General features: G+C 32.4%; 3 protein-coding genes across 3 annotated transcripts; 1 reads left to right on the top strand and 2 right to left on the bottom strand.

Moving 5' to 3' along the window:
- Window positions 1-15,334: 15,334 nt before the first annotated feature.
- Window positions 15,335-15,815, bottom strand: LOC124365219 (ATPase inhibitor mai-2, mitochondrial-like). Its single transcript, XM_046821182.1, has one exon. The coding sequence runs from the start codon at window positions 15,720-15,722 to the stop codon at window positions 15,465-15,467; it is 258 nt and encodes an 85-aa protein (XP_046677138.1). The 5' UTR covers window positions 15,723-15,815; the 3' UTR covers window positions 15,335-15,464.
- Window positions 15,816-17,876: 2,061 nt separating this feature from the next.
- Window positions 17,877-46,410, top strand: LOC124365427 (neuropilin-1-like). The gene is made up of 3 exons (XM_046821407.1): window positions 17,877-17,933; window positions 42,764-43,041; window positions 43,999-46,410. Exons 1-3 carry the CDS (start codon window positions 17,877-17,879, stop codon window positions 44,213-44,215), a joined length of 552 nt encoding a protein of 183 aa, XP_046677363.1. The 3' UTR covers window positions 44,216-46,410.
- Window positions 46,411-49,597: 3,187 nt separating this feature from the next.
- LOC124364429 lies at window positions 49,598-257,352 on the bottom strand. Its single transcript, XM_046819922.1, has 4 exons — window positions 257,328-257,352; window positions 232,256-232,340; window positions 59,707-59,814; window positions 49,598-50,137 (listed from the first exon to the last, which is right to left on the bottom strand). The coding sequence occupies exons 3-4, from the start codon at window positions 59,801-59,803 to the stop codon at window positions 49,731-49,733; spliced, it is 504 nt and encodes a 167-aa protein (XP_046675878.1). The 5' UTR covers window positions 59,804-59,814; window positions 232,256-232,340; window positions 257,328-257,352; the 3' UTR covers window positions 49,598-49,730.
- Between the last annotated feature and the right edge of the window lie 637 nt (window positions 257,353-257,989).

Raw genomic sequence — 257,989 nt, 5'->3', positions numbered from 1 at the left:
AATATCACACAATTTTGTTCAAAACCAAAGTAACTCGTTTAAATATTTTATGTTATATCATCATCGACATGCACTAAAACCGTACTCGCTGGAAATAAAGTATTTTAGTGTATACATAATTATAAAAAATTAATAAGAAAAGTGGGCTGAGCACGAATCCCTGTAAAACCAGCTCTAAATACTTCATTTGTTCAACCGTTCCAATCTTAACAAGACCACAAGAATGTTCATTATCAAGAAAAGTCAATAAATTATATTTTGTATTTCTTCTTTATTTTCTTTATAGGTATATAATTAAACAATAATATGAACCTCGTCTCTTACTTCATACCATACATTTTGTTCAAAACAAAAATTATCGAACAAAACGTGATAGAATTCCTTTCTGCATATGAAGACATGAAGTTTCATGCAACTTTAAAATATTAAAATGAAATATTTTCACATAGTACATTCACATTTTTCTCGTTTAATTTGGTGTCATATAAGATCAAGTCATAATAAAGTGATGCTGTAAGTGTTGGCATTGTATGCCACATATTAACATTTCTATTGTATGTAATCGGTCTGTTTAAAAACTTATATATTCTCACATTTTCTCGTTTTATATACATAACATAGCTATGGTGGGATAAAAATTTCCATCAATCTAAATGTTCAGTTTATCTCCAAATCACTTTACTTGTTATGCAACGCCTTAAATTTGAAGATGTCGCAGACTTGACTTCTGGATTTTGAATCATGTTCGTCTGATGAGATCCATACAGTCAGTGACGATGCTGAAATTGACTCTTTAAACCGTTTCGTTATCACTACAAAATATAGTGTAATCTACGTGAAGAGGTATTTCTCATTGCCACATAAGGTGGACAATGCATTACACTACAATGTTTTGGACACGATCTCTAACCACGGTGCAGCAACAGAGTTTTGTACACATAACGTGGCTATGTTGGAAAGGATTGATTCAACGTGAAATTTGAGTTTAGCTCCAGTTCACCTCCTAGCGCAGCGTCTTGAACATGACGCTGTCGCAGACTTCACTCCTGAATTCTAGAGTCATGTTCGTCTGAAGATATCCAAAAAAATGCGACGAAGAAGCTCACAGGTTTCCCCACAGTTTTTGCAACAGTTCCTGGAGATTTCCCCCAACTATCCCTGCTGTGGAGCAAATGACCAACGTCCATCATGAAGTCTTTCAACAGGGACTCCAAAATGCACCCGATGCACTTTCCCAAACCGGTAAATCTTCTATCCCCTGCATCTATTTCTGCATGGAAATTCTGTGTATCTCTTTATGGCTCTTCGAGGTTACTCCTCTTCCTCCTCATGTTTAATATCATTTCCATTAAATTCTTTCTTAATAGCTGCGTTTTTGTCGGTCAAGGTTTTAATCTACTGCTACCACTATTGAAAATATCTGTATTATCCATTGATGTAATCTGCATAGCGATGATATTCAATTTTTTAGTCAGTTCTTCATGATATGAATAGATGGACAATTGTAAATTCCCTACAATTTCGATTTAAAACCGATGTAATGTTTACAAGCATCGTAGATGATGTAAATTCTTTCGTAGTAACTATACTTCAACGTTGTGCTTGGTAATAGTAATAAGTTAAATCAGTATTTTAATTTATTCAAAGACCAAGAATTGAGAGACTTACGGTTTCAATAGCAATAAACTGATGCTGACAATCAATAGGTACTACAAGAATTAATACCAATCTGGTCAACACGGAAACGTGTGGAATCAGTCAGGTGAATGTGTAATATCAAATGATGTAAAATATCGTTTCAATCAGAAAACCAACACATCTGATATCACGGTTGACATACGTTAGTCACGTTCCGAGTCTGATTCATTACTGTCTATTATTAGTGATATTATTTGCTCCTGGCTTGCCTTGCTTTCACAATGACTGCACCGAGAGCGTTACATTATTATTGTGTTACATTTTAAATGTGATCACAACAATTTTATTAGTACTATCACTAGTTAGTGTTATCAGAGCTATGTAAACATAAATGTCCTTTTATAATGGTCGCAGGCAGGTAAAAAAGGTTTTAAAGACAACCGAAAAACAACAGCAAACATGTTGTGGAATCATTGATTCCGAAAGGCCTAGCAGTAAAAAATAAATATTGTAAAATTTGTATTTATTTACCAGTGATAGTAAATTAACAACAACACGGTTTAAAGGGCCTATTTACGTGAGACAAAAGCTGTTGAACTAGTCAAATCTTTGAAGGTAATTTGCTACAAGCAAATAAACTGACTATAAACTACTCAGATCTCGTATATGATTATGTAATCTGAAAACTTTGGTTCCAATAATTTGTTATAATCCATTGATTATAACAATCTATTGAGGTTAGTACTATCTGAGGTTAGTATTATGCCCGCTCCCGGACATCTTCAGAGTTGCCCCGATGTATATGTGAGAAGTCGGTTTTGCTGTACCCAATGTAGGTTCAAACTGTAGGTGTAAACCAGCCAAAAGTGAACCCTCTTAGGGGAAATTAAATTTTCAGTCTCGATGTTTAATATTTTTGTAATTAATTCAAGAAATTGAATACAATGTACTTGTAAATAATAAAAATTTTAACCAAAGAGGGGCCGAACTGAGTGAAATAAAAAGTATTTAGAATCTTTTTATCCTAAAATTAGGATAGGCTCTCATAATATAAACAGACGAACAATAGGAACACCCCTGTGTGATTCATTATTGGGTCTTTATTTAGTACATTTATGTTAAAATCGGTAAACAGTGGTGTGTTGAAAACGGTAATTTATAAACGGAGATATCTATAAACCAGAATATAAAACGATATCAGTGATGGGAATGGTGTTGGTTACTCACAACACTGACCCCATCTAATTACCCAACTCCTACACGTGTTGTGGGTGGAGGGGCTAACCAATCCCGCAAAATTCCCGCAGTACCAGTAATTGCCATTATAATTGTTCCACAGAGACAAATCGAGGTGATCGTTGCATTTCAAGAGCCGGAAGCCTATTTGGATTGTATAATCACACAATCTGATTTTTCTTGAAATCGATTTTTTGATCATTTGAAGCAATAGTATAGAAGCCCAAATCCAATTTACATTGTATAATCACACAATCTGATTTTTCTTGAAATCGATTTTTTGATCATTTGAAGCAATAGTATAGAAGCCCAAATCCAATTTACATTGTATAATCACACAATCTGATTTTTCTTGAAATCGATTTTTTGATCATTTGAAGCAATAGTATAGAAGCCCAAATCCAATTTACATTTTATAAGTACACAGCTACGCTTTTTTTTTATTAAAATCGATAGAAATCGATCATCAGTCAGGCTGGTTTTGATGAAGTCCAAAATAAGAGAGCATCATTTAACAATTATCGAGGTTTATTACGGTCAGTTTTTATTAAAGTATAAAAATAAATGTTCTGATAAATAGTTATCACCTCATATTTTAAACTCTATCGACATCCTCCCATTTTGACCTTCGCAAAAATTAGCACGGCTAATAAAATAAATACATTTCTATCGACTTCAAGAAAACACCAAATTACTGTTTATACAGTAAGTGAAAATTTGATTTTGGCCCCTAGACTTTCTCTTTAAATAAAGCAGTATAATGTGTCACCCTAACCGTCTAATACTGAAATAAAAATTTATTGAAATCTACCCCAAAAAATGATAACTATCGTATTAGTATTGTTAATCTTTATGATGAAGGTGAGCCTCTTCTGGTTTTCGAGTTAGTTATATAAACGTTGTTTTTTTACTAGCTACAAGTAAACCTTCCTTGGGACGTGTAACTATAATTTTGTTATGTACTTTTTAATTTTTGGAAGTTTGAACAGGGTTAAATTACAGTATGTAAGTATATCATCCAATTAATTAATGAATAAATTAAATTAATAATTAAATATATTAGGTTTATAAAATTGAGCCAGATCGAGCACGCATATCGTTTGAGAAAGTAAGCGTGAAATTGGTTATTTGTCCTTAAAACGTGTTAGAAAATGTAGAAAAATCACATTTCTAGGTATGTTATATAAGTTGTGATATTTACGATTTGGTCATTAAAGTGTTAAAAACACAAATTCTAAGGTTTGGAAATTTTGTTTTGTTATTTATGCTTTTACTTATATTTTTAACCACCTAGACCCAGAAAGTTAGTGTGTTCATTGCCAGTAAAGAGTGCTTCGTTTCATTTGAATTAGTTTTAACTTTTCCTAACATATTTAATTGGTACTTAGTAATCAGATTTGTATATTTCTTATCTATTTAAACTTTTCTTTAATCTGCACTAAACCAAATCTACGTTAGGTACCTAGGCAGAAATGTAGGATATAACATAAAACAACACCGTTGTATTCGGACATGCAATACACAACATTTACTCAGTATTGCTACTTTTAGGGAACACAATAACTGAAAATTATTCCACATAAACAAAAACATTAAATCCAGTGATAAATGTTTGGTCCTGGGCACTCCTCTCAATATTGGGCACATTGTATCTGCCACAGTACTATCCCCAACATGGGGGAATATCGATGGCACGGTTTATATTTGTATTTAGAGATTTTCAGTATTTACAGTTCCTTGTTTTTCTTTACAGAATTATTCATCATATCTGGAATTGTTTAAATTTAATTTCAGTAAAAGTAGAGATAAGAAGGTGGATGTCCTAGGTATATAAAAGTAGTCAGTAAAAAGTTTATTGGTTGAGTTATGAACTGGGTTAGCGAGTATGACGTAATAAGGTTTCAAGATGGGGGTAGTGTAAAACGCTAGAAACCACACGAGCTTCATGGTTGTTTCTAGTTTACGTAAAATGTGTCGATGTACGTTGCTTAGTTATCGAGGCTAATTTTTTGAATAAATTTAGAACAATAAACGTTTTAGGATTTTATGCGTCAAGGACGACATTTTTAATTTTTTTTTTATTTCCAGGAAGTAGCGAAATTGTTCGCGCAGAAACTCGCAGAGGTGGCACCTATATAAACTATAATATTAAATACACTAAAGTTATTAATACTATTCATCCCGAAGTTTAGGCAACTTTCTCATTTTAAGCAGTAACAGATTTATGAACACAAGGCATAATGAATTAATTATGAGGGGGTTTTACTTACAACAATGGTACGGTTCAAGTAAAACACTGAAATTGATCAGTTTCAACATTTCCGATATTTCAAAGTATAACAAAAACTGAAGTTCATATTGAGTGTTAATAGACGTTTAATGGGTGTCATGCTATGAATAACGGTGCTGTGAACATACATTTCAGAGTTTACCTTGCGTTGAAAGTGTACTCTTTTTACAATGGTGTCTGAGCGGGTCTAATTCAGGGTCTCTCAAGGGGAGTGGGCGAGAGGGGACGCTACTGTAGATAGGACGATTTGCGGATGCAACAAGGGGCTGTTGGCAAATCCGACATATGTGTGTAAGGTATTATTTTACGGACAACTCCATTTATGTAGATGAGTTATTGGATAAATCAGTTCTGTATAGTTGAATATACGAAAATCCGAAATGAAAATACTTAAAAATAAAACTAAAATATCAATTTAAACTTAATATTGTTAATTATATGTCCTATAACATTCATAGGCTAAATAAGTAAAATCATACATTCAAAACTTGTAGTTATATGGATTAATTAACCTAACCCATGAGGGTGAAAATTCTGTAATGAGTGCAATTATACAACTACCGTAGGTCTACGTGCTCTGATGCCACTCTCTTATGAGTACATAAATACACTACCAACAAGATGGACACTATATCGTCCAATAAAATCCCCAATCAGCCACGTATGTTCTAAACGTTATACGGGCACTTCCAACATCTAACCGCTTGATGGGTAGTAATTTTATAGATTAACTATTGTCATATGAGGACCACTTTTCGTAGTAAATATCTATAGATTAAATATATATATATATTCGCTATTGCATGTAATAGTGGTCTGAATGTAATATTTGTAATATATTCAATGTTAATATGATTAAGTTATTTACAAGTTGTACACAAAACTGCAAAACAAACACTTGCCTCGTAGACAAACGCGGCTTTCTCAGGAAGATCACACTTGAAGAGGTTTATGTTTGTGGCGCTCACCCAAATAAACACGGAAGTGAGAAAAGCGAACAAAGACATGGACACACACTCAGTACAGTTTGCACCATTATTCGTAACTGGTTTGGTAAAGATGAAAAATCCTGAACATATGAATAAGGCGGCTATAATGTTGGCCAAAGGACAGTCACTCATTTTAAAATAAAGAACTTTTTGGTTTTTTATAATACACTACTATTAATTTTAAATTAAAACATTATAAACACAAATGTAGTGTAATATGTTTTCCTTGACTATAAATAGTGCTAATATCAGCTGTGTTTACAAACATAGAAAATAAAATTAGTTGTACAACCAGACAGTAATAATATGTTCGAAGAGATATGCTGCGACAAAACGACGAATAGTAGTAACAAAGATAAAATTCTGCCAGTTTTGGGACGAATCATTTGCATGAGGTTATTACTGGTGATGTGAAATTAATTAAAGGAAAGCGTATAAAAAAATATTAAACTAATTAATTTAGCCCCAAAAACATAGTAGGACACAAAAACAAAACATTGTTTCAATAGGATATTCCTCAAAATTCAACATAGTTCATTTCAAGTTTAGCAAGACAAAATAAAACTAGCTCTTTAGCTTAAATTTTTCAATAAACTCTTTATTTTAAATTAACTGGATTTTATCAAATGTATTCTGAGTGTTGTTAGAATTTTAAATAATTTACCCTCAGTAATTCTTAACTTCAATGTCTTTAACCCTATGCTTTCCTGACAACTAGGTCACTACGGTACTTAAATTTTCAGCAATATATTGCATAGGTAAATACGGAGTGGACTCAAAAAAATGTTTAGATGCTCATGCCTACTATTTAGACATGGTATGAAGATCCAAATGGCAAATGCAGTGAATTAGTGGGATGGAAGTATTGTGAACGGTGAATTCTTTTCAGACTAGAAATAGAAGAACCTTTCCACAGAAACCAATGAAATGTGTTTAAAATTTTGAATTCTTTTAAGTAGCTCTCAGATAGAAACACTGGTATTTAGGTATCATCCAGAGGCCACTCTACTCTTCTACTATTTTTTACGAGTCTATATAAGTAGGTAAATAATGCGTACTTGAATTTAGGTACTATTTTCAATGTTTTCCACTTTCCGTTAGAAGTGCAGGAGCTCCAGAAGCCCACACCGATTATCAGGGCATTCCGATCGGTACTTTCCTAATCTAAGATCACGTGCCAGATCGACTGTTCCTACGGCAGTTAAGATCAGTAGTAGATAGGGACAGAATGGCCTCTGGATAATAACACAGAACTGAAACACATATCTCTCATTTTGAAATTCATTCGTGGATAGCTATTTAGACCACGCATTAATTAAGTAATTAAAACAACTTAAGAGCTATTTTAATTATCATGCGTAATTATCTATACATTCTGGCGGAAATTTTGTATAATTAACAATAGAGTGACTTACAAGTTTGAAACGAAAATTTTAACAGCGTATCCAGTTTAAAAGTTAATTGTCATGAAACCGCCATTATTCGCTCTGCAAAGTTTCTCATCTTGGATGAGGCACCTATGGCCAACCAACATTCCTTAACGTGTATTAATAGACAATTGAGAGATATAATGGATAACGATGTACTATTTGGTGGGAAAATCGTCATCTTAGGAAGAGATTTCCGGCACGTTCAGCCAGTTGCACCTCACGCATCTAGAGCTGCTACAGTACAGAACTCAATTAAATTTTCAACTCTATGGTCTCTTTTCAAAGTTTTCAAACTCACAAAAATTTAAGGGGTAACGCCAATGAATGTGATTTTGCTAATTCCCTGCACGAAATTAATAATGGCCAATAGCCTACCAATGATGACGGCTTAGTGAAGTTGCCTTTGTCGTTGATTTCAGACTTCGATATTGTCAGTGAAATATATGATTAAAATTCATCATTATTTCTTGACGCCTCCCTTCATCCATGCAATTCTGGCACCTAAGAATGAGCACTGTGATGAGATAAATAAAAGGGTGTTATATATTCTTAGAGGTTCATTCAAAACTTACATGAATGTAAATACTTTTATAACTGAAGATGAGGGAGAACTGCTACTGAATTCTTAAACAGCCTTGGAATGCCTGGTTTACTATCCTATGAGTTGACTTTGGTGGAAATTATTACTGGTAGAGAGGTTGGATAGCGAGTATCATAACCTCGCAATGACTTATCACCATCTGACTCTACTGTTACATTTTCATTAAAGCGAAGACAATTACCTATAAAAGTGGCATTCTGCATGACAATTAACAAGGCGAAGGGACAAACAATCGACCGAGTCGGAGTATATTTACATGAACCAGTGTTTAGTTATGGTCAGTTGTATGTGGCCCTATCACGCGGGAAATCGTGAAAGATGTTAAAATAGAAAGTAAACCTCAAGGTTGGCTCACATCCAATGTGGTTTAAAAGGAAGTATTGTGAAATTAGATAGTTTTTGTGTGAACGAGGTTGGAACGACATGTCAACTAATTAAAAGTTTAATTATATTATGTGACTTTTCATACCACATTAAAAATATAACAACTGATTTCTTGACTTAGTATGTTACTCCTCATATACTAATTTCTCATTTGATAAGGTAAACAATTACTAACGCCCCCCCTCAACCACTAACTACAATATGGAGTAACACTGCAGAGCAGCACGCGTCCACTAGTTAGACAAGAAATTAATTACAGATAAAATAGGACACTCTTTTATTTTTATAACTGTTTAGATCACTGTTTTAAACAGTTTGTGATGATGCAGTTGTTTATAGTTTAGGAGCCGAGAACAAATTTTATTGCATAAATATGTAATCTGCTTTTTGGTTTTTTAATTGGTGGAGAAATATTTTATAAGAAAAAAAATCGATCGTCAGATGTTTTAGTTTTTATGAAAGAAAGTTTAAAAAAATGAAATGATAATTTTTAACTGATCTTAATTTTCTCTTATTGACACAACATCATACCGCCAGATAAGATGTCTGTCTATCACCGACAGACAACAAACAAAGAGACTAAAATCGTCTCTTTCATACTCATGTTAAGGTCAGCTTACTCAGATTTAACTAATCTAAATTTCCGATGATAGGTTTTTAGTGGACAAAATATGATCCAAGTAAAAGAATTATTCTTAAAAGTAATTTATTTATTGATTTAAAAAAATATCAGGATATGTACTTTGGCTCCTGGACTATTGATTTTATAAGACCTTATTTCGGTGGATAAAATGAATTCATAATTATTGTGATACTTTATGTTTTTGGAAATTGTGTATTCTAAAATCAAATTTTTGGAATATTCAAGATATTTTGATACACTGCAATTATTTTAGTATTCGAAATAGTTTGAAAACTTTATTATTGTTCAGAATGGAATATTTGAAATATGAAAATAAATATATAAAAATAATAGAATATCTGATGTTGGCAGCAGTAGAACATAATATTACAATTATATTTGATTAAAAATCAAACTGAGTTGAATGTGCTATATATTGAAAGTATGAACGTCGTCGTGGTCTCATAAACGATCAACCAAGGTGCGAGACGAGTCTGTAAGATAATAATTAATGCTCCCACTAACCTTATAAACTGAGTAAAATTACATAGACGCTTACGAGGCGCAGCTTAATCTGCATTGTTCCTTACATAGTAAAGATTCTCTCTGGTGTAGACATTAACAGAGTATTTTACATAACAGTACTTTTTCTATTAGTCGCCTTAAAATCTTTGGCTTAAAATAAGCTTCCCTAATAAGTAATTTTGGGTTTCACAATATCAACCGCAACGGAGTTTTCCTCAGTTTCTTAACAGATATATGTCCTTTTCAATGTTATTCGATGAACACAGAGTGTCGTAAGATTTTAGTAATAGGGTTTTTGTGAGCATAATCTTAAGTTCCAATATGTAAAGTTTATCACGTTATTTTAGGTTAGGTTAAATTAATTATTTGTTGGCGTGCTGAAATTGCCGAACCAAGATATTATGCCGTACCTTTCAGCTGTTACTTAATTAAAGGTTTTATTGAAACATTTTAAAATTAATTAAGCAGTTATTAAAGGAACCCTTTTAATCGTAAATTACACTGACACATCAAAATCACTTTACGGTACATATCTGTTAAATTTGCACTATCAATTTACAGTTTCTCTGTATGACATTTATAGACTCTGGTTGGCCGATCATTATGAAAATTTGTATGTATATGTATTTTTCCACATAGGTTTATATATAATGTCCATTTATGTAACTTGCCACCAGGCAGCGCTACAAGAAATAAAACTTTTCAAAGCACCTGCACATTACAAACTGCAAATACATGACAGTTACGTATATTAAATAGCCCAAACACTATTTAAAGGAGCTAAGTTATGATGTAAGTTATTTGTCTTTAAAATAAATGTCTGGTTGAACTTAAAGCTTGAGTGTTAGACCACGTTATAATAAAGTACATGTGCGTGAACAATGGCTATAAACATATAATTTTGACAGATTTTCTTAATCGCGGCAACAAGGTAAACTCTACATTGGCGTTGGAAATATAATTCACTTGAACCAAAAGTGCTCATACACGGGCAAACGTTACGAAAAGCGTGCGAAACCACGGGAAACAGATAGCTATAAAATAATAATATCAATCATAACATTTCTAAATACTTTAATAGTATGAAGATAGTCATTCTTTCAAAATCCATCCAAGCTTACTTGAGCTCCAAAATTAGGCTAAAAAACTATGAGGCGTATGCAACCTGAACTACTTAGTTGAATGTTTCACATATGTACCGTTAGTTAGTTCCATTTTATATAATGCAACATTTCACAACCTAGTTAGCCAGTACAACTTAATATTATTTTTTTTATCCAATGTTCCGGAACTAAATTATCGACGGACTAACTGACTAATTGGCACGCGTATGAATATTTTATTGTAACCCTTCGTAGCAGCCCAACTACGTGACCGATTTCACCTCGCGCGATATGTCCGTAACTAAAATTTATATTTTCGTATTATTAAATTAGCTCTTTGATGCCAAACATATAAAAATGAATGTAACGTAAAGTAAAGTTGTAAATAGTAAAGTAACTTACCCTTGAAGATCTTTTATTTGCTTGATTGAAATGGATACCAGTTGTGGCGTCGTCCTTCTGACGAGCACGTTGTCGTGATAAGTTTTTTGTCTCATTAAATGGCTAATACCGTCGCGAATTTGTTTTAGGCGAGCTCACGTATTATTTGAGTAGATGGCTACCACTTTCCTAACTTCTACTCCTCTTCTAGTAATTACCGACTAGAAATAACCCTTCTTAGACTACAGCTTCAATGTCTCGTGCCAAGACGCCGACGCCCGGGTTGTGAGTCTACATATTGCGAAGGGAAGTAAAATATTAAAGTTTTATAAAGTAAAATATCGGAGGCATAATTCCATAGAACGTTGGATATTTTAGGCCCACCTATCAGATATACATTTTTAGTTCTTGTAATCTAATTGGCAGCAACGTGGCAAGGGATACATTTAATTTACCAACTAAAAGTGGTGCTTGTAAGTTTCATTAATTAAATTGAACTTATAAGTAAACTTTGCGATTCGAGTATTTATTACTACGACCTCAAAAGTCACCACCCCCATGTGTTATCGTCATTCGGTACATATATGAAAATCCAAACACAATTCCTAATGCCATCAATCTCTTACTCAAGACATAGTAATATAATATAACATTTTTATCGACTGTATGTTACGATAAATTATATGCAAAAGTTATATTACTGTAAAGTCAGAATTGCATTGCTCTTACTAAACAATAGCTTCTATTTGAGTAACTATATGGGATAAAAATAATTTGTAGGCATTTACTTTAAATTGACGTGTAATTAAACCTTAAATTCCGATACACAAACAGTTTATAATGAAAATTCTCCTGAGTTAAGAACCCCAGCCACCCTGCACATAGACCACCCTCAACTCAACCTTGCCTGTCCTTATATTTATCCTCTTCCTTCCTGATGGCCTGTTCATGTTTCTCGATCTCATCTCTGTGGTACTTTATCTTCCTCTTGCTGTCCTCCTTTAGCTGTTGCAATTGGTTCTTCTGCAGGTTGTAGAAGTACTGATCTTCTTTCGCCTTCTGCATCTCTGCGAAGGCGCCCCCAGCCTCTCTTATAGACCCACCTCCACTGCAGAAAGTGCGTACAACTCTGTACACTGACATGGCAATTACGATCTGGGTTCGAAAATTCAACTTGAATAAAATAACTTATTTCATTGTTTTCTTGCACAGGAATTTTCTTGAAATCAGGTGGAACCAGTTTGTTGTTGGTTATTAGACAAAACCATATGGTGAAACACTGGACATAGAATAATTTTATTTCAATTGCTTCGTTGGTAAACATACCATTCGTTTTGAACTAGGTTTGTATTGTAGCCCTTGGAAAGACTGCATGAGAGCTAAATTTCTTACATTTCTCCCGATATGTTCTTTTTATATCTGGATTTGTGTAAACAAATTGTGTAACTTAGAATTAAATTAAAGTTTGTGTACTGATTTTAGTTCCTAGAATCTACTTTATGTTGAAAAACTTTTTTAGGTTTAAAAAGGACGAAATTTTAAGAGACGTATTAAAAATACTCTCGCCTTCGTCTATGTTTAACATTTATTTTCTAGCTCATATTGGCTTAATGGGACCTAAAGGTCGTTTCTAACTGGCGTAATATAGCTTAAACTACATCTTCGAAAACAACGTAATTAATTCCCATAGTTAACACGCCGTACGCTAGATATAAACAGTTCAGGCAGAAAGTGACATTAGATATGTGTTCATTAGTTTAATTTTAATTACTCACAAGTTGAGCTGTGCTCGTTATTGTATCGGAGCGCATGCGCGAGCCGATTACTGCGCAACACTACACGTCATGTAGACAATGATTGAATTGTACATAGTATCTTATCACTACCTCAAAGTCATGTAGTAAGAATATATATAGAATAGCTATGCATTTTTTTGCTGATAATGCCTCTGATAAACCGTTTTCGAAAATACGTCTTTAAGGTAAAAGTAAAGTTAAGTAAAGATGCCTTATTTTACCAGGCCAAGTTAGGACTAAGAATCCCTCTCTAACACCTAACCTGGGGACCAACGGTTTAAAGGTGACTTGCACCACCACCAATGGCTGGGTAGGCCGCAGTGGCGTAGCTACCTTCAGTGGCACCCGGTGCGGAAGTTGGTGGTGTCTCCCCATCGAAAGTAAAAAGCAACACATTTTATATGATAAAGGTTATGGGTATTTCGATCCTACAGTTAACTCAACGCGCAGGCAGTTGTCTATTCTATTAAACGCGTACCTTGGATTTGCGAACTATAGTGAGACAGGAGAAGTGCAAGAAGAACAAAATTATATTTACTTGCTGGTAATAATTGTAGAAATAGGTTAAGTGAAACTAACTTGACTCTTTGTTAGATCTGAAATGAAATTTTAAACTCAAAAAATGTTATATTGTCATCTTAGACAAAAGCTACATTTGAATGGCATTAGCTTTTAATATTGATTTATTATTATGTTGAACCTTAGCCTGTTTACAACCAAAACCTTAGGTCCTCAAAACATGTCAGTGAGTTTATTCAATTTTGTAACGATAAATAGACTAAGAATTGGACATGCTTGGGTTAATGAAACCCTATTTAAGATAAATTGTTATTTCACTCCGTTATGCCTCAAATGCAATGCAGGTTCCATAGAAAGTCTTCAACATTTAATCTTTGATTGTGTGCAATATAACGACTTCAGACATGAATTGCTCACTAAACTGAAAGCGAAGAAAATAGATCCACCTTATATATATTGAAAGATCTTTTAACAAGCTTTGATATGGAAATAATACTGGAAATTGTAAGTTTTCTTAAATCTATAAATAAGGTAATATAACAAAAATAAAAACACAAACTAACATAACTTAAGTCTTGAAAGTGACGTTACATACAAGAATGTTTATCGAGGTTCCATGCTCAAAGTAAGCAGAACCTGCTGAAACTCAGCAAACAAGAAGAAAGAAGAAGAAGAGTTTATTCAATAATTAATTGTGAACCAGATATTATGATTGCTAACAACGTATTTTCAATTGATAATAATTATTGATTCATTCCGATTAATTTAGCGGCTGTTACTGGAAAAAACACTACTCATTTTTTAAATATCGATTTTGTATTGAGCCTTGTTTTATTATTAAATATGAGGCAAAAGGGCAGTACTTATTTTTGTGGTGTATATCATGGTTATGTTAAAACCAAACTAAATCCTAGACGCCTTATTGAGTTTAGTTCGAAAGACCTGTCAACTCCGCCACATAAATTCTAGTATTAGGGCTAGACGCCGGATAGAGGTATCAACATTTGTTGAAACGTTTTAGGGTACTTTAGTATTATCCGGAAGCCACTAATTTTCGAGTTTTTCTTGCGAGGGACGTAAATCACTACATAATTAGAAAGGAGGTCTCTTATGTCCCTATCTACTACCTGTTATTACATGATATAAGGTTGTCATAAATACTAGTAGTACCAAAGTTAAAGATAACTTTTACGAACGGTCATATGAAACGACCTTGAATTTAATTACTATCCTGAGGGATTTTCCTTTTTTTTCGCCAGAAGAGTGGGGTGCACCCGAGGCTTCAGTTCGCACTGATACCATGGCATTTCCGATCGGTACTTCCCCATCTCAGATCACGTCCCAGATCATCCAACTTTTGTGACGTCAGTTCATGTTGGCACATGATCTAAGGGGTAAGTGTAGAATGACATCGGCGCCACCCCGCACTTTTGGAGAAAAAAGAAAAACATCCTCGGTATAGTACCTGAATTTAAGCTCATATCACGTGAGCGCTCGTTACAGTTTTATAATAACCTAATAAAAATAGTAGATGGGAACAGAGTGGCCTCTTTCTCGCCGATATCGTTTCCTTTTGAGAAGCAGAAAACAAGAAACGATCGTGTAATTTTCACAGTAAGTCAAATAAAGTTCGATATTTTTAGTAATGTAGGTTTTTAGTTCCTTGGTAAGAAAGAGTTTTCCAACATTATTGACTTCCTGATAATAGCAAAGTACCTGAGTTTATCCATTGTTAATATTTATATACATAAATGTTTAGTTCAGTAAAATATGAAGACAAAAAATACAAGTGGTAATGAAACTTGATAGCAAAACAAATGTTCAAAATACCATTAAAGCTTTATTGACAAATTTGTAAGGAAAATGAATACATACAATAATTTACCAATGAGAACAGGTATTTGTAACGTGACTGGAAACATACTTGGATCGTTCCAAACGAAAACATTTTTATTTAAACTTCTGCTCCTCCCGACGAATAGCCTCAGTATGCTTGTCGATCTGGTCCCTGTGGTACTTTATCTTCTTGTCACAGTCGTCTCGGAGTCGCTTCAGTTGGTACTTCTGGAGGTTGTAGAAGTACTGATCCTCTTGCGCCTTCTCTCGCTGGGCCAGCACGCCCCCTGCCTCTCGGACAGCTCCGGCATAGCAAGCCCTGGGGGCGCACGTCTTCAGTCCACGCACTATTGTAGTGACAAGTGACGCCATTGCAGTTTGGAATTTGGAACGTGTAAAGGTTACGTAACGTTTGCAGCGTTTAAAGAAAATTTGCAAACATATTGTTGTTCGCTCGAAATTATTGTTTATTAGCTGAACAATCAGATGGTCAAAACAGCTGTGTTTGATTGATCAAAGACTTACGTTATATGCAATCCTCCAAATATGTATAATAGGTGATAATATAATAGGTTGCAGACAATTTAGCATAAAAAATACGGGTGTATTAACAATGTCCAATTTTATTCCGCTGCTTAAATTATTATAAGAATACAGAATACTTTAGATATTATTTATTTTATTTTAAAATCAAAGCTACTCTTCTTCTATCCTTTTTATTTTGTGGAATTGTCATCGTCATATTTGTGTGAGATGGAGCTAAAAATGTATATTCCAACAACTATTGAACGAAATACCTCACAAAATATCGTTGTTACTCAAATTTAGTTTACTGAATTCACTTAAATATCAATAAATACACATTTTAATATACTTCATAATAAATAGTTATATATGTTGTGAATAGGATAATAAAATAAGTGTGGAAATGTTAACAATCGTAACAAGTAACAATAAGTACTGTTACTTTCTCACAAATAACATATAGAGCTAGCACACAAAAGCTATTTGTGCAATACAGTTGAATAAATAACCAATGGTTTGTTAAGGAAATCACACTGATAACAAAAAGAATAGAATAGAAATACTTCTTTATTTGTGTTAACAACTAATGATATACAGAAAACGTTGAGAAAAATCTCTGTACGCAAATGGTGCCAAAGTTACGTCATGTTCACTCAGATAAAAATGTACAGTGCATCTTGTACACTTAAATTCGACTTGAAAAATTGTTAGATCATCTCCGCTTGATTGACTGGTTACCCAAGTATGCTGAAGAAAATACTGGGACTCCCACTAAACAAACCCAAACTAAGTACAACGATTTGGACACCAACAACAGATTCAGCTTATGCATAAATGTTGAAGACTTTGTGCTCTTTAATTGTATTCAGAAAGGTTTTCCACGAACACTACTTCAGCTTGTATAGGAATACTCTCATAAGATACGGCTAGGTTATCTCCCGGCTTGTTATTATTATCCCCGTAAATACCATCCTCACCTTAAAGTGGATTTTCAGAGTGAACAGTATTGTTTTGAGGATGTAGTACTGTTTCCAAGATATGGAGGAAGATAATATCAATAGCTATTATTAGATAAATACAATGTATATGTAGGTAAATTATATATTTGCCATCGTTCTGTGTTACTTAACATCAGTAACAGTACTCTTCGATATCTGCAATCTCATCTCTTCTTCTGGTTGGCAACTAACGTAAAACATAACGCTCCGATATGATTTGTTCTACTAAATTTTAGGTTAGCTATTCACCTGATGAAAATATCAGATTACAGATGTCATAACGCAGTGTCATCACTAAACAATGCCAAATGTCCTGAAAATTATGTTTCCTTCACAATCCTTCTATCGTCAAAAACAAGCTATTTAGACAAATTAATAACATCAGTTACAAGTCTGGGATTTAATTTACCTTTAATGCATATATTTTATTTGAAAAATCATAGTTAATTTTCTATTAAATGTTTAAATAATCGATTTAAATTCTTTGGTTTCATGCTTTAAAATAACACTTTATAAACATTATTTATGTTATTTTGTACCATTATTATGTTACCATATATGTTATTATGGTACCAGGTTTACAATCATATCATTGTTTCCTGATATTAATAAGTAGGTAGTATAGATACTTAGAAAACTTAATCTAATTGTAATAACTTAACTCACTAATTTATTATCCAACTTTACGGAACAGTTGTATCGTAATCTTTTTGAACTGATAAATATTATTTTATAGAAATGATTAAATCAGAGAAAACGAATATAAACCTTCCTAAAGCTTTAAAGTATTATTTGTCTGTAACATGAGTTCATCACTGAAGTCAAAATGAAGTGGTTTTTGTTTGGCGCCAATTAGATAGCTTCAAATATTGGGTTAGTTGACGTGGCCCAGGGTCAGTAAAACTTCAAACACTTTCTCTGAAAAGCGCCATCACCGTTTGTTGTCCGACTCTTGTCCACAAACCTGGGAAGTTGGACAAGGAGTGGTCCTCACTCAGTCACCATGTTACTGCCGATCCTTCTGGCCGTCCTTGCCAGAGCCAGCCCCTTACTATCCTTGGTGAGTGTGTTATTTCGTATGTTTGGTACTGTTAACATTTCTTCAGTATTAATTAACCATTCAAAAGGGCTTAAAATTACTAAACAATCATTCCAAACACTCTGAGAAATTATTTACCGAATTTGAGTAGCTACTGTCTCCAATATTGTACGTTATTCCTATTTCACATATAGCTAATAAATGAATTTCATGAGAACAGAACCAACATAAAATTAAATTTACGATTTAAAACTGCAGAATATGAAACATTTTGATAATTTTTTAAACACCAGCAATAGTAGAATTTATACCCCTACAATACAATAACAGAGTCTGAGAAAACATTGCCATAAGGTAGATTATTATTGTTTACACCCATCCAAATTTGAGTCGTGTAGTAAATTTTTCAACACAAGAGAATTCAAACGTAGATTGGATGTAACCCATTCAGCTTCGCTGCTGTAGATTATTCATTATTTCACATAGCTAATAAATGAATTTCATGAGGACAGAACCAACATAAATTTAAATAGACAATTTAAAACTGCGTAATATGAAACATTTTTCTCAATTTTTTAAACACCAGCAATAGTAGAATTTATAACCCATACAATAACAGAGTCTGAGAAAACATTGCCATAAGGTAGATTATTATTATTTACACCCATCCAAATTTGAGACTTGTAGTAAATTTTTCAACACAAGAGAATTCAAACGTAGAATGGACGTAACCCATTCAGCTTCGCTACTATAGATTATTAATTATTTCACATATAGCTAATAAATTAATTTCATGAGAACAGAACCAACATTTAACTATACGATTTAAAAAATGTTTACTATTTTTTTTAAACCAGCAATAGTATAGAATTTATAACACATATAATAAAGAGTCTGAGAAAACATTGACATAAGGTAGTATTATGTTTTACACCTAAAAGAAAATTTAAGTCGTATAGTAAATATTTCAACACAAGAGAATTTAAGTTTAGAATTGGGTTACCTATATGTCTTTTATTCCAAAAGTATTTGTCATGTATATAATTTACATTACATTGTGTGAGGAGAGAGTTTTTTTACATTACTGGAGACAAGGCTCTAGTGATTATTTAACAGGGAACGGAAATAGCATTGCCAGAATCAGGTTTCAAACGTAAATTACTGGCATGGTAACTCGAGATGCTTGTGACTGAGACTCTACAGCGAGGACAGTATAATTATAGCTAACAGTTCTTAAAAATTAAAATAAAGGTAAAGTACATTGTCTCATAAATGAAATAAATATTATTTCTGACTAAAAATTGTGAACAGATTTTAAAGTAGCAAAAAAATTACATTCTATACCAAGGTTTTGCATTGGTATGAGAACTTCTGGTTTGAGTGAATTATTTTTTCCGACGCCAATTTTGAGTTTGCCTTATTGCCACGATAAAAATTATATGGTCTAAAATCATTCCTTATATTTAAAAAAAATGTAATTTACTTCGGTCCTTGTATATTTTGTACTACAAATGATTTTTCTTTGCCTCCCCAATCATGAATATATATACATACGCAAGTCTGAGAAGTATACTTTTGAAAAATGATTACTAACATGAGTTTTATAACAAAATTTAAATTTATAGTTAAAGTTACTTAGTAACTTTTTTATGCCTGCGTTAAGAGTACTGATCAAGCTCTGCATAAATAATAATTATTAAAATTTACGGCTAAAACTAAATATTTTAATTTTATTTTCTGGATATTTTCTTACTCTGTACTCTACAGCGGTTACAGATATTGCTGAAGTAATAATGTGTTGTTAATTATCAAGTTTAAACTATGATTTCAAGACTGTAAATGTAAACAAATTGAATATAGTGGTTAAATTAACAGAACATATAAATATGGTTGTGGTGTTATACAAAAATGATTACAAAGGATTGTTGGTTACATTCAACAGGCTCTTTTAACTTATTATGTAATAATACTAGTATTTGTTAACCACAATGGAAATTTAGAGACCAATATGGGATTTTCCAAACTTTAGAGGCCAATGGGTTTAGGCCTTAAGGATTCTATAAATATCTCAAACCCATGTTTATTATTAGGGACCTTTATTCTAAATTATGGACTTCAAATTTTTTGAAAAACATAAGAGTTTTGTGGAAAACATGTACTGTTTTTTCTTTTAATCAACAAACAAAAATACTCCATTTGCACAAAATTTGTAAAATTTACCAAAACATATAAGTTAAGGACCGTCAAAATCTTTAAGTGTAGCAAAAATAATTTACAACTTTAAACATTTCTATAACTGTTATACTTATAGAGGATTTGTATTATTTATTAGTTATAAGTAGAAATATAACATTTTAATTATAAATAATGTATGGTTTCCCCTTTTATTCAAATGCCTTGTGTTTTTATGCCGAGAAGATGAGTTTTCTAGCCTACAATAGATCAAAGATTCAATTTGTATGAAGGCTACAAATTTGTATGTGTCTAGGGAAAACTAAGTAACATCAAAACATTAAAAGCAAAAGAGGTGACTTTATAGCTGCTGAGATTTATTGCAGTTACCTAGGTTATTCTAAGTGTTTGGTGTGTAGCTGCTTACTCTATATAGTGCAAAATTCAGGGCAAGGTTTATGCCTTTTGTTGTATAATATTTACCCACTCTCATTAAATTAATAAATACCATTTTAATACGAGCGCATTGGCAAGATTTTCTAAACCCAAATGAAGAGTATATAAAATGCCAATTATTAAATGTATAATTTGGAATATTCACAAACATCAATCACATTGCCAAGATCAGTTTGCATTTGAATATTGTATATTAATTCGGAAAACACTAGCGCTCCTTTATGGCCTCTTTAAAATATTGTTTTGTTTAGCAAACAATTTCAGACGAAATATTAAATAATCATGCTAATCCCTTTGTAGAACAGTTTTACATAACTTATACATACAGTATAAAGTTAAAAAGTTAAAACAAAATTTCTCCCATTATTTTGCAAAACAACAGAAAACAGGTACGCTCATCATGTTTCCAATAACGCTTGACTTTTCACTCATTTTTCCCGCGCGTGGGTCGTGTGACAATTAGCAACGACAAATGATGTCTAAACAACCCTCTTTCCTCCCCCCACCCTCTCTCACCACTCCACCTTTGGGTTGCATCACGTAAACTTCGTTAAAACTGTCATTTTACCTCTTTAATGTTTCTTGTCGCCAATAAATAACAAAAGAATACCTCCCTTCTTGTTTAGAGTTCTCTAGTGAATGCTGCAGCTCGAATTCGTGTAAATAAATTGAAACATGATGAATTTAGTTATTACCATTATTATTTGTTATAACAATAATATATTATGTAAAACTTAAAATTAAAATTAATAATTTTATTGTTATGAAAATACAATTCAGAAAACAGTTTTAACGAAGTAATTGAAATCCATATTATTTTACATTATACATACAAACTTATATATATATATATATATATATATATATATTTTGTACTATTTTATATATATATTTTTTTGGTACTATATATATATATATATAATATATATATACATTATATTTTACACATTGAAAACCGTCGGTAATTAAATGAAAGTGATTTTTTTATTAGTTTATTAATATTTTACACAATATTTTGTCTTTCTTTTTGTAATATTAACTTTGAAGTTTCCATTTAGTATTTTTTATGTTGTTAAGCATATGCAGTCTTAGACATTTTTAAAGCGCATTTGCTACACTTAATTTTAAATTTTCTAATAGTTGTGAGCATAACCAATAATACGTAATTGAGGCACATATAGGAAAAACTTTAAGTCTATAAAGTTTTGTTTAATAGTTGATGAAATTTCGAGGAAACAAAATGACGTTTCTCCAATGAAAATAATAAATGGAAGGTAAAATATTTAAAAAAGTCCATGTTATTATGGAGTAGAAGGAATAAATCTTTATGCAGATGAAAACATTCCTCCCGGCCAGAAAAAACATTCCTGTGTCCATAACAGCTGATTTAGTTTCAGATGTATGTGTGTCATTTCTATGATATAAAATCAAACAAACATTGGGGTTAAAATAGGGTTACAGCCTCTAGAAGAAATATTTTTTCTTCTAACTTTTATACATCCTTGAAATATAATATTAGTCACACACGTAACTAATGCTCACAAAAACACCAGTGTTTGTAGTAAGATTAGCCTTAGATTATATTAGTTTGTCTTGCAACATGCAACAGCAACAGAAGGTACCTAGTCACCTGCCTGTATTGTGTAACTAACTACAGCGAACTCACCAAGGTAAAAAAGCAAGACAGATGGACCAAGGTAATGCTGACATATAGTTTGACACACTAGTTTTTATGACTTACATAGGAAATAATAACATTTAATGAACATAAAACACCCATGAAGATTGATATAAGGTTAAAATCCTTAGAAGAAATATGTTTTTATTTTACAAAATCCCGATGACAAGCAAGTTTTGAAACAGATGCACCTCATCTTCTGAACAGACAAAGTAAAGATTTTTATGTGAAGATTAATGACAGATAGGAGCTGGAATAGGTTTACTCTTATAAGAAATGCATTTGGCTTTTCAACTTCTGACTATCCTATAATGTTGAAATTTCACACACATTTTATAATACCCTTAACAGTCTGCTGCTACCGTAAATACCTTAGCCCGGAATTAAATTACAATGGCCGGAAGTGGTCGCCTTTTGACCGAACTAGATTTTTCAGATCAAACTATGTGTATATTTTCTTGATCGGGACAATAAGTTAACCGCTGCATGTAGACCTTCAGATTGAGAGTAAAATAACTAATACAGGAAGTAAATTAGTAAAAATGGAAGGACCAAAAAATAAATTCCAGACCTACGTATAGGTGTATATTTTTGGTAAGAAAAACAATGCAACCACTTCTAGGGCACTAAATATATCGTAGACGAAAGCAGATCCAAATGGCCAAAACTAGTAATTTTGCGACCAAAATAGATTTTTTAGACCAACGTATTATACATTTTCTTAATCGAAGCAACAATACAAACGCTATAAGAGCATCGGAAACATTTCAAAGACTGAAAGTAATTACTTTTTTTCTTAAGTATACTTTTTAACCCACTTCCTTTATTAGGACAAACTCTAATACAGCATCGGAATACCGTAGATCGCCAGTAGATTGTTTTTGATGAGAATATATTACATTAAAAAACTTGACAAAAACGACTTTTTTAGACGTATCTATGCATATATGTTCGTGATCAGGACAACTATGCAAACTGTATTACACGCAAAAAAAATCTTATACCCTTATACCGGAAGTCAATAACTGTAACCAGATGTAGCCGTCTTTTTTTTTTTTACTAAAGTAGATTTTTCAGACTAAAGTTTTATATATTTTCTTAATAGGAACATTAATAAAAACGCCATTACTACACCAAAAGAAGATTTCTATGGCCAGAAGTAGTAACTTTTTGATCGAAGTAGACTTTTAGAACAAACGAGTGTATATATTTTCTTGATTGGGTTAACAACACAAACGCTAATAGCTTGGACATAATAGCTACTCTGGACTAACTTGGACCAGAAGGAGATTATAAGGGTTGTAAAGAAACACTTTTTACTGAATTAGGCTTCTCAGGCAGAGTATTTATATATTTTTCTTTTGTTCGCGGCGACAAGGAAAACTTCACTGTGGCGTGTAAAGTATAATTGATTCGAATAAGAAATGTTTCATCACAGTCTAAATCTGATATAAAAGCAAGTGACAATTTTGTTTTGCTGTTGTACCTCTTAACAAATAACACTGAAATATTACGTACAGTAAACATGTCTACTTCCGATTCAAAATTATTATAGGATTCTAATATATTACATTATATATGCTTACACTATGATTATAACGACGCACTTTGTACTCGTTCACTCTATTTTAAATATTAAAGTGGAATTTTTAAACGTTTACAAACTTGTTGGAGGTACTTATACAAATATTATAGAATTTTGTCGAGAAATCAGTGTATTTCATTTGTAATTAAAAAATGTTCCACTCGTTGACTTTGGGGCCGTTAAACAATATTCTTTAAGCTTACATCATAGTCATTCTTCAATTGATCAGGAGATTGGAATATCTTACAGTGAACATCAATTACTTTCAGGAATTTTTGAGTAATTCATAAAGGACATTCCAATGGTGTATCTGTTTTTCAATAGGAAAAAACGAGCAAAAGCCGCAGGTAAGTACTAGTTGTACAATAAAACTTTAGGCGACGTAAATCATGTTTGTTTTAGGGTAAATATATCTTACCTCATTTACGTCATTGAACAATTACTGAATGTAGACGCAATTACCTTGGAAATTCATTATATAGTAGTTTATAATGTGGCATAGTAGATATAACTCAAAATCAAGTAAATTTAAAATGAGAATCGAGGACTTAATAGGATAGCACAGTGATCAGTTAATATTTTTCATAAAACCGTAAAAATCGAGACGCACAAAAATACATAGGTATAAGAATTTGTGTACAGGTTGATTAAATAAATATATTTTTTTTTAAATTGAGTGCTATATACACTTTTGTTTAAATAGTTGGGATGTTACATATTCTATTTAACTCTGATTTGTTTGCATTTAAGATACGGTAAGGTCTCTGATACACTATTAAAGACAAGCAATACAGGTAAAGCTAATACATTAAAATTGTGTGATCATTTACTAGTATTTGAATCCAAAAATGTTCCTTAACTGTTGATTAGCAGAGAATTTAAGTGAGAAAAATTAAATCCGAACCGATCAATATCATAAGAAATAATAATGCAGACTCAATCTTTTATGATAAGGGTAGAGAGAATGAGAGAAAGGGTGTGAAAGAAATATATACTAAGTATATAGTTCTTCAGTAAAAATTAATGCTGGGTTAGTGACTGAAGGTGTGAAGGCTGATTGTGTGAGTTTAAAAATTTTACTCATTAAGTGGTCATGGTTCATCAGCTAAAAAAGGTGATAAGCTTTGTTAAAAGTAGATATGTCACTAGCAATCAAAAGGGAAATACTGCTGACACGTAGAACGGATAACAAATACTGCTAGTTTAGGGTTTGGCTATGGATCAAACAACCCTTTACTGGACAGCAACATCTATCACTACAAACACATGTGGCTTAAATTGTTTAGAGTTCATTACCATAATGGCATTGCTAGTGCTTTTACCATTCACAAAGTGCGACGAACCAAAAATAGTAGCAGAGTTGTATCTCCAATGATTTGTGTTTTCATTGATCATGAGAATCCTCAATGAACATTTAGGAAGTGGGTTGTAAAGGAATTAGGTGTATGGCTTTAATAGTACTTTAATACTAGGTACCCTAAAGCACATTTCACAGTTTGAGGTAAATTAAATATTGTTTTCGTAATTATTGAAGGTACAGTAATCAAAGTAATATATATATATATATTTTTTTTTTTATATAAGGCAATTGCCATTTATACAATTTAATGTATATATATATATATATATATATATATATATTTGTTCACTTAGGTACTTGCTAAAATTCCGCCTTCACACTGATATTCAATGCCTACAATCCCTTTGTACAAGGCTCGGTACTCATGGGGTCCAAAAGAGACACCTTAGGCCCCTTACTTTCGGTACGAGATATCCTGAAGCATCTCTGTAATATTTGCTCACTTAGATCAAGATCCTGAGGAAACATCTCATTGCACTTAGGTCTCAAAGGTCCTTTGCACTGCTTCCGGAGTGACAGGATAATCAGTAAGTATAAGGTAGGTGTAGGGGCAGCCTCATGTCAAGATTCCTTGAGAATGGATAAGGAACGGGCAGTATTTCACCATGTCACCCTGGAAGAAGGGGAGGTTAGCTCTGTTCCAGCCACTTCCAGCCAAAGTAAGAAGGGGAGACTATACTCCATGCTGTGACGACCCCCAAAATATAGTTGTAAGGTAAAACCGGTAACATCTTATACAGTCTCAATCAGACAATTAAAAATAATAAATTATCAAAAATATATAATTTTTCAAAATAAAATTTAATTATTTAATTGTAATAACGAATAATAAATATAATGCAGTCAGTCGTATTAGGTAAATACAATGCAGGAGGAGATGACGTATAATTTAATATAGCACATATGAATTGTAAGTTTAGGTCTGTCACCAGTAAGCCTGAAAACTGTCCATGTGTAGAGCACATGCACAGTTAAGCAGCAGTAAACATGCAGGAATGTGCTGAATCTGCTGAGACAGTTGCTGAGTCACGCCACTCTGGGGGGAATGCCCCAAGAGCGGAAGGTGAAATCCATTGTTCTCAGAGCGGTCGAGCCGGGGTTTTGAACGCGTTAAGTTCGCGTGACATAGCTCTCTCTCCCGTTCTAAATTTATAATATATAAATTTTAAAGTAATTTAAAATTGTATAATCGTAAAATAAAGTATATTGTTTTATTCCGTCAACCAAGGGGGAGTTTTTATTTATTATTAATATCTGAATAACCTGGGCTAGGATCCATCACCGCTTCTGACGAAATGTCAGACGAAATATTCAATAATCATGCTAATCCCTTTGTAGAACAGTTTTACATAATTTATACATACAGTATAAAGTTTAAAAGTTAAAAGAAAATGTCTCCCATTATTTTGTAAAACAACAGAAAACAGGTACGCTCATCATGTTTCCAATAACGCTTGGCTTTTCAGTCATTTTTCCCGCGCGTGGGTCGTGTGAAAATTAGCAACGACAAATGATGTATAAACAACCCTCTTTCCTCCCCCCACCCTCTCTCACCACTCCACCTTTGGGTTGCATCACGTAAACTTCGTTAAAACTGTCATTTTAACTCTTCAATGTTTCTTGTCGTCCATAAATAACAAAAGAATACCTCTCTTCTTGTTTAGGGTTCTCCCTTCTTGTAGTGAGTATTGTAGCTCGAATTTGTGTAATTAAATTGAAACACGATGAAGTTAATTATTACCATTATTATTTGTTATAACAAATAATATGTCATGAAAAAATTATAATTAATAATTTTTTTTGTTATTAAAATACAATTGAGAAAACAGTTTTAATTTAGTCTACTAAATTTAAATTTATTTAAGGATTATTTATTTCTTAAATGTGGAAGAATAAATAAAAAATTACAAAATAGTATAACAATATGTTTGTATAGGAAACAGGATTTTCCGGACATTTGCAATCGTTCAGTGAAATTATAAATCAGTAACACTACGTTTCGAGATCTGCAATCTGATCTCTTCTTCAGGTAATAACTAACCTAATACATAATTACAAACTAGGTTAAAATAAACAAATCATAACAAAGCGTTGTGGCACGCCTAAGTCTGGAATCACAACCACCATGTTGTTTGTCAACTTCAACAACATGGTGGTTGTGATTCCTGACTTAGGTGTGTAAATTCTCTAAGGAGTAATCATTAGTTTTCAAGCAGTTTTTAGATTTCAGCGGACAGTTAAGAACTTAACTACCTTAGAAAATGTCCTAAAACATAAGATGGTTAAAATTTAACTTTTAAGACTCCCTTTGAAGTAGTTGGCAAGAACTATGTTGGATGAAAGTTTGCTAGACTGTGCTTATGAACTAATGTACCAATTCCATCTCTAAATGTTGTAAAACAAATTTTAAATATATTTTTCTGTTTAAAAAGAAACAAACACGTAAATAGAGTCATTGTTATTGCTAGCTTATTGTTAGATATAAAATACAAAGTTACAAGGTAACTTTTACTATACATTTTAACACTGTTATAAAACCCATCTTGGTTGGTTTTATAACAGAATTAATTAGGCTTCTCTGATCTATGATATATATCTTCTTGATCGGGAAACAAGGCGAAATCTTCTATGGAAGAAAAATATTAAGTACATAAAAATTAAAATAGCCATAAATTTACGCTTAGTGACAGATTTTTTTATCTTGGCAGCAGGACAATTCACCATTGGGGTCGGAAATATAATTTACTGGAACCAGAAATGCTAGTACATGTTTGAAGCTTTTGAAATTGGGTGCGAAGTCGCGGATAATTGATATCAGTATTACTTAGCTATAGGAATCAAATTTAGGCATATTTTAATTCCAAAACCACTCACAAATGCTTAAAAAATTGTTTAAAGAAAATGTATTAACTCAAAGATAGTAAATGTTGTTGACAACTAATATGGTCACGGACACGCAATGTCACTTTAAATTTTATGGTATGAGTAAATACCAGCTGGTGCTTTGTAATACACATGGTAATGACAAATAGTAGTTCCTAAATTTTATATTAGATAGCAGCATAGGCGAGTTGACAGCAATTAACTTATTCTGGATATTATTGAATGAACAAAACTGAGATTGTAGAGTAATAAATTTTGTTTCCTTGAGCATTGTGAAAAGGCATTATTTACTGTAGCTGAATGAGGGATAAGTTTCCTTTCATATCAAATTGAAGAAGAACATATCTTTTATGTTATGTACATATGTTTAATGTTTGAAAGATATGGGGCACATTTAGTATTTGTCTCGCATGATAAAATCGCTCAACAGTGGTTGCAGAAAACGTTAAAAAAGAAGACTATTGTTACTGGTTTACTCAACTTTTTCCAAGACTATAACTATAAACAAATTGAAAATATTGGTTAAATTAATTAAAAATCTGGCTGAATTTTACAAAAAGAGCCTATTTTAACATTAAGAGAAATATATCTGTGGCATTCTAATTAATACAATATTTCAAAGGCTTTCAATTACTTTAATAACGCTATGAAATAATTTAAACTCTCTACCGCCCCTCAAAATATCACTGGAAAAAATAGTCATAAAACTTTGAAGATATAAGAGCTCTAAATTGTACGTTCCTTGATAAATGGTTCCAGGGAATCATCCCTTCGACACACATAAGAGAAATACAATTCAGCTAGCCAATTCTCTCTCCAGATATCTTTCGAATAGTTAGGTTACATATTTTACTTTATGGCATGTTAAATGACTTATGATGTTACTCGTTTTTTATATATAAATTTATTCTGAAGTTTCCTCTTTGCTGTAATAAACAATAACACCAATGTAAAAATACTCTTTAATTATTAGGAAAATGCTTGTAACCATGGAGAATCACATGTAATATCATCGGACGATATATTTTTGTACAGAAATGGAGATTTTTGCAAAATTTAAAGTCTTGAGGTGACTTTGTTCTCGAGATATCGTGCGGAAAGATATACAGATAGGCAGAGTTAAATTTTCCCAGCCCTTCGAGTGACATATAGTTTGCTCAGCCAATAATAATTGAATTAGTTCAGTCATTTTTAATATGTAATAAATACTACGAAAAAGCTTGACAAGCAAATGTTCCAAGAATACTTTTACTCCCACAGGTTCGCCCACAGAAAGGTATATAAATCTGTAAATGAGAAAGTGCTTTGTTCTCTGCAGCAGGTTTTATATTTCAAAGATTGCAGCTGTAATGATCGGTCTCTGAGGTTCTCGTTGTGTGGTAACGCTTCTAGTTCGCCCAACAGTTTGCCTAATAAATGCAACATATTACAACATATAGTAAGTAATATCAGTTCTTCAGTAAAATGTATTTTATACTATATGAAATCCTAAAAGTCACTGCTGGTGAAAATTATCTCAAACTGCGGTTGGAGTAAGTGACTCCTTACTATCGTAATGAAGGATGATTTAAGTGATTGTTAGTGCTTAAGAGATCACACTAATAACAAGATAGGAGTCCGCCGCGTAACACATACGTATCGCGTAACAGACTACGCTAAGGTTGCATACCAAATTTAATCTTTAGCTTATTTCATTCTCGAGATAACCGATGGCAGTCAAGTTAGAATCATGCAGAAAAATATTTATACGTCCTCGTGATAGAGAATAGAACGTTGTGTTAATGTTTTCACACTACCAAGTAGGTCAATAAGAGGTCAATAAGGCCTATACAATTTTTTATTTGTAAAAAGTAAGGTTAATACCAATTTCTTATATTCTGCCCAGAGATCCGAGGCTCCTGATCGATTAATCGCATTATTACACACTTCGGTTGGATCCAAACCATAACAAAAAAGTTTGTAAATTGTAAAATAATATTATGAGTTATTTTATTTCTATACAGTTTTTCTATATTATAACTAAATCATAATTTTTATTATGTATGTAGATTAAGTATGTAATAGATTGACTGAATTACGTAAGAATTAACTTGTTGCGTGCGGGAAAGCTTGGTTTGATTCAAACACAAATCGTTACTACAGCCCTCTGGACGGAGTGTAAACCGTTTCATCAAACATCAAATATTTCAATATCACGATAAGTTTCAGAGGAAATAATAACTCACCCCATAGTTATACATCAATCTGTATAACGTACAGTACGTGCACGTTTTAGTTAAAGTCGTCTTTAAAGCGTACAGATTAGGTATTCAGAAAGTAGGTATACACGCTTTGCTTTTAAGCTTAACTCATCGGCACATAATAGATATCCCACGTTATCATTTATTGTAAATAATTTTGATGTCATTTTGGTCAAACCCGTGAATCCCTATGATGTCTGGAATTGTTAAGAAATGGACTTGATATTGTGTCTTCTGCTCACTCACACTAATTTTGATTTAAATTTTAAATTTGTTCTTCAGAACGTTCATAACAAGTTTGCAGATGCACTTTTAAGTTATGCAAGATGATATACAATATTATAGGTTGCGGAGACAAATACGCCTTTTTGTATCAAAGGCCGCTAAACAATTGTCCTGGATCAACATTTTTCCATACAATGACTCTGATTGACTACGATATCCAGCCTTGTTCTGTATGAAATTGAATTTCCTCTGTTTCCTTTACTCCAATACAGATTGCGAGCTGTCATTGATTAGTATTTGTTGGTCTAAAATTCGGGACTATTTTGATTAAAAGTCAGTTGTGAGAAAATAGTTTTTGATCTCTTGACTCAGTTTTCGTCAAGAGCAAACCTGATTTGTCACTCACTTGAGAGCGTCTATTCAATTTGTTATAGAGATCCAGTAAAAAAGTGGAAATACTCATGACAGAGCTTATTTGAACATCAGTCTGGTTTGTACACTACAGTTTGTATAGTTCAATATCATAAATGGACTTCTCTCGTATTGTATGAACATTTCATATAATAAGTAACAATACTGTATTATTTTCTAATGAATTATTCATCAATAAGGTGTTCATTTAAGAAGTACCAGCTGTTTTCCGCTGCATCGCACGCTTTTCGTAAGCTTTGCTATGAGCACTTCTGGTCCAAGTACATTATATTTCAAACGCCGATGTAAAGTTTGCCTTGTTGTCTCAAACAAGACAATCTGTCAAAAGTTTATGCTTATAGCCATTGTACACGTGCATATATTTATTCTAAAGTGGTTTAACACTCAAGCTTTAAGTTCAACCAGAAATTGCAATGAAAAATATACATCATAACGTAGCGCTTTTATATAGTGTTTGGTTACTTAATATACGTACCTGTTTCGTAATTGCAGTTTATAATATGCAAATTTGAAAACGTATCTTTTACAGCTCCGCCTGGTGGTGAGTTATATTAATGGGAATAGTATATAAACCTTCTCCGTATAAAAATTGGTCAAATAGTTTCTGAGTATATCAATGTCATATATGCAAACATCCTTTTATATAAATTATATTTCTAATTTTATATATATATATATATATATATATATATATATATATATATATATATATATATATATATATATATATATATATATAGTAGCACATTCACCCGGCAAGTGAGAGATCCGGGTTCGACTCCCGGCGGAGCAAGTACTTTTTGTGATTCAATGTTTATTGAAATTAAATAAGGCTATTGCCATTTATACAATTTAACGTAAATAAAAGTCGTTTGACAGGTGTTTGGTCTTCCGATCATATGTTAGTTTGCTTATTTAAACGCATATGTGACAGATACGGCCAAATACAAAATAATTGAATCGGAAAAAGTAAGCGCTCTGTGGTGTAATGGTAGCACATTCACCCGGCAAGTGAGAGATCCGGGTTCGACTCCCGGCGGAGCAAGTACTTTTTGTGATTCAATGTTTATTGAAATTAAATAAGGCTATTGCCATTTATACAATTTAACGTATATATATATATATATATATATATATATATATATATATTATATATATATATAGGTTTTAATACATTTTAATTGAAAGTTTGGAAATAACGATGGACAATTGGATCTTCCATCGAAATATTTTATAGAAATATTTGAGTTAGTTTCTAGGTCCGCTGTTCAATGATTTTAACACTTTATTTATGTAAGGATATCATATTTAAAAGTAATGAATTTATGTTGTATTAATACGTTGTATGTAACGTGAAACATGATCTTTTTAGGAGGTGTTTTTGTTATGTAGGCTACTATTTGCCACACTACTTAATTATTTGGGCTACTCCGTAACCTCCTACCACCAGACTATAGAATGGTCTCTATGGTGGTTATTAGGGACCACCAGAGAGTGAAGTTTAGAGAGGAGCCTATTTGGTCAATGACCTCGGAGCAGCGTATGGGGACTGAGCGACGTTGCCAAACTTCGTTCATTCCTGTAACAGGAAGTCGCGCGGGTGCGGACTACTTAAAATACATAACCATTAGGTTCCAAAGAAACTTTAAAGCTGTCTCAAATTAATTAACCTTTAACATAAATTAGTTAATAACAGGTAATTTTACAGTAATTGAAAACGGTGAATTTCTGTAGTTTAACTTTCATGTTGAAATAAAAAGGGTCGAAAGGAACGATTGTATTATAATAATAGGCTTTTACAGAGAAAATGGGATTAAAAACTTTAACCACAACAAAAATTAAAAAGAAGATATTAAATTTCCGTATTTCATAGTTATAACATAGAAGTACCTTTAATACATAAGAAGGCATTCCGTTCAACCACATATTGGTATTCAATGAATATTCAGCTTGGTAGGACTGCTATCAAATACATCTTAGATTTATGTTCTTTTTCAAAAATGTATTACAGTACATAACTGTGGGAATTGTTGTTGTAACGGTTTTATTACCCACTTCGCCTCTTATAAAGCACTTTCATATCTGGATATGATTGGTTTTAACGCTGTTTTACGTAAAATTATTTCCACATCGGTTGATTTAAATATTAATACAGACAGCGGTGAATTGCACTTTTCTCCACAATAAAAAATTAATTGTTTTCTATAATATCTTATGAGGTATAAACAAAATATATAATAGGTGATATCAGACAATTGAAAAATATGGAGGCAACGAATGAAATGCCTGTAAACAGAAGCCGTACCAGCCACCAGTATGGTAGCGCCATACGAATGAGTCATTCTGTTTTCAAGAAACAGCCCCTTCCTCTCTCTCTCTCAACCTGTCAGTGCCTATTTTTGCTGAGTCAGAGATGGTCGAGTATTTGCGTTTACTTGATATCCAGTGTGTGCACGTTATTTTGCGCTGTATTTTCCAGTTAATTTGTGTTTTTGTGTTTATTAACTTAATTAGTAGCTATTGTAGGTGTGCCAATTATTTTGTGTGAAGTAATAAATTATATTGTGATTCCTTAAATTTAACTAAGAAGGAAAGATATAGGACAAACAAAGATCTCTAATAAACAAATACGGAGTCACAATATGATTTTAAAAAGTTAATCTACAATGAATAAATAATAAAAAGGCCACTACCATTTCCTCTCCTTATGGGCGCTATCTTTTTTCTGCCGTGACGATCGCCAATTACTATGGGCATCTATGTTGTTAAGTACATCATCAGCAACTCTTCAAGTACGTTGTATTACCAATTGTATACATTTTACTGGTGGTGTAAATACAAATTTACACGGAAATGACTTATAATGGTTGGATGTAATCTTCATTGGCTATTTAAATACCTAATATTGTATTTTGTGGGATTACCTATAATAAGTTCGGTTTAAATGTTGATTTTTTTAAGAGCGCTAAGCATTCTTTAAGAAGAATTACTAACATTGCCTGATGATGTTCCTCCTGCAACATGGGAACTACTAATAGGAAGTCCACACAACTACTGTGTTGTATTACACAGCACAGACATTATTATGCGGTTACATTTATTAAAGATTTAAAAATTACTTAAAATGTTTGTTAATTGAGAAAGGGATATATTATAATTAGAGAACTTTTAATTAACAATATGAAATGTGGAGTAACTACCTACTATGAAGCTTTTAATGGAAACAAACTAAAAATATATTAATTAAATAAATTATATCATAATTTGTTCACTACGTTCAATAAGTTGATTTGTTTAGCCGATTAATGAAGAATCAATTTTCCTAACGTGTTATTTGAATATCATAACACCAAAAATAACATTTCTCCCCAAGGATGGCGCTGCAATACTCGTTTAAGAGGCAATTTATCGTACCATCGAGCGCCGGATGAGTCGCTCTACCCACTCTAACATCACCACCGCATAATATAAACCTGATCGGGTGCTTTACGTCGTATAATATGACGGTTTTACATACATACTTTTCTCTCAAATGGTTGCGTCCTCATAATAGTGGAGCGTTGTGAATAAATCCCTCAATATTTACTGTAAGGTAGATATAAATCAATAACATATTCGTATAAATTTGTATTGTTCGCAAAAATAGAGACAAATTTACTTTTTAAACTATGCACCAACATTTAACACTTCTAAACGATTCATGTATAATTCTTTACAAATTAAAAGTATTTTTTCTGTAGATTACATAAACGCGCAAAACAGCAGTTGGGTTCTAGTTGTAGAACACGTTATTTAATGTAATACAAATACATACAATAAAATGTATTTTCGTTAGGACGAAATCTTTTAAGGGTGGTCAGCCTAAAACTGAAACAAGTTCGGAAGTTAAGAAGTTCGAGCACCATGGTGAGAGCACAGATTTCCAAAGCTACAACATTGATTATAGAATTCTTTTTTTAAAGTTTGTTTTTGATAATGGAAAGATTGTTAACTGGAATAAAGATATTTCCGGACGTCTACCATCGTTCTTTGATGCACAAAAATCAGTAACACTACGTTTTGAGATCGTAACACATAACTAAAATAAGATGTGTCGTAGTTATAGGTTAGATTACTCATTCACCTGACGAAGAGTTCAGATTGCAGATCTCGAAACGTAGTGTTACTGATTTCTTTTGGTTGCAGAGATAAACTGCTTAAAAATAATGTTTATTAAATAAGTAAATAAGGTTATAATTTATATAACATCTTTATTTGAACACTTAGAAATATATATTCCCTTATGATTCAAATAATATTATAAGAAAAACAATTAGTTAATTTATGAAATAACTAGCAGTTGCCCGCGACTTCGTACGAAATTTCCCGTTGAAAACAGTACACTGTATTGACTTATTCTTTTTCTATCACATTCTAAACATTGCTGAGATAATTGATAGTCGTTCCTTCATGAGCCTCTTGGGCGCATTATGAAGGTATGTACCATATTCCTGCCTCTATCTTTCGTGGTTTTTGCTAGGTGCTAGTTATTCAGAACAATTAATGTATATGGATAAATCTCGGTAAACTAATTAGGTTATAAAGAATCAAATTCGGTCTGTTAATGAATTAATTTTCTGTCTAAGATATTTCCAGTATTATTTAGGAGTGTGCCTTCAAGAAAATGTATCAAAGAAACCCAATTTCCATCATAAAGTGTCTTCTTTCGGCTTTTCATTTACCTTCGATGTAACCAAATTCGATTACCTTATGTGCAAACATTCACGGATTTGTACAATGAGGTTGTTTTCATAATAGCGTTTAATAGTAGTTTCATTGCATTAGATAGTTTATTGATGATTGGTGCAATCTGAATTTAAAATTGGGCAATGACGTCTTCTATGCAACCTGCATTACACTACTGATCAAGCACTTTACAATAAAAATTTTCTAAAATTTAAATGTAAACAAATGTGTCTGCCTCTTTGATGAACTTCAGCTGAAAGTATTAACAGCTGTTAAGTATCAGTTCGCTTTGTATTACGTGTCGTAGCGCAGTCTGTCGGATCCAATATAAAACACTCCAACATCAACAGCAAGATTTATAATTAAATAAACTATTTAAATTGGACCAAATTGTAAAATCTAAACCATTCTCGAACACACACAAAATTTCATCAAAATCGGTCCAATAGTTTCTGAGTCTATAAAGGACAAACACACAAACATTAATTTATATATATATATATATATATATATATATATATATATATATATATAAAATATATAGATTTATTATATTCAGAAACATTTAACAGCTGTTGTAAATGTTAGCGCAATAACCAGCTGTTGAAAATACTCATTGATTGTTATTGCTATAACAAGAAAGGAAAATCATTAAGAATATTGACTATAAATTTTAATTTTAAGAGGAAACTACTTTCTATTTCTTTTGAAAGTATAATTAGAGTTAACTAATTGAGGCGACGTTGTAGAATATATTACTGCGTAACTAGACAGAACTTTAATCTGCTCACACACACACACACACACACACACACACACACACACACACACACACACACACACACACACACACACACACACACACACACACACACACACACACACACACACACACACACACACACACACACACACACACACACACACACACACACACACACACACACACACACACACACACACACACACACACACACACACACACACACACACACACACACACACACACACACACACACACACACACACACACACACACACACACACACACACACACACACACACACACACACACACACACACACACACACACACACACACACACACACACACACACACACACACACACACACACACACACACACACACACACACACACACACACACACACACACACACACACACACACACACACACACACACACACACACACACACACACACACACACACACACACACACACACACACACACACACACACACACACACACACACACACACACACACACACACACATATATATATATATATATATATAAAGCAATATCCATAAATGGGTCATCGTTACTTTTAATACTCAAATATCTAAAAATAATTATGTAAGTAAAACTTGTATATAGTTATTCTTGTTCAATGTTTAAAATTACGGTCACTTTGGTTTAGGGTTTGATGAAGTATTGACTATTTTGTGTTAGGTTTAACTAATTGGTATAAAACTGATATAACATTTCAAAACTTTATGTTTGTTGGATTTTAAAAATAAAAATACGTATAATAGACAAAAACGTGCCCATATTTGGAAATCTTTTAAAGTATCAAATAAGATATTCTTAAATAAGCTTATGGTCCAGAAACAGAGCTTATTTGTATACAGTACTGAAACACTATGTGTAATTAGTGAAATAAAAATATTGATATTTGCAGTGGCATTAAACATGATTCAGATACCTTGCACCAAATTATACTAACGCAATCTTAAAATAAATACTCATTTAAGCTTATATAAGTAAAAATTCAGCTAACGTCCAAACGTTATGCATAGTCCACTCAACATTAGTAGACGTTTGCGTGGCGCACAATGCCAACAAACGTATATAAATTGCATTAAATTTAGCATGAATTGAATAGTCCAATCGTGTTTAATAATTCCCCAATTTAAATTAATTATCTCTTTCATTTCCTCTATATTTCTTCCATTAGTGTAATTCTTATCGGGGACATTATATAGCTAAAGAAGGCTGAATCGAGCCATATGGAGATTACCAGCCTTTGCCAAGCAAGTAAATTTCACGGTTGCGTTTTATATATTGGCATATTTTTATATTTAAATGTGGAATTATTGGTTTATAATCTGCAATATTAAAGGCCTTGAACAGAAAACTTAAATACCAATAATTTATAAAATATAAAGTCTTTCAACCTACAAAACTAGCGAATACACATGTTTGGAAAAATCTAAACAAATTTAACACGAATTAACAGTAAGTCATTATCGCTAATCTGTGAAAAGTACATAAGCTCAAACTTACCTAACAAGGAAATTACATTGCTGAAAGTTTTGATATGACCTACTTGCAAATGGGAAAACATACTGTGACCTTACATGAAACTATCAAGTCCATTGAAGGAAGAGCCTGTGGATGACGTGTTCTTGAACTAGCCAATAAGCGCCATGCCGTGCTGCCAAGTTGTTTCGTAGCTTTGAGGCTTAGTCCGTACCGACTAGAATATGACGCCTGAGAGTATGAGTGTAGTAGATGATGAGTGGCCAACAACTTTCTTAGACTTGCTAGTTTAACAGAAGTCGTTTATAGGCTAATACTACGTAATTGTCACTAATAGATTTCTGTTGAAATGGAAACAGACATGTCTCTTATCAGTATCGAAGAAATATATGTTAAAATTATCAATGATTGTACTCATTTTAAGATTATTATTTAAAATATTATTAGGGAGTTTCATGAAAAAGTCATATTTGCGATATGATACAAAGCTTAATAACTATGTACCTGTATCTAAGGAAATTGTCAATCAACCCTCACTGAACTGTAGTGTGGCATAGAAGATCTCGCTTACACGACCGTTGTAATAACTGTTATGTAATGTTTTTTTCAGATTCACACCATATAAAAAGATAGGTAACAAGATTAAAATATCTCAAGACTTGTAGTCTGACAGTTGTCTGGACCAAGTTTTTTTCTAGCTACGTTCTTGCTGGGGTTGAGCAATCAGTCCTTATATTCTGAAGGGTATTGTGTCTGAATTTATTGATTTGAACATATTTTGACCGTAGCAGCCAGTTTTTTTATGTAAGATTAAATTGTGGCGAAAAATGTTTTCTTATACACGTACACTGTAACGCAACAAGATCTTGCTGTCCCATTTTATCGTCACATTTGTAATCAAGTCTTATTAATCACAGTGTTACTTTATTTTAATTTAATTTAAATCACATAGGTACGGCATTTTAATTTTATATACACTAGTTGTACTTTACACAAAATATGGCCATTGTATATTCCTATAATTTCAAAATTTAAAGGTTTTATTTATATAGTAATGAATAGATTTATTAACTGCTCTACTACAATAATTAACAAAATGATTTAGGTTCAATTGCCCAACAATTTGAATTAGCTCTTTGTAATTGCCTCGTTTATTGTTTATTTCGATAATCAGGACACTGCAAAAATCCGGATTGGGTTGGCTCTTAATTGATCCGGATTATTGACACTAGTGTACTACATTGTGATTTATGTGTGTAATCATCATAAAGAAATCATATAAAATTAAGTTAGTTAGTGGATGTTATAATCAATCCGCTGATTAATTTGGTTAGTGGGTCGAGAGTAACTGCCCGAGTAACACGTGCGATAGTAATTAGATGTTTTAAACTAAAGTTTAATACTTTCATACTATTAACATTGGAACTTTAGAAGTACGTGGGAAAGAGCCTTAATTCGCATGCATTTCAAATTCCAAAAAGATACATCTGGAGTGTAAGAACTTTCGCACTCCAAAATATTTATATAAATAATAGTTTTCAATAACTAAAATCGCTGTTAAAATAAAAAGTCTTTTAAAAATATTAAATATATTTAATCATTAACAACCAAATTTTTTGTACTCAGCATCCATTTTCAAAGTATTAATCTTAGAGAAAAACGTAACGTTTCTGCTAATATTGTTTTCTGTATTTCGTAGAGGTTTATGCAAATTAGTAATGATATACATTGCAACGGAAACTCTTGTGTCAATTCTTAATTTTATTGTGATTTCCCATTCCCCACACTTTTGTGGCCTATTTTGAAAATTATTACTTATGTAACCTTACTTATTGACGTAAGAAACAAAACAAACACATGTAGCTTGATAAATATATCACACATTTTTTTAAACATTTACGCAATATTTATAAACTAAATGCCTCAGGTTTCAGCATTTATATCATCAAAAGAAATTATTAAATTTGCGAAAGATTTGGCGAAAGTCTTACACTATTATTTTAAAAATATAAGCTTTTTATATTATAGACATGACTTTTGTATATGAAATACATCCCAGTATAGAGCTCATTGGGCCCCTAACTTATGAACATTTATTTTGAAATTTTTTTACTAAAACTCACGTACATGTATTGATTGTTCAGGCAGTTATTCTTAATTTAATAACCCACTTCCTATCAGCAGTTTTGATGTAACATTCAATGTTATAAGAAAAAGTATAATAAACTTTGTTTACAAAACATAAAAAAATATACGTTTGGTAGACAACAATGAACTACTATAAGGCTGTAATTAATTCATGAGAACGTTTTGTGATTGTCTGTTCAGTATGTCTTCTGGTTGTTGCATTTAAAGTTGAAATATAATTCAATTTAATGCACAAAGTAATGAGTGTGTGTAAATAAGACAGTTGACGGAAGCTTTTTTAACATTGTACGACAGCATATTTACAATAGCTGAAGGAATAAGAAGGGAGGGACCGGGCAGAAACATTACTTGATGAAACATTCAATTCGTGACAAATTGAAGAAACACGCAAGCGCAGTAATCCCTTGGATATTTTAAAATCGAGTCACAATGCAATGCACCACATACAAAGTGTTTGTACCGCAGGAAAAACTATCGACTGAATAGTGGCTCCGGTTTACACTAATGAGCAATACAGTATTGATTAAGTAAAAAAAAAGAATAGTTCTTCCGCTGAAACAAGTAAATATTAAACAGAGGTTGGAATGAAAGGACATATTGTATCAGATGTACAGAGATATTTAATACTTTATAAGACCAAGTACCTACGTTTCGAGGATGAAGTCCATCCACTTCGTCAGGTGAGAATACATATAGTACATATAGGCTTTATAGTATATATACACCCTGTATATATATATATATATATATATATATATATATATATATATATATATATATATATATATATATATACTTAAAAGCAACAATGTGCGGTAGTAGACTATCACTGAACACGAAAGAAAAAAGGAGAAAATACATGAAACATTCACGAAAACTGCTTTGAATAATCATAGGAGTAATGAACCCACACGTCATACCAGCACTTGCGAAAGTGAGATACTAAAAAGAAAACCAATGTCGGTATTTCCTGTGGTATCGCGGCATGTCATCTGAAACAATAAGACAGGAAGGCATTGGTAAGGAAGGGAAAGGATAAAATCAGCCGCCTACAACTCTTTTTATTCCTATACCTTAACGTGATGGGTTTGAAATTAAAGTTGTATTCTTTATATAATCAAAACACTAAATAAATATCAAAAATAGGTGTTTAAAACTCTCAGGAAATATTTTGGGAATAGTTGTTAAGCTCAATAATGTAAAAAAGAAAAGTTATGAAATGCGTTAAACAATAAGTTAAACTGTAAGCTAAGAAAACAGAACAGGGAAATTATAATACATGGTGCCCGTAATTTCTCTGGACAAAGGTATACTACGTTATTGCTCAGGTCATGAAAACATATTTCACTATAAGATCTTGGGTCTCCGATACTTGGTTTTCCATCAATCTGACTGTATGTGATTTTGATTAAAACATATTTTAAACACTAATAAATTAAATAATAAAACATTTGGCTCCAACGTTTATGATAACGAGGCAAGTTATGAAATTATCATGAAGTATTTTTGAAATAGTGGCCATTAAACCTTTTAAACTTTGAGTATCTTAGGAATTACAAGAATAACAGTTTTAGAGGATTGCATCACAAATATAGCGACAAAACAATTATTTAAATAAAGTAATAAATAATTTATTTACAGCAAATTTACTGTGACGAGACGTGGCCCACATTAAGAGTTGCATTTCACTTATTTGTATTGTTGGCTATTCACTGAGAACCTCACGTTCATATGGTGAAATATGTTTGTCTTGACATGAGCAATATCGTCAAATACCTTTTGTCTAGAGAGTTACGGGACGCCCTATAGAATTGTATGAGGTATTGATTGTGATTCTGAGCGTGTAAAACACATGCCACCACAAAGCAGATTCCCATCACACAGAAGTCATGCGATCCCTCTTAAATTGGTTTTGTGCTAAAAAAATATAAATGAGGGGCGGTCACATTTCAAATACCTTGGATTCTATTCAGAGCGCTGTAAATTCATGATTCCTGCTAGTGGCTCTTCTATCAAGAAGCTCTATTGATCTTGTAACAGAAGAATAGCATAAGTATATAGGGCTGAGAATAAATGGACTGTTAATCCTCAGCATTTATTTTACTCTTTTAGATTAAATGTTTTAAATTTAACTTTTTTCGAGGTGAATGAAAAAACACCTAACACTATTTCATTCTCCAAGGAATTACTATTCATTTCTATACTTATCCAAGGTGACGGATCTTCCCTCAAATAACTGTAATGTATGCTAGATGGCCGTACCAGCTCTGCTTATCATCTTGTTGTCCCTGGTCCCTCTCAGCAGCGTAATACGCTGACAGTGCGTTACCATTTTCTCCATTGTAAAAATTTAAAAAGGTCCACCAGTGTTATATACTGCTCTCAGTTGAATTCAGTAGTCAATGCAACTTATAATGAGTTACATATCAGCATTTTTGTCGTATTCGCTTACATATCTGTGAAAATAGAACTAATAAATTTATGAGTTTGAAAGTCTGAAAATCGAAACAGTTACAATACATATTTGTTCTGTTAACGTCTACGTAATTTGAAACCATAATGATAATAATGTTGATTTGTTCTGTCTATGTGTTTTCTTATTGTTTCTTTTTATTCATTTAAAAATTACCGAATTTAAGATTAATTATTTAATTATTACCAGGAATGTGGGGGTAAGACCTCATCACCAGTCACTTACCTGGTCTCGCCTGGCTACCCTCATCCATACAGTGCGCCCCTACTGTGTGACCTGGTAGTGGAGCCGGCCTCACCCTCAGCGTGCAGTATGGTCCTGGATCTCGGTCACCTTACTCTACCCCCTTGCCTGCCACCACCATCACCCTTCCGGTGGGGTTTGTTTGTCGGAGGCAGACCTCTATGTGGCACTCAACGCTCTGTGGACGTTCTCCTTCAACGGCCTCACACACTCATCAGCTTCAGGTATAAACTTGCACTTTGACAGATTACTATATAATACTCAAAATGATCAAAGGCCTGTATTTGTAGATTTTGAGCAGCATTTTAACAAAAGCTTCAAGAAAAATGTTTTGAATTTCTCTAATATTTATTTAAATGCTAATAAACAAGGTAGGAGTACACGGCACCACATGTTGTGTAACAGACTTCGCTGAGGTTGTATGAAAAATTAAAAACCTATAGTTCATTGCATTCTCGAGATGCCCTGCGGGCAGGCACACAATCATATTGAGAAGACATTTCTACACCTCCCTTTATCTGGTAGACAAAAGAAACATTATGTCACCCTACTGATCGGCATCAATGATACTCAGCAAATTTCACTGTTGCTGATCAGTAGCATAGAACTTATTCTTCTCTATAAAGAAATTAATTTTCATACAAATTTAAGGTAAACGGGTCAAACATTTTTCAAGAAGTAAGATAATGATAGGCACATTACAAATTCACATGTTTTTCATTAACATTTCATAGCAGTATCAAAATATTAACTTTTAAAATTGACTTTCCATTTACTAACTTTTCTTTTTACTCTCTAAAAAATAATTTTAAAATCTCATATGTTTGAACTCAGTTTTATTAGAGATTTTTTTATCATACTATTTTCTCATTGCCATCACAGTTACCTATAAAACAAATGTAAAAATATTCGATAACACCGGTATTGTTTATATTTAAATGAAGCTTCATGCAAAAGTTCAAGTTTATAAGTCAGTTCATGTCCGTGATATCGGGCGGAAAGACAGACATAGAGACATAAATAAAATTTTCCCATCCTTTTAAGTGGTTTCGCTAACGCTTAAACACCTTCTTTGGCAGAAACTGTTTATTATATTGCTTTAATGGGATAATTTGTTCTAAATGGTTAGAAGTGGCTAAAACGTCAAAATAATCTGCCATTGGTGTTTAATTGTGTTCCAGGGGAAACCCAGAAGGTGGTGATGGTTTCAACATAACTGTGAAACAGCAGGAATGCAAGAGTCGACAGACCAACACCTGGTGTGGAGGGAACTACTCAGGAGAGAATGTCCTTATCGTGAGTCCAGGATACCCAACAGGTTATCCAGCAAACTTAGATTGCAAATACAGGATCATACCAAGTATACCCCGGAATCTGCCAGATGGAGGTGAGATTTGAAGAATCCGCGCTGGAAGAGTCAATAAATTGCACCAAAGATAGTTTGCAGATCAATGGAGAACGTCTGTGTGGAGAACTTTTAGGTCCAAGGATTTATGAAGTAGGGGATAGCCTAGAGATCAGATTCATCACTGACTCAGAAGGAAATGATAAGGGATTCAGACTTACAACGAGTGAGAAACTATGCACAGACTCTGTTCCCCTGGTAGTAAATGAATTCCAAGGGGACGATAAGCAAGATGTTGACGATTGCATACCACAGGATACAATAGAAATCTACCCTGGAGATGCACTAGAAGGCTATAATTACCCAAAGCCGTACCCTCTGTTTTCTTTATCAAGCGGTCCAGCTCAAGGTGGATCTTTTAAACAACACGTTCCTATAGAAAACTCATGGGTTAATGGAGTTCCATTAGAAAATACTAACCAAATCTTACCACCCAGTAAACAATATCTTAAATCGAATAATTTTGATACATATTTTGGATATAATCCTGCTCAGGTTCCAAATATGATTGGAAATCTTCCTCCTCGAATTTATTACCCTCCAACAGACACAAGAATACCTGTAGGATATGAAGGATCATCCACGTTCTATTCTCGATATCCATGGTATAGCTCTCCTGGATTTTCAAATAAACCAACTGCACCACAATCACCAATGCATTTCTTTTGGCCGCCATCCCCAGGTTTTGGGACCACTGGTGGGCAATGTTGCGGCCAGATCTACTCTGACAGTCACTTCCTCATAGTCAGCCCTGGATTTCCAAGAAGCCAGTCTTCGGACTGCATCTACACCGTAAGCAGATACAGCCCACTGACAGCCCAGCTCCGTTTTCAGTTCAGGTATTTCTGGACAGGTGAGGACATTGGTACTGGTTGTAGTGGAGGATACCTGGAAATAGACGGAACCAGGGTGTGTGGATGTAAAACTGGAGTCATCTGGACTTCACAATTCTTTGATTCAGAAAATTCGAAGACCCTCCATCTCAGGTTGGATTCTTCGAGTAATAAACTGTTTAACGGATTCGTCATCGAGGTTTACCAGGACGATTCGTACTCTCAGAGATACAAACGCGCCAGTGGGGTCGCCTCTTTTAGTAAAGGAAGTGTTTCGAACCTCAGTCAGTATATTGAAACAACGGTTGAACGAAACCCGGTTCCTGCGAGGGTGGATGATTACCGACTGGACGGAACCTCAGAGGGTTTCTTCGTTTGGGAACCTTCTTTACAATCTGGGACACCTCCAAACAACTTTCTCTGTCTCAGATGGAATCTTCAGGACTGGCTTTTGTTGATCAAGGAAAGTCTTTGGGCCCGATATCAGTGTCCTGTTCCATCTTCATCTTCTGTGTCAACTATAGACGTATCAACATCCAGCGGCAATCAAGACGTGCCTTGTCGAACATGTCTGTATTTTTGTAGGCAGAAATGTGAGTGTTGTTGATATCCTAGAATAAAAACTACATTTATTTGAAATTAATCGTAAAATAATGTATTGTATATATTTAGTTATCATAACTCAGAAAACTTAATTAATTAGTTTAATTTAGTCAACTTAAATTTTGATAATATGCTTAGCAGTTTTTTTTTTCAAATTAAAATACTTGAAAGAATGTTTTTACTTCCCTCATCATGAATACATTAGATTCTTAAGGTGTCTCTGGATATGTATCAAGTAGACCATGTATTATTTTATCCTCAGAATATATTACATAAGAAAAAAAACTATATATCTAGTAATTTCTGACTCTAAAGTACACTTCAATAAGCTTTTATGTATAATCATTACATATTACATAAATAACTCAAACATCCTCACCCTGCTCAATATGCTTCACATAATGCTTCAGGTAATTTAGTTAACTGTATTTATTTAACTGACCAATTGTAATAGGTTTTATATAATGCTTCATTAAGTGGACGAGAATAATATTTTTATATTTTTTATATATAACATAATTTACAAAGTATACGATTTCTTTAACGATTAGTTAACTTCAGATCCATTTTCAATACATAGAAAGGAATAGGAAAACATTTTACTATTTATTTGAAGCAATATTTGATTTACCAGGGTAAATTTATTTTATATGACAGACGTCGAAATTGTATAACTTCACGTATTATAAATAAAGTGGGGAGGAAAGTTATCTATTCATTTATACAAAAATACATTTTTGGCTTCCAAGACAGTGAAATTCTTTATTTTTTATGATCCTTACCCTAGTTTAAATTTGTATATGTACATTTTAAATACTGCATTCAATTACAAACAAACAAAAAAACAACGCAATTTTTTATAAATTGCACAACACTGTAAATATATTTAACTGCTAAATCGCTTTGAAAACGCAGCAGTGAATGCTAAGATGCAGTAATGTGTATAATATGTATGTGTACAGAGTGTTACGCGTCACAAACGTACCAAAGTTAAACGCTAACTGCGGGGATTTAGTATACACGGATTCCCATTTAACTCGACCATTAAGAATTTGTTTAAAATAATCCGATTATGTAAAAATACAGGGTGTCACAAAACTAGGGAATCTCATGATCGAATCTGAAAACTTTCAAGTGCGAACACACGCTATTTTAAAGATCTTTGCACCCAACACGTTTTGGTAAAGACATAGTTTGATTATCTACATTAGCTTCAAAATGCGGTCTAAATTGTGTGCAAAATGTGCTCATTTGTTTTATTGGCACTGCTGCGATATGAACCAAAACCAAAAATAATTGTATTTAGATTCTTCATGATTTGAAAGTATCAAACTTGCATGCCATGTATGTACTTTTCATCATATCTTATCACGTTAAAACTTAAGTTTTTGAAAATAAAAAATACCCATAACCCAAAATTGGTAAATGGTAAAGGAGAGAGTTACTACTATTTCAAATTAAAAGCCTTAAAAAGCTGAATAACTTTCAAATTTTAAGTCCTTTTCTATCTCTAACCACTGATGCTGTAATCAATACTCGTAAAACACTGCGGGAAAAACATCTATTTTTGACTAGGACTTGAAAGTTTTGGTTATTTTTTTAGAAGTAGTGATGCCATTTAGATGCAAAAAATTAAAGAAATTATATATATATATGTGATATATGTGTGTGTGTGCGCGCGTGCGTGTGTGCGCGCGCGCGCGTGTGTGTGTGTGTGTAAATATACTTCACCCATGCGCTTGAGCCTCGCAATATTATTAGCGTACATGAAATAACGTTTGAAGTGCTTGCCATTGTTTTCCAGACATAGCTGAAACCTGATATTGTGTAATCCACGAACAGTTCGTAACACTTCTCTGTACGCTAAGAATATAATCATGCTGAAATGGAAATTTAAAAGTATATTTTAAAACTAGTGATTTTTTTACTTCGGACCTGTGGGATTATAAACAATTAAACGCGGAATTAATCCGATTCAAGTATATTAAGGAGGTATACTAAATACTCTTATGAGCAGAAAGTGTGACATGTATTGCACCTAAACATAAAAAATTAAACCACAGCTTAAATGCTCTTTAGAGAGAACTGGGGTCTTTTTCGTTTAAGGACCAGCACAAAAGACTCTAGCTTGCCTATTCAAAACTCAGATCACGCGATGCCTTGCCCGCTGCGCAGCGCTTTGCGCTGCTTGCTCTTTTAGAAAAAAGATTAACTCGAGCTTGCAAAGTCCAAGCCCAGATCAACTCACCACGCTTTATTGAACAAGAAAAACTAAGTATAACTCACAGAACTAACGCAGGTTTCATTACAGGCAAAAGATAAGCGGCCCGCGTTTATCACTGATAAGATAAGACGAGTTTATATTAGAAGTAGTACCTGGACTACTGCCCTACGAACTAATAACACAAAAAAAAAAAACTATTAAATGCACTGTCAGTCAGGTATAGTATGTTTGTAAGGTGCTGGCCCTTAAACGAAAAAGACCCGAGAACTGTATTATTTCACAACATAATATATATTGGAGCAAGGAGCGTAACAAACCTTAATATTTTCAATTACTCATTAAAATTATAGTATTTAAATTACTATCCTAGCAGTTTTAGCGCTTCTAATAAGTAATTTATGCTTCTTTAAAATGGTTCAGTTTGAGTTTCTTACCGCTATATAGCAGTTACCATTATATCGTTGTTATTGTCATCTGTATTGTATACAGTCTGCTAGGGTGCGGTGACATCAATGGCAGTTTCTCAATACCTGTCACAATACTGTAGGTAATACTCAGAGACAAGTCAAGTCAGATCTTATCTCTAGTTACTCGAGCTGTATAAATATAAACACAATATTGAATTCATGTGCAATTTGTGTAGTGCGATTTTAGCATTTCTGTTTCAATTATGAGCATGCTTGTTATGTTTAATATGTAAAACCCCCACCTTAAAGCATTAAAAAAGATAATTTTAAAATTGGACTATTCCAAGTACTTAGAAGTCTGCATGGAATAATTTTAATATAAGACAAAATTGGATCATGCAAATTACAATAGAATAAACTAAAGGCTTTATGGAAGCTCATAATATATCATATGTCTAAGACTATTGTTTAGTACGTATTGACATACAAAAAAATGTTATCAAAGTCCGAATATCACTATAAAATGGAGTAATGACATGTTATGTGAGCTATGTTGATGAGACAACCTGGGTAATTTAACTGTAGATGAGTGCAAGGTAAGAAGTATGTAATGAAAAAATCTTATCGGGTGTAGTGATAATTTTTCACCCTAAAAATATTTACAAATTATCTGTGAGCATGTGAGAAAAGACAATATTATGGATTGTGTGTCCGAAAGGTAAAGGCACACAGTGTACGAAAATCTTGTAAAAACACGGGACACATTTATGGGACACATAAATCAACAAGTCAGTGTAGATTTTGGGAATAAAGTCATAAGTGAAGATTAGAAGCATGAGGCGTGCGGGAGACTGGGTGAGAATTCAAGTTCGGCAAGTGCTTCAAAACGCATAGGGATAGCTTGGTATATCAGTAGAAGCAAGAATATAAGAAAGGCTGAGAAGGGCCATGCTGCAAAAGGTACATAAGGACGTTTTGAACTTACTTGCGTGTTTGCCGTTTTCAATGAGCGAAAGAAAATTTCGTGCTTTATAAAGAAGACAAGATACGGTGTCAGCACATGAAAGGGGCTGCTAGCGATGGTACCCCTGGAAACGGCACACGTATCTCAGCGTCGACATCCTTTACGATGAAATTTCAGATGAGTGATGATGAAAAAATCGTGGGAATCCAGATAATATTTGCCAATCATCTAAAACTATTTGGAACTATGAAGATCCTTGAAGAAAACTGCCTACTTACCGCTGATTGAAAGGCCACACAACAACAGAAGAAGGAACACAACTGAATCACACTCCTTATTTAAAACAATATATTTAAAAACAGATGCAACATTAGAATGCGGAACACCGAATGTATATTTATTGACAATTTTCAACAGATATCAACAACACACAGTGAGAGTCCGATTTCAACACTTAGATGAGAGAGTCCACGCCAGTTACTTTCTGCGGCCCAGGAATCGAATGTTGGTGAAAATAGCGCGCGCGGGTCGCCGACGGTTGCAGAAGTGTACGGTCCGTTCCTTGCCGTTCTTAGCCTCGTGGAGCGCCACCAGCAGCTGGAAGACATCGTCCCTGGAAGGATTGCAGATGTAGCCGTCGGGATCGTTATACCTGCCGTTCTGCCGTTTCCAGGGGTACCGCCGGTAGTAGCGGGATCTCTTCCAGGGCATGGCCACCGTGCCTTCCTCCGGTTCCTCCTCCACTTCTCCACCGATGTAGACCAGGGGATCTCCCACGTACTCCCAGGGGTCCTCTATCAGCAGCTCGGTCAGGAAGCTGGCCAGATCGTCCAGCTCACCGGGGGACGGTGCTATTTCCTCTGTCTCCACCACTGCTGTGTCAGCTGTGGACAAATAAATTTAGATTAGCGGGCTATTTATTTGGTTTGTAATAGACAATAAAAAATTGGGGTGAGTTTATGAAACCTAGACATGATGTGGTGTTGATGGTGGTGGTTTTGTAATGGGTGAATCAAGATGGAGTTCGTGCACTGCATTTAACGAGGGCTTTTCGAAGAATTTATAGATGTAAATTAAGAGATTAAAGTGCGTAATGTTCCACAGTGAGCAATACTTAGGATGTTATGATGCCAAGTAAAATATGATTCTGAATAAAAACGATTATGAGAGGAAATATAAGTAATGTGTCTACCGTGGTACTTTAGATAGAATACATTAATGTGAAGAGGAGTAATTCGGTAAAAAAATGGAATTATTAGCGGAAGAAAGGAGCTTGAATGTGATATTTCGTTCCTGTGGAAACATCATGTTTGTAAACCAGTACCAAGTGCAGGGTGTTACAGAACGTATCAGGGGTGAAAGTTGTCATCGTTAATGATAAACCTGACAATAATTTGGTAGATGTTATGAAAATTGGTAGGTATTAATAACTAATGTATAATGATTACTGTGTGAAAATAATTGGAAAAGTCTTGAGGGATATGTAGGTAAGTGGAATGAGAATATGGTGTACGGAATAAGTTGCCGGAGCTTTCTTATTGGAGAAGAAATTAATACAGGCTATGCAGTGGTTGTCAGTGTTTTTGATAGAGGGTGGGGGAAAGTATGAAGAGTCTGCAATAGTGGAAAGACAGACAGTGTTAAATAGATATTAGTCGACAGTTCAAATTAGAGAGGGGGCTATATCTTATTAGATATAGCCCCCTTTTATATATCTTTATTAAGATAAAAAGTTGATAATTGTACATGTGAGGGATTATATGAGTATTTGGTGAGTAAAGGTAGAGACTAAGCGATCACAGGGTCATTAAATTAAAATGAAAGGAATGAGAAGCTATAAGATAGGTGCTTAAAGCAAACAAGTGGGAAGTATTTTAGATGGTTACTGCAAGACAGAAAGTGGTAGTTGTCCAAATGAGAAATCGGAAGGAGAAGATATGTTTGCAAAAGTGGAAAAGTTTATTGAAGATAATGTCTGATGACGAATATCCAAAGGATCAAGATCAAATAAGGAGTGGGACAACTTTTAACTTGGGCAAGATGTGATGTAAGGAATGGATACACTTGTGTAATTTGACTAATATACAATCCAGTATGTGATTGGTAGTGGCAGCATCAGTCTAAACTAGTATATGTATGATGAAATCAGGAATAAAGCTCCAGAAATGTGTTGAAGGCACTTAAGAAATATGAGGATTTTTGAGAGGAGTTTAAGAGGATCTTGCTGTGAGGAAATATCTCCTACTGAGGAATTGTTCGAGTATACAATTTGTAAACTAGCTGGGAAGGAGACAGAATTAAGCAGACAGAGGAAGGATCGAGGAACAGTCATATTTCGGAAGCACTTAAAATCATCGTTTAAGGGAATGTCTCTGTTGCATTGTATTGAAGTGTAGGACAATGGAAGGACGGACTTGGTTGTGTGATTAAGTAACAAACGTAAGGATTTAGAGTAAGGATAAAGCCGCAAATGGATGCTCTAAGGAGAATGTCCTGAGTGTGTATAGTATAAGTTTGTTTAAGATAAGACTATATGAAAAAATTAGCTTATGCTGGTCAATGTAAAAAAATGTCAAATATAGTAAATGGGTTACGTTGAATATTATGTAACGGCAATTGTTGCCGATTTTATTAATTATATTTAATTTTGTGTTAGGAAGAGATGAAAGTATTGTTGAGCGAAAGGATATGAGAGCATTATAAAATGAAGGGCAGAGCCCACCCAAACCAATGTTCTGTAGTACACTGGAACATTTTGGTGAGGGTGACTTGTCAAGACTAAATATAATCGATTCTTCTATCTGAATAGAGGTCTCAGGAGGGATGAGGCAACAACACTGAAAAAGAACTTTGATAAAAATATCGGTTTGAAGTAACATCTAATGTTTTAGCATTTACCCTGGGGGTGGTAGTAGGGGTTAGGGTAACCCCAATACATGTATAGTAACCGATTTTAGTCCAACTACATAGATTTAAATCTTCAGGACGCTCTGATAAGAATATTTAAGAATATCTGTAAGAATATGTCATCTTGGTATATTTACCAGTTGTACACACAGAGAGAAAACAAAGTGTATAAGCATGTTTAGTTTTAAAAAGATACATACGATTCAACACTCAATTAAACACTGAATAGATGAACTCAGTTTAAATTTATATATGTACTCACGTGTAAGAAACTTAAATTTCTTACTTATCTCGTATATTTTTCATATTATTTTAGTTCAAAGTTTGTGCAAGTTTGTATTTAATGATGAATATTAGTTAATAAATACTGTATTATTAATAAATAAATATATTCCCAATTCATTATCTAAAATTTCTAAAAATGAAGATTATAGAAAAATGTTTCATGAAAGATGAATACCTGTATTATTAAAAAGGTAGTAAGATCTTGCTGTACTTGAAATTAAAGATTGAGGCTGAAGAATTGCATGGTAATAGGGTCTAAAGTAGATGTAAACAAGAAGCTTGCAGTAGGATTTTGAAAGTAACACATTTCCTGTTTTAGAGCCCAACTTTTGCCATATAACTGTTTCTTTATGTGTTCAATAAAATCTTTTAATCAAACAACTTGAAGCATAACTAAAGTTGAGTTTATGTGTACTTATTTAAGTTTTGGTGACGAGCACTTATTAGAGCAAAGTATATATAATAATTCTTCCTCAAATAGGAACTGCAAAGTCTCAGAACGTAAAGTACAGAGCAATAAACTTTTTAAAGCAGTAATGAAAAGTGCTAATAAGTTATGGTAAAAAGAACGTACTGTTGCAGGAAACTTTCATTAACTGTGAATAGCTATTACTTAGGATTAGGAATATTATAGCTTACGAAGAAAATACATAAAATTCAAGTATGATACTTCATAATAAATAGGAAATGTTGACAATGATTATGCCTAGACAATATTGATAAAACACTCTGGCTTTATTTAGAACTAGCTGCTATACTGAAGTGAATTGACGATTCACTGCTAATCATCATACGTGAACTTTAAATTAAGCAAAATAACGTATAAATTAAGTTTATTGGCACAACGTTTTGACCAGCGTAATGTAACACTGCGCGTTTAAATATATTTTATGAACTACCCGCCTAAATTATTTATAGTAAGTGAAATAGAAATTTACTGAAGAGGTTTCGTTGTAAATTATTCATGAATAAACAGTTTAATACGAACCTTATATACAGTGTTAAAACATGACTGAGCGAAGTGTTGACTGTTAATTAAAAAAATTGTATATATCATTTGAATAGAAATTTTTGCTACCTTCTAACCAATGTAAGACGTAGTCAGTTTACGGAGCTATTTTCTAAAAAAATGTAAATTTAGTGAATTGAATATTTATAAAATCATCATTTGACCGATATTTAATCTTTTATTAGTACCAAGTTGTTGTACTTTAGGTAAAGGATTCTGCAAGGTTGCGTATGTTTTTTACAAACATAATTACTTACAGCTTAAAAATTTAAATCTTTTAGTATTTAAAATTTAAGCTTTTATCTTTAATTTATTGAAAAAACAGCTTTATAGCATGAAAAGATCATAGCGCATCATATAGAAGATAAGCTGACAGTTAAAAATATAGATATTAAATGATAATATATATACATAACAATATATAAATATAACTAAAAAGATCTAGTAGAAAAATTGGTCAAAGGTTGGAAAACCGTTATTTTATTAGGAAACCTATTTGTAGTTACTGCCCAAAATATATACTCGAGTGGCAAAATATGAGGAATTCTAGTAATTCGACAAGCATGTAGAGCGAAGCGCTCCACATGCAGAGTATCTTCCATGAATACTTGAATAGTGGAGACATACGTGGTAATATATTCAAAAAGTAAAAACCTTTTGACATTTTTGATGTTACGTAAAATGTATTTACCTTACGTCTATTTAAGTAAAGATAAGTGAAAGAGTAAGTACCAAGCACATGGTAAACTAACCACACTAATCTACTTACTTACAGCAATTTACGATGAAATACTCCTGTATATAAAAATACATTATTTATTTATTTATGAATGAACACAATAATAAAAGATCATAAGGAATGTTTGTTTATTTAGTGACTTTAAGCCATCTTCAATATTTAGATATAGTGACTAATAAATTATAATACCACCGTCTAGTTAAATGTCACTATAAATGTCATATTCAATGCCACATATATTTTATTGTACAATTACAACTATATTTATGGAGAGTAATTGAACTGAGAATTACAAACACAACTAAAGACAAAGGGTTGAGTTCTTGTTATGCCACTGGTGTGTAAGTAGAACAAGGAATCTGTAGAATCGATGGTAACAAAACGATACAAACCTCAATTCAGTCGGAACACACTACGCTTTGGTACGTGTTTCTGATACAGAACACCGCGTCCTCCCACACAGATGTGCGGACACGATCTGACTTGTCCAACCACTGATTAAAATTACCACGAGATTCTCCATTCAGGTTCTCATTTCATTGAAACCCCTATATTAAACATGGTCTGTTGAGGGAAGAGCTCATTAAATATTTACTTACAACACGATGGAAATATTATCGATCCACTGCGTAACACACAGTCATTGCAATAAACCAGACAATGTAATCAAAATAGAATGAAAATATTATATAATATATTAACAAATTTGAAATATGAGGTCGATGTTTCAAAACTAATTATTAGAAAAGCATTAGCGAAGCTTATCACTTGAGGGATTGGAAATATTTAATTTTCGTTTTATATCTGCTTTACCAATAACTTTAAAACGAACACATCTATATACTTGCAACTTTTCACAACGCTTCATTTCTATATAGACAATATCGAGTTCGATTAAGGTTTGATAAGTACTCCATGAAATATGAGTAAGATTTAGCGAACATTATAAAAAATTGGTCTTATATGTAACCAACGAGAAAATCTCAAAAAATGTGTAAACAAAATGAGTACAACCATATGACAAACTAACACGTGACATAAGCAACACCTGTAACTTAATTATTCGCAGGATATCTCGAAAACAACTTAATTTGTAGACTTACAATTTTTCACTATCCTTCTTTCCTACTTAGACGATAGCGATTGTGGTGCATATCTGAACTTGACTGAGCGTTATCGAAGGCTGTCACTCAGTTGACTGGCACAATTTCTCTTTTGTCTACCGGTAGGATGGAAAAATCACTTTTCTGTATGATTGATCAGCCCATCATTCTGTCTTTACGCAGGATATAGGAAGAATTAAATTACCTATAAAATTGAAATGCTGCAAGCAACTTGAGTGAAGCCTATTACTCGGCACGTGGTGTGGTGTATATACAGGGTTCCTGTTTTTAAAGTGATCGTGGACACTATAAATCTGGCAGCAATATTTACATGGAGGAATCAATTAAAAATATGCATTTCAAATTTTAGAACTACCACTACCCATGCTCAACTATGTTTTTACGTAATACAGTGTATTTAATTATTATCGTCGATTGAAAAAGTAGTTTCCCTTAATAACGGGGATATAAGAGTTTGAAATGTCGAGATTCCTTATGGAATTTAATATTGAGAAAGCTCCTTTTTAACTAAGCCTGCATTTTTTTGTTATGAACTGTAAACATGGTATCTTAAAGTTGAAAAAATTTCCATTGGTTTTAAGATGTTTTGTAAAAGCGTGTTAAAGTTTTAGAAACATAACCGTTTATTGAATACTGTAAAGTTTAGAGTAAATAAAAAGGTTTTTGAGCAAACTGTTATTTTATATTGATAGACATTGAACGAATCTTAATGCTTCTGACGTGAATTTTAGAAGCATGGAACAATTTTCAAAACCAATCTCAGTAATTTTTATATTGGATTATCCTGGACTCGATGGATCAATAACTCCTAGTTTACAAGGAGTTGATGATGAAGGTAATTTGAGAACTTTATATTGAACTTAATAAACGGCTCCATGTCAAAAAAATTGTATTAGAATAAAATTATTTTTGAATTAGTTATAATATTATCTAAATAGCGGCTGTTTAATTTTGTTTCATAAAATATCAAACAAAAAGCATTTAACACGATGCTTGAAATATTTGTTACAAAATTATGTACATATACAAGGCGTAAAAAAAAGGTCGCACTAGCTATGCATTTTCAGATTCTATGTGTGATTCTAAGCGAAAAATTAAAAATATTTTTCCAAGTACCATATCGCTTAGCAGCTATACGCCATTTTATCTGTAAGCAATTTTATATTTGTTATTTTTACCATTGTTGCAAAACTTGATAAACGGGTTGACGATATCACCCCATTTGGCATGTCATAGACATTGTATTAGAATAAAATTATGTTTTAATTAGTTACAATATTTTTTAAATAGCGGCCTTTTAATTTTGTTTTATAAGATATCTATTAAACCACTGTTTTTATCAAAACTTCATAAAACACAAAACCGTTTTTAAATAACTTTTTATTTCTAAGGATACTTAATTTGTAAAAATCGGTTAATAAATAACTATTTTGTGGAAGGTATCGTATTATACATGCAAACTAAATGGTCCATAATTTGACAGTATTTGAACAGCTGTTTTGTAATAATCTAATACTATAATTAAAGTACAACACTGAAACTGACTATTGAATCTTTAAGATCTAATAAATACATATTTTCCAAAACACTACCAACTTCAAACTGATCTTACAAACGATTTAATTTAGTTACTTTAATGTTACGAAGAGCTACAAAATTGAGACTATTCGAAGAAATCACCGTTTTTCGGTGCAATCAATTGGTAACATGACACGAAAGTAGGTGATCCACTTGCGAAGAAATAACCTGTATCAAAATAAATTACAAAATTATCTTCAATTTATAGAGTATTTAAACATGTAAGATATATTTAAGAACATGAATAAGAAATATATAATAATATTTTGGGCAATCAAGGTGAATGACTTGACCAAAACCTTAGGAATTCCAACAATGAGTTATATTCTTATAATATTTAATACTCTTATAATATTTATCAACGAATTTAAAATTATTCATGCTCATCTCATACGTTAACTTATTTAAAATACATTTTATCTTTGAGTAAATGTATAGCACAAGAATATATCTTGTGAATATATCTCCAAAAATAATGACAAACTGTTAGCAACTTAATATTTAAAGGAGAATTTAAAAACAAATTTTGTATTGTTTAACAATTTTAGAAAGGTTTATTGTTCAGTATTTGATATTTAACGTAGTAAAAAGCATAATAAAAAACTTAATAAAAAGTTTCTATTTTTATAACAGCGAAATATAGGAGTTATAATTATATCATTATGTAACTACATCACTCGTACATAAAAATTCAACTATATCGTTACAGGAGGAGGAAACTTCGATTGTAACTAGGTAATATTATACTGCTATTATTTCAGGAACTACAGACATGGAAACCGCCAAAAATACCGTCCGATTATTTAAAAAGCGGTCAATTCGCCAACGCAGCATCGTTACAGTAATTTCACCACAGATTTCCCTCGCGGTTCATATTGGGTTTCCAATTGTGTGTACCACCCAATAACAGTTACTGTCCAGTTTTTTTTTTGGTCGTTTATTATTTTGTGGGGAGACAACCATACAAACATTAAAGGTACAATGATAAAAATATATATAAAATGTATTTGGACATTTGAGCAAGTAGGAATGTAAACATCGAAACAAAAAAGTACTAATATATCTAATATGTATAAAATGGACTTTATTATTTAATCCCATTAGGTCAGTTAAAATGTGAAATTGCCTTTAAAATTGTGTGGCTTCGGATATGAATAACTTACGTTTTCTAAAAAAAAAAAAAAAAAAATTTTTAAACTTTTAGTCTATTATATTTTTTATAACGACCAAGCAATGTCTGAGCTATGACTTTGAGACATTGACAAGAAAAGACACCATCGATGCATGACGATAAATTAGAGACAGGATAGCAGTTTTACATTATTTAATTTCTTAAAGGCTTTGATTATGTGTATCGTTACTCTCTCCAAGTTAAAAATGGGTGGTTTCTCAAATGGCTGTGTTGACTTGGTAGGGTCGGTCGTACTTGTCTATTCGAGAATAGTGTTAGAGAGCCGATGGCACAGAGTCTTGTTAGGTGTTCTGTTTCTAAAACTTCTCCTCAGATCTCAATGTAATACTTCTGTGTATATTTTATCTCCGATTTTTTAAAACTCCCTATATCTCTTATATGCAGATGACATACCAATTTTTGAACATTGTACACTCAATATAGTGATTTCCCATCATTGCTACTTTGAGAATTCTAACATAAACTCTGTCATTTTATATCCTAAAATTCAAGTATAGAGATCTTGAATAATGTTATAGGAAACAGTAGCCTGGGAAATCAAATCTTATATATTTAGAAATGTATACTGTATACTTTTAAGTTTAAAGATTAATATTTTCTCGAGATATCTTGTGTCGAATTGATGTGTTACTACGTGAAATATTCAAATGACATACGATTGTACATAAGTTTTTTTATAAATGTATTTCTTCATGTTAACCAGTAAAATCAAGTTCATTAATGCCTAAACCAAATGCTAAGGAGTCATACGCACCATCATCAAGTCGTTGCCTAAATAATAAAAAAATTAAGCAAAATTACAAGTATACCAGTCAATTTGTTTTTGAGACAAAAAATTACAATTTTCCTGCTCCTCGATTGATAAGCTTCACTCCGCTCAGGTAATAAAAAATCTTGATGAACAAAACTTTAATTTGAAGTGATTAATTTATTCATACTTATTGCAGTGTTGATAAAGTGCTGCATTTTATGTATTGAGTAACATTTTATGTCATTTTTGGATTGAGTGGTAGAGTGTTTTGTGTCTAAATTCGCCTCAATAATTAAACACCATTGTTTAATTAGTTTATACTCAAGAAATTTATTATTTATTCAACTGTTCAGGTACGGATATATTCTTCGTAAAGGTGCTTACAGCGTAATGGTTACAGTTAAGAAGCAATTTTGCTAGAGTATTTGCCTATCCTAAGACAAGATTTTAAATAACATAATATATAAATGTTTTATTAAGTTTGAAAGGATAATGTATATATTAATGTATATATATATACATATATATATATATATATATATATACATATATATATAGACTATATATGTATATATTAATGTATGTATATATTTCGGACAGCTAGAAATTTTTCTGTCAATAGTTTAGACTTTGGAACGTTCATCGTCACAAACATCAGGTTTAAATTTTGTTGTATGTTTAACATTAGGTTTAAAGGTTTTTGACACGTGAAGAAGATAAAGCTAAATCCTCGAAACGTAGCAAGCATACTATCCTAGTGACATATAGCGATGGAAAATTTACTTAATTATATTATCCTTTTAAATCATCCATCGTTATTAACAATATTTATAAAAGAAAATTTAACTGGTTTTAAAGATGAACTTACGAATTGGAAAAAATTGATGAACCTCGGTGGGAGAGCCAGCGCTGTGGTGAAGACCCATCAGAAGAGCAGCTGTTAAAGTCATCAAGAGCGTTGCCATCCTTCCGCCTCCTGGAACAAAAAAAAGGTACAAATAATGTATTTTAAGAATAAGCATGAAAAACTGACAAAAACAGTTTAAAATCAAAATCTGTAAACTTTCGAATTACACAATTTGAGAGGGGTTTTATATTTTATTAACTATAAGTTGACATTACGTTCATAACGTTTATGGACTTTTATACGTTAATTAAAGTCCATGAATGTATTCCAGATTATAACAAGTCGCTAGTATAACTAACGAAAGAATCCGGATTTATGCTTGATAATAAAATTCAGACCTCATAAGTATAATCCTTGATAATAAAAATTAAGTTAATAACTTTATATTAACTACATTAATTAACTAATGTTATTAGTTATTAATTTACAAAGCACATCACTTATAAATTGATCTATTACTTTATGAAATAAAGGTGTTGTAAGTATTATTATACTGCATTTTCTAAAAATAATTATCTTAATAATCTACACAGGCAACTTTATGGCTATGTAAATGTTGTACAAACTAATAGTTGGAATTTATAGCCTTCGTAAGCTACTTGATGTTCATCCTCAAATTAAGGTTTCTCCCACGCCAAGGTGTTATAAAACGCCACGTCTTTCTTTTATGACCCTTTAAAATATGAGTGATTTTGTTATTTTCCATTATCCCAGTACAAATGAAACTGTCGGTCGTTGGAAAAGTTAATTAATTAAATGGAACGGAGCCCAAAAAGTTTTAAAACGCCAAATACTGTACGGGACTCCAAACCAAACCAAGACGGTTGTAAAAAATATAAACCTTTTACGTAAAAGTGTCACTTAACAACTTTAATATTTACTTATTATTAAGTACTATAAATGTCATTATGACAATGGCAAGAGAATAAATACATTTGTAAACAAGTTGAGTACAAAAGTGTGAGATTTAAACATGTACATACTACGCATACAGATGAAAAATAAATTGCAAAATCAATGTTATAAGTCTGAGACAATATTTTATTTCTGCGCCTTAAGAGCGTTTCAAGTCACAAAATCGAGAGCTGAGTATTGACTCGAGAGGCCTTAATGTGTATTACTAGTCTTGAAAGTGTGAGAAAATATAGTGAAAATTTTAAAGGTATCTTTAAAGATGTTAGAGACCATAATCTAATCATAAGGTATTCGTAATGAATTTTGAAATTTTAAACATTTATACTGATCTCATTCAACATTACTACTAATTTATCAACGTTTATTGTAACTTTGTATTCCTTAGAAAGCATAGGTATTAAACAGTAACCTAAAAACAAAATGACTTGCCTCAACCATTTACTACGTAGTATTACATAAAAAAGCTTTCCGGTTGTGGATATCTGTCCAGAGAAAACCTTTAAATGTCAACCGTCTATATGTTTTATCCGCAGTGGAGATACTTGTCTCGTGTACTGCCTTTCACTTTACGCCCCAGTGCTCTCGGATATAACCGGATATATCTACTGGAAAACGGAAGTAACATTCTGTAAATGTTATGTAACAATGTCTCTGTTTTAACTACTCTGTATGCACATGTAGGGAATATACGTACGTGTAGACCAATGTCGAAGACAATATTGTTAATTAAACTTGTAGCATTTTGAGTTTATTATAAATTGTCTATTGATAAAATATAGGTTTTGAAATGAAGTCTGGTGTAATACTATGATCATAAATGGCATATTAAAAGTGCTTTGAATATTGAAAAAATAGTAGACCAGTCTATCTTTCTCATCATATATTGTGTTTTAAGAGCTAGTTAAATAACTAAAGGTTTGAAGTGATAAGGGAAGAGGGGGGATATTGAGAAGTACAAGGTCACTATACAGGCAGGTTGTAGGTTGGATCCAAAAATTAGCTGAGCGATAGCGAAGCCCTATTACTCGAGGAGCATTTTTGTCTTTCTACCCGTCTGACCGAACAGGCCTATAAACTTTAATTTTTGCCTAAAACTTCATTTCTGAAACGGCAATGTTGGGTTTGATGATGGTGAATGTCACTCAATGGGATTTGGATGAACATCAGCTTATCTGTTTACTCTGGTTTTGTGGGTAACCATTATCGCAATGGCAAGAGAATAAATAAGTTTGTTAACATGTTTAGTACAACTATGTGAGATTTTAACATGTGACATAGAAAAAACATGAAGCTTATTCATAAAGCAAAAATGAAAAAAATAGAAAGTCAAGTCTATGTTATAAGTCTAGGATAATATTTGATTTCAGCGTACTCTTGCATTGCAGTACTCTCCCTACTTAGCAGGAACTTTGATTATTTATAAAATGCTATGAGACCTAATTTAATCAACAAAATTGGCGAAAGTATCGTCTAGCAAGATAATTTGAGAGATACCTCATCTGAAGTTTTACATTCAACTTCATTTTACATACACAGGAATGAATTCCATGGCGGTCCATATCCGACCATAGAATTTATCTAAGTGTTGCTGAAGTCTATATCTCAGTAAGACGACATAATTTCTGTATTATTATCAGTCTGTCCACAAGATAACTTGAGAATGAAATAAGCTACAGAAAATCTCAGTACATCTTATTAATTTGGTGTACTCCTACCTTTCCACTGTGTCCTACGAGGGGAAAATACAATTTCAGATTTCTTATACCTCATACAACCTTGGTGATAAAACTTTATTAGCTCTGAGGTAACCGTGCTTTATAGTTCTTTAAGTAGGCGAGATGTGATGGTTGAAGTAACATTAATCATCTAAGTACACCGTTCATTAATTTAGACGATCTTTTACTTATCAACTTTCACCCCATGAAGAACACAGAAAGTGACGAAAAAGGCAGCGCACAAATGGATTTTTTGCCTTTTAACTTTTTTACACTCGAATCAATAGATATCTTTCTTGAACCCAAAGGGACTTGTGTATCAAGTTTAAAATATTAGGATCTTTCAAAAGTTATAGCACATACGGGCAGACAAGCAGACAGACTACACTTTGACCTATCGGCTATGAAACCATGAGCGTTTGCCTTGGACCTAGAGGGATCCATGTACAAAGTTCCAAGTCTCAAGGATATTTCTATAAAGATTGGTCGCACAAACGGACGGACAGAAGGACAGACAGTCAATGACACATTTTTGAGAAAGCTCTGTCGGCCTCTTAATAATAAAACTACTAGTATTAGCTACTCTATGTATCACAGAACTAAATACCCTAGTAGTAGATATGCAGTGTATCCATCTAACTATACCCTTATTGGTATCTCTGTATCGAATTTATTTACAATATTTGATGATCAAGAGTATTATATTTTTTCAGTAAACATGAAAAATATAAATAAATCTCCTAGTGTATTATTTTTCAATAAGAGTTCCAACTCTAAATTTCACATGGATCAACATATATTTTCTTGTGATTTACAGTTATATGTAATTTTAGTGTTGTTTAATTTTCCATAATTCTCTTTTACCTTAGTTGTTTAGAAACTATAACATACTCAATTTTTAATGTCACTTTGAAGTTTAAGCAGGTGATCTCACCTATATTAAAACTAAAACACTCAAGGACTTAATTGTTAATTTAAATATTAGTATAATGTTTAAAGCAATTATTAAAAGCTTTTATCAAAATAATAACGTTGTGAAGTGTAGTTTCGTACTCTAAATTTCAAGAAAATATAGGGATTTAATATAGTAGATTTTTAAAGTTTAACAACGTGTAGTGAATACTGGAGTAAAGTATTAGTGTTCATTTTCACAATAAACTATTGTAAGACTGTGCTTTAAATCAGTTTTGTCATATAATCAGGTTTCTATGGTCAAATCAAAAATTGTGCCCAACACCTCTTCAGCCTCAATCTAAAGTAATATTCTTCAAAATTCAACATTTTGATATTTTGTTTTGGACTCAATATATTTCGAGTATGGACTTAACATGATTATGATTGTGTGGACACAATACTATCTTGGTTAACCTTTGACATGGAATGTTCAAATCGATTATGTTTGTTCAAAGTTACCCTCAAGTATTTAGTTTTGAAGTCTCTAACCAGATACTGATAACGGCGTATTATGACTTGATGTATCCCCACCTCATTTACGTATTGGTGTTATGGGATGGTAAAAGGGTTCAAATCGCAGAAACAAGCGTTCCGCACCTCTGCAAAAATGAGGATTGGAGAGTCGTGCAGGCCAACTCTCAAACGGTTGCAACTATTGACTCTGCCATCGTACATACTCGAAATCAAATTTATATTGTATGTAAAATGTACCTTGACTACGGGCTGAGACATTCACTCGTACTTTAGTTTATGAACGCTTGCCGTCACAGATAGGGGTTTATTTTAATACCACATTTTTCAATGAATTAAAACATGTTTCTATGCCCAAAGCTTTAAAAACTTGTTTGAACGTCTAATGCATTTTATAATATAAAAGAGTTTCTGGCGTATGACTAGGAAACCACACAATAACAAGAATGACTTCCGAACAAAGTGGAAAGAAAGCATTGGCGATGGATGAGCTAGAATGAGTGTTCATGTTTATGTTTAAATGTTAGATCGATGTGGTAACCTATATGTCCAAATGTTTTGAAGTCTACTATAAAAATGTATTTTGTCTCCCCAATCAATAATTCTTTCTGGTTTTTAGGGTTCAACTAGAATCTTAAAAACAGATATAGGAACAAAAGGGTGTCAGTATGACCTAAGATTGTTACTGTACGATATTACAAGTACTAAGAAATTGCGTCGCTATGATTCCTTTCACAGTGTAGCATCCGACTTTGTTTTCTTAATTTGATTTTCCTAATTTAGTAATAGAATTGGTGTTACTGAAAGCGTTTGATGTATACAATCAAATGCGTGGAATTTTACAGAGTAATTGTGGATTTAGCAGCTTACCCAATTTCTAAAACTTACTTAGATTATCTTATGAATATTTTTATAAATTTATTCCAACGTTATTTTTAAACATATAAAATGAACAGGAAGTATATATTTTGCTACTTTCCGTTAAGACTGCATGATAACTGATTTCCTGTCGCAGATTACGAATGGGATTTAGATTTATTCTAAGAAATCATAAAAGTTAAATTGGACAATCCGCAACGATCAAATTACTTTCAAGAAATGTAAAGCTGTATTCCAGTCTGACCAGGAAGAGTATCACAAAGGAAATCTACTCAGGAAGGAAACGAGTTCATACTAATTAGGCTCAGAATCAGTGTGAAATATACACAAATGAAATATGTTTCCCAGAAGTTGAAGTATTAAAAGTTGCGTCACAAGCGGCTCGTCACATCCGCTCTCTCGGGGTTTATGTTCAAATCGTCACCCAACTAACTTCTAGTTTAAGATGAGAAAAGTCAAAGCAATACGAATTTAATTCTATTATAATATTACCTTTTTATTTAAGTGGTCTTCCCTGTGTCTGCCTCTATACTAATTAAATTTGTTGAATATGGAATAGAATGGAACATAGTTTATTGTGTTACTGAATTCAAAATGCCTACATATTAAGGTGTTCTATTTTAGGGTCTTACTCAAACTCCATACACGTGCACATTGGGCCCAATTCCACTTATTATAAAAATAAAATACATAACCGAACATCCCGGTAAGAGTTCATCCCCGGATCAAAAAATTCTTGAAGGGGAGTTAGTATCTTTTAGGAGAAAAAACATTAATTATAATTAAATTAATAATTAATTTTTTATTCCAAAATATTTTTGTAATTCTCTTTAAAGAAATATACGACACTATTTATGTGACAAATCCTTTGCCTACTTAAAAAAATAAAAACCAAATGCATGACGTGACATTTAGGCCGTCTGATCTGCAACCTTCTGTGAGATAGTGTATACCGCTTGCTATAGTGTATATATATATATATATATATATATATATATATATGTTATACTTAAATGTTATCTCTCCCAAAAGACGCTAAGCGTCTGTTTTCGTACTTAAAATCTCTCTAAAATCAAATTCACAAGTTGAGTGTATACACCAAAAGACAGTTTTCCCGGTCAGAAGAATTATGTGTTTATTCGCACAATAGTAGTGTATTAAAATGATTTTCTAATATTTTATTAAAACAGGTACGACAGAAATCAAGCGGTAGTTATCGGTTTATTTAGATAATTTTGTTTTATATTGGCACAACCTTGGCAATCTTTAGAACGAATTAAAAAAACCAGTTTCAAAAGATGAGTTGATAGTTTTAATCACTGGTCTTAAGATTTGTCGTATCACTGTATTACAAGCCACATTGACATGACTGATTTTTTTGACCTGGAATTGTTTTAACAATACAACAGATAGAATCCAGAAAATACCGGTTTTCCCCTCTAGATAAATTGAAAAAAATATTTTGTAGTCCCAGAGATCTTTTCGATGCTGTTATATGAGATTCCGGTTCCACTACTCATTAAGCATAACAATCCACTGTGTATAGTGATGAGATATAGCTGTGTCTAAATGTGACACTAAGTTATATTTAATTTGTATTTAATTTGATTTTGTACAAATATTGCAAATCGTCTCCCATATAACATTGGCGTTAAAAAAGATTAGACCATGATAGAATTTTTTAAAAATATGTGTATTTTTTTGTGAAACCGTCTCTACTAATGGTTTCACATAATCACATAAAATACTTATATATATTTACATATAGCTACGTATAGTTTAAATACTTATATAAACATTTTTTAATGAGTGTTATATTTAGAACTGGCAAAATGGCGTTTTTTTTTAATTCTGCCTATCTTAAATTGTATTATATTTCTTTACATTGCCATATTTTAAATCTATAACCATTTTTCTAATTGTTATAGCCCTTATATTTAAAGAGTCGAAAACTAATTTGCATTGCATAAGCCTACAACGGGGTTTTCTTGAAAACAAAAGAAAATGTTTCAGTTTAGCGAATTTAGTTTCGTTGCAGATCAAAATGGCAGGATATCAAAAAGAAAAATATGAAACAGTAATTCTTTTAGTTCATATTTTTCTTAGGGTTACATTCGAAACCGATCGTTTGGCACAAATAATAGTTGTATCATTGCCAGACAACTACTTACAGAGACAGAAATTACCACTCTAATAGTCTGTGTATTATTAGAGAAAGTTATGTAAATATGTAATTGTTGCAGACAATCCTTTAATGTTTTAATCACTGTTATAAGTGTATTGTGTTTTGATTTTTAGTTAGGAGAAGAAATAAACTTACTTTGTAATTTGAATTATTACAAGATGACAAGAAAATTGGAAAATAATTGAACAAAACTTATTTATTTAGTTAGTATGACATAGTTTTTCTTAGTATATTATAATAAATTATTTGAATGAAATTGAACTTAGTAAGAACAACAACTCTCAAAAATTAAGCGAGTTCTAAAAAACCTTCATACACAGATCTCAAACGTCGCAAACAAAGAGACTCTGCTTTAGCATTTTGTCCAACCCAATTTGCTTTGACTTAAATGCAGCTTTACAAACAAAAAACTGTTTACAATTTTACATTCTGCAAGAACAGATACTTGTGTTACGGTAATTGGCTGTAGTTGAGACATGACAAAAGTATTCAATAACAACCATACTATATTTGACTTCAAGAAATCAGCTCGAGCACAAAAATTAAAAATATATGTTCTTATTTTTCGTTTATGTTTTGACAATGAATACTGTCATGCATGGAATAGTTAATGTTCCAAACACAATTGAGTGCAATACGATGTAATAGACACAATCTCTAAGCATTGTGGACAACCGAGTTTTCTAGACATAACATTAGATATGGTAGGAAGGGTTGCTTTCAATTTAATGTTGAGTTTAGCTCAAGTTCACTTCCTTTCAATTGTGTACCTGATGAGACAATGAGATTACCACTTCACCTATTTATAGGTGTTTCTGATGTCGAAATGATTTAAATGTTTAGTTTTCAGCTTTTTCGTCGTCGACTTTCTTTGGATCTCTTCAGACAAACATGACTCCAGATTCTAGGAGTCAAGTCTGAGACAGCGCCAGATATCAGACGCTGCAATAAAAGGAAGGTGAACTCAAGTCAATCCTCTGTATGTACTTCCCTTATGATACAATGGAGAGACAAACGGGCAGAACGATCTGGATCAGGCTTTAACATTTGTATCGCGTACTACTGTAGATTAGATCACAACACTATAATTTCAAAAAAGGTGATGATTGGAGAAATATATTACATAAATACATATGACAATTTATTTTAAGTCGTGTGTACAGGTTTCAAGAGCAGCCACAAGAGAAAATTTTCAGAGAGAGACATTTTTTTACGTCCTGAATTTCAAGGGTTTATCATAAACACCTTTTTCATTAAGCAGATGTAATTATTCCGATAGAAATAATTCTAATTTTATAACCTTTTACCTTTGAAAACCATTTCTTACTTTTAAAAACAACTGCTGCGTAAGCTGTTCTTAGGTTCTAAATGGATATAGAGAGGACGGGCAGACGTCAGTTTTGTAGAAAACGTTACGAATGTTAATTAATTTAATATATTATTAATAATAATCAAACTCATAAACAATAAAAGTTGATTGGAAACAAAATTAAAATATCATAGAAGGAGTGGGAAATACGATAAATAATTTGATATTCATGTAGTTATAATAAAATAGTGTATAGTAGATTTTTAATCTTTTACAAAAAAAATAATTAAAAAGTTTTTTTACAAGATTGATTAATAAAAGCCCAGTGCTCCCTGTTATTTGTTTATTTCAGTCTATCTATCCGTACGATATCTTAAAAACGTGCAGACTTAAAATTTTGATTCAAGCTGTATTTATGTATAAACAACATTGTGTTTGATGGTTAAACGTTTATTCATAGAATTTTGTACTGAACATTGGTGAAAATTTTCACATTGGTCTTAAGGGTAACCATGATGACAACTATAAAATTGTAGAATAAAATAAATTTATAATCAAACTGAGGAGTACATTAGTCATTTAAACATTGTAAATGTAGAGTTCACTTTATAGTTGAACCTTTATAAAAAAAAAAAAACCGATGCGTCATCTGGGCAACCATATGGATGTCCAGAGCAACACGTCGCTAACAGTAATTGTCGAGATTCTGGGGTGCAAGGATAATTCGATAGGTCTATTCTACTACGTGAGATGGGCAGTTGGAGTTGGTAGAATTCGTTTCCTAAGTGTCAAAGGTTCTTGCCAACCTAGACATAAGGGTTTTCCACCCCCTCATGCTTTGACTGGAGAGGCTGGTTAAGAGCTGGCTTTCTCTTCTTCCGAAGGGACATGACGTGAGATTAGTGGCCTACAGTTTTCCTCATGAATCTCGACAGAAGGCGGCTCCCAATCCCAAACCTTGCCCATCAGAATATTCTCTTACTTCGTAAGCAGCGCAAAGTTCCTTATAGGACTAGGTGAAATTAACTAAGCTTCTTAGACATAAAAATCATAGTAACACTTAACCTAACTATTAATAAGATATATAGAGAAAGAATTGACCACCACGATTTTATTTCTGTTTTGTGTGCCGGGTGAAATAGGCTAATGATCTTGAGATATTTTGCTCTATCTAGAGAAAAGTAAATCTGCAATAGAATGTAATCTGGGGATTAGTAAAGTTTTCTTAATGTTAGTCTTGTGTGGTAAAGTGAGAGAGATTCATAAAATTTAAACTTAAATAGGAAGCATTCTAGCAGGAATAGAATAAATAGTGCAGTATCAGTTTAAATTGGAGCCAATTTAAACTTTGTATTCAAGTTTGCTAAACGATACTATGCTCGAGTAATTTACTCATGCATCTTTTTCCACGTATTAACATAATGTGCTTATATTATAAATAATAACAATAAACTAGGGTTCTTCAGAATACAACTAGTTCTCATAATTTGGTGTTGGCTAGGTTATGTTTTGTTGTTGTAAGTATTGTGCTATAAAAACAACTTGATCAATTTAATGATATTTGTCCACATGTAAATAAGAAAAAACATGGAAACATATATGATATAAATTACTACTGAAATCAATTAAAATAAGCGAAATAAACCTTGTAGAGCCATAATTAAAGGGTACATTTTTTTTAAATAACACAAATTAATTTAAGTTTTTAATTTTATATACTTTAGTTGATAATTCTTATTACCACCTTAAGTTACTACTGTCTTAGTTATATTATGCATAAGGGTATAATATACTGTGCATAACTGTACTACAGGTCATGAAAATAGCGTAGCTATTTGGAAGAATTTGTATAGGTATAAAGTTTTATTAGTTTAATCATTTTTACAAACTTCCGGAGTTAAAATTTTCTTCCATTAATAAATACGAATGTTAGTAAATTCCGTTAGTACTGACCCAAATAGTCCATAATGGGGCTTACCGCAGATGGAGTATTCCAATAGAATTGAAAACCAAGGCAGAATCGAACACGGGTGAAATTTTTAACTAAGCTAAAAGTATTTTTTAAAGCCTCCATTATACAAGAAACATACAATTTGTTAGTTTTTAAAGATAGATGTTTTACTAAATTTTAATGTACATTATTTTCAAGATACTTACCTTAGCAATGTTTAAAAAAAGTTTAACTTAAAATTTAAAGTTGAGTGCTAAAAGTCCGTTCTGAAAAAAGTACTAAATGAATATGTTAGGCAAGTTTATTCCAAGTGTGGTTAAAGGATCATTTCGGGACAATTCACCCAATGAAATAGATCAAAAGTTACAAAAAAAATAGTTTTGTAATATTTGGTTTTGCTTATACTTATTAAATAAAAGTTCATTTCTAAACTGTTTTATTTGGTTTTAGAACACATCAGATAATTAAACTCTAATTAGTTATAATTCATTTAATAAAGTACTTAAAAAATAATCTGTATTAATTTTAACATCGCGTTTAAAAAATAAATATATTTCATTCTTTCTTCTGAGGGTTTTTAGTGCTTGGTCCCTGGTTCTGAATTGCTCAATAATCAGCTTTTAATTAGATATAAAAGAAATACGCCAATTGAAATTGCTATCATAGTAGAATTTTTTGGGAAATGTACTGCAATTACACGAATGTGGTCTGAAAATATGTTTATGTTAATAAGTTTACTAACATAAATTCTTTATTGATAGAAAGTTTTAAAGAGAAATTCGGTAATATGATAAGATGACTCCTAGAAAACAGTTTGAATTCCTAATAACCGCAATACCCTCCACCGATCCGTGAAAAATGTATTTGATTAACTCTGACACAAAATCTCCACTGTTGTATGGTTTCGTAAGGTGCGCAAAGAAGATATTCCAGTGAGGTATATTTTCTGCTGCACTGGCTCAATAACATATAATAAAGCCAAATATGTATCTAAGAAGCAAACTGATTTTGTGGTAAAATATAGATTACAATTCATTCTTCAAAAATAATTTCATAAAAAATGTAAAATAATACGACATTTTAGGGATTTACTTGTCAGTTTCGAGATGTTGAATCAGGCTTTAAACATGGTGCAATTTTGCAAAAAAAGTTAAATTCTCAAAAAAATATTGGTATATATCTTACGTATATTTATATTATGATCATACATACATTTATATAAATATTTCTCCCCCGTTTCAAAATTATCATACGACTCATTCATATTACATTGTGTTCTCACTAAGAAAGCTAACAGTCCCCCGACTTTAGGATTCCTCTCCCTGATCTAAGACATTTGAGCTATCCGATAAAAAATTATGAAATCCTGTACGGAAATTCTAAATGGGTATCCTTCAATAGGCCAAAATGTGCGATATCACTTAGAAAAGAAATGCAATGCCTACGATGTCGGTTTTATTGAGATCGAGAATTTTCTATTATACAATCTAAACATACCATTCTTTTTCGTTTATATAAACTTAATTTCTCAACTGTTATATTGTAGATAGTAAATATCTAACAAATATATAATACTGAAAATTAGTTTTATTGTTTTAATTTGTTACTTGTACAAAAATATAATATTACGATTACTTAATTAAAGTGGATGAGCATAAAGACGAGTGCAAAATTTAAAAAATTGTAAAACCTGATATAAAATTATTCTTATTAAAAGTTGCTTTAGTGAACCTTTTCAGCCAAAACCAGTAATACTCGTATAAGTCTTTATTAATTGTTTCCGTTTTGACTAAATATGTTGCGCCAGCATTTTAGTTTAAAGTTATTTCTTATTTCTTCTATAAAACTATAACCAAACATGTTATTCAATGAAAGTTTGTAATACAAATTGTGCAAGTATAATTTACAGGAAATTATCCTCATTCCAATAAACTGAAACTGTTATCTGTTTTTGACATTTATAATGTTTTACAACACATACCAGATTAATGCAATCTCCGAGTAAACCGCGGTGTGTGCGTTACCGGCCAAACTTAACGGTTCATAAGACCGGAAATTGCGTCTGAAATCTGCCCAACCCAATCAAGTTACAAGATCATCCCTTGAGGCCTCCACGCCCCATCAGCATAGGTACACATTGTCTATCCAACAGCAAAACTTATTTGCGCGCTCTTCCACCCTCCTTGCTTGTTTAGTAACCAACATCATAGCAGGAACACCTCATAGTCAAAATGATGGTACACCAAATAACCTTATAAGTATAAATTGCCACTGTAATTTGAGCGATCAAAAGATATTGGTGATAGATGCAGTTTTTTTTCTTGCCTTATTTCTTGGCATTTTTCTGTAGCGTGCTGTTCAGTTGCAAAGAAAATGGGTGTCCAAAGAATGAAAGATATTACTTTAATCCAGAATAAATTATATCCTGTGGTAAAGTTGGAGGGAACCCTCTTTTTGTGATATTGTTTTTATTAAGAAGGATCAAATAGAGATCAATTATTATTTCAGAAATTGAATTTATACAAAAATAATATTACTTTATGAGTTACTGTAACAAGTTTTACGTCTATATCTTTCATGGTTTTTGCCAGGTTTTAACGAGTTAGTCATACATATATAGATGTGTTTCTTATATTATTAATCCGATAAAAGGAGTATCGAGGGGTTGGATAGGGCATAAAAAAGGGATATACCATGAATTGGACAGATAGAAGGACGGTCTCCCTTTTATCTTTCCGACCCCAAAGTCAATAACATTCTTCCTGGGACTAAAAGGAATTCTTGAATGAAGTTTCACGTCTTTAAGATCTTTTATCTATAACGGACGGACGGATTTTAAAGAAAGCCCTTTTGGTTCTTATCAGTTATTTATTAATCTGTTATTTATGTTATTGCGTAATAATCAGATCCAGACTCATAATTTACAATGTCTGTAATACAAGTTAGGCTCTGTAATAGGTTTCTAAGATCAGTGGTGGTAGTAAACGTAATATGTTACCTATATGCGCTGGTATGATAATTGCAACATTCATCCACGTAGTCGGTTTTTAGCTCATAAGAATCTAGCAATCTATGTACTAGAATATTAAAGCAACATAGCAATGCTGCTTAACAACAGTTAACATATAACATACAATAATTAATATTTAAAAGATCGTACGATATATTTATTGGGTAAAAATTATATTCATATTAAAATGCATTTAATGCATTAAATGAGTTGGATAGTTTCTTCCAACATATAAAAACCATTCTTATAATACAAAAAAAGAAGACATGTCCATCTCTTCGTGACGTAACTAACTGAATTAACTGAATGGTATACATTGTTACATTAAGCCTTTAAATATCAACAGTGATGTGTACAAGAGGAGAAACTATCCAAACTCTTTCAGTTTAATTTTAGATATATATATTTATTTAACCAAATAACAATTTTCTGAGTACTTTTGTGGCCTTAAATCTCATAACAATTGAAATAATTGTCATCCTAAAAACACTTGTGTTTGTTAAAGTGGTTAAAGGTGTAAATCGATATTTTGATTCGACCTGAAGTTTTTCATCTTTGGAACATGATAAAAAAAAGATTAAAAAAAGGGTCCTGGAATTGAGAACGTAGGGTCTAAACACTTAATCAAAATTTTTCAGGAAATCCACTAAGGAATAATTTGTTCTTATTTGAAGACAAATAAAACGTAGGTTATCAAATTTGTAACGAAATTCACTTTCCTGACAAATAAAATTTGATTTTCTTAAATAGTTTAAAAAAATGTGTGGCGAGTATACAACCACTAAGCACTGCTTATTATAAAAGTATATCCTTATCAGAAAAATAATTTACTTCAAACCTCAATAGGACTATTGCTCTCTGCAGGAAGACAGACGCCAAGAAAAGTCTGAATGCAATAAGGGAGCATGTGCTTCAATTAGTGTGCTGCACCCTGCTGGCAGGTAATGGTATTAACTTGTAGGGTAAAGTAGGTTCTACCATTGGTACTGGCCAGTCCATGGAACTTTCCAATATTCCAACTTTCTTGGATTCCTGTCTATACCTAATAAAACTTTTAGCACGGGCATTCGCCATCGTTCAGTGAAACAAAAAAAGTTTTACTGATTTTTTTCACTGAAAAATGGCGAATGTCCGGAAAGATCCTTTTCCTTCACAATCCTTCCATCGTAAAAATAAATTAAAAAATTCAAACAAAGAATTTTTATCACGTTACATAAATTAACCGTGTGTATTTACTGGTGTGAAACTATAGTTATTGGTCTAGTGAGGATATTATTTGAGTGATGAACAAAAATAGGGCTTAATAACAGGTAATTAACAGAAGTTGTAAAAATTATCAAAAGTGTTTAAATGAAAAAAAAAAATCTTTGGTGGATGCATATCTTTTATATAGTAATACAACGATTCAAAACTTTTATATCTTTTGATCTATGCAGAGAAAATATTATGGCTAAATATGAGCTTTTGTATGAAATATAAGATATTCAACAATTTGTATTGGCTTTGCTGCATAAAAGTCACTGCAAATTGGTTGGAATCAAATGTTGGAGCAGCATTTATGTACGGTTATCGTTTGAGATTTGTGTATACGAGCCTTTACAACTTAGTTGAAGCTTTAATGATATGAGAGGGCCAGTTCTTTTTATCATGAATCTATTACTTAAATAGAACAAGAATATACTGACGCAAAAAGTATACCACTTTAATGAGATAGTCTTATTTATCTTTCTTCCAGGCTACTGGAAAATTGGCTATATATGTTTTGCATTTTACAGCAGTTTTTTTACATTTATAACTACCTTTTCTAAGAGCATGTCATTCTTCTAGGTTTAAAAAGAAGTTGCCAAAAGCGGTCATAACTTTCTATATATTTAAATACAAAAATTAATGCTTTCTGTTAACATATATATATATATATATATATGTAAATCCATGAACATTTTAAAAAAATCTTTTAAAAAAGTGCTAATCTTTTAAAAATCTTCTAAGAGCATGTCATTCTTCTAGGTTTAAAAAGAAGTTGCCAAAAGTGGTCATAATTTTCCATATATTTAAATACAAAAAATTAATGTTAGTAGTATACTTTGGCCGTTCCTGGGACAAAGCACCTGAGACCGTTCTGGACAAACCGTGTGAGACCGAATCTGGGACAGAATTTTTTAGAGAGCGACTAAGAGTGTGAGTATGGGTAGTCAGAACCGCGCCGCGCGAATCACCACGCATTTCATCGCTGTCCCGCCACCGCCACCACGCGTTGTTACTGTAAGTATACAAGCAATCGGCACGCGACTCGTCAGCACCGCGCCGCGCGACTGCTGAACCGTCACCACCCACCGCGCTGTGTGAGACACCGCGTGTTGTTTCTATAAGTATACAAACAAATCGTTACGCGCCTCGTCACTGTCCAGTCACCGCCGCGCCCGCGAGACACCGCACCTTATAAATTACAAGTTTGGTATACTGTAAGTGTATTGTGGATAGTAATCAGGAATTAATGAAGCAGAAAAGTCGGAAAGAAGAATGTTTAGAGGTGTTTTCATGCGACAGTTTACTTCCAGACAAACCTACAAATATTGAACGTGGTATTGTAAATCTTAGTGACCTTTCATCTGGTGGTACTCACTGGACGTGTTATGTGAAAACGTGGTGAAAAGAAATTCTATTTTGATTCATATGGCGATGTCAATCCTCCAATAGAAGTAGTCAGGTACTTGGGACCAAAAGGGTTGGTTTATAACTCAGAGCGTTATTCAGGGGTTTGATGATCCTCCTATCTGTGGACATCTGTGCCTGGAGGTTCTACGACGAGATTCAGCTGGTGAGGACTGGGAACATATTCTTCGTAATATAAGAAACAATAAGTCAAAGTTTCAATTGAGTGAATTAGAAGGCAAGATATACATCATGCAGAAAAAATTCAACAACGAAATAAAAAATATATGGAAAGAAGTTTTGAAGACTTCCATGATGGAAGTAACTTCATATAAAACTTGTATAGAATTATAAGTATATAAAAACTGCAACCAAATCAAATCAAATCAAAATCAATTTTATTTCAAAATTTGCAAACAAGCACAGTACACATAATATAAATGAAATTAGTCCCACATGGGCCATAGAGGCTTGTGCGTGGTGACGAGTCTGTTTCTAGTTGCTATGCACAGCGGTTATCATAATAGTTATCCTTAATAACAATAAATTATTTTACATCTATTTTCAAAAACAATTATTAAGTATGAAATCTGAAATAATCTGTGTAATTTGTAGGCCACAGACAACATTAATTATGCCACAATACCCAATAGTCTAATTATTTGATATAAAAGATCATATAAAAATAAGGTATGTTATTTGCTATAGTGCAAATAATTAAAATGGAACAACATTAATTACTAACGATACTTAGGTTAAATTTGGTTTATTAGAGGTGTTCAAATCCATCGGAGAGGCGAAGCGGGCGCAAGACGGCCATCGTAACAAACTATTGTTACGATGGCCGTCTTGCGCCGCTACACGCAAACTACACTAGAAAAACAGTTTGTTGCGTGTAGTAAAGTAAGTTAGTCCAGTAAATAAACGTGATCATATATTTTAGTCTAGTAATATAGATGAGAGCAGCGACCTCCAACAGCCAGTTAGAGACAAGATTTCTGTATGCGGACAGCGGGACCTGCAGGTCCCTTTATGTGTTGCGGAATATTTTCTGAGTAGGAAATTTGCAATGTAATAAGGATTGGTGTAATTATAACGATTTTACTACTCGGGGAACCTGCAAGTCCACGCTAACAGCATTCCTTGTAAAATATCTATGTGTGACAGGGGTGACGATCTCCTGCCTGTGGCTCCTCGCGAAGACCAGTAAGCTTTTAATATATAGCTGCCGAATTGATAACAATTGTGTCTCTGTATAAAAGCAAGATAGTCGGGTATCTGTTGTGTTTTTTTGAACGCTGCCTTAATAACTAAATTTCGAACAGTCATTAACGGATATAAAATAGACCTGTAAGCCCCTCCCCATACTATAATACCATATTGTAAAATTGATTGTGCATAGGCGTAATAAATAGTTTTAATTCATTGGGATTTAATATTTCAGTTAATTGATGGAAAACGTAAATCATTTTCCTTAGTTTTAGATTTTAACATGTGGATGTGTGGTTCCCATTTTAATTTTGAATCCATGATGACTCCCAGGTACTTGTACTGGTTCACCTTCTGTAACACCCGACAATCACAGGAGCCACTGTTCGTGTCACCCGCAAGAGTGGAGTACCAATCCCATGTCCACAGGCGGCTCGCCCGCGCTGCGCAATGAGATCGGCATACATTTAGTTTTTGAAACATTCATGGTTAGAATATTTCATCAAACCACCGTTTTACTAACGCCAATTCTCCCGCAGCAACACGGTAGAAACCTCCTCCCACGATCTCCGCTCAAACAATATTGCAAGTATCATCTGCAAACAGAAATTATCCTACCAGTAATCTCGAGTTTAAACAATATTATTTATGTAAATTAAGAATAGAAGTGGGCCAAGAGTGCTACCTTGGACTACACCGTAATCAACACTCATTGTGTCACTTAAATGATTGTTTATAGAGACTGTTTGCGTACGTCCGCTCAAATAGCTTCTGAACCAGTTCAGCTCTAATCCGCGAACTTCAACCACATTCTAATTTGCGAAAAAGCAGGTTTCTGTTTATACTATCAAAAGCTTTTTGCCAGATCAATGTAAAGAAGTAACACTTTATTATTGTTATTTAAGGCATCTGTTATACATTTATTAATTGCGAATAGGGAGTCTGAAGTATTTTTGTTTTTGCGAAAGCCGTATTGGGACTCTGACAGAATATTATTATCTTCGAGGTATTTCTGTAATTGAGATTTTACACACTTCTCTAGTACTTTACTTAGCACACTTAGCAATGATATTGGCCTATAATTGTGCATGTCTGATTTACTATTGTTTTTTGTAAATTGGGATTACTTTTGCAGATTTAAATAATTCTGGATAAACACCTGAAAATATACTGAGTATTATTATATGTTTTAGAGGGTACGCCAGCTTACTAATTTGTTGCTTGAGCAGGCTACGGGAGGCTGTCCATACCGGGAGCCGATCCACCTCGCATTCCCACAGCAACTAAAAGCGTACGAATGTGGTGATCAGCCTCATGAACAGCCATGGACAGAAATTAAAAACAAAAATAAAAATATAAAAAAACCAACTGGACAAACAACTATGAACCGACATCATACGCCACCAACCAAAACATTACATCCTAATCCCAAAGCTCCACACCATCCCAAAAGTGAACGTCCACCCATAGAAAAAACAAAACAAAAACATCCGTCCCAAAAATACCAAAAACCTTCCCAAACATCTATCCCCTTCCTCCACAAAGTCCACATCAATGGTGACAGCCACACTCGGCACATCGCCGAGCTTGTAGACCAACTGACCTGCCCTGCGACATCGGTTGGAGGCAAGTGCATGCCCGGGCCCGCCTGCTGGATGTTTTGAAGCCGACCCCCAACATTCCCTGAACCAGGGCCACGCTGCGAGGTGCTCATCGCCGGCACCAATGACCTGGCCGTTGGCACGCAGCGAAACATCTACCGACACCTTGAGCCCTACATAACAACCAGAGCCAGCAACACCGAGCTCCTCGTGGCCACATTACCGCACCGACACGACCTGCATCCAGCCCACCCCATCCATGACGAGACCGTGCTCGTGAATGCCTATATAGAAGAACTAACCGTTCGGCACAAACTTTCGGGTGCTGAAGTTCCACGAGTTAAGCCGGAGGTATTTCACGAGGCACGGTCAACACCTCTCCATGCGAGGTAAACGAGTGCTGGCTGAAATTATTGTGAAGAGCCTCACAGCCACTCAGAGGCCCCGTGAAGACTGTGCCGCCACCGTTCGAAGCCCACTCCGGCAGCCACCAGACATCCAGCCATCAGGAGGTCTACATCGAACCACCAGGACGTGTCCTATGCAGAGGCTCTCAGTGGAGCTGCTGCTTCGCCGACTACGCGAGACCCCGGCCATGCATCTCAACTGGATGAAATTAACATGCAAAATTGTTTAGGGACCCCACTCATAGCACCGCTCAAAATTTGACCAGGAAAAAAACAAAAAAATCAAAAAATCCAATTTGAAAAGCCAATTATCCTCAAAGAAGGTCACTCTGGTGCATCAAAACGCACAAGTGGCTACAAATAAGGGAGACGAACTGTCACTCATGTGTGAAGAACTCAATCCCGACCTACTGATTGTAACCGAACACGGTTTTCAACAACAGCAACATTGACAGTTTTCAAAATTCAAAATTACCAATTGGCAAACTCTTTTTTCTGCCGCAACTCCTCCAAAGGAGGAGGTGTAGCAATTTTTTTGAGAAACAACTTTTCCTTTACCCCTCGCACGTTTGGCACATCCGTAGACAAACATTTTGAAGTTACCAGGGGTAAAGATAAGAACAAGTCAATCACAATTTGATGTGATTGGCTTGTACAGGTCTCCCAACGGAAACGATGAATCTTTTTTTTCAAATTTCGAACAAATTTATGTCTGACGTGACGAAGAAAAAGCGCAATTTCATTGTCATGGGGGACTTTTAAACATCGACATTTTAGATGATAACAGTCCAATGACTAGAAAACTCGCTGACTTGTGGGGGTCGTTTGGCCTTAACTGGTCGATCACCTCTCCCACGAGAGTTACGACCACTTCGGCGACTGCGATTGACAATGTCGTCACAAATTTTTCAGACACCGAGGCTTTAGTGGTCAACACAGCCATTTCAGATCACTATGGCCAATAGGTCACAATCAATGGTCATGAACCAGCAAGGGATCCAGTCAACAAAAAAAACAATCAGAAACACAATGCCCGCAAATATTAAGCTCTTAAATTTTTTTTCTCGCTCAAGAAAATTGGAGCTTTCTAAATTTTGGAGATCCCCTTGAAAACACAATTCAGTAGTTTTGAATCGACCTTTAACTACCACTTAAACGTGAGCTGTCCCCTGATAAAAATTCAACAAAAAACGAGGCAACAAAAGTGCACATGGATCACCAAAGGTATTCTAATTTCGAGAGAAAAATTATTGTTTCTCACAGAAATTAATAAGCACTCATTAGATGAAGAGTTTCAAAATCTTTTTTCAAAATTACAAAAGAATTTACAGAAAGGTTATCAGAGCTGCGAAAGCTTATGATGTAAACAAAGCATTGCTCACGTCCAAAAATGTCTCAAAAACCGCATGGGCCATAATAAACAATAAATCCTCACTGATCGACAAGAAAATCGATCTCCAAATTGAAAAATGAACATATTAGTGACCCAATGAGGATCGCTAAGGAGTTCAACAAATTTTTTGCCTCGGTTGGGACTAACCAAGGACTTAGTCCTCAATTCAGAACCAAAAATCCCCATCATTGATACCAAGTCCAGCAGCCTCAATGGCTCTGACCCCGGTCACAGAGGAGGAGATCACCAGAGTGATAAGAGAACTCTCTTCGAAAAAATCGAATGATTCAAACTATGTCTCAACGTGGCTTCTAAAACTGTGCTCCAAGCATTTGTTGAGGCCACTCGAGCATTTGATTAATCTCTCTTTTCACTCGGGAACGTTTCCACCCTCTCTCAAAATTGCGAAAGTTACCCCAATTTTTAAGAAGGGCGACCCCCTTTCAACTCAAAATTATCGCCCAATTTCAATGCTGCCGGTCTTCAGCAAAATTTTTGAAAAAAATTTTTTCACTCGATGTGTGAATTCTTTTGAAAAACACAACCTACTATCAGCAAACCAATTCGGGTTCCGAAGTGGAAAGTCAACAACTGACGCAATCGTTCGTCTGGTCGACATGATAGTAGAAGGAATGGAAGATCGAGGAGATACGTTGAGTGTATTTCTCGACCTCTCGAAAGCATTTGACTGTGTTGACCACCATTCCCTCATTCTCAAATTGGAACATTACGGGGTGCGAGGAGTGCCACTCAAGTGGCTCGAATCGTACCTTAGTGATAGAAAACAATTTGTTGGAATTTCAGACGTTCGATCTGAAGGGAGAGGGCTTTATTATGGAGTTCCCCAGGGCTCCATCCTGAGTCCTCTACTCTTTTTGATCTACGTCAATGATGTTGGTTCATCGTAAGCCGCGGAAAACTCGTCCCAGTATGCCGATGACACGACTCTATGCTTCAAAAGCGAATTCAAAAACAGAACTCGAAGAGATTACATTCATTGAACTCAACAATGCGATCCAGCATTTCAATGAACTCAACCTCAGAACAAACCCAACGAAATCAACATTCATTCAATTTTGCCTGAGACAAACGAACTCAGGCTCTAGTCCCACTGTCATGTTGAATGAGACTGAGATCGAAGAAGTCTACTCAACAAAATTCCTTGGAATACACCTCGATCAAGGGTTGACATGGGATTTTTCATGTAGACAGCGTTTGTTCCAAGGTATCCTCAGGCATTTATGTTTTGAGGAGACTGTCCGAGTATTGCCCGACTCAGGTGCTGATGACGGCGTACTATGGACTAATCTACCCACACCTCTCCTATGGATTGGTTTTGTGGGGGGGTTGCTCAAAAACAAATGTTTCCAGAATCTTCATACTGCAAAAAAGAGCAGTCAGAATCATTGCCAAGCTGCAAAGGAGAGAGTCGTGTAAGCCAGCATTCAAAAATCTGAAACTGTTGACACTACCCTGCCCTCTACGTATTAGAGACATGCCTTTTCTTCATGTCAAAATGCGAAAACCATAAGAGGTAGTAACATACACTCTTACGCAAACAAGGGGCAGAGAGAACTACCGAACTGGGAGACACAGAACGGCAATTCATGAACGTTTACCGTCACAGGCGGGAGTTCAATTCGTCAACAAATTGCCAAATTCAATAAAAAAATGCCCCAATGCTCAAAGCATTTAAAAACCCGTCTGAAAACTGCGTTGATTGCAAAAGCATTCTACAGCACAGACGAGTTCATGGCACACCATTGGGAGACCACCGAATTGGAAGACTGATTAGGTGAAAGAGTGGGGACAATTCGAATGATTGGGAATGAATAAATGTTGACAATGTATGTCTAAAAGGGATTGAGATGTAAGAATGATGGAAAATTTTTAGTTTAAACAAATATAATGACGATTGCCATACAGTGTTATATTGTCTAACGCAATAAAACATTTATTTATTTATTTATTTTACCACACTCCTCCACCTGGCTGTCCGAGACCGGGCGCAAGCGAAACTCATGCCCCCGTACCCTATGCACTGTATCATCCACCAGCAGGGGACCAGTTGATGCCGGCAGTTCCATGGCCAACTTCCTTCCCACTTGCGAAAAAAACAAATTAAAAGAGTTAGCCACTTCCTTTGTACTTCCACCAAGGATTGTCACTGTTTTGAGTAAAATGGCGCACAGGAAACTCCTCTCTCTTTTTCCTGACAGAAATGAACTCGTTAACAGTTTCTCCAAAACATTTTCCCGCGTTTCCCGCTGAATTTAATAATTTTTTCTTTGAAATAAGCCGTCTTTGCTCTTTTTATTTCATTGCTTAAGTTTGTTCCTAAAAATCAAGTAGTAGTTTCGTAATCGTTCATTAAATAGTTGTCTTTTTAAATATTTTACTTAATTTATCACCATGCCATTACTCAAACTAACTGGAACTGAGTCTGTACTGACTCTCCATCTAGAACACCCCATCCACTTGGATTCAAACGCAGAGTATTAATATGGCTCTTGTTGGATTTTACTCTGAGAACAACATATACAACTTGTTGCTACATGCAAAAGTCTATTTTTGGGACTTGGAAATACATTTCATTCCGAAACCACTGATACTTCAATGCGGTTAGAGTTTCAGAGATTACATAAAATCGTTGAATCTTAGTATAAATTCTGACGATTTGAAGATCTTTAAAAAATGGTGACAAAATATCAATTAATTCTCCAATTAAATTCTACTTGGATAAAACCGTTAGTGATCTCTTAGGTTTTGAAAAATCTGATGCAACAAACTTACAAAAAGAATTGTCTTACTTCAACTCAAATTAAAATGTAATTTGCATCGAATCCACCGAATCTCAGAGCCGTTGATGTCATCGAGATACACTGCAATATTGTCAACAACAGTCTTGTCAATCATGATGTTCACTCTCACAAACATTTGGGGAGACAGCAATCCTCTACTCATTTTCCCCTAATGTACCACACGGCTACAAAAATATCTCAATCACCTCAAGAAAAACACTACATACCTCTTCGGAGCGGTTTACGAAAGATTCAACAGATCACAATCACACTTGTAGACCAAAACAACCAACTGCTCCAGAACAACCACGTAAACAACATCGTCTATTTAGATCTGATCAGTAAATCACAAACACATACATACTCACAATTGTGGTAAATAAAAACGCGTGTGTGTCCTGCGCGGTGGCGGGGACAGCGATGACATGCATGGTGATTCGCGCGGCGCGGTTCTGACTACCCATACTCACACTCTTAGCGCTCTCTAAAAATTCTGTCCCAGATTCGGTCTCACACGGTTTGTTCCAGAACCGGTCTCAGGTGCTTTGTCCCAGGAAACGGCCAAAGTATACTACTAATGTTTTCTGTTTACATATATATGTAAAGCTATGAATATTTTTATCAGTTGAAAAAATGTACATTAACATTTTAATTAATCGTTTAAAACATTGTTACGAGTGTATAAGATGTTTACACAGTTAAATTTGTTTGGCTTTGAATCGCTCCTAATTAACCCAGACCAACATCAAGATCAGTACTCAAATCCAAATTAGTAAATCTCCTAAAATTGTACTGAAAATTGTATGTGAAGTAGATAGCCTTGATATTTTTACAATCAAATATGATCAACTAAAATCTATGTTATGTTATAGGTCTTACATTAACATTTCATCTGTATTCTCACTAGTTTGGCACGTTTATTAAATGTGTATGCAGATAGAAGAACGACGAATGATATATTGGTTTGACTTTTCTTGTCTGAAACACAAAGTTACAGTTAGTGGGGGTGACCATTAAAACCTATGCCCCGAGAGAACAGATTGATGTGACAAGCCGCTTGTGACGCGACTTTTCACAACTCGACTTCTGGGAAACGCATTCCATTTGCGCACATTTATACCACACCCTGAACAATTCCTGGTTAATATGCATAACTTTTTCCATTTAAGTGGGGCTTTCTTTTAATAGTTCACCTGGTCAGATCAGAATAAATCTTTGAAAGATAAGATTGTCTATCTTCTCTTATCCTTGAATATTAACCAGCTGTAAAAAATCAATGATGAAGTCCTCTTACAGAAATTTGATATACGTATACACTTGTGTAATTTTTATAATAAAGATACGTTCATTCTCCATTATTTTTAGGTAAATTTCAAATAAAATCCTGAATAATAGAGACCTATTGCTAAACCCTCATTCTGAAAAACAATGCCTTTTTCAACATAGATTTGTTTTGATATTGTTGACTGAATCAGGGTTTGAAGTTTTCTGTTCAAGTAAATTGTTTTAGTGTTTTTAGAACTTTTATGTATTGTTATAATATACTTATATCTAATACCATGATATACTTTGCGTCCAAGGAATTGAATATTTTGCGAGAAGGTTTTAACTTTCAAACCACAAAATAATACGGTAGAAGACGGATCTGAGTTAAAAAAAAAAAACATTTTTTGGTTATTCTACAAAGTAGCGAAGGCATTAGCAAAGTTAAATTATTAATATACTTAACGTTAACTTTATTCTATGATCTGAGTGGATCCTTAAAATATAATAACCTATCCAAACATGTCTTAGGTGATAATAAAACAACCCACCCCTTCTAATTTTGTAACGGTGGTGAAACATGAAGAAGGTACTGGTTACTTTTTGGAAGGTGGTATGCGGTCTGTCATATATATCGCAAATGAACAATTCATTTAGGCTTTTAGTTCAATTCTTAAGAATTTAACTCTTTTTCGCTAATAAGAAATAAAAATTGGCTAGTAATGAATCAGTATTCGTTTCACGTGAGAAACATGTCAAATACCTGTTCGAACCGAAAATTTATTCTCAACAATTCCTTTTATCGATCGAGCCTCAGAAAATTCTACAGTTTGTGGTTTTATGTAACAAAACCGTGATTCCGGTTCAATCCATCTAATAAATAGACGTCAAGTTTGCTTTGACGCTACTTTGCAAACCGTAACTGCTGTTAAATCGAATTCAGCAGTGGAGAGTGATTCTGTTACATAAGTTCTGATTCAATAAGTACTGGCATTCCTGCGGAGTAAAATAGTAGCTCGAAGTTAGATTTAGAAGTTTTAATAGTTTATCAACTGTTTATCTTTCTGATATGTGCTTTAATTTTACTTGTGATATGTGTTAATATATATTCCGTTATACTCTTAATTGTTTTGTGCATTTAGAATTTAATAGCTAATTTTAAAGCTTTAATACTTATTTTATTGATAGTAGGAATTTTGGTTAATAAGAGTAATATTTAATTTGTTTAAAAAATTATTATTGGAATTCCTAAATGCTAAATTTATTTTAAGGTAATCTACAAGACTTTTCAGTTAAGGTTCAAAGTATTGAGCAGCAGTTTGCATTTGTCATATACTTATTAATATTGCTACCGTCAATATGTGAATAATGATTTGCTTAACTTGGTCGTTAGTGTGATATGTATAGTTACTTAGAGCAATATATATATATGACATATTTCACACTGATTATCACACTGTTATCACACATATTTCTTCTGGTCCATATGTGTTATCCGTTCCTTATTTTGCTATACTTGTTTTTTATGAATTAAATCATTTCTAAACATTATTTCAGGTTAGAAATGCATTATGTGTTATGGAACTGTTGTGTTTAGTCTACCATTTAGCCAACAGAGACGTTCAAGAGTGTCTTAAAGGTATCTTTACGACTATTTGAATTCTAAAATGGAAAATTTTTGAATTGCAGTTATAGGCTACAAATAAAAATTACACTTAAACTTGATTATATTTGTTTGCAAACCCCAAGTGGGTTTAAAATAACACAATCATTATAAAAATGTTTACATGGGTAACTGGCGTCTGAAAATGTTTAATTTATACAATTTTTGTATCTATCACAGTTCTGTCCATGATTAAAAGGGCACAAGAAGTAAATACGAGTAGTTTAAATTGGTATGGAGGTGCGGCGACTGGGGCAAGAAGAGAGTTCTTGTACGATACATCTTGTCGGTATTATTGGATCCGGGCAAGGTCTGCCTGGATATTGGCAATTCTGTAATTTTTATGAACGATATTGAACAAGTCTAGCGAAATATTGCGAAATTTTCAATTCAGGTTTGTCAAGCGTGGTTGTACGCCTACATCTAAACGTTGAATCAAGTGAAAATCTCCATAACCGTGAAGACACATAAATGTTGAATCAAGGAAAAAAGTTTAATATCTTTTGAGAAGGATGGTGAAAATTAAATTGCTATATAGCGCTTTAAATAAATTTATAAATAATATAAACATTATTACATTTTTTATTTTAGTTAACAAAAAATATACATATATTTAACAATGAGTGTTATTAAACCATTGTTGTTTAAAACTGCAACCCAGTAATCAAATCAGGTAATTCAAGAAACGAATTCTTATAGGAGTAAAATGGTTAAATTTCTAATACGTCACCATTTTCCTTCTACAATAAATTGCTAGGGAGCTGAAATTTTCACAGAACATTTTAAAAACATATTTAATGAATTGTGTTGAGGTTGAAAATATTCGGTGGCATAAATGGGCAAGTAATATAATATCAAACGTTTAAACCTCTTCGTGGGACACCCAGTGTATTAGCAGCATCGTGTTCGATGATAGTGCATGTCACTCTACGAAAATTGGCTGAGGATTTAGTGAATATTTTTTAATTGGTCTTATGAGTTGCCATGATTGCAACGAGAAAATAGCAGAATAAATGAATTTGTGCACTAACTGAATTCAATCACTTGAGACCGCCATGTGACATTTATTCAAAGAGCACATATAGGCTGTGACACATATTCACATCATATTTCTTTAGTTTCATTTGCCGGAGGGTACACAAAAATCTCTTTATGATTATCCGCCTTTCTATCAGTCCGCAGAACAACTGTATGATGAAATTAGCTACATATGTGAAAGTTTACATAAAACCTCAGAGAAGCAATAGTGTGGCGTTCCAATCTAGTTTTTATTTAGTAATTAAAGAAATAAGGTGAAAGAGGTATACATAAGTCACAGTTTAGAACGTATCGCAAAATAAGTGTATACTGTAAAACATTTGCAAAACCATTCTATAATATAAATAATTCAAACATAATGAAAATGAGATTTTGTATATGCAATTAACCGAGAGAATACCGGAGGTTGAAAGTAAAATTACACTCATTTTTTTATTACGATAGTCATTCAAAGGAACGGTGCGTCCCCATTATTTAAACAAATATTTTCAGTGAGTCACTTATATGAATAATAGATTTGGAGAAAAGTGGATGAATAAATCTGTGACATCGATTCAACTGTAAGTAAGGACACATCCCACACTCCTACACTGATTCTGTGTTAACTTCCAACACTCTGGAGTTGCTTAACGTCGTAGTCTTTTTTAGAGAACTGTACCGAAACCACGTTGGCGGGAAATTTGTAAAGTTATGTAACTTAGTTGCAACTTCTATTAGATACACCTTTTCAAATCATCAGTATTTTGAGTGCCATACAAGTGAATTATGTATAGTTTTTATACTAGCGTAATGGCGTAATCGTGTAGATATGCGTTCAACGATGTATTAAATAAGCATTTCTTCCATTCGTAACAAAATGTTATGAGCCACTCATTATTTAATGGTGAATGCCCAAATATAAGCTTTTTGTCACTAATATCAACACTAATACAGTGTTGGTCTAATATCACAATTGACCTCAAGAAAGAATAATATTTCAGATAATAAAATTAATATGACATAATTATTTCCACAGAAATTTAAACATTTAACTATGTTTATAGAAAGCAATGGCATATTTAAGTACTGCATTTGATAAGACTCGCGTTACACGCGAATAGCAACAAGCATTCTTCAACAAATGAATAAAATTAGAGTTTTAGTGTTACTTTGAACTTTAAATAATATTACGCAACGTGATAAGTTACACAATTAATTGCAATGAATATTAAAAAAACGTTTAATGTAACGTAGGCACTGTAAATAGATAGTATATGTGAAACTTGTAATTTATTCTGATTAGATAACTGCAAGTTTAATAGAGTGATTTTTTATTATGTACAAATTTCAGAGTTGTGATTTTCTAAGGAGTAATATACTACTCTTTATAATTACATTGTCAAGTTCTAAAATGTCAAGAACTGCCTACTACTGACAGATGTTTAGAGATTTTTTGGGGAGTTTCAGAAGTAATACTGATAATCAATGACCAATTTGTATATTTTCAGTCTAACTTAAACTTTTCTTCTTTCCTTAATTTACTGTTATTGTCACACCAACACTTTGAAAAAAATAAGTACCGCATCGTGGAATGTTTACTATATTTTAATGGCATAAGCAATAATGGGCTTGCAAAAGGAGATGCAAAGAAAACTTTTGACGTTTATAAATTTTGTGATATTTCTTCAACAAGTCTTATTACTATTACCTGAAACATTTAACATTCAATAATATAATCCAAGAAACAGTATATACAACATTTATTTTCGTTATATGCACAGAACATGATGGATAGTATTTTTAAATTCATTGTAGTCCATTTTGATTAGCTGCTACATATTTTACATAGTTAACACATTTTCCCAAAATAATAGTATTTTTTATATAGTTTAAACTATTTTTAGAGGTACCAGTCCTTATATTATACAGTACCCACCAAAGAACTTAATAGAATGCATTGGTTGGTCTTTAGTTTGGGCACTTGGAAGGTTATGGCTGGTTCATTTATATTTATTATAAATTGGGATTTATTTTCTGATACATTTAAACACAGAATAGGTTATAAAATTTGTCTAGCTTCCTTCCGTAATGTAACAGCTTAACGTTTGTATCTTGTCGTGTTTTAATTTATGTGTATAATCTGACGTTATGTCCAGAATTTATGAATATTCGTGCATTAACCATGTAGAACATTTTAATTTACGGATGTATAATTATGAAGTAATTAGGATTTTTTTATATAACTGTGCATTAAATATAATGATGAATAATATTACCACGTGTTTCCAAAACTTTCTTAAGAAGTGATTCCGCAGCTACCGTTCTTTGGGCATTGTGATTAAATATACCTCAAGCAATTAACTTCTCTATCCATATTGGAAACTACTGCGACGACAGAGTTTATAACGAATGGACATGGAATTCAACCCGACAGTCATCAATCCAGAGATAGTGAGAGTCAGAGAAGGGACTCTGTGGCATGGAGAAAGACCATATGATCATCTTTGGACCGCTGGAGCCATAATCGAACCAAAACATAATCCGATCACTCATATAGTCTAAAATTCCCAGTTTTTTTAACACTGTGGAATTTGTAACTCCTGTGTGTGTTAACGGATGTGTAAAAAAAATGCTAAATTAAGGGGAGTCGGTTGACTATATAGCGCACGTGTTAAATTAGATAAGTTTAGGAACATGTTTCTCAATAACAAATAAACATATCAAGATAAGGTTTGTTTTATTTGAATCTGCTACTTCTTACCTACATTTACAGCACAGCAAATTTCCATAGCATAAATTTAAATATTAAAAATATTTTTTTGTATAAAAGTTAATTTTTATCATTTTTTTTGTAATAAATAACTTTTTTTTAATTATTATTAGACTACATACAACAATTTGCTGTGCTATAAACATTGCTCTAATTACGAGGAACAAAATTTTAAAAAAATCATCAAAATATATTGAGTGGTTCTAGAGAAACGTGTTCCTAAACAAAGAAAAACATGAGTTTTCAGAAAACTCTTTTAAAGATTGCATATAGATTAATCAGAAACATAACAACATTTAATGCATTCCAGGACCATAACTAGGGTTGTCAGGATCTTCCTCTTGTTCATATAAGTCTTCTAAATGCCTTTTAGCTGCAGTTACTTTCTGGTGAAACTTCTCGATCTCTTCCACAGCTTTCTGCGCTTTGTTTATTCGGGTGACATCAAATTTTTTCATTGTTTCACAACAATAGCATGCAAGTGTGATCCCTTGTTTGCTCAACATTTCACATTTTATTATGTTCCCTTTGTTGAAACTTGCCACAGTATCAAATACACCTAGTTCTAATGTTTCCTTCATTACTAAGGTTGATTTTGGAACTCGCGACCAAATTATATTGTTCAGTGATTCACTGGGGTTTTTGAGTACCACCGCGCAAACATTTTGATAACAATGATGGATCTGATACATCTCTAAATATTTGTTTCACCTCTTTCATGACAGCAGGAGCAATGTGATTGTGATTGTTGTGATCATAAGTTTCATCATTTATTTTAGCTAGTTGGGACTTACACCAGGTATCTTTGCTAGTACTTATATCAGGCTAGTACTTGGTTCTGGTTCTTGATATATTCTAGGCACAATTACTTTTTTTACCACCTGGATTTCTTGTCCCTGTAAAGCACTTTGCTTTGTTTTTTAAGGTTTTATGTGCTCTAGGCATTTTCACAAACAATATACTACACAGTATAACTAAATATTATAACTTAGACTGAATGAAAGCAAGAAACACAATGTATGTGACAATAATAAACAAACAACTATTAGGGGTATGTCAAATCTCAACTGACTGTAAACAGATGGGTTGGCAACCTTGTATATTCAAAGCAGCATAAAGCAGGTTGGCCAACATAAGCCTAATAATAAATATGCGCTTAAATAAGGATTATGTATGTGTATGATAATGATGCAGAGTACATGAATTTTACGAGCCAAAATATGCTGCAGCCATTTACATAATATTATATTTTGGTGTGATATTGTTGGCCGATTTGAATAAAAATTGCACCAAATTAAACAGGAGAGTCTAAAGATTAATAAAAGCAAATAAAACTTTTTTTTCATTTTTTTTAGATTTTTTGTCAACCGACTCCCCTTAAACATTAGTGTGATATCAAACTACTCTCCTTATTCGGTCAAGGTACAATATCTAAAATCCATAAATATGCACTTATTTGGAGGCATTTAGAAAGTGTAAAGCCATTATCCAGAATGAATCGTCTATTAAAATTATGTTTCAAATGTGCATTACGAAAATGAGGTTTTGATTTCGACTAAAATGGATTAATATCAGTATTAATAATATTCAAGTTTAGAAGGCACTGATACCTTGTTTTTTATCACCGGCCTTAAAAAAATAATGTAAACTAGCAATTTAACTGTAACGCCATACTGATAACTAACGATTAGTAATAATCATTTAGTATTTTAATCCGAGTTTAGTAATTCAACCACCAGGAGAAAAAACATCAGCCTATATTATGGAATAACTAAACTGTATCAAATCAACAGTCAGAACGAGTTATTTCAATATATGTGAACAATTTTATCATGCAAGATGATATTATTGTTGAATCTTTCTTAATTTACGAGAGAAAAACAATAGCAAGTCCTAATAATTTAATTTGACTACTGTTTAGTTAGAATAATACTAATTAAATTAAATTAAAGATATATCTGCACATATGACAAATTATAAGAAAATAGTTTAGCTAAATACTCCAAATTGCTTACTAACGATTAGAAATAATGATTTTGCACTCATGAAATGAAAAATAAGGTATATTCAAAAGAATTAAAACTTTATAAACTTAAGTAATGAGCAACGTCTACTTGTACAGGACCCAACAATTGAATTTAAATTGTCTACAACCTGTAAATAGCCTAGTGATTAATGATCGATCATTAAAAGCATAGTTGTTAGCAACCAATCATGTGTACAATAAACGATATTTTGAGCCAATCTACGAACTTTTGTGATTCCGATTTGTGTCCATGGAATAAAACACGTATTTATCACGACCACAAGAAAATTGTCTCTTTGAAAGTCACAAATTACATAACGTAGGATCCATTCCCGCGGGACACTTTTGGCTGAAACTTGGACACTACGGCAATAAAACAAATCTCTCCAACGTCCACTTAGGTGTTTAGATCAGCAAAGTATTTACTGGTCACTTACAAAATTCCACCTGAAATGTTTTGGTTCTTTGCCGGTCGCTATACACTCTGAAAATGCACTAATAAATTAAATTGTCTACAAGATCTGAACTTATGACCAATCGTACAAAAACATTAATTTGCTAAATAAAACACACTAAACTGCAAAAATAGTGTTCATTAACAATATTATACAATATAAATATGACACTTTGATTTTAAAATTTAAATATAATGCGTAATATACAGCCCTCGAAAATATCTCTGGTTTAATATTGATATATTAAAAATAACGTTTAATTTGTAACAAGTGTCTCATATCAACATTATTGACCTAAATAGCTGGCTATAAGTTAGGGAAGAAGATTTTTGCTACATGCCTGCAGATAATTGATCTCTTTTCTATCATAAACGAACATTTAAAATAAAATAAATTGTTATGGATATGAATGACTTCTTACGATAATTTTAACGCAAACAGCAACGTTTTCTATTCTTTATCCCTGAGGGATGCAGAGACACAAATAGAAGTCAGTTCTGAAGAAACTAAACAAATCTTAGAAATAAAAATGAATCGCTAAATGTGTTGCCAAGCGCTAATCTCGAGAACGCCTTGATCGACCAATTCAGTTAACTTCTTTTGTTTAAATGTCCATTGAAAATCCGAGGAAGATTTATTTTAAAAGAAAGATCGGAATCGTTTCCGGGAATTTTTTAGAAGTAGGACAAATTGTAATCTTTACCTTTCACAATTCTTATTTAACTGATATCAAACATCTGTTATCACTTTCATCTGAAGTTCGTCCAAGAGCCTGAGATGTTTGATTACATTTAAATGTTAGAACAATGCTTAATAAATAGTGAAATAGAGTGATTACATTAATTTATAAATTAGTAACATATACAGGACAATAATAACTCAAATTAATTTTAAAATACTTTATTAATGGACTTAAAAATAAAAACTGTGTTAAATAAAGATTCTTTATATTTTAATTTAGTTTAAACTGGATAAATAAATACAGTTAAACTAACTAAACTATTATGTAAAGAGATTTTGTAGCACTTGCGATCTCTCTACAGTAATCATGATAGAAACGGAAAAATTACAGAATAGATAAATGTATAGACAAACTTAGTACCATCATATGTCATCTAAACATGTGCATATTAATACGTCTAGGCCTAACCATCTATAACATATTAGGAGAGAGTTATTTACCACAATTTTATTACTCTTTTGTGTGTAAGGTGAAAAAATCTTTATTCACCTTCTCTATAACGTTTTCTCTATACAGTGAAAACTATATATGTGATAGAAAATAATCTGGTCCTGTACAAAGTTTCCTCATTTTTAGAATTACGCATGCGTGGTCAAATTAAAGAATTTAGATAAACTTACAGTAAGAAGCATTCGTATGATATTAGAATTAATAGTGCAGTCTCAGTTTAAATTGGAGCCAATTTAAACTTTGTATTAAAGTTTGCTAAATTATACTGTGGTCGAGACATATATTCTTTATTTTTAAGTTACAATATATTTTAGTTGCTACTCTTTAATAATAGCTTGTTTTACTTATAAAATAAATAATGTTATTGTTTTTTATTATTACAACAGGTCAAAAGAATAAAGATCTATATTTGGAGGAAATTTAAGTAATCTTTACACATTTCCGGAGGTTACGTTTGCTCTAATGGATAAATCCAATAAATCCAAAACTTTCGTAAGAGTTTCTTTGGTACATAGTTTTCCTGAATAGTCCATAATGGAGCTTATCACAGATGGAATATTCCATGAAAATTGAAATCCAAGGCAAAATCAGTCACTAGTTTTGTCCATTTTCGGGCTTAAATTTTAACGCAACGGGTAAGGTTAATAACTGAGCAAACGTTTTTCCAAAGCCTCTATTAAACAAGAAACATAAAATCGTTCTGTTTAAAACACTGAAATTCAGTTTTTTTATTGTACTTCAAACTGCATGCGCGGTTTAGCAATGTTTCACAAAAGATTAAATTAAACATAAAAATTGAGTAGTTAAGTCCGTACTGTAAAAAAGTACTAAATGGGTACGACAGGCAACTTTAAAATGATTACAAATGTAAATAATTATCTTTTTTGGGCAATGCGCCTACGGAGATAGATCAACATTTTCAAAATTATACATCTTTTAGTTTTGATAAATTTACATTTGATAATATTTATTAAATACTAGCAAAATTTAAATAAGTTGCCCGCGGCTTCACCCGCAATGTCCCGTTGAAAACAGTACACTATATTCACTTATTCTTTTTCTATCACATTCTAGATCATTGCTGAGATAATTGATAGTCGTTCCTTCGTGAGCATCTTGGGCGCTCAGGTATGTACCATATTCCTGCCTCTATCTTTCGTGGTTTTTGCTAGGTGTTGATAAGTTATTCAGAACAATTAATGTATATGGATGAATCTCGGTAAATTAATTAGGTTATAAAGAATCAAATTCGGTCTGTTAAAATTAATTTTCTGTCTAAGATATTTCCAGTATTATTTAGGAGTGTGCCTTCAAGAAAATGTATCAAAGAAACCCAATTTCGATCATAAAGTGTCGTCTTTCCGCTCTTTTCATTTACCTTCGATGTAACCAAATTCGATTACCTTATGTGCAAACATTCACGGATTTGTACAATGAGGTTGTTTTCATAATAGCGTTTAAATAGTATTTTCATTGCATTAGATAGGTTATTGATCATTGGTGCAATCTGAATTTAAAATTAGGCAATGACGTCTTCTATGCAACCTGCATTACACTACTGATCAAGCACTTTACAATAAAAATTTTCTAAATTTTAAATGTAAACAAATGTTTCTGCCTCTTTGATGAACTTCAGCTGAAAGTATTAACAGCTGTTAAGTATCAGTTCGCTTTGTATTACGTGTCGTAGCGCAGTCTGTCGGATCCAATATAAAACACTCCAAAATCAACAATAATTTATAATTAAGAAATTAATTAAATAAACTATTTAAATTGGCCCAAATTGTGAATCTAAACCATTCTCGAATTCCACTGAAAAGACACAAAAACTTTCATCAAAATCGATCCAATAGTTTCTGAGTCTATAAAGGACAAACACACAAATATTCATTTATATATATATATATATAGATGATTTAAGTTCTAAACCGGTGGCTTTGGTTATTGTTGCGTATTTTATTATCAAATTATAAATATGATTAATTTAATATTTTACATAAACACGAAACTGTATTGTTTTTAACTGCAAGTTTAAAGATAAAATAATGCAAATTTCGCTCTTTCTTTCAAGACTTTTACATGGTTGCTCCCTCGATCTTAATCATTAAATTTTATAGTTGATTGGGTATAATAGAACTTTGCTACGAGCAGATTTTACACTTACGGTAGAATTTTTGGGAAATATACTGTAATTACACGAACCACAGTCTAGAAATGTGGCCACGTTTATAAATGTATACACTTAAATTCTTTGTTAACAGATACATTTAAGAATAAAACCAATAATATGGTAAGATGGCTCCTTGAAGCCAGTTAGAAATCCTACTTAGCGTATCATCCATATGCCACACCGCGAATATTTTATTAACTCTGACACAAAACCACCACTGTCATATGGTTGCGTAAGGTACGTAAAGGAGATATTACAACGTGATTTTGATGTTCATTTCCAGCTCAATGGACTCACTAACTTATAATGTAGGCAAATATGTATCTAAGGAGCTAACTGATTGTGTGAGAAAAACTGATTACGATTCATTCTTAAAAATTCTATAAGCTTCATTAAACTGTAAAATATTGTGAAAATTTTCCGATTTAATTGGAAGAGCTTGGATTTCATATAATTCAATGGAAACCGCTAGTACTATAATTTGAAGAATCAAGGGAGCGCAATAAGCCTATGACCGTAGCCAAGTAAAATCAGAAATAATGCATAAGATGTAATCTTTTGAGTTAGAGAAAGCACGGAAGGAACAAAAGACTTTCTGGAACTGTTGAGGTATACGACACTGATTAAGCTTATAAAAGTTGATATAATCTCTACACTGAACCAAGAAAATAGGATAATCGAATGAACAAGATCTCACTTTACTGTATGAGGTTTACAGATATTTCAAAAGCTAAAATAGTTTCCAACAACGATATCCGAGAATCCAAACGGTTCCATGTTTATCTTTTATAAAGTTTTCATAGGACACCTTCATATTATATGGTAAGTGCTCTCATTAAGAAATATAACTGACGTCGACTTCAAGATTCCTGTCCCTAACCTAAGATGGATATTTTTTTAGGTATTCAATAAAAATTATTGGAATTTTACTTGGAAATTCTAAACGGAATGTCTTCCAGTGGCCATCACTTATCTTATAAGTCCCATGACACATAGAACAGATTTTGACCCATGCCTACGATTTTGACTTGAAAAGAGATATGACAATTGCGCATAAATTGCTCTTAGAGATATTTTATTCATGGCATTTCGTTTAAATGAAATAGACCTTTAAAGTTACATATCACAAGATGTTATAGTTAGGAGTTGCTATAGAAAAGATTAAGTTAACCCCCTTATATCCCTCTTTGTAAAGGGGGGAGGAACTTTTTTAATCCATCGAAAATTCAAAATGGTATTTTAATGAGTATGGTGAAGATTGTACATTGATAACTCAATCCATTTAGAATATATCTAGTCATATCAGGTCACTCTGTATATACAAAGGATGCATAAAAAAAATTGGAAAGAGCGGATGCTGGAAGCAGTACAGTAAGGCAATTTTAATTACAGTAACAGATTATGTAAATTACATCTGTTCAAATACTGTAAAATTGTGGGTATTCAGTTTTAAACAGTGTTTTATGTGATACTTCATAAAACAAAAATAAACTATCCGCCATTTAGAAAATGGTAAAACTTATTTAAAAATAATTTTATGATATATCACATTCTGAAATAGACCTGTTTACAATACCTGTTTTTTTACATAAGAAAAGGTATTGCACAACGAAGATAAATTGTTTAGATAAAAAAATTGGCGTAAAGCTGCTAAGCAAAGTGGAAATTGGAATTCTTAACTTTTAGCTTAGAGTCACACATAAATTCTACAAATGCATAGGCTATCTAACTTTTTTGTTACAGCCTGTATATGTATATATATATATAAATAAACAAATAATTTTTTTCCGTTTTAAGTAAATCTGAAATGAAACAAATTATTAAATTTAAAGTTATTACAAAATACTATATTAAAATCTACACGAAATTATTCTAATCACAATAAACTGACTTTGTTAGCTGTTATGGACAATTTCCAAAAACGTTTTACAACACAAACAAGATTACTACAATCACCGAGTAAATCACGGGATGTGAGTTACCGGCCAAACTTAACGGTTGACAGAACCGGAAATTGTGTCTGAAATTTGCCCAACCCAATCAAGTTACAAGATCATCCCTTGAGGCCCCCACGCCCCATCAGCGTAGATACACATTGACTATCCAACAGCAGAACTTATTTGTGCGCTCTTCCACCTTCCTTGCTTGTTTAGTAACCACGATCAGAGCAGGAACTCCCCATGGTCATGATTATATGTCACCAAATAAACTTAACATGAAACTGTCACTATATTGAGAACGAACAAAAGTTTTTGTGGAGAACTTCTATTTACAAAGTTGTATAAGGTATAGCTATGATTTTTAGCTTTTTTCCGTGACATTTTGCTTCAATAATAAAGGAAGTTGACTTGTGTAGGTACACACATTGGAAGTTAATACTTTAAAACCAGCATAAATTGTGTCCTCTGGCACAGTTTTAAGAAACGCCGTTTTCATCATATTGTCCTTTTAAAGGAGAGTTAACGGTTCTTTATCAGTTGGCATGATTCTTTCAAGTCAGTCACACATATACAGATGAGTTTCTTATATTATTATGTTATATAAATATTATATATTATATAAATATTAATCCAATAAAACGAAGTATTTAGGTCTGGACGAAACGTTACAAAGGAGATTGTAATTATGACATTGATAGATAGACGGTGGCCACCAACACTTAAGCTTCCCGCCTCTCCTCCCGGGACCGTTTATCTTTTAAAGGCCAAAGTCAATAGCGTTCTACATTGAACTAAAAGGAATACGTATATTAAGTTTCAAGTCTCTAATATCCATAACTATCGCACAAATAGACAATTGGACGAACGGACAACAATTTCAAGAAATTCCTATTGGGCCCTTATCAGTTAATTTATTATAGTTTTATTTATGTTTTTTATTAACATATCAGATTCTGACATAATTTATATTTTCTATAACACAAGTTTCTGTAATAGGTTTCAATTATGTGTGGTGGTAGTAAACGTTATATGTTACCTGTATGCAGTGGTATGATAGTTGCAACATTCATCCACGTAGTCGGTTTTTGCCATAACTAGCAATCTATGTAGTAGAATATTAAATACAGATAACAATGCTGCTTAATAAAACATACAATATTACTTCTAATACATGAAATTTCATTATAAACGATACATTTATTTAGTAAACATTATTTTTTATATTAAAATATATATGGATGGATTTTACTGTTTCTTTTACAATATAACTATGCCGTACATGTAAATTCCAACATTACTTTTCTAATGACAAGACACATATCCCAAGACCTGAAAGCTGTTTTATATTTAGTCTTTGTATATCTATTTATTTAATCGAAAACTATCATTTGCTGTGTACCGTTTTGATCTTAAAGCCCGTAAGTACTGTAATGGATTGAAATAATTGTTATCCCGGAACAACTGTGGTTGCCAAAAGTGGGTGAATATGAACATCGACCTTCTTATTCAACCTAGAATTATTTCAAGTTTGTATCATGATAAGTCAAAGATATTCTCCAACAATTACGTAGGTTTTCAAAATTTTGGGTTTAAATACTTAATGAACATTTAAAATTATGTCTACGAAGAAACGACTTGTTCTTATTCGAAGACAATCAAAACATATGTTATCAAGTTAGAAAACTCGCTTCCCTCACAAGAATAAGTAGATTTTCTTAAACAGTTTATAAAACGTTTAGTGAGTAAACAATTAATCTACACTACTTATTAGAAACGTTAATCCTAGGTTTAATCATTTTCTTAAAACCGTAGTAGTAGACTATTGCTCTCTGCGGACAGACAGACGTCAAGGAAAGTCTGAATGCAATAAGGGAGCATGTGCTTCAATTAGTGTGCTGCACCCTGCTGGCAGTTAATGGTATTAACTTGTAGGGTAGAGTAGGTTCTACCATTGGTACTGGCCAGTTCATGAAACTTTATAATATTCCAACTATCTTGGATTCCTGTCTATACCCAACACGTAAAAAAAATTAATTAATTAATTAGGGCATGTTAATTTACTGGTGTGAAACTATAATTGTTGGTCTAGTGTGGATATTATTTGAGTGCAAAACTAAAATAGGATTTAAAAATAGGTACTTAAAAGAAGTAACGATTCAATACGTCTATATGTTTTGATATATTACATAAATATTTCGGCTAAATATAACCTCATGCATAAAATACGTATAAGTTATTCAACAACTTGTAATGACTCTACAGCATGAAAGTGCAAATTGGTTAGATTCGAAGTATTTTTGCTTTAATGCTATCAGATAGCCAGTTTTTAATCATGAACCCATTTATTGAATACGACAAGAACATACTGACGCAAAAGAGTAGAACAGGCAAATAAAATACAATAATAAATTTATATAAATGGCAATTATAGCCTGATTTAATATTTCAATGAACATTGAATCACAAGTGTACTTACTCCGCTGGGAATCCAACTCTAATCTCTCACTTGCCGGGGAGTGTGCTACAAACTGCACCACAGAGTCCTTACTTTTTACGATTGAGGTTAATTAAATAGTCATACATAGTTAAATCTCTTTGGGTTTGAAATCGCTCCTAATTTGCCAAAACTAGCAATATTATCAGTACTTAAATCCAAATAAGAATGTTTAGGTCAGAGTACATCTGATGGAATGCACTGAAAATGTTGTTTAAGGTGGATAGCCTTGATATTTTAATAACCGAACATGGTATAAGAGAATCATGTTATTTATGGGTATTATTAATTCATCTATATTTCCCATAGTTTGGCACATTTACATGTGTAAGTAGATATAAGAGCGACGAATGATATATTGCTTTGGCTGTTCTTGTCTGAAACACAAAGTTACAGTTAGTGGGGGTGGCCAGTAAAACCTATGCCCCGAGAGAACAGATGTGACAAGCCGCTTGTGACGCGACTTTTCACAACTCGACTTCTGGGAAACGGATTCCCTTAGCGCCCATCTATACCACACCCTGAACAATTCCTGGTTAATATGCATAACGTTTTCCATTTAAGTAGGGCTTTCTTGTAATAGTTCACTAGGTTAGACTGTTTTAAGCTAAATGGAAAGATTCTCGTTTGAGTCGCTTTAAGCTTTGAAGGATTTTCCATTATTACTCTCCTTGAATATTAAACAGCTTTAAAAACCAAGCATGAAGCCTTTCTACAGAAATTAGCTATATTTATACACTTGTGTAAATTTGTATAGTAAAGATATGTTCATTCTTCATTAAACTGAATAATTGAGACCCATTGCTAAACCTTCATTCTGCAAAATCTGCAAAAATAATGCTTTTTGTTAAACATAAAATGTTTTTTTTAATGATAGATTTTTGACTGAAGCAGGTTTGAAGAGTTCTGTTCAAGTAAATTGCTTATGATTTTTGTTATTAGTATTTTGATGTATTATCATAATATACGTATAGCTAAGACCATGGTATATTTTGCGTCCAAAGTTTTTGCAAGGAGGTTCTAACCTTAAAACCACAAAATAATACGCCTAAAGATGGATTTAAGTTACATCTTATTCTTTGGTTATTCTACAAAGTAGCGGAAGCATTAGCATAGTTTAATTATTGTTATTTTTTAATAAAAACTTCATTCTGTGATCTGAGTGGATCCCTAAAATCACCTTTGCAATTATGTACTATGTGATTATAAAACAACCCTTCCCTTCTAATTCTTGATTAGTAGCAAATACAAAAACTAAACAAAGAAATTACTGGTTAGTTTTTGGAAGGTGGCATGACGATGTTTATTAAATCTGTATAATTGATGTAATTATACCAGTGGAAGAAAGAAAGTTTCCACCGCTATTCCTAAGGCATGATATCCTTCCAGTTAGACTTCAAGTTATTCTAAAATTTAAAATAAAGTAAGAACTAAATTTAAAGTTTGACGTGAGGATTGAACAACGTTAACACAACATGAATTGGCGTTTTTGAAGAAAACATTTCCTTTTAAACTATTTTTATTTTTAAATGATAGTTTATTTTAAAAAGTTCTCATAAACAAAATATGAGTATTTGTACATTTGGCCAATTTTATTTTAAACATAAAACAATAGTTTAGGCATCTTTTCCATCTAAAAATATACCAAAAAGGGAGGTATGTTTAAAATTTTTTGAGTTACAAGATGGCCCTCATCAGGGGAATCGGTTCGAAAATTATTGAAATGTAAGACGATTATTCTATTGTACACTATTTTGAATGCCTACATTATCCACGTTTCATGTTACTACATGCAACTATTGTAAATTTAAGAGCTGTGTTGCCTATCGCGTAATATACAAAAAGAGTTTTATTTTTACAAAAACCTTTTTGAAAACATTAAATCTTTTTTTAATGGTATTCTTACTTAAGTTCACACACTTTTAAAATTGTTCTTCATTTGAACATCTTATTTTACGTGTCACTAGCAATCAAGCACTATAATTTATTGCAGCAATTAAATTTTTTTTATTAAAGTTTTTTCTAAATCATGTTTTTTGTAAACCTTTATTAAACTAAGAAATAATAGTGGGGCTACTTATAAGTCAGTGTTACTTTCACACGAAAACAGTTGAAATACCCGCCTTTTATCGATCGATCCCCTGGAAATATTACAGTTTGGGGTGTTACGTAACAAAACCGAGATTCGGTTCCATACACCTAATAAATAGACGCCAAGTTTTACTTTGCGAATGGTAACTGATGTTAAATCGAATTCAGGAGCGGAGAGTGATTCTGTTACATAAATTCTGATTCCATAAGTACTGGGATTCCTGCCGAGTAACATAGTACCTTGAAGTTTATCAACACTTTACTCTTAACATGGGCTTAAAGTTTAATTCTCATTTGTGTTTCATATATTTTATAATACTTTAGATTATTTTTGTGCATTTTAGATTTTAACAGGTAATGTGAAAGATGAAATACTTATTGTACCGATAGTAGAAAACTGTGGCGGTTAGGAAGAGTAAAATTGTTTTCAAAAATATGTGTGAGTATTCCTAGATGTTACATTATTATAAACACTATTATATCTTTTCTCAGATTTGTTTATAAATCTCTGACGATAGTTTACATTTAAAATATACTTGTTACCACCAAGGTTGATAATTTTTTCGTTCGATACTAGTATGTGTGAAATTAGCTACAGCAAAATATATTTAATTTTTGTAAGAAATATTTGCTCTAGTCTAAATTTTTTACCAGTTCCTTATTTCGTCATATCTGTGTTCATGAATTCAGCAATATCTAAACATATTTCATAACGATATAAATGCATTGTGTAATTTTTTAACGATTAGTTTGGCTTTTGATTATATAACAACCTTTAGAAGATATCATCCAATACTAGAATCTGTCGCCATTTGACACAATAAGGTTGCACGCTGTCTAGGGGCAAATATTTGAAATGGTTCTAAAATAATCAGGTTAGGATTTTATATTGAGTGAACTCTTACAGTACTAAACACATCCAAATATTTAGTAAACAAAAGATTCAGGACGGAAACGCTATTTACAAATTGCTGCATAGAACTGCCACTGCTGCACAGAACTGCTGCACTAAATTACTGCCCCACAATGTTCATTCGGATGCGGCGCTTGTTATAAAATCGCATTTATTGTCGAATTCCCTATTTGTATCCCTAATAATATCTATTGTATATCGCCTAATGATCATCTGCTTATAATAAATGTATAATGTGACATGAAGCAGGTAGTGTAAATGTAGATCTGATTGTTAAGCGCCCATTGTGATATACCTATCTTGTTAAGTAGAGTACTACTCAACATTCCCTCATCAGTGACCAAATCTTACTCCTGTACAGTTAGTTTTCAAGTCGTAATTCAATTTAAGGGTTGTTTTTATAATTCAATCTAGTGCCACACCCAAAATACGATGTGACTGAATATCTGTGCATTTTTTGTTTGATATTTTAAATTAATATTTAAAAGAACTATATATAAATGAAAGCAAAATAATCTTTACAATTTGTTATTAATAATTACAAAATAGTGATAATTGTTTTGCTGTAACTTTTAAATAAATGTAAAGTTTTATATATTTACTTCAGTCCAGTTATTAATAAAAATAGAACACTGAAAATGGGATTTACCTGAAGGAATTGTAACCCCTTTAACTGACAGGTGATTACCACAATAGCTGTTGACCACCCACTACAGTATGGGAAATATCATTGTAAGTCTGGGTTGAGGTAAAAACTGTTGTTTAATGTATTTAGGCGTGAGATGTATTGTTCAAACTTCGCACGGCTATAGGAGATGAGTTTCTTGCAATAGCACAGTATTAAAACTTTTAATTTTAATCTATTTATATTATTTATAAATAATAAATCCAAACGGCCAGACTTGCAATGATGTTTCATTCTATATTACATTCTTGATTGTTACTGAGAATGTTCTCTATCTGCTTCACTGCTCCAAAACTGTGCCTGTGATGAGATGTATTCGGCAATATTTCCTGCAATTATCTCACTAAATATTCAGTATTAGACCTTTGATACAAGATTCATTGTATTTATTACTTCGTAACTGAATAATCAGACACTCAGATGATTGCATTTGTGGTTTTTTTTTTTTTTTTTTTTTTTTTTTTTGAGGGAGAGGCAGGAAAAATGCAATTACGCACACAGGTGGCCAGCCTGTAGATGTGGGACTTTCCCCCTGACGATGGTAGTGGGATTGGTTCATCACATTACCAGGCTAGGCCTAAAATCCTTATCCAGCCGCTCGGTTTCGCGGTCCAGATCGGGTCAAGGATGCACCTGAACTGTGACAAACAATCCTCCCCTCATCCTCCATTATCTTTCGCAGACCAGTATTCTTTGTGATCCAGGCGGGCTCGCGGACAGCGGAAGAAGTGTGTTCATCCGGGAACGCCCGGGCATAGATGCAATCCGGTGAATCGGTGCCCATCCGGTTCAGGTAACGACTTGACATAGCCTGACCTGTCAGTAACTGCGAGGAGGTAGTAATCCACCTGCGCCTACCCAATGAACCTGCTCGATGAGCGCGCAGTCCATCGTCAACAGCTGTATTGCCACTGCTGGAAGGTCACGCTCGATCGGATCTTGCTGCGTGGCCGATCTCGAGAAATCGCCTTCCTTGCCAAGGAGCTTGACAGGGAATGACTCCGGCAACCACCGGGAACGGCAGGCTCGGGCGGAAACGTGTCCGATAGGCAACACCAGCCCGTAGCGCAGGCTTGACGGGCCCGGGGCTGGAACCTATAACATTCCTTGGTAAGAGCGGTTGCCCCACGACCTGTAGTTACGATCGGGACTGCCGGACATCAATAACCGTCCTTTTGGCTGGAGAGGACCCCCCGGCAACTGTGACAGAGGGGAGACCACCACAGCAGGATCCCAGTTCCACTCATCCCCTCCATTATCCTCCATTATCTTTTTCGCAGACCGTTATCCACCGAAAAAACCCCGGAGTTTTCTCCGAGGTACTTGTGGCCTCCAGGCGGGCGTCTTGACTGGCCGTCTTTCCCTTCCCAGCTGAGGGAGAAAGACAGAGAAGGCAGTGTGTTGCGGTGTCAAACGCCCGATTCAGTAGCTGCAATCTCGGTGAATCGGTCTCCGTCTCTGCTCCAGGTAGACTGCAAATAGCCCGGTGAATCGGTCTTCGTGCATGCCGTAGTTCACTCGCACCTCGACCTTTTCTTTAGCCGTGAACCTGTCCAGGCAACTGCATGGGTTAGTAATCCAACTGCGTCGGTGAGTGCCGCCGTTTCGCGTGTGGCCCAGTCTCGGGTTTCGTGTTCATCTCGTGCTCGTATTGAGGTCTACTGCTAAGCGGTTCGGGCCATTCCTCGGTTTCGTGCTGCGGGCCAGCTTGCCGATCTGCCACTGCCTGGAAGGTTCTGTTGCGCGTGTCCATCCGGATCTTGCTGCGTTCCTCCGATTCGCCTTGTCTCTGATGAGCCTTCGACATGATCCAGACTCCGGCCTTCCCTGACACGGGAGTACATCATCCGCCTGGGGCGTGCCACCGTAACTCGCGCGTGTCCTCGTTTGCAGCTCGGAACACACACTGTGTTCTATGGGGCCGCTTCGTAGCATCCAACATATCGGAACCACACTCGGCGGAGCGCAGCTTGAGCTGAACATTCTGTTGACAGTCTACCGTCCTTCGCTCTTCTTTTGAGGTTCCTAAACATTCCTTGGTATAGAAGCGTCTCCACACTTCCTCTGCCCCATAAAGGAGTACGGACTTTGTGCCTGCTCTTCCATGTACTTCGTCTTTTGACTGCCGAGGACCCCAACATTAATAAAATTCGTCGTTGTCCCCCTGGACCGAGGAACCCACAACATGGCCATCTGCCTTACTAAAGATAAGAGGACCACCTTAGCAGCCTTGTCCGCCGAACGGAACGATCTGGTCTCTCCCTCAGCTAAAACTTATTGTCCACCATGACTCCCGAGGTACTTGGCGGCACGCGGTTGACTGTGACCATTCCCTTTTCCCATCGCAGCGGGACGACGGTTTGTCAATTCTTTTCTTTTGTGAGAATCCCGATCTCGCGTCTTGCTCAGCAAGCGAAAGGACCGTTATCGGACATCCAGGTCGTTTGTCCACTCGTCATGACCTGGTTCAACTTTAGCTGGGCCAGCTCAACGTTGCGTGCGAGCGATGAGAGCCGCAACGTCATCGGCGTACCCAACCAAGACGGTACCTCTGCATCCTCGGATCTCAGGAGGCTGTCATAAGCACTATTCCAGAGATCCGGGCCGAAGGTATTGAACCCTGCGCGGCACCAGAGGTGACTTTCCACGTCCGGGCCGGGGAGCCTTGCCGTCTCGTGTGGTCATATAATCAGACGCCTAGAACGGAGGGTAGTCCCTCGATGAGCCGCAACAGATACTGTTGGAATTCGGAAGGTGTCACGAAGTGCAGCCAACATCCAAACATATCGATCCCCCCCCCCCCAATCTCGCCGAGTTGAAGGCATTCTTGACATCAAGCGTAACAAGAAGCACTACTCGGCGGGAGAAATGGTTGTGGCTCTCGGCTACATTCAACTGCTTTAAATGTACTTTCCGTAATCGCGTCGATTGTTTGATCGCGCTCCAGGGGGGGGCCCATTCTGAAACCGTACTGACGAAGGGCATAGGTTCCCCGACAGCTACCACGGCAGAAATCAATGCGGGGAACGGATTAATTTTTTCAAAAAGTTTTCCAGCCGAGTCCAGCATTCAGAGAGGGTGTAGGTGTGTAGTACGGAAAAAGGCAGCCAGGCTCTGGAATCACCTTTTCCCTTTGCTAATAAGCACCAGCCTGCGGCGGTTTTTCCTGGGAGGGTGATGGATGGAAACACTCCTTCAAACCAAAGCAGGCATTGTACAATTTCTCAGCAACAACCCCCGTGATTGATGGTGAGTAAATCTTCCACAGAGCCTCGCTGGGAATCCCGTCCGGGCCGGGATCCTTGTTGCTTTTCAGGAGGTGAGAAACGGAGGTTTCCAACTCCCTCAATAGTAAAAACAGCGGAAACGCTCTCGGGCGGCGCACCGTTCGAAGTCAACATAGTGGTCGCTGTGGATGGTACAGGACAGGAAACAGGGCAGTGACGATCCTCTCCATGGGTGGCGCCCTCCATGATGGAGGGTGTTGAGAGCGGGCGCCGAGTTTCTGGGTCACAACTTTGTAACCCAAACCCCAAGGATCGGAATCGACGTCGTCCCCCGAAGTTTCCTCCAGCTATTCGCCTTGCTCCTGTTGATAGCTCGGCGGAGAGACTTTCTCGCAGTTTTGTAGACATCCGACTTACGAACTCTATCTGCAGGAATTCTCGCTCTAGTGGCGGCACGTTTTGCTCTAGAGGCATGTTCTTCTGGAGCTCCGCAATCTCTTCAAGTCCACCAGTAGACGGGCTGCTTGCCACGGCGGAGTTTCTTTCGCGGCATAGACCGGTCACAGGCCGAGACAAAAAGTTTCCATCGTTGGATGTTACTAAAGCCTCCGGCGCCAGCCCTCACCAGGATTCGCCTGCGCTCCCCGAGATATAACCTCGGTGAACTTGACCCACGTCCAGTTTATTGGTGTTCCATCGGCGTGGCCCATTCCGGGAATTGCGGAAACTCTACGGTTTTTTTTTTTTTTTTTTTTTAAAACATGCAGATCAAAAACAATGTACTGGTGGTCACTACCCGTGTAATCCTCTACCACCCTCCAGCCAGAGATCCTCGAAAGAAGAGACTCAGACGCGAAGGTTACGTCAGGAATCGTGCCTCTCTGCCCGGGGCGCCTGAAAGTAGGCGTGTCGCCCTGGTTGAGGACGACGAGCCCGGCCCTGGCGATGAAGTCCAAGATGTATTTCCCCCGGAGTTGGTAGAGGGCATACCCCACTCGACGGCCCTCGCGTTGAAATCACCCGCCAACGACAACGTGCCCAGTGGGGTGCCAGAGAACGCTCTCCCTCCAAACGATCAATCTTGTCGGCGGAAAGTCTTGGATGGCCTCGTTTGGGGTGAGGTAGCAACTGAAGAAAGTTACATCCCTACACACCTTATCCAGACGAAATCTCGGCCACGTCCGATTATTATCCGGGACAGTCGGGACAAATGCCTGGGTCCCTGTCCCGATACTGCTCGCTGACTAGGAGCGAGGCGACACCGAGTTCTCGGGCGAGCTGATTTAGAAGATTATCAGCCCCCCAGGATCTTTGAAGATTGGCCTGTAGGATACGGATTATTGGCCTCTGCCTTTTGCCTGTTCGAGTGCGGATCTAAAAACACCGCACTGACCAGAAACCAGGTAAGTGACCAAGAGCATTCCCAGCAGAACCTGTCTCCCTTACAGAGGAAACAGGAGAGGCTCGAGGTGCAGTCTTTCTTCTTGTGGGCCTTGGTCTCCGCACCGGAGGCAGTTTGAAACTTCGGTCGGGCCCTCTGCAGGTACGGGAAGAGTGAACCGAACGCTAGGCCACCGGTAGCATCTTTGCACGATGACCCTTTGTTTGAGCCTGCAACTCACCCATCCGACTCTCAGGCTCTCAGGCTAAGCAGCTTATTAGCGTGCTTTTCGCCCAATTCAGCAATTGCCATACGCTGCTGGCTCCGATTTGGTTTTGTCAACCAGACCTTGAGACCTCCCGCTTCTCCCCGGTAGTTCTGGAAGCGCCTTCTTTAACGCTTTGATCACCTCGTCCTCTGTAGATAGAGCGTCTAAGGTCTCGGATCTCCCACTGAACATTCTCGTTGAAGGGTTCGAATAGAGCCTTTGTCACCAAGAGCGGTTTTGAGTGGAAGCAGCAAAACCGTCCTTGTCCCTCGATTTTCCCAGTTCGAGGAGAACATCCCCGTTTCTGGGTTCGTCGGATGGACTTGATTGTAGTCTCCGTCTCTTCCGGTTTCGCCTGGGTTTTAATCTGTCCCTAGGACATCGGCCCCCTAAGGGTTTTGATCAAAATCGCCTCAGGCCTAGGCTTCTTGAGCCTGGTCGTTTGGAAGGCTTCCTGGAAGTTTTGCTAGGGGTCTCCTTAACCGGTTCAGAGACTTGGACTTTCTTCTTACCTTTTGCAGGCGGTCTTTTTTGAGGCAGCCTCGGCGCGCTTTAGCTGTCCATCTCTCCTTTTTTGACAGGCGTCTCTCCCAGTTTCCCCAAAGGTGTTTGCGGAGCGGGCCCCTGCGAGTTGAGAGATGTCGATGGGGATTGACGCCGGGATTAGAGCAGCTGCTGGTGCAGGAACCCCTACCGGAGCAGGAACTAAATCAGCAGCCGGAACGTCCTCAGTCTGTGTGGAAGCCAGAGAAGAAGACTGGATTCGGCGCTGGAATCCAATTCCCTAAGCTCAGGGCTTCCCGGCGAAGAACCTCTCTGCCGCTTTACTTCGCTTCTGGCTTGGGTCTGAGACTCAGCCAGATAAAGCTTGAGCTTGAGGTGAATCAGATATGACACGGTTCATGATGTTTTTATCGCGCTCCTGCTTCACCGCCTTCAGCCTGATCTTCCGGCATTCCTCGATTTCACCAAGGAAATCATCGAGTTTTCCGGAATTCCATCCTTAATCGCCTTGTTCACGTTCCTCTGAGTAAGGAGAGCCTTGGCCATCTCCTTCAAAAGAGCTTTCATTTTTTTCAGTGACAGGTCCTCCTCTTCGCTGGCATCGTTCATGCTGCTGCTGAAGGCATTTGCAGACCGAATGCCGCACGAAGAGAGCTGTTGCTGGGAGGAATTCCTTGAGGTGTTTCCGGTTGGTCCACCTCCATCGCCAGATCGACCTCTTCTTTCCTCCCTCCTCCGGATCCGGACGACGAACCGGTGTCACTAACACCTTGAACGGCACCGGCGGAGGGGAGGTTTTTTATTAAGTCTCCTCGTCGGCGTCCCAGTCGTCAAGGTCGGAGACCTTTGCATAATTGAACTGCGCTTGAAAGCGGCTTGCTCCTTCTCCTTTCCATTACTCCTGTATGTAGTTTTGACAGTCCATGCTTTTTTGTCCACCAGCGCATCGTGCGGCAAGGAGCGGGTTCATGCGGCATCGTGCGGGTTCATTGGCCGAGAGCGGGTGTACCCTTGGAGGTCCTCCTCCCGTAGGAGAGTGGACGCCCCTACCCCAGTTCCCCGGGGCCCGAACCTCCGTTTGCCCAGCACCGATACACACAATGTGCCGTACGTCTGGGGGTCGCCCGTGGCAATGCAGAGTCCGATCCCTGCATCCATGCCGCACTTCCTGACCAAGGACCGAAGTAGCTGGCTTCTGACAACACACACTGGAGAGGGCCCATCGGCAGTGCGAGGCACACATCAGTCCCTGCAGCAAGTCAGGGACACTCCCAGGACTCCCCAGCATGCGCCGGTCGAAAGAAGGTGGAAGGACACCCGTAATGCGGGTCGAAAAAAAAGAAGAAGGCGAGCAAAGTTAGCTCAGAAAAGAAAAAATATACAGACAGTGAAGTCTAAGACCTAAAAGATGGAAGAAAGGCCCTAGCTCTGGAAGAACTGTGAGAAGGTTCTCACAGCTTGGCTCAGGTACCCCGGGGGTCGCCAAAACTCCCCGTACAGTGGAAAGCCCACTGCCCCTGAGGGTATTGCATTTTGTGGTATTTTTACATCTATATAAGCCAGTTACATGTTCACTATATTTTGAATAGGCAATAAAATCAAGTTTTCTATGGCAAGGTAATATTCTAGTTAAATCCTTTCTTGAAATCTGGTGACTTTAACAAAGCTGGTTGCAATAAGAGCTTTTCCGCAAGTTTTCAATAATTTTAAATTGTGCGTAATCGTAGTATTTAGTTATATTTTTGAGATCAGAAGTCATATTTTGGACTTTCAAGAGTATATAAGTTTACGACTACTTCAAAGTCTAATATGGCAACTTCCCGATTTACAATTTTAGATTACAAATGAAGGTAACTTGTTAGGGTATCCTGTTCTTACAAACCTTGCTTACATTTACTTTTAGATAATATAAAGAAAGCCCCACTGGCCCTATTTTTAAAGACAGCGAAATATACATTTATATTTAATATAATGATTTAAGAAAATATGGAACGTTTAAAAATAACAGAGTTCTCCTAAAAATGATTTTACGTCTGTAAATATTGTTTGATATTTAAACATTTTTAAATGTATCAATCTAACTGTGTTTGCCTCCCACCGAAAGTACACAGGAAGTAAGTACGGGGAGTTTAAAAAGTTGTGGAGGTCGGCGCCCGGGACAAGATGAGAGTTCTTTTGCGATACATCTTGTCGGTATTATTGGATCCGGACAAGCCTGGGCGGATATTGGCAGCGCTATGAGTTTTATGATACGATATTGAGCAACAAGTCTAGCGAAATATTGTGAAATTTTCAATTGAGGTTTGTCAAGCGTGGTTGTACGCCTTCATCTAAACGTTGAATCAGATGAAAATCTTTCACTTAGTCTGAGAGAGATGAGGAAATTAAGGATCGTAATCACTAATAATAAGGTGGTTATTAATAATAATAGAATAATTAATTTGTAATTGTTATGTATAATAAGAGACATATCAATAGCAAGCCAGGTTTATTGCAAATAAATTTTTGTTTAATGCACTTAGGCCTGAGGTAAATTCTTTAAACTTCCCGCAGGCATTAAAGATTAATTTCTTTCAATAACTGTAATATTAAATAATTAATTGAGATTTTTTATATTTTTGATAAATAGATAAGCCAAATTTCCACGCTTCAAATGTTATGTCTCGTAATATAGAGTCACTTCATTTAAAAAAGAAACAGAATTATAAATAGTATAAAAACTATTAGATTTTAGTATAGTTTTGATTTAACTATGTAATGTAGAAGTTATTATATATTTTTTATTTTATGAATTGGAATTTTTGAACGTTTAGTTCCAGTACTTATAATAATAGTAGTTTTTAACATAATGACACATACACACAAAGATGACCACATTATTTTACAACTATATTTGAACGGTATACAAAATTATCGCCTGAGCTGTACCAAAGTCTATTAGTCGTGAGGCTGGAAAAATGTATTTTCTGTCTGCCTTTCTGTGTCTATCTGCTGTCTGGCCGCACGATGTCTTGAAAACGAACTTACATATATACTTGAAATTTTACAAGAAGCTCCATTTACATATTTGCAAAATTGAGTTCGTTAATGGTTGATATCACTTCCTGAGGTTTGGCTGAGCGTTATGGAATACTAGTACTTTTACATTTGGTCTTATGGGTAACCATTATGGAGACAAGAAAATAGGAAAATAAATCAATTTGTACAAAATTCTTAAACCAATCATGTGAGATTTCATGTTGTGAATTTTATTGAAAGAATAAAAAGAATGAGAGCGGAAATTAAAACTCAGTGACAAGATTTGATTTCAACTTTCCTGCGTTTTATTGCTCTCCCAAGCTCACCGGTACTTTTATTGTTTGAACACTGCTATGAAACCTAATTTAATGAATAAATATAATAATGCGTAATGTGGCAAGATATCTCGAGGTAAATTTCATCTGTTGACTTTAAATTTTGTGTGATAATCTGTTTTTTTTACATATATAAGAACGAATTATTTGATGATGGATGTTCAACCATGGAATTGGGATGAACACTATTGAAAGCTTATGACTCAGTAGGGTGACATAGTTTAACTTTTGTCTGCCAGAGGGATTTAAACATTTCTTTACGATTGGTCGTCCTTCTAACTGTCCGCAGGGCTTTTCTAGGATGAAATGAGCTGCATGAAAATTTGAAAGTGTGCATGAAGCCTCAGTGGAGTCTGCTAGGTGACATGTGGTACGGTGTACTCCTACCATCTTTTTAATTAGTAAGTCAATAAAAGAGACGAAATTAGTATATATAAATCACAGTTTGGAAAATATTACAAAATATTTGCCTCATGTGAAACTATTGTAAAATAATCTAAAAATAATAATATATCAAACATAACATAAATGAGGTTCTAAATTATGCCGAGATTGAAATAAATATTGTAAATATGTTTTTCATTTTGATAGTAACTTAAAATAAACACGGTGTTCCTATTGTTTGTGCGAATTAATTTCAATTAGTCGCGTTTACAAAAAATTGATTTTGGGAAAAGCGGTCGTCCACTTCGGAAAATCCTCCAAAATCGATTGAAATGTACGTAAGGACATTTCCCAGAAACCTCCGCTGATTCTGTGTTAACTTCCAACACTCTGAAACTGCTTAACATCGTATTCGTTTTACAAGAACTGTGCCGAAACCACGTTAGCGTTAAATTGCAACGTTACTTAACTTTGTTACAACTTCTGTTTGAATACACCATTTACAACCATCAATGTATGGAGTTTCATGCAAGTGGATTATAGATAGTTTTGAGAGTAGTATAATGGCTAAACGATGTGCATTCAACGATGTATTCAATAAGTATTTCATCCGTTCGTAACACAGTTTTATGAGTAGTTATGTGATGGTGAATGACCAAACACCATTAGGCTATTAGGTAGTTAATGTCAAGGCTAATTTCACTGCTCTGGACATTATTATTAATGTAGTGTGGGTCCTTAAAATGGATTTACTTTGTGTTTGTTTTGGTTAACATCACAAATTACCAAGAGAAATAATCATATTATTCTAATAATAAAATGAATACAAAAAGAATATTGCCATGAAAAATAATTCTTTTTACTATTTGCATATACAGTTTTTTTGAGTACTTGAATCAATAAAACTGGTTACTATGAAATTTGTATACAATATGGCGTATCGTGAAAAATTACGCAATTACTAAAGAAAATTTATAAATATTCATTGTTAGGAATGCACAATTAAATATAGTCCATGAATAAAGTGAATGAATGAATGTTGAATTAGTGAATGTAAAGACTAAGACATTGAATGAGAACAGGTTTAATAGATAAATTAACTTTAACGATGTAGAGATCTAAGAGTGTAGTTTTCTATAATTTTTGTGTAATTCTGAAATTAATATACTATTCTTCAAATAAATATGTTTTCAACATGTAAAATATCAAGAACTGTTTGTGACTGACAAATGTTTAAGAAGCGTTTTAAGGACTTTCAGAATTTTAATTAAAAATTGATAATTAAAGAGCAATTGGTATCTTTTTAATTTCACTTATACTCCTTTTCTTTCCTTAATGTATTACTAATGTCACACCAATACGTTGGAGGTAATGAATAACACATCGTGGACTGTTTGATAAATTTGAATGATATATAGAGAACAACGCACTTGCAAAGCGAGTTTCAAAAGATCTTTTCGACATTTACATATTGCGTGATATTGTTTCAATACATAGCATTACTAATACCTAAAACATACCAAATCAACCGTCAAGCAGAGTAGCGTGGAAGAAGACCATATGAAGAAGATGGCCATGTTCATCCTTGGTCATCTGGAGCCATAAACCCAATCAATTCATGTGTTTTAAAAATTAAGGAATACAAAATGCAACAATTGTAAGCATTAATGATATATCAAACTGCCCTTCTTATTCGGTACAGGTACAATTGGTATTTATCTAGTTGATTTAAAATCCCTAAATACGTACAATATGCGGAGGCATTAAATGACTGTAGAACCATCATCTCCAAAGAATAATTCATTTTAGCTATTTTTAAACGAACCATCCCGGAAATCAGGTTTGATTTCAACAAAAATGGATTAATATTATATTAATATAATATAATATAAAATATGATATGATATAATATAATATAAAATATGATATGATATAATATAATATAAAATATGATATGATATAATATTATATTACATTAATTTTAAAGATTAAAAAGCTCTGGAAGCTTGTTTGTTGTCACCGGCCTTGGACAAAATAATGTAAACTAGCATTAGAACTTTAATTTCATATTGATAAATAACGATTGAATATAATAATTTGATTTCTAATCCGAGTTTAATAATTCATTCACCAGGAGCGTCAAGCTATGTCAAGGAATAATTGAAGAATATCAAATCAACAGGAAAACCAAGCATTTCATAATATCTCTTAAAGAATTGAATAATTTTTTCAAGTAAGTTGATGTCACTGTTGAATCTTTATCAATTTAATAGACAAATTAAATTAAACAGCAAATTTTTCAAAAGAAAATATTTTATTCCAAAATTTAAACATTGAGCAATGTCTACTTGTACGAAACCCAATAGTTGAAGATAAATGTCTGCAACTTGTATGTAGCCTCATGATTGATATTAAAAAGCACAGTCACATTACTATTCACGTCGAAAATAAACAATACTTTTAGTCATTCTAGAATGGATTTTACGAACTTTCTTGATCCGATTTATTTTTATGGAATATAGGTGGTAGTGACCACAAGAAACTTTGAAAGTCACAAATTACATAACGCAGCTGAATCCACTCCCACGAAATTATTTCTGTAAGTTTATTGAATCCAAGAGTGAGAAATTAAGGGCCAAAAATCATATATTTACAAAACTCCTGGAGGTGTTTTGCTAAGATGGATGAATACAATGGATATAAACAAAATCGCCATTTACCCAATTACGAAAATATTGCATATACAATTGCATAATTACGAGTATTTTGACCACATAATCAAGGGACATAAACAGTTTTGTAAACTATCTTGCTCATCTAATGGACCATAGTTGCATTTATGGTGTGTGGTACAGACTTGATCATAGGGATGTTCTACAACCGTGGCATTATAACTTCAGAGCAAAGGAAGTTATCCAATGATTATCAAGGACGTCATTTGAATCGATGAAGATTTAATAAAATTGGTATGAAAGATAAATTAAAACATTTAAATAGTTATAGATATTTTTATTTTATTAGATTGGATACATGTTTAAATGCCCTACATGTCAGGAATACATTGATTTTAATCAAATATTTAGATTATTGTTAACCTGAAGACACTGAAACAAATATCAAATAAACAATTTAGTACAAATAAAACTAATCCTTGCTGTCACAAAAAGATGGGTACTCCTAGTGGCTGCATGTTTTAAAATGTTACAAGCTCTCCTAGTCTGAATGACTGTACAAAGTGGTGGCTTCTAAAGGATGGGAGCTTTCTGAGGCTAGGACTTTCTAGAAGTAAGGCACTTTCAAGGACTTAGATTCCCTACAACAGTCTTAAACTTGGGCTGGAAACTTTCAGAACCCAGGAGTACCTGAGTTTTATAAGTTTTATAGATCTAAAGGAGTTTGGAACTTTTTGGAAAAGTCTCCCAGAGACTGGAAACGTTTAAATGCTTATAATTCAAGATTTAAAAAATCCAGAGGCAAGTCTACACCTAGTTAATCAGAAAAAAATATGCCACTTTTTTAAAACTAGCTTATAACTTGATAACTAAGATAATACTGATATGGTAATTTTTAGAGTTTAGTATTAAATAGGTACTCAGTTCAAAATTGTCCTGGATAACTAGTAGTTTATTCCATAAACAATTTTAACTATTGAAAAGATGAGCTTCTATTTCCAACGACTAGACAGTGATCACTAATATAATACTTGTGATTAAACTACGTTAGGATATAGTAGTAGGCATTCTCTTATTATAATAAATAATTATAAAACACCTGAAAGCATGATTTCGGAGATGCATATGAGAAGACTTCAAAGTAGCTACGAGACGAGAAAATGGTCATTACAATTTACTTGTATACTGTATAGCTCCTAGGGTTTAACAGTGTATACAAATATTTCTACTTCAATATTTAGAAATGACCAGTAGCCTGATGGATTTTTCATTAATCAATAATATTTTAACTAAAATATACCTTCTGATGGATAAAAAGAGATGGAAGCACGAATTCTAGACTGATCAATAATAACAGTATAATATTTTCCTTGTAAGAAAATATATTTATATCCATGGGAAGTAAAACAATAAACCTAATTAGACATACTTGAAACATTAAGGTTGATAGTTTTATCTCAAATTAAATTATAATCTTAGCTCGGATATTGTTTTGCTCCCTCACCATAAATAATTGTATTCATTAATATAATTATTTCAGACACAATGTTTATTAAGAATGGATATAACATGAAAATCAATTCTGCATTAAATTGCGCTCCGATAGTTAGCAAAGCTTCCTTATTATTTAATTACATTCACGTGGTTAATTTGAAGGAACTCGATCAGAGAAAACATTTTACTTAAAATAAGAAGCATTCTTGTGAGATTAGAATTCTTGTGATAATGCGGTCTCAGTTTAAACTGATCTTAGAGCTAATTTAAACTTCGTGTACAAGTTGGAAAAAACGTTGCTACACTCGTTTTCCTCATAGATTTTGCTACTTTTCTTACATAATGGTAGAATGTAACAATAGTCGAAATAACATTCACTAATAGTTCAGGAATGTAATATACTGTATCTAAATCGGTGTTTGTTTGGTTCCGATAGAATATTTATGATTCTTTAAAGAATTAGGATGATTATATCAGAATAAAAAACAGAAAAGAAGCCCCTGTATTCCCTTTGGATATTTCTAGGAAGGACAATAATAACTTTGCTATGACATATAAGTTAACATAATGAGGTAGTACCTTTCCTCGATTGTAGGTTTCATGTTTTCTTGTAATTTCCATTGCTTCTTTAATATTTTTTTGGAAATACTTCATTTGCGCTTGCATCTATAAATAGTGAAGTGCGCATTACTAATTTCATGCTTGATGTTAGTCACGTCCCAGATTCTAAACGTTTTGTAGAATTTTTGTAAACAATAACATTTTTTTGATTAGTTATTCACCAATATAAATCCCATTTAGTTAATTTTTACTATTTTTCAGCCTCACTGATAGCTAGTATGTGTCATTGGCAAAAAAATAATCAATTATTAATTACAATTGATTTATAATTTTCACTTTTCTTCAGTTTCCTGATAAATTTGGTACAAAGATATACATATTGTATAAAGATTTACAGATGAATCTTTTCAATTTTATTACTTATATTCTTGCCTTAGTAAAACAAATCAATAAATTTCTTCATAATTGAAAATTATTTTACCAAAATTATACTATATGATAAGATTAACGTCTGGTGGTAATAGATGGTGTATGATATACACAATGTGCTGGTACGATAATTGCAGCATTCAGTCGCAGGTCAGCTTCTGATAAATGAATACTAAAACACTCTATGTAATAGCATATTACAGTCATAATTCTTGACTGTTGTATGTTAGTAAAGGAACTTTACTTTTCAAGGATTTTAATCTGCCCTCTTTTTATAGGTCCAACAAAAACTAATGGCATAAAGTTAGGAAAAGCTCAAAATTAAAAAAGTAATCAGATGAGAACAGAAAAGGTATTACGCCAAAATACTTCAAGAATAAACCATTTAACAGAACAAAACAGGCGAAATTTACACAAACACATACTTGAAACTCGTACTGTAGAAGGGTCGACAGGCTTTACCTAATTGTTCTTGATCTCACAGAACCAGAACTTTACGTATTCGAATGTGATTGCCTGATTACTATCATTATTACTATTATTGTAACAATTCGTTTAGGTTTCTCCGTTAATTATATTTGTAACATTAGTAGCAAAGTAGTAATATTTTAATGTTATGTATGAATTTTTAATTAAGTTTCATTTGAAAATAACTCTCTTAATGGTGTATATGTTGGCTTCATTGGACTTCACGTGATGATTTTTTGAAGTGGCAATGTTCAATTAATTTTTGGCTTTTTCACTAGTCCTACTTTAATATTCCCTTTAAATGGTTTAATTCTCAAACTTAATAGTCTATTTATTAGTCTCGCATATTTATTTACTATTGCATGAATATTTTATATTGGAAATGAAATGTTTGTGGCCTGCGTTCGTATTTTTTAGATTGGTTTATACGAGACTACTCCAAAGTGTATTCTGCTGGAATATTTTTTTTTTACCTTGCATTTTCTGCCCACTTTTCTGATTGTCTTTATTAATCCCGGCACGCAAGGCATTGAAATATACGAAAAGTTTTCATTTTCTTTCTTACTGACTCATGTTTTTATTACGAACTATTTATGGAGGTAATAGTTTTTATGTGATCCAATTTTAATTTTCGGATTTCTCTTTTTAGTTCAACTATGTTTGAAGAAAAATAATATTTTACTATGTCAAATAAGGTTTCCAAGAGGGAAGACTACGAATGTGTTATGTATTAAATCTTCGGTTTTAATTGAGTTAAAGCCATGGGTTCTTGCTCAAAGTGTTATACTCTCCGATTCAAAAATATTACGATAAATAATTCTGACATTTCCATTATTGTGAGGGTCAGAGATTTAGTTCTTTCGTTCGGGTTTTGGGACCTTTCCGTAAATACACTATCCGATTTCATTTATTTACTAGCAGCGGTGGTTTAATTATAATGCTAGGCCCTGCGATATAGGTAAACGTCATAAAATAAGAATATCTCGTAAGTATAAACCAACATATATTTGAATAATAATAGAAACTAAAATGTTCTGTTTGTGGCAAAATAACTATTGGCTTTCTAAAATTGTTACTAATAAATTTGATATTATATTTTATTTCGGAGTAGTAATTTATAAATATGTCAATAAAGTTTATTGTAAGACCAAAATCTTGAGTTTCCTTTAGTTTCAAAACTATACATGACACACGCCCTTCTTATCCTATTCACTGCTAATCATGAGAAAGTTAAGTTTTGTTACCATTTCAACGGTACATTGCGAATCATCGCCCAAATGTTTTCAGAGTGACCAAGTTATTAGGGATCACTTATGCGTGAGTGGCTTACAAGGCTGCGATAAAATAAAGCAGATGAGCACCACCTATCAGTTACCAAGTAGAATTTGTGATAAAAACTACACTGCAAAAGTCACTGAAAATTGTTATCACATCAAATGCTAGTATAATAAACGGATAGTGAAAACACGATGTAAATTACAGAAAAATATCGAGAGGAAGCGGTCTTAACCGCAGCATTACCCATCCAGAATATCCTGTAACTCTGGAGGCAGCGCAAATGTCATTTTAGTTCCTGAAAGAACAAAGAAAAATATCTTTTCAGAACATTCTTTTAAAAGAAATTTATTTAATTTTGAGTGTTTTAGGAAGTGGTGAACAGATTGCACATTTAGTGAGAATTAAAAAAAATGAGTAAGTTTTTCCTAGAAGCGGTGTCCGAATACTTTTGAGGAATTTATATGATTTCCTACATTCTAGTTACTGGGAACAAATTTTTGGCCGAGAGGTATAACCAGTTTGAGAATTTTTGGCAGGCCACACATCTGTAGGAATTTTAACATGGTGGGCAGTTACAGGATTTCGGACATTTGCCATTGTTATAGGTTATAAAAGGTATAACACAACGTTTCGAGGATTAGAATCTTTCATCTTCGTCAGGTAGGGGAGGTATGAATACATACCAAAATAACGAACAGAAAGAACTAAAAAATAGTGTTCTTTATTTTTTTAAATATTAATACCTACCTTACCTAACGAAGAGGATAGATTCCAATGCTCAAAACGTTGTGTTATAATTTGTATAACCTATAACGACGGCAAATGTCCGATATACTGTTATCCTGTCAAGCCTTCCACCGCCAATAACAAACTTCAAACAAAGAAGTAAGGAATTTAATAAATTATGTATGATCTGAATTTATCTGAAAACATTCTAGTAATATACTGGATTTGGCAAATTTTTACTCAACTTAATCTATTTCATCCCTATGTAGAGTATTTGCCAGCGTTTACATTTCCGTAATTTCGTCGTGGTTCAGTACAAAAAAACATTCCAATTGTCGGATTGCAAGAGTCTTATTATATTATAATTTCCAAGGATCGATACAGCCCTGAGTTCTTCTTTAGTAAGATTGAGTTTTGTGGGAGGAATTTTGTTTCTTAAGAGACCAGCCTCCCATCGAAGCCAATTACAATGTTCGTCAGATAACTGGGAAACAACCGACTTTGTTACACCAAGAAGCCAAGAGCGTTTACTGATTCATAGGTCACGTTACATTAACAACCAACTTTCTGTTCAACTTCTGGAACAATCAAATATTAAGAACAGACACGTGAGATAAAAGACGTCTGCTCTTTCCCCATTTCTCTCATCGACATTAGATTCTTACGTTCGAGGTAACGTGCCGCAATACTACAGGTGGTGGAGATATTAATTTTTCCTCAATCTCATACCTGCTATAGTCTGTCTATGTTTCTTACAGTGATATTGCTTGTGCTTAGGCTGACCACTATAGATTTACAGGTATATGCTTGAAAGTTTAACTAACAACCTTTTCTGTTGTTAAGATACACTTTGATCAGTTCACATATATTATGTATCTTGACATTTTTTTACGTTTTCTTTTGTAAGCCTTACTTTATTTTCCTATTTAGTTATTTACCTAAATGCAATAATGTATGTACAAATAATGAGTGTGTCCTTCAATTTCTAAAGTAATTTCAATAGATTACAATTTTCATTCTGTAATAACGTGTCAAGGTTAGTAGGCGAATGTTAACATCATCATTTTAAACATTGGCGAACGTTAGCATCTACTAAAAATAAGAAAACTGTCCTGCACTGCACGAATTTTCACCAACACAAATATAATTTGTTAGTGATCTTTTCTGAAAACCATTTGATCTTATTTTTAAGATCAGGGCTACTATACATTTATTATAATAAATGTTCTCTACACGAATCTAATTTGGTTTCTTTACCAAGAGCCTAAGTCCTTGGATTAGTAAACAAACCACGGACACTGATTATTGGAAACGTATATCCTGGGTTTGCAGCAATTGATTCAAACCAATACAGTATTGCTCTTTTGCGGACAGACAGACTTCAAGTAATGTTTGTGCTTCGTCAAGGGAGCATGTGCTTCAATTAGTGTGCTGCACCCTGCTGGCAGTTAATGACGTTAGCTTGTAGGGCAAAGTACGCTTTAACTCCGGCTCTGGCAACCTCACTTTTTCTGCAACTCACAGTTTTGGAATTCCCATTTCCAGGGTAGTAAATATTATTACTTCAAGTGAGTGAACTAAATGGAACTACCTTATTTATTAATATAAATGTGTACATTATTATATTGCTTATTTATGAATAGATAATTAACAGATGCCGTTAAAGATCATCAAAGAATTTTAGGAATGTATTCCATAATTTACGGCACTTTAATTCCTTATAATGAATTTATTGTAGTTGAAAAGTAATAATTAACCATTATAATGTTTTAAAGTAGTTATATAAGTAATTAAGTAGTTGGGCAGTATCCCTTGTTTCAAAATTTAAGATAGATATAGGAGTCCTAAATTAAGAAATACGATCCTGATTAAATATTTAAACTCAGAAGAAAATTATAATAAAAATAACCTCTCCAATCTTACGAATACGAATCCCATTCTGAGTGTTTCCCTTTTTAACGGGTAAAAATATTGAATAATCATAAAATAGGATATTTATTTATAGGATTATATTTTAGGCATAATAAGTAGTGTGCCTAAAATAGATTATATCTTTAAAATGAGCCAATTCTCTGAATTCCATGATAAAAATAATGGGGTTTGAGATTTGTATGCTCTTCTTATGAAACCAAAATCAAGATGACCACCATGACACTCGGTAATTAAGCGAAGAAATTAAATATCGACTGATCAGTGAAAAGTAAGCGTACACAGTGCACTTTTATTAGCACAGCTACGTACCCATACACGTGTAATCTCATATTAATTTATAAGAAACAGGTTTTCACCTAGGTAAATATACATTTATTATGTGCATCTCATTAATGGATCAATTACACGGTAAAAGGAAATGTGTATTTCTCAGCGCTTATGTAAAGGAACAGTGATTTCCACCAATCCACCTGAGAAAACCGTTTACTTCGCGGTTAGTGTTAAACGGAATTCACGAGCGGAGCTTTTACATAAGCCCTGATGGCACAACTGGCCTTCCCGCAAAGTAAAATGGTACCTACCTGAAAGCCCGATGACTATCATTAATTTTGAATACTTCAGAAACTGTTTCCACAACTACAATTTATACTTTGCTTGTTGTGCTCCATATCTTGTAATAATGTGTAATATCTTTAAGAATTTATACATTGAAGGAATTTTTAAGAAATATTCAGCAAAAAGATGAGCTTATGTTATATGCATACCAAAATGTTTGTTTAACTTTCTCTATCTCTATAAATAACGGAGTTGTGATTTTTATAACTTTGGAGGCTTCCGTATTAAAAATAATTGTTATATGTGTTCCAATTTCGTGTTTATAAAGGTCATAAACAAGGACGCACGCCAGATTTCCGATCAGTGTGTCATCTTGGATGATCAGTGGATCATCTTTTCCTTATTGTTGGATTTATCCAAAACGAATATTGGCAACGTTAAGATTTCCCTATTTGGAACAATGCTAATCAAAATAAGTCTAGCGAATAAGTTTTCGAGTCAAAAAATACTTCCTAGTCTGAGAAGAACAAAACAAATTTAATCGCGTTAATAACGAAAATATATCTGAAAGTTTATGATGTAAATCTAATATTACAGTATATTTTCCTTATTTTCACTAAAAAAAACACAAACACATTTATATACATAGTACTATTATTATAAAATTATGTAATTGTTGTTTCGGTTTTTAATACTTCACAAATGGTCACAATACTTTACAAACACACACACACACCACACACACACACACACACACACACACACACACACACCTGTTTAAATTTTTACAGTGTATGAAAGTAAGTATTTAAAAACCCTTCATGAAGAGTTCCAATATAAGTTTCTAATTTGAAATTATTATTCCCTGTTGCGTAATACTATATTAAACCACACCATTAAGTCGAAAACAATTAGAACGCAGGCCTACTGAGGAAACAGGATTTTCCTTTATTTTAGCAATGCAAAGAATCAGTAACACTACGTATCGAGATCAATAATAAAAAGGCACAATTTCGTCCCCCCCCTGCTTTTATCACCATCTTGTGTGTGCCGTGACGACTGCCGTATACTATTGGCCTCTGGTTAGTCTTAGGCTGTTGGTAGGCTAGTGCAGACATGCTTTGGAGTTAGTAGATTTAACATAGAACATAGTGGTTGTAACTCCTGACCTATGTGTGTAAAATCGCTCTAATATGATTTGTTTATTTAAACCTAGATTGTAGTTATGTGTTACTCACCTGAGGTAGAGATCAGATTGCAGATCTCGAAACGTAGTGTTACTGATTTCTTGTAACACTGAACTTTGAGAAATGTCCGGGAGAATCCTGTTACCTGTTCACAATCCTTCCACTTGACAAACGCAAACTTAAACAGAGAGTAGGACTATTATTTTAATTATTCCTGTATTAAAATCACAAACGGTGGAAACTTTAAGTTTTATTTATAACAACATGTGGTTTGGAAAAAAGAGAACGATAAATCCAACTAAATTGACAAACGGAACGTAAGTACATTCCCACAATCTCCCTCTGATTCTGTACTAACTTCCAACTCTCTGGAACTGCTTAACTTCGTAGTCTTTGGTGGGACCTGCAAACTGTACCGAAACCGCGTTGACGGTAAATTGCAACGTTATGTAACTTCGTTACGACTTCAACCTCAATATAGCGTATCGAAACTTTCCAATCGGAGTTTTATGCAAGTGAGTTTATAGCCACTTTTAGACTAACATCATGTAAAAGTACGTATATACACCCTCTGCAATATATATGTTAGTGCACTATGTGCGTTTACAAAATGTATACTTATAATATGGAAAATTATTATTTATAATTAAACCTATTTTAGACATAGTGTTAGTTCACTTAGGGAATAAGCTGAGAAGAAACCTGTCATCGCACATAATCCTAAAAGGACACTTGAGTTTGATTTCAGGATTGCTCATATGATTTTCGGATTGATCATTTAAACACAATTGATACAATACTTTTAATATGTATGAATAACGAAGAAATATAAAGAAATAAACAATATGCGAATCACCTAAAAAAATTAATTACAGAGCCCTCACTTAGTGAGCCTTGAAGAGAGTATAAATCCCTTTCAGCCACGTAATATTTTCGATTTCAAGTTTATAGGAAGGCTATGTTTTTAAATATTGACTTTAAAATGCATTTTATGAATCATTATAAACCTTCAACTGACATTTCGGTTTGTGTCTGGTCTTATAACAGTGATTTAAAGTATGAATAATTCGTTTTAAACTTTAAAGAAAAAGACTACAGTTTGAGACCCTAGAATACAGGCAATTGTAAGGATGCCGTGTCACAGAATGAAGCATACAAATATTTAATCTACTAGCACCCCACACAGTTAATTATTAAGGCTCTCTCTGAATATTGAAAGTTCATTGAAAAGAGCTCTCACAACAGTAACTCCAGAAAGCAAATCCAAAACTCGGTATGAATTCTATTAGACCATAGTAGCCCAAAATAGAAGGTTTCCCTTGAAATAATAAAGGAACATATATTGAAATGAACCTTGAAATGATAGAGCCAAATTAATTTTCCAAACAAGCAAATGCAGTTAGGCCATTAAGAAACTTTGTTGTTAGTTACTTTAAATGATTACAGTTATTAAAGGCAGTTACCTTTTCTTTTTGAAAATGGGAAAATAGGAATTGAACAAACTGATGATTTTTTTCCAGTAAACATTTCGTCAGCCAAACCTATGCTATAAGAAAATCTTTGGACGATATTTCTAATTTGACCGAAGAACTCGGATACACATGGTGGAGCTTTTTAATTTATTACTTAATGTGGTAGGTTAACAATAGCTCATCATGATCAGATATACAGTTGAAAACAGTTTCTGATTTAATGGAAGTGGAGAAGATTTATCAGAATGGTGTTCAATCATGTGTAGTTACCATCAGATCGTCGAGTAATGCTGTACGTAATTGCAATACGACAGACGCTGTGAGACAGGTATGTGAATTAAGTGGACTCGGTTGGGGGATGCAAAAGATTGACATTGAAGTCATCAGCTATAATTATACGGATATATCAGTAATGTATATACTTAGGTTGAAAGATTTAAGGAAACTGTTCTAGCCTCTCCAGTCAAAGCCACTTTCTCCAGACTAACTTTAACTCCAAGGGAGCTCTACGTACTACAGCAGTCATCCTCTGAAGTGGACTAGACTTATCGATCACCCTTTCTCCACCCAAAATAACTCGAGTTTTTCAGTTAGCAACGTGCCGCTCCTGGACATCCATAGAGTTTCCCACACATTAGTGATACATCAACAGTAAGTTAAACATCAAGGTACAGTCATCAAATCACCCTCCTGGTGAACTTTATGACGTTAGTGTTATATAAAATCTGGATTTTCTAATCTTTACTTTCAATGCCAGTTTCATTACCCTAGAAAAGTATAATTAATAGCAAGAACGCTTTTGAATTATGAGTTTTTATGCGATTTAATAAATTCCAGTTACTTAGAGAAGAGAATCTTATTGTGAATAAAAATCTAACTATAAGAACTAGAAATGTAATATATTTTTAAAGAATTTTTATTTCATTTAATAATTAAGCGATTTAAAATTGTTATAAAAATTATGTGACTGGAGCCAAGATTCCTTTACATAAAACGTAGATTTAGAGATTTAATGTTAATTTGGTTAAACATTAAGCAATCGCTGAAGAAGTTAGAGTATTGTTTTATTACTGAAGGTACTATAATAAAATATGCAACTACAGTTATGAGAAGCCACAAGTTGAATAGAGAAATTAATGATGATTAAGTAAATATCATAAGGTTCACTGTTTTATTCAGATAAAAATACTCATCTTCATAATTAGATTGGATTAAATTGCCAAATGGCAAGAACTACAAAGACTGGAGAACGTTCATGAAAGTATAACGTCTATTGATGAGAAATTACAACAGTTTCAAATTAATTTAAACTTTTCTTATTACATTAATTGACTTTGAATGTCACTGGTAAACTGCAAAAGTTATTTAAATTTACTCTTTACTATATTCCCAAAGATATACAATTATTCTATAGGTTCTTTCAAACAGTTTGTAAACTTCATACAAACACTATTTTTTTTGTCAATCTTACTATCCATGGTGAATTAGGGACATTTTAGATGGGGTTTACCTACCGGATATCCTTCCTCTCTTTTAATGTTAAACGAAACAATCCAAATATATTTTATAATTTATTTGTGAGGCTTTTAGTGAAAAGCCTTTTTGTTTGGTAGTGACCAAAGAAAAAGTCAACCACATAACTTTAACTTAAAATATGCAGTATTATTGAATTCTTTGATTTGTAATTAACAAAGATCATTGGGTGTATAGCTAACTTGAGCACAATGTATTTTAAATGTAAGAATATAAGTGTTAGATCTAACTTATTTAACTGTCTATGTGTATAAGAGACTTATAATTGTAGTACAGCTTTCCAAAATGACAAAATGTCCTCGTTGTCGAATTCCACTAACTATTACGTTACCTGGCACTTACGTTCCGTTATTCGTCGTACTTATTGTACGTTACATTGTATTTAATGCACATACTCGCTATTAAGCAACACTCTAAATTACACGTTACATGTAAACGAGTTATGGCTTAACCATTATTTGGCTGAACTTTAGCAAACTTGATCACTCTTGTGTTTAGTGCTCTCTCTAGTTCACCGAGAGTTTAATTATTTGATACACCCCCTGCTATTACAGCAATGGATGTATCATGTGGCAAGATATGTTGATAAATATTACATCTGTAAACCTAAAGGTTTGCATCAAAATTAGTTTCTGAGCAAAAAAGAATGAGGTCTATATTTTGCATGTCAAACCAAATTTGGTGGAGTGCCATTCAAATCCTATCACTGAGTAGGCTGACACAAACTTCTCTTTTGTCTGCCAGGGACATGTAACAATTTATTTTCTGTGCGGTTATCTCTCTGTCTATAGGACGTCGCTCTCAAGCTGTGGATGAAATTATTTATATATTTAAAATCTTATAATTATAATAAACCTCATATAATTTAGAAATTTTGACTAATTTTAATTTACTTTCTTATTAATGTATCTGCTACCTTTTTTATTGATAATAGTTACAAGAAATGAATTGGAATTTTATGACATAAGTTGTAGTCATATTAGTTATTATTGTAGTTATTAGTACAGCTGTCACGGGTTGATGACGAATTAATAATTGAGAAATTCTAAACTATGTCACTTTACAACTCTACTCATATTAACTTCTTTGAAGCTTAGGCCTACTATGTTAATGGAATTTTGTTCAGCACCATTCCAATGAATATTTTGATATATTTAAATTGAAACATGCATTTTATATAATATATTAAATATATTCCAACGCATAGACATATACTATTTGTGTATTTTAACGTTGTATTACTTATAAATTATGTTATATCTATATTCGATGCCATAATTAATGAACAGTGTTGTAATGGAAAGAATAAGCGTTTAGTATAATTTTGCATTCAATCTCAGTGAAGCATGTCACGAGATACATGGATGGCGTATTTGTACCCTGTAATATTGTAGCGTATCCCAAAATTTCGCTGTAATATGGTCTAATCTCCTATTTGCCCAAGCGGTTCACTTCTAAATTCGACCGGAATTCGGAACTGCTGTAGTAACATGGTTAATGATGTTTGAACAAGAATCAATTAACATCCAATCGTCAAACGCCTGGTTTGTACTCTGTCTGACCGGTCATGCCCCCTCCAGAATATAATAGACCCTATATTACACACACTCCTACAGCCCACCGCCTCCCCAATACCTGTCTGCCTGCCGTGAATCATCAGTTGACACCATGGCGTAGAAACTTACTTTTTAATTTTATAATATATTTAAGTAAGTGTTGAAAAACAGCTTCTCTAATTAATACATTTTTTTAAACAAGAAGCCGATCTCCTCTTATGCCTTATTCTGCCCGTCCTCATGGGCCACTGGCCTGTGCCAGGATCTTAAAAAAATCTATCACGGTATGTCATAGTAGTTGAATGACTGCATTTAATGGAATTATATACATTTTTAAGTCAGCTTCACTATTTCCTACTTACAATGTATATGGACACAATGATTAAGTTATACAAAATACATATGGAATAATAAAAATAAATTAAACCAGTATCAACTATAGAGATTGATCTAAGTATATTGGGAATTGACTCATTGATTGAAAGGGCAACTCGACCATTGGAGAGTGATTGGGCCAGCGAATCACATATTACAGTAGCGTAGAAACCGTCCATAGAGAAATCTTAGATCACCTGGATTCATTGCAGAATCGAAGCAGAAGCAGAATAATTTAGAAAGCTAAACTAATTCCCTAAATAAATTCATTATAGGAATCTACTTAGTAGATGTGAAACAATTTTTCTAGCAGAATTATTAATTAATTACATATAGATTCCCCGTAAGATCTATTCTAGAATTCTATTTGGAATTCTCACTAAAATGTAAAAGATCTACATTTTTAATTTAAACGGATGGCAATTTAATTTTTATCAGCAGCGTAGAATGATATCAAGTAAACATAAACATACATCATCATTCAAACAAGACAATATTATATTTAATAGGATGTTATTTTTTATTAAAAGATAAAAGTTAGTATCTGTTTTCCAACATGAATCTAACAATCCTTCTAACAAAAAAGGAATGTAAAGAATGGTTCAAACACGAGCTCCTTAAAAATAAATAAACTGAATAAGTGTACTCATTAATCCAACAACAAAACATTTAGGAAAGGCCCACTCAATATTAAGTCCCGCTCGTAAGTTTAAGTGTTAACACTAGTTCATATAGAGCTGACATAATATAACACTTTTACTCCAACAGCTAAAGTAATGAGACGTAGAAACGCTTACAAAATTACCCTTTGTTTGTATTTTTAAGTTTTATCATTGTGTATCACAGTAGGTTGAATAGAGCTAACATAATATAACAAATTTACTTCAACAGTCATAAAGTTAATACTATCTTGTAGGTTTCACTGGCTATCTGTAAGTTTATAATAAGAACGTTATACTGTTAAATTTGGGATAAAGGTTTAATATTAATACTGAGAAAATCCTTAGTCTTATTATAACTCGTTTTAGAAATGTATCGAATCCGGTTTAAAAATAGCTTTCTTATAAATTTGTAAAACTGTAAGTACTAAACGACAGATTTTTTCGAAAAATACATAAGAATAGTGAAATACTTTTATATGAAAACTTTATTGCAAAATTTTATATTGTACTAGCTGTTTCCCGCGGCTTCGCACGCTTTTGGTAAACTTTGCCCGTGTATTGCTTTGCCTTCAAATAGTGCTTGGCTATTTAATATACGTAACCGTCTCGAATTGCAGTTTATAATATGCAGGCGCTTGGATAGCTTGTGTATTTTGCAGCGCAGCCTGGTGGTGAGTTACATCAATGGCCATCTATATATATATAAAAATGAATGTTTGTATGTTTGTCCTTTATGGAATCGTGAACTATTTGGACCGATCATGATGAAAATTTGTACGTATATGTATTTTTCCACGGAGAAGGTTTATATGCTATGCCCATCCCTTTCCCGATTCAGGATTCCGCCCCACTGGTTACAGAAATACCCATAAGAAATGCATTGCAGCAAACATATGTTAACGTCTTTTCAAATTTTTAATCAGCTGTTCTTTGTAAACATATATTACACTTATAGTTTTAAAAGCATAGAGTAAGCTTAAGAGAAACGACAAATTTTGTTTAAACTGTTTTTGCAATCACTGTTTAAACATAGAATTTACTATCCAGATAATACAATTCAAATTTGACGTAAAAATTCACCTTTAACTGCAATATTTATTTAATATAAACCATGCTCATGCTTGATCAGAAGAGTAATGCAGATATCATAATTACTATCTTACGTTGGCTACAAATATAAAGAATGTTATAAAATCAACCTTAGGTTGTTTTTTTTGACAGAAGTATGGTTCTCAAAAACTCCGTGTGTACATATTCTCTCGATCGAGACAACAAAGCAAGCTCAATCGTGGCATCGGAGAATATAAACTAATTTAATCTAAAATTTATTATAGTAAAAAAAAAAATTTACTAAGTAATATAAGGACTTCGGTTCTTAAGATTTGCGTGCGAAGCCGTGGGTAACAGCTAGATAGAGGCAGGAATATGGTACATACCTTCATAATACGCCCAAGAGGCTCACGATGGAACGACTATCAATTATCTCAGCAATGTTTAGAAATGTGATAGAAAAAGAATAAGTGAATATAGTGTACTGTTTTCAACCGGGAAATTGCGTGCGAAGCCGCGGGCAACGTTTGCAAAAAATTATTGAAATGCGCAGCAAAGCGCGCCGGGGCCCGCTAGTAGCATATAAACATTCTACGTGGAAAAATACAAATAAATACAAATTTTCATAGTGATCGGTCCCAATAGTTTCTGAGTCTATAAAGGACAAACACACAAACATTCATTTATATATACATATAGCGGGCCCGGCTCGCTTTGCTGCGCATTTCAATAATTTTTTGCAAACGTTGCCCGCGGCTTCGCACGCAATTTCCCGTTGAAAAACAGTACACTATATTCACTTATTCTTTTTCTATCACATTCTAAACATTGCTGAGATAATTGATAGTCGTTTCCATCGTGAGAGCCTCTTGGGCGTATTATGAAGGTATGTACCATATTCCTGCCTCTATCTAGCTGTTACCCACGGCTTCGCACGCAAATCTTAAGAACCGAAGTCCTTATATTACTTAGTAAATTTTTTTTTTACTATAATAAATTTTAGATTAAATTAGTTATATCTCCGATGCCACGATTGAGCTTGCTTTGTTGTCTCGATCGAGAGAATATGTACACACGGAGTTTTGAGAACCATACTTTCTGTCAAAAAAAACAACTAAGGTTGATTTTATAACATTCTTTATATTTGTAGCCAACGTAAGATAGTAATTATGATATCTGCATTACTCTTCTGATCAAGCATGAGCATGGTTTATATTAAATAAATATTGCAGTTAAAGGTGAATTTTTACGTCAAAATTTGAATTGTATTATCTGGATAGTAAATTCTAATGTTTAACAGTGATTGCAAAAACAGTTTAAACAAAATTTGTCGTTTCTCTTAAGCTTACTCTATGCTTTAAAAACTATAAGTGTAATATATGTTTACAAAGAACAGCTGATTAAAAATTTGAAAAGACGTTAACATATGTTTGCTGCAATGCATTTCTTATGGGTATTTCTGTAACCAGTGGGGCGGAATCCTGAATCGGGAAAGGGATGGGCATAGCTTATAAACCTTCTCCGTGAAAAATACATATACGTACAAATTTTCATCATGATCGGTCCAATAGTTCACGATTCCATAAAGGACAAACATACAAACATTCATTTTTATATATATAGATTACATACCGTATAATAAGTTTACAATAAATGATCGTGGACTCATACACAAGAAAGTTTTCTAGGTGCTAATAATATTATTTATTTTTTATGTTATTGCGAAATCATTTCACATCTAAATTAAACTGCATTAAGAAGCCAAACCGGATTGAAATATAAAAGCTTTAGTGATTGTGATTTGTGTTCATGGTTACGGCTACCACCAGAAACTTTCCTCTTTGAAAGTCACAAATTACATAACACAGCCGAAACTGCTCCTTTGGGAAACGTCAGGCTAAAACCTGCACACTATGGTAATAAAACAAATCTCTCCAAGGTCCACTTAGGTGTTTAAGTCAGCAAACTCGACACTGGTCACCAAGAAAAATCTCTTTGGGACAAAACAGTTGCCCCCCTCTGCACCAAGAGAACTTTTACACTGTTCCTTATATTTCTTTCTTTCTGCTTTCAATTTGTTACAAGATCTGAATTTATGGCTACTCATGTACAGCAATAATATTTTTCCCTTTTGTTATATATACACTTTAAGCTCTGAAAATCGAGATAATGAATGGCTTTCTTGGTAATATATTTATATAGGTCGCAATCAAGTATTGTTAGTTCACAGAATCTGTTGGCTTTACATTATTGTTACACTACAATGTTAAGTGTACTAATAAGACTTTAATAGCAAAAACGTACTAAATTATAACAAATATTCGATAAAAGAAGAGAATTAATATTTTACTTTATTTGCTGAGCGTAAACGAAGCCTATCACTCGAGGGGCTAGAAAAGTTCCATTTCTGTCACCCTGCAAGATATCTCGAAAACGAACTCACCTTCAGACTTAGAATTTTGCGCGAAGCTTCATAGAAATACGAAAAACTGAGGTTTATAATGTATGTCGTTCCATTGGATATGTCTGTGTGTATTTTTCTTATGAGAAACCATGATTGAAACAAGAAAATCAAAGAATAAATACTTTTGATCTAACCATAGAATGAATATAACCATAGGATCTTGGTATTTTTTATTTTACATTCCAAAACTTCTGGATTGTTTTATACTATGAATTGTAACCTAAACATCTTTGTTCTTTTATTTCTCTAAACAAAAGTTTGGTGAATTATGGTTCACAATTTTACCAGAAAAACGAATGATTATAAACCTCGTTTGGATATGTTGCTTTCTAGGTTTGACAATTATTCTGCGTTAGCTGTTAGTGTATAATATATGTTTTGATATAGTCCTAAATATTCTTTAAATTGTAATACCTTTTTGAGATATTTAGTAACTATACTAGTATAGTAGTATACTCGAAAACTTACTGCAGAATTAAGTCAAACAGTGTATATAATAACTTGACTTGGTTAACCAAATTTTGCATGAATACTCCTTTAATTGCAATCACTAAACAAGCAAGGAAGGTGGAAAAGCGCACAAATAAGTTCTGCTGTTGGATAGTCAATGTGTATCTACGCTGATGGGGCGTGGAGGCCTCAGGGGATGATCTTGTAACTTGATTGGGTTGAACACATTTCAGGCGCAATTTCCGGTCTTATGCACCGTTAAGTTTCGGTGATAAACCACATCCTGCGGTTTACTTGGTTATTGTTGTTATTGATATGGATTAATAGATTAACCGCAAAAGCAATATAAGTATAATCATTTATTATATATGAATAAACGAATGCGAATATATTTTATGTGACTGATTAGAACAATACTTATAAATATAAACAAGATAATTATCTTGCTTGAAAGTAACTGAAATCTAAAATGACAGAGCAACCTTTTTTCAAATCTAACAAAGTAATACTAACTAAAATATTTTATTAGTATAGGCAACATAAAGTAAACAATTTTCGGTTTTTATCAACTGGCAATAAATTATAATAGTTTAGATATTATAACATAATATAGTCACAGCCATTCCTTATGTGAGAATGCATTTAAAAGTGTAATTATGGTTTAGTAATGATATAATTACACTATTAATATAAATAACGTAAAAATCTAATTATACAGTATTTGATATTGCATGTTACCAATATTTATGCTCTGTTGCAATTATTGCATGTTTAAGTCTTATCGTAGTTGACCAAACCATGGTCTAGAGCTCCCTGTGACCAAAAATTCAAATGCAGGGAAAGGGCTCTAGATCGTTAGGTTACGGAGTCGTAGCACCTGGAGCAAGATGAGAGATTTTGCCGTTCATCGTGTTCATATTATTGGCTCCGACCAAGACCTGGACGGATATTGGCAACGCTGTGGGTTCCCTTTATGATACGATATTGAGCATCAAGTCTAGCGAGATATTGTCAAGTTTTTTTTTCAATGGAGGTACGTCAAGCGTGATGGCACTCCTCCATTCAAACATTGTGTCAGGTCATAAACCTTCCACGTGGGCTGAGACAAAAGCATTGAACAACCAGTGAGAATATGATAGTTAATGAAAACAGTATTTAAATATAATAAAATAGCTGTTTTACAGTCTTTTAAGAGAAGAATGCAAGTAATTATAAATAACAAAAATATCATCATTGCTGTTTATTACTGCGACCTTAACTCAATACAACTAATGCTTTTATTTCAGATTAGGTAAAAAAAATCCTCTAAATGTTAAAATGTAAAAAATGTTAAATCCTCTAAATTTGAATTTTTTTCTCATTTCATTGAACCAAATATGGCTACTTATTTTAATGGTATGGGATAGATTTACGTATGTACTCTTTCTTTTCTAACACAGTATTTGTAAAAAGATGTATAACGATGTATTTAAAATGATTAAACAAAATAAGTAAAACATTATATTAAAAACATTGAGAAATAATACGTAATGTGGCAAAATCTTAATAATATATTATACCAGCCCAGTTAGATAAACAACGATAACGAGCTATGTAAATACAATAATTTAAAGTGAAAACAAAATAACAATACGATTAAATATTTTTCTCGTGTAGTTCCAAATAACTTACCTAAATGCATACATAACTTTCAAACGCATTGGTAAACTCTGGTCATTCACTAAAATAATATTTTGGTTTTGTAAAGAAGAACAAACGGATTCAACACTAAATTATAAAACTGGGAATATTTCTCACAGACATAAGCTAGTTAGTTCTTAACTACCCTCCCACAGACTAGAGCTGCTTAACTTCACAGTTTTATTGAGAACCGTAAACTGTATAAACTGTACCCAAACCGCATTAGCGGGAAATTTCTACATTATATAACTTCGGTATAGCTCCAATACATCCTACACAACTCTCCACCGATGCTTGGAGTTTTATGCAAGTGAAGACATATATAGTTTAGGGACGAGAGTATTATTTAACATTATGTAAAAGATCATATTGTGATGGTATGATTTTATACTTTTTATAGTATAGACATAAAATGCAAAACTGATGTTTTAGGTCTGATACACCTTTACTCTCTTATGCACTGATACATATAATTACATATTTGACAAAGGTATCGCATAAAGCAAAATTAATCTAGTACTATTCATGTACCATATGCTACCAATGTAATGACTCGCAGTAGGTGAGATACAAGTTTCATCGAGGCATAAATGCTGATTTCATAATGATCCCAGAAGTATATTTTTTACTGAGATAATAAGATTGTGAAGTTGTAAAATGTCAAGGACTGCCTAAGAAGGACGGATGTTTATGAAAGTATACGAAGTATTGGTAATCGATTAGTAATTACAACAGTCACAAGTCAATTTAAACGTCCTGCCTTAATTTACTTTTAAATGTTAGGGAAAGGTTACCAAATTAAAAAATAATGAACTTGCAAGTGGAGATTCGAGTAACGTTTAACGTTCTTGTTTTATTCATAACATTTCATTATATTCTCCTATCATTAAAAATACGTACCAATTTGTATACATAATTGTATACTATTTTGTGGTGTATGCTCTCCATTCATAATGGAAAGTTTTTAATTTCTGCAATACAATTTGATCAACTATCGCCTTTTTTCCGCTAGTAAGAGAAATCATTTTAAAATATTTATTAATGTAATATTTAGGATCTTACTGCTCCAAATAGGTATGAGACCCAATTATAAAATTACAGACAAAAAGTTCATTTTTCCTTGGAGCAAAGTGTTAAAATTACTGATCTACCATAGTTACTTCCACTAATTATTGAACAATCTGGCTATACATCGATCGGTTTATCGAACAGATTCATAAAGAAACCAAAATATATTAGCTATATCAGCGAGATAACTACGAGTTACAATGAGTTAACTACGATAACTAACTCGTATTTATAATATTGCAGCGTGTTTCGAAAATGTACTGAAAAATGTTACATAGGTCTATTTTTATTCATTTTTCTCAGGTACTTTTATTCTTTAGCGTTACGATTAATTACATAAAAAATCCATCCGGAAAGGGAAACTGTTGTAAAAAAGGTAATGTATGGACAAGGGCTGCAACCTGCTGATCATCAAAAGACAGAACTTATTAAAGCACTAGAAAGGACTCCTTGTCTACTGTCACGTACTGACGTGTAGAAGATCCCACTAGGTATATTTTTGGCCAGCTGGACGTATCGCGGAACCGATACACAAACGTAATATTCCAGTAAACCAACTTTCAAATTTTCCTAAAATAAAAATGAAACTTTAATAAATACTGGGAATGAAAACAAAGTGCAAAAAGTTTTTTTATCTAAGCTGAGGTTTCAAATGATTTTGTATTATCTGTTAAGATACGAGAATGCAACTGCCTTGCCGATTAAAATCCCAACGAATATTCCTCACGGTTTGGTATTTTTAGGTTGTTCAACCACGACCTTGAAAATAATGATACGATTGATTTTAATTTGGTTGTATATTAAAACTTCCCAGAATCCTTGTTTGGGTTCACACTAAAAGCGATGAGCATCTAGTATACTTTAATTAGACGGAATTTAAGGTTTGGTTGCTTTACCGGCATTGAATAAAAGTATTAAATGTAAAATATTGTAAAGTACTTACTGATAAAGAATTAACACTTCTGCCAGACTCTTCTTTAAATAGGTTCATCAAGGAAAAATGCTCTAAAGGAAGACATTTATAAAGCTTAAAAAAATAACTTGACATGCTAAGTAGATTTTATAGAAGAAAACAATCTCTTCTAATTAAAACGTTTAAAAAACTTAAAAACACATTTAGCGAAGAGCAGTTTCCTTTAGCATGATATAAGATACATAAATATCTGAAAAATATGGATGACCTTATCAAGAATAATTAAAAGCATAATCACACAACACCTTACCCAAAATAAACTATTATATCAGTTAAACTGAAATGAAATGTATGAACTTTGTAGTTGAGAAAGCCGCCTTGTTCACAAGAAACTTGTCTCTTTGAAAGTCACAGATTACATAACACAGTGATTCCGTGAGAAACTTCTGGCCGAACTTGAACACTATGTTAATAACAAATCTCTCCGAGGTCCACTTAGGGGGAAAGTCCGCAAACTCTTCACTTGTCACCAAGGCAAAACCCCTCAGAGATGTTTTGTCTCCACATACGCTTAAAAACTCTACATTGCTATAGTTTGTTTTACCTCCTGAAAACATATACTTTTACGTTTTTACAGTATATGAATTTATGACTCCTCACGATATAAAAATACATTTTGTTTTACTATCATACACGAATATCTATATTTATTTACTTCATTTTAAAATGTAAAGGTCGTGAAAGAAATGTACCTTGAAGAGATATGTTTCACTGTAAATTGTTATATTGCGAAACATGTCAGGTGTTTGGTAGAATAACGTTTTATTAAATCAAATGCTATAAAATGTAAAGCACGTACTTATATATTATACATATGTATATTGCGAAACATGTCAGGTGCTTGGTAGAATAATGTTTTATTAAATAAAATGCTACAAAATTTAAGGTACGTATATTTATAGATACGAGATCTTGTGGCTTTTAGTAAGAAGCAAATACAATACTTAGTGCTTTGCACATTAACTTTTAACTTCATCTCTTCGCTCAGTTGTTTCAGCAATCAGAACTGCGCTAAATTAAGAACGTTCTGTTTTATTATGAGTTTATTACTTGACTGCTGTATTATTATTCTCTTTAAAGTTCTATGATGAAAACCGTCATCAACAATATTGTTCTAAAAGCTTTATTATAGATGTGGCTTTTACAAAACCTAAAATATGATATTAAACTACGTTATGAAAATAAATTTATATTTTGAAAAAAGAATGTCTGTGCAACCTCTGCGAATTCTGATTCGCGACACGTAGTATTATAGTCCTACCTTGTTAATTAAAAAAGTTGAGGACCCCATGGTTTAATATTTGTACTCGATCAGAAAGTGAGAGATCCAGTCTCTAAATGTCATGGTTTTTAGAAACCTTAAATTACCTAGGCGTACTTATATTATTACGATTGATACTATGTCTTGATTTAAAAACATCCGTAACCCATTACGATTTCATATGCAATTTCTTAAACTAACTGTGGTGAGGCATAGTACTCGATATGCAGCAAAACTTGAGGATGTCTGTCTGTCTATTTTTCTGTAATCTCTGTAGTGGTCGTATTTCATATCTGTATACGATAGCTCCAAATTTGGTACAACATTTCCTCTTGTAAAGCCGAGACGTTCTTGTTTATTACTAAGCGATATGGAACCAAGGGGGTATAGACTCGCCATAAATAACGCAATTATTATAGTATGACTTAATATTAAAACAAACTTGATGAAAATTGACAGTGATTTATAACCTCATAGCCAAGATTACAGTGACATATGACTAAAAAAGGGTCACCCTCTACCTACTACTACGGATACTATTAAAATATAATATAAATATTCTATTGCTTAGGTTAAACTAAATTTACTACTTTGTTCAGTAATGACGGGTCTCGATATTGATGTTATTTTATGGACATTTTATTTTATAAATCTGTACAAAATACGTTTGGAACCAGGAAATCTGAGTACTACGGTGAGATAAATTATCGCCTCACTGTTAGGTGTGCTTTGTTACGAAAGAGTGCTTTATAAAACATGAGATTGTATGGTTTTATTGTAAGGCCCGATTTGAATAAAATGTTGTCAAAGAGCCTTTACAATCAACCAAACTGTGGTCCCGGCAAAAGAGAAGTTAAACTACCTTAGAAATCTCATTGTGGACAAACTAGAGGGTTAACTGTAGTACTTTTATAGAATAGACCTTTCTTGTAATTTCTTAAAATAAACTGAACATAAAATTACATTTTGCTGTATTCCTCACAATTAATCACATCATAAAATTACCTCAAACTCATAACCCCTGTAAAAACTGAAAGTCTCAATACAGGACTTAAGTCTTTCTGTTTATAATCATACATGTTATATAATCCTCTTACTTCGCTATTGCACGTACTATGCTTTAGAAAAATAGTGTGAAAGTTCGAAATTTTCAACACATTTTTGTATCAGACCAAACGCTGTTCAAACTGTTATAAAGTTTCCAGAATTTAATAGCTGTACTTAGTCTTCAAAAAGGACCTTAAGTGTTTTATCGGAGTATCTTGAATTTTTTCATTTGAACTTATATAGTTATTAGTTAGGAAGTACATTTAAGATTAGACAAAATACGTTGATAAGAGAATTAATAGGTTTAGATAAGAGAAATGATAAAGGGTAGAACGGGTGGATTTTAAGGCTTTGGTAACCAAAATACTGATAGTTTTTCGATAAAACACTCGTTAAAACAGTACCTGCAGTTCATTTCTTCCTCTATAGCAAATAGTATCTACTCGTACACCTGTGATTCTCGTAACGTAAGGCCAACGCTTTGGAGGACCTCCGCATACGAGAAGAATCGTAGGCTGCACACGAAGGGACGCAAAGTGACGAGTAAATGATGACGTGTACTAATAAACGATATGATGTATTTTCGAGAAAAAGCCAACTGGAAAGGATCTAAATAATATTCGATGGCACCAAATATGGAAAGCACAACAATAATTATTTCACAATGTATTATAGCCTTTCAAGAAGCGAAGCAAAGAGTAAATTATTAGACTACATTACGGATAGGGTCTATCCGTAATGAGCAGAGATACTTGAGGAGGTGATTTCATTTACAAAAAAGTCTTATAAATGTATATACTAAAATGCTTCTTTTCCCATATATTTGTTATTTTATTTAAGTAAATAATTGATATCTCTAGAACGGCTTAACCGAAATAGGAAAAAAAGTATGGATCAGCTGTTTCCAAAATTTAAATTAATTGGTCAATGCGTCATAGAGATATAAACTATTTAGTAAAAAAAGGTGGATATCTGGGGAAAAGAAGTATTTTAAGACATACCTTTATAGGTCTCTTTTCTTTATTTTCATCAATGGAATCGCCTCCTGAAATATCTCTTCTCATTACGAATACAGCCTATATAATTGAGCCTTTTTAGGCTCAACTACGCAAAAACCAATATAATTTAAAACTTACTTGAACATGCTTGAAACAGCATGTTAACGTGTTTCTTACACTTTCAAATAGTTTAATGTGGTAAGGATAACAAGGCTGCAGTCATTTTGCGTCGTTATATGTTCCACTAATGTATTGTGTTTTGAGTATTGAAATCCATCGTTTTTCTCAGATGACAATAAAATGTTTTAACATGATTTTAGTGTTTATCGTATGCTTAACTTTTTGTACGAATTTTTCAAACTGTTTTCTTAATAACAAATTTTGGACAAAGAATTTTAAGCTCATCCTTCATTTAGTCTAAGTGTATTTTTCTGTCTATCTGTAATTCACACCGCACATTAACCCTTGCCCGTGAGTTTCGTTAGTCAGTCCCGCATTTTCTGTCCAAAATTTACCACATTTTTGTACCTATTTTACGCTTGTAAATCCTAAACTTAAGATCGTCATGCAAACCAATGGGACCGAAATAGAGGTTTTATTTTAAATATAATATAAGTTTACTTATTTTGTGTGAATTCTAATATTTACTTTTATTTTGGCCCCATATCCTTTGCTGATTAGGTATAATTTAGTTAGTTGAAGACTTCAATAGGTTTAAAATCTTTAAAAATATATTGAGGATTATACAAAACAATAGTATCCTTGATCTCTAAATTATCTTACATTTTTATTCTATTTCAAGTCCTAGCCAAGATATAAACAGCTGTAAAATCAAATGTTTGGTGGTTTACTCACTTATCCAAACCTTGAGAAGAGCCACCAATTTTGGAGATCTTAGGTAGGAATCTCAATAAAAACTGACATCGACTATTATGAGTTGAAGTCTAAAGCTGTGTTCTACCTCTTTACCACTATTTCCATTATCTAAGTAACTGTAAGATTTCTTTCAAATATACTAGACGATTCAATCCCTTGGATGAAAACATCATTTTTTCAGTAGGATAAGAAGCTGAGGAAATTTAGTCTTCAGTGCTTACTATTATATGGGCCTGTCGAAATCCATTGAACAGTTGTCATGGAGGAGGGATAGTGAAAGATTTCTTAGCCATGCTACCTTGGAAAAAAGGATGTTCTGTTTCAGTTTTTACCATCCAAAGCGGTCCGAGGAGGAAGTTACCACACATCAAGTCTAACTAAAACACTTAACACTGAGGGAACTAAATTCTTCCAACAATACACTGGACATATAGAACAGTTTGTTCCTTTACGGCATTATCTCCTCATTTGCTGTCACAAATATATCTCTTCTGAACTATCACTGGATTGCCTATATATGGAGACAAAATACTTTTTATTGCAGTTACTAATTCTTCGGGTTCTGCTGACAGGTATAAACTAGATGGAACTTAAATAATTATGTGAAGAATCAATATTCAACTAACATTAAATAATCATAAAACACAGATATATCTATAATACCAATGATTATCAAAATAGGGAGTTAACTATTTACCAGTATTTCTATTGGTATCAATATTCTTTTTAGGGTATAAAGTTATTTGTGAACAGGTGTTGAGGAAGTTAAATCCTTTAAAGACAATCGGTTGGAACTAACTCTTATATATAGTAAGGAAAAGGTAACTTCTATTGTCACGTTGCAAGTTTAGAAGGAGTTAAACAGCCATTTATAACAATAAGGGTTCAAATGACACCAAGGCCGGCAGTGCCGTTGTGTAACTCTAATCAATATCGGTCTCTGAGGAATGGGCTGCTGTAAAGAGCCTAAAATAGCTGGCCTTTCACTGTAACATCTGTGAGGAATCGTTAAGTTTCAATAATCCAAAGGCAACTGACAATTAAACAGACGCGAAGGTTTTTAGTTAATACCTAATTACAAAGAGTTTAGTAAACAAATATTTTAAAGATATACAGTTAAGATAGGGATATATGAACATATAAGGATATATTTTAGAATCAGTTTTATTGTCGTGACTACCGTAAGGTGTAAGAGACAATTTATAAAAAGTTTCATAACGTAGTCCAGATTAATGATTTATAAGTTTTTTATATTTTCCCACGTCGTATAATATAATATTGAAAATAATATCGATCACAAAACTTCTCTCATCCACATGCACGAATATATGTGATTATGTATTGGGTGTGAAATAAGAAACGGATCGAGTTTGTAATGTAGATGTAGTTGATGCACATTCCTAGTATGTTTTGTTTACTTATTCAATTTTGTATATTTAGATCCTACACATGGGTTTAGTAAAATAATTTAAATTTTCTTTAAACTCTTACGGTTTCTTAGTGTATTTATACTCGACACTTTTTTAAATTTTGGTAAATGCAACTGAAACAGCGAAATATAGTGTTTCACGAGTTGCCTAGTTTTTAATGTACTTTGAAACTAAACTAATATTTCCAGAAACATATCTGGATTTTCAAAATCCAATATATTGGTGTAGATAAGATATTGAAAAATGTAATATTTATTTGGAAAGTATTGATCTAAAAGAACTTAAAAAGTTTCCATCCACCTTAATTATTTTTGTATCTTTCGAAGGACAAAATTAGTTTGTTACGTATAAAATAGATTGATTTTCTAATTTACCTGTTAGAAAATATTATACTACCAAAGAGACATTTTAATCCTTACTTTCCAAAAATCTCTGACAGTGAACAAATTATGAAATCTAATAACAACTATTTGAGGGTTTTGATATATTTAGTGGTATAATATAAAAAAGACAACTTTTCATAAAATATTATTGTATATTTATGAACTTCAAAGTACGCTTATGTTTTCACCTCCTCCGTCGTTTATCTTGTTACGAAGCCAATTGTAACACCATAACTATAATTAAGCGCTAACTGACAGCAGAGTAAAGCCTGAGGATAAACTGGCTTTTGTGTGTCAATACACACATTTTTTTGAAGCTCGAATCCAAAAATTAAAATTGGCTTTGCTACAGCTTAATGGTATACATGTTTATCCTATTTGTATTGATAGATGTTTACTTTAGGTCCTTCAGATGACTTATTACAGTAGGGTAACTAAATATTTTAAAATATTAAAATGAGGCTCCTTATAATTCTTCATTTAGTTTTACGTTCCAGATATTTGTTGACTAACATGTTTTAAAATGATAAAAATCATATTATGACATGGAAAGTCATACAGTTTATTCTTCTAAAAAAACAACAACATTTTGGATTTTTACTCTTTCTGTTTCTTATACTGAAACACAATTTGCCGCAAATTAAAAAAAATCTGTAGAGTAGATACATTGTTACAACGCAGTTTGTAGCATCGCATTTTTGGAAAAAGCAAAGCTAGGTTCCATGTAAGACTAGTTTCGCTGATAGCACTGTCACTTTCATACACGTGAATCTGTTTTTTGAGTCTGTTTTATTTTGTTGAATAACAATATTAAGAAATCTTACTGTGCCGGAATTACTAAAAAGTTTTCTCCGTGGATAGTCGAAATCCCAATTGATTCCAAGTGAATAACGTAATGGAGACGCAATTATACTAAACAATGGGTTATGAATGTATAATTATAGGAACTGTGCGCTTATGATACTGGTTCAGATGAAATAACTTCTGTGAATTATTGAAAAAGTCTTAAATTATATGTTATTCTTAATTTATTTGTGAAGTTAGAAGTAGAAGTTAAGTGTTGGGAATCTGTTGGTATACTAATTATTATTGTATACTTTCTCTACTGTATGCTAAAGGGAATAATGATAAAGTACTAAAAACATTGATGTAAATTTAGATACGTAACTTTAACTTCTAATTTGGCGCTTTTACTTAGAAAGAAATTCAGAAATTTTTATTTTTTATTATTATTTTATGCGTGATATACACTTTTAGCAGAACCAAAGAAATTTTTTTCGTGAAATATTATGAATGGGTCAATAATACGAAGACATTAATTTATTAACTCACTAAAAGTAATTTTGTTTTGCATTAAAAGCGAACTTTATAAATCTAGCTTGAATTATGTAGAGGGGTTTCAGTAAGTTTGTAAGTTTCAGACGTGTTAAGTTTACCTACCCAAGTTTGACAGTATACGTAGTTAATTATACACACACGGTGTAGACAGCAGTTGTTGTGCTGAAGTATGAAACAGGAAGTCTTTTACCATCAGTCACTCACTGTGAGTCAATGAGCACATGTGTATCAATATCGCTATTACGTGTCTCTAACTTCCCTGCTCACCGACAGCTCGTCAGTCAGTTGTTGTGCTGAAGTATGAATCAGGAAGTCTTTTACCATCAGTCACTCACTGTGAGTCAATGAGCACATGTGTATCAATATCGCTATTACGTGTCTCTAACTTCCCTGCTCACCGACAGCTCGTCAGTCAGTTGTTGTGCTGAAGTATGAAACAGGAAGTCTTTTACCATCAGTCACTCACTGTGAGTCAATGAGCACATGTGTATCAATATCGCTATTACGTGTCTCTAACTTCCCTGCTCACCGACAGCTCGTCAGTCAGTTGTTGTGCTGAAGTATGAATCAGGAAGTCTTTTACCATCAGTCACTCACTGTGAATCAATGAGCACATGTGTATCAATATCGCTATCACGTGTCTCTAACTTCCCTGCTCACCGACAGCTCGTCAGTCAGTTGTTTCACCCCGGTTGCCGGTTGTATTGCTGTATATTCACACAATAGGATAATGTTTAATCCAAGAACTGGGTGTATTTAGAATTTATTTTAAATATGGTAGGGGTTTCGGTTGAACAGTCCAACTTGCTCGATTTTAACTATCTACCTAGTAGTGTCCGCAGTGTCTGAAATCATGGGGGCTTCTTCGTGAAAATATTGCATAAAGCTACCATAACCGTTATGTAAAGCTTTGGTATGTTTTTGAAATTTTAGAACTTCTAAGGGGTCGCTCAGGCGCCAGAGGAACGGAAATCAGAGATCATTTTCTAAAATAATTTCTATTGAAACACAATTCGGACATGACCTTTCAAGTTTAACCTTTCAATCCTTAACTATTTATAGCTCAATTGTTCTAATTAGGTTTAATATCGGTGTATAACAAATCAGAGTTTATGTCCTAAGTAGCTACAAAATTATATTGTATATATTCGGCTAGTTGGAGTGCATGTGTTATTATGTAATAAGTTTAAATCTTTATAGATGCTTTAAAATCACTTTAATATGTTCTGCTATTTTGTCTAACATTTTAAAAACAGTCAGCCATATCAAATAGAATGGCATGCACCATAATATAACTCATTGTTTCTTCTATACAAATTAAATTTCATATTAAGTTAAGCTTCATATTAAATTTCAAGCCTGCAGTTCAGTTCGTTGCCGAGATATTATGCGGATAGACTGATACAAATTTATATTTCCAGTCCCAAGATTGATAGACTTTGTTAACGCTCAGGCAATAAGTTGTTTTTGGAAACAAAATACATTAAGAGTGTTATACATGTTTTAATTGCTAATAAATAGTTCACATTTTTTTAAAATAAATATAATATAAAAAATAAATATAAACATGTTTTTTTTTAGGAAATGGATATTGTCCCCATTCTCACTATTATTCTCACTAACAACTAAAAAACGAAAATTTTCACATTACTTTTAAGCTAGTCCAAAACAATATTGATAAGCATGTGAAAATGCTTTGCAAAAATTAGATGCAAACTTCTCTTGGCTAACAGGATTTAAGAATAGCGTAAAGATAGTAATGGTATGTTGATACATAACTGTGTAAATTTATATTTAAATATTAACATTTATATTTTTATCTATAAGGATTTAAGCTTTTTAAATTACTCAATTTTAATTTTTTTATGTATTTTCATTTATATTGTTTTATTTCATTAAATTTTTATTCTTTTATCTTTAAGATTAGACTTCAAATAACAAATGTTTGTGACTAACCAACTAAGCTAATTCACTTTATATATTTAAATCTGTAAATTTAATTTCGTGACGTAAGATATTGAACGGCAAGATGGTTTTATTAAGCTTGTTATGAAACTCAATTCACTTAAAAACTACTGTACAAAATTTTCTTCAGAATAAGGTAATACTAGATTAAAATAACCTAAATATATTGTTAGCTAAGTGTAAAAGAAGCAAATTCAATTTATTATTTTATGACATAGCAGCTTTCTTTACTGTTAAAGGAAATCCATACACGTTTCATATGAATCCTAACTTCACATTTAACACCGTATTTAATATGCAGGTCTATGAATATTATTTTATCTTATTACAGGAGTATTTTAGTCTCTTTACATATTTCATACAGAAACTCACATTCAAAGCACAACAAAATTGTTGAGTGATACACATTCACGCCCACTTCCTTCATGCGAGTGTTGTGACAGTTTGTATTCTTATGCCAAGTAGAGGAATACGGTGATATATTGAGTAGCTTTCATCGAAGTAAAAGTTATATAATGACTCAGAACAACGTTTCTTTCCAAGATAAGAATTCAAAATCTCTGGAAGCTAAATAAATAAATGTCTACTCCAGTCCGCTGTTTCCAAACGTAACGTTTAAAATTCAAAATAATCTTTAAGTGGATTAATCTTGCAAGTTATGATTTGAAAATCAGGCTAACTTACTTGATTTTGCTCTATGACGCCATCTCTATTTTTATATTATTCCTTTAATTACAACCTACTAAAAAACCGATAAAATATGATTGGAGGAACTAATTACCGTTTCACTTTATTTCACCCATAATTTGAAGAAATTATGGGCATACGGAGTACGAAAACAGTATCACTTTTTGCACATCCTACAATATATTTCGCTGCAAAGTTTAAACTTTTTCATTACATAGTGTAGGAGAGATTAGATTAATGTTAAGATTATTAGAGATCTAACTATCACACACAGATGTGAGGAGGAAATTTTTGATTGAGATATTCTAACTTTTCTAGTCCTATTACTGTACCAAAAGATTGTATCTAATGAAAGATGATACATTAATGAACATTGCAGTGTGTTTTTAGGAGTAAGAGGCGATTGTTCTCTGAGTCCTGATAGAATTGTAAAACTTGAATTGTATAAGACAACCTCAATACACTTTCTGAATGATTTATAGTGCCGACTCCTGTCATTTCTAATCTCTTATGTTTAAAAATAAATGTGAGTATTCATCAGATAATAGGAAACTATTAAGATACAACTATAGCAATGGGCCAAGATAGGGTGACTTGATACAGACAGGTTAATACTACATCAGTACACGTTCCTCAGGTTAATACTACATCAGTACAGGATCCTCAGGATAATACTGCATATAGTGTTTATCTAAAATAACAGCAAGCAATTTTCATCTAACACTATTGACTATTTATCTCTTGCTCAAAGTCATAGTACATGTCGAATTCCTTAGAGAATTCCTTAGTTGTCCCACAATAGAATATCAGTAATTTTTAAGTTATCTTGAATGCCAAATGTGCAGTTTTCCTCCATCCAAAATCCGTTGCTACGATTCCAGAAGATGCGACAGCGACTTCTGTAATCTTTTTTCCCTAGGCTTGCGAGCATCCCTTAAGTAATATTGTTAATATTAATAGACATAATCTTTCATTAAATTGAGGTAGCCAACATACATAACATCAACATTTGTATTTAAATAGTTAACACTGATACGTACTGAATTGTCAACACCAAGCTGGCTGACAAAACTTAGTCGAGATATTTATAATATAAATTTTGTTACTAAGTTTCAATTACTATCGGTTCTTTTTGGGTCAGTTACCGTTTCCACAAGACATGTTATAAAGTATAAATATATTTAAACTTTGAAATGGAGGCCGGTTTTTCTCTGGAGGTCATCTTTGCTGAAATTAATCAGTAATTTTCTTAAGTGCTACGATGGGGAAAATTTAAATAGACCTATATTTTAAGAATAAAAAATATCTTAAAAATGATTAAGCAATACATTATAATAAATTAGTATATTCTTTAAAAGTAGCAACCTAATGCTAGATTAGCAGTGTTAAATAATGTATTGCCTACACGCGGTTTCTCAGTAAAGAGGAAAAAGAGACTTCAGTGGAAGCCTGATTATTGTGTAATTGAATTAACTTTTAACAAAGTAATGAAATTATGGTGAATTTAGGAATTAATTTTCTTTACTTTTAAGCCCTTCTACGTACTTGTTATAACAATTTAGTTTCTAACTGAAACTGAAAATATCACTTTTAGCGATCACAGAAAAAATATTTATTCACCATTTCTTCATAAATTGATTTATGCATTTAAAGCTTAGAAAATGAATTAGTTCATCTGCTAACAGGCTTCTGCTAACCTCTAATCCTTAATAAAGAGTATAAGATAAAAGTAACAACTTTTGGCTTAGCTTTAGGAAAAGCCTATCGATCGAGGTGCTGGATTTTTAAGTTTTGATTTTTCGTCTTTGTAACTGCTGAACACTATGTTTGTATGTAAAAATAATTTTTACTAAAAAATCTAAAATCATCTACTCAAGCATGCATATGTGACTCATTTTTAATCTGAATTTTGACGTTTAGTGTTTGGTACATTTTAAGTAAGAACATACATTGTTTTATGCACTTATGTATTTAAAGACGCTTTACATTTATATGAATGTTCCTTCGGACGACATTGGTATATTATCATTTAATACTAACTGAGGAGCACTGAAAACCTAGTTAAAACGAATTACTTAGTAATTATTTTTGTCCTTAACTGAATACCAGGAATTATGAATGGACGGATGTCTTGGAATTGAGTCGTAGATTCTTACTACAGGTAAAACTTTCTATTACCTTATTATTATTTCCAGAAATAAATAGTTTTTGTTATATACATAAAGTAATATGGGTAGTTGATTATTTTTACTTCGCTACTACTTAAATTGTAACATTTTAAAATCAATTATAAATTACAATTGTGGTATTCATAGATAATAATAGATACTTATGCCACTTGGGAAATTCGGTGCCCACAACTAGAAATACTCTACTAGAAATTGGGAGTAAAATAGACTTGTAAGATGTTCAGACGTTCATCCATTTGTAACAATGCCAATGACACCAAGGCCGGCGGTTACGTTGTAACACCTCAATCAATATTACACCCTTAAGAATTAGCTACCGGATTGAACCCCTAAAAAAGTTCTACATTTTAACCTTAAAAATTATTCCCCTTATCATAATTAACATGATAAACTCCATATTTTATTAAATTAAATCGGATTAATTTAATATTTAACTTATTAAATATTGTATTTAATTTCTTAAGTTGTTAACCAAAATAATTTTGCGGTTTATAAATTAGGCGAATAGTATACTATGATAATAAATAGAGAAAGACAAGTTTACAAGTTTTTATAGGCTTTTCAATTTTATTTGACACAAAATTGAATTAAATTTGTATGAATTTTGTTTAGGGTTCAATTTTAATTTATCTTTATCCTTATCGTGAAGCAAAGCCACTTTGTGATGCAACTATACGATTACGCGCACACTGACAGTATAACAAAGCCGTAGGATCAACTGGCTTTTGTGGTCCCCAGCATCGGTGATCTGCCCTTCTTTCAGGCTGCGGTGCGCCTATACAAAGTAAAATTGGATTTTTTGAACCTAAGGGTTTTTGGGTTTAAATGAACTTCACGTTCAATAAAGTAAAATGTACGTCATTATTGCTATTTTAATGTAGTATTATATAGCTATAATAATAAAATTTCCAGACCACTGGAAGTTGTGAGACAAGAAAAAGAGACTTTGGACAAAAACTGATTGATGACAAATAGAATTGTTAAAAACAATAATTTTTTTCTCTCAAAATTCAGTTATTTTGTGTACATTTTTGTAATAAATTTTAGTGGATATTACTTTTGTACAAGTTTGAGTGAGTTCCGATTAACAATCCTGTTCTTTGAAAAGCTACAAGTTCTAATGTTTCTATGTGTTTAGTGTATAGAACGGTGTAAACAAATGCGTTGTTTACTTGTGAGTAAATGAACTCCGGTATCATGTGACGTCGCACTTCCTCGAAATAATTGAATTCAAGTAAAATTTTTAGACTTCTTACAAAGCTTGCCCGAAATTCATTACTATCGTTTAGGTAGTTGGTACCTGAATTAAGTAACACTGGCCATATCACAAATCAAAGTATTTATCAAGGAAGGTTAAAATACACATCGATTCAAACAAGCATTAGTTTAGTTAATAAACATGTTTTATTTGTCCCTTGCGTATTAGGTACTGGCAGAAAAAGGAGAAGATTCATTACAGTACAAATATAACGGTAGTGACAAAAATATCCACGGTTATAGACCGGACTTAAACCTGTTATCTATCGTTTACTAAATCCAAAGTCTGAAGTCACACCTTGCCGCCATTCACTTAAATTGTTTTGTGAAAAATTATTTTAAATAAACATATTACAACACTTTTAAAACTATAGATAAAACTCCTATAGATAAACTTCTCTCAGTTCAATTGAACAAAGTACAATTTTTTCAGTTTATTGATTTCAAAGGAGTTCTCCAGGTGAGGGAGTTGGATCGTGGATTGCCTCAGTCAGCCTTTGTCAATATTTACTGCTCCTTATAACTCTTTGCTCACCTGCAGCTAGCCATGACTAACGCATAAGGTAAAAGATAGGAGGTTAATTGTGCAGTGGTTATATACTACTGTATTTTATAAGTTGAGTAAATTAATCTGAAGCAAATTTTGAAATGATCTTTTTTTTAAAACTCAATGAGATTGCAGAGCAATAATATAAGAAGAATTTTAATCATTAAAAAGTCAGTATGGGTTGGAATAATAACATCAAATTCAGTGTCTACTTTCACACACTAATTTCCATGAAATTTCTTTCATATAGATATACTCGTTTTTGTATACATTTTTAAATTATGGGTATTATAATAACCATTTTATGTTAAGATTAGTGACTTTTTGTAATGACAGGATTGTTCTCATATTTTACAGAAACAGTTAGTGTCGTAGTACAGAAGACAACAGCTTAAAATTATTTTACTTATAAACTTACTACAATAAACTGCTATCAGAATTGACTGGTTGGAAGAATCCGGAGACAAAATAAGTTCCTAACACTGTGGTATTGTTACCAGCAGTGATTATGTAAGCAGAGATTACTTCTCCCATATCAGGTGACAATACATAATGCAGCACATCTGACGTCACTACGTGTACTTAACTTGATATAGAATGTCTGTTAGGTAAACTTACTATGTCAGAAAGTGATGGACTTCCTAAAATGCCTTGTTGAATTTCACTGTTAGCACTGTGGGTTGAGTGAATTTATTACTCATACAGATTATTTGTCTGTGGGGGGGGGGGGGGGTGGGGGGGGGGGGGGGTGGGGGGGGGGGGGGGTGGGGGGGGGGGGGGGTGGGGGGGGGGGGGGGTGGGGGGGGGGGGGGGTGGGTTAAATTTCTAATACGTCACCATTTTGTTTCTACAATAAATTGCTAGGGAGCTGAAATTTTCACAGGACATTTAAAAAACATATTTAATGAATTGTGTTGAAGTTGAAAATATTCGGTGGCATAAATGGGCAAGTAATATAATATCAAACGTTTAAACCTCTTCGTGGGACACCCAGTGTATTAGCAGCATCGAGTTCGATGATAGTGCATGTCACTCTACGAAAATTGGCTGAGGATTTAGTGAATATTTTTAAATCGGTCTTATGAGTTGCCATGATTGCAACGAGAAAATAGCAGAATAAATGAATTTGTGCACTAACTGAATTCAATCACTTGAGACCGCCATGTGACATTTATTCAAAGAGCACATACAGGCTGTGACACATATGCACATCATATTTCTTTAGTTTCATTTGCCGGAGGGTACACAAAAATCTCTTTATGATTATCCGCCTTTCTATCAGTCCGCAAAACAACTGTATGATGAAATTAGGTACAGATTTGAAAGTTTGCATAAAACCTCAGAGAAGCAATAATGTGGCGGTCCAATCTAGTTTTTATTTAGTAATTAAACAAATAAGGTGAAAGAGGTATACATAAGTCACAGTTTAGAACGTATCGCAAAATAAGTGTATACTGTGAAACATTTGCAAGACCATTCTAAAATATAAATAATGCAAACATAAATTAAAATGACATTTTGAATATGCAATTAACCGAGAGAATACCGAGGTTGAAAGTAAAATTACACTCACTTTTCTATTACGATAGCCATTCAAATGAATAGTGCGTCCCCATTATTTAAACAAATATTTTCAGTGAGTCATTTATATGAATAATAGATTTTGAGAAAAGTGGATGAATAAATCTGTAACATCGATTCAACTGTAAATAAATGAGTAAGCAGATATAAGAACGACGAATGATATATTGCTTTGACTGTTCTTGTCTGAAACACAAAGTTACAGTTAGTGGGGGTGACCATTAAAACCTATGCCCCGAGAGAACAGATTGATGTGACAAGCCGCTTGTGACTTTTCACAACTCGACTTCTGGGAAACGGATTCCCTTTGCGCACATTTATACCACACCCTGAACAATTCCTGGTTAATATGCATAACGTTTTCCATTTAAGTAGGGCTTTCCTGTAATACTTTACCTGGTCAGACCAGAATACATGTTTTTGAGGTATTTGAAAGATAATATTTTCTATCTTCTCTATCCTTGAATATTAAATAGCTGTAAAAAATCAATCATGAAGCCCTCTTACAGAAATTTGATATGCTCATACACTTGTGTAATTTTAATAATAAAGATATGTTCATTCATTCTCCATTATGTTTAGGTAAATTTCAAATAAAATCCTGAATAATAGAGACCTATTGCTAAACCTTCATTCTGCAAAACAATGCCTTTTTCAACATAAATTTGTTTTAATATTGTTGACTGATTCAGGGTTTGAAGTGTTCTGTTCAAGTAAATTGTTTTAGTGATTGTTGTTGTTAAAACGTTTATGTATTGTTATAATATACCTATATCTAATACCATGATATATTTTGCGTCCAAGGAACTGAATATTTTGCAAGAAGGTTCTAACTTTGAAACCACAAAATAATACGGTAGAAGACGGATCTTAGTTAAATAACATTCTTTGGTTATTCTAAAAAGTAGTGAAGGCATTAGCAAAGTTAAATTATTAATATATAAATTATATATAACCAGGAACTAATAAACTTAATAAAGGAAAGGGAATATTTAGACTATGGAAAGGGGCCCCTCTAACATCAGATTACGAGATTTGTACAAGAATTTAAGAAATAGATTGAACAATAAAATAAAGTATAGAAAAAACAGGCATTACCAGCATTTATTCGAAGTAAACAAAAACGATTCCATGAAGGTTTGGGAAAACATAAATTATCTTTTGGGAAGAACAAATAAAAATAATATTGATAAGACAATTGAGGTGGCTATGAGAAAAACCATGAGTAAGAAAGAAATTGTGGATAGCTTTGCCAATTATATTTTAGAAGGCATTGATAGAAACTTTTTTTTTTATTACTGCTGTGGTAATAGAGAGGAATGTATATATGTAAGTCACAGTTTAGAACATATAAAAAAATAAATGTATGTTGTGAAACATTTGCAAAACCATTCTAAAATATAAATAATGCAAAACATAATTTAAATGAGATTCTGTTTATGCAATTAACCGAGAAAATACCGAGGTTGAAAGTAAAACTACACTAATTTTCTTATTACGATAGTCATTCAAAGGAACGGTGCGTCCCATTATTTAAACAAATATTTTCAATGAGTCACTTATATGAATAATAGATTTGAAGAAAAGTGGATGAATAAATCTGTGACATCGATTCAACTGTAAGTAAGGGACACATCCCACACTCCTACACTGATTCTGTGTTAACTTCCAACACTCTGGAGTTGCTTAACGTCATAGTCTTTTTTAGAGAACTGTACCGAAACCACGTTGGCGGGAAATTTGTAAAGTTATGTAACTTAGTTGCAACTTCTATTAGATACACCTTTTCAAATCATCAGTATTTTGAGTGTCATACAAGTGAATTATGTATAGTTTTTATACTAGCGTAATGGCGTAATCATGTAGATATGCGTTTCAACGATGTATTAAATAAGCATTTCTTCCATTCGTAACAAAATGTTATGAGCCATTCATTATTTAATAGTGAATGCCCAAATATAAGCTTTTTGTCACTAATATCAAGGCTAATACAGTGTTGGTCTAACATAAAAATGTCCTCAAGAAAGAATAATATTTCATATAATAAACTTAATATCACATAATTATTTCCACATAAATTTAAACATTTTACTATTTTTATAAAAAAATAATGGCATATTTGAGTACTGGAATTGTTAAGACTCGCGTTACACGCGAATAGCAACAAGCATTCTTCAACAAAAGAATAAAATTAGAGTTTTAGTGTTACTTTGAACTTTATACAATATTCCGCAACATGATAAGTTACGCAATTACAATGAAATTTAATAAACTTTTAATGTAACGTAGGCACTGTAAAAATATATGCTATGTGAACCTTGTAATAAATTGTGATTAGATAAGTGCAAGTTTAATAGAGAGCGATTTTTATATTATGTAGAATTTTCAGAGTTGTGATTTTCTTGGGAGTAATATACTACTCTTTATAATTACATTTTCAAGTTGTAAAATGTCAAGAAATGCCTACGACTGACAGATTATTAGAGAGTTTTAGGGAGTATCAGATGTAATACTGATAATCAATGAGCAATTAGTATCTTTTCAATCTAACTTAAACTTTATTTCTTTCCTTAATTTACACCAACACTTTGAAAGAAATAAGTTTCGCATCTTGAAATGCTTACTACATTTGAATGGCATAAGCAATAACAGGCTTTCAAAAGGAGATGCAGGGGAAATTTTTGACGTTTAAACATGCTTTTGTGGTATTGCTTTAAAAAGTCTTATTACTATTACCTGGAACATGTAAAACTTTTTCAAATACAAATATAAATCCATTATATTTAAAATTTATGCTAGCTTTCTTCTGTAATGTAACAGTTTACAATTTGAATCTTGTGGTGTTTTAGTTTATGCGTTTAAACTGATGTTATGCCTAGAATTTAGGAATATTTGTACAATTAACCATGTAGAAATATTTAATTTACTAAATATTGCATCCTTCAGATACTGTTGTCGAACATTTTGCAAATATCGGATACATAACTATGAAGTCTTTAGGCCTTATCTTATTTTATAATTGTGAATTAAATATAATAAGGAAAAAATTTGAAATTTTGTGCAATGACCAACGTCTACTCGTACAAGACACAACATTCAAAGTTAAATTGTTTACAACGTATAGGTAGCCTAGTGATCGATAGTTAAAAGGACATTCATTGAACCATTCATATGTACAATAAACAATACATTCAGTCAATTGAAATATACGAACTTTTTTTTATCCATGGAATAAAACAAAAAGTTATTACAGTTACAAGAAACTTGTCTGAAAGTCACAAATTACATAGCGCAGCTGATTCCATTCCGCGGGACACTCTGGCTGAAACTTTGACACTACGGTGATAAAACAAAGCCCTCAAAAGTCCACTTAGGTGTTTAGGTCAGCAAAATATTCACGGGTCACCTTTAAAAATCAACCTGAGATATTGTGTGTACTATGCCGCTCGCTACTAAAAATGCACTACTAATTTAAATTGGCTACAAGATATGAACACCTAACCAATCGTACAAAAAGATTAAATTGCTAAATAATACACACTGTACCACAAAAACAGTAACACTTGTATAAAACACAAATATGACACCCTGATTTAAAAATGTAAATATCCTGGGTAATATAAAGCCCTCAGAAATAATGTTGGTTTTAAATTTAACATTTAAATAACGTTTAGTTTATAACAAGGGTCTAAATATATACATTATTAACTTAAATAGCTGGAGATAAGCAAGAATAAAAGATTTTTACTACATCGCCTACAGATAATTGACCTCTTTTCTATCTATAACGAACATTTTATATAAGATACATTCTTATGGACATGAATGACTTTTTATGATAGTTTTAAAGAAATCAGTTTTCTGTTCTTAGGCAGATAGACAGATAAAAATCGGTGCTGAAAAAACGAGAAAATCTAAAAAAAATGAATAGCTAAATTTGTCGCTTAGCGCTAATCTTGAGAACGCATTGAGCGACGAATTCAGCTAACTCTTTTTGTTTAAAATGTTCATTGAAATCCGAGGAAAATTTATCTAAAGACTAAGATCGGAATAGTTTCTTGGAATTTTTTAGAATTAAGACATATTTTAATCTTCGTCTTTTATTAATATTATTTAACTGACACCAAATATGTTCTCAAATCACTTTAAATGTAGTTTATTAATACACTTCAAATTAAGAATCGGTATTGAATAAAGATTCGTTATCTAGTTATGAGAATTTAGATTTAATAATTACTTACAGGACTATATATCTTGTAAAATATTTTTCAACAAAAGGATTTCTTCTTTTAATAAAATAAATTTAATTAAATTTAAATTTTACTTTTTTAATCAAATTCAAGTAAAATTTTCTAATTTAATTCTTTTAATTTAATTTATATATGTGTTTACGCGTATATATAAATGATTAACAAGATTTTAAACTGGAGAAATAAATACAGTTAAGCTGATTAAAAGATTATGTAAAACGATTTTATGGAATTTGTGAATCTCTCTACAGTAATCATGACAGAACCGAGAAAATTGTAGAATAAATCAATGTTTTAACAAACTTAAATCTAATAAGAATTAAAATAGTTGACATCCTAAAAACACTTGTGTTTGTTAGATTGAAGGTGTACATCGATATTCTGATTCAACCTGAATTGTTTCGCCTTTGGAACATGATAAGAAAAAGATAAGGTCCTTGAATTGACAACGTAGGGTCTAAACACTTAATCAAAAATTTTCATGAAATCCACTGAGGAATAAATTGTTCTTATTTGAAGACAACTAAAACGTAGGTTATCAAATTTGTTACGAAATTCACTTTCCTGACAAATAAAATTTGATTTTCTTAAATAGTTTAAAAAAACGTGGTGTGGCGAGTATACAACCACTATTCACTGCTTATTATAAAAGTATATCCTTATCAGAAAAATAATTTACTTTAAACCTCAATAGGACTATTGCTCTCTACAGGAAGTCTGAATGCAATAAGGGAGCATGTGCTTCAATTAGTGTGCTGCACCCTGCTGGTAGGTAATGGTATTAACTTGTAGGGTAGAGTAGGTTCTACCAGTGGTACTGCCAGTTCATGGAACTTTCCAATATTCCAACTTTCTTGGATTCCTGTCTATACCTAATAAAACTTACAGCACGGACATTCACCATCGTTCAGTGAAACAAAAAAGTTTTACTGATTCTTTGTTTCACTGAAAAATGGAGAATGTCCGGAAAAATCCTGTTTCCTTCACAGTTCTTCCATCGTAAAAAAATTAAAAACTTCAAACAAAGAATTTTTATCACGTTACATAAATTAACCGTGTGTATTTACTGTGTGAAACTATAGTTATTGGTCTAGTAAGGATATTATTTGACTGATGAACAAAAATAGGGTTTAATAAACTGGTAATTAACAGAAGTTGTAAAAAATTATCAAAAGTGTTTAAATGAAAAAAATCTTTGGTGGATGCATATCTTTTATATAGTAATACAACGATTCAAAACTTGTATATCTTTTGATCTATGAAGAGAAAATATTATGACTAAATATGAGCTTTTGTATGAAATATAAGATATTCAACAATTTGTATTGGCTTTGCTGCATAGAAGTCACAGCAAATTGGTTGGAATCAAATGTCGGAGCAGCATTTATGTACGGTTATCGTTTGAGATTTGTGTATACCAGCCTTTACAACTTAGTTGGAAGCTTTAATGATATGAGAGGGCCAGTTCTTTTTATCATGAATCTATTACTTAAATAGAACAAGAATATACTGACGCAAAAAGTATACCAGTTTAATGAGATAGTCTTATTTATCTTTCTTCCAGGCTACTGGAAAATTGGCTATATATGTTTTGCATTTTACAGCAGTTGTTGTACATGTATAACTGCTCTTTTCTAAGAGCACGTCATTCTTCTAGGTTTAAAAAGAAGGTGCCAAAAGCGGTCATAACTTTCTATATATTTAAATACAAAAATTAATGCTTTCTGTTAACACACACACACACACACACACACACATATATATATATATATATATATATATATATATATATATATATATATATATATATATATATATATGTAAATTCATGAACATTTTAAAAAATCTTTTAAAAAAGTGTACTTTCACATTTTAATTAATCGTCTAAAAAATTGTTACGAGTGTATAAGATGTTTACACAGTTAAATTCGTTTAGCTTTGAAAAATCGCTCCTAATTAACCCAGACCAGCAACAAGATCAGTACTTAAATCCAAATAAGCTCTTTTAAGCCTGAGTAAATCTCCTACAATTGTAATAAAAATTTTGTGTAAAGTGGATAGCCTTGATATTTTAATAATCGAACATGATATAGGAGAATCATGTTATTTATGGGTATTATTAATTCATTTATATTTCCCATAGTTTGGCACGTTTATTACATGTGTAAGCAGACATAAGAACGACGAATGATATATTGGTTTGACTTTTCTTGTTTGAATCACAAAGTTATAGTTAGTGGGGGTGACCAGTAAAATCTATGCCCCGAGAGAACAGATATGACAAGCCGCTTGTGACGCGACTTTTCACAACTCGACTTCTGGGAAACGGTTTCCCTTAGCGCATATCTATACCACACCTTGAACAATTCCTGGTTAATATGAATAACTTTTTCTATTTAAGTGGGGCTTTCTTGTAATAGTTCACCTGGTCAGATCAGAATAAATCTTTGAAAGGTATTTGAAAGATAAGATTTTCCATCTTCTCTATCCTTGAACATAGACCACCTATAAAAAATCAAACATGAAGCCCTCTTACAGAAATTAGATATACTTGTACACTTGTGTAATTTTAATAAAAAAGATATATTTATTCTCCATTATATTTAGGTAAATTTCAAATAAAATCCTGAATAATTGAGACCCATTGCTAAACCCTCATTCTGCAAAACAATACCTTTTTCAACATAAAATTGTTTTGATATTTTTGACTTATTCAGGGTTTGAAATGTTTTGTGCAAGTAAATTGTTTTAGTGATTTTTGTTATTAGAACTTTTATGCAGTTTTATAATATACCTACATCTAATGCCAAAGTAGCGAAGGCATTAGCAAAGCTGAATTAATAATATATTTATTGCTAAGTTCATTATATGATCTGAGTGGATCCCTAAAATATAATGACCTTTGCAAACATTTCATAGGTGATAATAAAACAACCCTTCCCTTCTAATTTTTGAACGGTGGTGAAACATGAAGAAGGTACTGGTTACTTTTTGGAAGGTGGGTAACGGTTTGTTAGAACTGTAATGGTGTTATACCACTGGTAGAGATAGGTTCCCCTGATATTCTTAAAGCATAGATATGCTTTTATTTAGACTTGACGTCATTATAATGTTGCATGAAGTTCGCACACTTCATGATTATTCTTAACTTTCTTTATCTTATTTTGATGTTTTTTTGCCGAATCACACCACTGTCACATATATCGCAAATGAACAATTCATTTAGGCTTTTAGTTCAATTCTTGACAAGTTTTTTTTCCGCTTATTAAGATAAGGAATAAAAATTGGCTAGTGATTAATCAGTATTAGTTTCACGTGAACAAGATGTCAAATACCTGTTAGAACCAAAAATTTATTCTGAAATCTATTCCTTTTATCGATCGAGCCCCAGGAAATTCTACACTTTGTGGTTTTATGTATCAAAACCGTGATTCTGGTTCAATCCATGTAATAAATAGACTTCAAGCTTACTTTGACGCTACTTTGCAAACGGTAACTGCTGTTAAATCGAATTGAGCAGTGGAGAGTGATTCTGTTACATAAGTTCTGATTCCATAAGTACTGGCATTCCTGCTGAGTAAAATGATGAAGTTAGATTTAGAAGTTTTAATAGTCTATTAACTGTTTATCTTTCTGATATGTGATTTAATTTTACTTCTCATATGTGTTAATATATATTCCATAATACTCTTAATTGTTTTTGTGCATTTTAGAGGTTAATAGTTAGTTAATGTAAAAGTTTTAATACTTATTTTATTGATGGAATGGAAATGTTCTTATTTGCAATCATAGGCTACAAGTAAAAATTACATGTAGGTCAATCCTGTACTTACACTTGATTATATTTGTTTGGAAACCACAAGTGGGTTTAAAATAACACAATCATTATAAAAATGTTTACATGGGTAACTGGCGTCTGAAAATGTTTAATTTATACAATTTTTGTATCTATCACAGTTCTGTCCATGATAAAATAGGCACAAGAAGTAAATACGAGTAGTTTAAATTGGTATGGAGGTGCGGCGACTGGAGCAGGAAGAGAGTTCTTGTATGATACATCTTGTCGGTATTATTGGAGCCGGGCAAGGTCTGCCTGGATATTGGAAATTCTGTAATTTTTATGAACGATATTGAACAAGTCTTGCGACATATTGCGAAATTTTCAATTGAGGTTTGTCAAGCGTGGTTGTACGCCTACATCTAAACGTTGAATCAAGTGAAAATCTCGATAACCGTGAAGACACATAAATGTTGAATCAAGGAAAAAAGTTTAATATCTTTTGAGAAGCGTGGTGAAAATTAAATTGGTATATAGCGCTTTAAATAAATTTATAAATAATATAAACATTATTACATTTTTTATTTTAGTTAACAAAAAATATACATATATTTAACAATGAGTGTTGTTAAACATTGTTGTTTAAAACTGTAACCCAGTAATCAAATCAGGTAATTCAAGAAACGAATTCTTATAGGAGTAAAATGGTTAATTTTCTAATACGTCACAATTTTCCTTCTACAATAAATTGCTAGGGAGCTGAAATTTTCACAGAACAGTTTAAAAACATATTTAATGAATTGTGTTGAGGTTGAAAATATTCGGTGGCATAAATGGGCAAGTAATATAATATAAAACGTTTAAACCTCTTCGTGGGACACCCAGTGTATTAGCAGCATCGTGTTCGATGATAGTGCATGTCACTCTACGAAAATTGGCTGAGGATTTAGTGAATATTTTAAAATTGGTCTTATGAGTTGCCATGATTGCAACGAGAAAATAGCAGAATAAATGAATTTGTGCACTAACTGAATTCAATCACTTGAGACCGCCATGTGACATTTAGTCAAAGAGCACATATAGGCTGTGACACATATTCACATCATATTTCTTTAGTTTCATTTGCCGGAGGGTACACAAAAATCTCTTTATGATTATCCGCCTTTCTATCAGTCCGCAGAACAACTGTATGATGAAATTAGCTACATATGTGAAAGTTTACATAAAACCTCAGAGAAGCAATAGTGTAGCGTTCCAATCTAGTTTTTATTTAGTAATTAAAGAAATAAGGTGAAAGAGGTATACATAAGTCACAGTTTAGAACGTATCGCAAAATAAGTGTATACTGTAAAACATTTGCAAAACCATTCTATAGTATAAATAATTCAAACATAATGAAAATGAGATTTTGTATATGCAATTAACCGAGAGAATACGGAGGTTGAAGGTAAAATTACACTCATTCTTGTATTACTATAGTCATTCAAAGGAACGGTGCGTCCCCATTATTTAAACAAATATTTTCAGTGAGTCACTTATATCAATAATAGATTTGGAGAAAAGTGGATGAATAAATCTGTGACATCGATTCAACTGTAAGTAAGGACACATCCCACACTCCTACACTGATTCTGTGTTAACTTCCAACACTCTGGAGTTGCTTAACGTCGTAGTCTTTTTTAGAGAACTGTACCGAAACCACGTTGGCGGGAAATTTGTAAAGTTATGTAACTTAGTTGCAACTTCTATTAGATACACCTTTTCAAATCATCAGTATTTTGAGTGCCATACAAGTGAATTATGTATAATTTTTATACTAGCGTAATGGCGTAATCATGTAGATATGCGTTCAACGATGTATTAAATAAGCATTTCTTCCATTCGTAACAAAATGTTATGAGCCACTCATTATTTAATGGTGAATGCCCAAATATAAGCTTTTTGTCACTAATATCAACACTAATACAGTGTTAGTCTAATATCACAATTGACCTCAAGAAAGAATAATATTTAAGATAATAAAATTAATATGACATAATTATTCCCACAGAAATTTAAACATTTAACTATGTTTATAGAAAGCAATGGCATATTTAAGTACTGCATTTGATAAGACTCGCGTTACACGCGAATAGCAACAAGCATTCTTCAACAAATGAATAAAATTAGAGTTTTAGTGTTACTTTGAACTTTAAATAATATTACGCAACGTGATAAGTTACACAATTACAATGAATATTAAAAAAACGTTTAATGTAACGTAGGCACTGTAAATAGATAGTATATGTGAACCTTGTAATTTATTCTGATTAGATAACTGCAAGTTTAATAGAGAGTGATTTTTTATTATGTAGAAATTTCAGAGTTGTGATTTTCTAAGGAGTAATATACTACTCTTTATAATTACATTGTCAAGTTCTAAAATGTCAAGAACTGCCTACTACTGACAGATGTTTAGAGATTTTTTGGGGAGTTTCAGAAGTAATACTGATAATCAATGACCAATTTGTTTATTTTCAGTCTAACTTAAACTTTTCTTCTTTCCTTAATTTACTGTTATTGTCACACCAACACTTTGAAAAAAATAAGTACCGCATCGTGGAATGTTTACTATATTTTAATGGCATAAGCAATAATGGGCTTGCAAAAGGAGATGCAAAGAAAACTTTTGACGTTTATAAATTTTGTGATATTTCTTCAACAAGTCTTATTACTATTACCTGAAACATTTAACATTCAATAATATAATCCAAGAAACAGTATATACAACATTTATTTTCGTTATATGCACAGAACATGATGGATAGTATTTTAAAATTCATTGTAGTCCATTTTGATTAGCTGCTACATATTTTACATAGTTAACACATTTTCCCAAAATAAGAGTATTTTTTATATAGTTTAAACTATTTTTAGAGGTACCAGTCCTTATATTATACAGTACCCACCAAAGAACTTAATAGAATGCATTGGTTGGTCTTTAGTTTGGGCACTTGGAAGGTTATGGCTGGTTCATTTATATTTATTATAAATTGGGATTTATTTTCTGATACATTTAAACACAGAATAGGTTATAAAATTTGTCTAGCTTCCTTCCGTAATGTAACAGCTTAACGTTTGTATCTTGTCGTGTTTTAATTTATGTGTATAATCTGACGTTATGTCTAGAATTTATGAATATTTGTGCATTAACCATGTAGAACATTTTAATTTACGGATGTATAATTATGAAGTAATTAGGATTTTTTTATATAACTGTGCATTAAATATAATGATGAATAATATTACCACGTGTTTCCAAAACTTTCTTAAGAAGTGATTCCGCAGCTACCGTTCTTTGGGCATTGTGATTAAATATACCTCAAGCAATTAACTTCTCTATCCATATTGGAAACTGCTGCGACGACAGAGTTTATAACGAATGGACATGGAATTCAACCCGACAGTCATCAATCCAGAGATAGTGAGAGTCAGAGAAGGGACTCTGTGGCATGGAGAAAGACCATATGATCATCTTTCGACCTCTGGAGCCATAATCGAACCAAAACATAATCCGATCACTCATATAGTCTAAAATTCCCAGTTTTTTTAACTCTGTGGAATTTGTAACTCCTGTGTGTGTTAACGGATGTGTAAAAAAATGCTAAATTAAACATTAGTGTGATATCAAACTACTCTCCTTATCAAGGTACAATATCTAAAATCCCTAAATATGCACTTATTTGGAGGCATTTAGAAAGTGTAAAGCCATTATCCAGAAAGAATCGTCTATTACAATTATGTTTCAAATGTGCATTACGAAAATGAGATTTTGATTTCGACTAAAATGGATTAATATCAGTATTAATAATATTAAAGTTTAGAAGGCACTGATACCTCGGTTTTTATCACCGGCCTTAAAAAAATAATGTAAACTAGCAATTTAACTGTAACGCCATACTGATAACTAACGATTAGTAATAATCATTTAGTATTTTAATCCGAGTTTAGTAATTCAACCGCCAGGAGAAAAAACATCAGCCTATATTATGGAATAACTAAACTGTATCAAATCAACAGTCAGAACGAGTTATTTCAATATATGTGAGCAATTTTTATCATGCAAGATGATATTATTGTTGAATCTTTCTCTAATTTACGAGAGAAAAACAATAGCTAGTCCTATTAATTTAATTTGACTACTGTTTAGTTAGAATAATACTAATTAAATTAAATTAAAGATATATCTGAACATATGACAAATTATAAGAAAATAGTTTGCTAAATACTCCAAATTGCTTACTAACGATTAGAAATAATGATTTTGCACTCATGAAATGAAAAATAAGGTATATTCAAAAGAATTAAAACTTTATAAACTTAAGTAATGAGCAACGTCTACTTGTACAGGACCCAACAGTTGAATTTAAAATTGTCTACAACCTGTAAATAGCCTAGTGATTAATGATCGATCATTAAAAGCATAGTTGTTAGCAACCAATCATGTGTACAATAAACGATATTTTGAGCCAATCTACGAACTTTTGTGATTCCGATTTGTGTCCATTGAATAAAACACGTATTTATCACGACCACAAGAAAATTGTCTCTTTGAAAGTCACAAATTACATAACGTAGGATCCATTCCCGCGGGACACTTTTGGCTGAAACTTGGACACTACGGCAATAAAACAAATCTCTTCAACGTCCACTTAGGTGTTTAGATCAGCAAAGTATTTACTGGTCACTTACAAAATTCCACCTGAAATGTTTTGGTTCTTTGCCGGTCGCTATACACTCTGAAAATGCACTAATAAATTAAATTGTCTACAAGATCTGAACTTATGACCAATCGTACAAAAACATTAATTTGCTAAATAAAACACACTAAACTGCAAAAATAGTGTTCATTAACAATATTATACAATATAAATATGACACTTTGATTTTAAAATTTAAATATAATGCGTAATATACAGCCCTCGAAAATATCTCTGGTTTAATATTGATATATTAAAAATAACGTTTAATTTGTAACAAGTGTCTCATATCAAAATTATTGACCTAAATAGCTGGCTATAAGTTAGGGAAGAAGATTTTTGCTACATGCCTGCAGATAATTGATCTCTTTTCTATCATAAACGAACATTTAAAATAAAATAAATTGTTATGGATATGAATGACTTCTTACGATAATTTTAACGCAAACAGCAACGTTTTCTATTCTTTATCCCTGAGGGATGCAGAGACACAAATAGAAGTCAGTTCTGAAGAAACTAAACAAATCTTAGAAATAAAAATGAATCGCTAAATGTGTTGCCAAGCGCTAATCTCGAGAACGCCTTGATCGACCAATTCAGTTAACTTCTTTTGTTTAAATGTCCATTGAAAATCCGAGGAAGATTTATTTTAAAAGAAAGATCGGAATCGTTTCCGGGAATTTTTTAGAAGTAGGACAAATTGTAATCTTTACCTTTCACAATTCTTATTTAACTGATATCAAACATCTGTTATCACTTTCATCTGAAGTTCGTCCAAGAGCCTGAGATGTTTGATTACATTTAAATGTTAGAACAATGCTTTATAAATAGTGAAATAGAGTGATTACATTAATTTATAAATTAGTAACATATACAGGACAATAATAACTCAAATTAATTTTAAAATACTTTATTAATGGACTTAAAAATAAAAACTGTGTTAAATAAAGATTCTTTATATTTTAATTTAGTTTAAACTGGATAAATAAATACAGTTAAACTAACTAAACTATTATGTAAAGAGATTTTGTAGCACTTGCGATCTCTCTACAGTAATCATGATAGAAACGGAAAAATTACAGAATAGATAAATGTATAGACAAACTTAGTACCATCATATGTCATCTAAACATGTGCATATTAATACGTCTAGGCCTAACCATCTATAACATATTAGGAGAGAGTTATTTACCACAATTTTATTACTCGTTTGTGTGTAAGGTGAAAAAATCTTTATTCACCTTCTCTATAACGTTTTCTCTATACAGTGAAAACTATATATGTGATAGAAAATAATCTGGTCCTGTACAAAGTTTCCTCATTTCTAGAATTACGCATGCGTGGTCAAATTAAAGAATTTAGATAAACTTACAGTAAGAAGCATTCGTATGATATTAGAATTAATAGTGCAGTCTCAGTTTAAATTGGAGCCAATTTAAACTTTGTATTAAAGTTTGCTAAATTATACTGTGGTCGAGACATATATTCTTTATTTTTAAGTTACAATATATTTTAGTTGCTACTCTTTAATAATAGCTTGTTTTACTTATAAAATAAATAATGTTATTGTTTTTTATTATTACAACAGGTCAAAAGAATAAAGATCTATATTTGGAGGAAATTTAAGTAATCTTTACACATTTCCGGAGGTTACGTTTGCTCTAATGGATAAATCCAATAAATCCAAACTTTCGTAAGAGTTTCTTTGGTACATAGTTTTTCCTGAATAGTCCATAATGGAGCTTATCACAGATGGAATATTCCATGAAAATTGAAATCCAAGGCAAAATCAGTCACTAGTTTTGTCCATTTTCGGGCTTAAATTTTAACGCAACGGGTAAGGTTAATAACTGGGCAAACGTTTTTCCAAAGCCTCTATTAAACAAGAAACATAAAATCGTTCTGTTTAAAACACTGAAATTCAGTTTTTTTATTGTACTTCAAACTGCATGCGCGGTTTAGCAATGTTTCACAAAAGATTAAATTAAACATAAAAATTGAGTAGTTAAGTCCGTACTGTAAAAAAGTACTAAATGGGTACGACAGGCAACTTTAAAATGATTACAAATGTAAATAATTATCTTTTTTGGGCAATGCGCCTACGGAGATAGATCAACATTTTCAAAATTATACATCTTTTAGTTTTGATAAATTTACATTTGATAATATTTATTAAATACTAGCAAAATTTAAATAAGTTGCCCGCGGCTTCACCCGCAATGTCCCGTTGAAAACAGTACACTATATTCACTTATTCTTTTTTTATCACATTCTAGATCATTGCTGAGATAATTGATAGTCGTTCCTTCGTGAGCATCTTGGGCGCTCAGGTATGTACCATATTCCTGCCTCTATCTTTCGTGGTTTTTGCTAGGTGTTGATAAGTTATTCAGAACAATTAATGTATATGGATGAATCTCGGTAAATTAATTAGGTTATAAAGAATCAAATTCGGTCTGTTAAAATTAATTTTCTGTCTAAGATATTTCCAGTATTATTTAGGAGTGTGCCTTCAAGAAAATGTATCAAAGAAACCCAATTTCGATCATAAAGTGTCGTCTTTCCGCTCTTTTCATTTACCTTCGATGTAACCAAATTCGATTACCTTATGTGCAAACATTCACGGATTTGTACAATGAGGTTGTTTTCATAATAGCGTTTAAATAGTATTTTCATTGCATTAGATAGGTTATTGATCATTGGTGCAATCTGAATTTAAAATTAGGCAATGACGTCTTCTATGCAACCTGCATTACACTACTGATCAAGCACTTTACAATAAAAATTTTCTAAATTTTAAATGTAAACAAATGTTTCTGCCTCTTTGATGAACTTCAGCTGAAAGTATTAATAGCTGTTAAGTATCAGTTCGCTTTGTATTACGTGTCGTAGCGCAGTCTGTCGGATCCAATATAAAACACTCCAAAATCAACAATAATTTATAATTAAGAAATTAATTAAATAAACTATTTAAATTGGCCCAAATTGTGTATCTAAACCATTCTCGAATTCCACTCAAAACACACAAACACTTTCATCAAAATCGATCCAATAGTTTCTGAGTCTATAAAGGACAAACACACAAACATTCATTTATATATATATATAAGTTCTAAACCGGTGGCTTTGGTTATGGTACGTATTTTATTATCAAATTATAAGTATGATTAATTTATTATTTTACATAAACACGAAACTGTATTGTTTTTAACTGCAAGTTTAAAGATAAAATAATGCAAATTTCGCTCTTTCTTTCAAGACTTTTACATGGTTGCTCCCTAGATCTTAATTGTTCAATTTCATAGTTAATTAGGTATTATAAAACTCTGCTTCGAGCAGATTCTATACTTACGGTAGAATTTTTGGGAAATATACTGTAATTACACGAACCACAGTCTAGAAATGTGGCCACGTTTATAAATGTATACACTTAAATTCTTTGTTAACAGATACATTTAAGAATAAAACCAATAATATGGTAAGATGGCTCCTTGAAGCCAGTTAGAAATCCTAATAGGAGTATCATCCATATGCCACACCGCGAATATTTTATTAACTCTGACACAAAACCACCACTGTCATATGGTTGCGTAAGGTACGTAAAGAAGATATTACAACGTGATTTTGATGTACATTTTCCGCTCCATGGACTCACTAACTTATAATATAGGCAAATATGTATCTAAGGAGCTAACTGATTGTGTGAAAAATACTGATTACGATTCATTCTTCGAAAATTCTATAAACTTCATTAAACTGTAAACTATTATGAACATTTTTTGATTTAATTGGAAGACCTTGGATTTCATATAATTCAATGGAAACCGCTAGTACTATAATTTGAAGAATCAAGGGAGCGCAATAAGCCTATGACCGTAGCCAAGTAAAATCAGAAATAATGCATAAGATGTAATCCTTTGAGGTAGAGAAAGCACGGAAGGAACAAAAGACTTTCTGGAACTGTTGAGGTATACGACACTGATTAAGCTTATAAAAGTTGATATAATCTCTACACTGAACCAAGAAAATAGGATAATCGAATGAACAAGATCTCACTTTACTGTATGAGGTTTACAGATATTTCAAAAGCTAAAATAGTTTCCAACAACGATATCCGAGAATCCAAACGGTTCCATATTTATCTTTTATAAAGTTTTCATAGGACACCTTCATATTATATGGTAAGTGCTCTCATTAAGAAATCTAACTGACGTCGACTTCAAGATTCCTGTCCCTAACCTAAGATGGATATTTTTTTAGGTATTCAATAAAAATTCTTGGAATGTTACTTGGAAATTCTAAACGGAATGTCTTCCAGTGGCCATCACTTATCTTATAAGTCCCATGACAAATAGAAAAGATTTTGACCCATGCCTACGATTTTGACTTGAAAAGAGATATGACAATTGCGCATAAATTGCTCATAGAGATATTTTACTCATGGTATTTTGTTTAAATGAAATAGACCTTTAAAGTTACATATCACAAGATGTTATTGTTAGGAGTTGCTATAGAAAAGATTAAGTTAACCCCCTTATATCTCTCTTAGTAAAGGGGGGAGGAACTTTTTTAATCCATCGAAAATTTAAAATGGTATTTTAATGAGCATGGTGAAGATTGTACATTGATAACTCAATCCATTTAGAATATATCTAGTCATATCAGGTCACTCTGTATATACAAAGGATGCATAAAAAAAATCGGAAAGAGCGGATGCTGGAAGCAGTACAGCAAGGCAATTTTAATTACAGTAACAGATTATGTAAATTACATCTGTTCAAATACTGTCAAATTGTGGGTATTCAGTTTTAAACAGTGGTTTATGTGATACTTCATAAAACAAAAATAAACTATCCGCCATTTAGAAAATGTTAAAACTTATTTAAAAATAATTTTATGATATAACACATTCTGAAATAGACCTGTTTACAATACCTGTTTTTTTACATAAGAAAAGGTATTGCACAACGAAAATAAATTGTTTAGATAAAAAAATTGGCGTGAAGCTGCTAAGCAAAGTGGAAATTTGAATTCTTAACTTTTAGCTTAGAGTCACACATAAATTCTACAAATCATAGGCTGTCTAACTTTTTTGTAAACAAATAAACAAATAATTTTTTTCCGTTTTAAGTAAATCTGAAATGAAACAAATTATTAAATTTAAAGTTATTACAAAATACTATATTAAAATCTACACGAAATTATTCTAATCAAAATAAACTGACTTTGTTAGCTGTTATGGACAATTTCCAAAAACGTTTTACAACACAAACAAGATTACTACAATCACCGAGTAAATCACGGGATGTGAGTTACCGGCCAAACTTAACGGTTGACAGAACCGGAAATTGTGTCTGAAATTTGCCCAACCCAATCAAGTTACAAGATCATCCCCTGAGGCCTCCACGCCCCATCAGCGTAGACACACATTGACTATCCAACAGCAGAACTTATTTGTGCGCTCTTCCACCTTCCTTGCTTGTTTAGTAACCACGATCAGAGCAGGAACTCCCCATGTTCATGATGATAGGTCACCAAATAAACTTAACATGAAACTGTCACTATATTGAGAACGAACAAAAGTTTTTGTGGAGAACTTCTATTTACAAATTTGTATAAGGTATAGCTATGATTTTTAGCTTTTTTCTGTGACTTTTTGCTTCAATAATAAAGGAAGTTGACTTGTGTAGGTACACACATTGGTAGTTAATACTTTAAAACCAGCATAAATTATGTCCTCTGGCACAGTTTTAAGAAACGCTGTTTTCATCATATTGTCTTTTTAAAGGAGAGTCAAATGAAAATGAATCATTGTTTCAAAAGTAGAATTTATAAAACGATACTATGACGGTTCTTTATTAGTTGGCATGATTCTGTCAAGTCAGTCACACATATACAGATGAGTTTCTTATATTATTTAATCCAATAAAACGAAGTATTTAGGTCTGGACGAAATGTTACAAAAGAGATTGTAATTATGACATTGATAGATAGACGGACACCAACACTTAAGCTTCCCGCCTCTCCTCCCGGGACCGTTTATCTTTTAAAGGCCAAAGTCAATAGCGTTCTACATTGAACTAAAAGGAATACGTATATTAAGTTTCAAGTCTCTAATATCTTTGCATCCATAACTATCGCACAAATAGACAATTGGACGAACGGACAACAATTTCAAGAAATTCCTATTGGGCCCTTATCAGTTAATTTATTATAGTTTTATTTATGTTTTTTATTAACATATCAGATTCTGACTTATAATTTATATTTTCTATAACACAAGTTTCTGTAATAGGTTTCAATTATGTGTGGTGGTAGTAAACGTTATATGTTACCTGTATGCAGTACATTCATCCACGTAGTCGGTTTTTGCCATAACTAGCAATCTATGTAGTAGAATATTAAATACAGATAACAATGCTGCTTAATAAAACATACAATATTACTTCTAATACATGAAATTTCATTATAAACGATACATTTATTTAGTAAACATTATTTTGTATATTAAAATATATATATGGATGGATTTTACTGTTTCTTTTAAAATATAACTATGCCGTACATTTAAATACCAACACTACTTTTCTAATGACAAGACATATATCCCAAGACCTGAAAACTGTTTTATATTTAGTCTTTGTATATCTATTTATTTAATCGAAAAATATCATTTGCTGTGTACCGTTTTGGTCTTAAAGCCCGTAAGTACTGTAATGGATTGAAATAATTGTCATCCCGGAACACCTGTGGTTGCCAAAAGTGGGTGAATATGAACATTAACCTTCTTATTCAACCTAGAATTATTTCAAGTTTGTAACATGATAAGTCAAAGATATTTTCCAACAATTACGTAGGTTTTCAAAATTTTGGGTTTAAATACTTAATGAACATTTAAAATTATGTCTACGAAGAAACGACTTGTTCTTATTCGAAGACAATCAAAATATATGTTATCAAGTTAGAAAACTCGCTTCCCTCACAAGAATAAGTAGATTTTCTTAAACAGTTTATAAAACGTTTGGTGAGTAAACAATTAATCTACACTACTTATTAGAAACGTTAATCCTAGGTTTAATCATTTTCTTAAAACCGTAGCAGTAGACTATTGCTCCCTGCGGACAGACAGACGTCAAGGAAAGTCCTGAATGCAATAAGGGAGCATGTGCTTCAATTAGTGTGCTGCACCCTGCTGGCAGTTAATGGTATTAACTTGTAGGGTAGAGTAGGTTCTACCCTTGGTACTGGCCAGTTCATGAAACTTTATAATATTCCAACTATCTTGGATTCCTGTCTATACCCATTCAAAGGTTACGCACGTAACAAAAATTAATTAATTAATTAGGGCATGTTAATTTACTGGTGTGAAACTATAGTTGTTGGTCTAGTATGGATATTATCTGAGTGCAAAACTAAAATAGGATTTAAAAATAGGTACTTAAAAGAAGTAACGATTCAATACGTCTATATGTTTTGATATATTACATAAATATTTTGGCTAAATATAACCTCATGCATAAAATATATAAGTTATTCAACAACTTGTAATGACTCTACAGCATGAAAGTGAAAATTGGTTAGATTCGAAGTATTTTTGCTTTAATGCTATCAGATAGCCAGTTTTTAATCATGAACCCATTTATTGAATACGACAAGAACATACTGACGCAAAAGAGTAGAACAGGCCAATAAAATACAATAATAAATTTATATAAATGGCAATTATAGCCTGATTTAATATTTCAATGAACATTGAATCACAAGTGTACTTACTCCGCTGGGAATCCAACTCTAATCTCTCACTTGCCGGGGAGTGTGCTACAAACTGCACCACAGAGTCCTTACTTTTTACGATTGAGGTTAATTAAATAGTCATACATAGTTATATCTCTTTGGGTTTGAAATCGCTCCTAATTTGCCAAAACTAGCAATATTATCAGTACTTAAATCCAAATAAGAATGTTTAGGTCAGAGTACATCTGCTGGAATGCACTGAAAATGTTGTTTAAGGTGGATAGCCTTGATATTTTAATAACCGAACATGGTATAAGAGAATCATGTTATTTATGGGTATTATTAATTCATATATATTTCCCATAGTTTGGCACATTTACATGTGTAAGCAGATATAAGAGCGACGAATGATATATTGCTTTGACTGTTCTTGTCTGAAACACAAAGTTACAGTTAGTGGGGGTGGCCAGTAAAACCTATGCCCCGAGAGAACAGATGTGACAAGCCGCTTGTGACGCGACTTTTCACAACTCGACTTCTGGGAAACGGATTCCCTTAGCGCCCATCTATACCACACCCTGAACAATTCCTGGTTAATATGCATAACGTTTTCCATTTAAGTAGGGCTTTCTTGTAATAGTTCACTAGGTTAGACTGTTTTAAGCTAAATGGAAAGATTCTCGTTTGAGTCGCTTTAAGCTTTGAAGGATTTTCCATTATTACTCTCCTTGAATATTAAACAGCTTTAAAAACCAAGCATGAAGCCTTTCTACAGAAATTAGCTATATTTATACACTTGTGTAAATTTGTATAGTAAAGATATGTTCATTCTTCATTAAACTGAATAATTGAGACCCATTGCTAAACCTTCATTCTGCAAAATCTGCAAAAATAATGCTTTTTGTTAAACATAAAATGTTTTTTTTAATGATAGATTTTTGACTGAAGCAGGTTTGAAGAGTTCTGTTCAAGTAAATTGCTTATGATTTTTGTTATTAGTATTTTGATGTATTATCATAATATACGTATAGCTAAGACCATGGTATATTTTGCGTCCAAAGTTTTTGCAAGGAGGTTCTAACCTTAAAACCACAAAATAATACGCCTAAAGATGGATTTAAGTTACATCTTATTCTTTGGTTATTCTACAAAGTAGCGGAAGCATTAGCATAGTTTAATTATTGTTATTTTTTAATAAAAACTTCATTCTGTGATCTGAGTGGATCCCTAAAATCACCTTTGTAATTATGTACTATGTGATTATAAAACAACCCTTCCCTTCTAATTCTTGATTAGTAGCAAATACAAAAACTAAACAAAGAAATTACTGGTTAGTTTTTGGAAGGTGGTATGACGATGTTTATTAAATTTGTATAATTGATGTAATTATACCAGTGGAAGAAAGAAAGTTTCCACCGCTATTCCTAAGGCATGATATCCTTCCAGTTAGACTTCAAGTTATTCTAAAATTTAAAATAAAGTAAGAACTAAATTTAAAGTTTGACGTGAGGATTGAACAACGTTAACACAACACGAATTGGCGTTTTTGAAGAAATAATTTCCTTTTAAACTATTTTTATTTTTAAATGATAGTTTATTTTAAAAAGTTCTCTTAAACAAAATATGAGTATTTGTACATTTGGCCAATTTTATTTTAAACATAAAACAATAGTTTAGGCATCTTTTCCATTTTAAAAATATACCAAAAAGGGAGGTATGTTTAAAATTTTTTGAGTTACAAGATGGCCCTCATCAGGGGAATCGGTTCGAAAATTATTGAAATGTAAGACGATTATTCTATTGCACACTATTTTGAATGCCTACATTATCCACGTTTAATGTTACTACATGCAACTATTGTAAATTTAAGAGCTGTGTTGCCTATCGCGTAATATACAAAAAGAGTTTTATTTTTACAAAAACCTTTTTGAAAACATTAAATCTTTTTTAATGGTATTCTTATTTAAGTTCACACACTTTTAAAATTGGTGTTCATTTGAACATCTTATTTTACGTGTCACTAGCAATCAAGCACTATAATTTATTGCAGCAATAATATTTTTTTTATTAAAGTTTTTTCTAAATCATGTTTTTTGTAAACCTTTATTAAACTAAGAAATAATAGTGGGGCTACTTATAAGTCAGTGTTACTTGCACACGAAAACAGTTGAAATACCCGCCTTTTATCGATCGATCCCCTGGAAATATTACAGTTTGGGGTGTTACGTAACAAAACCGAGATTCGGTTCCCATACACCTAATAAATAGACGCCAAGTTTTACTTTGCGAATGGTAACTGATGTTAAATCGAATTCAGGAGCGGAGAGTGATTCTGTTACATAAATTCTGATTCCATAAGTACTGGGATTCCTGCCGAGTAACATAGTACCTTGAAGTTTATCAACACTTTACTCTTAACATGGGCTTAAAGTTTAATTCTCATTTGTGTTTCATATATTTTATAATACTTTAGATTATTTTTGTGCATTTTAGATTTTAACAGGTAATGTGAAAGATGAAATACTTATTGTACCGATAGTAGAAAACTGTGGCGGTTAGGAAGAGTAAAATTTTTTTTCAAAAATATGTGTGAGTATTCATAGATGTTACATTATTATAAACACTATTATATCTTTTCTCAGATTTGTTTATAAATCTCTGACGATAGTTTACATTTAAAATATACTTGTTACCACCAAGGTTGATAATTTTTTCGTTCGATACTAGTATGTGTGAAATTAGCTACAGCAAAATATATTTAATTTTTGTAAGAAATATTTGCTCTAGTCTAAATTTTTTACCAGTTCCTTATTTCGTCATATCTGTGTTCATGAATTCAGCAATATCTAAACATATTTCATAACGATATAAATGCATTGTGTAATTTTTTAACGATTAGTTTGGCTTTTGATTATATAACAACCTTTAGAAGATATCATCCAATACTAGAATCTGTCGCCATTTGACACAATAAGGTTGCACGCTGTCTAGGGGCAAATATTTGAAATGGTTCTAAAATAATCAGGTTAGGATTTTATATTGAGTGAACTCTTACAGTACTAAACACATCCAAATATTTAGTAAACAAAAGATTCAGGACGGAAACGCTATTTACAAATTGCTGCATAGAACTGCCACTGCTGCACAGAACTGCTGCACTATATTACTGCCCCACAATGTTCATTCGGATGCGGCGCTTGTTATAAAATCGCATTTATTGTCGAATTCCCTATTTGTATCCCTAATAATATCTATTGTATATCGCCTAATGATCATCTGCTTATAATAAATGTATAATGTGACATGAAGCAGGTAGTGTAAATGTAGATCTGATTGTTAAGCGCCCATTGTGATATACCTATCTTGTTAAGTAGAGTACTACTCAACATTCCCTCATCAGTGACCAAATCTTACTCCTGTACAGTTAGTTTTCAAGTCGTAATTCAATTTAAGGGTTGTTTTTATAATTCAATCTAGTGCCACACCCAAAATACGATGTGACTGAATATCTGTGCATTTTTTGTTTGATATTTTAAATTAATATTTAAAAGAACTATATATAAATGAAAGCAAAATAATCTTTACAATTTGTTATTAATAATTACAAAATAGTGATAATTGTTTTGCTGTAACTTTTAAATAAATGTAAAGTTTTATATATTTACTTCAGTCCAGTTATTAATAAAAATAGAACACTGAAAATGGGATTTACCTGAAGGAATTGTAACCCCTTTAACTGACAGGTGATTACCACAATAGCTGTTGACCACCCACTACAGTATGGGAAATATCATTGTAAGTCTGGGTTGAGGTAAAAAACTGTTGTTTAATGTATTTAGGCGTGAGATGTATTGTTCAAACTTCGCACGGCTATAGGAGATGAGTTTCTTGCAATAGCACAGTATTAAAACTTTTAATTTTAATCTATTTATATTATTTATAAATAATAAATCCAAACGGCCAGACTTGCAATGATATGTTTCATTCTATATTACATTCTTGATTGTTACTGAGAATGTTCTCTATCTGCTTCACTGCTCCAAAACTGTGCCTGTGATGAGATGTATTCGGCAATATTTCCTGCAATTATCTCACTAAATATTCAGTATTAGACCTTTGATACAAGATTCATTGTATTTATTACTTCGTAACTGAATAATCAGACACTCAGATGATTGCATTTGTGGTATTTTTACATCTATATAAGCCAGTTACATGTTCACTATATTTTGAATAGGCAATAAAATCAAGTTTTCTATGGCAAGGTAATATTCTAGTTAAATCCTTTCTTGAAATCTGGTGACTTTAACAAAGCTGGTTGCAATAAGAGCTTTTCCGCAAGTTTTCAATAATTTTAAATTGTGCGTAATCGTAGTATTTAGTTATATTTTTGAGATCAGAAGTCATATTTTGGACTTTCAAGAGTATATAAGTTTACGACTACTTCAAAGTCTAATATGGCAACTTCCCGATTTACAATTTTAGATTACAAATGAAGGTAACTTGTTAGGGTATCCTGTTCTTACAAACCTTGCTTACATTTACTTTTAGATAATATAAAGAAAGCCCCACTGGCCCTATTTTTAAAGACAGCGAAATATATATTTATATTTAATATAATGATTTAAGAAAATATGGAACGTTTAAAAATAACAGAGTTCTCCTAAAAATGATTTTACGTCTGTAAATATTGTTTGATATTTAAACATTTTTAAATGTATCAATCTAACTGTGTTTGCCTCCCACCGAAAGTACACAGGAAGTAAGTACGGGGAGTTTAAAAAGTTGTGGAGGTCGGCGCCCGGGACAAGATGAGAGTTCTTTTGCGATACATCTTGTCGGTATTATTGGATCCGGACAAGCCTGGGCGGATATTGGCAGCGCTATGAGTTTTATGATACGATATTGAGCAACAAGTCTAGCGAAATATTGTGAAATTTTCAATTGAGGTTTGTCAAGCGTGGTTGTACGCCTTCATCTAAACGTTGAATCAGATGAAAATCTTTCACTTAGTCTGAGAGAGATGAGGAAATTAAGGATCGTAATCACTAATAATAAGGTGGTTATTAATAAATAATAGAATAATTCATTTGTAATTGTTATCTATATATATATAAATGAAACTGTTCGTGTGTAACAGCATCACTCACAAACGGCTGGACGGATTCGCCTAATTTTTCTTTTAATTTGTTCGTCTTGATCTGTAGAAGGTTATAGGATACTTTTTATCCCTTTCCCGATTCAGGATTCCGCCCCACTGGTTACAGAAATACCCGTAAGAAAATGCATTGCAGCAAACATATGTTATTAAGTGAAAGAGTCTTTTCAAATTTTTAATCAGCTGTTCTTTGTAAACATATATAATGCGACAAAAAATATATTTATATATAAATTTCTTTACACTTATAGTTTTAAAGCATAGAGTAAGCTTAAGAGAAACGACAAATTTTGCTTAAACTGTTTCTGCAATCATAATATATATAAAAATGAATGTTTGTGTGTTTGTCCTTTATAGACTCAGAAACTATTGGACCGATCACTATGAAAATTTGTATTTTTCTATGTAAAAGGTTTATACGCAATGCCCATTGATGTAACTAACCACCAGGCTGTACTGCAAGATATAAAAGTTATCAAAGCGCCTGCACATTATAAACTGCAATTGCAACACAGTAGTTACGTATATTAAAATATCCAAACACTATTTGAAGGCAAAGAAATATACGGGCAAAGCTTAAGAGACGCGTGCGAAGCCGCGGGAAAACAGCTAGTGTATAATAAGAGACATATCAATAGCAAGCCGGGTTTATTGCAAATAAATTTTTGTTTAATGCACTTAGGCCTGAGGTAAATTCTTTAAACTTCCCGCAGGCATTAAAGATTAATTTCTTTCAATAACTGTAATATTAAATAATTAATTGAGATTTTTTATATTTTTGATAAATAGATAAGCCAAATTTCCACGCTTCAAATGTTATGTCTCGTAATATAGAGTCACTTCGTTTAAAAAAGAAACAGAATTATAAATAGTATAAAAACTATTAGATTTTAGTATAGTTTTGATTTAACTATGTAATGTAGAAGTTATTATATATTTTTTATTTTATGAATTGGAATTTTTGAACGTTTAGTTCCAGGGCTTATAATAATAGTAGTTTTTAATATAATAACATATATACACAAAGATGACCACATTATTTTACAACTATATTTGAACGGTATACAAAATTATCGCCTGAGCTGTACCGAAGTCTGTTAGTCGTGAGGCTGGAAAAATGTATTTTCTGTCTGCCTTTCTGTGTCTATCTGTCTGGCCGCACGATGTCTTGAAAACGAACTTACATATATACTTGAAATTTTACAAGAAGCTCCATTTACATATTTGCAAAATTGAGTTCGTTAATGGTTGATATCACTTCCTGAGGTTTGGCTGAGCGTTATGGAATACTAGTAATTTTACATTTGGTCTTATGGGTAACCATTATGGAGACAAGAAAATAGGAAAATAAATCAATTTGTACAAAATTCTTAAACCAATCATGTGAGATTTCACATTGTGAATTTTATTGAAAGAATAAAAAGAATGAGAGCGGAAATTAAAACTCAGTGACAAGATTTGATTTCAACTTTCCTGCGTTTTATTGCTCTCCCAAGCTCACCGTTACTTTTATTATTTTGAACACTGCTATGAAACCTAATTTAATGAATAAATATAATAATGCGTAATGTGGCAATATATCTCGAGGTAGATTTCATCTGTTGACTTTAAATTTTGTGTGAAACTGTTTTTTTTACATATATAAGAACGAATTATTTGATGATGGATGTTCAACCATGGAATTGGGATGAACACTATTGAAAGCTTATGACTGAGTAGGGTGACATCGTTTAACTTTTGTCTGCCAGAGGGATGTAAACATTTCTTTACGATTGATCGTCCTTCTAACTGTCTTGATGACTTCTCTAGGATGAAATAAGCTGCATGAAAATTTGAAAGTGTACATGAAACCTCAGTGGAGTCTGCTAGGTGACATGTGGTATGGTGTACTCCTACCATCTTTTTAATTAGTAAGTCAATAAAAGAGAAGAAATTAGTATATATAAATCACAGTTTGGAAAATATTACAAAATATTTGCCTCATGTGAAACTATTGTAAAATAATCTAAAAATAATAATATATCAAACATAACATAAATGAGGTTCTAAATTATGCCGAGATTGAAATAAATATTGTAAAATACGTTTTTTTTAATTACGATAGTACCTCAAAGTAAACACGGTGTTCCTATTGTTTGTACGAATTAATTTCAATTAGTCGCGTTTACAAAAAATTGATTTTGGGAAAAGCTGTCGTCCACTTCGGAAAATCCTCCAAAATCGATTGAAATGTACGTAAGGACATTTCCCAGAAACCTCCGCTGATCCTGTGTTAACTTCCAACACTCTGAAACTGCTTAACATCGTATTATTTTTACAAGAACTGTGCCGAAACCACGTTAGCGTTAAATTGCAACGTTACTTAACTTTGTTACAACTTCTGTTTGAATACACCATTTACAACCATCAATGTATGGAGTTTCATGCAAGTGGATTATAGATAGTTTTGAGAGTAGTATAATGGCTAAACGATGTGCATTCAGCGATGTATTCAATAAGTATTTCATCCGTTCGTAACACAGTTTTATGATTAGTTATGTGATGGTGAATGACCAAACACCATTAGGCTATTAGGTAGTTAATGTCAAGGCTAATTTCACTGCTCTGGACATTATTATTAATGTAGTGTGGGTCCTTAAAATGGATTTACTTTGTGTTTGGTTTGGTTAACATCACAAATTACCAAGAGAAATAATCATATTATTCTATTAATAAAATGAATATAAAAAAATATTGCCACGGAAAAATAATTCTTTTTACTATTTCCATATACAATTTTTTTGAGTACTCGAATCATTAAAACTGGTTACTATGAAATGTATACAATATGGCGATATCGTGCAAAATTACGCAATTACTAAAGAAAATTGATAAATATTCATTGTTAGGAATGCACAATTGAAATATAGTCCACGAATAAAGTGAATGAATGAATGTTGAATTAGTGAATGTAAAGACTAAGACGTTGAATGAGAACAGGTTTAATATTTAAATTAACTTTGATGATGTAGAGATCTAAGAGTGTAGTTTTCTATAATTTTTTGTAATTCTGAAATTAATGCACTATTCTTCAAATAATTATGTTTTCCACCTGTAAAATGTCAAGAACTGTCTGTGGCTGACAAATGTTTAAGAAGCGTTTTAAGGACTTTCAGAATTTTAATTAAAAATTGATAGTTAAAGAGCAATTGGTATCTTTTTAATTTCACTTATACTTTTTTTCTTTTCTTAATTTATTACTAATGTCACACCAATACGTTGGAGGAAATGAATAACACATCGTGGACTGTTTGATAAATTTGAATGATATATAGAGAACAACGCACTTGCAAAGGGACTTTCAAAAGATCTTTTCGACACTTACATATGGCGTGATATTGTTTCAATACATAACATTACTAATACCTAAAACATAACAAATCAACCGTCAAGCAGAGTAGCGTGGAAGAAGACCATATGAAGAAGATACCCATGTTCATCCTTGGTCATCTGGAGCCATAAACCCAATCAATTCATGTGTTTTAAAAATTAAGGAATACAAAATGCAACAATTGTAAGTATTAATGATATATAACACTGCCCTTCTTATTCGGTACAGGTACAATTGGTATTTAAATAGTTGATTTAAAATCCCTAAATACGTACAATATGCGGAGGCATTAAATGACTGTAGAACCATCATCTCCAAAGAATAATTCATTTTAGCTATTTTTAAACGAACCATCCCGGAAATCAGGTTTGATTTCAACAAAAATGGATTAATATAATATAAAATATAATATGATATTATATTATATTATATTAATTTTAAATATTAAAAAGCTCTGGAAGCTTGTTTTTTGTCACCGGCCTTGGACAAAATAATGTAAACTAGCATTAGAACTTTAATTTCATATTGATAAATAACGATTGAATATAATAATTTGATTTCTAATCCGAGTTTAATAATTAATTCAATTCACCAGGAGCGTCAAACTATGTCAAGGAATAATTGAAGAATATCAAATAATTAGTAAAAACCAAGCATTTCATAATATCTCTTAAAGAATTGAATAATTTTTTCAAGTAAGTTGATGTCACTGTTGAATCTTTATCAATTTAATAGAAAAATTAAATGAAACAGCAAATTTTGCAAAAGAAATATTTTATTCCAACATTTAAACATTGAGCAATGTCTACTTGTACGAAACCCAATAGTTGAAGATAAATGTCTGCAACTTGTATGTAGCCTCATGATTGATATTAAAAAGCACAGTCACATTACTATTCACGTCTCAAATAAACAACACTTGTAAGTCATTCTAGAATGGATTTTACGAACTTTCTTGATCCGATTTATTTTTATGGAATATAGGTGGTAGTGACCACAAGAAACTCACAAATTACATGTAAAGTCACAAATTACATAACGCAGCTGAATCCACTCCCGCGAAATTATTTCTGTAAGTTTATTGAATCCAAGAGTGAGAAATTAAGGGCCAAAAATCATATATTTACAAAACTCCTGGAGGTGTTTTCCTAAGATGGATGAATACAATGGATATAAACAAAATCGCCATTTACCCAATTAAGAAAATATTGCATATACAATTGCATAATTACGAGTATTTTGACCACATAATAAAGGGACATAAACAGTTTTTTAAACTATCTTGCTCATCTAATGGACCATAGTTGCATTTATGGTGTGTGGTACAGACTTGATCATAGGGATGTTCTACAACCGTGGCATTATAACTTCAGAGCAAAGGAAGTTATCCAATAATTATCAAGGACGTCATTTGAATCGATGAAGATTTAATAAAATTGGTATGAAAGATAAATTAAAACATTTAAATAGTTATAGATATTTTTATTTTATTTGATTGGATACATGTTTAAATTCCCTACATGTCAGGAATACATTGATTTTAATCAAATATTTAGATTATTGTTAACCTGAAGACACTGAAACAAATATCAAATAAACAATTTAGTACAAATAAAAACTAATCCTTGCTGTCACAAAAAGATGGGTACTCCTAGTGGCTGCATGTTTTAAAATGTTACAAGCTCTCCTAGTCTGAATGACTGTACAAAGTGGTGGCTTCTAAAGGATGGGAGCTTTCTGAGGCTAGGACTTTCTAGAAGTAAGGCACTTTCAAGGACTTAGATTCCCTACAACAGTCTTAAACTTGGGCTGGAAACTTTCAGAACCCAGGAGTACCTGAGGCCCCTAAGTTTTATAGATCTAAAGACTAAAGAGTTTGGAACTTCCCAAAAATCGAAGTCTCCCGAAAACCGAAGCATGATTTCGGAGATGCATATGAGAAGACTTCAAAGTAGCTACGAGACGAGAAAATGGTCATTACAATTTAATTTACTTGATATAGCTCCTAGGTAACAGTGTATACAAATATTTCTACTTCAATATTTAGAAATGACCAGTAGCCTGATGGATTTTTCATTAATCAATAATATTTTAACTAAAATATACCTTCTGATGGATAAAAAGAGATGGAAGCACGAATAGACTGATCAATAATAACAGTATAATATTTTCCTTGTAAGAAAATATATTTATATCCATGGGAATCTAAACAATAAACCTAATTAGACATACTTGAAACATTAAGGTTGATAGTTTTATCTCAAATTAAATTATAATCTTAGCTCGGATATTGTTTTGCTCCCTCACCATAAATAATTGTATTCATTAATATAATTATTTCAGACACAATGTTTATTAAGAATGGATATAACATTAAAATCAATTCTGCATTAAATTGCGCTCCGATAGTTAGCAAAGCTTCCTTATTAGTTAATTACATTCACGTGGTTAATTTGAAGGAACTCGATCAGAGAAAACATTTTACTTAAAATAAGAAGCATTCTTGTGAGATTAGAATTCTTGTGATAGCGCGGTCTCAGTTTAAACTGATCTTAGAGCTAATTTAAACTTCGTGTACAAGTTTAAAAAAACGTTGCTACACTCGTTTTCCTCATAGATTTTGCTACTTTTCTTACATAATGGTAGAATGTAACAATAGTCGAAATAACATTCACTAATAGTTCAGGAATGTAATATGCTGTATCTAAATCGGTGTTTGTTTGGTTCCGATAGAATATTTATGATTCTTTAAAGAATTAGGATGATTATATCAGAATACAAAAAAGCCCCTATAATATTTATTCCCTTTGGATATTTGTAGGAAGGACAATAATAACTTTGCTATGACATATAAGTTAACATAATGAGGTAGTACCTTTCCTCGATTGTAGGTTTCATGTTTTCTTGTAATTTCCATTGCTTCTTTAATATTTTTTTGGAAATACTTCATTTGCGCTTGCATCTATAAATAGTGAAGTGCGCATTACTAATTTCATGCTTGATGTTAGTCACGTCCCAGATTCTAAACGTTTTGTAGAATTTTTGTAAACAATAACATTTTTTTGATTAGTTATTCACCAATATAAATCCCATTTAGTTAATTTTTACTATTTTTCAGCCTCACTGATAGCTAGTATGTGTCATTGGCAAAAAAATAATCAATTATTAATTACAATTTATTTATAATTTTCACTTTTCTTCAGTTTCCTGATAAATTTGGTACAAAGATATACATATTGTATAAAGATTTACAGATGAATCTTTTCATTTTTATTACTTATATTCTTGCCTTAGTAAAACAAATCAATAAATTTCTTCATAATTGAAAATTATTTTACCAAAATTATACTATATGATAAGATTAACGTCTGGTGGTAATAGATGGTGTATGATATACACAATGTGCTGGTACGATAATTGCAGCATTCCAAGTCGCAGGTAGGCTTCTGATAAATTAATACTAAAATACTCTATGTAATAGCATATTACAGTCACAATTCTTGACTGTTGTATGTTAGTAAAGGAACTTTACTTTTCAAGGATTTGATTCTGCCCTCTTTTTATAGGTCCAACAAAAACTAATGGCATAAAGTTAGGCAAGCTCAAAATTAAAAAAGTAATCAGATGAGAACAGAAAAGGTATTACGCCAAAATACTTCAAGAATAAACCATTTAACAGAACAAAACAGGCGAAATTTACACAAACACATACTTGAAACTCGTACTGTAGAAGGGTCGACAGGCTTTACCTAATTGTTCTTGATCTCACAGAACCAGAACTTTACGTATTCGAATGTGATTGCCTGATTACTATCATTATTACTATTATTGTAACAATTCGTTTAGGTTTCTCCGTTAATTATATTTGTAACATTAGTAGCAAAGTAGTAATATTTTAATGTTATGTATGAATTTTTAATTAAGTTTCATTAGAAAATAACTCTCTTAATGGTGTATATGTTGGCTTCATTGGACTTCACGTGATGATTTTTTGAAGTGGCAATGTTCAATTAATTTTTGGCTTTTTCACTAGTCCTACTTTAATATTCCCTTTAAATGGTTTAATTCTCAAACTTAATAGTCTATTTATTAGTCTCGCATATTTATTTACTATTGCATGAATATTTTATATTGGAAATGAAATGTTTGTGGCCTGCGTTCTATTTTTTAGATTGGTTTATACGAGACTACTCCAAAGTGTATTCTGCTGGAATATTTTTTTTTTACCTTGCATTTTCTGCCCACTTTTCTGATTGTCTTTATTAATCCCGGCACGCAAGGCATTGAAATATACGAAAAGTTTTCATTTTCTTTCTTACTGACTCATGTTTTTATTACGAACTATTTATGGAGGTAATAGTTTTTATGTGATCCAATTTAAATTTTCGGATTTCTCTTTTTAGTTCAACTATGTTTGAAGAAAAATAATATTTTACTATGTCAAATAAGGTTTCCAAGAGGGAAGACTACGAATTTGTTATGTATTAAATCTTCGGTTTTAATTGAGTTAAAGCCATGGGTTCTTGCTCAAAGTGTTATACTCTCCGATTCAAAAATATTACGATAAATAATTCTGACATTTCCATTATTGTGAGGGTCAGAGATTTAGTTCTTTCGTTCGGGTTTTGGGACCTTTCCGTAAATACACTATCCGATTTCATTTATTTACTAGCAGCGGTGGTTTAATTATAATGCTAGGCCCTGCGATATAGGTAAACGTCATAAAATAAGAATATATAAGTATAAACCAACATATATTTGAATAATAATAGAAACTAAAATGTTCTGTTTGTGGCAAAATAACTATTGGCTTTCTAAAATTGTTACTAATAAATTTGATATTATATTTTATTTCGGAGTAGTAATTTATAAATATGTCAATAAAGTTTATTGTAAGACCAAAATCTTGAGTTTCCTTTAGTTTCAAAACTATACATGACACACGCCCTTCTTATCCTATTCACTGCTAATCATGAGAAAGTTAAGTTTTGTTACCATTTCAACGGTACATTGCGAATCATCGCCCAAATGTTTTCAGAGTGACCAAGTTATTAGGGATCACTTATGCGTGAGTGGCTTACAAGGCTGTGATAAAATAAAGCAGATGAGCACCACCTATCAGTTACCAAGTAGAATTTGTGATAAAAACTACACTGCAAAAGTCACTGAAAATTGTTATCACATCAAATGCTAGTATAATAAACGGATAGTGAAAACACGATGTAAATTACAGAAAAATATCGAGAGGAAGCGGTCTTAACCGCAGCATTACCCATCCAGAATATCCTGTAACTCTGGAGGCAGCGCAAATGTCATTTTAGTTCCTGAAAGAACAAAGAAAAATATCTTTTCAGAACATTCTTTTAAAAGAAATTTATTTAATTTTGAGTGTTTTAGGAAGTGGTACTTCAATGAACAGATTGCACATTTAGTGAGAATTAAAAAAAATGAGTAAGTTTTTCCTAGAAGCGGTGTCCGAATACTTTTGAGGAATGTATATGATTTCCTACATTCTAGTTACTGGGAACAAATTTTTGGCCGAGAGGTATAACCAGTTTGAGAATTTTTGGCAGGCCACACATCTGTAGGAATTTTACATGGTGGGCAGTTACAGGATTTCGGACATTTGCCATTGTTATAGGTTATAAAAGGTATAACACAACGTTTCGAGGATTAGAATCTTTCATCTTCGTCAGGTAGGGGAGGTATGAATACATACCAAAATAACGAACAGAAAGAACTAAAAAATAGTGTTCTTTATTTTTTTAAATATTAATACCTACCTTACCTAACGAAGAGGATAGATTCCAATGCTCAAAACGTTGTGTTATAATTTGTATAACCTATAACGACGGCAAATGTCCGATATACTGTTATCCTGTCAAGCCTTCCACCGCCAATAACAAACTTCAAACAAAGAAGTAAGGAATTTAATAAATTATGATCTGAATTTATCTGAAAACATTCTAGTAATATACTGGATTTGGCAAATTTTTACTCAACTTAATCTATTTCATCCCTATGTAGAGTATTTGCCAGCGTTTACATTTCCGTAATTTCGTCGTGGTTCAGTACAAAAAAAAATTCCAATTGTCGGATTGCAAGAGTCTTATTATATTATAATTTCCAAGGATCGATACAGCCCTGAGTTCTTCTTTAGTAAGATTGAGTTTTGTGGGAGGGGAGGAATTTTGTTTCTTAAGAGACCAGCCTCCCATCGAAGCCAATTACAATGTTCGTCAGATAACTAGGAAACAACCGACTTTGTTACACCAAGAAGCCAAGAGCGTTTACTGATTCATAGGTCACGTTACATTAACAACCAACTTTCTGTTCAACTTCTGGAACAATCAAATATTAAGAACAGACACGTGAGATAAAAGACGTCTGCTCTTTCCCCATTTCTCTCATCGACATTAGATTCTTATGTTCGAGGTAACGTGCCGCAATACTACAGGTGGTGGTGATATTAATTTTTCCTCAATCTCATACCTGCTATAGTCTGTCTATGTTTCTTACAGTGATATTGCTTGTGCTTAGGCTGACCACTATAGATTTACAGGTATATGCTTGAAAGTTTAACTAACAACCTTTTCTGTTGTTAAGATAACTTTGATCAGTTCACATATATTATGTATCTTGACATTTTTTACGTTTTCCTTTTGTAAGCCTTACTTTATTTTCCTATTTAGTTATTTACCTAATGCAATAATGTATGTACAAATAATGAGTGTTACCTTCAATTTCTAAAAGTAATTTAAATAGATTACAATTTTCATTCTGTAATAACGTGTCAAGGTTAGGCGAATGTTAACATCATCATTTTAAACATTGGCGAACGTTAGCATCTACTAAAAATAAGAAAACTGTCCTATTTTCACAACACAAATATAATTTGTTAGTGATCTTTTCTGAAAACCATTTGATCTTATTTTTAAGATCAGGGCTACTATACATTTATTATAATAAATGTTCTCTACACGAATCTAATTTGGTTTCTTTACCAAGAGCCTAAGTCCTTGGATTAGTAAACAAACCACGGACACTGATTATTGGAAACGTATATCCTGGGTTTGCAGCAATTGATTCAAACCAATACAGTATTGCTCTTTGGGGGACAGACAGACTTCAAGTAATGTTTGTGCTTCGTCAAGGGAGCATGTGCTTCAATTAGTGTGCTGCACCCTGCTGGCAGTTAATGACGTTAGCTTGTAGGGCAAAGTACGCTTTAACTCCGGCTCTGGCAACCTCACTTTTTCTGCAACTCACAGTTTTGGAATTCCCATTTCCAGGGTAGTAAATATTATTACTTCAAGTGAGTGAACTAAATGGAACTACCTTATTTATTAATATAAATGTGTACATTATTATATTGCTTATTTATGAATAGATAATTAACAGATGCAGTTAAAGATCATCAAAGAATTTTGAAACAAATTTAGGAATGTATTCCATAATTTACGGCACTTTAATTCCTTATAATGAATTTATTGTAGTTGAAAAGCTATAATTAACAATTACATAATGTATTGAAAGTAGTTATATAAGTAATTAAGTAGTTGGCCAGTATCACTTGTTTCAAAATTTAAGATAGATATAGGAGCCCTAAATTAAGAAATACGATCCTTGGAATTAAATATTTAAACTCAGAAGAAAATTATAATAAAAAATAACCTCTCCAATCTTACGAATACGAATCCGATTCTGAGTTTCCCTTTTTAACGGGTAAAAATATTGAATAATCATAAAATAGGATATTTATTTATAGGATTATATTTTAGGCATAATAAGTAGTGTGCCTAAAATAGATTATATCTTTCAAATGAGCCAATTCTCTTAATTCCATGATAAAAATAATGGGATTTGAGATTTGTATGCTCTTCTTATGAAACCAAAATCAAGATGACCACCATGACACTCGGTAATTAAGCGAAGAAATTAAATATCGACTGATCAGTGAAAAGTAAGCGTACACAGTGCACTTTTATTAGCACAGCTACGTACCCATACACGTGTAATCTCATATTAATTTATAAGAAACAGGTTTTCACCTGGGTAAATATAAATTTATTATGTGCATCTCATTAATGGATCAATTACACGGTAAAGCGGAAATGTGTATTTCTCAACGCTTATGTAAAGAAACAGTGATTTCCACCAATCCACCTGAGAAAACCGTTTACTTCGCGGTTAGTGTTAAACGGAATTCACGAACGGAGCTTTTACATAAGCCCTGATGGCACAACTGGCCTTCCCGCAAAGTAAAATGGTACCTGAAAGCCCGATGACTATCATTAATTTTGAATACTTCAGAAACTGTTTCCACAACTACAATTTTACTTTACGTGTTGTGCTCCATATCTTGTAATAATGTGTAATATCTTTAAGAATTTATACATTGAAGGAATTTTTAAGAAATATTCAGCAAAAAGATGAGCTTATGTTATAAGCATACCAAAATGTTTGTTTAACTTTCTCTATCTCTATAAATAACGGAGTTGTGATTTTTATAAATTTGGAGGCTTCCATATTAAAAATAATTGTTATATGTGTTCCGATTTCGTGTTTATAAAGGTCATAAACAAGGACGCACGCCAGATTTCCGATCAGTGTGTCTTCTTGGATGATCAGTGGATCATCTTTTCCTTATTGTTGGATTTATCCAAAACGAATATTGGCAACGTTAAGATTTCCCTATTTGGAACAATGCTAATCAAAATAAGTCTAGCGAATAAGTTTTCGAGTCAAAAAATACTTCCTAGTCTGAGAAGAACAAAACAAATTTAATCACGTTAATAACGAAAATATATCTGAAAGTTTATGATGTAAATCTAATATTACAGTATATTTTCCTTATTTTCACTAAAAAAATACAAACACATTTATATACATAGTACTATTATTATAAAATTATGTAATTGTTGTTTCGATTTTTAATACTTCACAAATGGTCACAATACTTTACAAACAAACACACACACACACACACACACACACACACACACCTGTTTAAATGTTTACAGTGTATGAAAGTAAGTATTTAAAAACCCCTCATGAAAAGTTCTAATATAAGTTTCTAATTTGAAACTGTTATTTCCCTGTTGCGTAATACTATATATGAAACCACACCATTAAGACGAAAACAATTAGAACGCAGGCCTATTGAGGAAACAGGATTTTCCTTAGTTTAGCAATGCGAAGAATCAGTAACACTACGTATCGAGATCAATAATAAAAAGGCACAATTTCGTCCCCCCCTGCTTTTATCACCATCTTGTGTGTGCCGTGACGACTGCCGTATACTATTGGCCTCTGGTTAGTCTTAGGCTGTTGGTAGGCTAGTGCAGACATGCTTTGGAGTTAGTGGATTTAACATAGAACATAGTGGTTGTAACTCCTGACCTATACGTACAGTCGCTCTAGTATGATTTGTTTATTTAAACCTAGATTGTAGTTATGTGTTACTCACCTGAGGTAGAGATCAGATTGCAGATCTCGAAACGTAGTGTTAATGATTTCTTGTAGCACTGAACTATGAGAAATGTCCGGGCAGATCCTGTTTCCATCACAATCCTTCTATTGAGAAAAGCAAACTTAAAAAAAGAGTAGGACTGTTATTTTAATTATTCCTGTATTAAAACCGCAAACGAAGGAAACTTTAAAGTCATTTATTTATAAAAACACTTGGTTTGGGAAAAAGAGAACGATAAATCCAACTAAATTGACAACCGGAACGTAAGTACATTCCCACAATCTCCCTCTGATTCTGTACTAACTTCCAACTCTCTGGAACTGTTTAACTTCGTAGTCTTTGGTGGGACCTGCAAACTGTACCGAAACCGCGTTGACGGTAAATTGCAACGTTATGTAACTTCGTTACGACTTCAACCTCAATATAGCGTATCGAAACTTTCCAATCGGAGTTTTATGCAAGTGAGTTTACAGCCACTTTTAGACTAACATCATGTAAAGGTACGTTTATATACTCTCTGCGATATATATATGCACTAAGTGCACTATGTGCGTTTACAAAATGTATACTTATAATATGGGAAATTATTGTTTATAATTAAAGCTATTCAAGATATTATGATTTTAGTTCACTTAGGAAATAAACTGAGAATCGTGTCATCGCACTTAATCCTAAAAGGACTTTTGCTTTTGATTTCAAGAGTATTCATGTGATTTTTCAGCATAGTCATGTAAACACAATATTATACTTTTAATATGTATGATTAATTAAAAATACAAAAACATAAGAAAACTGCGAATTACCTAATTTAAAATAATTTCAAAGCCCTCACTTAGTGAGCTTTGAAGAGAGTAGAAATTCCTTTCAGCCAAGTAACATTTTCTATCTCAGGTTTATATTATAGGAAGGATATGTATAAAAATGACTTTAAAAACGCCTTTTATAAATCAGTATAGACCTTTTATACTGACTTAGTCTGGTTTGTGTCTGATCTCGTAGCAGTGACTTAATGGGAGTCCAACGTCCCTAAACCGTCCATGTTAAATTGGCTTACTTTAGGAACTCGTGTCCTAAAAACTAATCATCATACGGCATTGAAATTTACCGCATTTGTTTATCTATATATATGAAAGCTTTAGACAAAGAATTATAAAAATAAGCATCATAAATTAATATTTATGCTTTATTTCCTAAAGAAAAATTTTTCCGGAAATTTGTATACACATTTTTGCCTTATACAATGTTTACTTAATCATAATAATTCTTCGTCCAGAGATGTTTTAGGCAATATTATAGGTGTAGAAAAAATGTCAAAAGAATATCTTAAACGGTGTTTTATTTATGCTTATCTAAGTATAAAAAAAAATAGTAAGTTCGGAAAACGAAAAAAATCTAAAATAAATAATCGAATCTAATAAATAAATCAAACTAATGAGGATTAATATAGCCCTATTCATAATATTTATAATAACTTACTTTCAAATCCACCAGGACAGCAGTTTGGATCAGCAACTTCTTCTTCTGATAGTATTTTTCTTCTCCTTTTGATCCTAGTTGCCAATCGATCCTCTAATTCTGCTTTTCTTATCCTTGATTCATCAGCTATTTTGAGTACCTCAATTGTGTTCTAACCAAAGTCTGTGATGCCTTAACCTGTTTAAAACTGGAATCCTGCCTATGTTTTTCTCATTAAAAGTAAGAATGGCATCATATAAACCTGGTTCAAGAGTATTCCGCCCAACAAAAACATGTTTTGGTACTCGACTCCAGACAACGTTATTAAAACTTTCGTTAACGGTTTGGATGTTGCCATGAAGGCAGTTTTAGAAGAGCAAGTTGTACCAAGTCTTTAAAAATAGGCCTAATGGCCTCCATCACAGCTTTAGGTATTGGGTTGTGTTTTCAAACCTTTCTTTCAGCAACAGCCTTATTTTATTTGCACCAGGTATCAGGGGCCTTTGGGCAAAGTATGTGGCTTGGTTTTTCATCAGTGGATAGGCTGTGGGAGTAGATTTCCCAAACTGCTCTCCTCATTTTTTCCAGATCATCAACATTTACCCCAATTGCATTACCATAGTACTGCTGAAACTGTAGCAATGATTGTATCAATTGATGGCCTTTCAGCACCTTTTATTGTTTTTTCCATCGGGTAACAACGTTCCACCTAACTTTTGCTTTAGCTTACGAAGACGGCAGCCCATACGTTTAGAAACATGTCCTATACATTCCAACTTTTCCACAGGCTCATCACCATAAGGCTTACTTTCTAATACTGCATTTAATGCCTTAATATTCCCATCTCCAAGGAATTTGAAGTAGCTAACACCACGTTTGGTTTACAGACCGTTGACAAACAGACACATCGGCGATTGTCCCCAATCCACCGCTTGTTCCTTGGAGATTTGGATTCATGAGCACTTTTTTTCTCTGCATACCCTTCATTTCTTTTACAGTCACTGCAATATTTACTAAAAACGTCTATGTCCAAAACTTTACCGGTATCAACACTAGTAACGGTACATACACCATTTTTTGACACAAAACCTCGCTTCTGCCACGATCCATCATAGGCTATAGCAATATCTGTAGGCAATTTTGCTTCAAAGTTTTCTTCAACTGCTACTAATGTAGCCTTTTCCTTGTAATTTCTGTTACTTCATGCAGTGCATCCCTCACTATAGACGTGTACGTATTTGCTTACATTAGTACTCGGCCTAGGTAAACTCGACATTCCACAAAACATTTTCCCCGCTTCAGGACCTTTTCCTATACAGTGAAGACCGTAAAAAGATCTTGAGTTAACCTCAAAAACATCTTTAAATTTACTTGAATTCCAAAAATATGTACTAAAGTCACAATATTTATGCTAGCACATTTCAGTGCCAGTTTACAGGCTAGTCCATTCCGACAACTGGTGTTCTCAATAAGTTGTAAATCAGAACTACATAGTTTACAAGCTGCAAATTGAGATATAAAAAAAGACAATATCTCAAAAGACAATAATATATTACTGGAAGAAGAACTGAATTGATCACTTATTTCAAAAGAAGTTTACAGTTTATTCTTAGAAGCACTAGGCTGTAGAAATAGGCTTAGATAAACTACCTTTAGCTCCAGAGAGTTTTCTGGTATATGTATTGCCCGTAAACTTATGCTTACTGCACCAACTCATGCCAGACGGAAGTCTGGGCATGATTTATAACATACAGTATGAATAAATAAATCACAACACAAACAAAAACATAACCTTAATCAGGAAAACTAAACCAACACAATTATCTGTAAAAAAAACATTGAACATGTGACAAATGAGCTGTTTATTGTTGTTTGTCACTACAGTGTTGCCAACAAAACTAACATAAATAACTCAATGTATTTTTTAACTTCTATAACAAGTCTGACAAGAAACATTGCAGTAATGACTCTGTGCTATTCAGTCAGCAACAGTGTAAATGTAACCGTGTAAGCATATTTAGAAATATTTATATAAAAATAATAATGGCATGCAACTTGCATGTTTTTGTATCAGGATGTTCACAAAAAAACTACGTTTTGTATAACATAAAACATTATTCTAAAAAACTTATCAAACTTATCAAATATATCTTAAGTCTAAAAGAAAAAAAACAATAGTTTTAGGCCCTAGATTACAGGCAGGTGTAAGGATGCCACTTGACTGAAAGAAGCATAAAAAAATATTTAATCTACTAGCACTCCACACAGTTAATTATTAAGGCTCTCTCTCAATATTGAAAGTTCATTGGAAAGAACTCTCACAAAAGTAACCCCAGAAAGCGAATCCAAAACTCGGTATGAATTCTTTTAAACCATAGCAGCCAAAAAAAGAAGGCTTACCTTGAAATAATAATGGGGCATATATTTTAATGCGCTTTAAAATGAAATAGCCGGACGTATTTTCTTGAAAATTAATAAAAGGCCATCAAGAAACTTTGTTGTTAGTTACTTTCAATGATTAAAGTTATTAAAAGTAGTTACCTTTATTTTTTGAAAATGGGAAAACAGGAATAGAACAAACTGATAATTTTTTCCAGAAAACATTTTGTCAGCCAAACCTATGATAAAATAAAGTCTTTGGACGATATTTATAATTTGACCTAAGAACTCGGATACACATAGTGGAGCTTTTTAATTTATTACTTAATGTGGTAGGGTAACGAATAGCTCATCATCATCAGATATACAGTTGAAAACAGTTTCTGATTTGGAGTGGAGGGAAGATTTATCAGAATGGTGTCCAATCATGTGTAGTTACCATCAGATCGTCGAGTAATGCTGTACATCATTGCAATAAGACTAACGCTGTGAGACAGTTATGTGAATTAAGTGGACTCGGTTGGGGGATGCAAAAGATTGACATTGAAGTCATCCGCTATAATTATACGGATATATCAGTAATGTATATACTTAGGTTTAAAGATTGAAGGGAAACTGTTCTAGCCTCTCCAGTCAAAGCTACTTTCTCCAACAACTTTAACTCCAAGGGAGCTCTACGTACTTCAGCAGTCATCCTCCGAAGTGGACTAGACTTATCGATTACTCTTTCTCCACCCAAAATAACTCGAGTTATTCGGTTAGCAACCGCACCTGGACATCCATAGGGTTTCCCACACATAAGTGATACATCAAGGTACATTCATCAAATCACCCTCCTGGTGAACTTTATGACTTTAGTGTTATAGAAAGTCTGGATTTATAATATTTACTTTCAATGCGTTTCATTACCCTAGAAAAGTATAATTAATAGCAAGAACTCTTTTGAACTATGATTTTTTTATGAGATTTAATCCTAGTTACTTAGAGAAGAGAATCTTATTGTGAATAAAAATCTAACTATAAGAACTAGAAATGTAATATATTTTTAAAGAATTTTTTATTTCATTTAATAATTGAGTGAATTAAAAAATTATTAAAAAAATTACGTGAATGGAGCAAAGATTCCTTTACATAAAACTTAAATTTAGAGATGTAATGTTAATTTGGTTAAATATTAAGCAATCGCTGAAGAAGTTAGAGTATTGTTTTATTACTGAAGGTACTATAATAAAATATGCAACTTCAGTTATGACAAGCCACAAGTTGAATAGAGAAATGAATGATGATTAAGTAAATATCATAGGATCACTGTTTTATTCAGATAAAAATGCTCATCTTCATAATTAGATTAGATTAAATTGCCAAATGGCAAGAACTACAAAGACTGGAGAACGTAAATGAAAGTATAACGTCTATTGATGAGAAATTACAACAGTTTCAAATTAATTTAAACTTTTCTTATTACATTAATTGACTTTGAATGTCACTGGTAAACTGCAAAAGTTATTTAAATTTACTCTTTACTATATTCCCAAAGATATACAATTATTCTATAGGTTCTTTCAAACAGTTTGTAAACTTCATACAAACACTTTTTTTGTCAACCATACTATCCATGGTGAATGATGGGTTTTTAAATAGAGCAATTCAAATATATTTTATAATTTATTTGTGAGGCTTTTAGTGAAAAGCCTTTTTGTTTGGTAGGTAGTGACCAAAGAAAAAGTCAACAAACCTACATAACTTTAACTTAAAATATGCAGTATTATTGAATTCTTTGATTTTTAATTAACAAAGATCATTGGGTGTATAGCTAACTTGAGCACAATGTATTTTAAATGTAAAATATAAGTGTTAGATCTAACTTATTTAACTTTTTATGTGTATAAGAGACTTGTAGTACAGCTTTCCAAAATCACAAAATGTCCGTTGTCGATTCCATTCATTATTACGTTACCTGGCAACCCTTATTGTATATTTAATTGTATTCAGTGCACAGACTATTAAGCAACACTGTAAATTACACGTTACATGTAAACGAGTTATGGCTTAACCATTATTTGGCTGAACTTTAGCAAACTTGATCACTCTTGTGTTTAGTGCTCTCTCTAGTTCACCGAGAGTTTAATTATTTGATACACCCCCTGCTATTACAGCAATGGATGTATCATGTGGCAAGATATGTTGAGAAATATTACATCTGTAAACCTAAAGGTTTGCATGAAATTAGTTTCTGAGCAAAAAAAGAATGAGGTCTATATTTTGCATGCCAGACCAAATTTGGTGGAGTGCCATTCAAATCCTATCACTGAGTAGGCTGACACAAACTCTCTTTTGTCTGCCAGGGACATGTAACAATTTATTTTCTGTGATGTTATCTCTCTGTCTATGGGACGTCGCTCTCAAGCTGTGGATGAAAATTATTTATATATTTAAAATCTTATAATTATAATAAACCTCATATAATTTAGAAATTTTGTCTAATTTTAATTTACTTTCTTATTGATGTATCTGCTACCTTTTTTTATTGATAATACTTATAAGAAATGAATTGGAATTTTATGGCATAAGTTTTAGTCATATTCGTTATTATTGCAATTATTAGTGCAGCTGTCACGGATTGATGACGAATTAATAATTGAGAAATTCTAAACTATGTCACTTTACAATGCTGGAATTTTGGTCAGCACCATTCCAATGAATATTTTGATATAGTGTATTTAAATATTGAAACATGCATTTTATATAATAAATTAAATATATTTCAACGCATAGACATATAATATTTGTTTAATTTAGCATTGTATTACTTATAAATTATGTTATATCTATATTCGATGCCATAATTAATGAACAGTGTTGTATTGTAAAGAATAAACGATTAGTATAATTTTGCATTCAATCTCAGTGAAGCATGTCACGAGATACATGGATGGCGTATTTGTACCCTGTAATATTGTAGCGTATCCCAAAATTTCGCTGTAATATGGTCTAATCTCCTATTTGCCCAAGCGGTTCACTTCTAAATTCGACCGGAATTCGGAACTGCTGTAGTAACATGGTTAATGATGTTTGAACAAGAATCAATTAACATCCAATCGTCAAACGCCTGGTTTGTACTCTGTCTGACCGGTCATACTCCCTCCAGAATATAATAGACCCTATATTACACACACTCCTACAGCCCACCGCCTCCCCATACCTGTCTGCCTGCCGTGAATCATCAGTTGACACCATGGCGTAGAAACTTACTTTTTAATTTTATAATATATTTAAGTAAGTGTTGAAAAACAGCTTCTCTAATTAATACATTTTTTTAAACAAGAAGCCGATCTCCTCTTATGCCTTATTCTGCCCGTCCTCATGGGCCACTGGCCTGTGCCAGGATCTTAAAAAAATCTATCACGGTATGTCATAGTAGTTGAATGACTGCATTAATGGAATTATATACATTTTTAAGTCAGCTTCACTATTTCCTACTTACAATGTATATGGACACAATGATTAAGTTATACAAAATACATATGGAATAATAAAAATAAATTAAACCAGTATCAACTATAGAGATTGATCTAAGTATATTGGGAATTGACTCATTGATTGAAAGGGCAACTCGACCATTGGAGAGTGATTGGGCCAGCGAATCACATATTACAGTAGCGTAGAAACCGTCCATAGAGAAATCTTAGATCACTTGGATTCATTGCAGAATCGAAGCAGAAGCAGAATAATTTAGAAAGCTAAACTAATTCCCTAAATAAATTCATTATAGGAATCTACTTAGTAGATGTGAAACAATTTTTTCTAGCAGAATTATTAATTAATTACATATAGATTCCCCGTAAGATCTATTCTAGAATTCTATTTGGAATTCTCACTAAAATGTAAAAGATCTACATTTTTAATTTAAACGGATGGCAATTTAATTTTTATCAGCAGCGTAGAATGATATCAAGTAAACATAAACATACATCATCATTCTAACAAGACAATATTATATTTAATGGGATGTTATTTTTTATTAAAAGATAAAAGTTAGTATCTGTTTTTCCAACATGGATCTAACAATCCTTCTAACAAAAAAGGAATGTAAAGAATGGTTCAAACACGAGCTCCTTAAAAATAAATAAACTGAATAAGTGTACTCATTAATCCAACAACAAAACATTTAGGAAAGGCCCACTCAATATTAAGTCCCGCTCGTAAGTTTAAGTGTTAACACTAGTTCATATAGAGCTGACATAATATAACACTTTTACTCCAACAGCTAAAGTAATGAGACGTAGAAACGCTTACAAAATTATCCTTTGCTTGTATTTTTAAGTTTTATCATTGTGTATCACAGTAGGTTGAATAGAGCTAACATAATATAACAAATTTACTTCAACAGTCATAAAGTTAGTTTATCTTGTAGGTTTCACTGGCTGTCTGTAGGTGTATATGACATAACACAGCCGAAACTACTCCTTTGGGAAGTCAGGCTAAAACCTGCACACTATGGTAATATAACACATCTCTCCAAGGTCCACTTAGGCGTTTAAGTCAGCAAACTCGACACTGGTCACCAAGAAAAATCTCTTTGGACAAAACAGTTGCCTCCCTCTGCACCAAGAGAACTTTTACACTGTTCCTTATATATCTTTCTGTTTTCAATTTGTTACAAGATTTTATATCAAGTATAATGTATGGCTACTCATGCACAACAACAATATTTTCCCTTTTGTTATATATACACTTCAATGTCTGAAAATGGAGATAATGAATGACTTCCTTGGTATTATTTTATATAGGTCGCAATCAAATATTGTTAGTTCACAGAATCTGTTGGCTTTACATTATTATTACACTACAATGTTAAGTGTACTAATAAGAATTTAATAGCAAAAACGTACTACCTTATAACAAATATTCTATAATAGAAGAGAATTAATATTTTACTTTATTTACTGAACGTAAACGAAGCCTATCACTCGAGGGGCTAGAATAGTTCCATTTCTGTCACACTGCAAGATATCTCGAAAACGAACTCACCTTCAGACTTTTGCACAATGCTTCATAGAAATAAAAAAACTGAGGTTGATAATGTATGTTGCTACGTTGGATATGTCTGTGCGTATTTTTCTTATGAGAAACCGTGATTAAAACAAGAAAATCAAAGAATAAATACTTTTGATCTAACCATAGAATGAATATTTCTTAAAGTTAGGATCTTGGTATTTTTATTTAAAATTTCAAAACTTCTGGATTGTTTTATAGTATGACTTATTTATTGAAGTATTTAATTTGTTATGTTTGTGCATTTTATACAAATAATATTTTGCATGAACTAACCTTTTATTATTGTCAGAGGTTGTTTTTTTATTATCAGAGTTTTACACAGACAGTATGGCTTTACTTATCGCAAGTAAAAGAAAATACCTTATATTACAAGCTTACTCAGAAATTTTATTATTTTTTGATTTTATACAGTTTAGTTTTTTTTTAAAGCAGTCATGTTTCTGATGAGAAGTTGGTAACTCTGTAAACATTAATCTGACAAATTCCAAAAGGTCAAAGTCTATATGACAAAGCACTATAGCCAACATAAAAAATAATATTGCAAAACACACACACACACACACAAGTAGATATGAATATGGGGTTTCTAGCGCACTTTTGGGGCCACTAGTAAATCAATGTAAATAGTGTGAAAAAACAATTTACAATACAGTTCTAACAATAAATAGAAGAAAATCAATTTACTATCTAATTTACATACATTTTCATCAATAACTATGATAATTCTGTATTCAAGCAACTTTTCAGGACAATGTCTCAACATACAGCAGTGAAATAGAATGTGGAATTTTCCATGGAATTTATGTTGACAATATTAGAATGGTAAATTTTGTGCTACATGTTGGCAGCACTGATCTATCAGGAAAACCAGATTAATTCGCTCTTCTTTGTACAATCATTAACGTGACCAGTCGTATTCACTTTTACTCCATTCGTTTCAATTCATCGAAAATTTTAAAATAATATACTATCTTTTGTTTTCAAAACTAATTATTAACGCATTTTAAAATATTTTTTTCAAAAACTATATATTAAATCATCTTCAAGACTCAGTGAAAATAAAACAGATGTTCCTTAGGTGTTTATGCATAATGTTTTGCTTTCAATATTCTTATGCTGCCACCACATCTCTCTAGAAAAGTCCTAAAACCTAATTATCCCTAATTATTGCGAATTTTTAGCTTGAAAAGTTGAACTTTCCAAAATTCACTATAAAGTTAGAATTTAGAAAATCAATCATGAACTTTTTTTTTCTTTATAAATGGCAATTGAAAAAATATCATGTCCATGCTGCAAAAAAGAAATTTTAAGAAAAAAATAAGGTCGGCAATATAATTCTAAAATTCATGCTAAAAACAAACAACTTACGAAAATGAACTGAATTATTTAAGAAAATGGGCTAAATAAAGATAATCAAATTGCCGATCACGAAAAGATGTATAATATAGAAAAATTGCGTGAATTAAAGAAAAATGTCTAAGCGGAAAATAAAGACTTAAATCTATTTAATAATGAAAAAATTCATTGAATCGCCGAAAAATTATCTATTGAAACTAACGACAGAACTAAGTCTGAAATCATGAATCAAATGGATAAAACGCTTAACGAAAAACCTGCTGAAAATATTATTGATATGGAAGTTTTATACTTTTTACATGGTCTTTTCAAGCAATACATTTTAACGAATTTGAACGATAATTTCATGCCAAATGTAACCTAAACATCTTTTGTTCACTTATTTCTGGAAACAAAAGGTTGTTGAATGCTACAACAATTTTACTAGAAAAACGAATGATTATAAACCTCGTTTAGATATGCTGCTTACTAGGTTTGACAATTATTCTGCGTTAGGTGTTTACTATTTAATATATGTTTCGATATAGTCCTAAATATTCTTTAAATTTTAATAGCTTGTTGAGATATTTAGTAACATGAAAGTTAAAAGAGATATTAGATTTTTTAAATATAGTCGAAAACTTACTGCATAATTACAAGTCAAGCCGTGACTGTTCAAGTTCAAGTTCAAAAAACCTTTATTTATTTAGGAATTTACATGTATTACTACATTTCATATGCCAACATGGCACGTGCGAAATGAAAAAAACATATACAAATTTTATACAATAATTATATTCATCAGAGTCCTTCAGCTGGCTGCGGTTTTACTTTCAGTCTCTAATATATTGTGTACAAGAAAAACATACACTCCCACCCAAACATTCATGTGAATTACAGGACGGTAATATACCCATACCTCTATTAAGTATAATAACTAACAGAACAACATATAAATAAATTACTAACAATAAATAAATAACTAATTAACGTATATAATCCAACATGATAATAAATAACTATAAAGACATAACATAACAATAACATAACAATAATTAAATGAATTTATGATATAATTTTTGTAATAGTCAATAAAATAAATAATTAAATAAATATCCAACAAACATAAGTAACTAATGACCAATACATATCTAAAATCAAAACCTGCCAACAAACTCCAAAAATCCAATAAATAAGCATCAACAATTATACCTCATATCCATTATCAACTATTAATGTATGAACCGCAATTCTTGCAATAAATTTATCTGTCTCTATTGGTATCATCCCATCAAACCCAAGCTAACTATAAATTCCAAGGCCTTCATTTTAAATTTAGGTTTCCTCTCATACAATATGTTGTCGCCACACTCAAGTACGAAACGGTTAAACCATCTTATCCCTGAGTAGCAAAACTGTCTACGTCCGATTTCTTTAAGATAATTTGGAGTCTCTATGACCATTCTAGCAGATAATCTAGTGTCACGATTAAACTTTTGTAATTCATAATTTATTAAATGCTTTCTCATATACATTATTGCACTCAATACATATAGCTGAGAAAAAGTCAAAATTTTCTCCTGCTGAAATAAGTGTGACACACTATCAAATGTTCCTATATGGTACACATTCCTCACTGCAAATCGCTGTAACATTATCACCTGCCTCAAAACTGAGTCATAAGTCCCACCATAGTGTATAATACCATACCTTATGGTTCCCTCAAACCAAGACAAATATAGTTTTCTTTAAATGGTCAGACTTTAGATACTCTCTCATATGGTATAAAGCATAATTTATTTTTCTGAGCTTTCCTACTAGATATTTTGTGTAGAAGTCCCATTTTAAATTTCTATCTATTATAAGCCCTAAGTACTTGACATTATCAACTACCTCAATACCCTCACATAAACATTTATAAAGGCACAAATGTTGATGACAGAAAAAGTTATTTTCATTTTGTAGTTCTCTACATTCTTTATTTCGGTCAAAAAATAATATACATTTTTGACTTATTACTATTTATTATTATTTTATTTTGAACTAGCCAAATTGAAATAGATTTTAAGTCTTGGTTAACCATTTGTCTTAATGTATTTTTATTATTTGCAGAACAAACCATTGTTGTGTCGTCAGCATATGCAAATATTGTTGAGTACAAGGGAATTTGCAATATGTCATTTATATATATAATAAACATTAAAGGTCCCAAAACGCCCCCTTGTGCAATACCATAATTTAACTGCAATTCTTTGCTCAAGACACCATTCACCTTTACAACCTGCTTTATGCCATTACAAAAAGACCTAAGCCATTTCAATGCATTGCCTCCAATACCGTAAATTCTTAATTTATTTAATAAAATATTTATATCAATTAAATCAAAGGCTTTTATAAAGTCTAAGTACACAGCCAACACATACTTATTCTGGTTAATTGAATCTGCAATACATTTAACGTGCCTCTCAATGGCAAGATTTGTACCTCTATCTGGCAAAAACCCAAACTGATTGTTTGAAAACAAAGACCTTGAAAAAAAGTAATCCAGCAGCTGTTATTTAATAATTACCTCAAAAATTTTAGCTATAGTATTAATTAACGATACAGGTCTATACGATGAAACTTCTGTATGGCTACCTGCTTTATATATTGGCACTACACAAGCAATCTTAAATTTATCAGGACATATACCGTGTCTTAGAGATTTTTCAAAAATATTCAGAAGAAGCGGTAAAAACACATTAATGTTACGCTTAATAGTAATGATGCTTATTCCATCCAGCCCACAGCTTTTTTTATTTGTCATTGTATTTATAGCTCTTGCAACGTTTTCGTGACTAATTGAGAAATGCTCAAACACAACACAGTTATCAGAACTGTCAATAAGAAACATATCACTACCAAAATGCTCCTGTCTCAGCTGAGCATTTACAAAATAATCATTAAACACATCTGCTACCTCCAGCTCATTCCTACTAACATCAATCAGAGTACCATTACAATTAATTCTACTTATACCTATTTTTTCCTTTTTTGTAATGCTCTTAATTATTTTCCAGTACTATTTTGTGTTACTGCTATTATAATCAAAAAGAGTAGAGTAATAATCAAGTTTGGCTTTTTTGATTTGCCTGTGCACAGTATGAGATAGTTCCCTGTACCTAGATTTCAAATAAATATTTTCTATATCCCTAATGTATAATTTATAAAAATGGTTTTTCATGTTTATTAGATTCACCAAGTGATCATTTATCCAAGGATTGCGTCTTCTATTTCTACTATTAATCTTTCTGAGTTTACAAGAGTCATTATAACAATTACTATATGTATCATATAATATTTTAACACAGCTATTTACATCACATGCCTGAATAACGGGCAACCAATTAGCAGACAATAACTTTCTACTAAGCATATCATAATCTACAACTTTAGAGAACTTTACTTTATTCCTTAATTCTAAATTCAAGTTAAAAACATTTAATTCCAAAGCAAAGTGATCGGTTATGTACGTTTGTAAAACATAACTTTTGAAATCTAATGCACTAGTATTTCTAATCAAAATATGATCAATGCATGATTTACTTATTCCAAGTATTCGAGTATATAATAACTTTACTTGGTTAACCAAATTTGGCATGAATACTCCTTTAATTGCAGTCACTAAACAAGCAAGGAAGGTTGTAGAGCGCGCAAAATAAGTTCTGCTGTTGGATAGTCAATGTGTACCTACGCTGATGGGGCGTGGAGGCCTCAGGGGATGATCTTGTAACTTGATTGGGTTGGGCAAATTTCAGACACAATTTCCGGTCTTATGCACCGTTAAGTTTCGTTGGTAAACCACATCCTGCGGTTTACTTGGTTATTGTTGTTATTGATATGGATTAATAGATTAACCGCAAAAGCAATATAAGTAAATCATTTATTACATATGAATAAATGAATGCGAATATATTTTATGTAACTGAGTAGAACAATACTTATAAATATAAACAAGATATTAATCTTGCTTGAAAGTAACTGAAATCTAAAATGACAGAGCAACCTGTTTTCAAATCTAACAAAGTAATACTAACTAAAAAGGTTTTATTAGTATAGGCAACTTCAAGTAAACAATTTTCCGTTTTTTTCAACAGACAATAAATTTCAAACAGTTTCAAATATTATAACATAATATAGTCATAGCCATTCCTTATGTTAGAATGCATTAAAAAGTGTAATTATGGTTTAGTAATGATATAATTACACTATTAATGTAAAAAACGTAAAACTCTAATTATTCAGTATTTATTATGGCATTTTACTAACTAATATTTATGCTCTATCGCAATTATTATATGTTTTATTCTTATCGTTCTTTACTGAATGAAATAAATAATAAATAAAACATAAAAACTAATAAAATACTCGAAATATAAAACAAACCCACGACACAAGTTGGAAACGTACCTCTTAGGTTTAATCATTTTCTTCAAACCCAGTAGTAGACTATTGCTCCCTGCAGACAGACAGACGTCAAGGAAAGTCTGAATGCAATAAGGGAGCATATGCTTCAATTAGTGTACTGCACCCTGCTGGCAGTTAATGGTATTAACTTGTAGGGTAGAGTAGGTTCTAACATTGGTATTGGCCAATCCATCACTTTTCTAGTTGTTCAAGTTACAGTAGTTGTATTTCTATATTTATTCATTTGTTAACTAAGTAATAACTATCGTTCATTAACAAACTTAACCGTTTATATTTAACGTATTCATAAACTACTCTATAAAACTTTACCATATGATTTATTAAGTCAAAATAATTAAGATATTTATAATAAAGTATAGTTATATCTTGCTTCGTTTACCTATTAGACCTTAGTCTGTCAGTATTGGAGGAGAAATGTATATTATCTAGATTGAATAAAAGTTATAAAACTCAAAATGTGGAAAATGTCGAGCGCTGCAAAATTGAGACCTATTTTGAAAAATATTTCAGAAACATCACTTGTTTAAAAAAGGGCAACCATTCAAAAGTCTTCAGATTTAAAATTGATAAAAACGAGGCTTAATTACAATTGTATAGAAGTTTTAAGGAATAGTGAAATATGGGGTATTTTTAGATAAATATATTTGCACCAAGTAAATTTCGCTACTGTGGATAATAACTGAGTATGAAAGGATTTACTGAACACCATTACTCACAAAAATATACTAATCAATGTATCAATTGCTTTGAACATGTTAAACTAACAGTGCAGCTGTAATACCGCAATCAATGTGATTAACTACTATATAATAACTGTATTGCTGTAATACCGCAGTCAGCGTGTTAAACTACTCTCCAATAACTGTCTAGCTGTAATACCGTAATCAACGTGTCAAATTACTCTATAATAAATGTCTAGCTGTAATACCGCAGTCAACGTGTTAAACTACTCTCCAATAAACTGTCTAGCTGTAATACCGTAATCAACGTGTTAAATTACTCTATAATAACTGTCTTGCTGTAATACCGCAGTCAATGTGTTAAACTACTCTCCAATAACTGTCTAGCTGTAATACCGTAATCAACTTGTCAAATTACTCTATAATAACTGTATGGCTGTAATACTGCTGTCAACGTCTTAAACTATTCTATAATAACTGTCAAGCTTTAATACATATTGTTAATAAACTGTGTGATTAACTATACAAAAACATCATAACTAAACCGTCTCTGTGGAATTCCTCGTTTAAATTACGAAGGTGGGCGAGACTAACTAATAACATGTATTTTATTATTATTATTTTGGTTGTAATGTTACACTATGCTAGAATAAACCCAAAATTGGTTCAGCTTCTTCAAAAATATGCGTTATTTATTCATTGCTAACTAAAAAACGTCACTTTCGTACAGGAAGTGTCTTACATAGCATTATATTTTCACTTAAATTTAACCACTTGTATGATGTTAAAATATGGTCCTTTAGGCATCATCACAGAATGTATTTGAAGAAATCATATATTCTATGCTTTTTCTGGAAGTATACAGCAGCCCTGATTTTCAAATCACAAACTAACAGCTTTATTTACTTCAATTATTGCTAGTAATTAAATAATTATGGGCAGGTTCTGACGCCGTAATTGCCTTTCCGTAATTTAGAGTAAAATAGGGTTACATTAATTAAATATTTTATTAGCTCATAACCGATTAGACGCTTACGAAAATGCGTTTTTTTATATTTTCCGAATTGTATTTAATAATTTCCGGAAATTTCTGTTAGAATTTTGAAAAATGTACCCGAATCATTTACTAAGCACGTTTTAATATACTGGTACGAATCGTTCCAATTAGGAAGAGTTTTATATAAGTTCAATTTTGTTTCTTTCCTATTTGTTTCTTGGCTGCTTACTTTCGACATTTAATTATGTTATGTTACCTTTTTGACTAATTGTATTCATTAAGATCAAAATAACTCGTTAATGTTTGGAATAGTTTAATTTGTTTCATCTTACCTACGTTAGCTTAGAGTTTAGCTAATTCTTCCCCTATTATATGAATGCAATTATTACCAACTTTTAAAGTACATGGGTCTTATCCAACTGAATTCGGTGGAACCACGTAAACTTGGTTCAAATAAAAATTAGTTAATATCAATACTGTAATATAAAAAATTATTCTTTTCTTAGCAAAAACGTAAGTTAATTGCAAATAATTTTTGTGTATCTGTGCCGGACTAATAATACAAAATTACAAAATATATTCAAATTTGTTGTGCCAGAAAGAAGATTATAAAATAAAAGCATAGTATTGCATTACCATACCCAATATCTATTAAGTAGTAAATGCTTGAGATAATTATGATAGTTTTATTCTAGCTTCACTGCTTCTATCAATTTAGTCGGATGCGGTTGGCAATCTCCTGATCCGACCTCACGACATATTCATAGTAGAGACATCTTTTACAATTTCTCATATTTAACCGTCTACTTTGGTTCACCATGTAATGACAGCGCAAATCGGGTAAGCTAAACTAAGTGACGCGTAACAGGTTACGCTAAAGTTGCATAACATTTCAAATTTATAGCTCATTTCAATCTCGAGATATCCGACAAGAGGGGCACACAGTCAGGCATAAAAGATGAGAAAGAGCTATTATATTTCTCCAGGGCTTCTAAAAATGAGGACAGAAGAAAAGTTTTGCAGCCCCTTGAGTAATAGGCTTTGCTAATGCTCAGCCAATTAGGGGACACATTTAATGTGTCAAACTTTAAATCAGTTTAACATACTCTTTTAAACTTTAAATAGTTTAAACTTTTTAATATATTAACTTAAAACAAAACTTTAAAGTTTATACTTTTAATATATTAACGTTTAACTCTTTTAAAATTTTCCTTGAGATTTTGTTCAAGTTATTATAATTGTCTAATATTATGTCAAGACTGTCTCCCTGTGACCAAAAATGCAAATGCAGGGAAAGGGCTCTAGATCGTTAGGTTGCGGAGGCTGGAGCAAGATTAGAGTTTTTGCCGTTCATCGTATTCATATTATTGGCTCCGACCAAGACCTGGACGGATATTGGCAACGCTGTGGGTTCCCTTTATGATACGATATTGAGCATCAAGTCTAGCGGCATATTGTCAAGTTTTTTTCAATGGAGGTACGTCAAGCGTGATGGCACTCCTGCATTCAAACATTGGCTCAGGTCATAAACCTTCCACGTGGGCTGAGAGAGATGAGGCAAACTTTGAACAACCAGTGAGAATATGATAATTAATGAAAACAGTATTTAAATATAATAAAATAGCTGTTTTACAGTCTTTTAAGAGAAGAATGCAAGTAATTATATATAACAAAAATATCATCATTGCTGTTTATTACTTCGACCTTAACTCAATACAACTAATGCTTTTATTTCAGATTAGGTAAAAAAATCCTCTAAATGTTAAAATGTAAAAATCTAATGTAATGTCTAATGTATGGAGGAAATGTTAAATCCTCTAAATTTGAATTTTTTTCTCATTTCATTGAACCAAATATGGCTACTTATTTTAATGGTATGGGATAGATTTACGTATGTAGTCTATCCTAATTTCTTTTCTAACACAGTATTTGTAAAAAGATGTATAACGATGTATTGAAAATGATTAAACTAAAATAAGTAAAACATTATATTAAAAACATTGAGAAATAATACTTAATGTGGCAAAATCTTAATAATATATTATACCAGCCCAGTAAGATAAACAACGATAACGAGCTATTTAAATACAATAATTTAAAGTAAAAACAAAATATCAATACGATTAAATATTTTTCTCTGTGTATTTCAATATTACCTAAATGCATCCGTACCTTTCAAACGTATTTGTAAACTCTGGTCATTCACTAAAACAATATTTTGGTTTTGTAAAGAAGAACAAACGGATTCAACCTAAATTATAGAACTGGGAATATTTCTCACAGACATAAGCTAGTTAGTTCTTAACTACCCTCCCACAGACTAGAGCTGCTTAACTTCACAGTTTTATTGAGAACCGTAAACTGTATAAACTGTACCGAAACCGCATTAGCGGGAAATTTCTACATTATATAACTTCGGTATAGCTCCAATACATCCTACACAACTCTCCATCGATGCTAGGAGTTTTTTGCAAGTGAAGACATATATAGTTTAGGGGCGAGAGTAATATTTAACATTATTTAAAAGATCATATTGTGATGGTATGATTTTATAATTTTTATAGTAAAGACATAAAATGCAAAACTGATGTTTTAGGTCTGATAAACTTTTACACTCTTGTGCACTGATACATATAATTACATATTTGACAAAGGTATCGCATTAAGCAAAATTATTCTAGTACTATTCATGTACCATATGCTACCAATGTAATGAATCGCAGTAGGTGAGATACAAGTTTAATCGAGGCATGAATGCTGATTTCATAAAGATCCCAGAAGTATATGTTTACTAAAATAAAAATACGTTCATTCATAATAAGATTGTAAAGTTGTAAAATGTCAAGGACTTCCTAAGAAGGACGGATGTTTATGAAAGTATACGAAGTATTGGTAATCGATTAGTAATTACAACAGTCACAAGTCAATTTAAACTTTTCGTCCTGCCTTAATTTTCTTTTAAATGTTAGGGAAAGGTTACCAAATTAAAAAATAATGAACTTGCAAGTGGAGATTCGAGTAACGTTTAACGTTCTTGTTTTATTCATAACATTTCATTATATTCTCCTATCCTTAAAAATACGTACCAATTTGTATACATAATTGTATACTATTTTGTGGTGTATGCTCTCCATTCATAATGGAAAGTTTTTAATTCCTGCATTACAATTTGGTCAACTATCGCCTTTTTTCCGCTAGTAACAGAAATAATTTTAAAATAGGTATTAATCTAATATTTAGGATCTTACTGCTCCAAATAGGTATGAGACCCAATTTTAAAATTACAGACAAAAAGTTCATTTTTCCTTGGAGCAAAGTGTTAAAATTACTGATCTCCCATAGTTACTTCCACTAATTGTTGAACAATCAGGCTATACATCGATCAGTTTATCGAAGAGATTCTTTAAAGAAACCAAAATATATTAGCTATGTCAATGAGATAACTATTTATTTATATTGCAGCGTGTTTCGAAATTGTACTGAAAAATGTTACACAGGTCTATTTTTATTCATTTTTCTCAGGTACTTTTATTCTTTAGCGTTACGATTAATTACATAAAAAATCCATCCGGAAAGGGAAACTGTTGTAAAAAAGATAATGTATGGACAAGGGCTGCAACCTGCTGATCATCAAAAGACAGAACTCATTAAAGCACTAGAAAGGACTCCATGTCTACTGTCACGTACTGACGTGTAGAAGATCCCCACAGGTATATTTTTGGCCAGCTGGACGTACCGCGGAACCGATACACAAACGTCATATTCCAGTAAACCAACTTTCAAATTTTCCTTAAATAAAAATGAAACTTTAATAAATACTGGGAATGAAAACAAAGAGCAAATTTTTTTTATCAAAGCTGAGGTTTCAAATGATTTTGTATTATCTGTTAAGATACGAGAATGCAACTGCCTTGCCGATTAAAATCCCAACGAATATTCCTCACGGTTTGGTATTTATAGGTTGTTAAACCACGACCTTGAAAAAATGATACGATTGATTTTAATTTGGTTGTATATTAAAACTTCCCAGAATCCTTGTTTGGGTTCACACTAAAAGCGATGACCATCTAGTATACTTTAATTAGACGGAATTTACGGTTTGGTTGCTTTACCGGCATTGAATAACAGTATTAAATGTAAAATATTGTAAAGTACTTACTGATAAAGAATTAACACTTCTGCCAGACTCTTCTTTAAATAGGTTCATCAAGGAAAAATCCTCTAAAGGAAGACATTTATAAAGATTTAAAAAAAAACTTGACATGCTAAGTAGATTATATATAAGAAAAGAATCTCTTCTAATTAAAACGTTTAAAAAACTTAAAATACATTTAGCGAAGAGCAGTTTCCTTTAGCATGATATAAGATACATAAATATCTGAAAAATATGGATGACCTTATCAAGAATAATTAAAAGCATAATCACACAACACCTTACCCAAAATAAACTATTATATCAGTTAAACTGAAATGAAATGTATGAACTTTGTAGTTGAGAAAGCCGCCTTGTTCACAAGAAACTTGTCTCTTTGAAAGTCACAGATTACATAACACAGTGATTCCGTGAGAAACTTCTGGCCGAACTTGAACACTATGTTAATAACAAATCTCTCCGAGGTCCACTTAGGGGGAAAGTCCGCAAACTCTTCACTTGTGACCAAGGCAAACCCCTCAGACATGTTTTGTCTCCACATACGCTTAAAAACTCTACATTGCTATAGTTTGTTTTACCTCCTGAAAACATATACTTTTACGTTTTTACAGTATACGAATTTATGACTCCTCACGATATAAAAATTACACTTTTGTTCTACTATCGTACACGAATATCTATATTTATTTACTTCATTTTAAAATGTAAAGGTCGTAAAGGAAATGTACCTTGAAGAGAAATGTTTTACTGTAAATTGTTATATTGCGAAACATGTCAAGTGCTTGGTAGAATAACGTTTTATTAAATCAAATGCTATAAAATGTAAAGCATGTACTTATATATTATACATATGTATATTGCGAAACATGTCAGGTGCTTGGTAGAATAATGTTTTATTAAATAAAATGCTACAAAATTTAAGGTACGTATATTTATAGATAACGAGATCTTGTGACTTTTAGTAAGAAGCAAATACAATACTTAGTGCTTTGCACATTAACTTTTAACTTCATCTCTTCGCTCAGTTGTTTCAGCAATCAGAACTGCGCTAAATTAAGAAACGTTCTTGTTTTATTATGAGTTTATTACTTGACTGCTGTATTATTATTCTCTTTAAAGTTCTATGATGAAAACCGTTATCAACAATATTGTTCTAAAAGATTTATTATAAATGTGGCTTTTACAAAACCTAAAATATGATATTAAACTATGTTATGAAAATAAATTTATATTTTGAAAAAAAAGATTGTCTATGCAACCTCGGCGAATTCTGATTCGCGACATGTAGTATTATAGTCCAACCTTGTTAATTAAACAAATTGAGGACCCTATGATGTAATATATGTACTCGCTCAGAAAGTGAGAGATCCAGTCTCTAAATGTCATGGTTTTTAGAGACCTTAAATTACCTAGGCGTAGTTATATTATTACGAATGATAAAATTGTCTTGATTTAAAAACATTCGTAACCCATTATTTCATAAGCAATTTCTTAAACTAACTGTGGTGAGGCCTAGTACTCGATATGCAACAAAACTTGAGGACGTCTGTCTGTCTATCTTTCTGTAAATTCTGTAGTGGTCATATTTCGTATCTGTATACGATAGCTCCAAATTTGGTACAACGTTTCCTCTTGTGAAGCCGAGACGTTCTTGTTTATTACTAAGCGATTTGGAACCAAGGGGTATAGACCTATATGGTATATCTTAATATTGAAACAAACGATGAAAATTAACAGTGATTTATGACCTCATAGCCAATATTACAGTGACATATGACTACGGTTGCCCTCTACCCATTTAAATGAAGGGTACTACGGCTACTATTAAAATATAATGTAAATATTCTATTTCTTGGGTTAACCAGCATTTACTACTTTGTTCAGTAATGACGAGTCTCGATATTGATGTTATTTTATGGACATTTTCTATTATAAATCTATACAAAATACGTTTGGAACCAGGAAATCTGAGTACTATGGTGAGATAAATTATCGTCTCACTGTTCGGTGTGTTTTGTTAGGGAAGAGTGCTTTATAAAAAATGAGATTGTATGGTTTTATTGCAAGGCCTGATTTAAATAAAATATTGTCAAAGAGCCCTTACAATCAAGCAAACTGTGATCCCGGCTAAAGGGAATTTAAACTCCCTTTGAAAACTGATTGTGGCCAATCTAGAAGTTTAACTGTACCGTACTTTGATAGAATAGTCCATTCTTGTAATCTTTTAAAATAAACTAAAGATAACATTAAATTTTGCTTATTCCTCACCATAATTACATAGTAATGCATAACTATCAGCATTAATACCATAGACAAATAAAATTGTAACTTATGCAAGGACAACATTGCTTTAACAATTTTTACATATGATAAACAAATTGTTTCAAAATTTATGTCACTAGATATTAAATATAATGATGTGCTATAAAAATTTCTATTAACAAATTATATAAATTTTTACGGTTATTGAGCTTTAAATAAAAAAAATTATATGACCTTCATTTTGAAACGGAATATAGGAACGAAATGATTGTTTTTTGAAAACATATTTGCAAGGATGAGCAATATGCAAAATTTGAACTAATCAGTCGAGGCATTCAAGAGGTATAAATTATTTATTGATGATAAAAATGGCGGGTATCTGGGGAAAGAAGCATTTTAGGGTATATATAGGACATGTTTTCTTTATTTTGGTTCATTGAATCACCTCCTAAAATATCTCCGCACACTACGGATACACCCTATACAATTAAGCCTTTGTAGGTTCATTACTGCAACAAACCAATCCTAGAGATACGTAGAAATCTAATCAAAACAGGCCTGGTGTTTAATGAGTTGAGGTTTAAAGTTGTGTTCTACCTATTTACCAGTATTTACTTTACTTAAGTAAAGGATTTCTATCAAATATGCCTAAACGCTGCTATCTCTTGGATGAAAACAGTATTTTTCAGTAGGGTAAGATGCTGAGTAAATTTAGTCTTCTGTGCTGACTATATGGGGTTGGGGCTGTAAAAATCCACGTTACAGTTGCCATGGTGGAGGGATAGTGAATGATGTCTCAACCATGCCAATTGGAAGAGGAAGATGTCCTTTTCCAGTCTCTACCAGCCAAAGGGGTCCATAGAGGAAGTTCCCACACGTCTTGACTAGATAAAACTTTTAACACTGAAGAAACTGAATTCTTCCAACAATACACTAGACATATATATAGCAGTTTGTCCCTTTACGCCATTATCTCTTCATTATACTTCCATTGCCATCCATTGTTCATGATGTTGTTCCATTGTCTCTAATATACCTCCTCTGAACTATCATTGGATTACCAAGATATGGGGCAAAATATTGTTTATTATACTTACTAGTTGTTTAGGATCTGCTGATAGATATACAATAGCCAGATCCTTGCAAAAGGGCAGCAGTGAGTTATATCACTCTTTTGGCTCTGTTATTATTTTTTTAATAAAATATAGTTAATCACCCAACAGAATCACCCTCAGTCTTAAATAATTATGTAAAAATGAGTACTCAACCAACATTAAATAATCATAAAACACAGATATATAAATAATATGGTTATCCAAATAGAAAATTAACTATTTACCAGTATTTCTATTGGTATCAATATTCTTTTTAGGGTATAAAGTTATTTGTGAACAGGTGTTGAGGAAGTTAAATCCTTTAAAGACAATCGGTTGGAACCACCCCTTGTATAAGCAGTAAGGAAAAAGGTAACATCTGTTGTAGCGTTGCAAGTTTACAAGGAGTTAAACAGCCATTTATAACAATAAGGGTTCAAATGACACCAAGGCCGGCAGTCCCGTTGTGTAACTCTAATCAATATCGGTCTCTGAGGAATGGGCTGCTGTAAAGAGCCTAAAATAGCCAGCCTTTCACTGTAACATCTGTGAGGAATCGTTAAGTTTCTATAATCCAAAGGCAACTAACAATTTAGACAAACTCGAGGTGTTTTAGTTAATAGCTAGTTATAAACAGTTTAGTTCAAAAAATATAAAAGATATATAATTAAAATAGGGATATATGAACATCAAAGGATATATTTTAGAATCAGTTTTATTGTCGTGACTACCGTAAGGTGTAAGAGACAATTTATAAAAAGTTTCATAACGTAATCCAGATTAATGATTTATAAGTTTTTTTTATATTTTCCCACGTCGTATATAGAACATAGAAAATAATATCGATCACAAAACTTCCCTCATCCGCCTGCACGACTGTATGTCAATATATATATTGGGTGTGATATAAGAAACGGATCGAGTTTGTAATGTAGATGTAGTTGATGCAAATTCCTTGTATGTTTTGTTTACATATTCATTTTACATGCTTAGATTCAAAGTTTTTTTTTTGTTTTACGTATGGTTTTAGAAAGACAATTTCAATTTCCTATACACCATGCTGAGTACTGAAAACATATTCACTATTTTACAAACCATTTCATAACTTTAACAACTTACGGTTTCTTAATTATCAGTATAAAAAGCTTTTTTAATGTTGATAAATGCAGTTGTGAAATCAAAATATGTACTTCAAGAATAGTCTGGTTTCTTATATACTTTGACACTAAACTAATATCTCTAGAAACTAGTCTGGATTTTCAAAATGCAATAATATAATTGTGTTGAAATGATATTGAAAAATGTGATATTGATTTAGGAAAGTATTGATCTTAAAGGACTTAAAAAGTTTCAATTAACCTTGGTTATTTTTGTATCCTTCAAATGATAGAATTTGATTAAGTTGCATATAAATTAGATTGATTTTCTAAATTTACCTGTTAGAAAATATTATACTACCAAGGAGACATTTTAATCCTTACTTTCCAAAAATCTCTGACAGTGAACAAATTATGAAATCTAATAACAACTATTTGAGGGTTTTGATATATTTAGTGGTGTAATATAAAAAAGACAACTTTTCACAAAATATTATTGTATATTTACGAACTTTAAAGTACGCTTATGTTTTCACCTCCTCCGTCGTTTATCTTGTTACGAAGCCAATTGTAACACCATAACTATAATTAAGCGCTAACGGACAGCAGGATAAAGCCTCAGGATAAACTGGGTTTTGTGTGACAATACACAAATTTTATCTTTCAAGCTCGAATCCAAAAATTAAAATTTGCTTTGCTACAGCTTAATGGCATACATGTTTATCTTATTTGTATTGATAGATGTTTACTTTAGGTACTTCAGATGACTTATTAAAGTAGGGTAACTAAATATTTGAAAATATTAAAATGAGGCTCCTTTTAATCCTTAATCGAGTTTTACTTTTCAGATATTTGTTGATTAACATGTTTTAAAATGATAAATATCATATTATGACATGGGAAGTCATACAGTTTGTTCTTCTAAAAAACAACAAAATTTTGGATTTTTCCTCTTTGTGTTTCCTATATTTAAACGCAATTTGTCGCAAATTTAACAAAAATCTGTTAAGTAGATACATTGTTATAACGCAGTTTGTAGCATCGCATTTTTCGAGAAAGCAAAGCTAGGTTCCATGTAAGACTAGTTTCGCTGATAGTACTGTCACTTTCAAACACGTGAATCTGTTTTTTCATTAGGTTTTATTTTGTTTGCGCTAAATAATAATATTTAGAAATCTTACTGGGCTAGATTTACTAAAAATAATTTGTTTCCGTGGATAATCGGAATCCAAATGAATTGGTGAATAACGCAATGAAGACGCAATTATACCGAAAAAGGATTTTTACATGCATAATTATAGGAACGCGTGCGCGTTTAGGATGCTGTGTCTGAGGAAATGGCTTCTGTGAATTATTGAAAAAGTCTCATATTTTGTGATGTTAGAAATAGAAGTTAAGTGAAGTTTTGGGAATCTGTTGGTATACTAATTATTGTATACTTTCTTTACTGTATGCTAAAGCGAGCAATGATAAAATACCAAAACATTGATGAAAATTTAGGTGCGTAACTCATAAATTTCCAAATAATGTGGCGCTTTTAATTAGAAAAAGATTCTGAAATTTGTATTTTTTAAATTATTTTATGCGTGCTATACACTTTTAGCAGAGCCAAAGAAATTTGTTTCATAAAATATTATGACTGGGTCAATAATGCGACGCCATTAATTTATTAACTCACTAAAAGTAATTTTGTTTTATAAACCTAGCTTAGAATTATGTCGAGGGGTTTCAGTAAGTTTGTAAGTTTCAGACGTGTTACGTCTACCCACCTAAGTTTGACATTATACGTAGTTAATTACACACACAGCAGTGTTGTTGTGCTGAAGTATGAAACAGGAAGTCTTTTACCATCAGTCACTCACTGTGAGTCAATGAGCACATGTGTATCAATATCGCTATCACATGTCTCTAACTTCCCTGCTCACCGACAGCTCGTCAGTCAGTTGTTTCACCCCAGTTGTATTGCTGTATATTCACACAACAGGCTAATTATTAATCCAAGAAAGGGGTGGTATTTTGAATTAATTAAAAATATGGTAGGGGGTTTGGTTGAATCCTGCTCGATTTTAACTATCGACCTAGTAGTGTCCGTAATGTCTGAACTCGTGGGGGTTTCTTCGTCAAAATACTGTGTAAAGCTACCATAACTGTTATGTAAAGCTTGGGTATGTTTTTGAAAATTCAAAAATTCTTAGGGGTCGCTTAGGCGCAATAGGAGCAGAAAGTCAAAATCAGAGAGCATTTTTCTACAATAGTTTCTAATAAAACATAATGCAGACGTGGCCTTCCAGATTTAACCTTTCCATCCTTAACTATTTATAGCTCAATCTTTGTAATTGGGTTTAATTTCGGTGTAAAAACAATTAAAGTCTACATCCGTAGTCACTATAAAATTATTTTATGTACGTTGGGGTAGTTTGGGAGCATTTATTATTATTTGTTATGTTTACATCTTTTTTTAATGCTTTAAGTTTGCTTACTAATTTATTTATTCTGCTATTTTGTGAAAAATTGAAATAATAAAAACACTCAGGCATATCACGTGAAATTACAAGCACCAGAAACAAAATCAGTGTTTCTTGTATACAAATTAAGCTTCATATTAAATTTCAAGCCTAAAGGTAAGTTCGTCTCTAAGACATTGTGCGGACAGTCAGACATAAATGGGTTTTTCCATCCCCAAGATTGATAGGCTTCGATAATGCTCAGACAATAAGTTTGTTTTAGGAAACTAAATATATTAAGAGTGTTATAAATGTTATTCATTGGTGCTAAACAAAGTCACACGTTTTGAAAGATGGTAATAGACATTTTTGGCTCCTATTTTACTCTATTATTGGGGTTTCACATCTTGAAATATGAATAAGAAAAAGTGTGGTACACTAATAAATATAGTATATGTTGCTGTTTCAGGAAAGTTATGGAAAATAAGCGATGACATGGAGCGGGTTGTCTAAGTAAATAATAAATTATACCATGGAACATTAATTTAAAAATTAAGCTTCTTGAAGTGTTTATACATAAATTAATTAAAACAATAAATACTGTATGTATTTAAATACAATAAACTAATATAATTCATTCATAATAAATCCTTTTTCAGAATAAGTCTCTTTATAAATCAGCTAAAATACTAACCCGAAACATTTTACCACATTACTTCATGCTAGTCCTTAAGAATATTGTTTAGCATGCGAAAATGCTTTGCCAAAATTAGATACAAACTCAACTCTTGGCTGACTAGCTGAAACACCGATATCTTATCTGACAGGATTGACGAATAGCGTTAGAATAGTACTGGTACGTTGATATATAACTATATAAAACATTATATTAAAGTATTTATTTTTTTCTCTAAACTGTAAGATTGTTAAAAATTGAACCTTAAAAATAAACTTCAAACTAACAAATTTTTGTGATTAACTAACTTAGCTAATTCACTGTATATAAAATCTAAAAAATAAAAAGAACGAAAAAAATAAAGAAAGAGAAGAAGGAAAGAAAAAAGATTTTTTAATCTAAATATTTATCTAATTGACTTTTATTTCGTACCGTGAGATACTTAAAGGCAAGATCGTGTTATTAAGTTCACTCAATTCATGTTAAAATCTACTATACTAGAATTCCTTCAGCAAGGATAAAACTAGTCTTTGTGGTATATGAAAAACAATTTTTTATAAACAAAATAATTAATATTGTTAGTAATAAGAAGGAAGTTCAAGCTTTAATATTTTATGTCATAGCAGCTTTCGTCACTATTAAGGGATTCATACATATTTCATATTAATCCAACATTCCCATTTAACATCTGATTTAATATGCAGGTTGATTGTCTATGGATATTATTTTAACTTATTACAGGAGTATTTTAGTCTCTTTACATATTTCATACAGAAACTCACATTCAAAGCACAATAAAATTGTTGAGTGATACACATTCACGCCCACTTCCTTCATGCGAGTGTTGTGGCAGTTTGTACTGTTATGCTAAGTAGAGGAATACGGTGATACATTGAGTAGCTTTCATCGAAGTAAAAGTTATATAATGACTCAGAACATCGTTTCTTTCCTAGTAGAATTTCACAATGGCTGGAAGCCAAATAAATCAATGTCTACTCCCGTCCTCTGTGTCCAAAGGTAACGTTTAAAATTCAAAATAATCTTTAAATAGATTAATATTGCAAGTTACGATTTGAAAATCAAGCTAAGTTACTTGATTTTGCTCTATGACGCCAGCTCTCTTTTTATACAATTCCTTTAATTAAAACCTACTAAACTAAAAAAATATGGTTGGAGGAACTAATTTCCGTTTCGCTTTCTTTCACCGATAAATTGAAGTAATTATGGGGGTGTACGAAAACAGTATCGCTTTTTGCACATCCTACAATATATTTCGCTGCAAAATTTAAACTTGTTTCATTACATAGTTTAGGAGGGATTAGATTAATGGTAAGATTATTAGATATCTAACTATCGCACACAGAATGTGAGGTTGAATGTTTGGTTAAGATATTGTAGCGTTTTCCAGTCCTACTACTGTACCAACATATTGTATCCAATGAAAGATTATACATTAAAGAACATTGCAGATTGTTTTTAGGAGTAAGAGGAGATTGTTCCCTGACACCAGATAGAATTGTAAAACTTGAATTGTGTAAGACAACCTCAATAAACTTTCTGAATGATGTATAGTGCCGAATCCTGTCAGTTTTCATCTCTTATGTTTAAAAATAAGTGTGAGTATTCATCAGATAATAGGAAACTATTAAGATACAACTATAACAATGCTCCAAGATAGGGTGACTTGATACAAACAGGTTTAATACGAGTTAAATATAGTGTTTATCTAAAATAATAGCAAGCAATTGTCATCTAACACTATTTACTATTTAATTCTTGTTCAAAGTCACAGTACATTCGTGTGAGGCAATCAGATTGTATTCTGGAAGAACTTGGACAATGTTGAATTCCTTTTAAATGTTCCACAATAGAATATCAGTAATTTTTAAGTTAAGGAATAACTTAAAGGCCAAATGTGCAATTTTCCCCCATCTAAGATCCTTCTGCTATTATAGAGTCCCCCTGCTGCTATTCCCCCATCCAATTACAGAAGATTTGAATTCTATACTCTTTCTTTCTTAGGGTTGCGAGCAGCAAGTCAACTAAATTATAATATTAATTTTCTAAAAAAATAAATGTGGAAAGAATCAGTTTTTCGTGTTAAATTATACTAATTTATTTATGCCCAGCAATAAATTTTACAATTATAAGGCACAAAATACAAAAGCAATATTCCATACATAAAGAAATTTTTCAATAAAATAAAAAGAGGAGGTTTTGTTCATTTTATTAATTTTGCAACTATGACCGTTAAATTCTATTTATAAAACATTTAATTTTGTAGATAACGCATATCTTAAGAAGTATTGTGAATATTAACAAATACAATTCTTCAAGAAATTGAGGTAGGCAATATACACAACATCAAAATAGATTTAAATAATTAACATTGATAAGTTCTGAATTTTCCACACCAAGCTGGCTGACAAACTTGGTTGAGACATTTATAATATAAATGTTGTTACCAAGTTTCAATTACTCTGGGATGTTTTTGGGTCAGTTACCCTTTCCACATGCCATGTTATAAAGTATAAATATATTTAAACTTTAAAATGGAGGCAGGTTTTTCTCTGGAGGTCGTATTTGGTGAAATTAAGCAGTAATTTTCTTAAGTGCTACGATGAGGAAAATTTAAATAGACCTATATTTTAAGAATAAAAAATATCCTAATAATCATTAAGCAATACATTATAATAAATTAATATATTCTTTAAAACTAGCAACATAATGCTAGATTAGCAGTGTTAAAATGTATTACCCACACGCGGTTTCTCAGTAAAGGGGAGCAAGGGACTTCAGTGGAAGCCTGATTATTGTGTGATTGAATTAACTTTTAACTAAGTAATTAAATTATGGTGAATTTAGGAATTACTTTTACAGCCCTTCTACGTACTTGTAATAACAATTTATTTGCTAACTGAAACTGAAAATATCCCTTCTAGCGGATAGAAAGATTTATTCATCATGTCTTCTTCCCTAAAAATTGAAGATGCATTGATAGCATAGAAAATGAATCAGTACAAGTTTCTGCTAGCCTCTAATCTTTAATAAAGAGTCTAAGATAAAAGTGACAACTTTTGGCTTAGCTTTAGCGAAGTCTATAGATCGAGGAGCTGGATTTTCAAGTTTCGATCTTTCATCTTTGTAACTGCCGAAGACTATGTTTGTATATAAAAGTAATTTGTGGTAAAATAATCTAAAACTATCTACTCAAGCATGCATATAAAACTCATTTCATATTTGAATATTGACGTCTATTGTCTGGTACATTTTAAGTAAGAACATATATATACTGTATGCACTTATTATTTAAAGAGGCTTTACATTTATATGAATGTTCCTTCGGGCGACACTAGTATATTATTATTTAATATTAACTGAGGAGCACTAAGGAGCATAGTAAAGACGAATTATCTTAGTAATTATGTTTGAGTCTTTAACTGGATACCCGTATTATGAATGGATGTCTTGGAATTGAGTCGTAGATTCTTACTACAGTAAAACTTTGTATTATCCTATTATTATTTTGATAAATAAATATTTTTGGTTACATACATAAAGAAATATGAAGAGTTGCTTATTGTTACATCGCCACTACATAAATTTAACATTTTAATATTATATTATAACTTACCATTGTTATATTCCTAGGTAATCATAGATACTAGGCTACGTGAAAAATTCGGTGTCCATCTTCAGAAATACACGATTAGGAGTAAAGTAGAATCGTAAGATGTTCAGAAGTTCATCCATTTGTAACACTACCAATGCCACCAAGGCCGGCGGTCACATTGTAACGCCACATTCAATATCATTAGGAATTAGCTGCCGGAAAAGACCCATAAAACGCTCTTCATTTTGACCTTAAAAATTATCCCCCATATCATAATTAACATAATATTTTATAAAATTAAATCGGGTTAATTTAATAGTTAACATATTAAATATTATATTTAATTTCTTAAGTTGTATAACCAAAGCCGTTTTGCGGTTGTTTGAATAAGGCGAATAGTATACTATGAAAATTAATATTGCAATAATACGAAATTGACAAAGAAAACTTTTTATGGGCTCTTCAATTTTATATAACATACGATTTAATAAAATTTTTATGAATTTTGTTTAAGGTTCAATTTTAATTTCTCTCCATCCTGATCGTGAAGCAAAGCCACTTTGTGGTGCAAATATACGATTATACGCACACTGACAGTATAACAAAGCCGTAGGATCAACTGGCTTTTGTGGTCCCCAGCACCGGCGATCTGCCCTTCTTTCAGGCTGCGGTGGGCCTACACGAAGTAAAATTGGATTTTGTTGAATGTAAGGGTTTTTGGGTTTTAATGAACTTCAAGTTCAGTGAAGTAATATGTACGTCATTAATTGCTATTTTAATTTAGTATTGTATAGCTATAATAATAAAATTTCCATACCATTGGAAATTGTGAGACATGCAAAAGAGACATTGACCAAAGATTGAATAATTACAATTAAAGTGTTAAAATTAATAATCCTTTTCTCACAAAATTCAGTTATTTTGTGCACAGTTTTATAACAAATTTGAATGAATATTACTTTTGTGCAAGTTTGAGTGAGTACAATTTGGTAACGGGTAAGTTCCGAATAACACTTCTGTTCTCAGAAAAGTTGTAAGTTCTAATGATTATAATTATAATTATGTGACGTCGTACTTCAGCATTGCACTTCGTCGAAATAATTAAATTCAAGCTAAATTTAAAGCCTTCTTGCAAAGTTTACTCGAAATTCATTACTATCGTTTAGATAATTGCTACCTGAATCAAGTAACACTGGCTATATCACAAATCAATGTATTTATCAAGGAAGGTTAAAATACACATAGATTAAAACAACCACTAGTTTAGTTAATAAACATGTTTTATTCGTACCTTGCGTATTAGGTACTGGCAGAAAAAGGAGACGATTCAGTACAGTACAAATATAACGGTAGTGATAAAAATATCCACGGTTATAGACCATACTTGAACCTGTTCTCTATCGTTTACTAAATTCAAATTCTGAAGTCTTAAATTGCCGCCATTCGCTTAAACTGTTTTGCGAAAAATATTTAAAATAAATATATTACAACACTTTTAAAACTAAACGCTATAGATAAACTTCTCTTAGTTCAATTGCACAAAGTACAATTTTTTTCAGTTTATTGATTTCAAAGGAGTTCTCCAGGTGAGGGAGTTGGATCGTGGATTGCCTCAGTCAGCCTTTGTCAATATTTACTGCTCCTTATAACTCTTTGCTCACCTGCAGCTAGCCATGACTAACGCCTAAGGTAAAATATAGAAGGTTCATACCGCAAAGATTATATAATACTGTATTTTACTATCTGAAGCCTGATTAACTAACACCTAAGGTAAAATTCAAGAGTCCCGTAACAAAAATATTGTATATTTGTGTATTTTACAAGCTGAATTCGGATTAACGCCTAACCTAATATTTAGGAAGTTCATAGTGCAGAGGTTATATATTACTTTACTTTACAAGCTGAAGTCGGATCAACGCCTAACCTAATATTTAGGAAGTTCATAGTGCAGAGGTTATATATTACTTTACTTTACAAGCTGAAGTCGGATCAACGCCTAACCTAATATTTAGGAAGTTCACAGTGCAGAGGTTATATATTACTTTACTTTACAAGCTGAAGTCGGATCAACGCCTAACCTAATATTTAGGAAGTTCATAGTGCAGAGGTTATATATTACTTTACTTTACAAGCTGAATTCGGATTAACGCCTAACCTAATATTTAGGAAGTTCATAGTGCAGAGGTTATATATTACTTTACTTTACAAGCTGAAGTCGGATCAACGCCTAACCTAATATTTAGGAAGTTCATAGTGCAGAGGTTATATATTACTTTACTTACAAGCTGAAGTTCGGATCAACGCCTAACCTAATAGGAAAGTTCATAGTGCAGTCACTTTACAAGCTGAAGTCGGATCAACGCCTAAGGTTAGAGGTAGGAGCATCAAGAGAGACAGAGAGGTTATATATATTTTACTGTACTTTACAAGCTAAAGTCGGATTAACGCCTAAGGTAATAGTTAGGACGCTCATAATTCAGAGGTTACCACATACTACTGTACTTTACAAGCTGAAGTTGGATTAACACCCAAGATGAAAGTTAAAAGGTTTATATTGAAGAGGTTATGCGTTACTGTATTTTACAAACTGAAGTCGGATGAACGCCTAAGGTTAAAGTTAAGAGTCGCATAACGCAAAGGTCATATGGTACTGTATTTTACAAGTTGACTAAATTAATCTGAAACAAAATTTGAATGATGGTTTTTTTTTTTAACTCAATTAGATTGCAGACCAATAAGTATAAAGAGGCTTTTTAATCATAAAAGGTATCAGTATGAGTTGGAATAATAACATAAAATTTAAATCAGTGTCTACTTTTACACACTAATTTTCATGAAAATTAGTTTTAGATAGATCTACCAGTTTTTGTATATATTTTTCAATTTATGGATACCATATATAACAATTATATACTACGACTAGTGATTTGTTGTAATGACAGGATTATTCTCATATTGTACAGAAACAGTTAGTGTCGTAGTACACGAGACAACAGCTTTACATTGTTTTACATAGAAACTTACCACAAGAAACTGTTGAGAGAATTGAGTGGTTGGAAGAATTCGGAGATAAAATCAGTTCCTAACAATGTGGTATTGTTACCAGCAGTGATTATGTAAGCAGAGATTACTTCTCCCATATCAGGTGACAATACATAATGCAGCACATCTGCCGTCACTACGTGTACTTAACTTGATATAGAATGTCTGTTAGGTAAACTTAATATGTCAGAAAGTGATGGACTTCGTAGAATGCCTTGTTAAATTTCACTGTTAGCACTGTGGGTTGAGTGAAGTTATTACTCATACAGATTATTTGTCTTTTCAATGCACCCAAATTTTCAATAACTAGAAAATAATGTTAAATAAAAATGTTATGGTGTGTAATGATACATAAAATAAATAAAGATACATCAGTCTATTTTCTTAATAAAATAAACTCTTACAATAAAGCTCTATAAAAATAAAACATTGATAATATAATATTTGCTATAATTTCCAATAAATAAATGCTGAGAAGGAACAAGAATAATAAATATGCCTGGTTTTTTATAAAAAAATGTATATTTCATTGTAGTTCATTTTCATTTTATAATAAAAATAAAAGAACTAATAAAAATTGCCGTATTACGAGTAAATACTTTAGTTTTATCCTTCACTGTCCCAAAATATTGTAATTTTTGTAACATGTAACTTGCTGAGAGTTACGGAATTACTCATGGGGCTGGAAAACTTTATTTTTGCCTGTCCATGTGTCTACTTGATCTCGAGAACGAACTAACTTATATACTTAAAGCTTTGCTTGAAGCATCGTTATTACTATAAAGGTAAACACCGGGTATGATGATGGTGCATGTCACTCCATGGGATTTAACTGAGTTTTGCAACAAGAAAATTGTAGAATGATTAAGTTTTAGTAATTCCATAAGGTAAGTGTACTGAGGCTAAAAGGGCCGGAGGGATTTTTTCCGACACGTTAGCCACATTAGATACTTCGAGGTCAGCACGTTGAGAATCTGTCAATGCGACAATATATTCCATTAAAACTGTCATTCCAATCTCCCGCCAAGTAAGAAATACGAAAAGCTATTCGTTATCTCGTTTGGAATAAGAAAACCCCTTTTACAGACCCCTTTAAAAAGACTTTTTACAACTCTACTATAGCTTGTTTTAAGGCACCCAATGCTAATACTCCAGGCGCCTTGAGCCATAGTATAGGCACCGTATAAACACACAATCTGTTTTTTTTTTTAACAGAGAGAGGATTTTTTTAATTTTAAATTTTTTTTATCTCTACCACAAGTGTTGGTAAACATAAAGAATAATACTTTTTATCCCAAGGTTTTATTCTGTTTAACTTGATACACTTACGTCAGATACATAGACTAAAAATCGCCATTTCAGTGGTCCGTAAATGATTATCTGGGCACAATTAACATATGTTTACGAGTCTGTTGGTTTTAAGTGTCTCATTAGTAATCTTTTGACAAATTATGTTCCTTTTTTAATTTCAAATATGTTTTAAATTTATAATCATCAATATGATAATATGATAGAATTATTTTTCTCGAGCTTAACAATGCTGTAATCTGTAACTAGGCACCTTATTTTTCACATACATTACGTAGTAATTTTCTAGAGTAGTTAAAACTCGTTAAATTTCAATACGTTTTACTTGAAACACACTGAATTATTATTTAAATCTAAAAAAAAAACTTAAAGTTTCTGTAAGGTAATTTACATAACAACATAAACTTCTGTTAAGTTAAGGAAGTCGAATTAGGGAAAGATACGTTCTATTGAACAGTGAAGAGGAAATGTTGTCTTGGCGAATCTTGACAACGAGAAACAAGATAAAGTAAACGGAACTGAGAAACGTACTGCTGGAATGTAAACTCATTAAGGTGTTTATGAAAATAAAGTAAGCAGCTTAATTTACTAGTGTACAGGCTGCCGGGGAAAGATATTGAGGTAAATTATACGAAATATTTACCTTAACAGGCAATTAAGCTAAATGTTCCGTGGAGAAACTTCAATGACATAGTAGCTAAGTGTTTTTGTTTGTTTTTTTTTTACATAAATACAATTAGAATTTTCGATTACTAGTTATTTAATGGATTCTGGAAGTTTAATTTGTTAAAATTCCAACAAAATGGTGCTGTTTGTACATTTGGGAAAGGACGGTGCCTGATTCAACATAGTCATGTATTATTTATAATAATTCCACGTGATACTGAAAAAGCTTACTGTTATATTATACAGCTGTGATGAAGTCACGCTTTACTTAAATGTTTATTCATTTCTCACAGCAACGTATTCCTTTAGGCTCACTCATCTAGGGAAAACCGCTCGAGAGTTTTATGGGTTTTCACCAATAAAATAGATTTGTAACATAATGAAAACGTATAAACATTTATAAATAACACAATTGACATGCTACTACCTCATAATTTTAATTTCAAGATTCTATAAATTATGTAATTTTCAATATACTCCATACAAAAATGTAAGTGCTCCCACCGGGAGCATGTATCATTGAAATAAACATTTTTCATTTCATTATTAACACTAACTTAATTCAAAAATGAGGACGTTTTTGCATTTTTCATTGCAGTCAAATATTTAGCTCATAGTCCAAATAAATAATAAAAATATAGGAATTTTCTCAATAAAGAAAATATACTGAAAGTTGTAAAATGCAAAGATTTTTTCAAAATCCAAAATACACTTTCAATTACGATCTCAAATTTTACATGTCTAAAAATCTATTACACGCAAACTTTCGAACGTGAATTCATACTAGCACTTACAATAAATGTTAACACGTACCATTACTTTGGATACCAAGATGTTCTGATCACTCGTGGTCTGTGGCTGTCCTTGTCAATGCTCGCATCCAATCGTATCTCAATTCAGAAGACACAAACTTTCATAGACGCGAAGATGGTTGTCATAAAACACATCCGAGCTACAACAATTTTGCAAAGAAAATCAGACTTGGTCGGCAAAGCGTGGCTTTCCGTTCCCTGTATGTTTATTATTTAATAACAACTTTTTAAATGCAAGCGCATTTACTGCTAATAAATGTATATGTTCATAAACAAATTTGTAAAATACTGTACTATTTTGGGTGGTTTAATTTTTAACATAAGAATTCAGAGGGTCTTAACAATAAATATTTTAGAGTATTAATATTTAATTATAACATGTCTATCTTATACACATGACAAAAATGTATAGGCAAGCAACTAAAGTATAAAAATTAATATTTTTTGTGAGTTAAGATGTTATTGAATGCCTGAAGTTGGCACGGAACCACCATCATTGCATCGCGGGCTAACCATAGGCCAAAATTTCTTTCTAAGCTCTTGCATCTGTGTTTCTTTCGTAAGTCTTATTTTTATATTTGCACTGACTAAATAGTAGGAAACAAAACTGAAATGCGATTCCTTTAAATTTTCCCGACCCTTACATAGACAAAATGCGCAGAAAGATTATCATAGAAGATTTTCAAAAGAGTAACCTTTAATAATAATATTTTAAATAGTTTATTAGAAAGTAAAGGCAGATCTATTTCAATTCAGGTTTAAGTCAGATTTAATTTATGTTTTTAGGTGTTGACTGACTAATATGCTCCTATTTTAACAACCGAAAATTCCTATTGTTACGCTTGGCTAATAGTTTAACATAAACTTCTGAATTTTTAGGAAAATCATAAGGCACTGCAAGAAATGATGATATTTGTTTCCTATTCAAAATTTCAAAAGTGCAGCTAAATGTGGTGATTTAAAAATTACTCTTATTATAGGCGCTTGGCATTAGCCATTGTGCATTGTTAAGAACGTTTTCATCAAACGACTAATTCCAATTGTAACACTTTTAGTTGTTTTGTATGAATCAAATTAACTGAGCAATTTAAAGCATTAAACCTTAAGCATCTTCTCTTACATCGAGTTCAAGAACATTAATATTTCAAATGGCAAACACATGTTTAATTATAATTATTTCAACGCTTCCTTCTATTTAGTTTATTAACATTAAATTGCCAGATAGAATTTTTTTCTTAATCGTTATTAATATTATTATTATTAATATTAGGCCTAATATTACCGTTATTTATATGGTAAGCTTGAATTCTACCAAAGTTATAGTTATTTAAGTTATAATTTTAACTGCTAAAAGATTCTCGTAGTTAATCCAATTATGAATTTTGGTTTCATACTCTTTTTTTTATTTGACTTTATTTTTAAAAGTTTAAAATCCACTTTAATTCACCACTTAGCTTTGACTATTTATTGATTAATGCAATATTGCTCAGCGGCGAATGAAAATTTAAGATCAAGCGCCGATGCTAAAGCTAAGTGCGGTTACAACTTCCGCCAAATGCGAGTAAATCGCAGTTGATGATGCTGATATCAGATGTTGATAGTGGCTGAGGTAATATCCGGCATCTTCCTGCTGCAGGTAAGGTTGCACAAACATCCTGCCCAAGGCAATCACGCGGTGATAGGTCAGACCGAAAATAGAACAGAGCTTATCGCTTGTCGATGTCGGTCACACAGCTAATGGCTTTCGCTAATTGTCTTAAAACTAGATGGTACATTTAAGTTACTTCCAGTGGTAAGCATCCTTAAATAAACCTAAGGTACTGGTATAGTACGATCAAGTACTGTTATGAACTGTAGAAGTAATGATTGCACAGTATCCTTCTAAGGTAATCACGATGTCTTTAAAATATACTTGACGTATTGGTATGGTGTGTTTTAATTGATGTATTAAAGGATGTATCATTGTAGAAACATCCTTCGTGGGTATTCAAGCCGTGATAGGTCAGGTTGAAAGTAGAACATAGCTTATCGCTTTCGATGGTTGGTACGCAACTCAATCTGCCGAAGTTAAGGAAATCCCTCATTGCACTTAGTACTAAAAGACCGAACTTGCCTCTGAAGGATACGGTTGGAGGTAGGGGCCGACTCCTCTTGAGATCCCATAAGGAGAGATAGCGGAATGGATATCTCAGAGATGTCTTCTTGGAAGAAGGAACGTTAGCTCTGTTCCAGCTTCTTTCAGTCAAATTGGGTGGGGGGAGGTTTTCCGTGAAGTTTAGGATTTAACCCTGAAGTGAAATCCAACCATTCCAATAGTCATCCTCCACGTTAGACCAGAACTATCGAAACACGTGTTACCCAATATCTTGACAGTTAACGTTAATGGTTTGGCGGCGATCCTGAACATCCATGGGATTGTCTGGGTGAAAGTGAATCTGATTTTGATGTACCACGCGTAGGTTCAAGTGGGTGGTGAAATGAACATTCCACAACACTTTCTTCTTCGTCCAGCGGTTGAATCTGGCCCTGTCACAGTCTTGGTTTCTCACGTTTTTTGAAGAGATCCAAAAATGTTGGTGACGAGGATATTCAAAATGAATTCTATTCGCTTCGACATCATAAACACCTAGACTACAATATATAGCGCAATCGGGTGAAGATGTATTCCCATTGCTTCATCAGGTATGCAATTGGGTGTCTCTGGTTTCAAAACCATCTAAAGAGTTAATTTTGAGTTTCTTCGTCACCGACTTTATTCGGATCTCCGCATATTAAAATGACTCCAAATTCCAGGAGTCGGTCTGTGACAGTGTTAGAATCCAGAAACTGAACTAAGAGGTAGGTAAGATGGAGAAACACAACATTCCTGTGAAGTCATCCCATCCAACCATAGCTATGGTATGTGTTGGATTTTTATAAGCTTGCTAGAAGTAAACCTTTCCGGAAGGATTGATGCTGGGTCCAACTGTCAGTTTTCATTAAACAGCTTTCATTCATCATTTGCAGGTATGGTTGCACAGCCATAATTACCCAGGAAATGACGCTGTGATAAATCAGATCGAAAGAGAACAGATCTTACCTCTTGCTGATACTCGGTCACCCAATCGTTTTAGCCCCTGTGATTCGTCGATGTCTTTAAATTAACTTTATATTTTTGGTTTCACCTGAAACAAAAAAATACAGTAAAATATTAATTAATTAATAATTATTTTATAAACACCATAACATTGGATATACTCAGATAAGCAATAATAAATGTCACGTTCCTTTTACTAAATAGTATAGACCACTTTAATTTATTTTACGAATATGTTCTAACCTATGTAGATTTTCTACACTATATGGATATTTAATTTATAATTGATGTATTACATTTTAGTGTAAGAATAATTCAATTCCATAAATTAATAATTTGTTCAAATCGTCATTGCAATATGATTGAAAACTTTTTCAGTTTTTTGTAGTTATATACAGTGGGTGAAAGAATTATCTGTATGAGAATCATGAATTTCAATAAGAATCCTCGTTCCACTTGTCAATAAAAATTGGATTTGGAAGTTGCATTGAAGGCAAAAATACTGTAATAGATATAATTAAAGAAAACAGTTCATTTTTTGTTGTTGTTATATTGTCACATGGAATCTCTTTGTTGCTTTATAAATTTTAAATATATATATATATAAGAATATATAGAGAAAACACTTCACACAATCACGAGTCAAACTAGAAAGTTATATTTTTTTAGACTGTTTATATAATCAATAATTTGGCCATAATTTGTTAAAAGTATTGTAATATAAATTCTTTTAATCAGTGGTTGTCTGAAATAACTTTATTACGATTTTAAGAATGAATTTGTTAGTAATTGGAATTGGAAAAGCAATGCACATCCCAATGTTACACTAACTACTTGAGCTCTCTAGTTATATACAACTAAAAACAAATGTTCACCACATTTTATAAACACAGTTTTATGTTTTATTAGAATATCTTTCTAATCTTTGCATAGTGAATTGTTTGATACGGCTATATTTACCGAGTAAGGGTAAGTGTAGACATATGGGAATAGCCTGGGATGAGTTGGGTCGGCTGGGTAGGTTCAATTACTCAGTTCCCTTTCCGATCCGTTGATGGATTTTCTCCATCCATTTCAATGAGAACTGCTCAGGTTCGACCGAGGCTTACTCGTTATTGCAACCTTTCCCCTGGAATCTATTTTCACAATATTAGATGTCCCTATGTCTCTATTGTTACATTTAGATACGGTGTACTGAACACTATTGTTCGTGCAAAGCCACTTGGCGAATTTCCTTTGTCTTCTTTGTGCAATCGCTAAATGGACAAGTTACCACATTTTTTTCATTTATGCTTTTAATATCTCTCAGATACGAATATGTGCCTAATCGCTTTTAAAACGCATTCAAACCCAGCATCGTCTCTAAATTTCATCATTCATGAATAACATATAATTCGATATATCAGACAAAAACTTTTAACAATTTTAAGACGTAATGTTTGAACACAAAACCATATATTATTAGTAAAGTACTTTAAGTTAATCTTATCAATTAATTTAACTACAATGCTACACCTTTTTACATTGAATTATTGATGTACAATCCAATTTTTAATATTGTATTTTAAACATGTTTTCTTGAGTTCTTATTGTTCTAGACTTCTAAAACGTTTCGTTGAAACATTCACATTCACTCATATATTATAAAGTCTTGAGTGAAAATTGTTATTACTATCAAATGAAATGATTGTATCAAGTCCATAATAAGGAATAGAAATGAATAGTTCAGAATTAAATAATTCCTTTAAAGTGTCCATCTAGAAAAAACATCTATTTACTTAATTATAATTAATGACAGCAATATCAATTAATAATTACCGACACATGTAACTTTTATTAGTATTATTATTAATATTCTCAAATCTCTAAAAATAAAGCACTCAAATATTTTAGTTAATCTTATCAATTAATTTAACTAAAATTCCACATCTTTTTACATTGAATTTTTGGTGTAAAATCCAATTGATCATATTGTATTTTAAACACGTTTTGTTGAGTTCTAAACGTTCTAGACTTCTAAAAAGTTTCTTTGAAACGTTGCATCTCGTTCACACATATATTACAAAGTGCAAATTATGATTATTATAAAATGAAATGATTGTTGTAAATCCATAATAAGGAAAAACAAATTAATAATTCTGAATTAACAAATTCCTTTAAAAAGTGTCCATCTTCAAAAATATGTATTTGCTTAATTATAATTGATCGCAGCATTATTAATTAATAATTACGGATACATATTATACCTTTTATAAATGTTAATCTTCACAAATCTATAAAAATAAAACACTCAAACATTACGTTGGTGGCATGGTGGATATCCCACAAATATCACATATGTGATGCAGGAATACGCAAACACACATAGTGTACTGTAGCATCAATGCTAAATAATGAAGTTATAGCCCGGTATACAGCAAAGTGGAATGGTCGTCCCACATAGGCGTTCGGCGCGAACTCATTAATTGTCCTGGCCTGCAACTTTGATGTTATTGACTGCGAAGTGCAAACACTCATTAGGTGCGTGCGGACATGGGTCAGCAGCAAATTATGACTTTGGGAGGCTTAGAAAAGTTTGCTTTCAAAGTTATTATTCAATTGTGCTGTAGCGTTTGATTGGATAAGCATTTATTTAGGTAAAGATTTGGCCCTATAAGTGATATCGAAGTTCAGGATTAAGGAAATAATTGCAGTGAATCTAAAACATGTAAGGTACTAGTGTTTCTTGTAATTCATTAGTATTGGCATGTAAGCTATTAATATTGGCATGCAAGCAATTAGTATTGGGGTATGTCACTAGTAGTGGCACATAGATCACTAGTATTGGCATGTAAGCTATTAGTAGTGGCACGTAAATTATTATAATTGGCATGTAGACTATCTATTGTATTGACTTGCAAACTATTAGTATGGGCATGTAAACTATTAGTATAGGTATGTAGCCACTGGTATTGACATGAAAGCTATTAGTATTGAATATATCTACTTTTGTACTGCAGATATAAGCTGAATATAAATGTTTCCTCTATTTCAAGAAGAGTGAGGTTTATTATCTCTATTATATGGTTAGTAATTCCTAGTTTAAAAGCCAGTTTAAGTTATCTCGGGAATTTTTTAAAACTAAAAAGCCCTTAAAGACTTGATAAAATTCTATGTTTTTTCTTTTTCAGTACTGCAACAAAAATACCCAACTATACTTAAACCATATTTTTTGACAGCTTAAAGTGAGCAAATTCTGAGAGCCTCATTTTTAAAATAGACATTTAAAATCCACTTTTTCAATAGGGCCAATAAAACTTTGCCGTTTAACTGATCCATTTAAGTTTTCCGCAAAAGCTCACATGTGTGAGAGCTACCACTACTGTATATACCGCTACTACTATTACGTCTTCCAGTGGTTAGAAAACATGTTTTACACATTTAGGATTTAGCAGAAGTTTTGAAATAAAATCAATTAATATATAAACGTATGTGCAGTGAACTTTCGTTATTAAGTTACGACCAACGAAAGGTTTATCATAATTTTACTTTCCTCCATAATCAATATACTGAATTTTTGAAGTTACCGTATAAAGAAGAGAAATTATTATATTTTACCTTTCAACTTAAATACATTTTTACATTTCTCTACCACAAGTTTGCTTCAATACAAAGAAAAAGACGGGAAATATGGATATAATTTGTAAAACTGTAATTCAGAGAAAGGTTTTGTAAATGAGGCATAAAGATTAACACTGTTAGTAAAAATTTATAAATTATTCATCTTTAACTAGCTTTCTTCGAAACGTGGAAAGCATGAAATACTTGACCTTCCGCAGTTAAAATATTAATTTCAATTTTACTTCATGTAGGAATATTTGTGTGCAAATAAGTAAGTACATTATGTAAAACTGTATTCTATTCTGCATTCAAAATCTTTACTGTACATCTTTACTGTATTATACAAAGAGTTACAATAATATGCATAATATAACATAATTTTATAAATTATGTGATTGAAATGAAAACTTTAGCTGGCGGATACGTTTAAATATTCAAAATGCACAAAACTTTACTTGGAGGTTCGGATTTTAAATATTTTGATCAAAGACTTATTTTTTTAAGTTTATCGGTAAATATTGTACACAAAATTTAATTTCTAGATTAGTTAAGCTTTTAATTTAAAAAATTGATTTTACTAAAAAGACTGTTTGTTAAGATAGGTATCATTTTCATTCTTCTAAATATATATCGGGTGAAAAATTATAGCTATAACAAAGAAACAAATACTTCTCCTTCAAAATTTATTGTTGTTTCATCGTATTTTATTTAAGGGTAATCCAAGTTTTGAAGTCTTGTGTTCCAATCTAAATATTTAAAACATGCATCGAATATATTTCTCCTGGTAGGTAAAACTCATATAGAACATAAAATTTGCAATAATATTGGAAATTTTTAGGTTTCAATTGTTTATAAACTTTTTTTATTCAGTTTGTACTCAGAAAAATTTCGATATAAATTTCAATTGAATATAAAATTATTATTTTTTCCGAACCATTCAAAATTAATATAGCATGACGTATCGCTTCATATCAATTCTTTGAAGTATGCCTACCAATACGTAAATTTGTATAACATATTTATTTTTTAGGGGAGGGAAATTATAGTAAATATGGTCACTATGTACTTTCTGATATTTTTACATAAGAACTTTGCGTTTCATTCCTTTTACATAAAATGTTTAATATAAATATGTTTCCGTATGTATCGATGGCATGATGTTTCTTTGTATCATCTAAAAATACCGTTTCTTTCTTTAAACATTAATTAGAACTTTATCACTCCTTGTATATTTTTTAATTATTACAGTCAAACAAATGCGCTAACGCGTATTTATATCATCGGTATATACATTTTTGTGATAATGGTTCATAATAAATGAAAAGAGTTTTATAAACTCTTTGCCAGTTGGATTTGCAAAAGACTGTGTCACAAAGTGTAGCAGTGTTACAATGCTCGACTTGTTTGCTGCACAATGTTTTAAATCTTTTGAAGTTTTCCAAGAACCCTTGTTTTAAAAGTAATCAATATCTCATTGAAACGTTTATTTACAGATACTCTCATTTCAGTGCGTTTTAATACTGCATTTTAGATATGTGTGGATGTATGTGTTTTCATCCATCCAAACCTATTTACTGAGTTAATATTTGTATTATTTTGTTATTGCAGTTTTAATTCCTAGATTAAAGGCCAAGATAATAGAAGCTGACATCGGGACAATACGGTAACCATGGACATACACTTTAGGACCGATGCGTTTTTCTATGACAATATCTGAGGATGAGTTACATACTAGTATTTACTCGTTTGAGGATAACCCTCTCAAATCACGTTTATTATCCAATGATGAAATATGTTGGTTAAGTTTTGAATATTTATTTTTCATTATTTGATTTTATTTAAAAACCATTTTATGTATCATAATCATCCAAAACTGATAATTCCATTGCTTGTTAATTGTGACTTTCTTTTACTCACTGTTGCTGATAAACTTATTACTACGAGTATTTAGAGGAATTGCTTGTCAGTCCATTTAGTCTAAAATTTTGATATCTTTGTATTTGTCTTTGTTGATATATAGTTAAGGCCGTTGTCTGTGCCTTTCTTGAATACATTATTGTGCTACTTATAGATTTATGATTATGTCATTGTTGCCTTTGTTAAATATATCGTTATATAATCTATTGATTTATAAATATGTTCTTCAAGTATATTAAGCTGATACACAATCACATAAAATATGTATAAAATAAAATATAGTCACAGGGCTTAAAGACCTTTCTTAAAACAAGTAAAAATCATCTTGTCATAGTTTCACAAAGAACTGTAGGCACTTAAAGAAGTAAATTTAGGTATTTTGAAAAGTCTCACGGAAAATGGATTAAGACGTAAAAGCTTGTATATGATACCTTGTAGACTGATTCCAGAAATTCTTTCTACTCTAAGGGATTAATACTGAAGCAAAATCGTTATGTAATCTATTGATTTATAAATATGTTCTTCTAGTATATTAAGTTGATACACAATCACATGTTGCTAGGGTTAAGATGTATGTATAAATCTAGCCAAGATAAGAATTTAATTTGTAACTGTAATGATGTCAACCGTTGGAATAAATACATCAAATAAAAATACCAATGATTTCCTGATTATATAACTTTAAATTTTCTTTCTTTAATTTTCTTTAAACTTTATTCTTGCAGAGATTTCTGCAGAATATAAACCTAGCGACATGACGTGGAACAGATTAGGTATATTAAGAACTCCATATTCAAATATTTTCCTGCAACGTGCATGTAATAAAACAAATTATCGAGTGAGGGTATTTAATAATAGGAGGTAACATAACACATTCTCATTTGTTTCAATGACGATTTTTCGAAGTTAATTCCTTTATCAATGCAGCAGCTTTGATGAGCTGATCAATTATTTATTGATTAGAACACATCCGTACTCGTTCCAACGACGGTATTTCTCTTGTAAATATCTTTATTAATGCTGCAGAATTTATGAATGGAGATATTTATTGATTAGAACGCATCCGTATTTATTCCAACGACGGGGTTTCTCACGTAAATTTCTTTTTCAATTCAACAAGATTAATGAGTACAGGTATTTATTCATTGGATCACTTTGTAATTATTCAAACGATGCGACGGTTTTCCTCATATTCATTTTTTTGTAACTCAAGTAGTATTGATAAATCGGTGCATTTATTAATTATTAAAATTACCTAATCTTAATACTTTCAGAAACTGATATTCTCACGTAAATGTATATATTATAAAAATATTACATAAAATACGTAAATTATATATATAAATATATATATATATATATATATATATATATATATATGATTGAATAGAGGAGACAAAGAGCTACCACATATACAATCAATTATGCCTACTACATATTATTCCGCGGCCAACTTACTCCTGCCTTTACCAGTTGGGAATATTGATGCAGTGCTAAATGATATTCATATTTATCCAAACAGCTTACGCCTACATATCTCCCAGCCAATAACGTAGCGTAGGCAACAGTAAATCTTACCGACGTCGACGTTGCTAGAATTAACGGGCCATAAAATGTAGGAGTATTTATAACACGATTGAGAAATCAGATAAATGTTTACTCTGTTCACCGAAGCAAAATCTCCTTATTGATGACGTAACAGCCACATATGAGTGTGTATTTACAACATGCATGAGATCTAGGAGTTAGAACTTTTTATCATTTTCGTGAGAAAAGAATAACTTATTGCTTAAGACAATTATTTTAAGAACGAGACATATCAATTTTTTTAACAAGGCTGTTCCATTCGTAAATTTCACAACTGCAGATATAACAACAGACATAATTTGAGTTTATTTAAAACTTGCACGAGACATAACTATGAGGCCAAAGAGACACCACGTTCTCCCAAATCCCGCCATTAACTCGTAATTGGGTTGACGGCAAAGCCGGTGTCTTTCCAATCTTGACATAATGTTGACGGGTTGAAGTAAGGTTGCAGGGATTCCCAGCGGCTACCGGCTTGATTCAGGCAAGATTTTATCGCTAAGGAATTGGTTTATTTAAAATCTTATTATAAAAGTAACAGGATTGTTCGGATGTTTGTAATTATCTTAAAATGCTTCTAATAAATTAATATTTCCAGCATTTAAAATGAAGCTAGTGGGAATTATTAGTACATTTTAGAATTCTGTTGTGGCTTTACGTAGCGAATGGGTAGTTTGAACCGGTCTAAATTATACGTAATGCCATTGCCTTGTCTTTGTTGTACATTACAATACAAAATTATAGTTTAAGTATTGTTTTACCACGCGCAAGAATTTTGGTAAAGAAAGGTTTTATAATAAAAATAATTATTTATATTAAAAGTGATATATGACTAATATATATATACAAGTTGTGAGAACACATTATTTCTAGATAAATATAACAAATCTAAGGCAGTTATAGTATAGGCGTTGTAGTAGTATTTCCATGTTGCATTCAACGTTAATATGTACATTATTAATAGGTACAATCACCACCCCCATATCTCACTATTCACCCTTTATGATTTAAACTTTTAAAATAATTGCATAGTGTTCTTGTTTATTTTTTTATTAACTATTTTGTGCTGTAGCAGATTAAAATAAACTGTTTTTCCAAGCTTCAGACGTAGTTTTATTGCACAAATATGTTAAATAATTGACCCAGAAAAATCTCTTATTTGACTAAATCTGACATACTACTAATAATTACCATGAAAATAATTAAGTGTGTTTTGTTTGATATTATAAGAATAACGCTATTTTAACTTTATTTTTCCAGTATTTATATTAAAACTTGCTATGGCTATTCCAATTATAGTATTTTAATGTTTTAGATAAAATAATTTGTGGTTGTTTTGCGTTTTCTAACCTAATAGTATAGGAGCTAGCAACGTTTTCGAGAGAGAATTTCAGGTCAGCTGAAATTTTGATATGCTGTCTTTCTTGCTCTTTCGGTTGGAGTCCGGGCTATCTGGCTGGCGGTAGTGGTTGCGTTTATTAATGCGCATCTTACCTGCACAGGTAAAAATCCTGGAGCGCTTCGGCAAATGAACAACATAGCGTCAGTCTAAAGTCACATGTTTGTTTTGTGTTTGTGTTATTTGTGATATTTATTTATTAATTTCGCTACAATCGCTAGTGGTAAAATGAAATGTGTTTCTGTAAAGGACATAAAGATAAAATCATTCTTTCGTGGTTGATAAACTGAAGAAGTGCCAGGAAGTTTTGAATATACGTTTAAAATATAAATTAAAGTACCGTGACATTGAACTGCCTACTGAAATAAATGAGACAGGTGGTTGGAGAGAGACAGTTTGAAGTGCTTTTTTTTAATTATAGAAACACATTTCATTTTACCACTGGCGATTGTAGCGAAATTAATAAATAAACACCACAAATAACACAAAACAAACATGTGACTTTAGACTGACGCCATGTTGTCCATTTGCCGAAGCGCTCCAGGATTTTTACCTGTGCAGGTAAGATGCGCATTAATAAACGCAACCACTACCGCCAGCCAGATAGCCCGGACTCCAACCGAAAGAGCAAGAAACACAGCATATCAAAATTTCAGCTGACCTGAAATTCTTGTTTTAGAAACGTTGCTAGCTCCCGTATTATAAATTTCATTAAAGTCTTCATCATGACTGAACATATATTAATACACAACAAATTGTTTCCTACAAATAGATTATTACATAGTTGTATAGAATAAAAAAAGTCTTAAGTTATTTTCCAATACGTTGGTTTTAATTAAAAATCCGATTAATCTAAGCTGAGATCCAATCAGTAACAGTAAACCTCAAGTCGTTAAATAAATTAAATTTATTCTGCTCTTGTAATGTTTCCATCATTGTCTTTACCGTTAAATTTCAAGAATAAGATAATAGTTCATTCATCACTGTTAATGATGCAACAAAATAACTAAAGATATCCACTGTTTTCTCGAATAAAATTGTTATTATTAAAAGTATTATATTACTAATAAAGTTTTATTGTGCTTTCAGGTAGTATTTTGTAAAAATACAACTTATATTTTACGTCAACTTTAAACTACGAAAGATGAAACTATAATTACTATGATCTCTTTCTGATGTTTAGAATAGAATATTAAAAATAGGCATATAGTTTACTTCTTACTGATTTGCATGTCTCTGCCACGTATCAATATTATCATTATAAAAAGGTTACATGCTTTTTAATTGGCAAGCAGCAATCTTTTGGTAATGATAATTTGAATATATCCCTATAGTATACTAATAAATAAAAATGTTAAACTGATGTAACATGAAGCTCCTCGCTTAAGATGTTAGATGTTCAGAATAATCGGAATCCATGAATTATGTTTGTTTGGTGTTCTTTTCTTGTACAAAAACTCCAGAATATTGTGAATTAAATATGATATGTTTCTTATCTCTGAAGGAAAATACCAATAGACTTTCGTTACAGCAGTTCGAAAAATAAGATACCCTTACGGAGGAGAGGAAAATCTACAGAAAGTGTCAAACAGAAATTTTAATATTGAAATCTTCATATTTTAAAGTTAAAAGTAATGACGCAAAATGCCTTTGTAGCACTATCTATGAAGCTTACCCGTTAAAAAGCAATGCAATTAATGATTATTTGTATAAAAAAATGTATTATTAAAATTTACTCAGTCCTAACATCTCTTTCATAAATTGTAAGAATTATTTAGTACCATAAAATTTTGAAAGGAGGGAAAATTTATTCAGCTCCACCATTATAATAATAATTTCGCCCAGAATTCATTGGACACTGATCTCAGACAATTTGAAAACTTTTAATTTTTTTACAACGCAAAGTAAAAGGATCAACAGTTGTATTCCAGATTGCAGAGGAAGTACTATGTGAATTTTGAAGTGTAGTAAAGTGTAAATCCGTTATCAAACGAAACAATTCCTATGAAAATTCACAAATGCTTAGTCGATGTTCAACAGTGCTGGATTTTGGAGCTAAATTTCTGTCTATTTAAATAGCAAACTGGCCGAAATTTTTTTAATACCACTTACGTTGACGTTGCATTAAGAGGAAGTTGGACTGGAGGTAATGTCAACATTCACATAAATTGTATGAAGTGCAAAAAAACCCAATATCATATCCAATATTTGAGATTGTATTGGTGGTAAAATATTGTTGAATCCTCCCTCAAGGGCACAAGCAGGTTCTACGTGGGCTGAAGGTACCTAAGGTTGCCGACCTCATACCAATCAGCTTACGGAAGGTGGGCGCTATAAATTACCTCCCAGCCCTATCCTTTGTGTCAACTTGCAGGGTACCTCAGTTGTTTGTACAGGTTATAAGACATTCTAAGACTTCCACGTAGTTTACACAGAATCTAACATTTTAATTTTAAAATACAGATCTCTACAACGCCATGTTGCAAAATGTCTGCATTGCCATATCAAACTTGGCGTAGTTTACTTGAGATTTTCTTCTCAATCATAGTTTTGCATTTCAATAATTGTATATTAGCTATGTTTTCCAACTAATTATGCTATATGAGGCCTTTACTATGTGGTGGGAATATTTGTCCTAGGACTCTAACTGTGTATATTTGGAATAAAGAATCAGTATATTTACTGAAGTTGTAATTTTAATAAACACAGATTAATTTTAAAACAATTTACTATTTTTTAAGAATTAAAAATTATTCTCATTAGAAATAAAACAAAAATTAACTATATTATGCGTTTTATAAATATTTAAAAAAATATTACACTAAATGTTTGCAATTATATTTTATAAATTGTCAAATTAACATTATTCGAAATATTACAATAATTGTAATTTACTAATTATTTCCTAACTCATTCTTGTAAATAGAAGTATCTACATTTGGTCTGTAAATAACCGTTAATATATATTTTATAAAACAAAACATAATAATATTCAGTATATTACACAAAATGTTACAGATAGGAATATTATTATAGTGGTAAATTTTATATTTTGTTACAGCTTTAAATATGTTCTTAGTTATTTGAAACAAAATTTAAAATCGAAAGGAACTAGTTATTGTTATAAAATAAAATCTAGTCACAGGGCTTAAAAACCTTTCTTGAAACAAGTAAAAATCATCTTGTCATATTTTCACAAAGAACTGTAGGCACTTAAAGAAGTAAATTTAGGTATTTTGAAAAGTCTCACGGAAAATGGATTAAGACGTAAAGGCTTGTATATGATACCTTGTAGATTGATCAAAATTCTTTCTACTCTTAGGGATTTATCGTAAGGGATTAACACTGAAGCAAAAATATAAACACAAGAAAATGCTTGTCGCATTACCTTAATAATCCCTTGAACATAAGTTTTCCACGAATTTCTCTTTGCGAGTCTTATGTACCAACGGCTTTGCTTGACTTCTGAATCACTAAGCCTTTAATAATGAAGTGGTAGAAGCTAACTCGAAACACTATTATTAAATTCATAAACTTATATAAAAACACGAACGCGAATACATAAACTTATTGTTTATTGATAAAATTAGTAATACATATTAACCAGAATATACTAACAGGAAAATTACTTTGATGAAATAAACAGAGTATGAAATATCTTCTCTCAAGTTATGAGAGCACTGTGGCTTCTATTAGCTCTCAGTCTGAACGAATAGTTCTAGTTACTATTAGTTTAATGCAATTGCAGATCACTAAAAGATCATGGTAATATGCTACATATAGGACTACAGTAGAGCGTCGATTATACGAAAGTCGGTTATCCGAAACGTCGGCAAGCCAAATTCCTCCGAAATTTAACGGTTGGTCAGCTCTATTCGACTTGGGTCGTATATTATGATTATGAACATAATATAGTATCAATGATATATCGCCAGTATTATTTATAGGATTTATATCATCTACATGACACTGAACGCTTAGCGCTGCCTACTGATGAGTTCCTCTGGCGACAATAAAAACCAACAAGAGGACAGATACAAGAGCCTGAAGATGACATTGATGAAAACGATGATCAAGATGATGACAACGTTTCGGTTGAAAAGGTCCCACCATTGAGGAAGCCTTCCAGTGCTTTGAGACTGGCATTAAACAGTTGCAACAGCAAGATAAATGTGATCCTGTGCAGCTGCTGTCTTTAAAACGCCTAAGAGACTTAGCGGCAAAAAAGCGGGTGTAAAAGCTTAAGCAAACAAACATGTTTAACTTTTTCTTTTAGGTTAATTTTGTACTATTTTGTCATATGTATCTATTTTTGGGTTGAATTTGAACTGTTCCTATTTATCTCATTTTAAGTAAACTTTGTACCGTTTCTATGATATCCAAGTCACTGTGCCGAAATATTATTTACTGTATGTGCAATCTCTACTTTATGTGTTACCTTGACATATTTTATACGTTTTGATTTTAAAAGGTGCTATTGTGTGTAAACTATACCAATAACGTGTTTTTGCTGTCCCACCCATTCCTCTATCCTCAAAAAACTAGACGGTTTTTAAAGTGATGTTCGATTATCTGAAAAATCTATTATCCGAAAACCCCCTGCACCAATTTTTTCGGATAATCGCGACTCTATTGTATTAATTATTATTAATTGCTATAGTGAATCAATCATATTTTTGCAAAACATCTTGGTAGTCATACACCGTAGACATAAATCGTGTGAAACGTTTTTGACCGTTTGACCCAAGCCTCGTTTCTTATTACGTCAACAAGCTCGTGATAGATTACGTTACTTTCGCATTACGTCACTTTCGCATTACGTCACTTAATGTAAGGATATAATAGGGTTAACACATGAAAGGATCTTCAAGGAAATCGAGTGACTTTGATAGTGCAGTTTATAAAACCAATTATGAATGCTTTGAATATTTAATTTTTGCTACGTGTAATGAAATGTTGTGTATTGATTTTAATTTATTTAAAACCATCCACCTTATGCTGACCAACAATATTTTTTCTTTACGCATATAATTGTATAAGATTACAGTTTATGGGTATTTAATCTTTAGTATAACTGTAAATATTCATGTGTTTAAAGTTAATTTTTGGAACTTTAGTATTAAAATACTTTAGCATTGATTATAACAACGAAATTGTGTATCTATTATTATTCTAATGAAATAAAAAATCCTAGAGCTATTAAGCATTATTATTCATAGTATGTTTTTAGTCCTTTAAGTCCTTTTTATTTACATCTTCATACAATGGGTTGATGATACAAGAGAATATACATACTTTGACGACACTATTAATAATTTATAAACTATTAATCTATTATCTTTGTTCATATAATTTATTCTTATTGAGAATATTATAAAGTTTAAATTTTTCCATTTTTTTATTACGTTCTTTAGTTTATAAATAATTGTTATTGGAGGTTGAATGGAAGAGAGAGATAAGTAGCCCTAACACTGCCTCTACATAAAGTCAGTTTTTCGTTATAATCTATTCCTCATCATTCATCTCTTTTTCATAACCACTTTTTACACACGTATTAAAATCTAGGATTACTGAGGTTGCTTGAAAAATTAAAATCTATAGCTCATGTCATTCTCAAGATGTCCTGCGAACATATAAGCAGCCGGATCATCGTATAGAAAACAATTCAAATTCAGAAGGCTGTATTCTTGAACATAAAGAACAGAATTGGTGTCAATAAACCTTACAATAATTAATGTAAAAAAACATTTTTGATAGTCATTCAAGCTGAGCAATGAGCCAGGAACTCGTCCATCGAGTAACAACATCGCGCAACAACATTCAGAAGAGGTATTTCGTCAGCAGTCCTGAATGAAAGACTTCCCTGACGCTCAGCCAATGACTTTAAAACTTGTTATTACCTGTATGGCTTTTTTAAATACCTTATTACTGGTATTTTATGATAAATTTGTGACTTCATTTTTATGCAAAACAAATAAACCACCAAAACCATGCTTAATTCTCATGAATGCTGTTACCCTAATGTGCTGCAACAAAGCAGGACTGTTGCCTTTGTCTTTATGGAAAAGATAAGTTAAGTTAGCTTATGCAACAAGCTTATGCATCAAAATCATCCAGGGTCATAGTATCATTTATGAGAGTTCAGACAAATTACAAAATATGCAAGACAGTTTCCAAGAGTGGAAAATATTGTTCAAGGCTTAACGATCCTTTAACAACGTCCTGGCTTCACCGCCTGGCTTCATGATATTGTTGCCTATTTACATAAAATACATTCAAGCGTGTCTTGTCATTATCCTTGATGTTACACTGGTGATTGCACAGTGCAGTTTCTAAACTGCATACTGCGTAGTGTTTCTCAGCTTATATTTTCACATGTACGACACCAAAGCTCGTTTTGCTTCTTTCTTACAAGTTCCTTAAACTCCAAAGTTAAAGCAAGTTCCATGTAAAGTTAATAATATAGTTATTAATAATATACAGGCTCACTCACATGCCATGTTATTGTAGATATGAGTGATATTATTAAACGAAATATTAATTTTGTATATGGTACATGCATGTTCTCAGTTTAGGTTTATAATTTTCACCCTTATCAAATAGTTCTGCTGAATTAAATTAAGTTAAGTCTTGCTTTAAAGTTGGGTTGGGGATAAGTATATACATATTTCTAAAAAGTACTTACTCCGTTGAGACCGAAACCCGGGTATTTCCTTCGTCGGTGAGCATGCTACCACTATACCACAGAGCAATAGTTTGTTTTTTTTATTTGGCTACCAAACTCATAGAAATGAGCTATGTACACAAAAAGTATTTCAGGCTATCAAAGTTTTTACCAGACTTATATTCTTAAAATATTTAGATTATGCGACCGTAGCGAGCATCCAATTTATCCAATTCATTTTCTATTTGGGATTATTAATTAAACTCCAGTCTTATCTACTCACAGCTCTAATGGTGTTTAAACTCTTCTATTTCCCAGATGTTCGTAATAAAACTAATTTTTACAAAATTGATATCCAGGGTAACGTGTATATCGTATTGCATGCATCAATATTGCTCTAAAATTGCATATATTTTGTCCCAACGCATTTTATAAAACCTGTTTCTTGTGCCATACATGTTAAAAACTTGAGTGATACGCGTATTATTGATATTTTGAAGTGTTTGTTTATTCGTTTCATCATATATGTAATGAAAAGTGTGATTGGAACATCAGGTCAAAAATATGTCTTTTCAATTACGCTACACAATTTTATATATTACAGTTTGTGTGCAAATATAAAGATTAAACTAACTGGATTTATTAATTTAACATGAGAAATACAAAACATTATTAGAAATTCTTTACATTCAAAGGCTGAAATCTCCTTTCAAAGGGACAATTTCGCCCTAAAATATATCCATCTCTTGAAGAAGGTATCATAAGAATGGATTTGTTGGCTCAGGTGTGAAGGGATACATTTTTGAAAACTATGATAGATCAAACCGTTCGGTAATTAAGGTATGGACAATAGGCGATCAAACGGAGGTCGAATTAAATTAATCTGAGAAAGGGACTTCCCTTTTACTTATACTTCACCAAAACTGGTAGCTGTTAACTTTTAAAATACGGGAATAGAAATGAATTACCCACATATGTGACTGTTACATAGTTATTTTTTCTCCATTTTGATAAGTTTTTGGCTTCATAATGTCACTTTAACTTGATGGACAGTGAAATAACACTTTCGTAATTATAAGTAAACACCAGAGTATAACAGGGAACACCGCCCTTAAAAGTGTAACAAGGTAAAACAACGCTTGTTACACCTACATGCACTTGGGGAGCTTACAGCTGATTATGCACCAACACGTATAGCTTATTTCTGCTCTAACTGTTGGCTTCCCCACTACTGAACTGATATTTGCTTCAACGTGGATTGGTTTTCTTAATTTTATCTAAACTTTTCTGTCTTTAATTTTGTCCATGTATAATGTTAATGCGGCTACACTGAGTTCGATTGTGTTGCGTGTCACTCCATGCGATTTGGCTGAGCGTTAGCAAACATCTTTGTGGTAGTCTTATGGGTAACCATGATGGAAAGAGAAAATCGTTAAATAAATACATTTTTCTAACAAACCGAGTATTACAATTTGGCATTTTAATATGTGACATAACACAAGTACCCTAAGACATCGAACGAGTATTAAGTAATTGAAGTTTGAAGAGGCTTTATCTATCTCCAAAATATTTCTATAAAGACTTAATATGGGATTTTAAATTTTTCACGAAACCTCATATCTACTTAGCTAAGAATAAGTCAGTAAACCTTAGCACTCCGGTTAGTACAGTTTCTCTTTTGTCTGTCCATGTATGCTAAAGAGTATCTTCATAATTTCTGTCTCAAAATTGAAGTAAGCATTAGAACTCAGCAAAGCAGCTACACACCACCTGATGTAGCGTTCTGCTACCGTATAGCTTAGTTGCATATGATCTCAGTAATAAATAAGGTATAAAGACCTGCCGATAAGGATTTGGAGAAATTGAATGCCAAGGAGTATAGCCATTGAAGAAGTAAGGGGCTAATATGCTGAAATATAACAGTTTTGAAGTTTATAACTTACGCTTTTCCAAAGTTCAATGGCCTTGTATCTTATGGCCAATCTTAAGTATTTGAAACACACGGAAAGGACATAAAGTAACCGCCGTCATAAATTATTAAATAGTCCAAATTTGCAGGGCATGTATGTCGGATTTGTTTATGTTTAATTTGAAACATATATTAACTGTTAGAAATATTGAAATAATCCTAATCGTCTCTTAAAGACAACTTAAATTTTTGTTTATCTTCCCCCTCACAGACATGGTATAAAACTTTGAACCCATCAATTTTTGACCCATTAGGTCAAACAACTTACGTACTAAGTAAAAATCTTTTCACAATAAAGTCCGAGCTTATTTCGATAAAACACAATTAGTAATACAGAATTTTAAGTTTGCCGAACCATATTTTTAAGTGGGCACTTTGTAAAGGAAAATTATTTCTAGTATATTTTCGTTACATTATGTGGCACATTAACAGTTACAGAAGTATTTAATTAAAGTTTCGATTGTTCTGGCATAGACGGTATATTACTTATAATGAAGAAATCAATTATTATTGAGATATTGTTTTATTAAAGATATCATTTATTATTTTTTTGATAGTCATAGTTTTTTAAGTTAATTGCCCTGAAAACAAGAAAAGTGGAAATTTTGTTATTACTCCTGGCGGAATTAATTAAAGGCATTTAAAGTATGATATTTTGGGGCAGTTTTGTTACCAGATCAAAATAATAGGGACTAGAGATAATAAAGCGATTTTTTACAGTATATATTATTGTTCAAACGTGCATTAGTAGGCACGTCACAGCTATGATGTTTAAACATAGTAAACTTTGTTTGAATCAACACTATGCATATTTTAACTTTTATTTTCATAACCTTTCTCTCTTAACTATTTTAACGTTGTATATCCATCTAAATTTGTTGGTTTTCAGGGAACAAAATAAATAGAATTGTATTTTTATTAGTCCTTTTAGATGCACACTCGTTTGTTTCTCTGCAGCCCGTTTATATCTTTTCATTGTTAATTTAACACCAATTCTCTTAATCTTCATATGAATACAATAAAATTAAAAATAAAAAAAAAGATAAGGTTTTAAATATAAGAATTACATCCAGAGTAAATTGTTGTAATAAAATTTCACAGGACTGACATTAAATTGAAGTAGAGTCATTTAACCTGAAACTTGGCATATATGATATATATATATATATATAAATTGAAGTCGTAATAAGTCTACTTTCGATCACCATTATTTCATTCCTAAATTATGAGATGACAAATTTATTCATTTTTTTGCATGATATTAAGCGTCTCCCAAATATTAAATATGTATGTAAGGTAATAGACACAAAGACAGGGGAAAAGTTGACACAAGTTGACATGAAGCCTCTAGTCCTCTAGTCTCTGTAAGAATGTTTATTGTTATAAATGTTATACGTAATTGTCAATTGAATATTGAAATATTGGCTGTGAAATATTGGGGAACATATTAACTCCTATTTTAGCAGTTGGGTATGTGCAAAAAAATAAATTTTATAGTGGATACAAATACTTTTTAGTTTAAAAGTAATTCGTGACCCTTGAACTAATAATTAAAAACATTAGGGTAGGATCTAAGAGTACCATTTTCATTTATAATAAATAATAAACAGACATAGTGCATAATAACCACAACTAATTTAATTTTTCACAAATAATGCGAATTTTGAACAAAGTATAAATTTCAGGCTCCAAACCTAGTGGGAGGTAAACGCCAATATTGGAATATTGGGCTTTTATTTGTTGAATCTATATATAGTTATAAGATTTAGAATAAAAAGTGCAATATATTTTCTGATAACGAGTTGAACCCCAAAAGTATCGGAACACTTTTATTTACTACGAAGAGGCAAATGCTTATTATATTTTAGATGGAACCTATTTTTTGGAGTTCAAATTAATGGTAAACGTGCAGATATGTTTTTAGTAAAAATGTATGTTTTTTACCGTGTGTGTGTATATATATATATATATATATATATATATATATATATATATCCCCAGGTTAAACAAAAACATATTTATGTTGGGTTTCTGAAACCTTACAACCAATTACAAAATATTGAACTAGAAATAAAATCCGATGAGAGTATTACATGAAGCCTTAACTTAAACTACCAGTTACGACAATAATTATTAGCATGTTATGTAAAGAAATATTATTAACTGAAAAAGAGGCAGATGTCATGTATTGTTAGGGAACGCAAAAGTTACATAGTACAGAAATGCAATGAAGATGTAAAAGCATGTGCCTTGATATTGGAAGCAAAGATTCATTCGTAAATAAATAATACCGAACTGTATTACCACTTTTTAGATTCCAAAAATATTTGTTTTTCATTTATAACCCATATGAGTAAACTATACAAATTAATAATATTATTGTCGTATAGTTATCAAATTCTAAAAATATTTGTGTAATGTCAAGTAATTTATTAGCGTCATGACTCAAAGTTTGTCCCTTATCTACTAAACGAACATTTTCTTGTAGCTAGCAGTAAAAAAAAGAACAAGAAAAACATTAAGAAGTATCGTAATTTAATTTACTATCTATACAATAATACATCAGGTCTTTTCAATAACTTGACATCCTAGCTACAGTTGAGAGCAAAGTATAGTAAAAAGAGTCATTAAAAGTAAAAATTGAAACAAATTACATGTGTTTATTACATCTTTGGCCGTATACACACAGTGTCTTTTTCACAAAGATATAGATTACAAAGATAATTCGTTTTATATTTTATTTCACAATTCTTTCATACAATATTGAATGAATGTATTGTGATGTAACAGTGACGCAATCTTACTGTTTGATGAGCACCCATTGCTTGTTAAAGATCAATTCATTTTCTGTAACCGTGACACGTTATCAAACTGGTATTGTTGTAATTTATGTTATATTATTCCCATTTTACTTTACTTTTAATCATACATTTAACATGTTACTTTGTAATAATTCATAAGAGAATTTATGAAAAGAAATGGGATTCTTTTGATAACCACTAGGATGTGTTTTGAGTGATTGAATATGAAAACACTGGCTTTCAATAAAGCACTAAAACTAAATATCTACTGTAGTTAATAACGCATATATGTTGTACTGGTTATAGTATACTGTAGGACAGTACGATAAAACAATTATGATGCTAGACACTCCTTTTTAACGTGGGTAAATTAAATTTTCGGTAAAAGAGTGGTTATATACGCTAGAAAATTTGGCCTGTATTAGCCACAGAGCCAAAATCCCTGCGATCTGGGTCTGTAAGTATTAATTATGTCTTAATAGTCTTTAAGCTGAAAAACCATTGTAACTATTAATCTTGAATAATACAGTAAATAATGATAAATAAGAGGTTTATGATGATTAAAGTTAATAACGAAGTTGCAAGTGCTTATCCCTTGTAGTGAAGCAGTTTTTATTTTATTAATTCATGTATCGGCTCAAATATAGTTAGTGTAGGACCGTTTAGGTTAGTTCGCGGCAGAAATATTACTGGTTCTAAAATTTATGTTCAAGGATTTCGTGGTCAACATTACCAACTTGCATGATCATCAACACGTAACACGAGTCAAGGTAAAAGGAAGTATTGTTTTAAGAAACTTTTTTGTGAAATTTTGCATTGGTATAAAAGTAATGATTGGGGCTATAGAACTATGATTTATCTTTAAAGGCTGTGTAAATGTTATGTCAGTCAGCGATTCGTTCCAGACAATATCAGTTATTGTCAGTTGACAAGTTCCTTGTCAGTTCATAATTATCATAGAGTGTTACAATAAATGATTGTCAGCTTTGAATGCAAATATTTATTTGCAGGTGTACAAGTAAACAGCAATTAAAAATATTGAGTGATTTTCCAATCGTTTTTACTTATAAATTACGTAAGGCACTTGATCTGATAGTCAAATTAACCCTTAAATATTACATTCCTGTAAATATTAGTCTATATTTTATAAGGCCTCACATAGTTAATAATATTAAAGCTCTTTCTTAAACTCGAAAAGATTAAACTTTCCTTATAAGCCTCTTAAGGGGCTAAATATGTCATTTATTTCACTCTTAAAGTTTCTAAAGTCCCGTATATCTAAAGATAGCCAAAACCTGACCTCTTTCACCATATTTGGAAAATATAATTTTTTGAGAATTGCTTTCGGATTACATGAACATAATACTGCCCTATTAGCTTACTTAGACAAAGTACTTAGGAACATTAACTTTACGTACTCTCAAAATTTCTGTGACGACATATTAATTAATTCTAAGGACATTTTATTATTGATTTAAGGACCTTACATGTTAATTGACTTGATAAACTTGTAAACAATTGTTTAATGTAAAGAAGGTCCATATTGATTTTTTACTAAAATTACCCTTAGACTCTCTCAGAATTTTTATATAGAGATATTGTTAAAAAGTTAAAGCTACGGGAAAGGATACCGGGAAAGGTACCGGTTATTACAGAAGAATGTACTGGAAATATTACAAACGGATATTGCTAATGATCGGCGCTTTGCCAACCTAATCAAGGATGACATTAAAGATTCTTTAAAGCATACCCGAGGTACAGATATCCTTTTACGAATTATTCAAAGCTATTTACGACAATGAAATAATTTTTCAGAAGGAAACGTGGGTAATAGATTCACTTGACTAAAAGGAGACCACAAATTTTAAAGAGCTGTCATTTCCAGACGAATCGCCCTTTTGAAGTTGGATTTGCGGCGTTGTGTTCTCCTAACAAAGATCTTTCAAATGAGGTACTTACTCCTCCACTGTGTACCATAGTACTTCTGAATCTCAAGTTTAAACATTTCATTACCGTTAACTATGAATATCACATTGAAACAATATTTATTAATAGCAGTTATCCGCAATTTCGCATGCAAATTTTCCCAAATCGAGACGTCTTCTTAGTCAGAGCATTTATAATATAATACGATGAAATCTAATGATTTTTTTCAAACAAACCTACGCACGGATCTAATACTTAAATTCAGTATTTAAATTTGGTTCTTATTTCAAGAGTGGTGCATGTAAGATAATGCCTTACTAGTTCAAATGAAGGAAATTTCTTAGCTTACTTTTGAGTTTGCCTTCTCTGATGCCCCAGATCAAGTAAACATAGGAATGTAAAGGTACCCGAATACTGCTTTGGGTAAAAAACGTCAACTTCCGACCGTTTACATTTACTTTCAGGTATTTCCAGTGACAGTTGAGTCGGCCTTGTTACCGCCAAGATGAAAAAGTATATACAAACAAAAACCTACTTCGGCAAAGAACGTCTATATCCAGCCCTAGTAATCTTCTTCCCGTCTTAGATATTTCCAGTGCTCTAAGTAAAATTTACCTTGTCTCGATAAAGAAAATGTATTTACAGTTACCCGTGGTTTTGCACGCAATTTTTTTTAGGCTTTGCACGCGTATAGGCTAAGCTTTTCTGGTTTGAGTAAATTATATTTCCGATGCGAGTGTTAATTTTTCCTTTGTGCTATATGATTAAGACCATTTGTCCAAAAATGCATATTTATGGCTATAGTAATTTACTCTGGCCTTAGTATTTTTTGTTCCATTCTTGATTTTGCCTTGTTTCTTGATCAAGAAAATAGCCGTTCTAAGAAGCCTACTTCTGTCAAAAACAACTGATTGGTTTTATAACGATCTTAAAATCTGCATTCAAAACTAAACAGTAAATTTGTCTTTGTATTAGGCTACTTAAGTTCTGCATACTAAAGGTTTGCTAAAATTATAGTTAAAAGTACAGTTTTTGTAAAACCTTTCAACTTTATTGCCTAAACAAATTGATGAACGAGTGTTACATACAATCTATTCTATGGTTTGAAGACTATAAATTTACACACCTTTTAAAACTCGACTTAAATTAATTAAACACTTGACAACTGTGTCACAATACAATATTTTATAGAACAGTTGATTATATTTGACAGACTTTTTCAATTAATATTTCACAACGTTAGAGACCAAGATGGGATATTATACAACTTTAGAGATCAATGGGGCGTATCCCGGAGTGATTTTCGGAATGTGAATAGACCTTTATTCATACCAGTGACGCTAAGAATGTCCATGTAAAATTTCAGAACAATCAGTTGAATATTCTAAGCGTGAAAGTAAAACAAAGGCACGATTATGATTTTAAAATTCAGTCTACAATGCCATATTTACACATACATTTGTGCACTCATACATTATTCTTTCGTAAATCTTCTCCAGTGTTAGCACCAGTGACAGTTTTACGAATAGGTAGTGTTACAATTATGTGCTAAAAACTCCACGACATTATAGATCGCGTTGAACGCTAAAATGTTTTTAATCATATTTGACAAAATCGACAGTTCGATTCTTTGATATTTATGTTAATATTAATTATTCAAATTGCTTTTTTATGGAGTTTTAACATTCTCCAAAATTGCGCCTTACAAACAATTTACTCCGTAAGTAAGATGTGTAAATATCATACTATACTTCACAGTCGCCAATACCTGAATTGGGCAGAATTATGCTAAATATCTAAAAACTATAAACGTATTTAATATTTTAATGTACTCATAACTAAAAAAGGCATATAATTAATACAACTGCTGTTTTTCACAGAAAACGCCCCGAGATAAATTATATTATCCTTTCGTCCTAGTCAATAATTATGGTTTAATTTAGAATAAATCGAAATTGAATTGAATAAATTCCTTAATCACATGTGTAAATTAAATAATTCTAAAGGAATTTAAATTGAAATTAAAACTGGTAAAATAAAGCTGTGAGTCTAAGCTATGGAACTTGAGGCCAAACTTCCTATAAAATGTACAAGATATTGAGGACGAACTATGCTACTTGCCTAAAAATATATAGTAACCTATCACATTTTTTTACTTTTGTATCTCTGCTTTCAGTTCATACGTCTCGCAGTGCTGTTGCGTGATTTTTTACTTGCAAGAATATTCAAACTTCCCTAACAAAAGATCATAATTTGTAAACCGATAATAAATAACAGAGCCAATATATTTTTACTGCTCTTGAATAATAATTTTCAATGGTATTCACGTAGGATTTTTATGTTTAGTCCACCAGTTAAATAAAGTTTTAAGTTATTTATCACCCGATTTTAATAAATGAAATTCTAAATGTATTACCTTTTTTCACAACCTATTACTGTTTCATAAAAATATTTATTCCAAACTTATAAAATCGGTTTGTTAACAATAGAAAGTTTATTATTTTAAGTCAGTATAAAGTTATAATTTTGCAAGTACTGTACACACGGATGGACGGAAAACCAGCGAGGAGCGTACATTACATTACTTTTATATTTATGACCTGACCATTAATCTGATGAAAACTATTGACAATAGAGTAATTATAGTCATTCCGTATTCAATAAACATATTCCTATTCCAAAATTGTTCCTTTATAACATCGTAAAATATGGAAAATGTATTGAAACCTTTTTTGCATTCAATAATAATAGCGCTCGTACATTGTCAAGTGAAAACTGTTAACAGTCCAACGTATGTTTAAAGTATACCTACAAAATAGGATGAAACATTGTTTGTACAACTTTAAATGGATTGCTCCTCACAATCCTTGACTTTATGTGTTCAAAACTAATTACTCGCCACTGTAAAGTCAATATAACGACGTGATTCACTGTTTCAGTTTCGCCATAAAACATATCCAACAGTATACGATTTGTGCAATTTTCTTAAAACGTACGATGCTCTATAACCATTTAAACAAAATATAAAATTATTTATCATATTCGAGTAGAGAGTGAACCGCAATATCAGAATTTTATATTGGGAATATCAATATTATGCATATAATTCGTAAATTGTCATTTTTCTTTGAAACAAAAATAAATGTTCTAAAAAAGGAATGTGACGTCATAAACAGCAGTGAACAATTAAGGAGCCAAACGTCCCCACTTACCTGTCCGGTTGACGTCTCACACTTGTTGAACGTACTAAGGCGCCGCGACGCGCCCTATGGCTATATAATGTGGAGGGATGTGCGCGAGCGCGCCTCCCCAGCCGCCCCCACCGCCGCCCCCGACAGCCAACACCATTGTTGACACTCCTTTTGTTGCTCTCTTGGAAGCCGTACCGATTGTCCCACTTTCTCTAAGTTTTGGCTTCTTAACCAACTTGTGCTCTCTTCAAATAACATTAGATGGGTAATTAATTTTCCAAATTTTAATTAATATATCCATTAGTAACCGCTGAAGTTAAGATAGGATCCGACCAATTCAGGCGGTTCATGTTGTGCGTAGTTACTTTTATAACTCGGCTAATTGGTGAGCTTCTAAACCTCAAAATAGAATAGTCAAGGATATCTGGAGAGAAACTAAAATCTAGGCATTCAAAATTGACAAGGTTGCCATAAAGACTGGTAAGGTTTCAGGGCCTTTTATTTTTTTAGAGATAATTCAATTAATAATGGTTTTGTATATCTCGATAGGCTAAACAATTATTTATTTCCATAGCTTGATGAATTATGAAACACCCAAGAGGGATCATCCCCGTACTGTAACACATGGGTTTACAGAGGCTGCAAATAAAATATTCGAACATTGATGGCTCAGCCGATAAAAC

Source organism: Homalodisca vitripennis, chromosome 6 (assembly GCF_021130785.1).
Source record: "Homalodisca vitripennis isolate AUS2020 chromosome 6, UT_GWSS_2.1, whole genome shotgun sequence".
In the NCBI taxonomy this organism is placed as follows: domain Eukaryota; kingdom Metazoa; phylum Arthropoda; class Insecta; order Hemiptera; family Cicadellidae; genus Homalodisca; species Homalodisca vitripennis.
Note: the sequence above shows the minus strand (reverse complement) of the source record. Positions and strands in the feature narration are given on the sequence as shown.

Coding starts and splice junctions, on each gene's coding strand:
- LOC124364429 (XM_046819922.1), bottom strand. CDS start 59,803: ATGGCAACGCTCTTGATGACTTTAACAGCTGCTCTTCTGATGGGTCTT. Junction 50,138..59,706: donor TCATCAATTTTTTCCAATTC/GTAAGTTCATCT, acceptor ATTTGTCCACAG/CTGACACAGCAGTGGTGGAG.
- LOC124365427 (XM_046821407.1), top strand. CDS start 17,877: ATGTTACTGCCGATCCTTCTGGCCGTCCTTGCCAGAGCCAGCCCCTTA. Junction 17,934..42,763: donor CCAGCCCCTTACTATCCTTG/GTGAGTGTGTTA, acceptor AATTATTACCAG/GAATGTGGGGGTAAGACCTC. Junction 43,042..43,998: donor CACACACTCATCAGCTTCAG/GTATAAACTTGC, acceptor ATTGTGTTCCAG/GGGAAACCCAGAAGGTGGTG.
- LOC124365219 (XM_046821182.1), bottom strand. CDS start 15,722: ATGGCGTCACTTGTCACTACAATAGTGCGTGGACTGAAGACGTGCGCC.